Source organism: Stegostoma tigrinum, chromosome X, assembly GCF_030684315.1.
Source record: "Stegostoma tigrinum isolate sSteTig4 chromosome X, sSteTig4.hap1, whole genome shotgun sequence".
NCBI classification, from domain to species: Eukaryota; Metazoa; Chordata; class Chondrichthyes; order Orectolobiformes; family Stegostomatidae; genus Stegostoma; species Stegostoma tigrinum.
In genome coordinates, this window is record NC_081404.1 from 11,358,667 (window position 1) to 11,567,509 (window position 208,843).

Sequence of the window (208,843 nt, forward strand, 5' to 3'; positions counted from 1 at the left end):
ATAAGGAGTGGTAGTTCCTTCCTCTTTTTAAATTGAGGATATTAACTAGTGTCTGTTGGTTTATCACTCATGTTGGCTAATGACACAACTCTCCTTCTAGAAGGGTCACTGAAGGAGAAAATAGTATTTGGAGTTAAACCATGCCATGTCAATCAGGTAGTCCCATTTGAATATTGTAAAGTGGCTCATTAGGTCTTAATAAAACAAGTTGAAATACCAAAACACTTTTATTGGCCAAGATTGCATGTCTGGCAAAAATGCATGTCAGTTAGTGGGGGAAACCCAACCATCTGCACCTTTTTAATTCTGATACCAGCCTTCATATAATATGTTAACAGGATGGATTGTGTAGGATCCTTAGCTAAAACTAGAAGCAGACATCAGTGTATTTTAACAATTATGAATGTGATTTCCTGAGGCAGTACTTTTTGGGGGGAAATTATGCTAAAAGTGGTTGTGAAAAAGGTTTTCACTTGTAATGAGATGATTGTATTTGCTTGTGCAGTCAGATCAGGGTTCACATTTTATGTCCAACAATTTGTCTTCAGTTTAATACCTGCATTATCTAGGAGTATTGGAAAAATGACATTAAACTTTGAAGGCCATGATTAAAACTTATCATCAGGAATGTCTAAATAATTAAAATAAAGGAATTGCTTTTGTTACTGTTTGCCATATATCCTAAATGAGTCTATAGGATTCAGTCCTTTTTTTAAACTGATATGGACGTGAGGTAAAAGCGCCCCTTAAATTGATTCAAGAAAAATGTATACACGAAGCTCAGTCTATGTTTAAAGATTTGGAGAGAAACTAAGCAAACCGTGAGAACTGGCCAAAAAGTATTTGAAAAGTGCTGAGCAAAGTAGATTTTAAAAAGAAGGTAAATTCAAGTTGTCCTTGTTGGAGACAAGGTGTTAGTATGATTGCCTGTCTCTGGGGAACTATTAAAAGCAAGGTTCATTGGACCCTATCAATCAAAAAAAGTGGTGTGAATTATGTAATAAGTACTCCAGACAACACAGAGAATCGGCTAATGACAAGAAAATGTGTTTGAGAGATAATATGACAGGGACCGTAGTTAGAACAGATCTGTATAACTGCTTCCTCTGTTTGGTATGCAAGTACTAAGTTGGCACTTGTTTGGGGGTTAAAAATTGAAATTGCTTCAAAATCTCAGCAGGTCTATCAGCATCTGTGGAGAGAAATCAGAGTTAACGTTTCGGGTCGAGTGACCCTTCTGCAGAACTTTGTTTCGGACATCTGGTGTTAGGATGATTTTCAGTGCTCGATATTCTGGTGTTATTCCACAAATGGTCACTAGATGGAGCATCAACAAAAGCGAACGGTCCCAATGGGGCCAACTGTGTCGGGGATATCGGGGCACCAGCTCACATTCTAACATCAAATAAAATCCTGCAGAGGCTGAAAGCCTGAAGCAAAAACAAAGTACTGTTCAGAGCTGGCAGTATTTGTGGAAAGAAAAACATTGCTAATATTTTGAGTTTGGCTCTGAAGAGGCCATAATTAAACTTGATATATTGACTGTTTCTGCCTCCCTAACAGATGTTGCAAGACTGCTGAGTTTCTCCGCTTCGTGTATTTCTACCGGTCCATGGGAATATCCTTTCTGTTTATTGTCTAATAATTAAGCATAGCTTTTTTGTGAGCACCTTATCAATAGAAGCCACAATAATTTACGAAATAAGATCCCCATTTGTAGTATAATAGCTCATTGCATTTTCATTCTCGCCCTCTGGGTGTCGCTAACAAGGCGAGCATTCATTGCTCACTTTTAATTTCCTTGATTTGGTGCAAACTCTCTTCAAAGCGTCGAAGAATGCTCCAGCTAGACCGTGGTCATTCGACCCATCGTTTCTCCTGGCTCTGAATGGCGGTGTGACGCTGCAGTCTCATACAGCCCAGATTGGAATTCCTTTCCTGAGGTTATTAGTGATGTCGTTGGGTATTTACTGTAACATCCAATCTTTCATGATACGTATTTTTAAGCTTGTTTCCAACATTTCGTTTCAGATTTTAAGTGGAATTCACAATTGCAAACTACTCACGCTCATATTGGATTATTAGTCTATTACCATAAGCTATGACAGTACAGCATTATCTATATGTTGGAAGTGACGTTTCACTCTCCCTAACCAATTCATAAGTGACTTTTTAAAGTAAAACACTGGCAGTGCCTCCCAGTTCTGAAGAAGTCATAATCTATCTATAGTGGCTATACTTCATATGGGCTTCAGTAGCTGCGAAGCACTTTGGGACATGGGTGGCGGGACAGAGATGCAAGTCTGTCTGTCTGTTTTAAACCGTATAAACTAGCAAGTCTAGGGCTTTGCCCTTGGCTGGTGTAATGATGGCGAACTGTCGATCCTCCTCCGTGGTTCTCAACTGGGGAGAAATAAAATCAGCCAAGGTTTACACTCATGAGCCTCCCCCTGTGTGGGTTCGGCCTGCTCTCAATCACAGGACTCAATCCACTTTTAACCCGCGCCTTCAGGAGTTTGGCGGGGATTTGGGAAGAGCTGGAAGGTAGAACAAGAAATGTAGGGAGCTTCAGTGGAGGAGATAGCAAGAACTGCTGATGTTGGAGTCAGTCAATACAGTGTGGAGCCGGAGGAACACAGCAGGCCAGGCAGCACAGGAGCAGGAAAGTTCTTGTTTCGGGTCTGAAGAGGGGTCCCTACCTGAAATGTCAACTTTCCTGCTGCCTGGCCTGCTGTGTTCCTCCAGCCGCAGAAGCGAGACTGTTTGTTTGTTTTTAGATGGTTATGTATTTGTGTTTAATGGACAGTTTTAATTTGGGGCCACCGTACGTAAAGCCTTACATTTTCAGGATTCAAGGAACGTGAAGAGTGACTGCAAATGTAAATCGGTTTGCTCGTGAATCCGGCAAGAGTCCCCGTTTCTTTCATTTCAGCTTTCCTTGAGCTCCCGATCCTTAACTAAGCTGTACACACTAGTGTATTTGCTGTAAAGGGCAACTGATTTATTTTCGGAAACGGTATTTCTCAAAATTAGACCGTTTAAATAATCCAGTGTTTCACCACATTAACAGCTCAATTCTTTAAATCCCGTCGACTTTCGTAAATGACTCCCTCGCTTCATGAAACAACTGTATGTCGCTTTGTGGTGCAGTTTCACACCTCCCTGATGATGCGATTGGCCTCAGAAAGCTGGAGAGCAGCCAATCTCATGTCATATCAGCTCAATGTAATTGATAGTACTAAGCGTGAAACTGACTGGGAGCGGGTTGCACGAGTTACTTAAGAGTTGAAATTAGAAACTTTGAAAACATTTTCCAAAGTTTTCAAAAGCTGGATTCCCGATGCTACCGCCGTCTGTTTGGAAGTGATTTCATAGGGCAGGAAAGTAAAGAAACGAGCGCATTTCCGGACAAGATGACCAAGTTACAGGTGTTGGAAATATACTTACTATGGATAGTAAATGGTGTTGCCTCACAATCAGGTAGGTGGGGTCGACCCAATGCTTTCTCCTTGCTTTAAATCTACAAACGTAATCTTATTTCTGTCTTGTGTCCTAAACAGTGCTCTAAAACTTGATGGAACTAACTTGGTGCGTTACTTTTATACGGTTAATTTACAAAGTAACTTTATAAAAGTGGTGGCGGGGAAGTCTAATGACGAGCCTTTTATTTGGAGACGGAAACTGGGAGTTATAAAACCTGTTTGCTTAAGGTTTTTGCGCAATCACCTAACGATAAACTGAGGCTGGTGTGTGGGAGCGCCTGTCTCAGGTTGGCTGCAGTTTGCTGTATCCTGACTGTCAGTTTCACAGGTTGTAAGGATCAGGTTCATGGGCAGTTCTTTCGAGCTCATGTGAACGTGAAGTGAACACCAACTTTGGGGAACCTTCAGAATTCACATAGACTTTTCGCTAAAGCCTTTCTCCTGTTTAGGGGATAGCTGAGGGTCGGGTTTGAGTGGTCGCGTGTGGTAGGCTATAAGTTTGATCGCATTGGGCCATAAGTAATGTTGAAATGTTTTGGCTTCTATCCCCCTGATGTGTCGAGAGTTAAACCAAGTTCTCATTTAAAGCCATTTCGTGATTGTTGTCGAGTCCATTTCATCCTAGCAGTAGTCGCCAGGCGCTTCTGCAGGTCAGACAATGTCGTCTCGATGTCACTTTCCCCGTCTCATTTGCCCAAAATCTGTATTTTTCTTAATTCTTCCTCTGCCAGAGTCCGTGGTGCACGGGGGACCATGACAATGACACTGCGTTCCGGAACGCAACTTGGATCCTCGTGTCAGTTTTAGACTGTTTCAAACGCTGTGCTTGTGACACTGACAAAGTGAACTCACGAAATGTCCAGTGAACCTGTACATTAGGAATTGAAGCCAGACTTAAAGTTGTATTTTTTTTAAATGGTAAAAGCACCTGCAGTTAGTTCGATACTTGTCTCTATTTCCAAATCAGTGTACTTTACTTCCAAATAGATCACTGCACTGGAGGTGCGAACTAGAAAGGCGCAAATCATCTGGCATTACAAGAACATTTCTTCTGTTTGTTCGTGCCTTGTATGTTTTAACTCTTCTGAGAATATCAGTATTTCTTTTTAAATATTAATTGAGTGCGACCAGTGAGTTGGGAGTGTTTTATTTAAGTGAACACTTGATGATAGGGCAGGCAAATATTTTCATCATGGATCAGGTGGACTTTGATTTTGAATTTTTGTTATTGCCTACAGGAACTTACAAGTTAAATCTTTTCTTTCCAAAGCTGCCCTTTCTGTTAAAGGTGCTTGCCACCCTGTTTAAACTCTCTTTTTGCTTAGATACACTGAAGTGGTTTGGTCCACACAAATACATTCTCACATGTGCCATTTTCTGATAACAATTGTATTCTGTCTGTCTTCCCCCACCCCCCCCCCCCCTCCCCGCCTCACAATTTAACTGTGTCTGGTCATGCTGCTGCAAAGTGTTTTTGGGTATCTCTCTCTACACCAGAGGTGCTATATGAATGTAGATTGTGTTGGTGATGCAATCAACCGCCATTTGTTGGAATGCACAAGAAGCACAATGTAGGGAAATGTGGACCAGTGACCAATCCAGTTTGTTCTTTCTGCAGCCTGTATATATCACACCCTATTTATTTTTCATTCTGTTCAATCCACAATCCAAGAAATGCTCAGTTAGGAAGCAATAGGCAATCTGTTCCTGTAGAGGAGGTGGAAAATCCGAGCAGGGAGTCATGTCTGAAGCATCTTGGATGGCACCTCCTAAGAGAATATGATGCCCACTTAGCCTTCTGACAGTGCCTTGGTCAGCTGAACTTGGCACTGTTTCTGCTATAGCATTGAAATGACCCAATCAAAGTCCTCAATAACATTCTCTTTGACTGTAACCTTGGGATGTTTTCTACTCCCCTGAATGAATAAAACAAAACTTAAAATGCATTTATATAAATGTAAGTTGTTACATCAGTTCATTTTAGGAGTTATTTCTTTATCTGGTATTTTATTTTATTTTCAGCATTTCTTTCAGGACTCTATGAAATGTGATTTGACTCTGAGGAAAATACGCTTTTAGGAAGCACTGTTTCTTCTTCAAGACAGCACTCAGTTTTGTGCAACACTGAGAGGCAATGAAAATCCTCAATTCAGATTAAGCTGTCTGAATGATTATCATTGAGAACCACAGAGAAATTGACTCTGTTTGCTTTCAGACACTGTCCTTTAACACATTGAACTGCCCTTTTAGTCCGAATGCTTGACAAGTGCATATCAGGATTTGATTTGATCAGTGCACCAGATTAGGAGTGCTGCACTGTCAGAGCCGTTACCTTTTAAACAAAATCCATCTACCCTCCACCCATCAGCAGTGATCTAGACCTACTTGAAGGGTAGGGTAATTCTCCCCAGTACCCTGACCAATATTTATCCCTCGATCAACATCACAAAGTCAGACTATGCGACCATTATCAAATTGTACACAGGATTGGAGAATTGTTGCAGGGCAGAAAGAAGCCCAGGATAGTAAGCACTGCTGTCTCACAGCACCAGAGACCTGGGTTCAAGTCACCTGAGGGTGGGATGTCTATGTGGAGTTTGCATGTTCTCCCTGTGTGTCTGTGTGGTTTTCCTCCGGGTGCTCTGGTTTCCTCCCACAGTCCAAAGATGTGCAGGCTAGGTGGAGTGGCCATGCTAAATTTCCCGTAGCATTCAGGGATGTGTAGATTAGGTGGGTTATTGGGGGGTGGAGGGGGGGAGATGGGTGTGGGTGGGATGCTCTGAGGGTCAGTGTGGACTTGGGCCAAACGGCTTATTTCCACACTGTAGGGATTCTATCATTCTAGGCCATTTAGCCCATCATTGGTTTTCCAAATGACTAGGTCACCTAATGACGCTCCTGGCTTCTCCCCATATTCCTTCCTTTTTTAAAGAACAATTGCATTTCCTCTTGAAAGCATCTATATGAATCTGCCTCCACCACACTCTCAGACTATACTTTCCAGATCCCAACCACTTGCTGTGTGGGAAAAGATTTTCCTTATGCCACCATTGCTGCTTTTGCTAAATGACGTGAATTAATAAATAACATGACTCAATTATATCCATCAGAGATATAAATGTTTTCTGTTCCAGACCCTTTGGTTCCACCAAGAGGTTCAAAGATGGGTCATTCCATTATGTAAGTTTTCTTGCAGCAATGTGACCTTGTAAGATGAACGCCAATAATCTTTTAACAACAATTATCCCAAGTTTCGGTCCGCCTCCCCCCCTCTCCCTATTTATTCCAGAACCCTCACCCCATCCCCCTCTCTGAAGGGTCTCGGCCCGAAACGTCAGCTTTTGTGCTCCTGAGATGCTGCTTGGCCTGCTGTGTTCATCCAGCCTCACATTTTATTATCCCAAGTTTGTTTGATTTGCTTTCAATTTAGGGTTGTTTAGTAGGTTCTTAATATCATTTCATCTTCCACTTAACATATTAATATCCAATGTAAAAGTTATTAAAAAGAGCAGAAATTGCTGGGCAAAACTCTGCGGGTCTGGCAGCATCTGTGAAGAGAAAGCAGAGTTAAGGTTTCAGCTCCTGTGACCCTTCCTCAGAACTGAGTAAAAGTTGTTAATTACCTAAAACTAAAAGTTCTCTGTAAATCACATGAATTGTGCAAATAGATATTTGCAGCAGGGTCATCAAGAAAAATCTGTATGCAAATTGCCCTGTTTCTTACAATGCAACAGGGTCTCCACTGCAAAAAGTATTTAATTGGGTATAAAGTGCTTTTGAGATGTCTGGTTATGAAAGTTGCTCTACAGATGCAAACTTTCCTTTATCTTCTACATGAATTCAGATTCCCAAGTCTAGTTGGTTCAGCTGAAACTATTTTGCTTCCTGCTTGCTTACTTTAGTGAAATTGAGTTAACAAGGAAATAAAACAGCCTAAGACAAATAGTTTTTCCCTCGGTCATGGCAAATCCTTTTAGACTCTTGCTAGAGCTGCTTAAATCCCCTCTGTATTAGAGGTTTAAAAAACTTTGTTTAAAGCATTTTTATTGAGGCTCCTTCTTCAGTTCTCTGATTGAAGGTAGATCTGATCCATGGCGCTATGATCTCCATCACAGGTAGGGTTGAAGTCTGTGATCCATTCCAGCCAGAACAGGATCAAACCCCTGTATTGTTCACACCAATCTGATCCACAACTGGCACTGCACACTGCAGCCTGGAGCTCTGGACAGCGATGGCAGAGGCTCCACTTTCTTTGTCACTTGGCTGACTATGACACACTCCTTTCACCCACCTGCATTAGCCTGGGTTGGCACGATTTTCAGGTGGATACACAACCCATTTGGCCATGTTTTAAACAAATATTTTGTGCCTTTCGAGTCCTGGAGTGGAACTTGAGCTTCTGGCTTGGAGCTAAGGTTGACATAGCCCACTGAATCATAGGAGCACCTCTTAAGGCACGTACAGCTTCCAAAAGGCAGTTCAGCATAAGTCAGCAGTTTTTCAAGTGGAAGTTGAATATGGACCTGCAAACTGGGAAGGTCCCACATTTGTTTCCAAATACTGTGCACAGCTGATTTAAGCCTGGACAGCTGTTGTTGAGCTATTATCAGCACGTACAGTCAATGGCTTCTCCCCCTGCCCCCAAAAGGTCCTTCTGATTGCAACTCAGCTCCCTGCAGAATAGGGCGCGTGAGTCTGGAATTGAGGCCTTTTCTGTACCTTGTAAAATCCTTCTCTCGTTCCCTGTAAAGAAAGGGCACTGAAGTTGAGACTGCCAGCCCCTTCTGGAGAGAAGGGAGTCAAGTGGTGGGAGGGTGGGGGGAACCTTTTGTTTCAGAGATATCGAGTGTTAAGTTCCAGCATCTTTGGAATGTTTCCAAAAACAGCTTTAGGAGAGAGTTACTTTTAAATGTGTTTTAAACCATAGTGCATTCATGCATTTGCTTTTTGAAAAGGTGGCCTTGAGCTGAAAGGTAGTTCAGGTGTTTGAGCTGGCTTTGGCTTTCTTTTTTGGCTTGTTTTGGTGATTAATAACCACGACCCTCCTTTTTGTTACGTACTTGTTCCACACAGCAGGGTCTTCCCTTTTTGGATTCTGACTAGCAGTAGGTCAAGCCTGGAGAAACGAGGTTTCTTCATACTTTTTTAAAAAAAAACATGTTGCATGGCTGACTGACAAGTGGCTGTGACAAGAGGTTGTTTAAGTCATGCTGACTAATACAGGGAGGTGTGGCATGTTCTTAATTTTATAACTTATTATGATTGGTATTATTTAAATTAGTGAATTTGATCATAACTTCACTTCTGTATGCTCATTCCCTTGTGAAATAAAACACCTTATCATTTGTATTGGGCCTGTCTCACCAAGCATTGTCTGTCTGCATTTGAACAGGTTGAAGGAGAACCCATTGAAAGACCTAATTCTGCAGTTCAGGCCACAAGGACATAATGTTACCCCATGGGTTATACCATTATGCTTGGACCAGCCATATACATACAGTGGGTACAAGGGTAGGTCAGAGGCTGGAATGATGCAATAACTCCCCAAAGCCTGTCCATCAACCACAAGGCACAAGTCAGGAGTGATGGAATACTCCCCACTTGCATGGCCGGGTGGAGCCCCAACAACACTTAAGAAGCTCGACACCATCCAGGACAAAACAGTCAATTCACAACCTTAAACTTTCACTTTTTTCACTAATGATGCATGGCAGCAGCAGTGTGTGCCATTGACAGAGTGCACTTCAACTCATCAAGACTCCTCTGACAATACTTTCTAAACCCATGACCTCTACCATCTAGAAGGACAAGGCTAGCACATTCTCTATCACCTGCAAGCTCCTCTCCAAGCCATTCACCATCCTGACTTGGAAATATGTTGCGGTGCCTTGGGTGTTACTGATTTGATTTGTTTTGATTTATTAATGTCACATGCACCAAGATACAATGAAAAGTATTGTATTGCATGCTAACCAGACAAACTGAACTTTACATAAGTACATCAACATAATAGAAGAGAATGCAGAATATGGTGTTACAGATTCTGTTTTAATTACGATGGTCAAGTAATAAATATTGGACAGAATGCTAGGAGCGTTCGTTGCCTTGCTCCTCTTTAGAATAATGTCCGGTTTTACATTCACTTGGTAAGGCAGGAGGGACTGCTGTCTGATATCTAACAAAAAAAAAACCCCTCTGAAAACAAAAAATGCAAGAAATCACAGAGGGTCAGGCAGCATATACGAAGAGAAAGCAAGCTAACGTTTTGAGTCTGGATGACTGTTCATCAGATTCCGATTCCAGATGACGTCTCTGGTAGGCCAACTCTCCCTTGGTATGTACAATAAATTGTCTGGTCTAATTTAAAAGCTCAAACCCTGTGGTAGGGCTTGAAACAACAGATTCAAAGGCAGGAAAAATGTTCACTGAAATATAGCTGACACCTTGGGATGTTTCCAGAGTCCACAACAGACAACTGTTAGTCTTAATTACTTGTTTGTTTTCCTTTCATTAGTTACATTCTTTAAGGAAGTAAACATTAATCACAACAGGAAAAAGTTTTTTTTCCAATCATTTTAATACTTAAGTGACAAAGGTTGATGTGTAGCTGCTTGACACTGGTGACTGGTATAGTTGGCAAGTTATGTTACAGCTGTATGAAACTTTGTTTAGACCACATTTGCATGCAGTTCTGGTTGTCACTGTCAGAAGGACCTACATGCTTTGGAGAGAGTGCAGAGAAAGTTTACCAGAATGTTGCCTGGTTTGGAGGGTTTCAATTGTGAGGAGAGGTTGCATAAACGTGGATTGTTTTGACTGGAAAGACAGAAGCTGGGGGGGCAACCTGATAGAGGTCTATAAAATTATGAGGCATAGGTAGGGTAGATGGTCAAAGGCTGTTTCCCAGGATGTAATGGTCAAATACAAGAGGGCACAGGTTCGAGGTGAGAAGGGGAAAGCTTTGCACACAGAGGGTGGTGGGTGCCTAGAGCACACTGCCAGTGGAGGTGCTGAAAGGAGGCACATTATTAATGTTTAAGGTGTATCTTGGTAGACACATGAATCTGAGGCCAACAGAGCGATAGATACCACGCACAGGCAATAAATAGCAGGCCTAAATAAGGACTAGGAATCTGTGCAGGCTTAGTGGGTCGAAGGGCCTGTTCCTGTGCTGTAATGTATTATCTAATTTCACCTTTGGTTTCAAAAGGTAACCACGTTCTCTTTGAACAATTAACACCAATTAAATGGTAAGAATGGGATTCCAGCCAGAAAAGAAACACCATAAATCTGTTCTAACACGTGAGGTGCTCACCTAATATGCAACTGCTGCACAGACTTGGGAAGTCTCAAGTTCAGTGACCAGATTTATGTGATGGCTTAAGGTGGCAATACAGGTGTAACAATTAGCTTTGGGGACAGGGGAGGGGGCAGGAGGAAAAGGAGAAAAGCAAGTTACTGTCAGCAAGATGGGCATGTGTGGGGCTGGTGAGGACGGGATTGGACTCTACTACTGGCAATGTAAAACAGCTGAGTATTTACTATCCTTAGCACAAGCACTTTAAAATTATTGAAAGTTTTGCATTTAAAAAATAACCAAGTCTAGCATGTGATGTGCTGTATTATGAGCCATTTACATTGAGCTTTCTTTACTTGCCTGTTGTACTGATGTCTAAGTAATGCCTTTTGCTGCTGCACTCACTGGTTTCCATTTCAGTTTGGCAACTTGTTTGATTTGTCACAATGGGAAGAGAGATCTTTGTGTTGGGGACTGATAAACTGGAATTACTATGGGGTCATTGCCTGAAAGAGGAGGTTTTCCATTATGTGTTGTAACACTGCCTCAATGATGGTTTAACGTGAGGGCCTGGTGAATCCAGATGTAACTTTCAGTAAAGAGGGCTCTCTGTTTGGGATCTGCACCTGAATGGGTGCATGCTGACTCATTGCATTAATCTGTTTATCTACATCGTTGCTGAGAAAGTAAACAAGACGAAGGAACAGGTGTACAACCAATAAAGACTGAGCCACGTTGAGAATCACGCGGCTGTTTGTCTTTTCAGCTGCAGCTAGCTTGGTTCTCATGCCCTGGTCAAGTTGATATGCCAAGGTGTTCTTTGACTGAAAATCTCACTCATTGGCACATTGCCTGCAAAGTGAATCTGCGAAGTTTGATGCAAATGACCCTCCAATAAAACACTTTACACACATTTGAATATTTACAACTCCAATTTATATATTTGCTGATTGTGGCCTGAGATCACATCTGTCTCTGCACCAGCCATTTACACTGACTGTCTGACCACAGCATCATCCCTTTCATATCCCTTGTATCCCTTTTTATTCCGCTTAATGTTAAATCTACAGAACCAGCGTGGGATTGTTTTATTCACGGGATTTGCATGTGAGATTCTACCTCCCTGCTCTCCCACCCCCTCCAATTTTTTTCTCCCCCGTAGTAGAATTCCAGAGGCTTCCAATATCTGTCCTAGATACCTGGTAGCTGTCAATGTGAACTGGAGACATCACAGTCAACCACACTCCAAACCCTTAATTAACACTTACACACACACACACTTTCCAACAGGGTAACATTCAGAGCGGGAATTGGGGCTGATTTCCCCAAGTCTCCAAGCACAGCTAATTATTGTGGTTCAACCTCCAGCAAAGTCACTGAAGACAAGGGAACAGGCATGGAACCTGCTTGGTATTGAGCGGTTGTGGAGCTCCCTCCACACCATCATCCCCATAATGTTTTTTATCATGTGCATATTCTATTGAATGCTATCTAGTGAGCCCTGTCTGTCCTTGGCTGAGAGCTTTAAGATCAGCTGTAGTGTTGCCACTGTTCCCTCTTCCAATGACCATCTATCTCAGCCCCTACCCACCCTGAAAATCATTTTAATATTGATCAGGCTCTGTGCCATGTCCAGTAGTGCATTTAATCACTGAACCATTAGGAAATGAATTTATTTCCTGAGAAAATCCTGATGGGCTCAGAACCCCCTTCTTAATGAAGTGAGCATTTCTAGGAACAGAATTTATTCAGACTCCCCGAGAAGGTTTGTTTTTTTTATGTAAGTTTCCTTTTGACCAGTTTCTCCAGCATACACGTTATGCTGGGTTCTCGTGCCTGACTACTAGAAAGCTTGCTCTGCCACTGAGATTTTCTGTGGCTGTAGGTAGCATGGATGACATTGCTGCCATTCACTGAATCTGATCTGTGGTAGCTCAAGCTGTGTGCAGTGCATGATCTCACCCTGCTATTTGGGTTGGGCCAGAATCCAGGGCCAAGAGCTAAGATTGTGAGAAACTATTTTGCACTTCACTGACTGGCAGTGCCGAGAAATTGTATAGGTTGTGTTTAAGAGTTTAGTTTGAATCCTATTATGTTTGTAGTCTTTTGTTGTTTTACATGAGTGCTGGAAACAGGAACATCAAAGTTTGTTTCAGTTAGTTGCCCTGGGTTGGTGTGAATTGATTTTGCTTTCACTCCATGAACCACTTTCCCTGTCTGGTGGAAGGAGTGATTTCTGAATTTTCACAATACTATAATCTGTCAGATTTGGCAATCCTGGGATGTGATTGACCAGCGTTTGTTGCTTCTGCAGTTTGCTTGGTTGGACAGGTAGCTCCACAAGTCGAAATAGTTCAAAATTTGTCATGACAATAGATCTAATCAAACTCTGCAGTCACCCTTGGTGAGAACGTTCTATCCCTAACTGGTGCTCAATTTTTATCATGTTGCTTTTGGGATATGAATATTACTGGTTAACTCTTTATTGCCCGTCTGTAATTTCCCTTGAACTGCTGGAGTTTGTTTGGTGTAGGAACACGCAGAGTTGTCTGTTCTTTTCTGTAACAGTTTTCTGCAGCCACAATTGAGTGGCTTGCTAAACCACTGCAGAGGGTAGTTAAAAACCAAGCATGTGCTTGGAGCGACATGTAAAGGATGGCAGATTTTCTTCCTGAAAAGATATTAAAGAGCCAGTAGGTTAATGATCATCCTTGTTGAGAAGAGCTTTTATTGCAGATTCATTGTCATCCTTTATTCATTCATGGGAATGAGGGTGTCACTGACCAGGCAGCATTACCTATCCCTAATTGCCCTGAGGGTAGTTAAGAGGCAACCACATTGCTGTGGGTCTGGAGTCATGTGTCGGTTCCACACCAGGTAAGGAAGGAAACTACCACACTTAAAAAAACATATTAGTGAACCAGATGAATTTTCCAACAATTGACATTGGATTCATGATTATCATTTGACTTTTAATTCCAGATATTTTATTGAATTCAAATTCTACCAGCTGCCATGGTGAGATTCAAACCCAGAATGTTGCCTGGGTCTCTGGATTAACAGTCCAATGATAATATCAGTAGGCCATCACCTCCCCTCAACGGTGGGATGGTGGGATTTCAGCTCCTGTCTCTGGAGCACTTGTCTGAGCCTGTGGGTTCCAAGTAAAGTACCTTTACATAGCTGCAAAGGAGCCACTTATCCTTTCCTGCTCCTGTCGCCACAAGTAGACTTGCTGCTGCATGTGGCTTTGGATTTGCAGTCAAGGCGACAGTGGGGGTGAGACATTGATTGAACCCAAGCTTTTGGTGCTGTTCACTCTTTTCTTTTTTTAAAAAAAATCACAGTATTAGTCATGCAACACGGAAACAGATCCTTCAGTCCCACTCGTCCATGCTGACCATAATCCCAAATTAAACTAGTCCTGTTTGACTCATATCCCTTTAAACCTTTCCTATTCACATACCTGTCCACTTGTCTTTTTAAATGTTGTGATTGTACACTCCTGTACCATTTCCTCTGGCAGTTCATTCTGCGTGCACACCACCCTCTGCATGAAAAAGTTGCCCCTTGTATCCCTTTTAAATCTCCCCTCTTTCCCCTGCCCCCCCCCCAAACCTTATACCTATGCCCCTCTAGTTTAGGACTCACCCCCACCACAACCATCCTGGGGTGGTAGGGGTGAGATCTTGGCTATTCATGTTATCTATGCCCCTCATTATTTTTTAAACCTCTAAGGGGTGACCCTTCAACATGCTATGCTTCAGGGAAAATATCCCAGTCTATCCAGCCTCTACTTATAACTCAAATCTTCCAGTCCCAATAAGATCCATGCAAATCTTTCCTACACCCTTTTCTAATTTAATAACATCCTTCCGGAAGCTGGACAACCAGAACTGTATGCAGTATTCCAAATGTGGCCTCACAAAGGAGTTGGAAACCTCCAGCAAGGGATCATTTGTGACCTATTTACTCAGCCTGAACTCAATCAATGTAAGCAATCGCTGCCCTAGTTGAGATTGGCTCCATCTAGCATAATCCAGGGATGTTCACAGTCTGTAGCATTCAGTTACTCACGAGGGCAACCCGCTGGGTAACCAAGGAAACTGTTATCAAACAGGCTGTACACAGGGCTAACATTAAAATAGATCCAATCGTTTTATTTTTCAATTTTTGTCTGTGGAGAAATGCTTGTGATCCACTTGGCAACTGCCTGTGAAAGCAGCCTTGGAATAAGGAGCTCACTGTATGAAGGCACAGACCCACAAGCTGTCGTTCTGGTTTGTAGCCTCTCTGCAAGTTGTCCTCTGACAAGACAATGGTTGGGACTGTGGCTCAAAACAAAAAAGTTACTGAGTGAAAGTACCTCAGAGACTGGTGCGGTAATGACTCTCAAACCATCGAAACCTCTGAGTGGGAGGGCAGTTCGATTGAAGTGGTGACTTCATAAAGTAAATATTACCGGTTCTCTCTCAGCTTGTCACTCGAGTACTCTGGTCTCCCCAAACATACGTTTTTAGCTTGTTCTGTTTTCCAGCTACAACACACCTGTTTGCAGTTCTTTACTAAGAGTGTCAATGTTCAGTTTGTACTTGCGCATTTCTGAAGAATGTGTCACAATCCAAATAAAGGTTGTATTTGAGGAAGTTTCCTTGTGTTTTTAACTGTGCAGCATCTTAATGTTCACTTAACTATTAGATTACTGCCAGCCAATTTCAGAATGACACCATTTTTGAACATCGTAAAGGCAAATTCAATCTCCTTTCAGTTTGTTTTTGGACCTTGGGTATCACTTTTGTGTTTATTGCCCATCCATAGTTGTCCTGAGAAGATGTTAATGGGTGTTATCCTTGAAAGACTACAGTTCCTGTGTTGCTGGTGCACCAGTTGTGGTCTTTGGTAAGGAATGACCCACAGATGATGTGGAAACAGTGATTGTGTCTGATTCAGATTGTGCTGAGAGATTTGTGGGGGGATCTTGAAGGAAATGGTGTTCCCATGCTATTGCTGCTCTCTGCCTTCACAGTATTAATTCAAATTCACACATTTGGGATGTGCTATTGCAGTGGATCTTACTGGCTGCCCTGCAGACGCAAGGGTGAATGAGAAGCCCTGTGGCTGGGATCAATGTTCAGCAATATTCATGACTCTTCAGATACTGAAGCAGTCCATGTCCAAATGCAACAAGATCTGGGCATATCCAGGCTTGTGACAGTGACCGTGGCAAGTGACATTTACACCATGCAAATGCCTGGCAATGACCATCTCCAATAAGAGACAATATAATCAAGGCTCCTTAACATTCACTGATGTTACATCACTGAATCCCTCACCATGCGTGTGGGTTACCGTTGACTATAAAGTCAACGGGACTTGCCACAGTGGCTATGTGAGCAGGTCAGAGGTTAGGAATCCTGCAGCAAGTAATTCCCCTCCTGACTCCCCAAAGCCTGTCCACCAGCTACAAGGCACAAGTCAGGAGTGTGATGGAATACTCCCCACTTGCCTGGATCAGTACAGATCCAACAACATTCAAGAAGCTCAACACCATCCAGGACAAAGCAGCCCCTTTAATAAGCAACACATCCACAAGCATCCACTCACTCTACCACCAACAGTCAGCAACAGTGTGCACCATCTATAAGTTGCACCTTCCAAACCGACAACCACTTCTATCTAGGAGGACGTGGGCGGCAGATACATGGGAACACCTCCCCCTGCAAGCTCCCCTCCAAGCCACTCACCATCCTGACTTGGAAATATATTGCTGTTCCCTCACTGTTGCTGGGTCAGATTCCTGGAATTTCTTCCCTAAGGGCATTGTGGGTTTGCTAACAGCATGTGACTGCAGCGGTTCAAGAAGGCAGCTCACCACCACCTTCTCGAGGCAACTAGGGATGGGCAATAAATGCTGGTCTGGCCAGCGACGTCCACATCCCACAAGTGATTAAACAAAAACAAAGTGGACTGTTCTCCCTGGAATGCTCGAGCTTAGTCAGTGGTATTGTAGCTGCTCTCAGTACCTTCCTGACCTTGAGCTGTATAAGCATTGGAGAAACTTTGAAGAATCATAAATGCATTACCTGTCACCTGTTCTCGCTGTGGTTTGTTCAATTAGTCGATAGAAGTGCCTTCCAAGATGTTAATGTCAGGTTTAGCCATGGTGCTGTGTAATATGTTACAATCTGTGCTGATGCGCATAAATGCTGAAATATTGCATCCATGTTGGGTCTCCCATAGCCACAAGCTCTTGATCGCATTTTCCAAACAGCCAGTTTTCCTGAGTTCTAGTGTCTGCTGCTGATTTTAACTGTCGAAACAGAAGCATGTTCACCAGTTGGCACCATAATCCTGATAGCATCATGAAGTCATGTCTTGTGTATAGTTTATAATACCTCCACCCTGATTGGCGCTCCTTGTCCTTGATGCTATGGTGAGATTGCACTGGAGGTTGTATGTTGAAGAATTTATCATGACCACTCTGCATTGAAGACCACATTTTTTGAATTGCTGAGTCAGATTTAAACAAAACTGAGTTCAACAAACCACTTGAGAATGTAATCCAACAATCACAGGCACCTATTATACTCTTTCTGTGCCCTGTGTTAGACAAACCAGAATCCCCAGGTATTTATGGACTTTTTTGGAGGGGAAAAAAAAGTCACTACAGAGGAAAAACAAAACTGGATGTAAATTCATGTCCTGTGAGAAGCCCATGGCATGACATAACTGTGAAGTGTTAGGGTAACTTCAAACTGAGAGCTCTAACCCAAAAAGGGCTGATTATATCCCCTGTCAGCAGGCAGCCACCTCTCGCAAAATTTTCTGTTTTACCCAGGGAATATACACAGTAGAAGTTTAAAAACTGACCATGACTCTAGTCTCTTTTTAGTGGCTGAAATCCCACTGTGTGGACTAGAATGCTGTGAGGCCACAGCTTTGAGACAGCCATTTTAAACATCCCTGCACTGGAGGTAAAGACACCATCTCACTTTGAATGTTGGAGTTCATTCACTGTCGTAAGGAATTGGAGCAACAGAATTCCCACTAACCCACAAAACCAAGAACAACATTAATGCTACTGGTAGCATCCAAAAATAGCTGCAGGATTGTCTTATCTGCTTTTCATGACGCATTCAGGGATTGTTCCATATTTTATTTTACTTTTATGTTTTTGGCCTCTCCTCTCCTCTTATCTTGAATCAGCATTGCATTTCTATTTTTTACATATTTAGTTGTGATTTTTTTTTTTGTTAATTCAAGGCAGCCTTGTTAAATTAGCTCCTTTTTATAAAATGTAAGTTTATTTGAGTCTGAAGAATGGTATCTACAAGGGAAGGGATCTTTTTAAAATTCACCTTGATGAGACCAACAGGATTTGAGGGGAGACTAACTAGGAGGAGCAAGCTTATTTCCCCTCATCCAGGATTTGTAGATTTTGGGGTACCCCATCTGGAACTGTGCCAAATTGGGTAACTTTGCACTGGGTCTGTTCAGAACACTGATTTACTCATGGCCTGGTTTTGGCTTTTGACTGTGACTTGCAATGTTGTTCCTGTAGCTGAGTGCAGATTTATTCCTCATTTAGTAGCCACAAACAATTAAACAACTGACAATCTTGGAAAAATACGCCTGACCAGCTTTCCTGAAATATCTATTTCTGTTTCCCCTGTCTTCTATTCCTTCCAGTTTCTCCCCCCTGTTGAATGTGCCAACGACATTGCCACACTGACTCATATCAGTACTGACCATTATTCACATATTAGTCTAGACAGGCTCTATATTAGTTTATTCAACAATCAGGCTATCTCAGACACATTCCCAATCTTATCCTCACACTACAGCCACAACTTACAATCATGAATTGCTGGATCCAAATCCTAACCAGCAGAAGAAACCATGTCTGAAGCATTGGGATTCTGATTGATTATGATCAGCCTGTAAAGAGACTTTTGCAAATGCCTGCCAGCTCTGTGGACTGCAGTGCTCTACGTGGATTCTCTGAACAAGCTTTGTTCTGTCACTCCATAATCCTAACCCTGTTGTTTAATCTTTATCCAAACATGCAGCTACTCAATAAATACTGTCAACATCTTGTCTAGTTTCACCAAAAGGAAATCACCAGTGACAGTGGCCTTGTAATTGCACATCCAATAGACATCGCTTTCACATTGCAGCTGAGCTTTGGCTACATATGCCTATGCAAACCTGCTTTACTCTGAGGCCTGGTTTCTGCTGTAACTCTCTTTCAAATCAATTAAATCAAATTATGCAATATTATAAGGTCCATTAAAGAGGCACTGATAGATCAAACTTAAAAATAAATAAAGTCGAGGAAATCACCAAAATTGCTGCTTTGCTGACAGGAACTGGAGTTTAATATTTTGAAAAGTTTGTGACTTATTGAATGTTGAGAGCATCCCTGTATGGTTACTAACTGCAAGCTACCGAAAATCCTGAAAGGCATAAACAAGATGAAGTCATTTATGCTATGGACTGAGAGTACTGGGTTTGAGAATGTAAATCCAACACTAACCACTTCAGTTAGAGCAGAGTGTCCTAAAATGCTTTCCCCTTCACACAGTCATGTAATGGGCACCTGCTGAAAGCAATTTAACATTGTCTAGCACCTCCTGCATCGAAAGAAAGAGGTTAGACGTGTTATGTGTGAGATAGCAGCTTCCAGAACTTGTCATGATGGGGTTTTCTCCCTCTGTCCTTTCCTATCCTGGATGTCTTGATTTGTTTGGTATTAAAGTACCAGTCACCTTAAATAGCTGGCCCAGGTGAGATTCCTTGTCAATGTACACAAGCTGTTTTGCCTGGAGGGCCGTGTAGCTACCCCTCTCCTATTCCAGAATCCATGTGTAGCTGGTTCCAGCAAGGATTTTGTAGAGCCCTGGCTGATTTTCACCCTCCCAAACCCAGAGGCATTGAGGTTAATTGTGATAGCCCCACAGTTCAGCTCTTAACAGAACAGGGATCCTTAAACTTAACTCAGGCAGCCACTGGAAAATCAGAGCAACATTATGGGAGTCCCTCCCTAGAGAAATACACTGCTGGAAGGCTTTCTGATCCTCTTGCAACTGGATTGGTTCCTTTTTAAGGCCAAGGCAGATGGTAGATTGGCTTGTTATTGGCTGAATGACTACTTTTTCCTCATTCTGGCCTGGTCCTTTTGGTGCACTTGCTGTCGAGTATCGCACGTCTGTTAGCGTTCATCGCGTGAGACCTGCAGCTGAAGTGAGGGAGAGATTGGATAAAGCATCATAGGCTGAGAATGAGGCAAACTGGTTTTTGTTCATGCTCAGGCACTCTTGAGCAGTGCTCACTGGGTTTGGAACAGTAATCCTGGCTAATCTTTTTCTTTTGTTTTATCCTTAATCCAGCATCACGGAGTCATACAGCACAGAAACAGACCCTTCGGTCCAACCAGTCCATGCCAACCATAATCCCAAACTAAACTAGTCCCACCTGCCAACACTTTGTCCATATCCCTCCAAACCTTTCCTATTCATGTATTTACCACATTTAAAAGACATTTGGATAACTGTATCCATATTGACTGCTTCCTTTGGACGTTCATTCCACACACAAACTGTGTTTTAAAGAAAATAAATTGCCCTTGTGTCTTTTTTAAATCTTCCTCCTCTCACCTTCAAAATATGCCACTTAGTCTTGAACACCCCCACCCAAGAGAAAAGACCCTTGCTATTCATCTTATCTAAGACCCTCATGATTTTATAAACCTCTTTAAGGTCACCCCCTCAACCTCCTACACTCCAGTGATAAAAGCCCCAGCCTATCCAGCCTCTCCTTATAACTCAAGCCTTCCATACCCAGCAACGTCCTGGTAAATCTCTTCTAAATGTTCTCTTGCTTAATAATATCCTTCCTGTAACTGGGCGACCAGAATCGGACACAGTGCTCCAGAACAGGCCTCGCCAACGTCCTGTACAACCTCAACGTGACTTCCCAACTCCTACGCTCAAAGGACTGAGCAATGAAGGCAAGCGTGCTAAATGCCTTCTTAATCACCCTGTCTACCTGTGATGCAAACTGCAGAGTTATGTATTTGAACCCCTGGGTCTCTGTTCCACAACACAAGCAAATTGAAATTTCCTCCTGCTGCCCCGTGCTGAGATGAAGCAAATGTGACCAGACCAGGGCTTCAGGGTGACCCTTTCTGCTCTCTAAGGTGCGTCAACATGATCTAGCTTGTTTATTCACCAAGCTCTTTATAAACCCAGAGCAGAGTAGTTGATCCTGTAGCATGCCTTATGATGTCAGCTTTTTCCAGAGAAACTAGCAGAACTCAAGTAGTTAAAGCACCTGCAAAACTGGATTGAAAATATTTGTACCCAGGGTGTGTCTCAGTGAACCAATTAGGTCAATCTGGATGGGTGTTGCTATTTCAGAAGGTGCAGTTTGTAGGTTATTTTTCAAGTGCCTATATGCGTTTAAAGAACTCCAAGCCAGCCATTCTCTTTGGGAACTGAACTTAGCCTCTCTGCTGTGCAGGTGAGATGTAAAAAGGGCTAGCTTCAGAAATTAAATTACACTAAAAGCTTTGTCATTTTAAAAGTAAAGATCTCACACAGCAACTCTGACTGAAACATGATGAAGATGAGGTGGTTATTCTTCTGAGCTGATTGTCATCAACAGTGACTTGAGTAAATGTCACGCAATGTCTAGTCATGTCCCTCATGACATTAGCAAACACCATGGGTTGACTGAGCTGTTTCTTTGACCTGCCCCTCAGTGACACAAGCTTTCATGTCATAATGACTTCTGGCTGTGTGAATGTGTGAGAGAGTTACCTGCTCTGAGCCTACCAGAGATCACACTGTCTGAGCATAAGCAGGGTGTGATGCTAAGTGGGTGTATGCTGGCCATTGCACTGTGTCAACATCCCGTGACCTGGTCTGTAAAAAAAAAATAGAAGCTATAACGTCCACAAGATCCAAAGCTCAGTCTGCGATCTTTCATCTCTGCAGGACCAACAATCATGGTGCTTTGTATGGCCTCGCACCTTCTGGGCTGGAGAGGGATAGAAAAAAAATCGGGGTTTCTGCTTCACACAAAGAAGGGTTTGTGGGCAGTGGGTAGAAATAGGCTCAGCTTGGCTAACACTCCCAGCAGTCTCTCCAGCTCTCCACTCAAGGTTCACTCATACACAATGGTGGTGTCAGCTACAACGGTAGGAAGAAAGTGGTTGTGTGCTCGGAATTCTACTTCCAGCTCAGGAAGCTGGGCTGGGAGGAAAAAAAAAACGCAATGACTTGTGGGGCTTACTCGGAGAACCTTGCTGAATGCCCTCAAACTTTTTATTGGACATATGACCTTCAGCAGCCAATAACTTTTTTATTTTAATTACTCCTTTGTTATGATTTATGGCTGCTGTGCTAACTTAGTCCCAAGGTAAACATGTTTGGATCATCGATTTTTATTCTTCAGGTTCCTGGTTGATGTCTGGGACTTTGATAATGTGCTCAGTCAACAGATATATGCAGATATACTGGCATTCATTCTGTCATGCGTGTGTTTTTATATGTAGATTTGGGGTGGAAATGTGAGAGAGAGATTCAATTTATTGTGAAATGACAGCCAGTCTGTGTGTTGGGGAGAAGGACTTTTCATAACACATACTGACATTTTATTCTCAATCCTGAAAGATAACCTAGACCCTTAAAATGTTCTTCCCCACTATTAGCCTGTCATACATTGATTTTCTCCTCTGCACCTGTCTGGTTCAATATGAGACTCTGCAGTTTTTGCACCAGCTTGGTGGGTGTGAGCAGCTCGCTGATGCTCTGAATTGGTGAGGTTGCACAGTGAGGCTCCAGGAGCTAATCAACCAGGGCGGATTGTGCCCAATCCTCTCCTCAGCCAATGCATAGACATGGGCACTCTCCAGTGGCAATCAGTCTGTGCTCATCAGGAATGAGGAGCTTTGGTTGATATTGTCACCTCCCTGATCCGTGGCTATGGGCATCGATTGAAGAACTACTGTTGTGTGAGATCTGTTAGGAAGCAAAGCGGGTTCCTGGGTGCACAGCCAGTCAGCACGGACATGCCAGGGTCTGGTATCGCCACCCCTCATTCAGGTGTTGAGGGCTGTCCTGATGCTTACTGGCCGCAGCCAGGCTCTAGAATTCTGCTGCAGCCTATGAACTGTAACCCAAATGTCAATGTGGGTGAAAATGGTCCTTCGAGAACAGAGCAAGATGGAAAGCAAGAGATGAGTAACATTTGCTGTAGGGAAATTGCTAGAATCCACTGTTAAGGAGGTTCCAGCAGAATATTTGGAAAATTATAAAGTGTTCAGGCAGAGTCAACATGGCTTTGTGAAAAGGAGATTGTGTCTAACTAATTTATTCACATTTTTGAGGAAGCAATGTGGTGAATAGAAGGGGACCGGTAACCAGTGATGTACCTGAATTTCCAAAATGTGTCCCCCATCAAAGTGTTCTCATTTTAAAATCTAATTTAGCTTACCCTACTCACCCCTTTCTTAAGGATATTGTCACCATTAAGACTTGCAGAACCTTACATCCTTTAGACAGACCTGACCTCATAGGGAATAAGGAATGGGAAAGATGTAAAGAGACATGTTCACCAGCCTCTAATCAGGAGGGAAATCCAGTGTGATCACTGGGAATCAGATAAATCGATCAGTGATCATTCTAACTGATCACAAGCTCCCATGAACTGTAAGTGGTCTAATTATAGCCAGTGATTGGAATAACAGATATTAGGCAAGAGTCAACAGATTTTTATTGCCAAGCGGCCCAGTCATTTATTGCTTTGCTACATGTTCCATCTAAATCACCTCGGGAGAGAATTAGAGACAAACAGAAAAAGACTCCAGCCAAAGAAAATACAGAATAAACATATATTAGCATGGATTAAGGATTGGTTGACTGGACAAAGGAGAGGGTAGGGATAAGTAGGTCTTCTTGGGTTGGTAAGCTGCAACTAGTGGAGTGCTGCAGGGATCAGTGATGAGGCCTCAACTGTTTACAAACTATTTCAGTGACTTGGGTGAAGGGGCTGAATATGTGATACCAATCTTTGTGTCATCAGCAAATTTAGCTCATTAAGCTGCCAAGATAAGGTCAAGGGTCTGAAACAATTATAATCAGGTTAGGTGGGCAAGAAATTGTCAGATGGAATATAATGGGGGGAAAATGTGACCGTGTCTGCAGTGACAGGAAAAATTTAAAAAGCAGCATGAGGCTCTCTTGTAAGAGAGAAACGAGATGAGTTTAAACTGAGGGGCACCATGCCTCTGGTGAGGGGTGGGGGGGAGGGGGGTTGAGAATGAGAGCCTTTCGTGGTAACCCCAGCCAGTATGAGAACTGAACCCACACTGCTGGCTTTGCAAACCAGCTCTTCAGTCAATTAAGTACGCTATCTAACTGGAGAGACATTGCAGAATTCAGTGGTACTGAGAGATCCGGGTTCATAATTACCAAAGTTAGTGTGCAGATAGTACAGCAAGTTATTAAGAATGTAAATTGAACATTGGTGTTTATTGCAACAGGAATGGAATATGATTTTATGATAGTTGTATAGCGCATTGATGAGATCACATTTGGAACGCTCTGAACAGTTTTAGTCTCCTGATTTGATGAAAGATATAATTGCATTAACAAGGATAAAGAAGATTCATTTGATTCATTTCTGGGACAAATGGCTTTCCTTATGAGGTTACATTGAACAGGTTGTACCTATAAACTCTAGCGGGTTTAAGAATCTTATTGAATCTCACAAAATCCTGGTTTAAGGTGGGGGTGCAAATAGGAAAGTGCAATAGAGATCACAACAAGTTCAGCCATGATCTCATTGAATGGGGAAGCTGGCTCAAGGGCCAAAAGGCCCATTCTTGCTCCTACATCTTATGTCCCGATACCATTTGTTTCAGGTGAGATGTTAAAATGATGCTCTGTGTGTGAGCTCAGGGGTGAAGATGATCTTTTGGTGACAATCCAAGTTTTCTCAATGTCTTGGTCAACAGTCATCCTCAACCAACGCCACTAATGACACTTGATCTGATTATTTTGCATGTAGCTTCAGGAATCTTGCAGTGTGATGTATTTATGACATGACAACAATGCTGACTCATCAAAAAGCACTTTATTGGCTGTCACATGCTTTGAAATGGTGTCTAAATGAGATTTTTTAACTAGTTAATCTCGAATTATGTTCAAATATTTCGTCTATCACATTGTTCACTATATATGGAAAAAAGTCTCCCTCTGTGAATAATCATAACGATTTTGGCAGTAATTTTACTATAATTTAGATAATTCTTGTCTTAGTGTATCTGAATGCTGTAGGAGAATATGTTCAAAACTCTGGACCTAAAGGAAGATCAAATTGTGCTGTGTCTACCCCCACTCTCTGACCCGTAATTCTCACACAAGTGTCTCCAGTGGAATGCATGCTTCTTATAACTTGCTGATTGACAGTGATGGCGATAGAAAAATGATGCAGTCATTCTCCATTAATGGAGTGCTGTGTCCATTTTACATCAGCAGCAGGGTGCAGCTATCCGAGTGCTTCTATTTCTGTCCAGAATGGTATGCGTGGCACAGCCTTCTGTTAAAGGAACAAGAGTTATTTAACTGACAGCCAGGAAGCTTGCTTTCAAAACTTTGCATTGTGTCCAGTGCAGAGGCAGAGCACTACTCTTTTTTGTCCTTTTTTTTCCCAGGTTCTCCCTCTCCTGGAGGTGTCGACTCTAGTATTGCACACTGCTGCCGAATAATTTGTCCAATGCAAATCTAGTAGCTCAATGATTATGTGTAAACACTCAGACATATGGAGCATTTGTATATTGTGGAACTCCTGGCGTACACTACAAAGATACCTTTGGGTAAATGACATCATTACCAAGGACCTTTCAGTGAATGGGTCATCTTTAATTGCCACATAATATCAAGTTCCTACCTTCTAAACTAATATCGCCCCATCCACTTGCCTGATGTAAATAATAATTGGTTGTAAAAACAATTGTATTGGATTTTAAACACCTGATTGTTTTGGTCAGTTGGATTGGTGAATCAAAGATGTATGATCATTTTACACCAAGAGTTTACATTACCTGCAGGTGCACCAAAGTTTGATCTTCAGAGAGAGCTCAGATAGCAATGACTCGCTTTGTAATAGCTTTACCAGTGAGAAGAACAACTCATATTGATTTGCAGCTTCTCTTGGTCAGTGATCTCGGCCAGATCAGTGGTAAGGATATTACAACTGGTTTCAGAAGTGGGCTTAATTTTGATGGCTGCTGAAATTATGCACTTGTTGAGCAAGGACAGAATTGAGGACACCTGTGATGTGCCTTCTTGGGCAAATAGCCTGTTGAAACACTTGGTCAAGGCTCACCGTTCAACAACCACAATTCTGGTATTGCACGCTGCTGTCTCATAATTTGTCCAAGAGCAGTTTCCAGCAATACAAGACTTTCTTACAGCTTGCTGTTCAACTATGAGTCGTAAAAGAGTACAGCAACAGACTGTGTACGTCTGAGTATTTACATGTCAGCATTGAGCTACTAGACTTGTATTGAACTCCCTTTAGGGTTTGTGCTGCAGCTAGTATCTCCTCAAAATGCTTCAGTCCTGGTGATATTCTTTGGGTAATGACTAAACTATACTGCACTGCTGTGGTTATGGTACTGTACAAATAACTTAGGGAGTTCAATCCCAACATGGCAGTTTGAGATTTTGAAATCGTTTTAGAAAACACTGGAAACAAGAGACTATTATGAGTAAAAGTGACCAGGAAACTTTTCAAACTTGTCATAAAGACTCAGTTGGTTCATAGATGCCCTTTTAAGGAAGGAACTTGCCTGTTCTTATTTGGCCTGGCCTATATGTGACACTGAAGTCACCCCAGCAAATAGGCCAGACCACCATTATACTACGCAGTCTGGAGCTGTACTCTTTTTACCACTCCTGGTTGAACAACAAACTTTTTAAAAAAAAGTCTTGTATTGCTGGAAACTGCTCTTGAGATAAATATTTGATGGAGTTTTTCAGCACGCCAACAACAGTGTCAATATCCAACTGCCATATGAGCTATATATAACCCTGCAGCCATATGGTATCAATGTGGACTTCACCAGTTTCAAAATCTCCCCTTCCCCTACCGCATCCCTAAACCAGCCCAGTGCATCCCCTCCCCCCACTGCACCACACAACCAGCCCAGCTCTTCCCCCCCCACCCACCGCATCCCAAAACCAGTCCAACCTGTCTCTGCCTCCCTAACCGGTTCTTCCTCTCACCCATCCCTTCCTCCCACCCCAAGCCGCACCCCCAGCTACCTACTAACCTCATCCCACCTCCTTGACCTGTCCGTCTTCCCTGGACTGACCTATCCCCTCCCTACCTCCCCACCTACACCCTCTCCACCTATCTTCTTTACTCTACATCTTTGGTCCGCCTCCCCCTCTCTCCCTATTTATTCCAGTTCCCTCCCCCCATCCCCCTCTCTGATGAAGGGTCTAGGCCCGAAACGTCAGCTTTTGTGCTCCTGAGATGCTGCTTGGCCTGCTATGTTCATCCAGCCTCACATTTTATTATCTTGGAATCTCCAGCATCTGCAGTTCCCATTATCTCTGATGCTATATGAGCAGTGTCAGACAGCAGCCAGGAACGTGGCTTGTTACTGATGCCTGAGGCCATATAATACAGGTAAACTTTGAAATACCTGGTGTATAGTGCCAAAGCCCTCCCCCCTACATGGACAGTACAAAGCAGCAGGCTAGGGGGTTGTATTCTTTCCTTGTCTCATGGCTACACATGGATGTTCCATCTAGGGGCACCAAGTCCAGAACACTGACGTCAATCAGTAACAACCCAACCATAACCCTGGTCTTTTTTTAAAAACTCAGCAGAGGTCAAGGAACAATTCTGTTTTCTCTTCTCTGTTGACTTGTATAATGGAATAACAGGTAGCGTCCTAAATCAGCAGGAGAGCCATTTCCTTTTATTAGAATAAACAAACGTATATCTGCGATAGTAGGAACTGCTGATGTTGGAGAATCTGAGATAACAAGGTGTGGAGCTGGATGAACACAGCAGGCCAAGCAGCATCAGAGGAGCAGGAAGACTGACATTTCGGGCCTAGACCCTTCTTCAGAAATGGGATAATTTCAGAAGAAGGATCCAGACCTGAAACGTCTGCCTTCCTGCTTCTCTGCTGCTTGCCCTGCTGTGTTCATCCAGCGCTACACCTTGTTATAACATATGTCTGGGCTATTGTTTCCATGGCTACTAACCATGATGATGTCAAGTGTACCAACTCCTGACCAGGAAATGATTTCTGGATGTCATTAAATAGGACTGAAGCCAGGTGCATTGTAGATTTTTATGCAAATTGTCTGAAAGGAAGTAATTGTCAGTGCTTTATTTGTACCTTGCAGTGGGTCCAGTGACCGATAAAGGAAATGAACGGAGCTGAGGTAGTTCTTGCACTGGCTGGAGTGAAACCTGTTCTAACAGTTACTTACGTGGTAATGCAGATTTACTGATGAAAACAAATGAGTTGTCAGGGAACACCTCAAAATACCTGTTCTTACGCTAATGACATCATCCTTTTGAGCTGGAAATTGCCATAGCCTATTTTTGAACTGTCTTTATGGTTTTGCTCAACGTGACATTCCAAGTCCTTCTGCAGGTATAAAGGTTGTGTGTTCTTGAGACCTGATGAAGGAAACTTGAACCATCTCGAATGAGCTAGCTGACAGTCCAGTGCAGTAATGACACAATACAATACTGAGGGAGTACTGCATGGCCATTGTTTGGATGAGACATTAAAGCTAAGCCCTCACTGTCTTTTCAGGTGGTTGTAGAAGATCCCATGACACTATATGGAAGAGGGACAGTGGAGTTCTCCCTGATATCGGGTGACCAACAATCATCCCTCTACCAACGTCATTAAAAGACACAGATTATTTGGTCTTTATTGTATTCCCTACTTGCTGTGCACAAATTAGCTGTTGTGCTTCTTGTGTTACAATAGTGACTGTACTTCAAGAAGTGCTAAATTGTTTGTACAGATCTTGGGGATGTGCTGTGTTGGCCAAAGGTGCTACAAAAATGCAATTCTTTTTGGGCACGTCATTTTGTTTGCGATTGTGCTGGAAGCGCCAGCACCATGTGTGCTGTGCTGAGGGGCTGAAATGACGAGGCTCAATGGTTTTATCGAAAAGATGAAAGTGACAGCTCGCAAACCAAAAACAAAGACTGACTCTCAATGGTTTGTTTTGATGTAAAGCTGCTGACCCTGAGTCATGTCGTACACATTCTGTGGAGAAGGCCAAGCTTCAGTCTGGGGTGGGCGGGGGTTGGAGTGAGTTGCTCATTTATTGTTGGCCATGCTTTGAGTCAAAGGCCAATGTTGAAACTGGTAAATATGCTGAGAGAGACTTGTGATATACTGTCGAAGGCATTGTACTCAGTGAAATTTTAGCTTATGGAAGAGAGCAGGAGCAAGCAAGTGAGAGGTGGAGACTATGGGATGTTCGATGGGAAACTGCAAAAATAAAAGATGATACAAACAAGAAGTTTGTACGTCATCCAATTCAATGCGCAACTGTGTTCAAGGCCCTCTCCTACAGAGCTGCTATTCCAAGGATGTGAGCTGACTTCAGCTGACTCAAGGGCAAAGTTCTACAAGTTATTACGATTCCAGATGGGGATACCCCAGATTGATGAGCTCCAGGGTGAGGAGCGATGAACTGACACCCTCCCCCTTTCTTTATTCACCAATTTACAAAGGATTTTCTCGCAGATTAAACAAATTTCTGTTTTAAAAGGAACTAATTTAAACAGGTTTTCTGGAGTTAACAAATGAGTGAGTTTATTAATTATTAAACATAGGAAATAATAATAATGCAAGGCATCAAGCAGGTTAGAGTATATCCAAAAAATACATAAATGTTACAAGGTCAACCTCTGTCATTTCTGAAGAGTAGATAGGAGAATGTTAATAGTGAAGCAGTTGGGATTCTTGGCTTGGCAAGTTAGTTGAAATGATTTTGTCCTTGCTATTTCGATGATGGCTTGCAGGAAGCACTTGGGATATAAGAGTCCTTCTTTTGTCCCTTTTTTTTGTATGACAGCCCAGGGTTATCTTACCAGAATTTGTTTTATTCACTCATGGGACATGGGCATCGCTAGCTGGCCAGCACTTTTTTTGCCCATCCCTAGCTGCCTTTGAACTAAATGGCTTGCCAGGCTATACTAGAGGGAAATTGAGAGTCAACCACATTGCTGTGGGTCTGGAGTCACGTGTAGGCCAGACCAGGTAAGGATGGCAGTTTCCCTCCCTAAAGGGGATTAGTGAACCAGATGGATTTTTCCAACAATTGACAATGATTTGATTCTTAATTCCAGATAATTTTTAAAATGAATTCAAACTCTATCATCTGCCTTGATCCCCAGAACATTAGCTGAGTTTCTGGATTAACAGTCTAGCAATAATACCACTAGCCATCGCCTCCATAGCCTTAATATCCACCGTTATCTTTTGCATGTACATTTTTTTTTCAACAAAAAATCATGGAGTTCAGAGTTCAAAGTTCAACATGTCTCCAGGTACTTTGGGGTTCCACCATTGTCATTGTAGCACCCAGATGCTCAACCAAGAAGAAAACCTAACTATAAAAGGGAGGGAGATGGAGAACTGACACACAGCACTTTGAATATCTCATGTCATGACCACAGATCACAATCCTGCATCACATGTAGACATATTGAACTTTTAATTACAATACATGTGATTAAGGAACAAAGGACATATAGCCAAAAAGTGCCTGGAGATGTACATTCAGTAGCTGTCTGGAGAGAGACCCTTGAATGGCATACCTGATCAGGGGTCAAGGAACATTCAAAATGATGTACTTAAAAGTTACAAAATACACTACAAATGGAACTGTAATCTCCTGGGAGTTATCTCAGACTCTGAACATGGTTAGAGACAAAAAAAAGCAGTGCCTGCATGGAGAGAGATTTTTGTGTCTTCCCCTTTTCAAGAACCCACAAAACAGTGTCAGCTTGGCTCTGGTTTGGGTGTGTTCGTGGAAGAAGGTGTACTAGTGGGGTATTTCTCTAAGCCAGCATGGGTTCAAGCACTCATGAAGGCCACAGTTGAAGAACCACTCACAAGTCAACCCTGCATTGCTTATAAATTTTTCTCTCTCACTTGAGTCCCAAAAGACTGCTAGCCAGCAAGCCAGTTATCATTTCAATCAGACTGCAAAGCCAAGAATCTCAAGTAACTGCTTGACTACCAATGTTCCACCATCTCCTTTTAACAAATGACCCATCAGGACTGGTCTGCATATCTTTTAACTTTTCTTTCTCATGCCCATTTTTTACTCCTAATCTGTGTGTACGGGTGTTGTGTTATTATTTCTTCTTGTGTTTAGTAATTAATAAACTCTTGTTAACTTGAAAGCTTGATTAAATTGGCTCCTTTTAAAACATAAGTTAATTTTGGTCTATAAGAAAGATATCTACAATGGAGGGGATACTTTGTAAATGAAACTCAGTTCAATCAACTGAGGGGGTAGGTAAATAAAGAAGGGGAGTCAGTTTGGGCATTCTCTGGGGCAATGCTCTGACCGCTCGAGGTAGCCTGCCTAGTTTACAATTTAAACAAAGCTTGGCAGTTAACTGTAGATCATCATTAACTGGTATACTCTCCATGCCAATGCCCCAGAAAAAATGTTGGTTTTGCCCTTAAATTGATATTTCTTGTGAATTGTCCTGATGAGTGCAAGAGAAAAATCTTCAACAAACTGAGGCATTGCTGAAAACAAAACAATGTTTTGCTCATTGTTGAGCATCTGTTTCCCCAGAAGAGATGGGATTTTCTCGCTTGGATGCACTAGCAAGCATCCTGCTGAATGATGGCATTAAATTGCTAGCCTTAAGGATTGTAAGCTGCCTAGCCACTGCCCTGACTTAATTTAGCATTTACAGTGCTAACTTTGACTTCTTTATCACAGCAGCAGAATGGGAAAACCAAGTTTTTTTTTCTTTGGGGCTGTGTTTCTCCTGCCAGGAGAAGGGAGTCAGAATTTTTTGGAGAATCTAAACCAAATGAGAGCCAACAGCATCATTTACAAAGTATCCCCTCCATTGTAGATATCTTTCTTATAGACCAAAATTAACTTATGTTTTAAAAGGAGCCAATTTAATCAAGCTTTCAAGTTAACAAGAGTTTATTAATTACTAAGCCTGCTCCTTGTCTAAACCATTGACCGTTGCTGGACTGGTAATCCAATGGCCTCGACTAATCATTCAGAGACATGAATTTATGTCCCACTTGGCTGCTGGGAATTTCAAAATTCTGTTAATAAAACAAAATCCTGGATTAATTTCACTCAACAGAGAGCAGAAAGATTGAGCTGTCTTAAAAACCCAACTGATTCATAATGAGAGGTGGATGAACACAACAGGCCAGGCAGCATCTTAGGAACACAAAAGTTCTAGGGTCTAGGTCCAAAGCGTCAGCCTTCCTGCTCCTCTGATGCTGCTTGGCCTGCTGTGTTCATCCAGCTTCACGCTTTGTTATCTTGGATTCTCCAGCATCTGCAGTTCCCATTATCTCTCATAACGAGACCCAAGTATTAACTCTGTTTCTCTTTCACAGATGCTGCAGTATCCCGTTGAGTATTTCCAGTGTTTTATGCTTGTATTTCAGATTTCCAGGCTACTTTGCGTTTCTCTTTGGTTTGCTAATGTCCTTGGATGAAGGAAATCTTCCATTTTTACTCAGTCTGGTTGACGTGTGACTCCAGACCCACAAAAGTGTGCTTGATGAAATCTAGACTATTCACTTAAGTCTCAGAACTCTGTGTGATGTGCTGCCCTCCACATGCAAGCAATCCCCATTAGCCTCTCCCTCTGCAAAACAAAGCCATTGTGTCCTTGTTGAAGATTGACTAATTCCTGACTGCTTTTCCTGGAAACCTCTGGGACTGGAAGTCAATGAATTGAGTGCTGATAATGCCTTAGAAGCTCAGAAACATCTGAAATTGCACTGTGTGTTATTAATTACTTTTTTGAAATGTGGTCACTGTTTGTCTCGGCAAAGGCACTGTGGGAAAAGACCTGGATGTGTTTCTGGTGGTCTTCTTGGACAGATTATCATGATTTCCTGATCGAGTGAAGTAGTGTGGACAGACGAATGAAGGATGTAATACATTTACTTTATACTTCAGTGTTCCTTCGGCAATGCACATTCTGGCTGTATCAGCCTGCCTAGTCCAGACTCCTTTTCCTGAAAGATCCCGGGAATCTGTGATAGGTATTAGCCAAGACCGTGCATTCAATTGCAAATATCTGCCCAGTAACCTTTACACTGAGCTTATTGTCTGAGAAGCTCCCATGACATTGCAGTGACTAAAAGCAGATCATTCTTGGGGCCTGTGAGATGGCTGTAGATTCACAATGCTGTTTTGTACTGAAACTTAATATGACTGGCTCTCCAATACTGAAATTGACATTTCTACACTCTGCCAACAGTAGAAATGAGGGCTATTAGTTTAATAAACTTGATGTTTAGTATCTGTGTTAATTATAGACTGCACTTAGTAAGTGCGCCAGGTAATATTTTTGATTATCAATATTTCAAAGCATAGCACTGAGTGGTATGCTGTCTGAGAGATGATTTGATTTCTCTTGAGTAGGTACACTGCCTGGTGTAGTACTGAGCCACAACTGATTCGGATACTCCCGTTCTATTCCTGGGGCTGTGCTGTTAGCTATTTTTAGCAAAAGCGGTAATGGTGGGCTGAGGGTGGATACTAAAACCAGCTTCACTATCATGCACTTGAGAGAAAAAAACAATCAGCCAAGGATCAATCTACTTTTCATCACCATCCACTGGTCACCACTGTGAAGTACATGTGAGTGTCGATAAGCTGAAGGGAGGAACAGCACCACTGCAATGGTTTCCAAGGCCCTGTCTATGTCACTATCCAATTTCCACAAATGATCAATGATCATCAGGGTAAGATGCCGGAAGGGTGATAATTTCTGGGCAGCAATATATCAACACAAGAGGTAACAGAGTAAATGAAAGTAATGTTGTTGTTACAACCAGCCCCTGGGTTATTTCAAGAGCTCCGGCTTTTCTCTGTTGTGTGGAACACCTTTTGGAAGGCCATGTACATCGCAATGCCAGTGTCATGATAGATCAGTTCCTCAAAGTATCAAGGATGTGTTTTGTTACAGTTCCAGTTGGGATACCTCCAACGTCCCCTGTATGAAAGGCTGAACTGTCTTCCCTTGGTCAGGCACCCATTCATTTGATTGGTCACAGCAGGGTTAATTTCAAAAGGATCCCTTCCCTTGTGTTTTCCAAGATCCAAATGAGCTTATGTTTTAAAAAGGAGCAAGTATGGCCAGGCTTTCTTGAATTAACAAGGAGACAGAGTTTATCAATGAAACGCAACAAGAAATTTTAGTGCAACATGCATATACACACAGTAAGTGTCCAAAAAGATAAGTTGAAAAGAAAGCTTTTTAAAAAAAAAACAGATTGGTTCTGAAATATTGACAAAGAGTGAATAGTTGAACATTGTGGATGTTACTTTGGGAAGTAAACAGTCGATTTGGAGACTTTTGGCTTTAGAAGTTGGTTGAAACTTTTTGTTTGTCTTGATTCCTTTCAGCAGTGACTGGCTGCATTGAGTGAGAGACTTCTTTGTGAGTTACCTACAGTGCAGAGGTGTGTAAGTCACTGTTCTCAGAGCTGTGACCCTCACCACACACAAGAATGTCAGGCCACTAACACACACCGCTAGTTTTGCAGTCTGTTTTTAACTCCTTTTTTTTGTATATTCCTATAGGATCAAAATACACAAATCTAGTAAGAGGTGACTTTCTGCTGAGAGGGGGATATAGTCAGCCCTCTCAACCTCTCCCTGTTAGTTTTCTGTCTGTCTGAAGTTTCCCTGTTACAGGTTTAACATTGCATGATTCCCACAAAGGACTTTGCTAGATAGCGACAGAATTCACACCTGCAATCACTTTGTTAGCTGTAGCAGGCTTTTTTTTAAAACAAAAAAAGCATATTTTGGAGTTAAAAATGAATCATGTCCTTGATACTTTGAGGAGCTGATCTAACATCATGACACTGACATTGCGATGTATGTGGTCTTCCAAAAGGGCCTGCCACACAACAAACTTGTGAGAAAAGCCAGGGCTCTTGAAGTAAAGGCACAAAATTGGCTGAAGGATAGGAAACCAAGAGAAATGGTTAAAGGGATTTGTTTTGAGCTGGAGGAAGGTTTGTAGTGGTGCTCCCCAGGGGTCCCATTTGCTTTTCCAAATCAATGGATTATACAGAAATTGGAAACATTGTAAACTGTGAGGAGAAAAGTGTAAGACTATGAAAGGACATTGAGAAGTTGGTGGAATGGGCAGAGACATGAAGTTTGATGTGGAGCAGTGTGAGGTGATATGTTCAGTTGTGGAGAATATGGAGATACAGTATAACATAAAATGTCACTACCTAAAAGGTGTGATATATGCACAGAAGTCACTCAAAGTAGCAGGACAAGAAGAACAAGATTTTAATAAAGTATACAGTTTCCTCTGCTTTATTAACAGGGGCAGAGAGTGAGAGAGCAAGGAGCTTCTGCTGAACATGTAGAAGACACTAGGTGTTACATACCTGTTACTTCCCTGGACTGACCTATCCCCTCCCTACCTCCCCACCTACACCCTCTCCACCTATCTTCTTTACTCTCCATCTTCGGTCCGCCTTCCCCTCTCTCCCTATTTATTCCAGTTCCCTCCCCCCATCCCCCTCTCTGATGAAGGGTCTAGGCCCGAAACGTCAGCTTTTGTGCTCCTGAGATGCTGCTTGGCCTGCTGTGTTCATCCAGCCTCACATTTTATTATCTTGGAATCTCCAGCATCTGCAGTTCCCATTATCTCAGGTGTTACATACAGTTTTGCTTCACTTGGAAGGTGTGTTTGGAGTCTTGAACACAGTGAGAAGGGAAGTGGAAATGGAATTGGCAAGTATTACACCTTTTGGTGATTGCTCGGGAGAGTGCTATGGGCGAGTGAGGAAGCTTCAGGAGTGATGGAGGAGCGGACCAAGGCGTCTCGGAGGGAACAGTCCCTGTGGAGCACTCACAGTAGAGGGGAGTTGAAGATGTGTTTGGTGGTGGCATCCTGCTGATCCTGCGAATGAAAAGACTGGTAGGGTGGAAAGTGAGGACAAGTAGTCATTTCAGTCTAGTCTACTGTATTTGCTGCTTAACATACATTCAGTATTTTGCTTTTGTTGGAGAAGATGGGATTCTGTCTTGGAGAGATGAAAGCTAAAAAGGAGATTTAATAGAAGTTTTAACATCGTAAGAGGACTAGATAGAACAAAAGGATCAAGCACAGAGATGAGGTAGTTTGCAAAAGAAACAAATGAGGGGTGAGAAAAGTATTATTTTTTCACATGGTGAGTAGTTTGGATCTGCAATGCACTTCCTGGAAGAGGGGTGGATGCCGATTCAAGAAGGCATTAAATGATGATTTTAAATTGAAATCATATTCGGGGTAATGGGGAAAAGACAGGAGAATGGCACTAAACCATAACACTCATTCAGACTGCTGGTATAGATGTGATGGACCGAATGGCCTCCTTCTGCCCCATAACAATTCTGTGATCCAATGAGAGAATGCTGGACTCGCTACCACAAGGACTATTTGAGACATATATAGCATGAAGGGCAACTGGGTAGGCCCATGACAGAGAAAGGAATAGAAGACCACATTGCTGGGCTTAGATGAAGACAGTTGGAGGATGCATGGGCTGCTTTTGGGCTGAATGGCCTGATTTTTGTCCTGTTTCTACTTGGTTTGAGCCTGGCCCTTCAGAAGAGGATGAAAGGAGTAGAGGGTATGTATTCATTGTGATCGTGTATTACTCCTGGTTGAAATGTTAAACTAAAGGCCCTGTTTCACCACCGTTTTGCAGAAAAGCAGGGGGGGTCTCCTTTTGTTCTGGCCAATATTTATAACTCAATGAACAAGCTACCTGGTTATGAGTACCTTACTGTTTGTGGAGGCTTGCTGTGCTGAAATTGTCTGCTGTATTTCCCACATAAGACAGTGACTTATACTAGCAGTGAAGCTACTTTGGGACTTACTTTAAAAATGTCCTGTATAAATCAAATTTTACTTTCTATCTGAGAGTCATTCTCACCTATGTCGTTCATGGTTGAGTGGAAGATTGAACTAAACAGCAGATTCAAATTGCCTACAAGATAGGGCTCACTGAGTTACACAGCATGTACAATGAGTTGTCTTTTATCCTGATTCTACTGAATGTCCTTTTAGGAGAAGACAAAAAGACAATTGAGAATTTCATGCATAGCCTGGGGAAGATCTCCCAGCTTGATCTGTAGAGGAGAATAAAGGCTAGCACAGGGTCACGACTCCATCTCAATTAACATAACACCGTCAGTCCATTTGTTTCAGCCAAAACACACCCACCCCCCCCAACCCTCCTCAGTGTTTTTCTGTGAAGCAGACCCTCTTTATGGCATCAAAACTATTACTTTTTCTGACTTACTTCCGTTTTACAAACTCATTTAGACTCCAAACTAATAAAATGTGAGGCTGGATGAACACAGCAGGCCCAGCAGCAATTTAGAGGCAGGCAGGTGATCTACTTGTACATATTTCTTTCTCTGTCTCCCACCCTCTTGTCGGAGATCATTTACCAGGTCACTGAACTGAGAATGTCATGTTCATCAAAGGAATACAAATAGAACATCAATCTATTGAGTTTTGTACTTGATGGCAGTATTGCACACTCCCAGATTAATTATATCAATCTAATGAATAGAGTGAAGTGCTGTTAGAGTTTACTGAACACCATCAGTACAAAATGCCAACTCCAACCTTCAAGCACCTGTTCCTGGACTGTTGTAACCTTCTGACATCCTACTATGCTCTCTTTAATGAGATGGGCAATTTTAATGCAAATTGACACAAATTATGGATGGTTTTGTGCTGTGGACATGCGGCCACCAGGAACTGAGCTGCGACTGACCCAAACTCATTACATTTGAGGCTCATTAACATCACAGAGAGAAAAAAACTCTCATCCTGTTACCCTTGGCTGCATTCAAGCCCACGTCCTAAAAATCAATGGCCTTTGTTCTTCGATAATAAAATGTGAGGCTGGATGAACACAGCAGGCCAAGCAGCATCTCAGGAGCACAAAAGCTGACGTTCGGCCTTTGTTCTTCCCCCACTGCAATACAAGATGTGTCTTGACGGTGCCTCTTCAATGTTAGAATGGCAAATTAAATCCTGAAAACATATCAGATTTAGGATTCCATTGAAATTCCAAAGGATGGAGACCATTAAATACTCCAAGGCGCAAAACTATTTCTGGGCTGGTGGGAAATTGATGCGAAATAAAAGGACGTAGAAGTTTAGTTATTGTAGAGATTGCCCTTGGAAATAGGATAGTGACAGGAAGAAGCTTTGCCTAGGATTTTCGCAGATTATCTGAGCGGAGTAGAGTCGATGATTGATTGAATATGTTGTCAAGCCTCCTTCAGCAGCCACTCGAAAACCCATGGCCTCTACCATGTAGAAGGACAAGGACAGCAGACACACAAGAACACCACCATCTGCAAGTTCCCCTCCAAGTCATTCACCATACTGACTTGGAAATATATCACTGTTCCTTCATTGTTGCTGTGTCAAAATCCTGGAACTCTCTCTCTAATGGCACAGTGAGTGCACCTACACCAAATGGACTAAGCAGTTCAAGAAGGTATCAGAGATAATGGGAACTGCAGATGCTGGAGAATCCGAGCTAACAAAGTGTGGAGGTGGATGAGCATGGCAGGCCAAGCAGCATCTCAGAAGCACGAGGCACCTTAAGATTACTTAGGAATGGGCAATAAATGCTGTCCTCACCAGTCGTGCTCACGTTCCAGGAACAAATTTCAAACAAAATATTGAACAGAAGCTATGTAATGAATGGACTGAATTATCATCTTTTCTTTCATATGTTTTCTGATTCACCTTGTTTAAGGAAGGAGATACAAGAGATGGTGAAATGGGTCAACTTGATAAAGCATTAGTTGTCAGCATCTTTTCCTCCGTCAGGAAGCTATGTGTTCAAGCCCCACTCCAGAATTGTGTGTATAATTTAAGCTAACACTTCAGTGCCCTGTTGGGGGAGGACTATATTGTTTGAGAGATTAAATTATGGCCGCATGCATTTCTTAAAGTGAATGTAAAAGACATGATCGAGTTACTCACACAAAGAAAAACAGAACCAGTTCATTTTTGTCCTCCTAGGTCATTCTTCCTTCAACCAACATAAATCAAAATGTGATTAATTAGTGATTTACAGTTGGATCTTAGTGTGCACAAATTGACTGAAGTATTTGCATACATAGCAGTGAATTATTTTTCAAAATTAAATTAATGTCTGTATATTAACAAACTGTCAGCACTTGGGAATATTTATGAGAAATATGTTACAATCCCAACTGATGGTAAAACTGAACAAGTCAGATTCCAGGGTGAGAGATAGTAAGAACTGCTGATGCTGGAGTCAGAGATAAAACAGCGTAGAGCTGGAGGAACATAGCAGGCCGGGCAGCATCAGAGCAGCAGGAAAGTTGACGTTTCAGGTTGGGACCTTTCTTTAGAAAGAAAAGTGTGATGCTGGCTTGAGTTTAACTTTTTGCAATCTTATTTCCATGAGGATCGGTCACTGAATGTGTTTACAATGGTGGTGCTGTCAGAAAAGTTGTAAATGGAGTTGGGACAGAATTTGGCCACACAGTCCTTTACACTCTCAGTTTAAAAGTAAGGGATCTCCTATTTAAAGTAGATATGAAGAGAAATGCTTTCTCTCACAGGGTCATTAGTCTATGTAGCTCTGTTCCCCAGCCAGCAGTGAAAGCAGGCCTATTGAATAACTTAAGGCTGAGCTACATTCTTAACTGACAACAGAATCGAAGGATATCGAGGATGGATGGGAAAGATGAGGATGCAACCAGATCCATCATTATCTTATCAAATAGCAGAGCAGAATGGCCTCCTCCTGATCCTGATTCCCATGCCTGTAAGTAGAAATGAACATCTTCACTTCCTGATTACACATTGGCTTTGGTAGAGATTTGAAGTAGTCAGGAAATAGTAAATGAAGTGCAAGAGGGGAAAAGGAAGATTACAAGCTTGGTTTTATATCTTGCCATGGTGTGCAGTTGTTCCCAGAATGAATAAAAGCCCCAATCAAAAATAATTCCAAAGTTTCTGGTGGAATGGCTTTGTTCTTTTTATTTCCTTTGTGTTTGATAAGTACTTCTGGCTTCACTTGCTTGATGTTAGGAATCAAAGGTTAAAATGTTAGAATCAAAGCCTGTGTTATTGAACATTTTATTAAGCCCAAGAGCAGCAACCTGTTCACATTCATAAGACTCGTCCCTGTTTTCACAAGAGCTTTCTCGATTCTGTTTCAATGACCATTTACAACCTAGTTCACTGAAGTCATCTAAGCAACTGTGTGTATCAAGGTTATTTATCAGGATGGATGGCCTGAATATCAAACTATGAGCAATTGTTATTTTTCTTTTTAATTGGGTAAATAGTCAACTCCTCAAATCAAGTTGTCCTGGAAAATCTCAGCTCCCAATATTTGAGACTAATTTCCCAGCTAGTCTGCTTCAGATGGGCAGTGGAGTAGCGCAGTCACAAAAAATTATTTGCAAGTCTTCTTCGATTCTCTTGAAGAGGTAAGGACTGCATCCAAGTAGTTTTAGTGTTAGAGACTGCACTAGAAATTGAAAAGTCTGACAATTGGTGACAATGCTTTGGCTGATACTTTACCACACTTAAAAATGGAGGATTAATTTTTTAACTAATTAAAGGGACGTGTATATCCTGAGCAAGGTTGGTATTTATTCTCCATCTCTCATTGCCATTATAGCAGCTTTGATACAACTGAATGGCTTACTAGGCCATTTCAGAGGGCATTTGAAAGTCAACCTCATTGCTGTAGATCCCGACCAGGTAAGGATGGCAGATTTCCTTCCCTAAAGGATCTTAATGAACCAGATGGGTTTTTATACAGATCCAACAGCTTCATGGTCACTAAGTACCAATGCTTGTTTTTTATTCCAGTCTTATTTACTGAATTTAAATTTCCCAGCTGTCATGGCAGGATTTGAATTCCTGTTTCTAAATTACCAGACCTGTAGCATGAGAACTATGCTGCCACAGCCTGTAGATATTTTCAAATCAGCCTGTTCAGAAATATTATGACCAATCTCTGGAGCAGGTGGGTTTTGAATCTAGGACCTCCATCCCTAGTCCAGAGGTATGAACACTATGACTGCATCACAAGAGGTCATAAGCGTATCCTGTATGATTTTGTGTATTGATAACCATTGACGTAATGGGTAATAATACCACTCCATAATGACACAATCCAGGAGTGGATATCAGCATACTGTCCATTCTCGGGTAGCAATTTTGCATTCTTTAATTTGAATGGATGATAGTCATGGTTTTGGAATGTGCTACCTGCCAACGTACATAAGAGGCAGAGTTTAGAGTTTTATCTCAACGTTACCCCCCCCCCCCCCTGTTGATCTAGGCTGTCCTAAATACCATTCTTGTAATCTGATCTCAAATCCGTTCTTCAGGCAGATTTTTACTTTTGGATGATCACTTTGTAGCTTTGAATCCAACTTTCCTAGAATGGTTGTTGAGACCAAAACTAAGTTGGGGTCTGATAAATCTTCCAAAATAATCTGTTTCTGATCAGATCAACTCAAAGTAAGCACCAACAACCTGAAGTAGGTGGGCTGTGGTAATTATAGAGAGTGAGGTGGTTACCTGGGAGAGAGCTACAGGCTGTAATTAATTTGGTGGGGGGGGGAACGTTCAGGTCCTTTGTACAGTACAGCGAGTACCTTGGTACAGCTCCAAACCTGTAATCTAATCAAAGGCTTCAGGTAACGCCACAAATTTGTGAAAATTTTAGCTCCAGGAGATTCTACTCATCTTGTATTGATTCTCATTTGTCATTCTTTAATTTGAGTAGTGGGTTGGTTTCTCCCTTTTTTTTCTCATTCTGTTTTTTTTAATTTTACTAATTGAGCTGTTATTTGTCCTGGAGCACACCACTCTGGAAAGTCTATGCAACTCTCACATAATGCAGTCCATTTGAAGGATTAGTGGCTGTGTATATACTTAAACTTGTAGTGAGTGATATCACATTCAGTAGAACACTAGAAAAAAGACACCATATAATGTTTTGGCCACAATAACTTCTCCATTTTCAACAAGCAGACTTCTACATTTGTGATGTTAACATGCATTGAGTACAGGAGTTGGGAGGGTCATGTTGTGGCTGTACAGGACATTGGTTAGGCCACTTTTGGAATATTGCCTTCAAATCTGGTCTCCTTGCTGTGGGAAATATGATCTTAATATTAAGAGTTCAGAAAAGATTTACAAGAATGCTGCCAGGCTTGGAGGGTTTGAGCTATAGGGAGAGGCTGAATAGACTTGGGGCTATTTTCCCTGGAGTGTCAGAGGTTGAGGGGTGACCTTACAGAGGTCTATAAAATCATGAGGGGCATGGATAGGGTTAATGCACATGGTCTTTTTCCCAGGGTAGGAGAGCTCAAAACTAGAGGGCATGGAGTTAAGGTGAGATGCGAAAGATATATAAGGGATCTAAGGGATAGCTTTTTCACGCAGATGGTGCATGTGTGGAATGAGCTGAGAGGGGAAGTGGTGGAGGCTGGTACAATTACAACATTGAAAAGGCAGCTAGATGGGTATATGAATGGGAAGAGTTTACAGGGATATGAGCTAAATGCTGGCAAATGGGATTCGATTAATTTAGGATATCTGGTCAGCAAGGACAAGTTGGACTGAAGGGTCTTTTTCCATGCTGTACGACTCTATGACAATGTATGGTTCTTTAAACACTAATGGGCATGTTTTCTATTGTAAGTAGGAAACAGAAATCATTTTGAGAGGTAGATAGCCTGGTGGGCTGACGTAATATCTTTTCACTTTTAGTTTTGAATTCATTTCAGACCGCTGGGATTAAGATCTGCTACAAACGAGTTGTAAAGTTTTAAATGAAATGGGCAGTTTTGACCCATTGGACTCTAAGAAGAAAACTATCCACACATTGGCGCAAATGTTGGCAATCTAACTTCAGGAAGCCTTCATGCATTGATATCCCTCAACTCTAACTACCATAATCAACTGTTGTCATGATTTGACATCCACGTAGTTTTATTATTTCAGAACATTTATTTACAGATTATCTTAGTTTTATTGTCGTTCTCACTTACATTGACAGCTTGAATTATATTTGTTGTCAACAAGGTTTTTTTTCCCCCTCTCCACAGTACAGCCTTTGGGCACAGGAAGTTGTGGCCTTCCACCCTTTTGTTCTCCGGTCTGCACCATTAATCACTTGTTAATCATCCATAGTCCCAATTTAAACCCCCGAATATTTTAGTAGCCTGTTTTGTAAGAAGTGAGATGCTAATGAGGTCACTTTGCTTCAATAGCCCACATTGTTGGACCTCAAATTCTTTCAATGAGTTATCTGTCAACCATTTAATACACTGTAGAAAAAGAGTGACTACTGTTTCACAGGTTTTCTGCGAGTAAAAGTGAATGTTTAAGACAATCTGATCAAGTTTTGAATACAGTGAGTTTCATAAGAAAATACAATTTTCTGAGAACTTTTGTATAAGATCAAGTGATAACTACAGGAGGAAGTTGATTACGTGGTTTTAACATTAAAACACTGGGTTGTGGTTCTATATTGCCGTTAAAAATGGTGTTAACATTTAGTTTTTCAAATCACTTTCTCATTTTATTGCTTTAATCCTGCGGGATTCATAACAGGAGACAGCAACTCACCAAGGCTTCTTTGGCAGCACCTCCTAAACACTCAAACTCTTCCACCAGAAACACAATCCAGGAGTAACAACCTATCCATCTTCCTAATTTGGACTCTAATTGTTCCTTCACTGTTGCCAGCTTAATATTCTGGATGCCCCCACCTAACAGTATATCCTGTTTACTGACCACTGCCACTCCCCCCCCCCCCCCCCACCCAAACATTCTAAATGTCTTTTAGCCCCGTGTTCCTATCAATTGGCAAGAGTTCTGTCTGTGAATTTCTGATGCAGGGTCTAGGCCCGAAACGTCAGCTTTTGCGCTCCTAAGATGCAGCTTGGCCTGCTGTGTTCATCCAGCCCCACACTTTGTTATGCCTGTGAATTTCATCTGTTTAAAGAAGGTTTCAAAGTGAATTTCCTCAAAGAGTTATTTAGGTGAGTGAGAAAGGTTATAAAACAAAGAGGTGCTTTGAAAAACATAGAGATTTGAGTTTTCTGATATGTATTCTCATGTATAGGTTGCCCTAAAAGTGCGAAAAATGGTTGTTGATGACCTTATTTAGACTAATATCGTTACAACCCGGGAGTTCTAGTATTATAGGGCAGAGGCTTCATGTTCAAATCTCCAAATCAATAGACTTTTCTTGAGCAAATCGCTTGCTTTTGTTTTCCGGTTTTGATCAGGTCATCCCACATTTTATTCCCTTCTTGAGATTATCGACGTGTCTCTGGGAAGGGGGAGTTCTACAGCAGCATCTGACTGGAAATGTAGCTAATGTATGCTTTAGCTGCCACAACCAGGGCTAGACTTTGGAAGACTGTGGCAAAATGGGTGAATGAGGATGAGAGTATTTGAGCAAGTGACAAAAACATTTTAAATATGACTTTCCTTCTTGTACATTTGGTGAACCTTTATACGTGTGTGAAATGTGACTTGACTAAGGGAATATTGTTTCAATGGAAGGTGAAACATTTCCAGCTGAAACAAATAGACAATTCACATTTACTTATTTAAAATTTTAACATCAACCAAAATAGAGCTCAGAAAGGGCACCCAGTTACATTAAAAACTGCTGTGTGACAGTCCAGTTGTATTAAAGTACCTCAAACACTGTGAATTGTTTAATTGTTGACTTCAGAAAATGCCTGCAGCTGACCCTGTCGAACTTTGCCAACAGTTTCAAATGGTCCAAGATTCTGGCTCTTCTCTTCAGAGGGAGAAAAGATAAGTTGAAGTCTGATAAGTATTTGCCCTCGCAGCCTGACAAAGCCTGGTCTGTACGATGTGCCAATTCACAAAGGGCCACTGCTGACTTCTCTGTGTGAAGACTATTGTTTCCGAATAAAGGACCAAATTATTCTGCTGTTAGCTGTGGCAGTTTGAAGGCCTTGCGGAATCTGACCTTTAGAGGGGGAATACTGCTGAAAAGGCAGAGCTGAAAGCTTGAAGCTCTTCACTTAACATGGGCACCATCCATCTGTGATGGACTGCAGAATTTAACCCTTTGAAATCAAATTGTTTCCACAAAAGGAAACTAGAAAAATGTTGAGGGGTGGAGGCATGGTATTTTACAGATCAGGTTTGCTTTTTGAGTACCAATTATCCCTCCACCAGACCATGCCATCCAGCCTATCCCCAGGCCTCATTTGGAATAGTATCCACAATGGTATAGAACGTACACATGAACATATAAATTAGTAGCAAACGCAGGCTACTCAGCCCCTCAAGCCTGCGGTGCCATTCAACAAGATCACGGCTAATCTGACTGCAGCCTTAACTCCACTTTCCCATTCACCCACCGTATCCTTTGATTCTCTTATCAATCAAGAATCCATCTAACTCAAATTTTAAAAAAATATTTCACCATGTTGTCTCTATAGCTTATTGACCAATGACCCTCCAAGAGAAAAACATTTTCCTCATCTCTCTGTCTCTCTCAAATGGGAGCAACTGTAATGTTGAAACAGCCAAACACATGAATTAGGAGCAGGAAGAAACCAACCGGCCCCCTTAAGCTGCTGTGTGACTAAATACAATCTTTGCTGATCTGGTTTCTGTCTAGCCCTAGACAACCTTTAGCTACCTTCCTTAACAAGAATCTACCCACTTCAGCCTTAAAAATATTTGCCGTTTGCTTCCTCCATCTTTTGAGGAAGAGAGTTCTAAAGGCACTCAACCTTCTGAGGGGAAAAAAGCTCTCCTCATCTCTTTCTTAAATGGGTGACCCTTTTTATCAAATAGTGAGCCCTAGTTCTGGGTTTCCCCACAAGAGGAAGTGTCCTCTCCACATGCACTCTGTCAAGACCCCTCAAGATCTTGAATGTTTCAATCAAGCAACCTCTCATACTCCTAGGCTCCATTGGATACTGATCCCAGCCCATCATTTTCCTCCTAATAGAACACGCTAATACCGGGAATCTGGCAACCAACCTTTCTCTGCCCTGCTTTTAATGCTATTCTACTCTTTCCAAGTAACGTGACCACAACTGAACATAGTACTCTCAATATAGTCCCACTAACACCTTAAACAATTGGAGCAAAATTTCCCTACTATTATAATTTTATATTTCATTCTCCTTGCATTAAATTACAACATCACATTTGCCTTTCAACTCACTTGCTGTACTGACTTTTTGTGATTTATGTACCAGGACATCTGGATCCCTCTGTACCGCACATTCCTCCAGTCTTCCTCAATTTAAATAATATATTGCCTTTCTAATTCTGCCAAAGTGTACAAGCTCATATTAGATTCCATCTGCCAATGTTTTATGCACTCACTTAGATTCAAAGAATCCCTACTGTGTGGAAACAGGCCATTCAGCCCATACCAACCCTCCAAAGAACATCCCACCCAGACCCACCCCATCCCTGCCATCCTGCATTTCCCATGGCTAATCCACCTAGCCTACTCATCCCTGGACACTACAGGGTAATTTAACACGGCCAATCCACCCTAACCTGCACAGGTTTGGGCTGTAGGGAGAAACCAGAGCACCCAGAGGGAACCCACGCAGACACAGGGAGAATGTGCAAACTCCACACAGGCAGAAGCTGGAATTGAATCCGGGTCCCTGGTGCTGTGAGGCTGCAGTGCTAACCACTGAGCCACTGTACCACCCCTAGCCTATCAAAATCGCTTTGTTGCCTCTTTATGTTGTCCTCTCAATTTAATTTCCTGCCTATCTTTGTGTCATCAATATATTTATCAATTACATATCTGGTTTCTTCATCCATGTCATTGCACAATTCTGCTCCAAATCCTGCCATAGCCCAAGTTATTTAGGCCCTTAAAAGATTTTAGCCTTGCTTTCTGTTTCCTCCTTTCCTCAAATAAAGGAGTTAAATTATTCTTTTTCAGTCTGAATGGATCTTTTCAGAATCAAGAATGAATGGGAAAAGTGAACCCAATACATCTAATTTGGACTTTTCAGACTCTAGGATAAGTCAATTACATTCAGTGTTAATGGGATAATACCGTGTCTCCTGTAAGTAAGGACAGATAAAAATCTCCAAACAGCGCTTCCACCATTTCCTTATTTCCCATTATTAATTCTCCAGATTCATGTTCCTGAGGACCCACACTCACTTTAGCTACTTTTTTGTTTTAAAAAAAAATTTGTAGAAACTCTTGTATCAGGGATAATAGGAACTGCAGATGCTGGAGAATCAGAGATAACAAAGTGTGGGGCTGTATGAAGGGTCTAGGCCCGAAACATCAGCTTTTCTGCTCCCATGATGCTGCTTGGCCTGCTGTGTTCATCCAATTCTACACCTTGTTATCTTTGTAGAAACTCATCTGTTTTTATATTTCTAGCTAGCTTTCTCTAATATGCTTCCCTCTTTTACTTTATAGTAATTCTTTGCTGAGTTTTAAAATTTTACCCAATCTTCTGACACACCAATAATCCTCACAGAATTGTCTTTTTTTCCAAATAACTTTAACTTCTTTAGTTAGCCACCAATGGCACATTGATCTCTGAGCACGGGCTGGAGTGCACATTTCAAATGTTCTCTTCCTGAGTGGGACGTTAGTGAGCAAATTTCTGAAAAATAAAGGCTGCCACAACAGTAGACATGAACTTCATTTACAAAAGAATCTTCAAAAGTAATAAATCGATCTTTTAAATGAGTAATTAACAGAATTGACATTTAAAAAGTTCCAAACAGCAGAGCTTCATAACAAAGCCAGTTCTTGCCTTTTTGATTAAGCAGCATTGCTAGAGAGAGAAGAAGAATCAGCCCCAATTCATGATCACCAGGGAAGGGGTTGGTGACTGGGGACAGAGCTAAGGAGTTTGGTTTAACTAACGCTGATCTGTTCTGGGAGGGCACGTTCTGGGCTAGCTTCACATGAAAGTCAGGGTCAGAGCTGAGTTGACTTTCAGCCTGAGGTTCCCTTCTCTACAGCCTGCTTTCCCTCTCTGCTACTCTAAGCCCTTTGCTTCTTGTTTTTCCTTACCCCCCTCTCTATCCCCACCCCCCTGTCTCAGTCAGTCTGACTTACTCTGCCCCCTTTAACTTGCAAAATAGTGCATGGGCCTGTACAGTACAAACATTTCCAACAGCACCATTTCCCCACCTGCCATCATTTCACACTGAAATGAGAGTGGTCAAAGTTTTCTTTTCTGGAGACACTTCAGTGTAATTTGGTAAAATGTGAATTGCTTTTTAAGAATGGAATTGAAGAATAATTAGTTGGTGTAAACTGGCAAGCTGACTATCAATAACGCCCCCTCCCCCACCTACTTCACGGTCACACCCCGACTTGCACTCCCACTCTGCCATCCGACCCTCATTGCCCTCACCCTTTTGTGCAACTCTCCCCGACCTCCCCAAGCCAATGTCTTCCTGAAAGTCCCAGACGTGGCTGGTTCTCTTCTGCATTTGTTCCTAATAGTGTCCCTAGTATTTCTGCAGCAGCACATTAGAAAGAAAAAAGGCCTTTCACTGGAGGGGGCGCTCCTTGTAAAATCTTCCACTTATGCCTCCCTGAATCTGATAGACTCTGGCTGTATGAATGATCTGTAAATTCATCACCCAGTAAACCAGAAGCTGGCCTGTCTGTGGCCCGTGAGCCATAGGTTGACCCCTATCCCTGAGTTCAGCTTTCTGCCTGGAATTTGCTGAACATTGTGAAATATCTCCTCCAGTGTCTGCTATTGTGTTTCTACAAACCTACACAACCCATTTTTCTCATTCACTTGAGGCAGCTATGTCTTGCTACTCTTTTTCATTGCCTTTTATTTAAGTTTTAAACATGTCTTACCATGAAACTCTTCTCTTCTCTAAACTGAATGAAAATTCAATCATTTGATGAGCATGGCTACCAAGAGTTGATTGATTAATCCAGCCCCATTGCACGTTTCCAGGTTGAGAATGGCTAGCTCTCTGGTTGGCTCAAGAACATGCTTCTCTAAGAAATTATCCTGAAAACACTCCTTGAACTCATCTTCCAGGTTACCTTTTCAATCCATATGTAGGTCAAACTTGCATTGCTTTTCTTGGAGGTCCCCAATATTTTTTCCTGTACCCATTCTACAACATTCAACCCATTGCTGCTCTTAGGAGACCTATAAACTACTCCCACTTTGTCCTTTGCTACCTCATATCTCTATCCAAACTGATTCCATATCTTGATCTTTAGAACTAAAGTCATCTCTCACTATTGTGCTAATGTCATCTTTAATCAACTGAGCAACTTAACAATTCTTCCCCCAGCTCCTTGCCCTTCTGAAATGTCTTTTGAATATTCAGGACTCTGCTTTGGTCACTTTGCAGCCACAAGAGGTTTGTTCTAATGCCATGTAACCCACCAACACTCTCAAGATCTAAGCCTATCCTTGAGGAATGACGACTTGGAGTGTGGATGAAAGGGATTCCAATGATTCTTGTGCCATATCCCTGTAAAAAAACATGATGGGAGGAGGAAGAATTGCTTGCTTATTCTTGTTGGTGAGAGTGAGTCTGAAATGGAATGTAATTTTTTTTTTCATTTTTTGGGATTCGCTTGGTGCGTGAAGATGGTTTGCATCTTACTCAGCCTATGCCACTGGGCTGTTCTCCTTCAATGTGGTTTATTTGCTTGTGGAATTGTGGAATGTGTACTTTGGTTGAGGTGTTTAAGTGGGCCCCACTCTGCCATGTTGTGTAGAATGGGCCTACTGTATTGCTCCTTTCATTTTGCTTCAAAGAAAGGCTGTTTTCTCACCAAAGCAGTGTATCTGAATTCAACTGGTCTGTATGTTGGCACTTGTTTGAGTACATTCAGTACCCAATGAGTTGCTAAACAGATTTGGAAATATTTAACACTTGGGTGAAGATTCTGGATTCACGGTGTTAATCTAGCATTAGAAGTTTAGACTAGGCAGGGATTGGAAACAGTATGATATTGGTTTGATCTGTGCTGGGTTATTTGTTTTTAATTCTGAATTTACAATAGGCTTCAGTGCCGAAAGGGCATGGGAAGGAAAATTGGGGCTCCTGCTCTTGACTGCATTCCATCTTCATTTGGTGACAATGAAGCGAGGGACCATATTGAGTTTGGCTGTGGTGCCTTTCCTCTTTTGGTGAAATTGCCTCCTAGCACCCACTGTATTGGCCCTCACAACAAAACGGTCACTTGATCACTAAATGGTGACCATAAAACCATGGTTTAGCAATAATTGTTTCCTTTGATGTAGGGCAGGGATAGGGAGAAGGCTTTTAGCATTTCTATTTCGAACATACTTTTAATATACCTATTTCTATATTAAAATTCACACCTTCCTGTGCTTTGTCAACTTTTGTTACTATAAATTGTTATATTCATAATGAAATGGAAACTGCTTAATACAAAACTTACCAGGTTTGATTCACACTCCTATCAGAATTGCTGCCTCACCACCGGGGGCAATTTACGGTGTGACATGTTTACCTAGAGAGTTTATTCCATTTATAAAAATGATGTTTTTAAAAAAAATTGCTCACTGGATGTAGGTTCCTTTAGCTAGGTCAGCGTTTATTGCCCCTCGCCTAACTGCCCCAGAGGGCAGTCAAGGGTGAATCACATTGCTGTGGGTCTGGAGTCACATGCAGGCCAGACCAGGTGAGGATGGTAGTTTCCCCCTCTAAAGGGCATTAATGATCCAGATGTTTGCTTATGACCATTGACAATGGTTACACAGTTGCCATTCAGCCAGATATTTATTGAATTCAAATTCCACCATCTGCCATGGTGGGATATGAACACATGTCCCCAGAACATTAGCCTGAAGTTTACCTTAGAAATTAATGTCCTGCCTCATAATGTAAAAACCAAACAAGGAACAAATTAGGATTTTAAAATAGTGACTGAAATAGATAAAATGGTCTGATCCAATTATCCTCAATTCTGCTTCAATTGAAAATTACGGTGGGTCTTGACTTCCCGTGTGCAATCTTGTGCAATATTTAATGGTGTTTGATGTCATGACCAATCTTCCTTTTTGTTTGAACAATGAACTCTCGGACATCGGAAATCTGCCCTTGACTTGTTTTGAAAACGTTGAGAATTCTTGCTAGTCCCTAGCCAAAGAGGAGGATGGTTTTATTAGGGCAGTTGTTTTCTGTGAATGTTTTACTGTGTATGCACTGAGTTTGCCATGTTAATAATTAACAGAGGATATAAATAGTGTTTCCAAAGGGCCACTGTCTCCATGTTGCGGAGATTCTGAGACAATCTAATTCTGCAGCAGTTTGCCTCTGTACATACACTCAAACACTGTAAAGTAGGTCCCCACTTGGAGACTTTTACTGCAACACAGGCTATATTTCTGGCTGCTTACATTTTTTTGCACATGTACTCGGATGGATTTGATTCTCTCTCCACATGATTCCCCAATCCCCAACCCTTGGCAATGGTCAAAAATTGCACTCCCTGGGTACAGGAAGGAGTGGTGCATGACTTGCGTGTGAAGACAGGAGCAAAGGTTCACAGTAAAAGACAGCAAGATTGGAATGTAATGAACTGTCTCCTGATGCCTCAGTGAGTGCAAACTACGTGGAACAGAAAGCTTTCCTGGTTTGGCCTCAATTAGTAGGCCTCTCTGCTTCTTGGGTTAGGAAGGAGGGAGAAATTGATATCTTATTCACATTTTTGGACTTTATCCAGTGTTCCCACTGACGAGGAGATTCAAGGTTGAGGCTTGGATGAATGCTTCCTGGTTTGTTTGGTTTACTGTTGCTCAATGTTGGCCCTTGTGAAGAATGGTCAGCTGGGTGAAGTGTTGGAGAGCTTTCTGCCTCCAGTGGTATTAGTCAGTAACTTGCGTCAGATGGAGAAGTTGAATGAAAACCAAACAAATTTCTGATACTTGGCATTGATTCTAAGACTCTGTTCAGAGAAGATGCATTCTACACTTTCTGATCTGGAAAAAAATTACCACACTTTTGATCTTTAATTTGGTGGCAGAATGACTAGAGTCATTAATATTTTATGACAGTTTCAATAAAGCAATTAGCTGGTGACTAGGTAAATTTACTTTATGACTGGAAGGATTGGCTCCATTTCTCTGTGAAACACATTTGACAGCTCCTTGTGAGCTAACCCAAGCAAAACTAATGCACCAAATTAGGCTGGAAGAGGTTGTTTTGAGTCTTTACCAGCCCTGCTCTTAAACTGGCTGTTGGATGGTCAGAAAGGAGGAGAACATAGCCCCATCTACATCAGTGGAACTGAGGTTGAGAGGGTGGAGAGTGTCAAGTTCCTAGGAGTAGCGATAGCTGACAACCTGTCCTGGGCTTCCCACATAGCTGCAACAGTTAAGAAGGCACAACAACGCCTCTTCTTCCTCAGGTGGCTCAGGAAATTTGGCATGTCCATAAGGACCCTCACTAACCTTTACAGATGCACCACCGAAAGCATACTGTCTGGGTGCATAACGGCCTGGTATGGCAGCCACTCTGCCCGGGATCGTAAGAAACGACAGAAGGTGGTGTGCATAGCCCAGACCATCATGGAAGCCAAACTTCCATTCATGGACTCCATTTACATGGCTCGTTGCAGTATACATGTGCCCATATTTTATTGTTAGCCCTATGATCTGTGCGTCCTTGCTTACTATGATCTGCCTGTACTGCTCATAAACAAAGCTTTTCACTGTACTTGGGTACACATGACAATAGATAAATCAAATCAAACAAGAAGCAGTCTCTTTAAGTCCCTCTTAATTTATTAATGACAGTAATTGAGAGCAGCACCCTTTTTCCTGGTCAGGTTACAATAGGACTTTACCATGCCTGTGTAGGATGTCACATGAGCTAGGTCCAAAATGAGATGGTGGGGTGACGGTTGGCAACTTTAAATATAAAAAGTTGCTGCAGTGGGAAATTCACTGAAAAGTTTAATACTAAGATGCAGATTTAAGTGGATTAAGTACACTGCTAATATATAAATTAGGCTCTCAGTGCCCAATTTGTATTATTATGATTCCCAAACCAACTTCTCAAAATTGGATCAGAGGTAATGGGAACTGCAGATGCTGGAGAATCCGAGATAACAAAGTGTGGAGCTGGACGAACACAGCAGGCCAAGCAGCATCTTAGGAGCAGGAAAGCTGATGAATGCCTGCTCACAAAATTGCATTCCTGTATGCCTTGTGTCTGCCAAAAGGACATGTAGCACAAGAGGTTAAATGTTTTAATACAGGGAGGGCAGGAAGAAAGACTGAACTGACTTGGCAGTAGCTCTTATGCTGCATGAAGTCTATGGCTTTTTGTTACGGTCAAGGGATTATGCATCCATATTGCAGTTGCAGTTGCTTTGAGGGGATTGTGAACAAACCCTGTTGAATGTACTTTATTACCGGAGTAATGGATCATTATCATTTTTCTGGAGTGGGAAAGGAATTGTACACCTAATTATTCTGGAATTGGATGAACACTCTAAAAGGATGGAGGGCTTCTTCAACATCAGGACAAGGTGACGGGAAGTACTAAGTGAATTAAAGCTAGGAAAAGACAGGAAACTGAAGTTGAGGATTATTGGATTAGCCATGATCACATTGAATGGTAGAATGGACTCAATGGCTTGAATGGCCTACTTCTTATGGTCTGTATGGTCACTTAGGAGTGAAATCAAAAAGCATTTCTTCATACAAGAAATCTGTGGATGCCAGGACAATTGAAAATTTCAAAACTGAGCGTGATAGGTCTTTTTTGGTTCAAGAGGGAATCAAGCACTGTGGAGCGAAGGCTGTGTCAAAATCAATAGTTTAATTCAGAAACAGCACAAGGATGACTGTTCTGTGAAATGGAAAAATAACTGCTGCAGAGGATTGGACTTGAGGCACAGGCAGGAAGATGAAAAGAAACTTCATCATGGTTTCTCAGTCTTTGAGTTGGCCTAAAGATTGCACACTCCACAAGACACCAACTTGTCTAAAACTCTGCTGTCTGCCTCCTGTGCTGTCCTACATCATCTATGTTATTGGTAACCACCATTAGCAAACTGGCTTGCTAATAGGTTGAATTCAAGGTCTATGTCCATTTCTTCGAAATCCTCCGTGGCCTCACCACATCCTGCCCTGAAGCCTCTCCCAGTGCTATATGCTAGCCCTTGGTCTTATATTCTTTCAACCCTTCCCTGTCATGTGCAACCCAACCCCTGCCCCCCACCTCCCCCCGCCCCCGACCCCCCACCCCACCAAACCAATCTGGATGCTAGCAACTTCAGTCATGATCCCATGAAACAGCAAACTCCCTAAGTTCCTCTAAAATTGTTTACACACACACACACACACCTCAGTCCACATTTGTCCCTGCGGAGCACTTGAGATAATTGGCTATGTTGAATGCGCAGCGCAGATGCAAGTTGGTGATGGTGCCATCGTTCTTCCTAAATCTGATTTGGGGGTCTTTGGATTCAACTTTTAAGTAGAAATCCATTCCATCCATTAACATGGCCTTCACAAAACATAGAGCTATTAATCATTGGCACTGGGTAGGGTGTGTGGTCTTACATGTTTATATGTGAATGTTTTAACACTTTGTGTTATTTTGGATGTGCCCTTTCGGTCATTTGATTTTTTAAAAAATTATATCCCATTTTTTTTCTTTACATTGTTCTCTGGCTGTGTGTGGCGGTATTCAGATATTGCTTGCTTGCTTTCTTTCCACACCAGAGACACAACAATTGGGTAAGAAATATGTTAATCAGGAAACAACAGTCACATTGGATCAGAGATAATGGGAACTGCAGATGCTGGAGAATTCCAAGATAATAAAATGTGAGGCTGGATGAACACAGCAGGCCAAGCAGTCACATTCTAACCTCATGTAGGGACAATTAGCTGGAGATCAGTTTGCGAGGTACACAAAGAATCCAAGGTAACTGTGCATTGACATTAATCTGTTGTGTAACTTTACGTACTGTTTAATTTGAACTAGAAAAGAGTGAATAGCAGTACAGAATAACAATACCAGCCAAGGAGGGTACCCCAGAGAAGGATTAGAAAAAGGAACCACGAAAGTGTAGACAGCACAGATATCTCTCCATTTGAGTCTTTTCATCATTCAGTGTACATTGTGCTTTTCCAATTTTCTTCACTTTCTTCTCCTGCACGTGCTGACTGCAAAAATTGCTGGTTTTCAGACACCTCCAAATGACCACTTATTACGTACATGAGGCTAGACAATGAGCAAGAGCAGCTATTCAGATAATGGTGTTATCACAACTGGACTCCTTCCATTCTTACCTGATTTTCAGCAGGAATTACAGATAAACAATCAAAAATCACTGTGGCACTAGACACATTTAGAGCACCTAACGGCAGGGTAAATCGTTCCATTCGGAGCCCCACTCTGCTTGCTAGTTCTCTTTCTCTTTCTTTCTCTATCCTTTTTTCCCCCCTCCATTCTTCTGTCTCCCTCTAGTAATACTATCCACCTCCCGCACCCCTTTTAACTACCTACGGAAGGAGTCGGGAAGGAGGTGGGTCATGACAGGGAACCACGTAGTGGGAGCTGAATTCGCGGGTTGTGTCCTGCAGTCATGGCAGCTTGAGTGTGGGCTGGAGTGATGGTGGCGGATCGAGTGGGTTGGTGACAGTGGGCCGGTGAGATTGGGCCAGTGAGGCAGCGGCAGCGAAAGGAAGCCGGTGAGGCAGGTCAGAGTCGGGTGTTGGCTTCGGCGTGGCGAGGGCTGGGAAGCCCAGAGCGGGACTCTGGCATCATGGAAAGGAAAGTTGGACTCTCAAGTTATCTTTTTTTACTTATCTTATTTTAAGGTAATGTGAATGGCGCCATGTGTACGGTGAAGGTGCACACTTTTTTAATTGTATTTTTACACTGAATACACGTGACAATAAATGCTTCAATTTCAATTAATGATAACCATCTTAGCTGAGATAAATACACCACAAACTAAGGTTTGAACTTGGTCTGTGTGACTCCACTTTATCACTTGTACCAGTCAAAATGATTTTCCAGAAGATTTGGTAAATTGGAAGAGTGGATAACATGGGTCCTGTTTGGGTGCTGGTGCTGACAATGTCAGAGAGCTCAGTGGCAATGCCTTCTTTGTTGAGTGGCCTGCTCTCTCACTGGCTAAATTCAGTGCTCAGCCATAGCTGAGCACTCTTGCCTGTGAGACACAAGTTCTAAATTCACATCCCATTCCAGAACCTCTGTAAAGAAGAGCAGGGGAGTTCTTCCTGGTGAGCTGCCGAATTTATCTTTCAATCAACGTCACATAACACTGGTTACCAGGTCATTATCACATTGCTATTTGTGGGATCTTGCTGTGCATAAAATGCTACCCTGCTTCCTACACTATTACAACAGTGACTGTAATTACACTTCTTTGGCTATAAGAGGACTGAGATGAAGGGAAGTGTCTTCACCCGGAGAGTGGTGAGCTTGTAGAATTCTCTGCCATAGAAAGTGGTTAAGGCCAAAACTTTGAACACTTTCAAGTTAGATATTGTTCTTAGGGCTAAAGATCAAAGGGTTTGGGGAAAAAAGTGGAAACAGAGGACTGAGTTGGATGATGATCCATGATTTAATAGTGTGTAAGCGGGCCGTTCAGCCCATCAAGTCTCCCCCAACCCCAAAAAGGGCTGCCCAACCAGACCCACCCCATCCCTGTAAGCTTGCATTTCCTATGGCTAATTCACCTAGCCTGCACACCTTTGGATGTGGGAGGAAACTGGAGTATCTGGAAGAAGCCTATGCAGACACGGGGAGAATATGCAAACCACACACAGGCAGTCACTTGAGGGTGTGATCGATTCTGGGTCCCTTGTGAGGCAACAGTGCTAACCACTGAGCTACCATGCCACCCTAAAACCAAAGTGGAGAATGTGGACAATGATCCTACAACTTCTCACAGTATCGAATGGTGGAGCAGGCTCAAAGGGCTGAATGGTCTCCTCTTCCTATTTCCTATTTTCTATGTTTTTAAGTGCTCTGAGACATCGTATGGTTGTGAAAAACACTACATGTGTCTTTTTATTTTAATACATGAAGAATAGCCAATTGAGCGAGGTATGAAAGGGTTATGCATCAAAGCTATAGGAGATCATAAGAAATTGGAGCCGGCCATTTGGCCCATTGAGCCTGCTGCACATATCAGTACGATCATGGATGCTCTGATTGTGGCCTTAACCCCACTTTCCTGTCAGCACCCCATAATGTTAAACTGCTGTGTACATCAAATATCTGTCTAACTCTGACAGAAGAAATTCCTCTTCATTACTGCCTTAAATGGGAGGCCTGTTAATTTGAAACAGTGCCCCTCGATTCTAAATTTCTTCATGAGAGAGAGAGTGTCATCCTCCCAGTATCTATTCTGTCAAGCCCCCTTAATATTTCAATAAGACCACCTCTTATTCTTTCAGTCAGACGAATGTGCTCAACCTTTCTTCATAAGTCAACCCCTTCATTTCAGAAGTCCATATCGAAAATCCTCTCTGAACTTCTTCCAGTGCCTTTAAGTAAGGTGACCAACACTGTACGCTAAGTTCCCTATGCGCACAATTTGCAGTCTCACTAATATTCTGTACAGAGGTAGCAAGACTTCCTTACTTTCACACTTCATTCCTCCCTTTGCAATAAAGGCCAATGAAAAGAGTGAAAATTGGGGGAGAACAGGAAATAGAAGTTTAATATCAGTTGACTGAAGGAAGAAAGTTAAACTTGCTCTGCGCCACGTGGTATGCTGGCTCCAACAGTTGATGTATATTTTTTTTCCCCCTGGCAGTTTATTTGTACCATAAACCACTGATGAACTATTTATTGATTCACTAACCAGTGGTTCAAAACTTGATAAACAACTCGTGACAGTGGCTTGGTAAAACAATTCACCTTGTTGTTAGGGCTACACCAACACACATTCCAGTGCTACTTACAGTTAAACCTTTATAAAAAACCTTTTCAAAGGGTGATTGCTAATGGGAAAAAAAACAAAAAAAACTTTTTGCTTTTCTGTAAATAAATCAACAATGGAACTTTTGCATCTGAACGGTGACTGAAAATTCAGTTTTGTAACTGCGTGGCCGGGCAGGGACACTAAGGAATGTTGATGATTTGAAACTCTTTTTCTATCCAATGTCAGCATCAAGATAGTGTAAGCATTATTAGTAAACAGCTTTCTTTTGCTGCTGCAACAATAGGCTTCAGCTCCCACCCCAGCAGAGTACCTGGGGGTGAATCTATTTGTACGTTGTTAGCAATCTTTGAGGGAGTTTACCAATTGCTGTACTGCTGACTTACAAGATAACAAAGTGTGAAGCTGGATGAACACAGCAGGCCAAGCAGCATCTCAGGAGCACAAAAGCTGACGTTTCGGGCCTAGACCCATCATCAGAGAGGGGGATGGGGTGAGGGTTCTGGAATAAATAGGGAGAGAGGGGGAGGCGGACTGAAGATGGAGAGAAAAGAAAATAGGTGGAGAGGAGAGTATAGGTGGGGAGGTAGGGACGGGATAGGTCAGTCCAGGGAAGACGGACAGGTCAAGGAGGTGGGATGAGGTTAGTAGGTAGGAGATGGAGGTGTGGCTTGGGGTGGGAGGAAGGGATGGGTGAGAGGAAGAACAGGTTAGGGAGGCAGAGACCGGCTGGGCTGGTTTTGGGATGCGGTGGGGGAAGGGGAGATCTTGAAGCTGGTGAAGTCCACATTGATACCATTGGGCTGCAGGGTTCCCAAGCGGAATATGAGTTGCTGTTCCTGCAACCTTCAGGTGGCATCATTGTGGCACTGCAGGAGGCCCATGATGGACATGTCATCTGAAGAATGGGAAGGGGAGTTAAAATGGTTCGCGACTGGGAGGTGCAGTTGTTTATTGCGAACCGAGCGGAGGTGTTGTGCAAAGTGGTTCCCAAGCCTCCGTTTGGTTTCCCCAATGTAGAGGAAGCCACACCGGGTGCAATGGATACAGTATACCACATTGGCAGATGTGCAGGTGAACCTCTGTTTAATGTGGAAAGTCATCTTGGGGCCTGGGATAGGGGTGAGGGAGGAGGTGTGGGGGCAAGTGTAGCACTTCCTGTGGTTGCAGGGGAAGGTGCCGGGTGTGGTGGGGTTGGAGGGCCCTGTGGGGCGAACAAGGGAGTCACGGAGAGAGTGGTCTCTCCAGAAGGCAGACAAGGGTGGGGATGGAAAAATGTCTTGGGTGGTGGGATCTCAAAAGCAGCCCAGTTCGTCCCCTCCCCCCACTGCATCACACAACCAGCCCAGCTCATCCCCTCCCCCCAGAGCATCCCAAAACCAGCCCAGCCTGTCTCTGCCTCCCTAACCTGTTCTTCCTGTCACCCATCCTTCCTCCCACCTCAAGCCGTACCTCCATTTCCTACCTACTCACCTCATCCCACCTCCTTGACCTGTCCGTCTTCCCTGGCCTGACCTATCCCCTCCCTACCTCCCCACCTATACTCTCCTCTCCACCTATCTACTTTTCTCTCCATCTTCGGTCCGCCCCCCCCCCCCCCCTTATTTATTTCAGAACCCTCTCCCCATCCCCCTCTCTGATGAAGGGTCTAGGCCCAAAATGTCAGCTTTTGTGCTCCTGCGATGCTGCTTGGCCTGCTGTGGTCATCCAGCTCCACACTTTGTTATCTTGGATTCTCCAGCATCTGCAGTTCCCATTATCTCTGCTGACTTACACATGGCTTGTCCCCTAACTATTATTGCATTGGTTGAGCATATCCTGAACCTATTTCATGGGGGACACAACAGCCGAGAGATTACTAGTTTATCAGTTGTTGAGATCCAGCCATCCAAATGGCAGAAACAAGAAAGGCAGAATTAAAATTCTGATCAGCACTGATCATTTAAGAATGCCCAGCATACTATACCAAGTTTTTGCCTGGACTAGATTGCCCATGTTAAAATAATACAGGGTAGACAAACAGGAGGCTGGAAGAACACAGCAAGGCAGGCAGCATCTGGAATTTGGCAAATGCTGTACTATTAAGTCCTATGGACCAGGAAGGAGAGAGGTTTCTGGTCTGTGATAAGCTTATTCATATCAGTAGTGGAAATGCAGTGGCCTTGCTGCCCTTCACCTCGGGAGGAGAGACAGGAATTCTAGCCCCAACCCTTTTTAACAGATATACGAATAATCTTGAAACAATTACATCTTCAAGGGTTCATCAATGCCAATTGCATCTTCTGTGCCAACTAAGTGCCATCCTGCATATTAGGCTAGGTCCTGAGCAAAGATATTACAATGTTGACAAATGTTACAATATGGACATGGTGTCTCGCAAAGAATTTGACTGACACCATATCCAGAATGTAGATTGCACTTCTACATGGATGGCCAGAGACTGAAGTATGCTCGCAACTTGTGATACTTGGGAGTATCTTTAGATCAGATTTTTTTTCCTTAAGATGTTCACCAAAAGTCAAAACTAGAAAACAACCTACAAACCAAATTTACCGGATCTATACAGGGCATTGCTACCACAATATTCCAGACCTCAGCAGCTGCCCGATTCGACTCCACAGCAGAGCACTGTGCACTCATCGGGCATTGGTCATCATTCACTCATTTTCTTGACACTCAGTGCAATAATATGCAGCTTGACAACTCTGTACCTCTGCTGCCCTGGCTATTTGTCACACCCCACACACATCTGCCAACCGTCAAAATCTTAAGAGCTCATGGAAACCATTCATGCTGCACTCTATTAGCCATAATAACCTATTGAACATACTGGCTGCCTGCCTTCTGTCTTGCCAATATGGAGCAGCATTCCTGAACAATATTCACCAGCAGATATCCTTTGCGTCAAGGATTAGGGGGCCTCAGTGCAAATCCCTTTTGTATTTGTGGAGTGACACAGAGAAAGATGTTCTATAGGAAGGATGTTGTCAAACTTAACAGTGTGCAGAAAAAATTTACAAGGATGTTGTCAGCACAGATGAGTTGAACTGAAGGTCTGTTTCTGTGCTGTATGACTATATATATGCTCCCTCTACAGATTAAGTGTTGGACTAATCACTTTAATTTCAACCAATTAAGGGATTTTGCATTTGCCAAATAAAACAAATAAATTTATTCACTGGAGAAACTCACTGCAACAGGAACTTTTTTTGCAAAGTGCTATTCACAGAGCAACATGTTTGAGTGGTCAGAATAACGCTGGATGCAAAAAATGTATGTTTTCTCAGCATCCCTCACTGCTCTGTTGAATCTTATAGACTAGCTGAAGCACTATCATTTTCTACATTTGTACAGTGATGTACATTGTGTTGAAGAGATCAGCTCATGTTCTCTAGTACTGTACAATGTATGTGTCAGATCTGGATTTATAAAAATGGCTGCTCTTTTTGCTCTGCAATGGAACGCTCAACTCTTGATAACTCAAAATGCAACTGCTGAAAAAGTATCATTTGGACTTTAGTTGTAAATACTCCCTCCCTGTTTCCATTTTAAAAAAAGGTAAAAAGACAAGTTCTTTAGCATAACTTCTACTCACCTTGATGTACACACAGCCTATTACTAAGGGTGGGAGGAAACCAAGTCACAATAATTAAATATGCACTTCCTTAATTTAGGAAAATCATTTTTAAACTGGAATTTACAGCACAGAAACAGTAGACCCATCTAGTCTAATCCTCACAAGATGATTACTCCTTTTCATCTAGTGCCATCTACACATCCTTCCATTCCATTCTCTTTCGTATGTTGAAGAGATCAGCTCATATTCTCTTGTACTGTACAATTTATGTGTTTATTAAAATGGCTGCTCTCTTCTCTCTGCAATAGAATGCTCAATGATAGAGGCCTCCAAAACTAGAGGGCATAGGCTTAAGGTGAGAGGAGAAACATTTGAAAAGGACCTAAGGGACACCATTTTCATTTAGAGAGTTATGTGAATGGAAGTGAGCTGCCAGAAAAGGTAGTGGAGGCTAGTGCAATTACAACATTTAAAAGGCATCTGAATGGGTATATGAATAGGAAGGGTTGAGAGGAATACGGGTCAAATGCTGGCAAATGGGACTAAATTAATGTAGAATATCTGGTCGGCATGGACAAGTTGGACCGAAAAGTCTGTTTCCATGCTGTACAGCTCTATGACTCTATGTGCTATCGAGCCTCCTCTTAAATTTATCCAAGTTATTCACGTGAACTACTCCATCTGGTAACTAGTGTCACAGTTTCATCGCTCTGTTGGTAAATAAGTTTTTGTTCTGAATACCCCTGTTGCAATTATTAGCAACAATCTTTTATCTATGGATCCTAGGTTTGGTATCTCCCAATGAATAACAATGCCTTCCCTATATCTACTATATCGACACTTCCATGACTTAAAAGGCATCGATCAGATCACCCTCTGTCTTGTCTTTTCAGTCTTGTTCTGTTTAATCGAACAAAAACATAATGTAAAGATGACAAAAGGAAGCTTTCTGCAGAAGGAATGTAATACATTTGCACGAGCACAACTTAGCAACAGGCGCAAAGAAAATTCATATGGAGTTAGAGTTAATGATGCGTGTAATCCTGGAGCAGGAAATTATAAGTCAGTATTACAGAGAATTCCAGAAGTTAGTTTGGTCTGTGAATATCTCGTCCATTCACTGCTAAATGTAGGACTACAGCGGAGACAGAATTCGAGTGGGAAGGGATGACACAGCACATGGCTACGTTTAGTGGCAGCCGATGCATAACCTTATGGGAAGCATGTTGTCACCCAATTTCTTTCTTCAGTGGAGCCGAATGCAGCTATTTGCCCAATGTATTGGCAATGACATTGTGGAGACATGGACCCAAGGTCAGCCTGTAATTTCAAATTCAAAGCAATGGGGCACAGCTGTGTCGCAATGTGATTCTGGTTGCTTTCTGACCTTCTGATCATAGTTCAAGAAACCTGGAAAGATAGTGATGGGTGTATACAATGCTGCCTCAGTGCTTGGTTTCAGTGGAGCTTAAAGGCACTTTTACACATGAGTGCTATTGGCACTAAGTGTTTTATACACTGATTTTGATATGTTGAATTAGGCTGCAAAAGGCATTCAGAGACTTACGAGATTTATTGCAAATCCCAAGCTCAGCACAAACATAAGTATATTTATTTTCTTTTCTCCTCTGAACCCTTTCCCTGTCCACAAACCAACACCCTAGAAGGGTGGGTGGTGGGGGGGAGCAGAATTCAGCTCTTTCATTAAAGAAACTTGCTACCAAGTTAAAAGCTCAGCTTTTTCTTTCATTCACAGGATTCAGTCATAGCTGGTTTGGTCAGCGTTTATTGCCTATTCCTAATTACCAGAGGGCAAGAACTCCCTTTTTTTTAGAAAAAGGTTCACCCTGTTAATTGAAAAACATCAAGGTACAAGCACCTCCCACCAGTCACGTCCCATCTTTGGAGCAGGTGGGACTTGAACCTGGGTCTGGAGACAATAAAGACTGCAGATGCTGGAAGCCAGAGACTATAGGTGTGAGGCTGGAAAAGCACAGCAGGTCAGACAGGATCCGACGAGCAGAAAAGTCAATATTTCAGGCCGAAACTGGATGCTGTGCTTTTCCAGCCTCGCACCTATAGACTTGAACCTGGGCCTCCCGGGACATTACTGCTGTGTCACAAGAGCCCCTCAATGAACTCGGCTTATTTTCATTAAATTTCCACCACACACCCATAAAAAGCGAACTCAGCTCTTCTTTTGCACATCTTTTTTTAAAGTGACCTGTTGAGAGATGAAATTATACACCACTGGAGCAAATGGGACATGAAATTAGGCCTTCTGGCTCAGAGATATAGGCACTAACATTGCGCCACAAAAGCCCACCTGGTCTCCCTTTATAAACTAGCCTCTAGTAGGTCTCCAGCTGGAATAGTGGGAGCTTCTTGTTTTCTCCTGCTGTCCAGGAATGCTTGAGTGACTTCAGGCATTGATGTATCACTGACTTTGGGAAATGTAAATCACAGAGCACAAGAAAGCAAGATACGTGCTAGAAAGAAAAGTTATACCTGAAAATATGCTCCATTAAAATTGGGCACTGATAGGCGATTCAGTAAATTGATAGAGTATGTGTTGTTTAGTGCATTAAGTCACAGGTTTGTCCCCTGGTCTCTCCTGGGTTCACCAATCCCAATTATTATTGCATTGGAATTGATTTCAATGTCCCTGGTTTTGGGAGAAGAAAGATCAACCAGGATCTCTGAATGTGATCATCAGATCGTTAAAAAGGGAGATCAAAAGTCATCATAGTTTTACCAGATCAGACGGCTGCTCTCTCATTAGAAAGAGAGAACAACTTGTGGTTTAACCCAAAGGTAACCCTGCTTCAGACGAGAGGAGAGGTTGGGAAGGAGATTCTTTCATGGTAACCTCAGCCAGTGCAGGAATTGAACTCTCACACTGCTGGCATCACTGTGCATCGCAAATCAGCCATCCAGCCAACTGACCCCCTTAAGAGGGACATTGACAGATTAAGTGAGTATGCTTAAAAAATAAACTTGGCAGATAGAATACAATGTGGGAAAATGTGAGGTTAGGCACTTTGGCAGAAAGAATAGAGAAGCTAAATACTATTAAATGGAGAAAGACTGAAGAAGGCTATAGAACAGGGGGATTTGGGAGTTCTTCTCCATGAGTCTCAAAAAAATAAGTATCCAAGTTCATTGGGTAATAGGGAAGGCAAAATAGAATGCTGGCCTTTATTTCAATGGGAATGGAATGTAAAAGAGGAGGAGTTTTACTAAAACTATACAAGGCACTCGTCAGACCACAGCTGGAATACTGAGAACAGTGTTCAACCCCTTATCTAAATAAAGATATACTGTCATTGGAGGCAGTTCAGAGAAGGTTCACCAGGCTGATACCAGGTATAGAAGGACCGTCTTATGAGGAGAGGTTGAATAGATTGGGCCTGTACTCAATGGGATTTAGAAGAATGAAAAGTGATCTTATTGAGACATACAAGAGGACTTGACAGAGTGGCCCATCTCTGCTGCTAGGTCTTATGAACTCCTTCAAGAAAATGCATACGTGAGCATCAGGTGAGGACTGTATGGGTCTGTTTGTCTTTGTTACGTTATCCCCTAAGACCTGGTTTCCATGATCACTTGAGGGGCTGCAAGCATGTTGTGATCCATGCATCAACTTGAATCAACATGGGGATCAGCATCAGAAATGGGGAAATCTCAGGGGCTGAGTGAGGAAAGAAGGAAAAACCTCAACACTGCAATCAGTGTACTTGCTCAAGCAAGACATAAACAAGCTGTTTACACATGCAGCAACCTGGTCTGAGCGCTGATCCTTGCTAGACTCCAACCCACAGAGTTGCTGTCATTTGCAATGATGTGGTCTGGCTGTTTTCAACAGAAAAGAGTTTGTGTTGATGCAGGCAGGTTCTGCAGTCGCAGGAGTTGTTCATCCAGTCCAGAGGTGATGCCAATGATATCAGATATTACTGTAAATAAAGAGGAAAAGCAGCCAGGAGGACCTGCAAACAAAGAAAATATTCAAGGCTTGTCAAACCAGACCTTGTAAACACTAATCTCTTCCTCACCCCTCCCCTCCAAAGTGAGCACTTTAAGCTGTCAACCATGAATCTCATCAACTATGGAAACTTACAGATGCCTTGTAAGATCGAGATGGACAAAATAAGCTCAATAAAGGAGTCAACTGGAAGTGGAAAGCCGTAGTAATCTGTATGTTACAAAAGCTATGATTGTTCTATTATGCCTGGTGCGTAATATGGAGTGTCACTCCTGCAGATTATACATTTATTGGTACCATGTGAGATTGTGTTTGCCAAGAATATCAAATTGTAGAACTCCACCTGCTCTGGGCAGCTATGATTTTCAGGCAGGTGCTTGAAAGTATTTAAGCAGTCCCTGCTGGTTTCATCAGTCTCAGGAACCTGTAAAAGTAATTGCTTGCTTCTTGCCCCCGAAGTTACAATGTAGGTTCTGAAGTAGGAAAATATCATCTTCAGTCGTTTTGTGCCAAAGGCAGAAGATGACTTATTTTTTGAGACTATGGCATTGCAGGTTAAGAACATAAGGGAATATGATTTTCTTTCTTTATTCCTTCATGGGATATAGGAATTGTTGGCAAGGCTAACATTTGTTGCACATTCCTAATTGCGTTTGAACTGAGTGGTTTGCTAGCCTGTTTCAGAAGACAGTTAAGAGCCAACTACATTACTGTGGACCTAGAATCACACTTAGGCGGATTTCCTTACTTAAAAGAACATTAGTGAAACAGATGGGCTTTTCCAAAATTTAATGCTCCTCATGGCTGAGACAAGCTTTCAGTTCCACATTTTAGTTAATTGAATTTAAATTCCCCCATCTGCCCCAGTGGGATTTAAACCTAAGTTCCCAGAACATTAGCCTTGGTCTCTTGATTACTAGTCCACTACCATTGCCACTATACTATCATCTCCTGTGATGGATCAAATTTGGCCTTGCAAGTTTTCATTGTTGATTTCTTGTCTACAATGGGTTAGCTGGTCTCAGCTGGTGTGGGGCTGCTACGATGGCCTCTCAACATCTGGATTGGGAAAGTAAAAGAAAACTCTGCTGGATTCTTTTGCTGATTTGTGTAGTGGACCCCATTAGAAAATGGAGTATGCCTGAGGACCAGTGAGTGAGAATAGGATCATGTTCAGTTGTGATGTTCCCCCAACTAATGAGGTTCACAAGAGACTCCAGAGAGAGAAGAACCAACTTGGCAATGAGCTGGAGCTTTCAGAAATGTATTCCGATGCAGGTCATTTCTTCCAGGAGGGAGACAATATGAAACAAGTCTGGACTAAGAACACTAGCTTAGATGTATATGAAGCCTTTAATGGACAGCCAAAGAAGAAGGTACTAGATGGAGTGAGCAGATGCTTGGTTAGGGCTGACTTTCAGTGAGAGTTTTTAAGGAAGAGAAAGGTGAAGAAGTTTCAGGAGGGAATTTCTGAGGGTAGGGACAAAACAGTTGAACGATTACCATAGTAATCAACGATAAAGGGCTGGTAAGGCAGAATGCATGAGACCAGAGTGGAAGAAATGTCAAGCTTGAGGTGGCTGGAGCAGCTACAGAGATATGGGGAGATTTGAGGCCATTATAGGCTGAATGGCCTCCTCCTGTTCCTATGGAGGCATGTTTAAAGGGGTTTTAGCAGAGATTAATAATGAAGAAAAAAAGCTGGGCATTATCTCTGTTCTCCCAAGTGACCCTGGGGTAGACATCAGAGAGTGTGGGCTGGTAGCACGAGATGTGGTCCAGCCAGATCTGATAAATATAAATGGCTAGAGTTACACACCAGATAGGCTCAGATCATTGACCTAAAGGAGTGATACATAGCATGGATAAAGATTTTGCTAAGGACAGGGACATCAAAAGTTGGAGATGATACACTTGTCAAGTGGCACATGTACAATTTGCACAGACAAAGACTCTCCCTTTCTTTACTGTTTGAAGGGAGGTACAATAGCTACAGTTAAATTCTTGTAAGCCATTTGCACACTACTGATTGTTTAGCTTGGATTCTGGAAGACCACTGCGCTGCAAACTGGCTGCTGACATTCACATTGCCAAGAAGATTAGAGATAAACTTAGCAATGTTGTGAATAATTCTGCTGCCAGATAAGAGAACTATGTCACAATCTCTAGAAGTCCAGATAGACTAGGGCAATATAAAGCTGTTATAACATTGTGGGGGCCCTGTGAGGAGAAATTTCTTCAGCCTGAGTGATGGTCTGTGGAATTCTCTGCCAGAGAAAGTGGTTGAGGCCAAAGTATTTAATATGTTCGAGAAGAAGTTTGAAACAGTTCTTAGGGCCAAAGGGATCAAAGGATATGGGGGGAAAAAGTGGGCACAGGGTATTGAGTTGGATGATCAGCCATGATCATATTAAATGGCAGAGCAGTCACAAAGGGCTGAATGGCCTACTCCTGCTCCTGTTTTCTATATTTCTATGCTGAGAATGCTGGCTTCTTGCAGTCATGGTGTCATGCAACCAACTGCATGCCAAATGTGAAACTGCTGGGTATTAAATCAGCTCAAAAGTCCAGAACTGAACAACTGCCTGACTAAAAGTCTGTTCAAGAAAACTTACTGACCCTTTCGCTGACCCTCCCAATGGTTCAGGAGGAAAAGTAACATTGTTCATCCTAACCAATTGTGTCCCACAGAGGGCCCTCAGTCAGATTGGAGTCACACCACTTCATGGTGGGTTTTATCTCTGGCTATGACTATCCTTCAACCCCTTCAAACACTTCAATAACCATATTATCTCTGTAAAGGGAGCTAATCGATATAATATTAAGTACTTCTGATGGGAGTGTATTCTAGATATTTTCCCCCATGTGGAGTTGGGAAGGAAGTTTGTTATTATCTGTTTATATCCAAATCTATCTACACATTTTTAGACCCAAATATTGACTCTCCCCACTCCTTCCTCTCTTTTTCTCTTCTCCACTGAGAACATGCAAAAATCTTGGTCCAGAAATACCAGAGATTGTAAGAATTGCAGATACTGGAGTCAGAAATAACACAGTTTGGAGTTGGAGCAACACAGCAGACCAGGCAGCATCAAAGCAGCAGGAAAGTTGACATTTTGGGTCAGGACTCTTCTTCAGAAATGGTGGAGGGAGGGAGCTCAGAAATAAATAGAGAGAGGAGGGGTGGGGCTGGGGAAGGTAGGTGGGATGGTGATAGGTGAGTGCAGGTAGGCAGTGGTGGGGATTGATCAGTGAGGTGGCAGGAGCGGATAGGTGGGAGAAGCGTGGACAGGTTGTGTCAGCTCAAGTAGAAAGGGATGAGAGGGACCTACCTTCCCCAGCCTCACCCCACCTCTATTTATTTCTGAGCTTCCCTTTCCTGCTCACCCTTTTCTGAAGAAAGGTCCTGACCCAAAACGTCAACTTTCCTGCTCCTCTGCTGCCTGGCCTGCTGTGTTCTTCCAGCTCCACACTGTGTTGTCACAGTTCAGAAATATTCCAAGTATCTCTATAGATGTTCTTCAATACTGCTAGTTTATTTAAGATGGAAGCAGACTAGTGTCTGTTGTAATTTTAAATCCAGCCCCTTTATCCGCTGTGTTGTGGGTCTGTGATTCTACTCATGGTATAACAGAACTAGATTTACTAGGTCTCAACAATGGCACCAACAATGGAGGAAGTGCAAGTAGATAGTTAAAAGGATGTATTGATAACTGTGCTGGCTGAACAGTGTCAGACATTGTCGACAAATCTCGCAGTCCCATGCTTCTGAGGGGTTCTTTACAGTGCTGCAGCATTGTGGCTCAATTTCCTTTACTCCTTCTCTGCATTATGTCCTCTCAGTGGTCAGCAGTTTTCAAGAATCAATGACTGTTGTATTGCAAAGCAGCTGATTGCTGAGTATTTCTTGTAAAAAGTAAGGTACTTAGTTTCTGTTTAGGTTTCTAGTCTTTTTTTTTCCCCCTTTACCTTAAAAATAACTTTGAGTATAAGGTTGATACTAGTGTGGGGGGAAAAAAAGGAAATAAAAATGCAATGAAGTGTTCAGAGTGGGGATTCTAGAGTGACTGAATAACTGAAATCAAATGTGACAGATGATAGGTCAGATGCTGCATTGCCCATGTAGCATGTGGGACCTGCTGGACACTTAAGGCAATCCGCTGCAAGTACATCTGTAGCAAATATTTGCAGCTTGAACAGCTTCAGATCCAAGTTAAGGAGCTGGAGTCGGATCTGCAGACATTGCACTACATCAGGGATGGGGCAAGTTACCTGGACACGTGTCTCCAAGAGGCAGTGACACCACTAAGATTTGATCATTCAAACATTCGGTCTGTGATCAAGGGCAGGGAGGGTGAAGCTGGTATGTGGACACAAGGGGCAGCTCTCAAGGAACCTCTATGCCTGCACTTGTCCAACAGTTGCAAGGTCTCGCAAACTATGTGGACAAGAGTAGGGATTGCAGGGACAATAAGCAACCTGCCATGGTACACGAGTCATTTAAGTCGGGGGTTGGGGGGGAAGGGAATGGAATGTAGTGGTGGTAGGGGACAGTATAATTAAGGGGACAGATACTGTTTTCTGCAGCCCTGAACAGGATTCCCAAAGTTTGTGTTATCAGCCTGGTGCCATGGTTAAGGACATCAGCTCAGGCAGTAGAGAGGAGCCCAGAGTCTAAAGGTAAGGATCCAGTTGTTATTGTTCATGTACTAAAAACTTTGATAGGACTGGAATGGAAGTTCTGCTGAAAGAATTTGAGCAGTTAGGAGTTAAACTAAAAAGCAATACCTCTGAAGTAAAAATCTCTGGACTACAACCTGAGGCAGAAGGGAACTGGCACAGAGTAAATAAAGTGAAGTTAAATATATCCCTTAAAGAGTGGTGGGGCAGGAATGGGTTTCAGTTTGTGGTATACAGGCTCCAGTACTCGGGTAGAGAGGAGCTCTTTTGGCCAGATGGGCTTCACATGAACCATGCTGGAACCAATGTCCTGGTGAATCAAATAGCTAGAGCTATAGGAGGGCTTTAAACTAATTAGAGGGAAGAGGTTATGAGATGGGAGAATATGTAGACTTACAAAGTAAGAGGATATGACCACATTGGAGGGCAACTAGTTTGATAATAATACAGTAGGACAGGAAGGATCAGAGTGCACAAACACTAAAAAGCAGGAGCAAATAAGATCAAAGGGGGAGAAAAACGTAAACAGGTAAAATTAATGGCTCTTTAATTGAGTATGCATAGTATTCATAACAAATTAAAAGAAATAATGGCACAAATAGAGATTAAAGGATATGATCTTACAGCCATCACGGAGACATGTTTACAAAGAGATCAAAGCTGTAAAATAAATATTCAGGGGGATGTGACATTCCAAAATGACATGCAGAAAGGAAAGTGTGGTGGGTTAGTTTTGTTCGCATGAGATGGAATAAGTACAACAGCAAGAAATAATCTATGATGGGATGATGTAGAATCCATACGGTGGAGGTAAGAAATAACAAGGGGAAGGAGACATTGGTGGGAGTAATCTATAGGCCCCAAACTGTAGCTGTTCTGTAGGACAGAGAATATATCAAGAGATAATGAGGACATGTAACAAAGGCAGTACAATCTTTGTGTTGATTGGGAACATCAAATTAGCAAAGGTAAAACATAGAACATAGAGTCATACAGCATAGAAACAGACCCTTCTGTCCAACTAGTCCATGCCAACCATGTTCCCAAACTAAACTAGTCCCACGTGCCTGCATTTGGCCCATATCCCTCCAAACCTCTTATTCATGTACTTGTCCAAATGTCTTTTTAAATCTTGTAACTGTACCTGAATCCATCACTTTTATCCATCACTGTTTATTCCACACACAAGCCACTCTCTATGTTTAAAAAAAAGTTGCCTCTCATGTCCTTATTAAAATTTTCTCCTCTCACCTAAAACTATGTCTCCTTGTTTTGAACTCCCCCACCCTAGGGAACACACCCTTGCTATTCTTAACTATGACCCCCATGAATTTATAAGCGTTTATAAGGCCACCTCTCAACCTCCTATGCTTCAGTGAAAAATGTCCCAGCCTATCCAGCCTATTTTTATAACCCAAACCCTCTATTCCTGGCAACGTTCTGGTAAATCTTTTCTGAACCTTCTTCAATTTAATAATATCCTTCCTATAGGAGGGTGACCAGAACTGCACACAGTACTCTAGAAGAGACCTCACCAACATCCTGTATAATCTCAACATGAGCAAAACATAATGTTACCTTTCTCTTTTCTCGTGCTGATGGATCATAACCACAGATCATCTAGCAACATATTGAACTATTAAAAGATACATGTTTTAAGTTTTTTCAAAGAGGACTTGCAGTCAAATTTAAAAAAAGTTGTAAATTCTGAGCAATGTAATTTGTGATTGTAAGGCTCTGGAAGACTGAAAAGGCCTGTGTGGATTATCCCTAGCCTAGAGGGAGATTATAGAAGATCACACTTGATAGGTGTTAAATAAACTTTAAAGCAAAGAACTTCAAAGGGAGAGATGCACTGCAAACTCAACTGTAATTGCCTGTATAATAAAATGTGAGGCTGGATGAACACAGCAGGCCAAGCAGCATCTCAGGAGCACAAAAGCTGACGTTTCGGGCCTAGACCCTTGTGATTTTTTTCAGGCTGTGAACATAAAGGAAGATGAGAAAACAGTTTGAGGAAATGTTTGTGATTAAAAGCTAGTAAACAACCTGGTCTACTTATGTTACTGTGTGCCGTGAGCAATGTAGAGGTAGCCAAAAGGAAGAATTCATTAGTGTCTTTGGGGCAGTTTCCTCAAACTATTTGTTGTGGATCCAATGAGGTATCAGGCTATTTTGAATCTAGTAATAAGTAATGAGGTGAGTGTAATAAATTATCTGAGTAAAAGATCCTAGAGGGAACAGTGGCCAAAACATGGTAGAATTTAGCATTCGGTTTGAGAGGGAGAAACTTGGGATGGAATCAACTGTGCTAAACTCAAATAAGGATATTTACATAGGGATCAGGAAAGAATTAAGATGGCTGAGGAATAATAGCAGATACTTAAGAAAATACTGCATGACTCACAGCCAAGATATAACTCAGTGAGGAATTCTGAGAAAGGGATAAACTGATCACTCTAAACTGGGAAATCAAATTGAAAGAGAAGAAAACATATAATGAGGCAAAGATTAGTGGTATACCAGACAACTAAGAAAGTTTTAAAGCCGACAAAAGATGACCAAAAATAATAAAGAGGGAGAAAATAAACTTTGAGGGTAAACTAGCAACTAATATATAGAGAAAGCTCCTTTAAATATATAAAAGGGAAGAGAGACACCAAAGTGAACATAGGTCACTAAAAGAACAAAGCTGGAGGAAAGAAATAACAAGGAATGAGATTAAAAAAAGAGGAGCTAAGCATGTACTTTGCATCAGTCCTCATGGTACAGAAGACTGATAGCATTCTAAAAATATGAAATAATCAAGAGGCTAAAGGTTTTTAATCAGTAAGGGGATCAAGGGTTATGGGAATAAGGCAGGAAAGTGGAGTTGAGGATTATCATCCATTGCTGTGAATCTGGAGTGATATGACGGTAGCCCAGGTAAGGATGGCAGATTTCTTTGAAAGAACGCTTGTGAACCAGATGGTTACTTACAAGAATTGACATGGTCGCTGCTAGGACCTTTAGCTCTTTACTCACTGTATGCCATGGTGGGATTCGAACCTGTGTCCAGAGAATATCAACCTGGGGTTCTGTTTTACAAATACAATGTATTATCACTTTGCACTGCCTCCCCTTCAGTACGTAGAACAGAAATATGTTTCATTGATTCTATTTAATGCTCTGGCCAATAGAGTATGAAAGTCTCTTAGAGTCTGAATCCTGGCCTGGCCCAGGGATTTCAAACTTAGGATCTCAGTTGGGAAATCCAGCCTCCGGTTGCAGACCATGCTCACAAGCTACACCTTTCTCCCCACTTAACCCCCTTCCACATATTTCCAAGACTTGGTGCTGACCATCTTCACAGGACAATTATTAATACCTCCCCAACAGCTCACTACTCAACAGTTGGGAAATTTGTTATGAACAATCGTCAACTGCTGGCAGGAGGAGCAATAGCATTCTACTGAAACGCTTTTAAAAGCAAGTGCCAAACCTAAATCAGGAGCACACGGTCATTATTTGTGCTTTTTCTTCCCTTCAACACCTGTTTGTCATTTGAACTTTGAGCTGTACCAGTCACTGATCCAAGTCCAAATGATAATGAAAATTGATTTTGATTTATACGTGCAGTTCTGAACTCTCAGTCCAAATCAAATAACCCCCCGTACATCTGTTAGTGACACTCAGCACTTTTTGGAAGGTTTGGATCATGTCCTCCCTACAGTTAATTGTATATCATTTGTCTTTAATTATATGCAGGTGATGGACACTAATTAGAGTTTCACCCAAGCACATTCACAGAAACGTTAGGGCTCTGTGAGCCACAGCGTTCAGGTTCAAGTTCCACCTGCCTCAAGTATGTCATAACATGTCCAAACAAGTTGATTGAAAATAATTACAAAGAAACATGGTTTTGTGGCAGTGGCAGTGTCCCTACCTATGGGCTAGAAGGTGCTTCGAGTCCGACCTCAATATGCAATGGTCATGGAGATATGCAATAACCTGTCCAAAAAAGTTGACTTAAATATATAATTTTTTTTAAAAAATTCCTTTAAAGGAGTGTCACGCTTTTTGATTTGGTTAATTTCAATTGATGGGGTTATTTTGATTTTTATTTCAAATGAGTATAAAGAAACATTTACTGAAAATTCTAGTGTGGCTGAGTCAGGAGGAGCACACGGTAACATTCCACTCTGTAAATAAATAAAAGCCTGAGTAAAAACTGGTTTCTGTGTTCTACTACAGAAAGCCAGTGAAAGTACTGGAGCCAATCTTTACTCCCCCCAAATATTATCCTTCTCCCCAACAAAAACATGTTAGTAGACACAATCCTTTCCTTGTATTACAGCTGCCTAACCCATCAATGTTGTTTTAAATGGCTTTGAAGATCAGGATAATTTCTTCTAGTTTCCAGTCACCTGAAGCAGCACCAGGCTTTATAAAAGTCTGAAAAATCTTAACCAAAGCCTCTCCTATTTCACGGGTGAATTCCTGGAGGATTCTAGGGTGTGTCCCTTCCAATCCAGGTGTCACAGAGTCGTCATATTGCTGCCAATGTTTCCCAAGAAAATTATCCCCAAATCTCAAGATACGTGAGGCAGACAGACAATTACAATGTTTGGATTAAATGCTCAAAAACACTCAAATGCTGTAGTGGTTGACTGTCTTTCTCGTAATTTTGCGAACACACTAGTGCCTGACATAATCAGACAACATACAAGAAAAACTGTAGGGCGCACCCTTAGGAGGAACAAGCACACTTCGGATGAACATCAAGTTTTATGGGTTTTCTTTTAGGCAGCAATGATTGCTGCCAAGAGGCAGGTCTGTGCTAGTCCATGACTTTTTTTCTAAGCGTAGGTTTGCATTGTGGTTCAGTGGGTATCTATTCAACAGCTTTTTAATTGTGCTATTTCCTGCTCCTCCACCCAACCACCCCAATAATGCTTTTGTGGCCCAACTACATTTTTAAGTAACTGGCTTGCTGCCTCCTTAGCTCAATGGGTGAAGGCAGCAAATACATCAAAACTCTATCCCTTCCCCTCAACCCCATCCTCTAGCTGAGCTCAGGTAGGACAGCAGCAGTGTGAGGGGAATAGTCAGAAAGCTCTGCTACCGAATGGGTTTTCTCTGGACACCACAGTTAGAAAGTGAATGCAGGAGGACAGCCCTGGCTTTGGCAGTGATCCCGTCTGTGATTGAATATCCTGGGCTCAGCTACGGCTTGTTAGCACTGTTCTCTGAGTTAGAAGATTGTGGGTTCAAGTCTCAGACCAGAGACCTGAGGATGTAAATATAAGTTGACTCATCCGTACGGTACTAAGGATGTTCTATACGGCTGGAAATGCTGGTTTTCAGAACAGATGTTAAATTGAGATCTTACCTGCTCTCTCAGGTCAACGTAAAAGAGCCATAGCTTCTATCCCATAGAAAGGCAAGGATAATCTCAGTCTCCTGGTCAATTTTTCCTTCAACTAATGTCTTATCTGGCCATGGTCAAATTGCTGTTGTGGGATCACACTGTGTACAATTGGCTGTTGTGGTACCTATTGTACAACAGTGGCTACATTTCAAAGATACTTCATTAGTTGTCATATGTTTGGGGGTGCCCTGAGATCATGAAAGATGTGATGTAAATGCATTGTTTGTGCTCACTCTGAAGAGTGGCCATTTTGGAAACATGGTTGAGGATGTTCAGTCAATATTCCAATGAACTTTACACACAACATGGGAGGGAAAAATGAACAATAAGGGCTGTGGAGGGAAATGCATTTGGTTCAGACCTCAGTGTTGACTATAAGACTCTGGGCTGGATTTGACATTTGAAGGGCCTCTGTTGAATTTTGGGCATGTGTAGCTTTTGGACAAGGACAGAATTAGGACTGGTACAGATGCCTCTCACTGCAGACTGACAGTCATGCTGAAGCTCAAGTAATGAACTGCCACTTCAATCTTGTGTGGCATTGAACCTTTGAGGAAAGGAGGGAGAGTTTGTAAAATTCTCTAAGGAGGAAAGTAAAGTTTCTCCCAGAGATTTCCGTCTATTTTATTTGATGCAAGTGTGGTGGAGCTGCGAGGTGGCCAAACCTGGGAATTGGCCCTATTTATCCTTCATGTTTTGATTACACTTACAGATAACACAGAACAATGTTATCACTGCATGCAAATCTACCTTATCAGTTCTACCCGTAAGTCAAGCCAACAATGTTTACCATATATAGTTTCACATTCGAGTTGAGCAGGTGAATGATGAGCCAAATTTTGAAATCACAATACCATACTTGATTGGAAGGGTTTCATGCTATGTCTTGTTTCAAATATTGTGGTATTAACCACCAACGTACCTGTTCCTCTGTTATGGTCAGGACCTACTGATTAAGGTTAGTTTATATTGAACTGGATGCCATTCACTCTATCGAGCCTGTTCTGCCATTTTGTTTGCCATCTTTTGATGACAAACTATTTTAATCGCAATTTCCTATTCTTCTTCCATATCTTCTATCCTTCTGTCCAAAGCAAACATTTTAATTTGGAACACCTCCATTGACTTGACGTTTTAAATTTTCCAGGTCAGCGCATTCCAAATTCTTGAGCTCTTCCTGTGAATTAGTTTCTTGTGCACTCACTTTTAGCCAGATCAGTTTAAATTCAAAGGTTGTTATCCTTTATTTTGGGTCCCCTTACTTGAAGGAACAATCATTTCCTCTACCAACAATTGTTAGTTTCCTTTATTAATGTAAATACCTAAATTATTCCTTAGTCTCCTCATCTCCAAGGAATAGAACCCAAACGTACCCAACTTCTCATTGTGATTTTTTTCACAAATGACATGAACGACGCACCTTCGGAAAGTTGCATTAGTTTTGGGAGTAATGGAACAGCCGGTCCAAGGGTTAGATTACCTGGAAAGATAATCCAAACTAAGACTGTTTGAGGAATTTGGAAGATAAACAATTGTTTAATTTAAAATGTTCAAGATATTGAGGGAGATGTGAGGTTAGATAGAAACAATTTCTACTGGTTGGGGTCCAGGACTAGGCGCTGTAGCCTAAAAATTACAGCCAGGCGAATCACAAGTCCAGTTTGCAATTACTGTTACCCGTGCAGCCTTGTAGACTAATGGAATCTCTTCTACAAATGGTTGTCCAAATTGGATAAAGTATTAATTTTAAATCTGTGATGTTGATTGATTTTTGATAAGTAAAGGCAATAAGGGACATGGGGCCACAGCAGGTTGATGGAATTAGCCATGATCATATTGATTGAATGGCGATACAAGCTCCAGAGCTGCTTCCTGTTATGATGTGAAATGCTCAGTCATTGCTGGACTTTGTCCAAGACCTGCACGTCCTGTCTAAGGTGGGACACCCAGAATAGAACACAGTATTCTAAATGAGGTCTGATGAGCACTCTGTTTAATTACACTAGTACTGGCTTGCTTTTTATATTCTGTATGTAACTTTTGTGATGAAACCCAGTGTCTCATTAGCAGTTTGATTGCTTGCTCCAGGTACCGAAGGTCTGCCGCCCATATTCTAATTCACAACAAAATCCTGTTCACCTGTCAACCTTTGCTCACTGTTACATTAGCTCCTTGTTGAGCATTGTCTCAATTTAAAAATCCTCATCATTGTTTTAAAATCCTTCCCTGTCCTTGGTCCTCCTTAACTCTGCTCTTCTACATCATAACCCTCTGAGATCTCTGAAACCTCCAATTCAGGGCTGTTGCACATACCTGATTTACATCTCTACGCTTTCGGTGGCTATGTCGTTAGCTGCCTGGGCACCAAGTTCTGAAATTCCCTCCTAAAACTCTCCACCTCACTTTTCCTTCCTTGGAGATGTACCTTGTTGACCAAAGTCATCTGCCCTAACAAAAGCAGAAATTGCAGGAGAAACTCATCAGGTCTGGCAGCATCTGTGGAGAGAAAATAGAGTTAGTTTTTGTGTCCACCTTCTGTTTTCTCTCCGCAGATGCTGCCAGACCTGATGAGGTTCTCCAAGAATTTCTGTATTTGATTTGGAGTTCCAGCATCCACAGTTCTTTATTTTCATACCTGCCCTAACATCTTATACGGTTTGGTGTCAAATTATTTTCAATGATCACTCCTGTGAAATGCCTCATGACATTTTATAATGTTACAGTGCTAAACAAATATAAATTGTTGTTCCTGCTGCAGTGGGTCAGAGCATAAGAAGTTGCTGTTCTGTGTCTGCAAAAATATTCTAGATACTCAAATTTAGTACATTATAGCTTGTCTTACACCATGCACCGTGAACTGAAATGAGAAACCACCTCAGTAGGGGAGCAAAATCAGGGATGGAGGATGGAGGATGGAGGAACTGGTATTTGTGCTTTCTCAAAACAGAAACTTTACCTAATAGGTGGATGCTGCCTCTAGGATTGAACAAAAAGACAGCAAGAAACTGTGAATTAATTGGCAAATGGAAACTCTTGTTTACTGAAAGTACCTCTGTTTGTGTTTTTTCAGTGTGTGCTGGCACAGAAAATAAGTTGAGTTCACTATCTGGCCTCGAGCAACAGTACCAGCAACTCCAGAAGATGTACACAAACTGCGAGATTGTGATGGGCAACTTGGAGATCACAAACATCGATGCTAACCGCAACCTCACGTTCCTGAGGGTAGGGACAAAAAGCCATCCTCTATAAATGGCAAATTAACTCAGGCATTTTGCATATTTGACTTGTAACATGTCGTGTGTGTACCCATCATATTGGTGCTCACTGAACTGCACTGCTCCCTGTCAGACAACACCTTACATTTAAAATCCTGATTCTTACTTCCAAATATGTCCTTGGATTCACTTCTCCCCTATCTCTAGAACCTCCTACAACCCTCTGACATATCTGCACTTCATGAATTCTGGCTTCTTTAGCATTCCTGACTTTAATTGCTCTAACATTGGTGGCCATGTCTTCGGCTGCCTGGGACCTAAGCTTTGAAAACTCCATCCCTAAGCCTCTTGATGGTTCTCTCTTCCTTTTAAGAAGTCCCTTAAAACCTAACTCTTGAATCAAGCGTTAGATCGTATGTCCAAATGTCTCCTCGAGTGGTTTGATGTCAAAGTTTTATTGATGATGTTCTGAAATGCTTGGGATGTTTTCTCTGTTAAATAAATGTCTATTACATAAATGCAATTTATTCACAATCTAAGTAATCTCTATTCAACCTTTATTGGCCTGAATGAATTTTGGTTCATATTCACAAGTGTTCACTGTTTCTGAGACAACGTTGATCATTGGTGATCTTTTTCTCGATTTCATCGTTCAGTTTCTTTCACCAACACAAACTTGTTGTGTATTTTCAGGGTTAATGGTGTGAATATTTATATCGACAATCTGTTGCATGTTAGTCACATGTGTGACATCTCTTACCTTTATTGATTCCCACTTGCATCGAGGATTCTCCGCTCAGTGGCTTTGATCCTGAAATCTGAAAAGCGGAATGGAAAGATATGCTTAATTCTGTGAATGGAAGATTCTGTTTGAAGTATACCTGTAACTTATATCAACGTGAACTGCCGCTGGAGAAACCCAGGCTTGAGAAGTCTCTTTGGTTAACGAACACCATTCTGAAAGTAAATTGGTTTAGATGTTCTGAATTTGAATTCAGATGATTTTGGCTCCAATCTGTCAGAGGCACAACAATCATAATGTTGGCAAGGTCATAAAAACTGTTGAACTAGGACATGAAACTCTTTGCTGATCACTGAAATTAGTTTTCTGTCCTTGAACAAGATTGAGAAATACACACAGGTTTGCTGAACGATGCCCCCACTTGTTCCAACCTCTAAAACACAACTTCCACCATCCAAGATCAGATGTAAGAAATGATTACTTGGGAAGAGGTTGGGTACCAGAGGTTTACCAGCATAAATGAAGCCTAACCCCAGCATGTCACGGTCTTGAGGGGTGAGAAAAAATAAAGGTTGAATTAAACCCCAAGATATCTGTAACTTTTGCCCTCTTCGCAATACCCCTACCACAGCCAAAAATATCCAGTCAATAAACATTTCTAAGGATATCATAAGCACAGTTCCTTTGACAATTTTCACTAGAGCCATGTGGCTTGGACAATTTACTTCATGCCTCTTCTTCAAAATTGACAACCAACTGAAGTAAGCCGAAATGCAAATGTCGATCAAAACTGCCTTTCGTGTGAGAGCCTAGCAATCTGTTGGTGTTGCACCTCTTTTGGAGTTTAAAGTGTGCACCCGATCATCCAATATGGCAGGTACCACATATGTTTCACCACATTGGCCCACTGGGTCAGGTTACTGTCAGAAAACAACTAGGCCTGAGCCAGAACCGCAACATGATTGCTCAAATACCTGTATGAGGACCCAATGTTTGTTGGAGGACCTGTTTGTGAATGGGTTTGTCCAATGCCTAACACATAATGTGGTAAACCTGCTCAGTAATTCATGGTTTTGATAGACAGCAGGAAGAGCAGATACAGAAGTGGTTTCTAGTTGCAGTTATCAGTATGTCATGGGGAAAAAATTTAAGAAGGATGTGAGGGGCAACTTCTTCACACAGAGAGTGGTGTGTATATGGAATGGGCTGTCAGAGAAAGTGGTTGAGGCAGGTACAATAGCAACATTTAAAAAACATTTGGATAGGTACATGGATGGGAAGGGTTTAGAGAGATACGAACTAAATGCAGGCAATTGGAACTAGCTGCATCGGCAGTTTGGGCCAAAGGGCCTGTTTCCATGCTGTATAACTCTGACTCTAGGATATAGGAGCAGAATTAGGCCATTTGACCCATTGAGTCTGCTCTGCCATTTGATCACGGCTGATGTGCTTCTCAACTCCATTCTCCTACCTTTCTCCATCTCCTGGTGATAGGTAATCCCTACAATCAACCCCTCCAATTCAGGGTAAACAAGATCTAACTCCCTCTGGTCAGGTGTTAGTACAGCATCAGAAGCTTATATGTCCTTTCTGGACCTCCTGCAGTTATTTCTCTCTCACAAGTATTTCACAGTATGGTCATTACTGCGAGGGGTAATAGTTGTCTTTAAGAGATCTTAGCGAGGGGTAATAGTTGTCTTTAAGAGATCTTAGCGAAGCTAATTTCCGGCACCACTTTCAATTCACCCCAATGGATAATGCTGGCTGCCACATGGTTCTATTCAGCATGGTTCCTGCAACTCTGCTTTGCGCAGCTGAATTTATAGGCCAAGGTGTTTACCTCACTTCCCTAAATCTTTTATTTAATCTTGACCGATGAGGCGTCTACATCTCTTGGCGACAGTACATTGATTTCTATCCAGGCCTGACTGGATTTTTTTTCTGTCTACTGACCAACTATAAGTAAGTTCTTTGAGGATTTTGTGGCTCTTGCACTTTATGCAAAAAAAAAACGAAACCACTTTGACAAATAAACATGCAAGACACAGACATTCATTATTAGATTGAATCAAATTAGAGCAGCGTTTCTCTTCTTTCAGTCAGTCATGTGACTGATTTTTGAGCTTAATCGTTGAGTGGGTTATGATATCTTCGTTCCTATGACAGTGATTCCTGCTGCCGTACTGTTCTGTGGGCCAAGTAACATAAGTGGCCCTTACAGTAGAGTAGTTAGAGCGGGCCCTTCAGGTCTGTTGATATCCCAGGATTAATCGATGCCCAGGGCGCTCTGACCTGGTCCTGTCTGTGCTCACCAGTCCATCTCTTAAAATAAATGCTGAGTAGCACAGTATTGGAAAACCCCAGGCAAATCCTTGAGAAAAGAGTGGAAAATTCGGGGGTGGGTTTCGGAGTGGGAAGGGGGATACTGAAGAGGAGCGAGATCCTCTTACATTTGTTTTTAAAAGATGCATTTATTTTGTCAAGGCAAAAGTTCCCTATTTTTAAACTTTACATCACACCAGCTGGACTGAGAGGACTTCACAGTCATCACATGTGAAGTTGATATGCACAGCACAGAGGCTATCCTTCTCTGCAGCTGTCAATCTTCACTCAGAATTTGCAGTGATCATGATCTTGGTTAATCCAGAATCAGCGGCTGCTGCTGACTTGTGAATGCTTCCTGACTCTGCAGATCTTTGTGGCTGTTCCTAATGGGTTATCCCAGACACTGTATGGCAGCAGACTATTTGGCTATGGATAGGATCACACCTGCCCTATCCTTTCTTCACCCAGCATCCACACATGTGCTTTCTCTAGTGGGGATTACGAGAGACAGAGCTGTTGTTCAATAATTATTTCTTTCCACAAGGGCTCCTGTAGTAATTTATAACTCCTAATGCTTGTCCATGCAGACATCAGCTCACTCCACACACTTGATCTGTGTGACTCAGTGCTTTACTGGGAGGTGCATTTACAAAGCCAGCAAAAGGACAGAGAGATGGCATTGCATTTATGCCATAGAGATATACAGAATGGAAGCAGAACATTTTGTCCAACTTGTCCATGTTAACCAGATATTCTGAATAAATCTAGTGCCTTTTGCTAGCATTTGGCCCATATCCCTTCCTATTCCCATGCCCATTCAGATGCCTTTTAAATGCTGTGACTGTACCAGCTTCCATCACTTCCTCTGGCAGCTCACTCCATATATGCACCACCTCTGTGTGAAAAAGTTTCCTCTCAGGTCCCTTTTAAATCTTGCCCCTCTCACCTTAAACCTATGCCCCTCTAGTTTTGGACACCTCCACCCTGGAAAAAGAACTGTCTATTCACCCTGTCCATACCCCTCGTGAGTTTATAAACCTCTGTGAGGTCACTCCTCGGTCTCCAACACTCCAGGGAAAATAGCCCCAGCCTATTCAGCCTCTCCCTATAGTTCAAACCCTCCAAGCCTGGCAACATCCTTGTAAATCTTTTCTGAATCCTTTCAAGTTTTATGTAATGCTTGTCAGAGTCACTGGATGTCTTAAAGCACTTTACATCCAATAAAGTACTTGAGAAGTACACTTAAGCAATGTAGAAAATGCAGAAGCCAAGTTGTGCACAGCAAACTCCCACAAACAGCAAATGATAATGACCAGATCATCTGTTTTAGTGATGTTGGTTCAGGGATTAATCTAAAACTGGACACAAAAGAAAACTCTTGTTGCTCTTTTTAATGATAGTACTCTGGGATTTTTCATGTCTACCAAAGCAAGTAGGTGAGGCCTTTGTTTAAAATCTCGTCCAAAAGCCTTATACTCACTAAAGAAAGACTTACAGTTATATTGTGCATTTCATGACCTCAGTATGTCCCAAAGCATTTTATAGCCAATGAAATAATTTTGAAGTGTAGTCATTATTGCAAGTGAAGTACTGCTCCTAGAAATCTAATCCTAGGTCAGGTTCCCTAATTTGCTACAGTTGCAGACAGAATATCCCAAATTGTTAAACTCTCAGGTGAGGAGGAATGTACTAGCTCTCCTCATTTTATTAATAATGCAATTTCTATCTGCATGATCTTTATTTCATGCACTTTACATCCACTGTTTTGTAAAATAAATGAGAAAATTCCTCCTTTTCTGTGAAGGAATTTCTTGAGACTCTTTTCCCCGGACCGGATATTCCAATAGCTGGATAATCATTGAGCAGTGCAGACTGGAGTTGAGTCAGAGCCCTCCAAAATCCAAACACAAGCAGGTGTCTTGGGAATTGCCTCAAAATTCAAGATTCTACAGGGCAAGTCTCATGTATCTTGGGGGAGAAAATCCTTAAATTTGGAACATTCAGCTTTTATTAATGTTACCTAGGAAAAATTAGTCCAACACCTGTGCAAATATTAAGCTGATCCCCCACCACAATTTAACCCACACACACACTTCCCCCAGTGACACCAAGCCTTAACACTCCCAGTCCCGATACAATATTCCTTCCCCACTTCTGTCATACACTCCTGCCTCCTCCTCTACCGCAACATGATTTAATTCTACTCCTCCTTCAAAACCATCCCAGCCACTACACCCCAACTCCTGGTATGAAAACCCATCAACTCCAACAGCACCAACCACCTCACCATTAGCCTGAATCCCATGGGATCCAACCCCCCTGATCTGCTGGCCTCAACATTTCACCCCACGCACCCCCCACCCCTTCTAACCTTGCTAACTGGCCCAACACACTCGTGCTAACTCCAGCCACATCTCTCCCCTCTGGCCCAACAATCATGCCCCTCCTGTTCCACCCTAAGCATCATATTATTTATTTGGCACCCTTGCACAATACCCACTTGGCACCTTAAACCTTTAGGCAACAACCACCCTAACCCCACTTTTACTTTACATCCTTACCCTTTCACAGCAGCTGTCAAAGGGTCTGGCTATGCTGCTGAACATTCAAATTTCAGAAATTGCTGCTGCAGAAAAAGAGGACATGGTTTGACTTCTTCAGGCTATCCCATTCAGAAAAGCTGCCTGTGTCTCCTTTTGTAACACAGTATGTGCTCTATCAATTACAGTGTGAACTACTGCAATGCAGGCTACCTCTTTACTAATGCAAGAGTAAAAATACTGCCGATGCTGGAAATCTGAAATATAAGCACGGAATGCTGAAAACAATGGGAATGCAGTTCAGGCAGCATCTGTGGGAAGAGAAACAGTAGCATGACATTTCAGGTTGGTGACCTTTGGTTAGAACGCTACCAAGTTTCCATTACAACTGGAACTCAGAGCTTTGGCTGATATTTCGGTGCAGCACAGGAGCACTGCAATGCTGAACGTCCCAGTCTTCAAATAAAATTTTCAGGTGAATGTAAAAGATTCCATTCGCACCTTTTCGAAAAATAACCAGTATTCCCCTAGCCACCATGATCAAAATCATTTAGTGTGCATGGGTTTGTCTGTTGCAAGCACATTTTGCATGGAAAACAGAAAGCAATTATTGGCTGAAAAGCTCTTGAAGCATTCCAACCATACAAGAAGGGGCCATGCAAATGTATTAAGATTTATGAAGTCTGTTTGATCATTTACCACTGGCGAGGGGGGAGAGAACATTCTTTTCTCAATTGAAATGCAGGTATGTTGCCACACACTGAATAACACAATCCTTATCTCAAATCACAAGTAAGGTACTGCCTGTCTAGACTTGCCCTGCGTAACACTGAGCCAGGGGACGTTTAAAAATTACTGGAGACAAGAAATGCAGAAACTCTAAAAGAAGGTCCTCAAAAAGGCAAACTCCTTTAGGCCCTGAAGGCCGATTTTTAGTTTTCAATTTTCCAAAGGATGTTTTCCTTTTAATAACTCCTGGCTAGGGGATCATTGGTAGTCGACAACAGCAAATTTTATTTATTTCCTTTTGATCTTATCACCATTTTTTTCTTCCCCTCTCTTCCCATGAGGGCACTAACTCCTTGCTGGGTGCCAAGCACATATACAATGCCTTGTCCAAATGTGCAGTGTTCACCTGTGAACTATAAGGAGTCAGCAACACGATTTGACTGGGGGAAACCTTACACCTAAATCTTATTTCCATTTACAGTTGACCTTCGCACCCATGGAGACTTTCCAACCAATATCATTGGATTGAAATCAGCAGCAGGAATTTTTGCTGACATTTCCCCTCCCTGGCTATGATTCAGCTGGCAAATGTAGCATTCGAACTGCTACATTGGTTGTGATCACCTAACTAGGGCAAGTGTGTTAAGATATCCCTTAATTCTTGGAATCCTCCTGCGTTGTGTCTGGAGGTGGCCTGAGTTCTTTGAAAGTCAGATGTTACAAACATTTTGATAACGCACCCTATTTGCACCTTCTCTCCTTTACTGAGCACAAACACTGACTGGGTGGAATATGCACACCTCCTCATTTCCAATGGATGATGCCTTATAAGCTTCTTTCTCTCTTTGAGCCTGAGTTTGCATTGTGGACCAACTTCAAGTTAATGAGCTCCTCCCTGATGCTGAAATGAACTTGTGCTTAAATTACTGCATTTCATAGAACATGGAACATAGAACAGTACAGCACAGAACAGGCCCTTCAGCCCACAATGTTGTGCCGACCATTGATCCTCATGTATGCACCCTCTCATTTCTGTGACCATATGCATGTCCAGCAGTCTCTTAAATGACCCCAATGACCTTGCTTCCACAACTGCTGCTGGCAACGCATTCCATGCTCTCACAACTCTCTGTGTAAAGAACCCGCCTCTGACATCCCCTCTATACTTTCCTCCAACCAGCTTAAAACTATGACCCCTCGTGCTAGCCATTTTCTGCCCTGGGAAATAGTCTCTGGCTATCAACTCTATCTATGCCTCTCATTATCTTGTATACCTCAATTAGGTCCCCTCTCCTCCTCCTTTTCTCCAATGAAAAGAGACCGAGCTCGGTCAATCTCTCTTCATAAGATAAACCCTCCAGTCCAGGCAGCATCCTGGTAAACCTCCTCTGAACCCTCTCCAAAGCATCCACATCTTTCCTATAATAGGGCGACCAGAACTGGACGCAGTATTCCAAGTGCGGTCTAACCAAAGTTTTATAGAGCTGCAACAAGATCTCACGACTCTTAAACTCAATCCCCCTGATAATGAAAGCCAAAACACCATATGCTTTCTTAACAACCCTGTCCACTTGGGTGGCCATTTTAAGGGATCCATGTATCTGCACACCAAGATCCCTCTGTTCCTCCACACTGCCAAGAATCCTATCCTTAATCCTGTACTCACCTTTCAAATTCGACCTTCCAAAATGCATCACCTCGCATTTATCCAGGTTGAACTCCATCTGCCACCTCTCAGCCCATCTCTGCATCCTGTCAATGTCCCGCTGTAGCCTACAACAGCCCTCTATACTGTCAACGACACCTCCGACCTTTGTGTCGTCTGCAAACTTGCTGACCCATCCTTCAATCCCCTCATCCAAGTCATTAATAAAAATTACAAACAGTAGAGGCCCAAGGACAGAGCCCTGTGGAACTCCACTCACCACTGACTTCCAGGCAGAATATTTTCCTTCTACTACCACTCGCTGTCTTCTGTTGGCCAGCCAATTCTGTATCCAGGCAGCTAAGTTCCCCTGTATCCCATTCCTCCTGACCTTCTGAATGAGCCTACCATGGGGAACCTTATCAAATGCCTTACTGAAGTCCATATACACCACATCCACAGCTCGACCCTCATCAACTTTTCTAGTCACATCCTCAAAGAACTTGATAAGGTTTGTGAGGCATGACCTGTCCCTCCCAAAGCTGTGTTGACTGCATTTGATCAAGCCATGCTCTTCCAGATGGTCATAAATCCTATCCCTCAGAATCCTTTCAGACGACAGCTTGCAGACGACAGATGTGAGACTTACTGGTCTGTAATTGCAGGGGATTTCCCTATTTCCTTTCTTGAAGAGAGGAGTTACATTTGCCTCTCTCCAGTCCTCAGGTACAACTCCAGTGGAGAGCAAGGATGCAAAGATCTTCGCAAGTGGCGAAGCAATTGCATTTCTTGCTTCCCAAAGCAGCCGAGGACAAATCTGGTCCGGGCCTGGCGACTTGTCAATCTTAATGTTTGACAAATTTTCAGCACATCAGCTTCCTCTATCTCTATCCATTCCAGCATGCACACCTGCTCTTCAAAGGTTTCATTCACTACAAAGTTCGTTTCTTTCGTAAAGACAGAAGCAAAAAACTCATTTAGGGCTTCCCCTACCTCCTCAGACTCCACACACAAGTTCCCTATGCTATCCCTGATCGGCCCTACTCTTTCTTTGACCATTCTCTTATTCTTCACATAAGTGTAAAACGCCTTTGTGTTCACCCTAATCCGTTCTGCCAAGCCTTTCTCGTGCCCCCTCCTGGCTCTCCTCAGACCATTTTTGAGCTCCTTCCTTGTAATTCTTTCAGTGACGGGAGGTCAAAGGGCAGATCATTTGTTACAAATCACCCTGATGTGGGTACCCTGAGTTCAGCTTGTCCTATTTCCTCACTTCACCTGCTGGCACTGTCACTGCTGATGAGTCGTGTGTCAGGAGGTAGTTTAATATTTATACCCCGTTATTTACTAGAATTGAACTGTTAGGTAGTTATGTTGTACTAAAATATGACACTCGTTACTGTTGCAGCACAGGTCAGAGACGTTCAAATTCAGGAGACTGTGTGGCATTACCATGTTCTCCCGTAGCCTTGGGTTCTAATGCAGTCCACACTGAAATGGCAAAAGCCTGTTTTCTCTGCCTAAACGGAATTGTTGCTCCAGTTCTTGCAGATTTACAGTGACAAAAATCTCCCTTCATTATGATCTTGTTGGCAAAGACACGCTCTCACTTTAATTCTGCTGCCATCTCCATGAGAAAAGAAAGGGAGAAATTGGGAAGATGGGGAGCTTTACGGAACTCCAAACGCTAATTGGCTGGTGTAGAGAAAACAAAGTTCACACTGATGCAGTAAGGAGTGAACATATGAGGCTATGGCATGTATTACAACTGCATATAAAGCTTTACTCTTTACTTAACCCTGTGCTGTAGCTGCCTTGGATAGTTTTAATGGGAACATTATAGAGGAAGCTTTACTCTATATCTAAGCCCCGTGTTGTGCCTGTCCTGGGAATGTTTGATGAGGACAGTGTAGAGGGAGCTTTATTCTATATCAAACACTGTCCCCATCAAACACTCCTAGGACAGGGACAGCATGGAGCTAAATCCAGAATAAAGCTTCCTCTACTGTTTTAAAATGGAAGTAATCTGAAAGTAAACTTTGGTTCGACATTTGGAGTACTGCGTACAGTTCTGGTCGCCACATTACCAAAAGGATGTGGATGCTTTGGAGAGGGTGCAGAGGAGGTTCACCAGAATGTTGCCTGGTATGGAGGGTGCCACCTATGAAGAGAAGTTGAGTAGATTAGGAATTATTTACATTAGAAAGACGGAGCTTGAGGGGGCCCTCATTGTCCACAAAATCATGAGCGGTATCAACAGGGTGGATAGCAAGAAGCTTTTTCCCAGAGTGGGGGCCTCAATTACCAGGGGTCACGATTTCAAGGTGAGGGGGAAAAGTTTAAGGGAGATATGCGTGGACAGTTCTTTATGCAGAGGGTGGTGGGTGCCTGGAACACGTTGCCAGCGGAGGTGGTAGAGGCGGGCACAATAGCGTCATTTAAGATGTATCTGGACAGATACATGAATAGGCAGGGAGCAGAGGAATACAGATCCTTGGAAAATAGGTGACCGGTTTAGACAGAGGATTTGGATTGGCGCAGGTTTGGAGGGCCAAAGGGCCTGTTCCTGTGCTGTAATTTTCTTTGTTCTTTGTTCTAAATCTCCCTTAACATTGTGCTGATCCCGTCCTGGGAGTGTTTCATATGGGGACAATGTTAAGGGAGATTTACTTTCACATTATTTTCAGTTTAAAAGAGTAGAAGGACCTTTAATCTAGAATTAACTCTATGCTGTCCCTGTCCTGGGAGTGTTTGATGGGGATGGTGTCAAGGGCACTTTACTTTCAGTTTACTTTTAGATCAACAGAGTAGAATGCGTTTTACTCTGTATTTGATCTTGTACTGTATCTGAACTGGGAGTGTTTGATGGGGACAGTGTTGAGTGAACGTTATTTCCAGTTTTTAAAAAGTAGAGTGAGTTTTACTCTGTAATCTGCGCTGTACCTGTCCTGGGAATCATAGAGTCACGCAGCATAGGAACATGCCCTTCAGCCCACTGTGCATATGCCAACCAACAAACCTCAACTTACATTAAGATAACAGAGAAGCAGGAAAGTTGAGGTTTTGAAGAAGGGTACTGACCCAAAACCTCAACTTTCCTGCTTCTCTGATGCTGCCTGGCCTGCTGTGTTCCTCCAACTCCACACTGTGTTATCTCTAACTCCAGCATTGGCAGTTCTTGCTATCTCTCAAACTACACTAAGCCCATTTATCTGCACTTAGTCCATTGCTTACTATGCCCTGGTATTTTAAGTACTCATCCAGCTGCTGCTCATATGTTGTGAGAGTAACTGCCTCCAGCACCCCCTCAGGCAGCGTGTTCCATATTTCTACCACACTCTGGGTGAAAACGTTTTCCCCAGATTCCCTCTAAGCCTCACCTTAAACTTATGCGCTCTGGTCTTAGACCCGTCTGTCATGGGGAAAAGATTCTCTCAATCTACCCTGTCTATGCCTCTCATCATTTTATTTTCCTCAATCGTAAGACCATAAGACAAAGGAGACCCCGTCGGCCTCCTCTGCTCCAGGGAAAACAAGTCCAGGCTATTCAGTCTCTCCTGATAACTAAGACTTTCCATCCCAGCAACATCCCGATGAATCTCCTTTGCATCCTCTCCACTGCAGTCACACCCTTTGGATTTGGTGATCAGAACTGCACACAGTTCTCTGTCTGTGGCTTAACCAGTTCTTTATAAAGTTGTAACAAGACTTCCTTGTTCCAAATTCTATACCCTAGCTCATGAAGGCAAGCTTCCCGTACACCACCTTCGCCACCCCGTCTACTTGTGCCGACACCTTCGGGGATCTATGGACTTGCGCACCAAGGTCTCTTTGTTCCTCAGTATTCGCTAGGGATATTCATTGTGTGTATCCTTTCTTATTAGACCTCTTAAAATGTATCACCTTGCGCTCATCAGGGCTAAATTCCATCTGCCATTGCTCTGTCCAGTTTACCAGCTGATCAATATCAGACTGTAGCCTGAGACCATTCTCTTCAATAACACTATCAAAAACACCACTAATTTTCATGTCATCTGCAAACCAACTAATCACACTTTCTGCATTCACATCCAAGTTATTAATGTACATAACAAACAGCAAGGGTCCCAACACTAATCTATGTGGTAAACCACTGGTCACAGGCTTCCAATCACAAAAACATTTCTCCTCCATCACTCTTTGCCTCCTATTTATAAACCAATTTTGGATCCATTTTGCCAACTTACCTTGGATCCTATGGGCTCTTACCTTTTGGACCAGTCTTTCATGTGGGACCTTGTCAAAGGACTTACTGAAGTCTATGTAAACCACATCAATTGTATTACCTCCTCAATAATATTTTGTCACCTTTTCAAAAAACTCAATTAAATTAGTCAGACAGGATCTCCCTCTAACAAATTTGTGCTGACTATCCCTGCCTTTCCACGAGTTGATTAATACTGTCCCTCAGAATTTTTTCCAATAATTTCCCTCCCACTGATGTCAGGCTAACTGGCCTGTAATTACTTGGTCGATCCCTGCTGCCCTTCTTGAGCAAAGGAAGCATGTTAGCTGTCCTCCAGTCATCTGGCACTTCATCTGTGGCCGGCGAAGTGTCAGGGTCCCAGCAATCTCCTCCATTGTTTCCCATAGCAGCCTGGGATACATCTTATCAGGTCCTGGGGATTTATGTGCCTGTTTGCCCATTAAAACGTGTAATACCTCCTCTTTATTAATCATAATACAATCTAGAAACTCACCATTCCAACTGAAATCCCCAGCCACAATGTGTTTCTTTTGTGAAGGTAGATGAGAAGAATTAATTTAAGATGTCACCCACAACCTCTGGCTCCACACAGTGTTTGCATCTTTGGTCTCTAACAGGCCCCACTCTTTCCCTGGTAGTCCCTTTATTCTTCATACACATATAAAAAGCCTTAGCGTTTTCCTTGATCCTATCTGCCAAAGATATTTCATGGCCCCTCTTCACCCTCCTGATTTCATTTTTAAGCAACCCCCTACACTCTATACTTTTGAAGGGCCTCCCATGTCCTTAATGCACTGTACCTAACATAAGCCGACTTTGCCTTTCTCAAACTTGTGATATCCTTTGACATCTAGGGCTCCCTGGACTTGCTGCCCTTGCCAATTATTCTTAAAGGAATACGCCAGCCCTGAATTCTCACAATACTATTTTTAAAAATTCCCATTTTCCAAATGTAGACCTACCTGCAAGTAGCTGTTCACAGTCTATTTTTGCCAGATTCTGTCTAATGATATTGAAATTGGCCTTCCCCCAAGTTTAGACTTTCCTGCACCATCCTTTATCCTTTCCTGTAATGACTTAGAGTTTTGGCTATTACCCCCATGGGTTTGCTGCGACAATGTCGAGTTCAGTCATTTATGTGGTGAGGCACCACAGTATAAACCGATTGAGGGAAGCTTTAAACATTGACAATGAAATAAAATGTATTTTTATACTTCGTTTTCTCTCTTATGGAGACACTGATTGCTTCAGGTTATCCTCTATTACCTTGTCTGTTGTGTGAATCTAAGACTGTCAGACCTAAATTTCTGATTCTTATTATTTTAATGCTGATCAGAAATCTTTGTTATACCGAGCAGGATATCTGTGAGGAAGTCATTGCTGAACGCCATAATCATCAACTAACATCCCCACATGGACATTTTTCAGCAGGTGTCATAGAATTATAGGCTGGTTAGAGCACAGAAGGAAAAAATGCCTGGATGATGTGACCATCATATTCAGCAGCTGTTTGACACAAATAATAAGTGTTAATCACAAGTAATAGCACTGAAAATATCTCATTTTGTATTTGTGAAAGAGACCGAATCATGAAATCAAGCAGAAACGTGATCATTATTATTTTTGGGCCAATGAACATTTGCGAACATAAACCAAAATTAATTTAAGACCATATTATTTGCTGAGATTGAATCGAGGTTACAATTTCTTGGATTGTGAACAAATTGGATTTACATTATGCCATTAATTTAGCTTCACAAGAGTATCATCAATAAAACTTTGCAACATCCAACTCTATAAGGAGGTACTAAGATAAGTCACCAAAAGCTTGATTAAGGAGGCAGGTTTTAAAAAGCATCTTTGAAGAAAAGAGAGGTTGGGGAGGGGAAGTCAGGGAGAGCAGCTCTCCTAGTCCCATTGTACTGCCTTTTCCCTGTAGTCCTGTAAATGTTTTCTTTTCAGATAATTATCTGAACTCCTGTTGAAAGCTATGATTGAAGCTGCCTTCACCGTGCATTCAGGCAGTGCATTCAAGGTGGTCCGAAACACTTGCTATGTAAAGACATTCTTCTTCATGTCATTCGCCTTAATTCAATGTCCTTTTTTCCTTTTGATCCTTTCACCAATGGACAGTGGTCAGCCATGGGGACCCTTCCTGATTTCCCACCCCAGTTCTCGCCTCCAAATTCCAGGCCGAACTAATTCTATCATTCCCCTATTGTTCTCTGTGAGATCAGATAACTCAGCATAAGCCAGGCCTGAATTGAAAATTCTTCGCAATTCAGCTTCACACTGTGGAGTGTATATGCAAACTCAGCCATTGGGCCACTGATTTTCTTCCTCATTACGTGTAAGATTTATGTTACTGTCTAATGATTACACCCCGTATGCTGATTTAATTTTGATTTCTATTCCACCCACCCTTCTCACCGACAGTCAATCCGGGAGGTGACAGGATACGTTCTGGTGGCCCTCAATCAGTTTGAGTATCTTCCTTTAGAAAACCTACGAATTATACGTGGCACAACACTGTACGATGACAAGTATGCACTCTCAGTCATTCTCAATTATCGGAAGGATGGAGTTCATGGGTTGAAACAACTTGGATTTAAACAGCTAACAGGTAGGATTGTTGAAATGCTGGGTGGATGGAAGAACGCCTAGGAGGATGAGTGTAATACAAAGAGGGCAAAACATAGATTTCCCCTTGACTAATGTTGATTCAGCACTTGACAAAACCCCCAACCATGGATTTTCAATGACTATGGCGCCCTTGCAGACATTGTGAGTTTTTCTCCAATTCTGAAAGGAGTGCTCAGGTAACGTTCCATAGACAGCTATACCCTACCAATGAGAATATATACATTGAGTTTGACAAGCTGTTGAACCACAGAAAGCATCAGAGTTGAGTCCACTCTCATCCTCTGATGAGACCTAGATTAATGTCTTCCATTCAATCCTGAGATAGTGTATTACAAAGATGCTTTATATTCATTATTGCTTTGAGAATTCAGGTTTTGAGGATTTCATTAAAGTTTTGTGGACATACCTGGAGTGTTTTCTTTTCCAAAACAACTGAAAGTTAATTGCAGACTTTTATAATGAAGTTTCTTAGAAATCACCCGACTGGTGAAATTTGCTATTTTTGTCGTAGGTCCTTGTTTTGGAACAGTGACCAACTTGAAGTGGTGCTTTTTTTGTTGGGTTAGTTGAAGGAAGGCCTACTAAGAACAAGCTGCCCAGTTGATCGCTCTTATTTCTGAAAAGAAAATCTTCTATTGCGTTCTAGTGAAATCTATTTATTCTTTTAAAAGAGTGATTGAAGGAACATCTCAAGTTTGTGTCACCTGGGCAAGCTTTGTCTGTATGAGTTGAAAAACAGCCATACATGATTAGTAACTGACCTCTCATGCCAGAGCATTTGATCAATAGACACCTCAATGTTCTACACTTTATTCTATTGCCTTTAAAAATAACCTATGCACCAAAGTGGTTTTTTTCTTCCAGAAAGCCAATCACTGCAGAAAAACGTTCCATTTTTCCCTTCTCCTCAAGTGTCTGCATGTTTGCACGTGTGTTTTAGGGATATTTAGAGGGATAAGAATTTCTACTTCTATTTTACTGATTTTATGTTAACCAGTTATTGCATCTTTTTGAATCCATTTTGCTTTAATGATAATTTTTGATTTTAAAAAAACATGGTTAACTGATCATGTTATTTTAAAAGCTCAATATAGATAAGGTATTTAATTGATCGTCTTGGTGATTGGAGAAAAATAGATTTATTTATACATTGTGACCCATGAAATAATGGGACTAGAGCAACAATACACTCCTCCGGCCCTGATTGTAAAAAAAGAAATTGATTGATTAAATTAAGAAGGAGGCGTTGTTTCAGATCTGAAGCCTTGCAAATTAAGCAGGCGGGAAAAAAAGACAATCTGTTTTGTATCTAAAATATCTTGGTGTTTCCCTCCAGCTCATTCAAATTCTCTGTTAAATCCATGGGTTTGGATAACACTTGACAGGTGTAATTAAAAGATTTATTTGTTGTGACTTTTGCAATGAGTCAGTGAGAAAAGCACAGTTTCTGTCAAACCAGATTTTCAGCTGGGGAACAGGATTGGAGCCAAATTTCAGAAAGCAAGGCAGCAAAAAGGGTATGCATGGTGAAAATTAGCTAGCAGAGTCACCCTGCAGCTTTTCTGCTCTGCATTACACTCATCCATTCCACTTCTTCTCATGAAGAGATTGTTTCACACTGCACATATCGGTGCCAGGAACCCTTCTGGTATGTCATCCAGCTTTCCTCAGATGGAGCTCAGACAGTCAGTGTGAGTGAGCTGTTTGACTTGGAGATGTCCTGGTCTATATGACTTAGTGCCTCATACTGGGTCATGAGGGAGCTCATGATAAAGCTTGCTGCAAAATGAATGTCTTGAATTACCCTGCCATGATCAAGTTGACTACTGTTGTTCTCTTCTACAAGTATCCTTCCAGTGGAAGTGGTTTATTAATTGAGCTCGTCCCCATAGCCCTTTCATCATCCTGGTTACACTGCAGGGAAAATTTAGCAATCGGGAGACTATGTGCACATTAATGAGACTTTAAAACAACTAAAGACAACAATAATTTTCATTTATATAGCACTTTTAGTGTACCAAAATGTTCTAAGGCACTTCACAGCAGCATCATCAGACAAAATGATGCCTCAGCCATTTAAAGAAATATTAAATCAGATGACCAAATGTTTGGTCAAGGAAATAGTTTTAAGAATCATAGAATCCCAACAGTGTAGAAAGGGGCCATTTGGTCCATCAAGTCTGCACCGACATTCTGAAGTGCAACTTGAAGGTTCTGCTGCCAATGGCGGAATGATTAAAATTGAGCACGTGAAGGAACATAGATACCTTGCAAGGTTGTATGGTGCAAGTAAGCTGTTGGTCTGCATTGATGAGCTCAGTCTTTAGCCCATCTTTGCTTTGAATTGAAATTACAAGCTTGAAGCAGTATAGTTGCAGCTGGTTAACTTTACTGTCACCAGCACTTTTGATCAGAGATATTTAGTGAAACTTTCTCCTTCAGCAAACTTTTGATGCTTTCAATGTCATCAGTGTGTGGTCATTTACACTTCAGGGTGGCCTCCACTGGACCTCTGGTTATTGTATAACAAGATCCATGGCTTCATTGCCATATAGAAAGATGGCAAGGACTGTGGCTTTGTTTGATTTTGGTCTGTACTCTGAGACTGAGATTGCTGCACAGTTGTTTGAGAGTCTGCTGAACGTACTGTTCACTTTTAAATGTCTATTGTCCACATCCTTGTTTATGGTGACATCAAATGTGATGATATTCCTCAAATAGGTAAATTGCTTGAGGACTTTCAGCTTGGTTCCCTTGATAACAATATTTGAAGGCAGATATTCTCCTTGAGGTACACACTGATACAGTTTGCTTTAAACTGATCTTTTGGTCGAAAGAGTTGTGCTGCCTCAGAAAACATGTTGGCATATGTTACAGATCTGACTGACTTTGGGCCAGGAGACTGCAGTCATCAATAAAAAGTTTATGGATGTGTTTTTCTTGAGTCTTTGTGTGAACCCTAAGAGATTGAAAAGACCTTTATCAGTCTGGAGACATGTAAATTTCCTCCTTAAGGTCTTCTATTATCTGCTGCAACATCAAGCTGAGAAAGATGGTGAATAAGATCTGGGCCAGCATGTATCCCTGCATCACCCCATTTGAGATTCAGAAGGGACTTGAGCGGTTGCTGTTGTGCTTGACTTGTCCTTACTGATTTTCATGAAACTGCTTCCAAGTGGTCAGGAAGCTTTCAAAGTTCACCTCTGCTCAATATTGAATATCTTGGCAAGGTCTAAAATGTGATGAACAGGCCTTCATTTTGCTCGTTGCACTTGTATTTGTCTGAATACAAATACCTATATCTCGGGTCCTCCTGTTTGCCCTGAAATGGAACTGGCTCTTTGAGAGACATAATTGGGAACTGCAGATGCTGGAGAATCCAAGATAACAAAGTGTAGAGCTGGATGAACACAGCAGGCTAGGCCCAAAACATCAGCTTTTGTGCTCCTAAGATGCTGCTTGGCCTGCTGTGTTCATCCACCTCTACACTTGGTTGGCTCTTTGAGAGATTTTCTTCATTGGTGGTAGGCACAAGTCTGTTCAGAAGTATTTTAACCTGAGTCTTTTCAGCAATACAAAGTTGGATGATCATATGGTAGTTGGAGTATATGATTAATTGCTTTTTTTAAACAAGATGAGGAAACACTAACCCCATCTGTTCCTAACAGGCCATTAGTATGTAGGGCAGGGTTACTGTGCTGCAAGACTTCAGGTGTAATTCCATCATCCCCAAGGACTTTTTAGCTTTACATCTGGTTGATGGCACTCACAATTTCCTCCCAAGTTAGCGTCTCGACCAGTTCTTCTTTGATAGACAATTGTTTGAGATGTGATTTTTGGCAGTATCATGCACTGTGCTGACGAGTGTCAAAGTGATGTGACCAGCAATTCTGCACTGACTTTGTGTATAGTTTAGATTGTTGGTACCAGGGATTTTAGGCTGAATAAACTGGTCCAATACAACTGTCAGCAGCTAGTATGCCAAGTCTGTCTCCAACAAGACCTTGTGCAAAGCCAACTGTTGTGCCACCCAAAGACAGTGTGACATCATCAGATTGATTGGTGTGCAATGTAACTTCAACATTAACTCTCTTTTAGAACCATTGTCTTATATAAAACTATCTGTCCAACAATAATGGCTTGCATTTATATAGCATATTTAACACAGTAAAATGTCTCAAAGATGTCTGTTAGGAGCCGAGCCATATAAGGAGATATGGGGCTGATTTAAAAGAAAACCTTGATCACAGAGAGATGTTATTATGTGAAATGACTTAAAGAATGAGAGAAGGCTTAGGAATTCCAGAACTCGGGGCCCTGGCAGCCGAAGGCATAGATGCCAATGGTGGACAGTTAAAACTGGGATGCTCAAGAGGTCAGAATTGGAGGAGTGCAGATATCACTTCTGACTACGCAGTGCTGGCAAAAATTAGAAGCTCACGACTCGGGTCAGAAACCATGAGTGTTTTTTTTTCCTGTTTGCTTCCTCTAGCTCAATAATATTGAAATCCATTTTTGAAATCTGGTAATTCACCATTAAGCCAGTAATTGAGCTTGGAGTCTTCCTGGTCTACAGGGCTGAATGAGGGGCCTTGCTGAATGCAAAAATAACACTTGTCCATGTATTTGCCATTACTGCATTTCAACAAATTTTTTTTGAGACATTTCTGGAGATGAGTGATGCAACACTAGGTATATGCATGACTACCTTTTTCATCAGTGTATATGGTGCATTTTCCCACTGAGCCACCTGGGGAAGATTTTAGCTTTCTTTTATCCAAATAAGTAATACTCTCAACCAATTCTTCTTTGACGGGCAATTGTTTGATGTGTTTAAAGGCAGTACCATGCACTCTGCACTTAGTGCTGACAAGTATCAAAGTGATGTGACGAGCAATCCTGGACTGACTTTGTGTTGCTGTGTAGCTTCCTACTATTGGCACTCAGGGGATTTCAGGTTTAATAAACTATACAACTATCAGCAGCTAGTCCTGTGTAAGATTTTACAGTTTTTGAAAATAATTTATTCAAAAGACAGATGACTGAAGTATTATAGTAGGTTGATATTTCACTTTTTTAAAAAGAAAGCACCCACAGATTTTATTAATGTTTATCCACCTGAAATGTTTATCTCCTTGTCTGTCCTTTTTGTGTGGTGTAGAGATTCTGGTAGGAGGTGTGTATTTGGAAAGCAACAATTTCCTGTGTTACACACAGGCCATTAACTGGGCTGACATTCTTCATAATCCAAAGGAGAGACTGGACTTCAATGAGACAAAGGACTTCATAAAAGGCTGTAAGTATAGCATCTAATCATTTGGGGTCCCCCAAATTTGGAATCTATGGTTTTATATATTTTCATAATGAATTTCATAATGAATTTTTTAAAGGTGAAGGCCTTAATGTTCCAAATGTCAAACTTTGTCTCATAAATTTTCTGACTCCTTGTGCACAATTTCTCCTTCTATTAACCTTCCTTTCCTAAGTTACCTTCTGGCTTAGTGAATGGTCTACTTCTGACTGGTGAATGCTTACACATACACCACTGCTGCTATATTCATTACAGCTACCAATACTCTGCAAAATAGCCATTTTTCATTTCTGAATGGTTGATCACTCAACTCTACGGGCATAACAGAAGTGTCTGATCTTGTCAATGCTTGACACTCTCTCAAGCACAGATTTGACATCGTCCACTGTCCAGCCATCAAACTAACAAAAAACACAAGGGCAGTTTGGTCAATTCAACTTTGAAGTGTGGGTAGGTTCAGACACATTGTTAATCTGAAGCTTTCTTCTGGACTGTTTTACTGGCAGGTGGGCTAGAAGGATCACAGAAGATATTTTCTGATTTGGTTTAGTTGTTCCTGGGTGTTTCTCTCCAGCTGTCTGCTGTGCTCTCATCAGACTGTGGGTTTGGATGATTTTTTTTTCCTAGATCCCCCACACTTTGCTTGATAATAATAAGATTGGTATATAAATTGGCATTTATAGAGCACTGTTCACATTCTCAGATGTTTTAAAGTATTCTTGAAACTGATCATCACTATTATCACAGAGACAACTGCAGAAGTGAATTTGCACACAGTGAAGTTCCATTAATTGCAATGCGATCAACTACTAGATCATGGTTTGGTGGGGAGTTGGCTGGGATAAATATTGGCCAAGACATTTGAACTCCTCCACACTCCTTCAAATAGTGGCTTGAATCTTTAATCCTCTCCAAAGCAGGTGGATGAGATCTCAGTTGAAAATCTCAATGAAAGATGGCACCTCTTACAATGCAGCACCCCTTCAGGTTCCCTAGTCTAGATTATGCACTCAAGTCTCTATAGTGGAACTTTGAACAACTGAGCTAAGCTGATATAAATGTATAGTGCAGTTTATACTGTTCACATTCACAACAGGCTTCGTCTCTATGAACCCCATCAAGACAGAATATTTCAAATTTCAAAGCAATGATGTGAAAAACAATGTCCCAAAGAAAAGGAAAAATCCATATATCTAATTAATGCTAAACTAATTAGGATTGGGAGCTTTTAAAAAAAATCTTGCTATTAATTCTCAGTTAAGCGAAAAATTTTGGAATTTTGTTGTGTCAGATAAAAGTTGCCATTGTCTTACCAGACAGTAATAAATGCTAAATGTCCAGGACAATTTCCTGATCTCAGAAAAGCAGTCTTTTATTAGTTTGAACCTGTATCCCCTTGTCCTAGTTTTCTCAAATTAAGATTTTAATTTTCCTGAGAGTCGAGCTTTTGAGCTTAACTGTCTGCCCAGGCCTGATCCACCTAACCTGGTATTAACAGATCTCATGGCTAGTCACGAAGCCTGGATACCACTGTAGTAACAACACAGCAACATAGGTACGGTGGGTCAAATGGTCTCCCCCGAACATTGGGAATAGGAGCAGAAGTAGGCCATTCATTCACCACTCTGAGCCTGTTCCGCCATCTGTTTTGTGTTTTGAATTCCATATTGCCAACTGCCATGGATAACCCTGGGATTGCCTGCCTTAAAATGACGTGCCTTCACGAACTTCTGAGGCAGTGAATGCCAATGGCACACAACCTTCTGAAATTCTCCTGTGCTGAAAAGTACTATGATTTTACCTCCTCCCATATTCTTCACAGAGCATTGTCAGCAGCCCAAAAATTGAAGGCAATTACTTTTGCATGCTATCAGTTTAGTTTGTTCAAGTGTATCTGTGTTGTCCCATATTGAGGACGTATCTCCTTTTTCTTCAGGTGCCAAGTGTCATGCATCTTGTAATGGACATTGCTGGGGCCCTGGTGAGGATGACTGTCAGACCTGTGAGTATGTCCACTTTCCTATTGAATCTGTTGTTACAGTATATTTGAAGTTAGATCACAGATCAGCCCTGATTGCATTGAATGGCAGAACAGGCTCGAGGGGTCAAATGGCCTACTCTTATTCCTACTACTGCTAGGTATGACTGAAATTAAAAGGTAAAGGGTCAGTCTATTGAGTTCTGGTGCAAGAACTGGCTTAAGATTGCTGTATGTGACAGGAATTTACATATGGGTGCACTACTTCAACTTGATCCATATGTACCACACATTTCTGAAACATGTCAATGAATTCTGTCAGTGCCAGACTTACCAGATGATTAGAATACGAATACGAAAAAGGTGAGGAAAACATTTACAATAATTATAAAACACTATCTCACGCATTGGAAGGATGCTAGCTCCCCTTGTTTTCTGGTACTCGTTCATATGTACCTAATTTAATCAAAATATAAGAATTCTGAAAGGTAAACCAAATTAGTTACAGATAAATTATACATTAATGTTACATTGGCTCTGCTCTGAGGTTGTGGTTTTAAGCCTCATCCAAAGATTAATGTTCATACTTTACCTAGGTTTATTCTCGAATGCTGTGCAGTTGAAGCCCTACACCGTCAGACATGAAATTGTTGGATTAGTTGTTAAACTGAAGGTCTATCTGCCTACTTAAGTAGATCTCAATGGCACTAGGACTTTGGGGTGTTATGGGGATTTCATAAATCCAAGTTCTTTATCAGATAGAAGCCATGGGAACTGGCGTGTTCTTTTGTCTACTCCTCCACAGCATGGCTTGAACATTGGAATAATAAGACCATTCAAATATTATGTTGGCCATGAAAGACTGAAATTTCATCAGAGAGCTGTTGGTGTTTGGAATTTTCTATCCCAGAGGGCTCTGGGCCTTCACTTGATGAATTATTTAAGACTGAAACTGATAGATATTTGACGACTAAGAGAATCACAGAATATGTGAAAAGGATGAGAAAGTGGAGATCAGTCATGATTTTGTTGAATGGTGGAGCAGGCTGGATGAGTCATAAGGCCTACTTCCACTTCTTATGTTTGTTTTTCCTTCCAATGATGTTCAGTTTTGTGATGCCCTCAAGGGTTCATGGCCTCTATGGAACCCTGACAAGAAGCAATGTCTTCAGGTAAATGGGTGAAAAAATGATGAGCGAGTAGAAAAAGCTGTAATGATTCTTTACTCAAATTAGACACTTCCAACTGTCAAGATCTCAAAACATAGTCTTTCCTGTTTACCAGTTTCTTTTCTTCCTCACAGTGACTAAATCAGTGTGTGCTCCTCAATGCAATGGTCGATGCTTTGGACAACACAACCCCAGTGAGTGTTGCCACAGTGAATGTGCCGGTGGATGTTCAGGACCAAAAGATACTGACTGTTTCGTAAGTCTTTTCTGTTAGTCAAAAGGTGACAAAGTGTGAATTCTAATATAATTCACTGGTGGCACGGTAGGTCAGTGGTTAGCACTGCTGCCTCACAGCGCCAGGGACCTGGGTTTGATACTAGCCATGGGCGACTGCCAGTGTGGAGTTTGCACATTTTCCCCATATTTGCATGGGCTTCTGCCAGGTGCTCCGGTTTCCTGTCTGTCCAAAGATGTGCAGGTAAGGTGGATTGACAATGCTAAATGTGGGGTTACGGGGCTAGGGTGATGTGGAGGTGCCAGTGTTGGACTGGGTTGAACAAGGTCAGAAGTCACACAACACCAGGTTATAGTCCAACAAGTTTATTTGAAACCACAAGCTTTCAAAGTGCTGCTCCTTCATCAGGGATGCTGTTCGGAGGGTTGGTGCAGACTCAATAGGCCAAATCGCCTCTTTCCACACTATAGGGATTCTATAAGAGCAAAGTATTGGAAATCAGAAATTAAACCAGATATCCTGAAACACAGATCTGGCAGCAGGTGTGGAAGGAGAACAAGAGTTAATGGTTCAGATCGATTACCTCTCTGTTTCTGCCTCTATAGAAGCTCTCTGAGCTGTTGAGGATCTCCTGTGTGTTTTCATCACATGAAGTGCAGATTCTAACTGTACCTGGCTTAGTGAGGACTAATCCTGAACCATTTTATGAGGAGGTGGTGATGTAGCTGAGAACAAGCAAAAAGCCTTGTCTGCTTCCTTTTTGGGAAGTGCTGTCCGACAGACAATTCTGTCCTATGTGTGACTGATTTGAGTGTTTGACAGGAATGATACTAATACCCAACCACAGTCAGAAGATACTCTGAAGAAATTAACACAAACTGAGAAGTGAATGAGAAAAAGTATAATTGTGTAACAGAGACATATAAAAGTGAGCACTCGGAAGGGGATGAGCATAAAGAGAGAAGCTATGTTATGATGAAACTACAGTGGACACCAATTGGAATGAATGTGGGAGAATGCAGTGGGAACTGAGGGTCTGAGGTGACAGAAAATTACTGTGATGGGACTGACAGCCAGACTGAACAAAATGAGGCAGGAACTGATAGGCAGATTGAGTATTCATGATGGAGAGTAAGTGATTGGGATTGAAAGACAGTGTGTTTGAGCATGACAGACTGAGACTGCACAAAAATATGTAAGCAATGAGGAGTAATGGTGTGCACAAGCATCAGAGTGTGAAATGGTTATTCCTCTAGCCAATTTGATTCTTATTTAATGATTATGTTCCCACAGGCATGCAGGCGGTTTAATGATAGTAATGCCTGTGTCCCAGTCTGTCCACAACCATTAATTTACAACAAGCAATCCTATCAGCTGGAGCGCAACCCAGATACCAAGTATATGTATGGAGCTTTCTGTGTGAAGAGTTGCCCTGGTAAGTGCATCTAATGTCTACATTATTGGAGTAAAATTGTTTTTCTCAAACTTCACACTCTCTAAATGATGGATTTGTCAGGAGAGCTCAGACAATGCTTAGCAGAGTCTGAAACACTGGAGTACATGCAGTAATGATCTCCCTTCCCAAGAGAACACACTGTCCCACTCCATGCTCAATTTGGGCCCAGGCCGAGACTGGCTAACTCAACAGGCTGGTGGGGAGAATCAAGAAATTTCCTGTACTGTATGGCTTAGGATGCTGATTTAAATCCCACCTCCACTGCCTGTAAACTAGCTTGTGCATATGCATGCATAGGGTTGCCTTTTTGTCATGCTGACATTCAACACACTGAGAAATTTTAGAGAATTATTCAATGCAGAAGGAGGCCATTTAGCCGGAAATGACTTTGCCACCAGTGCATTCCAGATCATAACAGCAAGTTGCATTATGTTTAACAAAAGGCTCTCTTCACTTTCTCTTTAGTTTTTTGCGATTTATCTTAAATCTTTGTCCTTCTGTTATTGATTCTCACTGGTCAGGGTACAGAATGCAACATTCTATGTATCTGCAGAGTAATTATAATTGTTGTCGATGTTGAATTAGCACATTACATGTAGTATGAGATTTCTCTTTCCATCAAAGGCAGTGGGAGGGAAAATCACGCATTGTGAATTTTGGCTAGCCATTTGGATGCCATCCATCTCCTCTAAAGTTTAAAGTGACACCAATGGACAATCTACTTTGTGATGAACTTTTTTTATAGCCGCTAGAAATCATTGCTGGCACTTTCAGGCAAGTACTCATGCAATGTAACTGGTTTTCTATGCCTTTTATCCTGCAGCAAACTTTATTGTTGACCAAAGTTCTTGCGTCCGGGCTTGTCCAAGTGACAAGATGGAGGTTGAGAAAAACGGCGTGAAAATGTGTGAGCCATGTGATGGTCTTTGTCCGAAAGGTGAGCAGCAAAATGTGAACAGTATTAGCCAGATTTTCTTCTCATCAGGATGACCAGGCAATAGATACACCATTAACAGGGTAAATAGGAATGCTTTGTGCCAGTCAGTAGCAAATTGGAATTTAAATTCTGTAGCTCGAATTATATACAGCCTGTCAAAATGCAGTGCGTGAAAACACATTGGAACTTGGAGCTGAAGTTAACCTGGAAAACCAGCAAGTGAGATAATCTTCGCTGGCTTGTTCTAAGTGTCTGCGGTGTGATTTCATATTGCGAGGCATGGTTTAAAAAGTGAGAGAAGTATTATTTTTGTTTAAACCTCCTATTTGTTTTTTTTTGGTTAAGTTGTTTAATTTACTCACTAGTTTATATTGTTCATATAATTAACATTGGGTATATTCTCTACTCTGTAAATGTGGCTGCTGCCAGCACACAATGGGCAGCTTAACTGAGCAGCAACTTAATAAAATTGACAGTGAATTTGCATGAAATTTCAATTCCTTGAATTTCCCACTTCCAGAATTCTGCCCCCGGTCCCGTTTTAGTCGATCTGTGTCCCATCAAGCCACTAGCGACAGAAATAGAGGCCAAAGTACCCCAGTGCCAATTAGCCCTGAGGCGCCCAGCATTAAAGTACTGTGGCCTTTACCCAGAGACTGGTAGCAAGACAGCGAACTTTTTCTCATTGTGTCAAATTTGTGGTTTTTGATGGAAGCAGTATTGAGTTACATTTTAAACAATGTGCCATTATGATAGAAATGGTCTGTAGTTTTCTCAAAAAAATGGAAAAATCTGTACATGCTGGAAATCTGAAACAAAAGTAGAAAATGCTAGAAATGGCCGAGAATGTAGTTTATACTACCGGTGGGGAGCCATAGAACATAGAACAATGCAGCGCAGAACAGGCCCTTCAGCCCTCGATGTTGCGCCGACCTGTGAACTAATCTAAGCCCCTCCCCCTACACTACCCCATCATTATCCATATGCTTATCCAAGGACCGTTTAAATGCCCCTAATGTGGCTTCAGAATGTTGTCTTCACCTCAAATATACAAACAATGTCACTCTGAGAATTTTATATATTTCTAATCAACCTATTCAGAGATGTCATTAAACATCTCTAGTAGGTGGGACTTGAAATGGGGCATCCTGGCTCAGAGATAGGGACACTACCACAGCATCACAAAAATCTCTCTAAGGAATTTTATACTGATGGTGAGCCATCAATAGCAGAACAGAGACCTTCCACTAACTCTGACACACTCCAGAAAGAAAATCTATTTAAAACAGTGCGTGGCCTCATGAAGTCCCACCCAAATATTACATTTCAAGAGCAGACACTGCTTTAACGTAGGCAAATGTAGCACTTGATGGTGTGCAATAAGGATCACAAACAGCAATTGAATGAATCACCTGATAAGGCTGATTTTGGTGATGTAGGTTGAAAGGCACTCCCTGTGCCTCAAATAATGGCATCAGAACTTGAAAGTCCACTGTAATGCAGTGTTCCCCCAGCCTCTACCCCCACCCACAACCACGCCAGCAGTTTCTCAGCATTTCTAAATTCTCTTGATTAGTGTATATGATGCACTGAGGAAATTTAGTCCTGTTTATCTGATTTGCACAGGCAAATTCAGAAGATTTTTTTCAACACGGGAACTTCCACCATTGCCATCTTGTATATATCTGCTTGTGGTGACGTGGAGCTTACAGTTCCTACTCTCCAACAGCACCACCATCAGGCACATGGAAGCTCTGCTGCATGGATTTTGCAGAATCCGTTTTATGCACTGTATTTCACACAAGATAATTGCAGAAATTGCAAATTCAATGATATTTCTGTTACCAGCGAGACTTATTATGTTTTCACTTGTTTTCCTCCCCGCAATTTTGTTTTGGTAATCTCTCCCTTGATGAATATTGGATGCTGTAGATGTTTGCAGCCCTTCTATACATTGTGTGAGTCTTGGTGTATTTAACGACAGGAAATCACCAGGTTTCTGTTTGGCTGAGATGAAATAATTCAGAACAGACCAGAAGTTTTACCTGGGTCCTTCTGACCTGAATGTTTTGAAAGAGAAAGAACTTGCTTTTATTCAGACATGTCCTCTGCTTTCTTATATAACCAGCTTGTGCCGGGACTGGAGCTGGGAGTCGATATCAGACAGTGGATTCAAACAACATTGATCAGTTTATCAACTGCACAAAGATCACAGGAAATCTTGACTTTCTCATCACTGGTATCAATGGGTAAGGAAGAAAACTGGGTCACACTGATGGCTGAAAAGGCACTGTCAACATGCAAATACTGTACAATCTTAATGGCTATGAGAAGAGATTGTGAGATGTTGATGTTCATTATTCATCCACTTCACATTCCGACCAGGTCCTGTTCTGAATGGGTTGCTCCCAGCATAGTGAACCCATTTTCAACAATTCACGTTCCTATTAGCACCCATTCAGCCGATTTCACTCCCAATTTACCATCAGCAATCCCTTTGTCTGCTCCTCCTTTTTCTCTCTCAATCTCTCAAAGCACCTATTCAAAGAAATTTTTTCAGCCCAACCCAACCCTGTCATCAGCATGAATACCACCATTTCCTGACCACCATGCTCCTGTGATGCTGCTTGGCCTGCTGTGTTCATCCAGCTTCACACTTTGTTGTTTTGGATTCTCCAGCATCTGCAGTTCCCATTGTTTCTGACCACCACTTCCCAGCTGCTTTCAGTTCTGAAGACACAAAATGTTAACTCTGATTATCTCTACACAGATGCTGCTAGACCTGCTGAGTTTCTCCAGCACCTTCTGTCTCTGTTTCAAATCTTCAGCATTTGTAATTCTTTGTTTTATTTTTGTGGGATGTTGACTCGTCCTTGTTCATTCATTTCACCAACTAGGAAAGTACTGAGTGGACACCAGTGTCCAGTTTGTGCCACTTGGTTGAAGATTTTTGCAGGTCCCTGGGAGTAATATAATTTAGATAGGGGAAGGGAAGTGCTGAATGGCACAGATAATAGATTTTCTTTTGTTGCCATATCACATCTTCTTCCAGTAACACCTCCATCTTGCATTTCTCCCTCTTCAGAAATTGGACTTTTCAGCAGCAGTTATATTCCTCCTCCCCACCCCACCACAGTGCAGAAACTAGTTGTAACATTGTAACTTTCTCTCTGGCTCGGATCACATCAAAACCCTGTAGTCTGAATAGTTTGGTCAGTTTCAGCTGAGTCATGTGGAGAATTCTGTTATCTTTTAAGTCACCTTTCATCTTGGAAAATTATTTCTAACATCACTGAGATAATTACTTATTCAATTTCTGGGCTTCACGACTGCTCACATACACCATGGATAAAGTTTGATTGCAAAACTGATTTCCTTCGATTGTCTTGTTTGCATGCTGATGTTCAGAATTTGTTTTAATTTTGTGATTCGACAGAAAAGTGCTGGTTGAGTTGCAAGTTCTCTAAACGTACAAAGTGTTTGAGATGTTTGCAAATAGCTTAGCTGATGGATTACTTAGTTCAAAGATCACTTGGCTTACAGATGTTGGAACATGTCTTAGTTTTGGAATTAATTTCATTCCTTTTTTTTCTGGTTTTAGCGACTTGTATCACAAAATTGCACCTCTTGATCCAGAAAAACTGAAGGTATTTCGAACTGTTCAAGAGATAACAGGTGGGTGCTTCAAAGCAATGGCAAAAATCATGAAGTGGAGCCTGGTAGTTTGTTCATTATGAATCGTTCTGTTCACTGACTTAACTCCAGCGCTCTAAACAATGCTTGATGACTTTATTCAGTTATCTGATGGCTATAAAGTTCATACCAGAACATTGCGTGTCTCCGAGATACAGCATGATCTCTGACAATGTTAAACCATTACAGCAGAACACCAGGTACAATCTGAAAGGCTGAGCCAGGGTAGTTAATGTCATGTTGATCATAGCAAACTTTATTCTGGGCATATACCCAAAGGACTGCCAAACACCGTGCTGCTTCTAAAACTAGACACAAAGGGAACTATGGAAGGAAGGGTAGCTAATAGGCCCTGGGCCTCTCTTACACACTTCGGTTCTCAGTTATTGGGTGATTTGCAGAAGACGAAATACAGGCTGGCTGAATTCTCAGCCAGGGATGCAAACACCAAGAGGCGTTTTACAAAAATAAAGCTATTTTGGAGCATCTGGGTGGGCTGAATTGTCTAGTCCTGCTCCTGTGGTCCTATTTTTAATGATACAGGACAGAAATGTATTCAAATAATCGAAAATAACAATGATGCATGGCTGATATTTTGAGTGTAAGGTCTGTTAATCTGAAGTAGTCTGACGTCATACCTGAATTCTCTCCCTTTCTAGGTTACCTGAATATTCAGTCCTGGCCACAAAACATGACGGATTTCAGTGTCTTTTCCAATCTAACTACTATTGGAGGCAGGACACTTTACAAGTAAGAATTTCCAAAAAAAAAGAGGCTTAGTAATGTGAAGGTATCAAATCTCAGTCAGACAATTGAAGGGTTGCCCAGATAGCCTCAGCACCCTAAGCCTATACGGGAGAGAGGCTGGTGAAATGTTCGATCAAAATTTCTATTCAGAATCAAGTGATTCAAGGGAAATCAGGAGGAGAGTAAGGGGATAACAAGGTGTGGAGCTGGATGAACACAGCAGGCCAAGCAGCATCTTAGGATCAGGAAAGCTGACGTTTCAGGCTTTTTCTGATGAAGGGTCTAGGCCCGAAACATCAGCTTTTGTGCCCCTAAGATGCTGGTTGGCCTGCTGTGTTCATCCAGCTTCACACTTTGTTATCCTATGAGAGAAGAGGCATTGTTGTGATCTTTTAGAATTCATTTGTGGGATGCAGATGTCACTGTTAAGGGGCAGGCATTCATTATCCATCCCTGATTGCCCAAAGATGATGGTGAGTTGTTATCTTCTTGAATACAACTGAGTGGTTTGCCAGGCTATTTCAGAGGCCAGTTAGGAGCAAATCACATTATTATGGGTCGGGTTTAATTACATATAATCACCTGTCAGCCAGACAGGATATGAACAGATTTCCTTTCCAAAAGGGTATTGGTGAACCAGATTTTTTTTTTTGAGACAATCCAGTGGTTTCATGGTCACTATTACTCATAGTAGCTTTTTATTCCAGACCTATTGAAACAATTGCCCAGGTGTTTGCTATTGGGATTTGTACCCAAGTCTCTAGATCATTAGGCCAGACCTCTGGATTATCAGTTCAATAACATAACCACTGTTACCCTACCCATAATTGAGAGATCTCTGGTCACTTCCTTGCGTCATGCTACACATGTGGGAATATGCCTGAAAATATACAAATCAACTGGTTATGTATTGATCTACCGGAACATAGGGTTATTGCTTACACAATGAGTTTCTGATTGAAGGTGTCACCTTCTGTTGCGTGGGAGGATGGTGGTGGGGAATAGAAATGGATGAGCAAAATCAGGTACCGTTCCATTGTAATTGGTCCCAAGACACCTCATTGTGCTCCTCACTGTTCTTTTTGCAGCCGTGGCTTGTCTCTGATGATCATGAAGTTGAAGCAAGTGACGTCTCTTGGGTTTCAGTCGTTAAAAGAGATTGGTGCTGGACAGGTGTATGTGGCTTACAATAAACTACTCTGCTACTATCACACATTGAACTGGACAACACTGTACAGTCGGAGGACATTGATCCCTGAACCCATCATCAAGAAAAACAAACTAGAAGCAACCTGCAGTAAGTGAGAGGAATATTTTTCTTTTCTCTCAGAAACACAATAGCAATCTGTAATTCTCAATTTAACACAAGGTGCTTCACCAAAACAAGAGCAAAAATATTGACACTGAGCAATGTAACTGGATATTGGAATAGGTAACCAAAGAGAGGGGTTTTAAGGAGGATCTTAAAGGAATAGAGGTTTAAAGAGGAATTCCAAAGATTATGGTCTAAAGGCATGGCTGACAGTGGTGGGTGAAAGAAGCGAGAGGTGCAGAAGAGGCCAGAATTAAGAGGAATGCAGAATTCCTGGAGGGGTGTGGGCCTGAAGGAGGTTAAAAATTATAGAGCAAGGTGAGGCAATAGAAGGATTTGAACACATGGATGAGAAATTAAAAGATCAAGGCATTGGTGGTATAGGTACCAATGTACTGTTGGAATAGTTTGGCCTGGAGGAAAGGAAAGCAGAAATGAGAGTTTCAGCAGCAGATGCGCTGATGCAGGAGCACTAACAGAAGATGTTATGGAATTAGGAGTATGTGCTTTGTGATGGAGATGTTTATGGATGAGAGGCTTAGCTCAGGGTCAAATCAGACATACAGCATATGGTTAGTCTGGTTCAGCATGAGACAAGTCGAGGTGTAGAATCAATGGAGAAATGAATTTTGTGCCTAGGTCTGCAGACAATGGCTTCAGCCTTCCCAATGTTTAACTGGAGGAGATTGTTGCTCTCACAGGATTGAATGCAGGCAAGCAGTTCAGGAATGGAGAGACCGTGTAGTTGAATAGTCACTACTTCAATTTTATTATCGTTATTGAAGGGTATTTTTGAGGCAAAGGTACATTTAATGTATAGTGTAATGCTACGCTAGTCATTTCTTAAATGTACCCTTCAATAAGATAATAATCAGGTCAAACTCCTATACACACAATATATGAAAATGTGTTATCTGAAATGTTAATTTATAATGTCATTGGCTGAACAAATATTTGTCTTGAACATGAGCACTGCTGAAAAAAGATACATTTTGTCAAAGCTTTTAATCTTGATGGGAGGTGAAGGAGGGAAAGAGACCTTGAGCCTGTATAAAGTTACCTTCTCGTGCAGAAAGTTAGCAGATGTAAGAACTGATACTATTCTTGTGATGCTGTTTTTGGCTTGTCGAAGCGTGATATTGAAAGACACTCCAGACTGAGGACTGATTCAGCAGTTATGTTCACCACTGATATGATGTAAGAGCCCCAGGTTCGGACTCTGGTCTTTCACTGAGTCAGCCAAGTGCAGCCAGATTGTTAGGCAGTGACCCTAATTTATAGAAGGGTAAATGTGAACTCTTACACCTCATCATGATCCAGCAGCCTTTGCTGGGTGTTAGTTTGTGGTCAACTTTGCTGTGATTCCTCAAGCTGATGAATAGCTGAACCATGTTTGCCATGGTCCCCTTGTGCAAGGCACCAGGGAATTGTTGGTACTATGGCACTGTGCCCCTGAATGGGTCATGAGAGAAATGGCTCAAATAGGAGAAGCACGTTTGACAGATAAAGCTGTACTGCAATTGATAGTGATAATGGGAACTGCAGATGCTGGAGAATCCAAGATAATAAAATGTGAGGCTGGATGAACACAGCAGGCCCAGCAGTGTCTCAGGAGCACAAAAGCTGACGTTTCGGGCCTAGACCCTTCATCAGAATTGATAACTTGCCTTAAAACATGCAGCTCGATTCCAGTTCCATGGGTTGTTTTGCATTTTGGATGAACAATCACAGGCTGCAGTTTAATGGCAACCCTGACTGCAGGGTGCATTTCTTTCTGTTGATTTTAGTTGGTACTAAAACAATGCTAATACCTGAAACACACAATTCTTCTCTGGTAATGATCACCTAGCTACACTAGTGACAAGAAAACTTAGCAGATGTCTGTCCCTTAGCTCTAAAGCATGCTACATTTAAAGGCGAGGAAGTGCCTAGACTGCAGGAGACTGCTGTCATTGCTTCCATGGTGAAGAATGGAAAATTTGTTTGCCAGTTGCTGGTGAAAAATGTCCTTCTGATTACAACACAAAAGTGGGCTTCAGCATGTTTTGCCAGTGCTGCTCCTTCTATCACCTACTGTTCCTGCTTTCATCACATAGTCTGCATTTGACCTTTGGAGGCCAGTAAAGAATGTCTGAAGCATCATCTACATAACACCCTGCCTACAGTAAGATTGCTTTTGTATAGCTGTCCAATATCTATGCTGAGTCATTGATGACTCTTTGACCTTGTGGGCCATTTGTCCCTATCTTAAAAGTACGTATGCATGTATATCTAGGAGGTGGGGAAATTGGACTTTAACAATCAGTGCTGGGAATCCTGGCTGATTTTATTCCCCCTCCTCATGTTCCTAAGACACAAATCAATTGTAATATTTCTATTGCTTCGTCTGACACTAAAATCTTAACACAGACCTGAACTTTAATAGGCTACGTTAGCACACAGAACATTCACTGTAGCGTCAGGAAGCTAGGTGTGAACATTAAGGAGCAGGGGGCATTCGGCTCTGAATCATTTGCAAACAGCAAATTGTTGGTGGATATTTGAGGTCAGAAAAGAATTGCTACCCCCCCTGACTGAAATTGGTGGGTGGAGGTGGGTTATATCTAGATATTGGGTCAAACTTGTTGTACGCCCATACTGATTTGTGCTTGTGTGTTTTTCTTCTTTTCTTTCCAGAGGCTGAGAAGAAGGTGTGTGATCCATTATGTTCCAGTGATGGATGTTGGGGGCCAGGTCCCAGCCAGTGTCTATCCTGTGCCTTCCATAGCCGTGGTGTCACCTGTGTGAAAAGCTGTAATTTCCAGGAAGGGTAAGTGGCTGTGACACTTTCTGCATTATCTTTATTCACTTCCTTGAATGCCTGATTTAGATTGATGTCTTCTCCCACATGCTGCTATTGCCAATTCCATCTTCCTGTATGGACTAGGGATTAAAAAGATTTCCAGTAGCCTTTCCCCCCCTCCATTCATGCCCTTTGTGATGTGGAGTAACTGAAGCCCACAGTAATTTAGCTTGAAGTGGAGAAAACCACTTTTTAGTCCATTTGTGAGATCTTCCAGCTATAAGCTGCTTGTGCTGTGAAATTACCCTATTATTAATTTGTCCCAGGAGTGATTCCTTTATCGCAGCTTTCTGACCCTCTGAGGTAACAGCATTAGGGAGGCACAGTGACTCAGTGGTTAGCACTGCAGCCTCACAGCACCAGGGACCCAGGTTCAATCCCAGCCTCGGGTGACTGTCTGTGTGGAGTTTGCACATTCTCCCCATGTCTGCGTGGGTTTCCTCCGGGTGCTCCGGTTTCCTCCCACAGTCCAAAGATGTGCAGGCTAGGTGGATTGGCCATGCTAAATTGCCCGTAGTGTTCAGGGGTGTGTGGGTTATGGGGGATGGGTCTGGGTGGGATGCTTCAAGGGGCTGTGTGGACTTGTTGGGCCAAAAGGGCCTGTTTCCACACTGAAGGGAATCTAATCTAATCTAATATAAACTTCAGTTCAAATCATGTGTTTCAATTGCAGATCCACTCTGACTCTATCACGCCCAGAGCAGATTAAAACTACACAATATACGGGATGTAACCAGTAGGAGGGCTGTTCATCCTGTTGATCAACTTCTAAAGCTTTGTTCTCTAAACCTAGCTTTGTAACACACTCTTAGATGTTATATATTATGCATTTTCACTATCCTGAAAGAGTCAATTTCTGATTGCCAGCTCAGAGAGCAATTATCGTTCTGAATCAAAGAATACATAAATGTTAAAAACTGTCTTGTAAATTCCAAAATTCTAAAAACACAAATCCTTTTTAGAAATACTGGAATTCTGGTGTGGACTATGCCTCTTGTCCTGTGACAGAGCACTCCCACTGGATACTGCTGTGAGTGTCATCCACAGCTAGGGTGTGGGGATGACTTGTTCATCAAACAGAAGTATGTAGAAATGGAGAAATGCTTGCAGATGAGAAAAAAAGATGATCAACTGATTAAAGCACCATATTTTATTACTTGCTAATCTTTGGAACCTGCACAGAATTTCAGTGCTGTTTCACCTGCCATATCTTTGGTGCCATGCATTTGCTTATGTCACTTTTTAACATGTAAAACAGCTGAATAATATACTTATGATATCACCAGATCTCCCCTTTTGATTCTGTTTGTGTTTTGTGAAAGGGAACATGTCTTGTATTCAAAAAGCACCAGATCATTTTTCTCAAACATCCTACAGTATTTCAATTCAAGGAACTACTTGGAAATGCAAAGGCCATCCTTGATTGGTATTATGTTATATGGAAGGACTAATTGACAAATCTAGTTGTGCATGGGCCCTTGGGGAAAAGTGACCATAATGGGATTGAATTCATCATTAAGATGAGAGTGACATAATTGTTTCTGAGATGAGCATCTTGAATTTACATCAAGGAAATTACGATGGTATGACATGCGAACTAGCTATGATGATTTGGGGTTCGTGATTTAGGAGAATGGTGGTAGAGAGGCAATGGCAACATTTAAAAAGTGCATGGATGAACTGCAGAAGTTGTTTAATCAAGTCCGACATAAAAACAAAACTGAAAACGTGGCTATCAAGAGAAATTAAGGATAGTATTAAATCCAACGAAGAGAGAGACAAATTGGCTAATAAAAAGCAACATACCTGAGGATTAGGAACAGTTTAAATTTCAGCAAAGGGAGACAATGAGATTGATTAAAAGGGGAAAAATAAGAGTATGAGAGTAAGCTTTCAGAGAACATACAAATTGATAGTAAAAGCTTCTACACATAAGTAAAGAGAAAGATGTCAGTAAAGGTGAAGTCTGTAAGCACAGTCAGGAATGGGAATCTCTAATGGGGAACGAAGAGATGGCAGACCAATTAAATACAAACTTTAGTCATAGAGCTGTACAGCATGGAAACAGACCCATTGGTCCAACTCGTCCATGCCGACCAGATATCCTAAATAAATCTAGTCTCGTTTGCCAGCATTTAGCTCATATCCTTCTGAACCTACCCTAATCATATACCTAATCAGATACATTTTAAATGTTGTAACTGTACCAACCTCCTCTACTACCTCTGGCAGCTCATTCCATACTTGCACCACCCTCTGCGTGAAAAAGTTGCCCTTAGGTCCCTTTTAAATCTTTCCCCTCTCACCTTGAACCTGTGCCGTCTAGTTTTGGACTTCCCGGCCCTAGGGGAAAGGTGTTGGCTATTCACCCTATCCCTGCCCCTCATGGTTTTATGAATCTCCATAATGTCACTCCTCAGCCTCTGACATTCCAGGGAAAATTGCCCCAGCATATTCAACCTCTCCCTATAGCTGAAATCCTTCAACTCTGGCAGCATCTTCATAAATCTTTTCTGAATCCTTTAAAGTTTCACAACATGCTTCCTATGGCAGGGAGACCAGAATTGCATCGGAGATAGTAGGAACTGCAGATGCTGGAGAATCTGAGATTACAAGGTGTAGAGCTGGATGAACACAGCAGGCCAAGCAGCATCAGAGGAGCAGGAAAGCTGACTTTCCGGGCCTAGACCCTTCTTCAGAAAATCAGAAGACCTTTTCTGAAAAAGGGTCTAGGCCCAAAACGTCAGCTTTCCTGCTCCTCTGATGCTGCTTGGCCTGTTGTGTTCGTCCAGCTCTACACTTTGTTAATCTTAGACTAGAGTTGCATGCAGCATTCCAAAAGTGGCCTAACCAATGTCCTGTACAGCTCCAACTCCCATACTCCATGCACCAACCAATAAAGGTAAGCATACCAAACACCTTCTTCACTATCTTGTCTCCCTGGGATTCCACTTTCAAGGAACTATGAACCTGCACTCCAAGGTCTCTTTGTTCAGCAACACTCCCCAGGACCTTACCATTAAGTGTATAATATTGGCTTTTCCAAAATATAGCACCACACATGAATCTAAATTAAACTCCATCTGCCACTCCTTGACCCAATTGCCCATCTGATCGTTCTGTCATCACAAATGAAGACACAAATTACATCCTAAAAATAATAGGGAACATACGGCCAAATGGAAAGAAAGAACTGAAAAAAATAGTATTAGTAAGGAAATTGTATTGGGGAAACTAACAAGATTAAAGGCAGATAAATCACCAGGGCCTGATAATCTTTACCCAGAGTGCTTAAGGACGTGGCCTCAGAAATCACAGATACACAAGTGGCTATCTTTCAAAATTCTATAGGCTCTGAAAAGCTCCTATGGATTTGAGGATAGCTAAAATAGCCTCACTATTTAAGAAGGGAGGCAGAGAAAAGACACCAAATTATAGTCTGCCAGGCCTGTATATATATTAATGATTTAGATGAGAGACCTAAAATGTAATATCTCCAAGTTTGCAGACAACACAAAGCTTGATGGAAAGATACAGAGAAACTTCAGTGCAATTTAGGCAAATAAGTGGGCAAATGCAATGCAGATGCAGTATAATGCAGACAAATGTGAGATCATTTACTTTGGTAGCAAAAACAGAAGCAGATTATTATCTGAATGGTAATAGCTTGGGAAAGGGGCAGGTGCAATGAGACTTGGGTGTCTGCATACACCGGTCACTGAAAGTTAACAACAATAACAGAAATTGCTGGAGAAAATCAGCAGGTCTGGCAAATCTGTGGTGAGAAAACAGAGTGAATGTTTGAAGTCCAGTGAGCCGCCTTCTTCTCTGCGGATGCCTCTGTTTTCTCACCACAGATTTGCCAGACCTGCTGAGTTTCTCCAGCAATTTCCATTTCTGCTTGCTTCAGATCCCCAATATCCACAGTTTTTTTTGTTTCTTTTCTGAAAGTAAGCATGCAAATGCAGCAAGAGGTGAAGAAGGCAAATGGGATGTTGGCCTTCATAATGGAAGATCTGAGTACAGGATCAAAGATATCTTACTGCAATTTTACCTGGAGTATCATGTGCAGTTTTGATCTCCTTATCTGAGGAAGGATGATTGGCTACCGAGGGAATGCAAAGATGTTTTACCAGACTGATTCCTGGCGTGGTGTCATGGATGTACAAGGAGAGATTGGATTGGCTAGGACTACATTCACCACAGTTTAGAAGAATGGGGCAGGGGGGAAGAAACCTCATGGAAATCTATAAAATTCTAACAGGATTAGATTGAGTAGATGCAAGAAAGGTGCTCTTGTTGACCAGGGTGTCCAGAACCAGGGATCATAGTCTAAGGACAAGTGGTTGGCCTTTTAGGATAGAGATGAAGAGAAATTTCTTTGCCCTCAAAGTGGTGATCCTATGGAATTCTTTGCCATAGAAAGCGATTGAGACCAAAACATTGAATGTTTTCAAGGAGTTAGGTATAGTTCTTAGGGCAAAAGGGATCAAAGGACATAAGGAGAAAGCAGGAAGAGGATACAGAGTTGGATGATCATGCCTGATTATACTGAATGACAGAGCAGGTTCAAAGGGCTGAATGGGCTGCTCCTCCTATATTCTATGTTTGTTTTTATGCTGGGAAATGTGGCATTGTTTTTCACTGGAAAGGAGTCTATAAATAACTTGAGGTAACTGAGCAGTAAATCTGCTGTTTGAAACTGGTGTTAGATAATGGAAGAATATTGTCTATGACACTACCACCTCCTTGTTCTTTTTCCTAATAGTGCCAAAGCATCATAACATCCATTCGAACCACTGAAACAGGTCATGGGGCCTCAGTTTAATAGCACTCAATTTAATGGGCATCAACTGCAGCATTCCCTCAGTGCCCCATTGGAATGTCCGCCTAGGTTATTTTCTCAAGTCCTGAAATGGGTCTAGGGAGGGTGTCAAATCTATACCTCCTGACTCAGAAGTAAGTATGTTATTGGCTGAGCTAACTGATCTTCTACATGCCCCATTTATTCAACATGGATCTTAGCAGCTTGAGAGAATTGTCAGGAAGAGTTGTTGAGGCCAGAAGATCTAAGAAATATGTCAGTGTTGCTTCTAAAGGTTTTGGAGCAAGTCAAATAGGCATCATCTGCCAATCTAATATGGTGACCAAGTAAATCATGAACAGAAGCAATTTCAGTTCGATGTGAGCTAAGTATGTCATATGTGGAGATCTTAAACTTGTGCAGGAAAGGATGCAGAATCACTATCCGTTCTACTGTTGTTTCGACAGAGATCAGCGAGAGTATGCTGATGGCTCCATGTGTGTGCAATGTCACCCAGAATGTAAGAAGATCGAGAGAGGCCCAACCTGCAATGGGACGGTATGAGGATAAGTGACACTGCCCGAGGGTCAGAACTGGTCACGTGCTTTAACTTTCTTTGGTCTTCATAATTAAAAAATTCATTTTGAATAATGTTTCTATATTTTAGGTGGAGCCAGTTAGAGGGGAGGGGGATATAGTGTGAATCAATATCTTTTGGGTTTCCACATGACTAATGAGAAGACACCAGCAGTTCCCAGTTTAACATCATCTGGCTGTGATGTTTGAAATGAGTTCTCATCATTCAGCACCCACTTCCGCAGGTATCAGAGCCTGGGATGGTATCAATCTAGTGTCTCTTTATGAAATTTCAAAGAATAATCTTAGCAAGGTACAGGGACAAAATTAAAAGTGGTGATATTTTGAACTGATGTTATGTCAGAAAGCAAATCCTTTTTCTTTTATTCACAGCCATAATTTATTTTCTTCCTTGCTTTGTGTCATGGCCAAACAAAATGATGGATGATTTCATCCCAGGCTTCTGCTGTTCATTTTTGATTGCTATTCATCATGAAGTGCACAAGAAGGATCTTGCCTGTAATAATGTGTCAACTTCTGTGTTAGCTTCCCACAGTGACACTGTCTAGGCGTGGGCAGGCATGAAATCCTGTCCTGCTAACCCGTGGCACAATGTGTTGTAACTCACAAGTAACCAGCTGTCATCGAGTGACTGGGCTATTCTGGTCACAACTCAAGGTCATGCACCTACTTGTTTCTAGAAAGCAAGGCATTTTCAGTGCAGTTGCAAAAGTATGCATTTCTGGTTCAAGCACAAAAATAGAGAGAACCAGGTCAGTGGTTCAATGTCCACAATAGAGGTCATGCCTGGACTGAAAAGGATTTGGAGGGAAAATTAGGTGAATCAGTGAGTATCAAGACCAGTTGAGATCAAGATCATAGAACATTAGAGCGCAGTACAGGCCCTTCGGCCCTCCATGTTGCGCCGACCTGTGAAACCAATCTGAAGACCGTCTAACCTACACTATTCCATTATCATCCATATGTTTATCCAATGACCATTTAAATGCCCTTAAAGTTGGCGAGTCTACTACTGTTGCAGGCAGGGCATTCCATGCCCTTACTACTCTCTGAGTAAAGAATCTAACTCTGACATCTGTCCTATATCTATCACCCCTCAATTTAAAGCTATGCCCCCTCGTGCTAGCCATCACCATCCAAGGAAAAAGGCTCTCGCCGTCCACCCTATCTAATCCTCTGATCATCTTGTATGTCTCTATTAAGTCGCCTCTTAACCTTCTTCTCTCTAACGAAAACAGCCTCAAGTCCCTCAGCCTTTCCTCATAAGACCTTCCCTCCAGACCAGGCAACATCCTGGTAAATTTCCTCTGCACCCTTTCCAATGCTTCCATATCCTTCCTATAATGCAGCGACCAGAACTGTACGCAATACTCCAACTGCGGTCGCACCAGAGTTTTGTACAGCTGCAACATGACCTCAAGGCTCTGAAACTCAATCCCTCTACCAATAAAACCTAACACATTGTATGCTTTCTTAACAACCCTATCAACCTGGGTGGCAACTTTCAGGGATCTATGGATATCGAGATCCCTCTGCTTGTCCACACTACCAAGAATCTTACCATTAGCCCAGTACTCTGTATTCCTGTTACTCCTTCCAAAGTGAATCACCTCACACTTTTCCGCATTAAACTCCATTTGCCATCTCTCAGCCCAGCTCTGCAGCTTATCTATGTCCCTCTGTAACCTGCAACATCCTTCCGCACAATCCACAACTCCACCAACTTTAGTGTCATCCGCAAATTTACTAACCCATCCTGCTACACCATCATCCAGGTCATTTATAAAAATGACAAACAGCGGTGGCCCCAAAACAGATCCTTGCGGTACACCACTAGTAATTGAACTCCAGGATGCACATTTCCCACCAACCACCACCCTCTGTCTTCTTACAGCTAGCCAATTTCTGATTGAAACCGCTAAATTGCCCTCAATCCCATGCCTCCATATTTTCTAGCCTACCGTGGAGAACCTAATCAAATGCTTTACTGAAATCCATATACACCACATCAACTGCTTTACCCTCATCCACCTGTTTGGTCACCTTATCAAAGTACTCAATATGGTTTGTGAGGCACGGCCTACCCTTCTCAAAACCATGTTGACTATACCTAATCAAATTATTCCTTTCCTGATGATTATAAATCCTATCTCTTATAATCCTTTCCAACACTTTACCCACAACTGAGGTAAGGCTCACTGGTCTATAATTACCAGGGTTGTCTCTACTCCCCTTCTTGAACAAGGGGACATTTGCTATCCTCCAGTCTTCTGGCACTATTCCTGTAGACAATGACGACATAAAGATTAAAGCCAAAGGCTCTGCAATCTCCTCCCTAGCTTCCCAGAGAATCCGAGGATAAACCCCATCCAGTCCAGGGGACTTATCTATTTTCATATTTTCCAGAAATGCTAACACCTCCTCCTTGACGAACCTCAATCCCGTCTAGTCTAATAGCCTGTATCTCAGTATTCTCCTCAACAACATTGTTCTTTTCCTGTGTGAATACTGACAAAAAATATTCATTTGTCGCCTCTCCTATCTCTTCGGACTCCACGCACAACTTCCCACTACTGTCCTTGACTGGCCCTAATCTTACTCTAGTCATTCTTTTATTCCTGACATACCTATAGAAAGCTTTAGGGTTTCCCTTGATCCCACCTGCCAAAGACTTCTCCTGGCCCCTCCTGGCTCTTCTTAGCTCTCTCTTTTGGTCTTTCCTGACTGACTTGTAACTCTCAAGCACCCTAACTGAGCCTTCACGCCTCATCTTTACATAAGCAGCCTCCTTCTTCTTGACAAGAGATTCAACTTCTTTATCAGATTGTTCCTAGTGGATTGGGGGTGGTTGGGGTGAAGAGACTGAGGGAATGAGGAGATTCATAGTTTTCAGGGAAGGGGTCACAACAGGAATTGGAGTGGTGACTCTTGATTTCTACATACTGAGAGTACAAAGAACAGGAAGGGTGCCATTTATCCAAAAAGACACTCATTTTGTCTGATGTAATCTCATCATTGTTTTTGTTCTCTTCAGGGACCTGCTCACTGCTTTCAGTGCGCTCATTACAAAGATGGACCCAACTGCGTGGCAAAGTGTCCAGAAGGAATCCAGGGAGAGAGGGGTCTCATCTTCAAATATCCAGACAAGAACAAAGAATGCAAACCTTGCCATGAGAACTGTACCCAAGGGTGGGTATGGAGTAACTACTTCTGAATTCTGTGGGCTCCCACAATCGAGTGGGAGAGGGGCTCACACACTGACTGGTGTGAGGATTATCTCTATGCTGAATAAATTGACTGCCCCCTCAACTGGAACAATAATTACTCTCTGGACGGTTGGCTTAGGGAGGGGGGAAAAAAATCATCCATGGTCCTTGAGTCTTATTACTGTGTAACAACCCCCAACAGGGACATCAGGATCAAGACAAGATCAGTCATCATCTTCATGCCTCATGTAGTGAACAGCAGGCAATATTCACAGTTAAGGCTCGTGCATTAATAATAGGTACTTGAGCCTGTATCCCAGTGAGGACTCAGGAAGAAAATTAGAGTTTTTTAAAAATAAAATCCTGAAGTCACACGCTCAATTAAATTATAAAAAACTGGCTCCTTCCAATGTGTTCATTTAGTGACCTTGCGTCTGTGTACTATCACTGTTGCGCCACAGTAGTTGGAATTCACAAAGGCACATTCCCAATTTTGACTAGCCTTTGGGAGAAGCGCTGTTCACTACGAGGCATCAAGATCACAATCGATCTTGTCTTGATCCTTATGTCCCAGCTGGGATGTGTTACGTAGTAATAAGCCTTGAGGACCCCGATTGAGATTTCCCTCTTCCTAGCTGTTGATGGCTGACTTGCTCACCTGACAATCTCTCAGTCTGACGTTTCAGATTTTGTTTTTACATGAGCGACAGAGCAAAATACCAATATGTATGTTGATTTATTGCAAAGCGTATGTTTTGAATCCCTGAGATTTTTTCCACATTATTTTACATTTAAATTGAGTTGAGTTCTTTCCTGAATGTTGGCCTGAGAAATGCTTTGTGGTTTTCACTTGTTTTCTTTTGCCACAATACCAGGTGCCGAGGTTCAAGGGCTGCGGACTGTGGCGAGGTTGTCCATAGGTACAGTTGACTGTGTATATGTGTGCGTGCATGCTGCCTTGTGATTTTCATCTTTTATTCTGATTAAATCCAGGTGTAAGGGTCCTACTGTGCTGGACTGTTCTCGCTATCCTTGGATGGCTCCCATCAAAGCATTACACAATAGGTAACATCCTCCCCACTTGCCCCACTCTGGATCTGAGCTGTGACATGAGAGTGTAACATTACATTTGAATGGCAAAGAGGAAAGATTTGAGAGGAAAATATCATCACTTTCTGTTCTACTGAATAATACTTAGGAATTTCTCTTGGTGGCTCACATTTAAAAGTCTTTATATATCATTACTTCACAAGTAAGTTGTTTGAGTACCTGATCTATATGTTCAATGAGCTGCTCATAATGGACTTGGAAACTGGGATGAAATATTTGATGTTTGGACTCAGCATGTGGAATGAGTCGGGGGAAATCAACCAGGATTCCCACTCCTCCTTGAGTGACTTGTCTGGACACTCAGCCATAAACGTGATCCATGGTTACCTGGCCTAGTGGCACTCACTGTCTAGAACATTACACAGAAGTAACAGCCATTCAAGTGATGTGGCATAGCACATGTCTATAAAAGTAAACTCCAGCAAGGAGACAGAGCACTGTGGAGAACTGACAGAATGGAAAGATGGAAAACTAAAATCACCCTCATGCCCTTGGAAGCTTGCTGGTGACAAGTATCATTTTGAATTTGAAACAGAAAAGGGCAACATTTATTAGAAGGCAGGGTGCATTGGATACAAAGATTTTGCTATATTTCACGCAAGAAAACAAAGGCAACTTTTGTGATGCAGTGCACCAACATTAAATCTGCAGGGTAACATCACCCTGAATCAACAGGTGAGCTCCACATTATCAGAGAGAAGAGGTTCTGCGTTAAGAGAGGCCCTGTTTTAGAGGCTGGGAATTTTACATCAAGTCAGGGAGTCCTGTGTTGGAGGTTGCCTGTCTAATATCTGATGTTGTTACTGGATAGAAAATGAAAAGCCACCGAAGTCAAGAAAGGATCTTGTCATAAGTTCTATTTTGGGACATGAAGAGATAAATAATTTGTCAATCAACCCTGGATGTTTCACTCCCTGTCACAGTACTCACTAAGTTATCTCTGTTGATCAGAGTACAACAGAAAATAACCATTTATTTGTAACAATAATCTGTGTAGTATGTAACAGTCATTCAATTGCATAATCCGTTCCCATCACCCTCATGCCCTAGAAATAGGATGCTTCCTTTTGTGTCTTTGGCAGTGCTTTGTTAACCAGATTTTTGATCACTGCACAGCAACATGCCTTCATATTGCATTTCTCTGTCCTGCTTTGGTTGTTGGTCTTTCCTGTTTCAGTCAAACCTCATCTGTAAGGATTTCTTAACAAGAATTGGCTGGAAATCATTCAGTTGCTAGCTCCCTAGTTTTGATTAACATAATATTGAGCTGCCTGGTGGTTCTGTTGCAGAGTGCACTGCCAAACCTGGTGTTGGGCCACATGGGCTCACAGTTGACCCAGCTCTGATAATAAAATGTGAGGCTGGATGAACACAGCAGGCCCAGCAGCATCTCGGGAGCACAAAAGCTGACGTTTTGGGCCTAGACCCTTCATCAGAGAAGGGGATGGGGTGAGGGTTCTGGAATTAATAGGGAGAGAGGGGGAGGCGGACCGAAGATGGAGAGAAAAGAAGATAGGTGGAGAGGAGAGTATAGGTGGGGAGGGAATAGGTCAGTCCAGGGAAGACGGACAGGTCAAGGAGGTGGGATGAGGTTAGTAGGTAGGAGATGGAGGTGCGGCTTGGGGTGGGAGGAAGGGATGAGTGAGAGGAAGAACAGGTTAGGGAGGCAGAGACAGGCTGGACTGGTTTTGGGATGCAGTGGGTGGAGGGGAAGAGCTGGGCTGGGTGTGTGGTGCAGTTGGGGAAGGTGACAAACTGGGCTGGTTTTGGGATGCGGTGGGGGAAGGGGAGATTTTGAAGCTGGTGAAGTCCACATTGATACCATTGGGCTGCAGGGTTCCCAAGCAGAATATGAGTTGCTGTTCCTGCAACCTTCGGGTGGCATCATTGTGGCACTGCAGGAGGCCCATGATGGACATGTCATCTGAAGAATGGGAGGGGGAGTGGAAATGGTTTGCGACTGGGAGGTGCAGTTGTATTGCGAACCGAGCGGAGGTGTTCTGCAAAGCGGTCCCCAAGCCTCCGCTTGGTTTCCCCAATGTAGAGGAAGCCACACTGGGTACAATGGATGCAGTATACCGCATTGGCAGATATGCAGGTGAACCTCTACTTAATATGGAAAGTCATCTTGGGGCCTGGGATAGGGGTGAGGGAGGAGGTGTGGGGGCAAGTGTAGCATTTCCTGCAGTTGCAGGGGAAGGTGCCGGGTGTGGTGGGGTTGGAGGGCAGTGTGGAGCGAACAAGGGAGTCACGGAGAGAGTGGTCTCTCCGGAAAGCAGACAAGGGTGGGGATGGAAAAATGTCTTGGGTGGTGGGATCGGATTGTAGATGGCGGAAGTATTGGAGGATGATGCGCTCCACACTGCCCTCCAACCCCACCACACCTGGCACCTTCCCCTGCAACCGCAGGAAATGCTACACTTGCCCCCACGCCTCCTCCCTCACCCCTATCCCAGGCCCCAAGATGAATTTCCATATTAAGCAGAGGTTCACCTGCACATCTGCCAATGCGGTATACTGCATCCATTGTACCCGGTGTGGGTTCCTTTACACTGGGGAAACCAAGCGGAGGCTTGGGGACCGCTTTGCAGAACACCTCCGCTCGGTTCGCAATAAACAACTGCACCCCCCAGTCGCAAACCATTTCCACTCCCCCTCCCATTCTTCAGATGACATGGCCATCATGGGCCTCCTGCAGTGCCACAATGATGCCACCTGAAGGTTGCAGGAACAGCAACTCATATTCCGCTTGGGAACCCTGCTGCCCAATCGCATCAATGTGGACTTCACCAGCTTCAAAATCTCCCCTTTCCCCAACGCATCCCAAAACCAGCCCAGTTTGTCCCTTCCCCCCCACTCCCCCACACAACCAGCCCAGCTCTTCCCCTCCACCCACTGCATCCCAAAACCAGTCCAGCCTGTCTCTGCCTCCCTAACCTGTTCTTCCTCTCACCCATACCTTCCTCCCACCCCAAGCCACACCTCCATCTCCTACCTACTAACCTCATCCCACCTCCTTGACCTGTCCGTCTTCCCTGGACTGACCTGACCTATTCCCTCCCCACCTATACTCTCTTCTCCACCTATCTTCTTTTCTCTCCATCTTCGGTCTGCCTCCCCCTCTCTCCCTATTTATTCCAGAACCCTCTCCCCATCCCCCTCTCTGATGAAGTGTCTAGGTCCGAAACGTCAGCTTTTGTGCTCCTGAGATGCTGCTTGGCCTGCTGTGTTCATCCAGCTCCACACTTTATTATCTTGCATTCTCCAGCATCGGCAGTTCCCAGTATCACTGACCCAGCTCTGAGTTGTGTTTACTAAGCTCAAGCTGAAGGGAGAAATCTGGACAAAAAATGAGGATAGATTCTACTGTATTTGCTAAACTAAATGTTTTCAACTGAGCTTGGTTCTACAGAGTTCTTACAGATGAGGTATTTCTGGCTGTATACTCAAGCAAACATTGTCAATTTGACTCTCATCATTTAAGAAGTGCTGCGTCTGGTAGGAATTCAGGGCAGCAACATTATCCTGTGTTGCTGGATTGCACTATGTGTTTTGTGTGGAAAGATCTGTATTTCAGTTTGGAAGTTTGCAAATGTGAAGTGGGCAGTTGATGATACCATGCAGCAATCTACCACCTCCTTGATTCGCAGGGCGAGAGATGTTGGTATGTGCCCACAATTTCCTGCATAATGGGATCTCAAGCTGTCAAGGAATAGGTGATCAGTCTAGGTGAGCCACTTTCCCAGTCAAGGAGGAGGAAATGAGTACAAGTCAACCCATTCTCCCCTCTCACACCACTTTAACACAGAACTGTCCTGCCTGTCTACTCAGTTGGAAAAATAAATAAAGGTCTGGCTGAGAAATTGTTTCCTTTCTCTACTGTGCAAACGTAAAGACAAAGATAATGCAGTGTCCAAGGTGGAGAAAGTGGAGTGACAAAATGTTTGTGTCCTCTTAATCTTACATTTACTGAGTAAGACAAGATCACTTTACAGACAAATACGAATGATGTTTGCTGCGTTACAAAGTCACTGTTGAAACATTTTCATTAACTGTGGAGAAATCTCCTACTCACCCACCCTTCAGCTATGGTCAAGTTTCATTTGTTTAGAGAAACGTGCAGTATTGGAAACAACATTTCATTCTCCAAACCCCCTGTGGTCCTTGCCATACTTCCCTCCCCCACTGCTGTGCTCTACCACTGAAAATGCAGTGCAACTGAATGGTTTCTTGGAAGCTTAGTTGGTAAAGCTAATCAGAAAAGAAAACTGAACAAAGAGTGGAACTGGATGAACACAGCAGGCCAAGCAGCATCTCAGGAGCACAAAAGCTGACGTTTCGGGCCTAGACCCTTCATCAGAGAGGGAGAATAAGTCTAGTTCAAAGTAGTAAAAGTATCCTGTCTTTATTGCTACTCAGGGAGTCTTGTTCCTATTCTAAAATATGTTTGTGAAAGCTAACTCACAAAATGAGACTTAGCTTCTTGTTCGGGCAACTTAGAGAAACTTGTGCAACATTGTTCAGAGAGGGGAAAAATAGGAAGACTGAATTTATGACCATTAATCTTTAGTTATGTAAAGAAAGGACACTTTAAGATCATAATGACTGCATTACAGTTGTAGTGTGCGACATCCACAAGACGCAAAGCAAGGTTTCTTCAACAGCTTCCAAGCCTCTGCCACCTAGAAGGACAGGGAAAGCAGATGCATGAGAATAAGTCACACACCATTCTTTCTTGGAAATATATCATCATTCCTTCATTGTCACTGGTTCAAAATCCTGGAAGTCCCTTCCTAGCAGCACTGCGAGTATCCTTAAGGATTCAGCAGTTAAGGAAGGCAGCTCACCACCACCACCTTTAGGGCATTTAGCGATGGGCAATAAATGCTGGTTTTGCCACTGACAAATGAATAAAGAGAAAACAAATATAAAAATCTAAAATCTTCCATAATAGACAATTTGCTCATTTGATGATGTTAGCTATTACATATTTTTTAAAAGTGATGTCAATTTAATTGCACGTTTCACTGGAATCATTTGACATTTGCATTGGGATTTTGCTGAGTATTTGGTTTTATCTAATGGCCTGGACATTTCTGAGACTGAGAAAAGTAGGATGCATGGCAATGGATGTTCTTATCATTTTACAATTATTTTTAGCCTGTTTTTCTAGATTCTAAAGATAAAAACAAACCCAAATGCCTAGCATATTAAGCAAATAAAGTTGCCTGATTCTAAATAAACTTCTGATTATTATCCTGACAGGTCAAGTCTCATTAGAAATATTTTATTATAGTTTTGTGCCATTTCCAAAAGGATTCCTGTAAGTGTGTAAAAATAGTGCAACATACAAGTCACCCTATAATGTAGGTGTAACATAATGCTAACCACTAAGGAAAGAAGCAGAATGATTATATTTTTGAGCTAAGATTCAAAAGTCAAAGAAAGGGTTTCAGACGATGTAAATTATGATGATGAATGCAATCTGCAGAAAGTCTAGATATGATAACTTTAGAAATAAAAACAGAAATTGCGAGAAAATCTCAGCAGAACATTCTGAAGGAGGGTCACTGGACCCGAAACGTTAACTTTGATTTCTCTCCACAGATGCTGCCAGACCTACTGAGCTTTTCTAGCAATCTGTGGTTTTGTTTCTGATTTCCAGCAGTTTCTGCAGTTGTGGCATTTTTTGTTTAATGATAAACTCATAATTTAAATTGAAGATTATAGGAATAGTACTAACAGTCAGAAGAAAATTGGATATAAATATAAAAGATAAACATTCACATGGGGAAAGCGCAGATGAGTGGAACGAAGTGTAGCTCCTATGGAGAGCTGCTACAGGCGTGAAGGGATGACCAACATTTCTCAGTGCTGTAAGCCTCTGTGAGTTAAAGAAAGATTAAAATCCATACCATTCAAAATTGAACTCCCAATTTGTGAAATGGAAAGTGTCACACTGTGCCATAGCAAACGTCCACCTGTGTCTCTGGTTGAAGCAGAGCAGAGACAGCTTTATGCTAACTGCAGCAGTGCTGCACCTAGCATGGGAGGGCAATGCTGACACTGGGTGCTTGTTCTCCGAGAAGTGACAAACCCTGACCATTTTTCCCACATAATTCAACATATCTTCAAAGTTTTCTGTCCTGTCAACAGGGGAATTCCAGCTTATTGGAATAATAAATGTCTTGTTTGGTACACATCTGAAAATCCCCTGTGATTTTTGTTTCACACCTCATTCTCCTCCTTCCCCAGAGTTTTAAAGAACCCATTTAATCAACTTAATTACTGTGATGCACCTTGCTGTTTGCTACTAATGGCTTGGAATACTGAATTTTGAGAGTATCAGCACAGAGCTGGTTCATACCATGGCCAATATCTGTACTGCAGGGTGTTGTTAGTTAGTTATCAGTGTGTTACGTCATTGGTATGGAGGTGCTGATGTTGGACTGCAGTGGATAAGGTCCTTTGTCAGGTGAAGTGACCACCTGACAAAGCAGCAGCACTCCAAAAGCTTGTGATTTCAAATAAACCTGTTGGACTATAACCTGGTGTCCTCCGCTCAGTTCGCAACAAACAACTGCACCTCCCAGTCGCAAAACAATTCCACTCCCCCTCCCATTCTCTAGATGACATGTCCATCATGGGCCTCCTGTACTGCCACAATGATGCCACCCGAAGGTTGCAGGAACAGCAACTCATATTCCGCCTGGGAACCCTGCAGCCATATGGTATCAATGTGGACTTCACCAGTTTCAAAATCTCCCCTTCCCCTACTGCATCCCTAAACCAGCCCAGTTTGTCCCCTCCCCCCACTGCACCACACAACCAGCCCAGCTCTTCCCCCCCACCCACTGCATCCCAAAACCAGTCCAACCTGTCTCTGCCTCCCTAACCTGTTCTTCCTCTCACCCATCCCTTCCTCCCACCCCAAGCCGCACCCCCATCTACGTACTAACCTCATGCCACCTCCTTGACCTGTCCGTCTTCCCTGGACTGACCTATTCCCTCCCTACCTCCCCACCTATACTCTCTCCACCTATCTTCTTTACTCTCCATCTTCGGTCCGCCTCCCCCTCTCTCCCTATTTATTCCAGTTCCCTCTCCCCATCCCCCTCTCTGATGAAGGGTCTAGGCCCGAAACATCAGCTTTGGTGCTCCTGAGATGCTGCTTGGCCTGCTGTGTTCATCCAGCCTCACATTTTATTATCTTGGACTATAACCTGGTGTTGTGTGACTTCTTACTTCAGTGGGTGGGTGCTACAGTTGGCTTCATAACCTCTGGGTTAAGGAGGGGTAAAACATAGTTAATGGCTGGGAGCGGAAACTTGTAGCATTTGCTGGAAAGTTCAGGTGTGTTACTGGAAGACCGTTTCATTTGATATTTTGTTATTCATTCATGGGATGTGTGCATTGCTGGCTGCCCGTCCCTATTATGCTACACCTTCCTATTCCTATAAGTAAATAGCTGACATCTGCTGTGTAGTCACATGAAAAATAATTTTGTGGAGATAATGGAGGGAAGCTGGTACCTGCAAGACACTATCCTAGCAAGAATCAGTTGCATCAGAAAATGAGCAAAGAAAACTGGGGAAAAAAAAAACATGAGGAGCTGTTCCTTATTCCTTGGTGAGCTTGACCCTGCAATATGTTGGTGTGACACATGCAACGTAAACCAACACACTACCAGGATATATTTTACCTTAACAGTTTCACAAATGTCTCTGTGAGTTCCAGCATTTTCCAGATGCCCTTGTTCATTTCTGCAAATTTTAACAAACAAAGACATTTACCTGCCTTTTTTCCACAGCGAATTTGGTATGTTTTAAAGCTCTGTGTGGCTTCCCTTGTTCTAACCTCTTGCTTTCATGTCATTTCTCAATATTCTTGGAAACTTTAACAATAGGAATTTCATGCTCCATTGTGCGTGACATACCCTGCTTTGACATGCATTGTTTTGAACCTAGACAAATCCCTCAGATTGTGGCAGCAGTGGTTGGAGGGCTGATGGCCGTGATGCTTGTGGTGCTGCTGGGCCTCATTTACTGGAGAAGGCAGATCATTCGGAAGAAGAGAGCAATGCGCCGATACCTAGAGAAGGAGGTAAGAGGTCAACCTGAAGTTGGAACAGATTGACTGTTTTAGGGGGAACTTTTCAGAATGTGAGTGAAGCCACTATGTTCAGGTTGAAATTGCTTTCTAAAGGTTGCATGGAGCTTCACTAAATCTTGTTAGTTGGCTGGGCTGAGTCAATACAAAAAAAAGGAAGGTTAAACTTCATGAGAATGTTGGGAAAAGTTTTTTCTTTAACAGTTTTTGTCTCACTTCATGGATTTATCTGGAGATATCTCCATTATTGATAAAAGGATGACATTTTGACTTGATTTCTGTTTCTTTTCATTAGATGCTTGAGCCCCTTGATCCCAATGCTGACTCGCCCAATCAAGTAAACACCCGAATTCTGAAGGAGACAGAATTGCGGAAAGTAAAGGTGCTGGGATCTGGAGTATTTGGAACAGTGTACAAGGTAAGGTGGGGAAGGATAGTATGTGTGAAATTACAAAGTCAATAGTCCCTTTCTTCAAACGTTACTTTTCTGAAAAAGCATTGTCGAGGTCTTCCCTTGATGCTCAAGACAGCTGAATTGTAACTACATGGCCAAGAAGGTGACATTCCTTTCTCTTGCAGTTGAAGTTGATGGTCACTTCAATTTTCAATTATATGTGGTTTTACATTCAGAATAAAACCAAAAAAATGAATAGCTGTTAGTACACAATAGGAAAATCATTATTGGTTCCAAAGAAGATGGAAGAGAGCATCACCAAGCCTCCAGGATAAAATCCCTGTGATTTACAGGGGTGGTTACATGATCCAGTACTCCTAGTAGAAACTGCTGACTAATTTTATGACGTTAGTCTTGTCCAGCCCTCAAAAAATCCTGTGTAACTACTTGGTACTTTCCCCACATGATACTCACACTCCCTTTTCTACGAACATTAGCAAGCAAATGAATACACCCCGGTTTCTGCTCAGACCACTTACATTTTTTTAAAAATGACCATTCTGCAGGAATTATGCATTTCTGCCCAGTTTTTCTAGGCAGCTTACTATTGAACAAACCGACACACATGATCAGTTCCTCTCAATTTGACATTAATATTGCTTGATTTGCATGCTTCTAAAATTAGGAAATGTTTTATAAATATGTACAGCTTGTCAGCAATGCTGGGCTGTTTTCACTTCTTACACAGGAACAGATTCGATTCTAAGTGACTTTTAGATTCTTAATACAGTACAGGGATTTAAGGTGAGAAAAAACACTTATGTTAATACAGAACTGACACAAGAATGGAATTGAGATAATAAAATGTGAGGCTGGAGGAACAAGGCATTTTTCCATCCCCACCCTTGTCTGCTTTCCGGAGAGACCACTCTCTCCGTGACTCCCTTGTTCGCTCCACACTGCCCTCCAACCCCACCACACCCGGCACCTTCCCCTGCAACCGCAGGAAATGCTACACTTGCCCCCACACCTCCTCCCTCACCCCTATCCCAGGCCCCAAGATGACTTTCCATATTAAGCAGAGGTTCACCTGCATATCTGCCAATGCGGTATACTGCATCCATTGTACCCGGTGTGGCTTCCTCTACATTGGGCAAACCAAGCAGAGGCTTGGGGACCGCTTTGCAGAACACCTCTGCTCGGTTCGCAATAAACAACTGCACCTCCCAGTCGCAAAACATTTCCACTCCCCCTCCCATTCTTCAGATGACATGTCCATCATGGGCCTCCTGCAGTGCCACAATGATGCCACCCGAAGGTTGCAGGAACAGCAACTCATATTCTGCTTGGGAACCCTGCAGCCCAATGGCATCAATGTGGACTTCACCAGCTTCAAAATCTCCCCTTCCCCCACCGCATCCCAAAACCAGCCCAGTTCGTCCCCTCCCCCCACTGCACCACACAACCAGCCCAGCTCTTCCACTCCACCCACTGCATCCCAAAACCAGTCCGGCCTGACTCTGCCTCCCTAACCTGTTCTTCCTCTCACCCATCCCTTCCTCCCACCCCAAGCCGCACCTCCATCTCCTACCTACTAACCTCATCCCACCTCCTTGACCTGTCCGTCTTCCCTGGACTGACCTATTCCCTCCCCACCTATACTCTCCTCTCCACCTATCTTCTTTTCTCTCCATCTTCGGTCCGCCGGTCCGCCTCCCCCTCTCCCTATTTATTCCAGAACCCTCACCCCATTCCCACTCTCTGATGAAGGGTCTAGGCCCGAAACGTCAGCTTTTGTGCTCTTGAGATGTTGCTGGGCCTGCTGTGTTCATCCAGCCTCATTTTATTATCTTGGATTCTCCAGCATCTGCAGTTCCCATTATCACAAGAATGGAATTGGGTTGCTCATTTACCAATCTAAACTTGTTACCATTTCTTGGTTAGAAACTGTGATACCTTGGAAAGAGTTTCAGTAATAGGATGTGAAAGATTTTTGTGTAAACAATTCAGAGATGAAGTGATGTTTGGCTTAACTTACAACAGTGTCAGACTGGTCATATGGTGTTGAGCCAGATCCAAGGCTAATGGAAATCCACCTTTAACTTTATTCTTGATGATCTGGTAACATTCCTGCTCCCAGGGGCTCTGGATTCCTGAGGGAGAGACTGTGAAGATTCCAGTGGCCATCAAGGTCCTGCAGGAAGGGCGTCACTGTGAGACTTCAAGAGGCGTGAGTGAAGTAAGTCTGCTTTCCTTCGGGTCTATGTGAAAATTCATGCATGACTATGTATGTAATCCTAAGTGCGGCTCCTAACTATCAACCCTTTGGTTTATTGTCTGAGTTATTATTTGGCATGTGTAAACTCGAATTACTGTTAGCAGGTTTTTGAAGCATGGGGTATTACATCTCAGTCTAAGCAAGTGTTGTTGGATAAATGAGCATGGATAGATATCCCTTCTCTAACCCATGCTACAGAGACTCCTTGCGCAGACTAGGCTTATATAAGTTAATTTACCACTGACCAACTGAACATGATTGATGGTTTAGTGTCACATTGAGCGACCAGAACTGCATGTCCTTTCAAAATATTAGAGAAGCTGGATTTGTTTTCCTGCAAACAGAGTCACACAGCATGGAAGCAGATCCTTTAGTCCAACCAGTCCATGTTGACCATGTTCCCAAACTAAACCAGCTCCACCTGCCTGCATTTGGCCCATATCCTTCTAAACCTTACCTATTCATGTACTTATCCAAAAGTCTTTTAAATATTACAACTGTACCCACATTCATTATTTCCTCTGGAAGCTCAATTTATACAAGAACCACAGTCTATGTAAAATATAGTTGCCACTCGGGTCTTTTTTATATTTTTCTCCTCTCAACTTTAAAAAAAAAATCCTGCCTCCAATCAGTACTTCCTGTCTTGGGAGTGTTTGATGGGGGACAGTGTAGAGAAAGCTTTACTCTGTATCTAACCCATACCGTCCCTGTTCTGGGAGTGTTTGATAGGGACAGCATGGAGGGAGCTGTACTTTCAGTCTGAAACAACAGAGGAAGTATTAACTCACCGGAGAGCAGCACTGTTGCCTATCCCTTGGGAGAGGCCAGGGCTAACTGTTCAAAGGTCATGATCTGACCTCCAGCCTTTGGGATCCAATGTCAAGTTCCATTGGGGGTGCGGATAGCGCAGACCTCATGTACATGTTCAATACTTGTGGAACTGTTTCTGAGGAAAGGAGAGGATGGAAGAGTATTGGTGGGGGAAAAAAGAAGCAAAATCAACTTAAAAATAAAACTGTGAGCCCAGTTGGAACGTACAGCCGGAGTACTGACCAACAATTCTCCTTTATACAGCATGTTTAATTGTGAAACGTCGTGATAGCGTGTTATCAGAGAACACTTACCTCATATGAAGCCATGTAAGGATGTATTAGGGCAGGAAGTCAAAAGCTTGGTTGAAGAAGTAAGTTATAAAGAGCACTGTAAAAGAAAGAAAGAAAGTGGAGTAGTTTAGGGAGTGACCTCAGATCCATAATTGCATAATGGATCTGATGTCATAATTGTTAAAGGTGGAATGATCAAAGTTGGAGAGGTGCAAGAAACCATCACTGGAGGTGTGCAGAGATCTTGGAGGGTTGTTGGACCACAGGAGGTTACAGAAGCCTGGAGGGATGTAGTTAACAAGTGATTTGAAGCTGAAGATTTTAAAATTGAGGTATCACCAGTCTAGGTGCCAAAGTAGATCAGTAAATACAGGGATGAAGGGTGAACTGGACTTGGTGTAAGTTAAGATGCAAGCAGCTTAAATGAGTTCATGTTTGTGGAATCGCAGATGGAAAGCCAGGGAGAGGAATATTGGTGTTGTCAAATCCAGACTTAACAAGGGCATTGAGATAACAAGGTGTAGAGAAATCTGAAGAAAGGTCTAGGCCTGAAACGTCAGGCTTCCTACTCCTCTGATGCTGCTTGGCCTGCTGTGTTCACCAGCTCTACACCTTGTTATCTCAGACTCTCCAGGCTCTGTTGTTCCTACTATCTCTGAACAAGGGCATTGTAACTTTTCTGGCTCCTCCATGGTTTTGTTCTGTATCTTGTATTGGACAGTAGGTAACCATCTTAAAATAGGACCAGAATTTTCTAACTAATGACTAGGAAGCTCTTTCAATAACCAGTCTGCTGTTTTTTGAATTATTTCAAGGAAATAACGTCTAGTCATCTGAATTTTTTTTTAAAAACTGGGCTATTAATATTACAGTTTTGACACTGCTGCAATCTGCTCTGTCGACCTTTCAAGGCCAAATAATAGTGCAGAAAATTTGTAAAATTACCACAATAGTTGTACTGTCATGACCACAGGTCCAGAATCCCAAAGTACTCTAAGCATCTTGAGTCTGTAAATCTAAAGTGTGATTTTTAAGAGTGCTAATACAGGCAAAACTGGCTGCAGATTTACATTGAGTGGCTGTGTGGAGAGAGACCCACAGAATGTCAAAACTAGAGATACAAAAGTAACTTCAAACAACAACCCTCTAAAGGTGAAAGAGACAAGTCAAAACAGACTGGACTATGATCACTTGTGACTGCAAAGGTAACAAGGGACTGACAACCCTCTCTGGTAAATGAACCCTCTTACTCCAAGTGCTAGCAGCCAGCTAGTTAGTAAGCCAGATAAAAAGAAACGAGACAACCAGGGGATTATTCTTGCTCTGAAAGCTGGGGTTAGGTTATGGTTGTAAGTAATCAAAATAACAGAATCTCAACCAATCTGAAAAGCTAAGAATCTTGAAACTGACTGTTCAGGTCAGGGTCAACGCTACCCAATGACTTCTGCTGCAATGGCCACAATATTCAACTTGCTGTTTACAGAGAATTTGTATATTGTTTTCTAAACTTGTATCTTCTTGGACTTGCCTCTTATTTTTAATCTATTTGCATGTTTGTTGTGTTACTAATTATTCTTCTGTTTTGTAATTAATAAACTTGTTAACTCAAGAAAGTCCAGTTAAATTGGCTGATTTTAAAATGTAAGCTAATTTGGGTCTGGGAGAAAAGTATGTACAAGGGATGGAATCTGTAAATTTAAATTAACCTTACTGCAACCAAGTGATGGAACAGATGAATAAAGAAGGTGAGCCAGTTCATCCCTCCTTTCCCAGGAGCTTAACAATTTGGGGTACTCCATCTAGAATCGTAACAAATTGGAGAGCCCTGCTCAGGGTTTGGGCATAACAATGGGAGTGAATCACAAGAGCAGAAGTTAAGACCTGGCTGGGAAGAGGTGGCAAAGGCAGTGCCTCTTATGTGAGATGTCTCCCCTTGAAGTAAAAGGGAGGCTGGACCAGAAGACAATAAGGAGTTCCCTTTCCCTATGGTGGGTAAGTTCTGTAAACTTAAGGGTCAAATTATCTGTACTGAAGTTGGCAGTTATGAGGATCTGTCTTTTATTCTCTGCCCTACAAGTTGAGAAAGGGAGTGTAGAATTGACAACTGGTGGAGAAAATAAATCTTTGTATTTCTAACCTCATTAGTTACATCTGTGAATCTAGAGGTAAGGGATCTGCTGTTAATGTATGCTCTGTTGGCGTTTCATATTATGTATTGCTGTCTTATTTACAGGACATGCTGATGGTGGGCAGTCTGGATCATCATCATGTCTTACGGCTCCTTGGAATCTGCCCTGGGGAACCACTCCAGGTAGTCACGCAACTCCTGCCACTTGGCTCTCTGCTTGAATACCTCCACAAAAACAAGAGTAACATCCAATCTCATCTGCTTCTCAACTGGTGTGTTCAGATTGCCAAGGTCAGTGAGACGCCAAATTATTTGTTTACACAAAAATCCCATGATTAGCAAAGGAGGAGCATAATAGAATCTGTACATACTTGGTGTACATCAACTGCCTAGTGGTGAACTTTGCTAATGATGGATGCATGGGCTAATGATTAAACACCAGCTGCTTATGTCCTTATTAAACCAACTGAACTTGTTACCACAGGGTATGAGATACCTGGAGGAGAAGAAGATGGTCCATCGAAATTTGGCTGCCAGAAACGTATTGGTAAAATCCCCCAGCCATGTTCAAATCACAGACTTTGGCATCACCAACCTCTTGGCATTAGATGAGAAAAAGTATTTCTTCGATGAAGTGAAGGTTAGTCATGTTGGTTAAGTGATTAATTTCTCGTAGAAAATAGTAACTTATTCCTTAATCACTTCTTTTTGTTTAAATGTTATTTTTGCTATGCCAGTGTTATGATGCAGGGAAAATATTTTCATTGATTTGTTATTGATATCTAAAAATAAAAATTCTTCCTATGCTCTTCTTGTAATTGTGAAAACTCTCCAATAGCTTGCTGAGGGTACTGAATGAGTAACTTAGGCATACAGTCTGGGAAAGTCCCAGGTTTTGTCCCTAGTTTCTGCAAAGTTGGTTGTAGGTAGGACTGGGCTACATATAATATCACCGACAATCAAATGAAGTAAATTTCACAACATAATTATCGTTCAGGAAGGCCAATCAGTCCATCTTAATATATCCATCCAAAAAAGTTCAAATCTACCCAGTTCATGTCATTAATGGGAAGTTGGTGACCAAGCAATTTTACACCAAATGAGACAGTGCTTCAGGAGATGGGAGAAAACTGGAAAAATAAAATGAGATATTAAGTAGGTGTGGAGTTTGCTCTGTGGGAAGAGTTACCTAAATAAAGAACAGTAGCAGGAGGGCCTTTGAGCCTGTTTTCCTATTCAATAAGATCACAGCTGACCACCTAGGACAGGTGCAGCTATCTCTATTTCCAGTAATTCCTTCAGAGTACAAAATTCTATCAATCTCAGTCTTGACTGAAGTCCGTCTCCTGTCAACTACAAACAGGAAGCCTGAACGGATTATCCTCTCACCTTTAAAGACTGGTCTCAGTACGCTAACTTCAGCAAAGATATAGAAAAATGGAATTTTTTTAAAAAAGGGCCAGCACAAGATACGGCACCTTGTTCTGGATGGTGTGTGCCATTTTGTACCACAGATATTGCGCAAATAGTATTGAGTGAAGAGCACATTGTTCATTATCTTTCAATTGAACTTTAAATCAAGGTCCTGTCAGCCTGTTCCATTGCATTACATCGATGTTGAAGATCCCATGCCATTATTCAGTGAAGACCAGTGAACTCCCCAGATGTCCTGGTCAACATGCTTCTTTCACTGATTACCACCAAAAATTGATTTAACAGGTCATTTATGCCATTGCTCTTGTAGGACCTTGCTGTGCGCAAATTAACTGCTCCATTGATCTACAGAGCAACAGTGATTGCACTTCAAATTACTTCTCGGTAGATATGCACTTTGGGGCAGATCTGAGAGACATGCTAATGCGCTATTTAAATGCAAGGCTTTCTTTTTGTCTGAATGTGCTGCAGTTCTCCAGTACCCATTTCCTAATGGGTTCTGTGGTTTGATCAACATTACATGTCTAAATGTTGAGTGTAAAGAGTGCTACTTCCACATAAGCTCATTTCATTGATTTAGAAGAGAATTTCACTGGAAACAACTTGTACATTGTGCAAAAAAAATTGTTTCTCAATCTAGAGCTGCCAAGTCTGCTTTTGCGCAAAATGAGCTTTGCTGAGATACATTCCGAGTAAACCTAATAATGGTGGCTAACATTAAATTTGCATTCTATTAACTTGATATTGCAAATCAATTTTTCACTAAAAGATACTTTTTATCATTAAAACTGGCTCCTAAACCTTATAGACAGAATCATAGATACATATTTTGTTATCAGGCTAGGGGTACTAGTACACAGAGCTGGCTGATGTGAACTACAGAAGTGCAAATGCATATTCAACAGACCACTGAATCAGGCATATACATGTTTTTAATCACCAAAATTGAGTTGCTACTTTGTTTTAGATCGAAAGGATACCAGGAGTCAAAAGGTAGCGTGATCTGGTTCACATAACAATCACAGCAATCAGAGGCAACGGTGTCAACTTATGACCATCAAGCTGATATGAGATCTGAAAGCTTCCAATATTTTCATTGCGAGCATCAAATTTTGGGTATCTTTGATTAGGATTTTCTTTTAAGCAAACCAACTTATGCAACTTTATCCTGTTACAAGACAAAATACCAGGTGACTTGCTTGCACTTAAACTTAGATTTGTTTCATTCATAGACTTTTTTTAAAAAAAGCTCCTTCATGGAGGAGCTTCAAGTGCTGGGAGTGCACAGCAGGAATTTGGGATTTCACTCAATTCAAGTGTCCATGATTTTCTGCCCATTTTGTTTGATTAAAATCTCAGGGAAACATGAATGAGGCATGCATCCAAATTCCTGACATGCGCTCCAGGCATGTGAATCTCTGCACATGGAGCCACAAAGGCAAGAATTTGCCCTATCTTTTGAAAATTGCCCAAGCTGTTGTGCTTTGTTGTTGAGTATGTCTGTCTGTTGCCTGCTGTAGATGCCCATTAAATGGATGGCACTAGAGAGCATTCACTTTAGAAGATACACCCACCAAAGTGATGTGTGGAGTTACGGTGAGTCATATACTTACGGAAGCATTATTTTGTACTTGAAAGCTAAAGTGCTGTAGTTTTAAACCAAACATTTTCAATAGCTTATCATTCTGATCCAAAATACAACTTAACTCTGTAGTAATACACGAATCCATTAATGGTGTCTGGGTCAGGGGAGATCTTTGTTCTGCTGTTGGAGATGCTGAATTTAGATTCAGGGGAATAGCAATAAAGTCCCAATTAATTCATCAGAATTTGTTCATTTTGTACCTCATGACAGGAGCTACAATGGAAATGTGGTTTACCTGGACTTTAGTAAAGTTGATAATAAAGTGTTCCATGGAAAACAATTTGAGATCAAACCATGGCTGGCCTATAGGAGACAAATGGACTTGTATAAATAACAAGTGTTGTGTATGGTGTGAGAGCTGAGGTCCTGTGAGGACCAGTTTTGGGACTGGTAGTTTCAACATTTCCATACATATCAGAAAGTGTATTGGTAGCTTCACCTCAGTTTGTGGATAAACAGCAGAATAGTGGTTAATATCTGAAAAGGGGAAACAATTCACAGGAGGACTTAAGACTGTTTGCAGTGGTGGGCCAATAATTGGCAGATCAGGAAGTGTGAAGTTGTACACGAATGGATAAAAAATTGGTGTAGGGAAGCTAGGAATAATGAGCAAATGCTGACAAGAATGAATCAAGAAAGGGATCTGGGAATCATCCATGGTAAATCCTCCAAGCTACCAAGTCAGTGTCTGACTGCTGTTAAGGAAGTGAGTGGGCACATTGGGTTGGATAATACGAGGAATGGCGTTTATGTTGCCATTGTGCTCTCTCAGTAAGGGGGAGCATTCCCAATTTAATTGCTTAGTACAGTACCAAATGATGTAACTGGCTAGCAACTACAGCTTCTAAAATGGTGCCAGGTGCTAGGCTTACACCGTTGACATATCTGGTTGATTTCTCTTTTGTACTTGATGTTGAGAATCTCAAATGGTTATTCTTAGTATCAGTATTCAGGATAGAAACTAGGTGTTTCCCATGGGTAAGTATTGCGAAAAACTGGAAGTCCTGTTATATGGAGCATACTTGTTCACTTTCTGGAATCTAACAGGCAAGAGGCCAGAAACAGGTCAATAACTCGTATTGTACAAGATATGTGGGTGAAGAGGAATAAGGCTGGGAATTACAATTGCCATTAAATAAAACACCTGGGTTCATAGAGTATTAGTGATCAGTACGTTGGTGAGTATTGTTTATAACTTGCCATCAGCTTCCTCAAATACATGACAGGAGGTCAAGGATAAATTATACAGTAGGGCCCAACAACTTTATTCCATTCACCACTGGCCTGAAAGCAGCAAATGATGGGCTATTCTTCTTCTACCAAGTCTGCTGGCTTTCCCAGAGAATGCAGCGTCATCTAATGCTACCAGTCTTATCATTCAGGTCCCTATGCCATAATGGTGTGCTGTTTAAGAAAAGAAAATCCTACCGCTTCATTATATGCAACATTGTCATGCAGATCTATGCTTCCTTCCTGAGACATAGTCTTGTCTCTTCATTCAATTACAATCATCCACACAACCTTACTTGAAGAAAAAACAGCAAAGGAAGAATGGTTCTTGGAGCACAGCATTGTACCACTTTGATACAAAAGCAACAATTGGTACAAAAATTCCTTTGATACAAACAGAATCATCTTTGGAAAAATCACAGGGATCTTTAAAGCAGGACTTTACAGGCTTTGACTGATATGCGACTTTACAGCACTGCCCTCTCCTACCTGGGGTTTTAATGAACAAGTGTTGGTTGATGCCCTCAAACCCCACCACACCCGGCACCTTCCCCTGCAACCGCAGGAAGTGCTACACTTGCCCCCACACCTCCTCCCTCACCCCCATCCCAGGCCCCAAGATGACTTTCCATATTAAGCAGAGGTTCACCTGCACATCCGCCAATGTGGTATACGGTATCCATTGCACCCGGTGTGGCTTCCTCGACATTGGGGAAACCAAGTGGAGGCTTGGGGACCACTTTGCAGAACACCTCCGCTCGGTTCGCAATAAACAACTGCACCTCCCAGTCGCAAACCATTTTAACTCCCCCTCCCATTCTTCAGATAACATTCCATCATGGGCCTCCTGCAGTGCCACAATGATGCCACCCGAAGGTTGCAGGAACAGCAACTCATATTCCGCTTGGGAACCCTGCAGCCCAATGGTATCAATGTGGACTTCACCAGCTTCAAAATCTCCCCTTGCCCCACCGCATCCCAAAACCAGCCCAGTTTGTCCCCTTCCCCCACTGCACCACACACCCAGCCCAGCTCATCCCAAAACCAGCCCAGCCTGTCTCTGCCTCATGACCTGTTCTTCCTCTCACCCATCCGTTCCTCCCATCTCAAGCCGCACCTCCATTTCCTACCTAGTAACCTCATCCCAACTCCTTGACCTGTCCATCTTCCCTGGACTGACCTATCCCCTCCCTACCTCCCCACCTATACTCTCCTCTCCACCTATCTTCGTTTCTCTCCATCTTCGGTCCGCCTCCCCCTCTCTCCCTATTTATCCCAGAACCCTCTCTCCAACCCCCCTCTCTGATGAAGGGTCTAGGCCCGAAACGTCAGCTTTTGTGCTCGTGAGATGCTGCTTGGCCTGCTGTGTTCGTCCAGCTCCAGACTTTGTTATCTTGGATTCTCCAGCATCTGCAGTTCCCATTATCTTTAGTTGATGATCTGTTCCTTTACTTATGCCTGCAAAAAGAACTTGCTATGCAGATTGAAGAATAATACGGTAAAGCCATAGAACAGCACAAGTGGAAGCATGGAAATGACAATAAATTTGATATCAACCCATCGATGCAGCGAGCAAAATTTGTACTTTTGATGCAAACTTAGGATGGATTCAAGCGTGCGTAATTTCTTAAAGTTGAGGTCTGTGCTTGAAAAACAACCGTGCCGAAACCACCACCTTTAATATTTTCCTGCACAATTCCTCATATATTCCCATCTATTGCTGAGCTTCTGTCATCATTCTGAAGAAATTGCAAATAAATGTATAAGCACAATGTTCCAATCCATTGTTGTGCATTTATTTCACTGTTGTGTGATGTGTGAATGTGATTGACCGCTGTACTTGCACTTGTTTCTGAAGTAGTTGAATCTACTACTCCTAAGTGATTCCATACAGAAGAAGTAAATGTGCTGACTAACTTTACATGTCTTGTGACCTTTTTGCGCTATATATCAAGAGGGCCCTATATCTGATTCTACCAAGCCTGGTGCTGTCGTGACTGACTTGTCCAGCCTACTTTCTGATACCTGTACTGTCCACTATGATTAACTAGATGGATATGCCCCCAGATTGAGACCTTGCTGCAATTCTCTAGAATCGAGAGGTCAGCTTCAGCTTGCCAAAAATAGTGGTCATATTGTGAGGTGTTGGCTTGCTTGGGTATACCGGCTGTGGCTGCCATCTCGTTGCCTCAAGAATATACACATGTAAACAAAAATACGACAATACAGCCTGCGATAATCTTCTTTAAACACATCTTTCAGTGAGATATGCAGTTGTGTGTGACAGTTGCTCAGTAGAACATTCCAGGGCTAAAACGTTATGGTGGTGGTGATGAATTGATGGATTAAATCTGCCTTTACCATCCCTCACTTCTTCGAAATGACCCTTTACCCCATGCAATTAGAGATGACATCTCATGCTCAGGCCTTGTCCTGGTCATGTAATGACTTGCTGTAGTACATTTCTTGTGTTCTGACATCTTTTTGCTGATCTCTTTCCAGTTCTTGTGGGCTTCGATTGCTGCATTGACACTTTCTTCCACCTTCCACCATGTCTGTGATACTGAGGACAAATGGGGGGAATGACCATCAGTCCTATTCAATGCTTCCTCTCCTTGCCTCTTTCCATTTGGGTTTCCTAATTGGAAAAGCTGGCTTTTCTCACACTGTGGCCCTCAATGCATCAGCATCATTGCTCTCCTGACAACTGTCCTAACCCCTCTAGAGCAATCCCACTGTTTGAACAGCTTCTAATTGAAGTTTACAGTCAGTTAACAAGGATTATTGCTTTTTCTGTGACATTGGGTGACCCATTGTGCAGGCATCAAGGCACATGTTTTAGTGCATCTACCAAAATTAGGAAACTCCCACATAAAGCAACTTTGTTTGAAACCCTCAACAGCCTAAAGTAATTCTCAAATTAACCCTTCAATTGCATCAAAAGCAAAATGTTTCAATAACAAGTCAAAGATATCCTCTAATCAACCTGTTCAAAGATGTTATGACACGTCTCTGAAGCAGGTGGGACTTGAACCTAGGCCTCCTGGCTCAGAGGTAGAGGCACTACCACTGCACCACAAAAGCCCTCTATCAAAGCGATTTCTAAGCTTGTATGTCCAGCTTTGTGCACATTGCTCTGAAAGCAACCTTGAGCTCCATTGTCTACACTTTTGCAACAAATAGGAGGTCATTAATTTTTTTTAAACAATCTTTTAGCTGATTTTTAGCACTGAGTTCCCAACTTTAAAATATAATGTGCTGTTCACAGGCGTCACTGTTTGGGAGTTGATGACATTTGGTAATAAACCATATGAAGGAATTGCTGTCCGTGAAATCCCTGGTCTCTTGGAGAAGGGTGAACGCCTGCCACAGCCTCAGATCTGTACCGTTGATGTGTATATGGTCATGGTGAAATGTAAGTATGTTATTAATGACAGCTTCAAATGCAACTTGGGAAGACAGATTATGGAACATTACTGTATATTTAGTTGCCGGAGAGCAAAGGCAAGAGAATTGGATATGAATAAGAGTCAACCCTTGTTGAGTGCAGTGGCATTTAGGTAGTTCGATTCCCACTGATCTCCCTGTTGCTAATAAAATCAAGTGAAGTATTCAGACACTTCTGGAATATGATACAAATTGTTTGAAAATAAAAATAATACTGTAATTCAAGTAATAATTTTAATCCAGATTACTCATCTGCTTCCAGCTTTATTTCTCAAAGAAGGCAAATCATCCAATTACTCTATTTGAATTTTCACACTCCTCTTGTATTGCCTTAGGTGTCAGACTAGATGTCAGGAACCCAACATTATTCCTGATGTCCAGCTTCACCAAGGTGTTACTGATGGGAACTATGTTAAAATGACATACCTCTACACAGCAATCATTTGTACAAGCCCATCCAAATATGGGTGGGTATTTTCAATGTCACCCGTTAATTCCCACAAAATCCAAGAAATGGCAGAAAATTCTAATTCTCCCTGTCAGGTTTCCTGTAATCTTCCATCCAGAATCTCTCCAAAATTGGGAGTGAAAAGTAGAGGATATGGAATGAAGTATTTCTCACATCCTGAAAGCAAGTTAAAAAGATCCAGTCTCACAGCCAACAAACACCATGTTGGGAGAAACAAAATTGAAATCAGTTCATTTTTATTCAGAAATGACATTGTAATGGAGTGGAGAGGATAAAATTAATGGATCTCTTTCTGAAAAGGGAAGATGCCATGGAATACAATGTCACGTTGTCATGTTTACTAAATGAGACTATATCAGAGTATTTTGAGCTAAAGCTTTTAGATTGTGAAAGGTGTTGAGGTTGCAAAGAGTACATCATAGTTGAATCTTAAACAAATAATATATTCATTTGGCTAAGCCTGTTCAGTTCAAAAGACATTCACATTCAAACAGGAACAATAAAATTAAACTTTCCTGAACAAATTATGAAATTGGCTTCAGTAGAATCTGCTCTATTCCATCTGGGTTGTAACTGGACAGACATGTGACAATAAATAAATCAAAAATGGCAGACTAGCTCGATATAAAGTCATGACCCATCCATTCTCACATCAACAGCCATGATGGAAAACTTGGCACAGATTTAGACAAATAGGCCTTTAAGCCCAAATAAAACTTCATCCTGTCTCATTAAGACACTGCTTCTGAGTGTTGTTTGTCTCGCTTTCTCCTTGGATCCGAGTGTTTCAGACATCTACATTTCAGGTTGTTCCTTAATTAGTCAGAAGGGAGAATTCATTTTCTGGGGTCTGCTTTTCTTTTTGTTTCAATTTCAGTAAAGAAACAGACTAAACATTATTTTAATATTTTTTTTTCCCTCAATCAGGCTGGATGATCGATGAGGACAGTCGCCCAACATTCAAAGAGCTTGGTGCCGAATTTTCCCGGATGGCTCGCGATCCAGCTAGATACTTAGTTATTGAGGTTTGTTCCTGTTAAGTCTCTTGAGAATGTTGGAACAAAGTCCACATCATTCTGAAATTAAATTAGTGCTGTATTTGAGAAGGTCTGAAAACAGCGTTATTTCATAGAGTCACATAGAATGTACAGCACATTCCTGTGTTTATGTTCCAGTTGAGCCTCCTACCTGGATCTTCATTTATCAACATAGCTATATATTCCCTCCTCCTTCAGTGTATCTAACCTCCACTTACGTGTGTCTACATTATTTGCTTTTTCCACTCCCTAGAACATAGAAAAGTACAGCACAGTACAGGCCCTTCAGCCCACGATGTTGTGCCGTGGATTAATCCTAATCCAAAAATAAAATAACCTAACCTACATTCCCCTCAATTCACTGCTGTCCATGTGCATGTCCAGCAGTCGCTGAAATGTCACGAATGACTCTGCTTCCACGACTACCACTGGCAAAGTATTCCATGCGCTCACAACTCTCTGGGTTAAGAACCTCCCTGTGACGTCTCCTCTACACCTTCCTCGTAACACCTTAAAACTATGACCCCTCGTGGCAGTCAATCCTGCCCTGGGGAAAAGTCTCTGGCTATCGACTCTATCCATGCCTCTCATGACCTTGTACACCTCGATCAGGTCACCTCTCTTCCTCCTTCTCTCCAGTGAGAAAAGTCCGAGCTCAGTCAACCTCTCCTCGTAAGACAAGCCCTCCAGTCCAGGCAGCATCCTGGTAAACCTCCTTTGCACCCTCTCCAAAGCCTCCACATCTTTCCTATAATAGGGTGACTAGAACTGGACACAATATTCCAAGTGTGGTCTCACCAGGGTTTTGTAGAGCTGCAGCAAAACCTCGCGGCTCTTAAACTCAATCCCCCTGTTGATGAAAGCCAAAACACCAAATGCTTTCTTAACAACCTTATTCACCTGGGTGGCAACTTGGAGGGAGCTATGCACTTGAACACCAAGATCTCACTGTTCCTCCATGCTGCCGAGAATCCTGCTTTTAATCCGATATTCAGCATTTAAGTTCGACCTTCCAAAATGCATCACTTCGCATTTATCCAGCTTGAACTCCATCTGCCATTTCTCAGCCCAGCTCTGCATACTGTCAATGTCTCGCTGAAGCCTGCAATAGCCCTCGATACTATCAACGACACCTCCAACCTTTGTGTCATCAGCAAACATACTAATCCACCCCTCAACCTCCTCATCCAAGTCATTTATAAAAACTACAAACAGCAGAGGCCCAAGAACAGAGCCCTGCGGGACACCACTCAGCACTGACCTCCAGGCAGAATATTTACCATCTACAACCACTCTCTGCCTCCTGTCAGCCAACCAATTCTGAATCCAGACAGCCAAATCACCCTGTATCCCATACCTCATGACTTTATGAATGAGCCTGCCGTGGCAAACCTTATCAAATGCCTTGCTGAAGTCTATGTACACCACATCCACTGCTCGACCCTCGTCAACCTGTCTTGTGACCTCCTCAAAGAGCTCAATAAGATTTGTGAGGCATGACCTGCCCCCCTCAAAGCAATGCTGACTCCCTTTAATCACGCTATGCTTTTCCAAATAGTCATAAATCCTATCCCTCAGAATTCTTTCCAAAACCTTGCTGACCACAGACATAACATTGACTGGTCTGTAATTTCCAGGGATTTCCCTATTCCCTTTCTTGAAAAGAGGAACAACATTTGCCTCCCTCCAATCTTCAGGTACGACTCCCATGGAGAGTGAGGAAGCAAAGATCTTCGCTAGCGGCTGAGCAACCTCCTTTCTCGCTTCCCGGAGCAACCTAGGATAAATCTGGTCTGGCCCTGGGGACTTATCAATCTTGATGCTTGCCAAAATTTCCAGTACATCAACTTCCTCAATCTCGATCTGTTCAAGCCTGTTTACCTGCTCCTCAAAGTTCTCATTCACAACAAGGTCCCTTTCCTTAGTGAACACCGAAGCAAAAAATTCATTTCGGGGCTTCCCCTATCTGCTCAGACTCCACGCACAAGTTCCCTACGCTATCCCTGATCGGCCCTACCTTCTCCCTGATCATTCTCTTATTCCTCACGTATGAGTAAAATGGCTTCGGGTTCTCCCTAATCCTTCCTGCCAAGCCTTTTTCGTGCCCCCTCCTGGCCCTCCTCCGTCCACTTTTGAGCTCCTTCTGAGCAAGCCTGTAATCCTCTAAAGCTGTGCTAGACCCTTGCTTCCTCCACCTTACGTACGCTGCCTTTTTCTTTTTGACGGGAAGCACCTGTTCCCATCATCCAAGGCTCCTCAATCTTACCCCTTCTTACCTGTCTCAGAGGAACAAATTTGTGCATCACTCGCAACAACTGCTCCTTAAACAGTCTCCTTGTGGTAGTAAAATCCAATTTCTAATGACTCTTCTAATAGAGACAGTGAATTTATAATTTCTGACGGCCTCTGGGTTTGGCCTTCCCCGTGGAAACAGTCTCCCTGTGGTTACTCAGTCAAAAACTTTCATAATTTTAAAGATGTTCCATTAAAGCACTCCTCAGCCTTTTTCTATTCAAGAGAAAATAAACCTATCCTTTTTGTGACTTCATTTGATTCTGATCAATCAATGTTTAAATCCTACAATTATATTTGGGTTAAAGGTACCAGATCCTGGCTCTCGCTATAGCTAAGATAATAAAATGTGAGGCTGGATGAACACAGCAGGCCAAGCAGCATCTCAGGAGCACAAAAGCTGACGTTTCGGGCCTAGACCCTTCATCAGAGAGGGGGATGGGGGTGAGGGTTCTGGAATAAATAGGGAGAGAGGGGGAGGCGGACCGAAGATGGAGAGAAAAGAAGATAGGTGGAGAAAGTATGGGTGGGGAGGTAGGGAGGGGATAGGTCAGTCCAGGGAAGACGGACAGGTCAAGGAGGTGGCATGAGGTTAGTAGGTAGATGGGGGTGCGGCTTGGGGTGGGAGGAAGGGATGGGTGAGAGGAAGAACAGGTTAGGGAGGCAGAGACAGGTTGGACTGGTTTTGGGATGCAGTGGGTGGAGGGGAAGAGCTGGGCTGGTTGTGTGGTGCAGTGGGGGGAGGGGACGAACTGGGCTGGTTTAGGGATGCGGTGGGGGAAGGGGAGATTTTGAAACTGGTGAAGTCCACGTTGATATCATTAGGCTGCAGGGTTCCCAAGCGGAATATGAGTTGCTGTTCCTGCAACCTTCGGGTGGCATCATTGTGGCACTGCAGGAGGCCCATGATGGACATGTCATCTAAAGAATGGGAGGGGGAGTGGAAATGGTTTGCGACTGGGAGGTGCAGTTGTTTGTTGCGAACTGAGCGGAGGTGTTCTACAAAGCGGTCCCCAAGCCTCCGCTTGGTTTCCCCAATGTAGAGGAAGCCACACCGGGTGCAGTGGATGCAGTATACCACATTGGCAGATGTGCAGGTGAACCTCTGCTTAATGTGGAATGTCATCTTGGGGCCTGGGATAGGGGTGAGGGAGGAGGTGTGGGGGCAAGTGTAGCATTTCCTGCGGTTGCAGGGGAAGGTGCCGGGTGTGGTGGGGTTGGAGGGCAGTGTGGAGTGAACAAGGGAGTCACGGAGAGAGTGGTCTCTCCGGAAAGCAGACGGGGTGGGGATGGAAAAATGTCTTGGGTGGTGGGGTCGGATTGTAGATGGCGGAAGTGTCGGAGGATGATACGCTGTATCCGGAGGTTGATGGGGTGGTGTGTGAGAACGAGGGGGATCCTCTTTTGGCGGTTGTGGCGGGGGCGGGGTGTGAGGGATGTGTTGCGGGAAATGCGGGAGACGCGGTCAAGGGCATTCTCGATCACTGTGGGGGGGGAAAGTTGCGGTCCTTGAAGAACTCCGCTTCTTCCTGTCCGGCAGGCCCGACCAGTCCCCCTCCACCGACGCCCTCATCCGCCTCGTCCTCACCCTCAACAACTTCTCTTTTGACTCCTCCCACTTCCTACAGACTAAGGGGGTGGCCATGGGCCCCAGCTATGCCTGCCTCTTTGTAGGTTACGTGGAACAGTCCCTCTTCCGCACCTACACAGGCCCCAAACCCCACCTCTTCCTCCGGTACATTGATGACTGTATTGGCGCCGCCTCTTGCTCCCCAGAGGAGCTCGAACAGTTCATCCACTTCACCAACACATTCCACCCCAACCTTCAGTTCACCTGGGCCATCTCCAGCACATTTCTCACCTTCCTGGACCTCTCAGTCTCCATCTCAGGCAACCAGCTTGTAACTGATGTCCATTTCAAGCCCACCGACTCCCACAGCTACCTAGAATACACCTCCCACCCACCCTCCTGCAAAAATTCCATCCCCTATTCCCAATTCCTCCGCCTCCGCCGCATCTGCTCCCACGACAAGACATTCCACTCCCGCACATCCCAGATGTCCAAGTTCATCAAGGACCGCAACTTTCCCCCCACAGTGATCGAGAACGCCCTTGACCGCGTCTCCCGTATTTCCCACAACACATCCCTCACACCCCGCCCCCGCCACAACCGCCAAAAGAGGATCCCCCTCGTTCTCACACACCACCCCATCAACCTCCAGATACAACGCATCATCCTCCGACACTTCCGCCATCTACAATCCGACCCCACCACCCAAGACATCTTTCCATCCCCACCCCGTCTGCTTTCCGGAGAGACCACTCTCTCCGTGACTCCCTTGTTCACTCCACACTGCCCTCCAACCCCACCACACCCGGCACCTTCCCCTGCCACCGCAGGAAATGCTACACTTGCCCCCACACCTCCTCCCTCACCCCTATCCCAGGCCCCAAGATGACTTTCCACATTAAGCAGAGGTTCACCTGCACATCTGCCAATGTGGTATACTGCATCCACTGCACCCGGTGTGGCTTCCTCTACATTGGGGAAACCAAGCGGAGGCTTGGGGACCGCTTTGCAGAACACCTCCGCTCAGTTCGCAACAAACAACTGCACCTCCCAGTCGCAAACCATTTCCACTCCCCCTCCCATTCTTTAGATGACATGTCCATCATGGGCCTCCTGCAGTGCCACAATGATGCCACCCGAAGGTTGCAGGAACAGCAACTCATATTCCGCTTGGGAACCCTGCAGCCTAATGGTATCAACGTGGACTTCACCAGTTTCAAAATCTCCCCTTCCCCCACCGCACGCCTAAACCAGCCCCGTTCGTCCCCTCCCCCCACTGCACCACACAACCAGCCCAGCTCTTCCCCTCCACCCACTGCATCCCAAAACCAGTCCAACCTGTCTCTGCCTCCCTAACCTGTTCTTCCTCTCACCCATCCCTTCCTCCCACCCCAAGCCGCACCCCCATCTACCTACTAACCTCATGCCACCTCCTTGACCTGTCCGTCTTCCCTGGACTGACCTATCCCCTCCCTACCTCCCCACCTATACTCTCTCCACCTATCTTCTTTTCTCTCCATCTTCGTTCCGCCTCCCCCTCTCTCCCTATTTTTTCCAGAACCCTCACCCCCATCCCCCTCTCTGATGAAGGGTCTAGGCCCGAAACGTCAGCTTTTGTGCTCCTGAGATGCTGCTTGGCCTGCTGTGCTCATCCAGCCTCACATTTTATTATCTTGGATTCTCCAGCATCTGCAGTTCCCGTTATCTCTCGCTATAGCTAAGCAGGTTTACACAGTGAACTCATCAACCCACACCTTTTAAAAGCTTGATCTTGGCTGTACAACCTGATCTTGACTAATGAGATATTAGGGGACGTCAGCGTTCCTGAATCAAACAGAGTTTTATCAACTGGGGTTACTATTTGGCATCCCGCTTTGGGAAATCATCTCAAAGAGCAGTTATGGACAAATTCTTAGAATCCATACCACAAAAACAACATTCACAGATGCACAAGATGAATGAGTAGTCAGCATTGATTTGTCAAACACACATGCCATTTATCAAAATTAGTCAAATTCTTTTTGAGGAAGTGACTGGTGTAAGTAAGTGTGGTGTAGCTTAAGCAATGCAAATGGATTTCCAGAAGACAATTCAATAAGATGATTATGGCAGCAACTTGCATCGAGTTCCTTCAATGTATTGAAATATCCCAAGGTGCTTCATAGGAGTGCAATCATCTATTTGACAAAGTCGTGTGGAGAGATAGTAGATGACTAAATGCTCAGTTAAAGAAGCAGGTTTTAAGGAGTATAGTATCTTAAAGGAGGAAAGAGAAAGGGGATTCCAGAAATTATGGTATGTGCAAGAGGGCAGAACTGGGGGAGCATAAAGACCTTGCTGGGTCGTTGGGCTAGAAGAGGTTACAGAGAAAGGAGGTTTGAGGCCAGGGAGGGATTTTATATCAAAAATGAGAATTTTAAAATCTAAGTGCTGCCAGACCTGGAATACAGCCACAGTAGATCAGTGAGCACAAGAGTAATAAGCGAGTAGAACTTGGTGTGACTTAGGATAATAGTTTGGATTAGTTCAAGATTATGGAGGGTAGAAGATTGGAGGACTGATCAGTGAGTGCTGAAATGATCATGTCTAGAGGTAACAAAGGCATGCATGAGAGCTTCAGCAGATGAGCCGAGACAATGGTGGAGTTGGGTAGTGTTACAGAGGGCGGAAAAAATGAACTTGGTGATGGGGTGGATATATATCAGAAGCTCAAACTGGGGTCAAATACAACACTTAGTTTTTGAACAGTCTAGTTCAGCCCTAGAGAGCTGCTGTGAAGAGGGATGGAGTCCTGACTAGAGAATGAAATCTGTGACAGGGAGAATGACAATGGCTTTGGTCTTCTGAACGTTTATATAACACCTTTCAATCCAGAAAACTGTCCCATTGAACAATCAAAAGTATCAACAAAAATAAAATCCTGAGCCAAGGAAGGAAATCTTAGGAAGGGCAATCAAAAGCTTGGTCAAAGTGCTGGGTTTTAAAGAATGGTTTAAGGGAGGTTAAAAAGTTTGAGAAGAGGATTTGAAAGCAAAGGATCTAAACAACTAAAAGTGTAACCACTAATGCTGGGATGGACAAGAATGGTCTCAAGACAAGAGGCTAGAGTTAGAAGAATGGCAAGTTTAGGAGTGCTGAAAGAGCCAGAGAAGACTGCACCTTCCTAGGAGGAATACTCGTTACATAGATTTGCTTTGTGTAAAACACAAAGCAACAATTTAATGTTGGAGATAGTAAGAACTACAGATGCTGAAGTCAGAGATAATACAGTGTGGAGCTGGAGGAACACAGCAGGCCAGGCAGCATCAGAGCAGCAGGAAAGTTGATGTTTCAGGTCAGGACCCTTCTTCAAAAGAAGGGTTCCCACCCGAAACATCATCAATTTAATGTTGCTATCTGTGGTTGCCTAACTTCTAACATAGTCAAAAATTTTAAAAAGTGTGTCTGTAATAGATTAAATTAAATTTATTAATCACTGCATTGTAAGACACTAAAATACACTGCTATGGTTCTAAATACTTTAAATCTTATACAGACACAGTGCACAGCCTAACTAAAGTAGCTTACTAAATGAGTGTAGAGTATCATTTCAAGTCAAAAATGCTACAGATTTTTTTGGCTCCTTCAGTATTTTGATTTTTGAGAACTAAAATGGAATGTTTTTGCAGGTTTTCCTATTTCCAAATCTACCTTTACGCAAGCTGAAGACAGCTAGTTTGTGCTGGATTGTCTCCTATTGGTATACTATTGCTTGTATTCTGATGATTTGTATTCTGATGATTTAACAGTGTTTTTGGTTGTTTGATGCTATGACCTTTCTATTACTAACTCGCCGGCTGTTTCCTGAACCTTCCTGTATCCTTCCTCAGGGTGATGACCGGGCCAGCAATACATATGTTGGTGATCAAAGAATTCTGCGTGAATACGAGGAAGACCTCATGGATTATGATGACCTTGATGAAGATTTGATGGCAACCATGATGGATAACCCAACATCTGCAGGATTCAGACTGAGAATTGAATCTAGCAGGGTATGAAACTAGCTAACAAAGGCCAAGAATTTGTGATGAGAGCAATTATTTTGGGCAATCGTTCCTCTTCTATCACCTGTAGTAAACACTGATGTCACAACACAGCTTAAGCTGAGCATTTGATGTGGCTTGAATCTCTGTCACTCAGACTGTCTCATTTGGGGTGGCGTTTCTTGGTTCAAAGTCAAGCCAGTTGGTGGAAAACCAAAATGTATTTCCTGCTGCAACACAAAGGAAATATGGTACTGGAAAGAAAGCGTGCAGAATATTCCCACACTTTGTTTTATCATTTTGATTTCAGGAAACCAGCTTTTGTCAGCCAATTCTTAACATTTACGTCAATTAAACCAGCAGCAGAATCAAAGGCCCATGGAAACTTGAGTGTGTTGCTGATACTGGGATACAGGAGTCAGATATAGCAGCATAAATACAGGGAGCTGGTTTGGAAACACTTGTGTGCCAGTATCAGAACTAAATTAGCAGCAATATAATGCCAGCTAAAGTAATTTCGAGAACAAATCACCCTTTGTTGGTCTTTTCCATCAACCAGCTACAAACTACAGACCTGGAATCCCGATCCGTCCTGTCACATTTCAGTGATGAGAAAGATATGGGAGATTCCTGAATGGTCCAATGGGTAACTGAACTACCTGAAACAGACCGCAAGATCCTAGATTTGAAACTCCAATTGGATGATCTCAACTGGGGTAGCAGTAGGGCTTAGTACCCACAGAATTGGGAGAGAAAGAACATCAGCCAGGGGTTCAGCTCCTGGTCAGTATCTAATGACTCCTTGCTGTAAGTGTATGGTATGAATATTGTATGACATTGGGTTTAGACATGCTGGGTTTTCCTTCCTTTCCTTTCCTGGGCCAAACAGACTATTAGCAATCTGGGCTAACATATGAAGAACCAGCCACTTGAGAGGATTGACCAATGGCAGTGGATCTGTACCAAAGCAAGAGGTGGTGCCTTCAGTATTGATGGCTATTTGGCTATTTCAAACTGAACTCATTGTGAGCCTATCCCTAGAATTATACTTTGCACGAATTGTGTTCAAATCCTTGACATATTGATCAGAAACATCTTTCCTTGTAATTTTTTCTTTGATAATCAATAGAAATTTAAAGTTTATATTCTAATATCTCAAGGCCTGAATGTTGGCTCATGACTGACTGCACACAGCTCCTGTTAAGTGCCTTTTCAAATTTGCTTTCTATCTCTCTTTGCAGAGTAACAGTTTGCCAGCAGGGTACATGCCAATGAATGGGATTGGTCCAAACGGCTCTCGACAGGTAGGCACAGAAAGATGTTTATTCAGAACTTCCAATGAACAGTACCAAAAATATCATTTCTTTTTTATACAAAAAAAAACCAGTAAAAATGACAGCTCTTAAAAACAGTTAAGATCTTGCAGAATATTCTTAATTTTAGTATTTTAATGGGCAGGTCTGGATGATCATTTGATCTCAATTTATTTGAATCTTTAGTACAATTATTATAATTATTAATGGATTTTTATTCCGCAAGCACTGAGCAATCATCTAATTGCAATTGTCTAAATTTTTTCAAGTAAATTCTATTTTTCTGTACTTCCTGGTGATCCTAGCAAAACATGAAAACTACGTAGTATTGAAAGAATTATCGACTTGAATCACAGCACAAAATCAGATCATTATAAGACCATTAGAAGTGGGAGTATCAGTAGGCCCATGAGTCTGCTCTGCCATTTAATGAAATCTTTGTTGATCTGATAATCCTCAAATCCAATTTCCTGCCTCATCCCCATAACCCCTGATTCCCTTACTGATTAAAAGTCTATCTTAGTCTTGAATACACTTAACATACCAGCCACAACAGCTTACTGCAGTAAAGATTTCCACAGATTCATATGAATCCCTACAGTGCAGATAGAGGCCATTCAGCCCACTGAGTCTGAACAGACCCTCTGAACAGCATTCCCCTCAAGCCCTATAACCCTGCATTTACCATGGCTAATCAACCTAGCCTGCACATCCCTAGATACTATAGGACAACTTAGCATGACTAATCTACCTGACCTGCATGTCTTTGGACTGAGAGAGGAAACGCATGCATAAACAAGGAGAACATGCAAACTCCACACTGTCACGCAAGGCTGGAATTAAACCCAGGTCTCTGTCACTATGAAGCAACAGTGCTAACCACTGTGCCACCGTGTCACACAATCTGGGAGAAGAAATTCCTCTACTGTCTTAAATGTCCTTTGAGATTATACCATCTGGTTTTGGGCTCTCCCACAAGGACAAAGAACTTCTTCACATCTACCTTGTCAAGCCCCACAAAAACCTTAGTGTTTCAATAAGGTCTCCTCTCATTCTTCTAAACTCTAATGAATAAGAATCCAACCTGCTCAACTCTCCTCATAAGAAAATCTCTCCATGCCCAGAATCAACCAAGTGAACGTTCTCTGAAATGCCTCAAAATCAAGTATATTTTAATTGCATAACAGGATCAAAACTGTTCAAAGTATTCCAACTGTGGTCTAACTAGTGCTTTGCATAATTTTAACAAATATAGTCTAACAGTCCATTATTACCTGATGAACTTGGACGGTAATTCTGTGACTCATGCAAGAGGACCTTCTAAATTCCTCTGTGCTGCAGCTTTCTGCAGTCTTTCCCAACTTAAATAACATTTAGCTCTTCTGTTCTTCCTGTCAAAGTACATAGCATAACCTCTCATTTTCCCACATTATATTCTACCTGCCAAATTTTTGCTCACTCACTTAACCTGACTACATCCCTCTCTAGACACTGTTGTCGTCACTACTTGCCTTCCCATCTATTTTTGTGTCAGCTGCAAACTTTGCAATAGTACATTCACTTCTGACATCCAAGTCATTAATCTATATTTTAATTAATTGTGGCCCCAGTACTAATCCCTGTGACACACACAGGTTGCCATCCTGAAAATGTCCTCTTTATCTGTCTATTAATAGTTAGCCAATCCTATATACGTACTAATATTCTACTCCCAACAGCATGGGTGCTTATCTTATTAAATAGCCTTATGCGCAGCACCTTATCAAATGTCTTTTGAAAATTCAAATATATTACATCCACTGGTTCCCATTTACATATCCTGCTTGTTACCACCTCAAAGAACTCCAATAAATTTGTCAGTGATGATTTCCCTTCATGAAGCCATGTTAATGCTGCTTGATTTTTGCAATGTTTTTCTAAATGCTGTACTGTTACATCCTTTATAATAAACTCTTAACATTTTCCCTATGACAGGGCCCACTGTCCCTTGAGAATTCCTTTGCTTATTTGACTAAATCTGTTTCCCTTTCCCGGGAGCAGAATCATAAGGCTCATATTTTATTGGGTGTAGATGCCATTCTAGAGCATAGGTGATGAAGGGAGTTGGGTGCACTTCTACAGCTTTAGAAGCAGACTAGGTTGTATGCGTGATGTTCCAAGAAATTGTCGAGTGTGTTAAAACTCCCTTGTGTCTCAGTGAGTTCCATTTAGTGGAATTGTGTGAGCAGATTATTAATGGTTCAAAGGGAGCCACATATATGAGAGAGAAAATAAAAGTATGAGAGAATATTACCTTGAAAAGAAAAGGAGGGACTTGTATCACACTTTTTTTTTCCAAAAAAAAAACCTATGATAGTCTGTGACTAGGTCGTCTTGGTCAGTATCCAATTCATTGTTTAGTAGCTGAAATTGAAGCTGAGAGAGAGCAACAATGAAATCCAGTAAGTGGAGAAAATCACCTGGGGCTCAAAGAGTAAGTAGTTAGCCCAACAGTAAAATTCTGCTTTAACCCATACAATATACAAGAGGAGGAGTGTATATTTTCTGAGATTCAGTGACGTGTAATAAAATGACCATTTTCAATTTTTAGGCTGGGATGAGGAATGGAGATCTGGGGTCAAAGCGCTCCCTAAGGATACGGAATGAGTCTACAACTCGAACTATCTCAGAGTCATCAGAAGGACGAGGTACGGCATCTTCACTTGATCTATATGAAGACATATCTTTGAACGGAACACTTCAGCTCCGAGGCCACCGCTCAAGGGACAGTAGTGCACGTTTCTCCAATGGCACAAACATAATAATTTCCCCTTCTGATGAAGCAGAGGTGGACATTAATGGTTATGTGATGCCAGAACAAAGAAACTCTACAGCTGGTAAGTATCAAACGTACAATCATTGAGAATAATGGTTGCATTCAACCCACAGAAGTAATCAGAGTGCTGTTTTCAAGAATACTGAAAGCAGTAAGACTTGTCCTATTAAAAGAATAACTAAATAGCCCCATTGAATTTGGTGTAATTTGCGTATCAGCTGGAATTGGTGGTAGATTTTCTCACCTAAATCAGTCGTTTGTGTGTTTTAAAGTCACACCAGGACCACAGCGCACAACCTAAGCGGACAATCTAATGCAGTATGAAGGGAGTATTGCATCGTCAGTTGTGTAGATTTAAGATGAACTATTAAATTAACGCCTCAACTACTTAATCCAGTGGAAATTAATAATCCTACAACACTATTTTGAAGAGCAGCAAGTTTTAGTGTCTTGACCAATATTCCTCCTGCGAGCAACACCACTAGTAGCAGGTTAACTCGTCATTTGTCTAATTCTCTGATTTTTGAAATTATGCTGTGCACAACCGGCTGCTGTAGTTGCCTAAATAACTAGTGTTACTGTAATTTGTAAGTAATTCCTGGGTTGTAAAGTGCTTTGAAGAAGGGATAAGATGCAAGCTCATTCTTTCATTTAATTGTAAATAAAATTAAATCTAAAATTAAAAGATTAAATAAAAATCTTTTTCTCTCAGTGGTTAGGATCTGGAATGCACTTCCTGGAGGTAAGGTGGAAATTGGTTCAGTTGAGGTAATCAAAAGGTCATTGGAATAGGAATGATGTGCGGGGTTATGGAAAAAGGCAAGAGATTGGCACTAAGCTAAAACACTGAGAGAGCCAATGCAAACATGATAGGTATTGACTGGGTGTGATGCCTCTCCAGTAGGATAGCCATAATCCAAGGAACTGAATGCCAGTATAAGCTAAAGCCTTACAGTAGTGAAGCATTGTAAAACATGTCTTAGTATCTGTTTATTTTTCTTGTATTTCATGCACTTTCCTGTTGTGTTTCTAGAGAGTCTGATGAAACCTGCCAATGAAGTCGATCCCTTGAATAATAAAGTCAGCGATGTGAATAATACCCAGTCACTTGAGAGCCAAAAAGAATCTGACTCGAAACCAAGTGATCATCAGGAATATGAGTACATGAACAAACGGGCCTACCTCAACGGCTGTCTGAGTGTCGTGCAGAACCCTGAATATCTGGATGACAGTACTGTCTTTGTTACTGAGGGTGACATTCATGCCTTTGATAATCCAGACTACTGGCACAGCAGTCTCCCAGCAAAGTCAGAAATAAAGAGGACATAAAGAACCAGCTTCAGGATCCTATTTAGGGAGCTACATTACAGCAAGGAAAATGAGTTCATTTCTGAACTTTGAAATGTAGGTTGTGGTGGGGGCGCATGGGAAGAGAAAAGAGAATACAAAATCCTAGATCACTGAATCAGAAATGTTTACATTGTAACTAAAGAGAGAGACTGTTTTACTTATTTTCCTTGTGTGTAATGCTATCCAGTTTGGATCCTTACATGATGTACAGTGATGCTGAACCATACACCTACCATTATGTCAGTTTTTTTTCTCTTTTTCTCTCACATGCACTAGTGAATGTCCAGGAATAATATTGCTGTGTTTTAGTCGTGGGATGAGAGAGCTGTGTTTAAACCAGATACTTGCCAAACATGTAAATGTTCAATGCATCTTGTTGCATGTCTTCATGGAACATGGAGTAAACTCACCAAACAGCCCCTTTAGATAGAGGAACTTCCTATCTCTTGCTATTGATATGCAGTGGAGGGAAGGGATGCTTTTGTGCCTTGTCCGTTTACTCAAAATTCTTTTGTACTGTTGATCCATAACAAAATGCAGAAGGCCACCACAGATTTCTCCAGTTCTCGCTGCTTTTCTAGTCATGGTGCTGTAGCCTGCAGGTCAGAGTTTTTGCAACTAAACAATATGGGACTTTGGCAAGGAGGCTGACCAAGCAAAGTAGAATGGCATTGAACCACAGATTCTAATGGTATATTGTTCATCATTCAGCTGAAGGACCACCACTGATCACTATGTTAATATATGACAGCATTATTGGAGCAGAAAAGATATTAATCGATTCCAACAGCATATTCAAGTGAATGGAAAGAAGCATAATTTCCTCCCCATCACAAGATTTGCCCTCTCATGGGGAAAAATGAAGATTGTGAGGCTCAAACTGGAAAAAAAAACTCTGCAAGACCCATTAAGTGAAGCCATTGACTGGCCTGTGCTGAGCTACAACAATTTGGCTTTCTTTTTCAAGGAAGCTACAGGGTTGTGATTAGATGTTAATGCCTGGGAATCTGCCACCAATTTTATTTTTCTGGAATTATTTTTTCAAATGTTTATTACATTTTAAAGTGCTCAGATCTGAAATGGACTTTTTTCTCCATATTTTTTGATTACCACTCTAAGGCAGAAGCCTTATATGCAGTTTGAGAAGATGAGCGACATTAGGAATAATTTTGTAATTTGGAGGGAGAATGTAAAATATGTTGAAAATTATGCTGAAGGGCAAGGTGGAAACAGACCTTTCCTTCTCAATTCCACCCTCAACCTAACAGCTGTAATCAAATTATCAGTCAGGAAGGGAAGGGTTGATTATATTCTTAGTGGAGCAGCATGGTCTTTCAGTTAGCCATGTATGTTATGACAAAAAAATGGGAGCATAACACGTTTTCAAGGAAGTTTCAGAATGACTTCATAATTAAAATAATCACATTTTTAACATTTCAAATTTAAAGGCAGTAAAAGTGAATGGAGATGTGGGCTCAGACTGACTTTCAATACTGTGGAACAAACTGGTCCCTTTGCCAAACTTGGTAAGATTTTTGGTGGTTTCACGATTGAGTCAAGAATTAGCCTTAGACTGGCTACAAAACAAAATTCTAGAATAAAGGTCATTTAGATAGCACTGAATGCCATATCATTCTGTCATGAGAAATCCAAATCTGGATCTTTAATAGCTCATTTTATTCTCAATATTTTAAGAGGTGTTTTTAATGAATGTGATTCTACCGTTCTTGTTGAATTCCATAATTGTTTAATAAGTAGTAAGAAATCTTATTTGTTCCTCAAATGTACAGTGTCCTCTATTTGAGCAGTGTGTTTCTGAGCACCTATTAATGAAGTTATTAACTACTCCCCAACCAAACATCCTCTATGATTGTATCTGATTATCATACACAGTAGCAAGAGAAATTCTACATTTTTGTTTATATATAAATGTAAAGCTGGGATACTTGAAGATAACGACGTGTGATCAGTGTTTTAAAGAGTAACCCTGATAGGGACTAGGGATCACAAGCCATTGATCTCGGAACCTGTTATGAATATTTGTAGATTTTCATGAATTAAGTTCTATACTGTATGTTCTTTACTTGCCTTTAACAAGTAAAGCAGCAGTGACACGTTTACGAACCAATTCGTCTCAGACTCCTTTGGGTGTTATTTGAAAGGGAAAGACTATGACCAATCCATTGGTCTGGTCTGATCAGTTGCAATTTTTAAATTTAGCACCTATCAAGATGTCTTACATAATCAAATTTTATATATATTCTCCCTTTCATTCAAGATGTGGTGTACAACAACACAAAAATGACTATTCTTCATGTGTGAGAAAAGGTCTGATTATTGAAGGATAATTCTACACATCACACTAATCCCATTGTCACCTAGAGTGTCTTCCTTGTGCGTGTACCAGCAAGGCATTGTTGGGGAGGGATCACTGGATTGCAATAAGTGGTGAGAAACCTGCATGTTTTTTATCCACTATCTAGCCCAGGGCTGCTGCTGCCATTCAGAGATCAGCTAATTTGGTACTTTCTCTCTTGTGGACTGCATTGACAATGTATCAACAGAAGGTGCCTTTTTCCATCAAACTGTTGAGGGAGCTAAATGATTTTGTGTTCTTTTCTCCCTATTCTGTCCTGACAGTGCTGACTGTTGATTAGAAGACAGCTTCACCAAGAGCTTGCAACTTTCAGCACTTTACTCAAATGTCCCTTCTTGTGTGATTGTTGATCATTAGTGGGTACAAGAAGAAATCAACCAGACTTTCCATTCCTAATCACTAACTATCTAGTGCCTCCTGCGGGAAAATGTGTGCGCGTGTTAATTCCAGATACGAACAAAACTAAGGTCAGCTTTAATTACTTGTACTATCTGGACTGTCAAAAGGAAAAATAACTGCTTGAGTCTAATACTGAAGGGTAGATCTGAGGACTAAGGACTGCCTTCAGGTAAGGAGGGGACAAAATGGTGATGGGCAAAAGATTTCTTCAAAAAAAAATGCCTTTGCTGCTCACAGTTTGTAACATGTTTGAAAGGGGCGTTTCACGTTAAATTAACCCTGTGATTACTTAAAATCCACTATGCCTTGAAGTACATAAACCTGTTCCAATACAGTACCTCCAGGACTGATTTATTTTCATTTTCTGAGACAACAATGCTTAATATATTAAGCAAATTGTAATGAAGAACAGCAGTCAAATAAACTTTTTAATTAATAGTCTATTTTTAAAAGATCTATTAGCATTGAAGTGATTGTTTTTCAGAGTATGAGTTTGTGACGGATGAGTAGCTGAGTATTAAATGCAAAACTGACTGTAGTATGAAATGGGGGAGACAGTTAGATTATCTCTTCCTTGTTAATATTCATAAGAAAAATTTCTTAATTTCTGTGTGCTTACTGCTGTTTTTATACAATTTTAAGGGACTGGTTGATAACTTTGGAGTGTTCCACCCTTTTGTGAAAGTAAAATAAATATTTGTTTTAAAAAAAAACTCTGTACTAGTTTTCAGGGGTGACAACTCAAAATCTATTTTGGTCAAGCATGTATGTTCTTTCCATGTATTATGTATATTCTTGCTAATCATCTTGTTTGACTCTGCAGGACAGAAGTGAATTGAACAGATTTAAAGTGTCATTAGAAACACAAGTCCAGCACAGGTTTGGCAGGACAGTTTGCCATTGAAATTTTCCTTTTCTCCTCTATGCCAGAGGGCCTTCTCTCTTTCACAATTATAAAGTTTAAAAGTATTAAAATTTTAAGGAGAGGTTGCTTAAACTTGGAACACAAAGTGCTGGAAAGATTCAGCAAGCCAGGCAGCATCCGAGTTAAGAGCAACAACTTCAGTGCAATGTCCTTTTGTCAGATCTGAAATCTGATGGAGTTACGACAAGTTTTGAGCAAGTATGGAGGGAACAAAGAATAAATAGATCGGTCTCTGAATAGGTTAAAATTATGTACAGCAAAATGCTCAAAAAAAAGGGAGCAGTGGTTATGATCTGAAATGATTCAACATGATGTTGAGGCTGGAAGGTTATAAAGCATTAAATCAAACACCACAAATTGGGCTGCTTTTTTTCCTTTACTCATTCAGGAGATGAGGGCATCACTAGCTAGACAGCATTTATTGTTCATTCCTAATTGCTCAGAGGGTAATTAAGAGTGAACCACATTGCTGTGGGTCTGGAGTCACTCGTAGGCCAGACAAGGTAAGGATGGCAGTTTCCTTCCCTAAAGGAAGGAAAGGACATCAGTGGACCAAATGGGTTTTTTCTAACAATCGACAATGGATTCATGGTCACCATTAGACTCTTAATTCCAGATATTTATTGAATTCAAGTTTCACCATCTGCCATGGCGGGATTCCAACATGGATCCCCAGAACATTAGCTGGGTCTCTGGACTAACGGTTCAGCAATAATACCACTAGGCCATTTCCTCCCCTTCTATTCTTGAGTTTAGACAGTTGAAGAATGTTTATAATAGTAAAAGGATTCAGCAGAGCAGATGCAGGGAGAATATTTCTTTTGATGGAACAAAGGGGTACAATCTTAAAATTAGAGCCTAACAACTCAGTAGAATAATTGGGAAGCAATTCTTTGCAAATAGGGTAGTTGAAACCTTGAAAACACTGCTTTCCTCCCAAAGACCGTGGGTCTTGGGGAAAAATTGAAATTTTCAAGAGCAAGATCACAAATTTATTTTTGTTGAGGAAGGGTGTCTGAGAATGTGGATTAAAGGTGAGTAACTGGAAATGAGGAATAGATAAACCCTGATCAGAGATTGGACAAGGGGCAAGACAGCCTACAGCTGTTCATTTCACTGTCCAGCAGCCATCCGATTTCCTGGTCACTGTTGGGCTGGCTGTAGCAATACTATTGATCAGAAGAATTTATCTGTCTATGTCAATGATGCAGTATTTACACTCGAACTTCTAATAGTGATGGCAACAGCACAGTTTTACTGGAAACTTCAATCTACAATGCATACTGTGAAATTCTAAGGACAGATTATGCTCGGTATTTTTACAATTCTGGAAAAGTCTTCTTGAATTCTGGCATTTCTGATTCAGAAAGTGAAATTCAAAGTAAAACTGTGCAATTTATTTAGTCTGTTTCAATAACCTTGAGGTTAAACTGTGATTTCACAGTATTATAGCAGTCTACTTCCTGGGGCTAAGGAAATTGTTCCAGAAACTGTGCCTTCCAGACGAAGGTCTTTGGCAGACAAATCCCAGAAAAATATTAACCCTAACACCTGGAACTCTTGTTGTGATCCCAGATGACGGTACTGGACAAGTTAGATCCTAAGTGAAACCTGGCCTGATATCCCTCACGCTTTTCTGTTTCTTTTTGCTTACTGTGGTGGTTAATTAGTGAAAATAATCACAAGAGGCTGCCAGTGTACTTTTAACAAAAGAGAACACAAGTTTATTACATAAAAGAAAAACATAAACTAGTTAAATTAGCCAAGAACTACTGGAACAATTTCATTACAAACAGTGGGAAAAAAACGTTCACACCTTTTATCCCAGCAATACCCATACAGACAGTTACCCCTATCTTACATGCTAAAGCTTCTTGCTCAGCTAGCATAGCTGTAATGGATTTCCTTTCACAAAATTGCTGTGCACTCAATGTTATTTTGCTCCGTTGATGTGTTCCCCTAAGACTCCTCAAACTGCTGCTAAGCACACTTTTATACCTAGGGAAAATTAGATAAACGTTTTGAGGGAGAAAGGAACAACAGTTACAGTGATTTGATTTTAGATAGAGAAAAATAGGAGGCGGCTCAAGTAGAGCATGTACGCCTGCATGGACTATTGAAAGGCCTGTTTCTGTGCTGTAGATCCTACACACGTGTACCAAGAAAATTCCAGGTTCTGGTTCTCCATTGATCTCACTCAGAATAAATGATGCTTAGAATAGGCCAAATCTGGGCAGTCATCTCTCTCAAAAGACTACCATTGATGGGATCAAACACCAGATTGGCTGTGAGGAGATAATGGGAACTGCAGATGCTGGAGATTCCAAGATAATAAAATGTGAGGCTGGATGAACACAGCAGGCCAAGCAGCATCTCAGGAGCACAAAAGCTGACGTTTCGGGCCTAGACCCTTCATCAGAGACAGTTTGAGGAGTCTTAGGGGAACACATCAACGGAGCAAAATAACATTGAGTGCACAGCAATTTTGTGAAAGGAAATCCATTACAGCTATGCTAGCTGAGCAAGAAGGCTCTCTGATGAAGGGTCTAGGCCCGAAACGTCAGCTTTTGTGCTCCTGAGATGCTGCTTGGCCTGCTGTGTTCATCCAGCCTCACATTTTATTAACCAGATTGGCTGTGTCAGCTCAACCTTCTACAAACTGCAGCAGCCAATTTCTGGCAAGGGAGATCTCCTCAAGTCCACAAAAGTCCTATGGTACATTAATAGTTGTTGTTGCCGCCGCAGTCCTGTAGTGCAGTAAGGCAATACGTACAAACGCTAGAGAAATTCCACCAGCCTCTACTGCACGTTCAATGAGAGGGCCATTTAAGAAATGCTAGCATCCCTGTTGAAGACAGCTCCACAAGTATTCAGCAAAGAATCCTGAAAAATCAACAATGATTGTGCACACTCAATGTCTAGATGGCCAAAATGCATCTTTCTTGCTAAGTCCTGTTTTCTCCACTCTCAAATGGATAGTACTCTAGGAGAGGAGGGAAAAAAACCAATCAAATAATATTCTGAAGCTTCCCTTGAAGCATGACAGCAGTGACATTGGTGACTGACAGGAGCTTGCTACTGACCATTCAAAATGGCGAAAACATGCATCATCTCACTGCATCATTATTTGAAACATGTCTTAATGTGAGGCATCTGAGCCAGAATGGTAGCAGAAAAGGAAGCAAATCTTGTACCCTAGATCCCATAACCTCATGGAGCATCCTGTCCCATATTCCCTAATATACATGGGCCCAAAATAGGTCTGTTCAGTCATACACAGATCCATGGCAGAAATTCACAACTCTGAGTAGATGTCATCCTCAAATCAAGTGACAGCTGTTAATAACAATGATCATTAGAATGCTTACTCAAAACAGGTGGAATTCATTCCTCTGCTATTTTACTAGAAGTGTTATCATGCAAAATAAATTGATTGCTACTTTGACTATAATAACAGCGAGAAATTTCAGGTGAAAGTGTTTAGTGTTTGTGCATTATTTTCCCTCCATGTAATTTCAGGATTGCGATAACAAGGTGTGGAGCTGGATGAACGCAGCAAGCCAAGCAGCATCTTAGGGGCAGGAAAGCTGATATTTCAGGCCTAGATCCTTCATCAGAAATGTGGGAGGGGAAGAGGGTTCTGAAATAAATAGGGAGAGAGGAGGAAGAGGAGTGAAGATGGATAGAGGAGAAGATAGATGGAGAGGAGACACTGCCCCCCCCCCCCCCCCGCCAAATCTCTTACCTACTAACCTCATCCCACCCCCTTGACCTGTCCATCCTCCCTGGACTGACCTACCTCCTCCCTACCTCCCCATCTACACTCACTTTTACTGGCTCCATCCCCGCCTCTTTAACCGGTCTGTCTCCTCTTTCCTGCTCCTAGGCCTGCTGTGTTCGTCCAGCTCCACACTTTGTTATCTCTGATACAATTTCAGGACTGAAGTTTTTTTTTCACTTTTCACTCTTCTGTGCCTACTCCTTTCTGAATGATCAATTGGTTGACAGATCCTTACTGCCAGGAGACCTCTGCCACTGCCACTTCCTAGTTACCTGGTAGCATTGGCCATAAAAATTCTGCCCCCTCTGTCTGAATGACTGAATTTCTGCTAATTTACAACCTGTATGAAATTAGAAATTTGTCACAAGAGTGAAGAAAGAGACTGCATTTTCTACTCAAGATGTTCTGTCTTGGACATTAAATGGGATATGCCATGGTCTTGTCAGATAATTGCTGGACCTAGGATACAAAATTGTCTAATCCATTTCAGATTTTGTGTACAGCAGTTTTCTCTCTTTGCTCTTCAGACAGATTTTTAACGAGCTCTCCAACAGATTATATTGCTTGTGTATTGATGCTGCATTGGTTAGATCTGGAGCATGACTGATATATGCGTAATCAGAAGTTAAAAAGCGCAGCAACTAATTAAAGCCATCTGTTCACTTTACATCTCTTTTATTAAGAGTGTAATTGTGATATTTATATCTGCTAGCTGAATCAACTTCATTAAGGTTTGGAAGATTAATATGCAAACTATATGTTTAACATAGTGGGAAAAAAACAAGTCTTATTTCCAAAACCTAAGTGTTCATGCACTAATGCTAGGAGAAATAGGGTGTTTGGCCCACAGAAGAAAAGTATGTGACAAAGACTATATTACAGAGGCATTGTCCTGCACCACAAGGAATTCACAGAAACAATTAGAATGGAAACGTTTGATAGGATAGTAAAACGTGGGATCATGTCACTAATTCTCTACAGAGCATTGGGGAAGTGGTGTGAAAAGAGTCTTAATGCAATGTACACATGGCAAATCCACTGAAGTCACTAATTCTTAGCCTTTGGGGGAAGAAGACATGGAGTTGGCCCTGACATTAGCTGGGGTATAGTCCTTGGGTTCCGGTAAGGTAATTCATTGTATGCAAGTTGAGACAGTGAGCATAAGCACGTGTTCCAACATAGTCCACCATGATTCAGATCATGTTTGCATGCAAATCAATAGTCATTTAACTTTGTTTAACCACAGTTTTTTCTCTCACATTTGTTCAAGACCTCGAAAAGAGAGCAAAATAGTAGCAAAGATTTCTAGGTTGCAAGTAGATCAGTGGAATGATGGGTGTTGAACTGCAGGAAAGCTGAGATAGTTGTTTTGGGAAGTGGGGGTAGAGTTCTTTATTTAGGTTGAGAGTTGTGGGACAATCCAGGATGGGTTTACAGCAGTGATTAGGACCGTCAAGAAAGCAGGCACAATGGCCAGAGAGCAGTAAAAGAGGCTGTGGCGTGGAAGCAGTCAGAGAGGTGCTGAGATGAAGCAGTGATGGGTTGATGGATTTCTGAAGTGGCAGTCCAAGGATCACATCAATTGGGCTGTTTGAGCGACGGCAAAGGGGTTTGCAAAGTGTGCAAGTAAAGAGAAAGGAGGTATATTTATACACTGCTTTATCATCTACTCAATAAATCCCACAATACATTACAATCAGCTGACAGTGATAGTAGGAACTGCCGCTGCTACAGATTCTGAGATAATATGGTGAGAGGCTGGATGAACACAGCAGGCCAAGAAGGAGCATCACAGGAGCCTGAAAGCTTGATGTTTCAGGTCCGGACTCTTCTTCAGAAATGGGGGAGGGGAAGAGGATTCTGAAATAAATAGGGGGACAAGAGAGGCGGATAGAAGATGGATAAAGGAGAAGATAGGGTGAGAGGAGACAGACCGGTCAAAGAGGTGGGGTCAGAGCCAGTGAAGGTGAACGTAGATGGGGAGTTAGGGGGGATAGGTCAGTCCAGGGAGGACAGATAGGTCGGGGGGTGCAGGATGAGGTTGCGGCTTGAGGTAGGAGGAATGGATAGGGAGGCGGGGACTAGCTGGGCTTATTTTGGCATGTGGTAGGGGGAGGGGAGATTTTAAAGTTTGTGAAGTCCACATTGATACCCTTGGGCTGCAGGGTTCCCAAGTGAAATATAAGATGCTGTTCCTGCGTCTTTTGGGAGGCGTCATTGTGGCAATGCAGGAGGCCCAGGATGAACATGTTGTCCGAGGAGTTGGGGTGGGGAGAAGAATTGAAATGGTTCATGACTGGGAGGTGTAGTTGTTTGTTGCGAACAGAGCGTAGGTGTTCCGCAAAGCGGTCCCCAAGCCTCCGTTTGGTTTCCCCGATGTAGAGGAGGCCACATCGGGAACAGCGGATACAGTACATAACATTGACAGATGTGCAGGTGAACATCTGTTTGATGTGAAAAGTCTTCCTAGGGCCTGGGATCGGGGTGAGGAGGGAGGTATAGGGGCAGGTGTAGCACTTGCTTCAGTTGCAGGGAAAAGTGCCGGGGGTGGTGGTGGGGGTGGTGGGGAGTGTGGAACGGAGAAGGGAGTCACAGAGAGAGTGATCCCTCCGGAAAGCACAAGGGTGGGGAGGGAAACTGTCTTTGGTGGTGGGGTCAGATTGCAGGTGGCAGAAGTGTTGGAGGATGATGCATTGGATTTGGAGGTTGGTGGGGTGGTACGTGAGGGCGAGGGGGATTCTGTTTTGGTTATTATTGCAGATTGGGGGTGTGAGGGATGAGTTGCAGGAAATGCGGGAGACATGGTCAAGGGCATTTTTGGTCACTGGGGAGGGGGAAGTTGCAGTTTTTGAAAAAAACAGGACACCTGAGATGTTAGGGGGTGGAATGCCTTTGTCCCCCTCCACTCTCACATTGATGAATATAACTCTCGTCTGAATATTGAGCAGATTTCCGCCGTCTCCACCTTGACGCTTATTTCTTTAATCGTGAAACTAACCCTCCCTCTCCTGACCCCTTCTCCCGCCTACAACGCACCCCTTCCTCCTGGACACCACCCCAAGGCCTCCTACCCTCCCTCGACCTCATCATCTCCAACTGGCGTCAAGACGGCAATTGACTTAACTTCTCCACCCCTCTCAGCCACTCAACCTCTCCCCCGCAGAATATGCAGCCCTCCACTCCAATCCCGGCCTCATCAATAAACCCGTGGTCCGGGGTCAAAGGAGGTGTACATGACATCACTGATGCTAGACGCCAACTCTCCGACACCTCCTCCTACCGCCCCCTGGATCATTACCCTACCCCTGAGCACCAAACCATTATCTCCCAAACCATTCACAACCTCATCACCTCAGGTGGCCTCCCATCCACAGCCTCTAACCTCATCGTTCCCCAACCCCACACTGCCCGCTTCTATCTCCTTCCCAAAATTCACAAACCTGACTGCCCTGGTCAACCCATTGTCTTCACCTGCTCCTGCCCCACCGAGCCCATCTCCACCTATCTGGATTCCATTTTCTCCCTCTGGGTCCAGGAACTCCCTACCCACATACATGACACGACCCACGCTCTCCACAACGTCCAATTCCCCGGATCCCAACATCTCATTTTCACTCTGGACATCCAGTCCCTATACACCTGCATTCCCCATGCAGATGGCCTAAAAACCCTCCGCTTCTTCCTGTCCCGGAGACTCCTTCCACTGACACAATTATCCGCTTAGCCGAGCTCGTCCTCACCCTCAATAATTTCTCCTTTAATTCCTCCCACTTCCTACAAACAAAGGGGGTGGCCATGGGTACCCACATGGGCTCAAGCTATGCCTGCTTCTTTATAGGGTATGTGGAACAATCCCTCTTCCGAAGCTACACTAGCCCTATCCCCCATCTCTTCCTCCGTTACATTGATGACTGTTTCGGCGCTGCCTCGTGTTCTCCGGAGGAGCTCGAACAGTTCATCCACTTCTAACACCTTCCATCCCAACCTTAAGTTTACCTGGACCATCTCTGACACCTCTCTCTCCTTCCTGGACCTCTCTGTCTCCATCTCTGGCATCCACCTGCAAATTGATATCCATTTTAAGCCTATCGACTCCCACAACTAGCTAGAATATTCCTCCTCTCACCTACCTTCCTGTAAAAATTCCATCCTGTATTCCCAATTCCTTCGTCTCCACCACATCTGCCGAGATCAGGCATTCCACTCCCGAACATCCCAGCTGTCCTCTTCTCGTTTTTCAAAAATCGCAACTTCCGCTCCACAGTGATCAAAAATGCCCTCGACCGTGTCTCCCACATCTCCCGCAACACCCCCTATCTGCAATAACCAAAACAGAATCCCCCTCGTCCTCATGTACCACACCACCAACCTCCAAATCCAATGCATCATCCTCCGACGTTTCCGCCATCTGCAATCCGACCCAATCACCAAAGGCATTTTTCCCTCCCACCCTTTATGTACCTTCCGGAGGGACCACTCTCTCCGTGCCTCCCTTGTCTGCTCCACACTCCTCTCCAGCCCCACCAACCCCGGCACTTGCAACCGAAGCAAGTGTTACACTGCCTCTACACCGCGTTCCCCCCCACCCCAATCCCAGGCCCTAGGAAGACTTTTCACATCAAACAGATGTTCACCTGCATATCTGTCAATGTGATATACTGTATCCGCTGTTCCCGTTGTGGCCTCCTCTGCATTGCGCAAACTAAACGGAGGCTTGGGGACTGCTTTGCGGAACACCTACGCTCTGTTCGCAACAAACAACTACACCTCCCATTCGCGAACCATTTCAATCCCCCCCCCCCCACCCAACTCCTCGGACGACATGTCCATTCTGGGCCTCCTGCATTGCCACAATGACGCCACCTGAAAGATGCAGGAACAGCATCTCATATTTCGCTTGGGAACCCTGCAGCCTAAGGGTATCAACGTGGACTTCACAAGCTTCAAAATCTCCCCTCCCCCCTACCACATGCCAAAACCAGCCCAGCTAGTCCCCGCCTCCCTATCCATTCCTCCCACCTCAAGCCCCACCCCCATCCCAGAACCACTAACCTCATCCTGCAAACCACCCCCCCCCCCAATCTGTCTGTCCTCCCTGGACTGACCGATCCCCCCCTAACTCCCCAACTACATTCACCTTCACTGGCTCTGACCCCGCCTCTTTGACCTGTCTCCTCTCACCCTATCTTCTCCTTTATCCATCTTCTATCCACCTCCCCCGTCTCCCTATTTATTTCACAATCCCCTTCCCCCTCCCCCATTTCTGAAGAAGGGTCCTGACCCGAAAGGTCAAGTGCTCCTGCTCCTCGGCCTGCTGTGTTCATCCAGCCTCACACTGCATTATTACAATCAGCTGACTATCTTTTTCAGTCACTTATTCTGTTAGGAAAAGGCAGCCAATTTGTGCACAAAAATGTTCTACAACCAATAACTAAAGAAATTCATTTATTTCCGTTTATGTTAGTTGAGGAACAACTATTGGGCACAATGCCAGGAAAATTCCTTTCTTCAAACAGAGAGGCAGATCTTTTATAAGATAATAAAATGTGAGGCTGGATGAACACAGCAGGCCAAGCAGCATCTCAGGAGCACAAAAGCTGACGTTTCGGGCCTAGACCCTTCATCAGAGAGCAGATCTTTTATGTCTACCTCAGAACAGACGAGGCCTCCAATTGATGTCACATCTGACAGCATCTCCAACAGCACTCTCTTGGTGCTGTACTGAAGTGTCAGCCTACATCATATGCTCAAGTTCTGCAGTTGAGCTTGAATGCAGAACCTTTTGGCTCGGGTGAGAATGTTATCAGCTAAGTCAATGAAATATTGAATTAGAGGGAGGTGTGGTTTGTCACTGACAAAAGCATGGTGACAGAAGGGCAGTAGTTCTCACGTCAGCTCAATTTATACAGAAACCTGAATACACGCATAAGCAGGTTCAGGAAAACTGCTTCTTTCCGGCCATTATCAGACTGTTGAATGGACTGTAGCCTCAAATAATGTAACCTGCATGGGATCCTGTATGTCTCTTTTTGATCTGTACATCCTTTGCTTGCTGTGATCTGCCTGTACCACTCATAATCAAAGCTTTTCACTGTATTTCGGTAGGTGACTGTAAAATCAATCAAACCTGTCCATTATCCCTACCTCTCTCTCTCTCTATTTTTTGCCACCTCACCAACACCAACTGGTTTTGGGATACCCTCTTGTCCCAAGTTGCCAGATCTTGTGCACAATACTCCAAAAGTGGCATAACCAATGTCCTGTACAGTCCCAACTCCTATACTCAATGCACTGACCAATGAAGGGAAGCATACCAAATGCCTTCTTCACTACCCTATCCTATCTACCTGCAACCCCACTTTCAAGGAACTATGAACCTGCACTCCAAGGAGCAACCCTCCCCAGGACCTTATCATTAAGTGTATAAGTCCTGCCCTGATCTGCCTTTTCAAAATGAAGCACCTCACATTTATTTAAATTAAACTCCATCCACCACTCCTCAGCCAATTGCCCCATCTGATCAAGGTCCTATTGTACTCTAAAGGAACCTTCTTCGCTGTCCACTACAACTCCCATTTTGCTGTCATCTGCAAACTTATGAACGATTCCTCCTACGTTTGTGTCCAAATCATTTATGTAAATGACAAAAAGCAGTGGACCCAATACTGATCCTTGTTGCACACCACTAGTCACAGACCTCCAGTCTGAAAAGCAATTCTCCAACACCATCTGTCGTCTATCTTCAAGCCAGTTCTGTATTCAAATAGCTAGTTCTCCCTGTATTTCATGTGGTCCAACCTTGCTAAACAGTCTACCATGAGGAGCCTGGTTGAACGCTTTAATGAAGTCCATATCGATCACATCCACTGCTCTGACCTCAACAATCTTCATCGTTACTTCTTCAAAAGACTCAACCAAGTTCATTCTCTATTTTCTGCCTCTGATCATGCCTAGATGTCCCTGAAGAGTGAGCATGCGGTGTCTGCCAGCATGATTGATACCATCTACACAACCTATAGGTTTCAGTGCATCATTGACGCCTCAGTAGCACATTTTCATTTAATTTGATAAGTTTACTTTAAATACATTGGGCTGAATCTTATAGGGCTCTGAACAGCAAGGTCTTTGGTATGAAACCTGGGGAAATTGAGAGAGATCTGGCAAGGCTTTTCTTGAATTGGGAGCAACTAACTACATTTTTCAACAAAAGTCCAGATGTTGAGACAGGATTCTTGCAAGGCAATGGTGAGATTCCTATTAAGGGTTTATTGCTTTATTTATTCACTCACAGGATGTGTGTGCTGCTGACTGGCCAGCATTTAGCCTGTCCCTTGTTGCCATTGAGAAATTGGTGGTAACAGGCTGCCTTCTTCAAACATAGCAGTCCATGTGCTGTAGGTATACCTGCAAAGGCGTGAAGGAGGCAATTCCAGAACTTTGAGCCAGTGACAGTGAAGGAATGGCAATCTACTTCCAAGTCAGAAAGGTAAGGAGCTTGGAGGGGAACTTGCAGTGTTCCCATGTATGTGCTACCCTTGTCCCTCTAGTTGGAAGTAGTCGTGGGTTTCAAAGGTGCTGTTGAAGGATCTTTGATAAATTTCTGCAGTGATCTTGTAGATAGTACACAGTGCAGCTACTGAACATCAATGTGGAAGGAGTGGATTTTTGTGATGCCAAGTGTGCTGCTTTTTTCTGGATGGTGTCAAGCTTCTTGAGTGTAGTTGGAGTTGCACCAATCCAGGGAAGTGGAGACTATACCATCACACTCCTGAAGTTTGGCAAGTGCAGTTGAATTTCTGGTCAATGGTAAGGCCCAGAACGTTGATTGTGGGGATTTAGTGTTGGTAACACCATTGAATGTCAAAGGACAGTGGTAAGATTGTTTCTTATTGGAGATAGTCATTACTTGGTATTTGTGTGGCATGAACATTACTTTCCAGTTGTTAGCCCAAACCTGGATATTGTCCAGCTCTTGTTGCACTTGAACATGGACTGCTTCAGTATCTAAGGAATCGCGAATGGTGCTGAACATTGTGTAATCATCATCAAACTTCCCCACTTCTGACCTTATGATGGAAGGTCGGTCATTAATGAAGCAGCTGAAGATGGTTGGGGCAAGGATACTACCCTGAGGAACTCTTGCAGATATGTCCTGGGTCCGAGATGACTGACCCCCAGCAACCACATTTTCCTATGTGCCAGGTACAACCCCTAGCAGTGAAGAATTTGTCCCAACGCCCACTGATTCCAGTTATGCATGGGTTCCACTCTCAGTCAAATGCAGCCTTGATGTCAAGGGCTGTCAGTCTCATCTCACTTCTGGAATTCAGCTCTTTTGTCCATGTTTGAACCAATGTTGTAATTAGTTCAGGAGCTGAGTGGCCCAGTCAGAGCCCAAACTAGGTGTCAGTGAGCAGGTTGTTGCTCAGTAGGGTGCTGCTTGATAGCACTGTTGATGAGGGAGGCATTTTCAGGATGAGTGGTGTGCCACAGGACCAGCACTGGGACCACAATTATTTACAAGCTATATTAATGACTCGAATGAAGAAAGTGAATGTACAGTAGCCAGGTTTGCAGATGACACAAAACTAGGTGGGAAGGCAAGTGGTGAGGATGACACAAAGTCTGCAGAGTGATATGGACAATTTAAGCAAGTGGGCAAAAAAATTTCGGGTGCAACATAATGTGGGAGAAATGTAAGGTCATGCACTTTGACAGGATGATATAGAAAGACTGCAGAAAGCCACAGAACACAAGGATTTGGGAGTCCTCGTCCATGAATCACAAACAGCGAGCTTCCAAATTAAGTGGGTAATAGGGAAAGCAAATGGAATGTTGGCTTTTATTTCAAAGGGAATGGAGTGTTAAAATAATGCAGCTTTGTTGAACTGTACAAGGCACTAGTCAGACCACATTCTATGAATGCTGGAATTCTATGAATCTTTGGGCCCCTTAGCTAGGGAAAGATGTACTGGCAGTCCAGAGAAGGCTCACTATGCTGATAATCAGGCAAGGAGGGACTGTCTTATGAGACGAGGTTGAGTAGTTTGGGCCTGTACTCATTCAAATAGAAGAATGAGAGGCAATCTTATCGAAGCATGCATGATTCTTAGGGGATTTGGCAGGGTAGATGTGGAAAGAGTCTGACACAAGATGGCACAATCTCAATCTAAGGCTTTGTACATTTAAGACATTTAAATCAGGAGGAATTTCTTATTTCAGAGAGCTTTGAATCTGTTTAATTATTTACCACAGATGGCCGTTGAGGCTAGGTCATGATAGACAAATTTTTGATCAATAGCAAAATCAAGGGTTATTGGGAAAAGGTAGAAAAGTGGAGTTGAAGATTATCAGATCAGCCTTGATTTCACTGTAATGTGGAGCAAATTCAATGGGCTGAACGCCCTAATTCTGCTCCTATATCTTATGTCTTACTCCTAACCATTCCAATTTTTTATTAAGCAAAGCTGTGCGTACAGCTTTAGACATCCTTTGGTTAGCAAACATCAAAGACACTGCACTTTTAAATTGTAAGAGGGTTGGGCAGACTCTCCAATCCCCTCAGAAGAAAAGCTGGAAATGCCAGGAAAAGAAGGTGCGAAAGATGGTGGTCACCAGAGGACATTTCAGACAATGGATTGTTCTCTCATAATACACATTCAGAGAAGGAAGTCAACACACAAGTCACTCATTTATTCAAATCTGAAATTTCAGACCTTCCTATACTTTGCACTCTTTAGACATCTTCCAAACCCATGGCATCTCCTATCCAGAAAGACAAGCGCAGCAGATACCTGTGAATATCATCATCTGCAAGTACCCCGCCAAACTACTCACCCTCCTGACTTGGAAATATATCACCACTTCTTCAGTCTCCCTGGGTCAAAATCCTGGAACTCCCTCCCTAACAGCACTGCGGATCTACCTACAGCAATGAATGAGATACAATGCAGTGGTTCAAGATGGCAACTCACCATCACCTTCTCAAGGGAAACTACAGATGGGCAATAAATGCCCAGCCAGCGATGCCCACATCCTATGAATGGCTACAAAAAGCAGCTCGGTCATACTGACATCAGATTGCATGTTTCCTCTTACCATGTTTGTTTTATAGTTAAGTTCAAGAAAGCCTGCAGTTGGCAATTTTCAAGAGTATAGATCTGATTACGAGAGTACTCTAAGCAGTTCTATGTACCACAGCTTAGGAAAGCTATATTGGCGTTGAAGAAGTGTAGTATAGGTTTATCAACCTGAACTCAATGTTAAATTACAATAAGAGATCACACAAACTCTAGGATTCTGTTCCTTGGAAATTAGACCTTACTTGGGCACCACCCCAGAACACTTTCTCCAGTATATCAACAACATCATTGATGCTGCTTTCTCCTCTCATTCTGAACTGGATACATTTATCAATTTTGCTTCCAATCTCTGTTTCAATTTCTGGGGACAGGCTGGCCGTTGACATCCATTACAAACCCAACAACTCTCAGAGTCAGCTTGCCTATATTTCCTCATAGGCTACTTCCAGTAAGGACTCCATACCAGATCCTTCACCTCCTTTGCATCTGTTTTGACATAGCCACCTTCTGTGGTGGGCGGGGTGGTGCGGGGATCTCAGAAATGTCTACTTTTTTCCTCAACCAAAGATTCACAGCTACTGTGGTTGACAGAGCCATATTTGACCCACTTCCTGCATGTCTACCTTTTCCGCTTGTCTTCCCAGCTACAACAATGAGGGGGTCCACCTGGTCCTCATTTACTACTCCACCAGCTACTGGATCCAAAGGATTAAGCTGCCATTTCTGACACCTCTAATGGGATGCCATGACCAGATACATATTACCGTCCCCTGCCTCATCAGTATCCTGTGGGGGCCATTCCCTCCGGGATACTCTGGTTCACTCTTTCTCCATTCCCAGCATCTCCTCACATCCCCACAGCATCTTTCCATGCAATTGCAGAAGGTGTAATACCTGCCCATTTACCTTGTCCCTCCTCGCTATCCAAGGTCCCAGACATATCGTCCAGGTGAAGCAGCCAATTACCTGTACCTCATTAAACTCATCTATTGTATTTGTTGATCACAGTGTGGTCTCCTCTACACTGGGGAGCCAAAACATACACTAGGTGACCACTTTGCAAAACACCTATGTTCTGTCTGCAAAAATGACCCTGAGCTTCCAGTTACCTGCCGTTTTAACACACCATTATGTTCCCAGGCCAACATTTTTGTCGCAGGCCTGCTGCAGTGTTCCAATAAGCTTCAGCGCAAGCCCAAAGAACACCTAATTTTCCACTTGGGCACCCTGCAGCCTCTAGTATTCAACATCAAGTTCGATAACTTTACAGCCTGATTCCATCCTTCCTTTTTATTTTACCCACCCCCACCTGGTACTATTACGACATGGGTTGCCTTTAGCGCATTCATCCATTCTCCCCTTCTCCTAGGCCTACTATCACATTATAGGGGTTGCTTTCAGTATAATTCACCCTTTCTCACCTACATTTAGCTCTTATCACACCAGACCGTTAATGTGGGAGGTTAGGATGCACTTCTATACATAAAAGGTGGTAGATATTCAGAACTGGCTTCCACAAATGGCAGTGTATGCAGGACCATTTGTTAATTTTAAATCTGCGATAAATTTTTGTTAAGCGAATATATTAATGAATATGAGCCAAAGGCAGGTATAGAGAGTTAGGCCACAGATCAGCCATGATCTCACTGAATGGTGGAACAGGCTCGAGGGGTAGAATGGCCTACTCCTGCTCCAAATAGACCATCATCTTACTTTCGGTGGTGGGGAAAATTGTAGAAACAATTATTCAGGTTGGTATTAATTGTCACATGGTAAAATATGGGTTAATTTGGAGGAGTCAGCATACAGTTGTCAAGGAAATTTTGTGTTTAACTAACTTGCTGGAGTTTTTTTGAAGCGGTAATGGAGAAGATTGGTGAGGGTCATGCTGTTGATATTGCAAACATGGATTTCCAAAAGGCATTTGATACAGTGTCACACGACAGACTGGGAAGAAAAGTAATGACCCAATGGAATAAAAGGGACAGTAGCAAATGAGTACAAAATTAGAACACAGAACATAGAACATAGAACAGTACAGCACAGAACAGGCCCTTCAGCCCACGATGTTGTGCCGACCATTGATCCTCACGTAAGCACCCTCAAATTTCTGTGACCATATGCATGTCCAGCAGTCTCTTAAATGTCCCCAGCTAAGAGATAGGAAACAGAGTAATGGTTAATGGATAACTTTCAGTTTAGAAGGTGGATTGTGGTGGAGTTCCGAAGGGGTTAGTATTAAATGCCTTGTGATTTGTATAAATTATCTAGGTCTTCATGTGCAGAGGACAATTTCAAAGTTAGTGGACAATACAAAACTTGGGAGAATTGTGAACTGTGAGGAAGATGACGTCGAACTTCAAAAGGACATTAAGAAGTTGGTGCAGGGGATGGATAAGTGGCAGATGCAGTTCAATGCAGAGAAGTGTGATGCAATACATTTTTCTACAAAGAAGTGGAAGAGGTACAAAAAAAAGGAGTAATACTCCAAAGGGTGTGCAGGAGCAGACAGACCTGGTGTATTTTTGCTTAGGCCTTTAGAGGGATGGAGAGCAGTTAATAAAGCATACTGTGTTTTAGGCTTCATTAATAGCAGCACAAGGCACAAGAGAGGTTATGCTGAATTTATACAAGGCACCAGTTCAATCTTAGCAGGAGTACTGTTCATAGTTTTGGGTTCACACTTTAAAAAGGGTGTCGATGCACTGGAGAGTATACAGAGAGATGTACGTGAATTATTCCAGAGATGAGAGACTTCAGTTATGGAGAAGTTGGGACTGTTTTCTCGGAGAGAGGCAGAGATTTGAAAGAAGTTTTTAAAATCATGAGGGGTTTTGACAGAAAATAGGGAGAAACTATTCCCCCTCATAAGAGAATGGAGAGCCAAATGGCAGAGATTTAAAGTGGTTTGCAAAAGAAGTAAATGCTAGGTGAAAAATATTTTTTCACACAGTGAGCAATTAGAATCTGGAATACACTGCCTGGAAGTGTGGTGGAGGGAGTTCAATTCAGCCATTCAAGAAGGTATTTATGATTATTTAAATAGAAACAACATGTAGGCTATGGGGATAACATAGGAACTTGGCAGTGAGTCAAAATGCAGAGAGTCAATGCAGACACAATGGGCCAAGTGGCCTCCTCTGCACCAGAACAAATTTATGATTTTGTGATGTGAAGGCACAAGAGAGATGCAGAAAATATTTATTTGCAATAACTGTTCCCAGGAGGATAAACTTCATTTAAGAGGATTGATTGGAGAAGCTGGGACTCTTCTCCTTAGAGGAGGTTGAAAGAAGATTTTATAGAAATATTCAAAATCATTGCTGCACAAGAGAAGATGGGGGAAATTGTTCTCATTGAAGAAAGCGTAAGAACTAGAAGACACTTATTTGAGATGGTTGGCAAAACAAACAATGGCAATGTGAGGAATTGGGATTGTTAAATCAAAGAATAAGCATCGAGTCCAGCCATGATCTCTCAGAATGGCATAAGTCAGTGGTCTGAATGACCTATTTTGCTTCTATTTCTTGTATTCTCAGTGTTTACAAAAAGCATTGAAAGGTTTTACTACAGCTGATCTGGTACCTTCCCCAGTACAAATTTGCAATAACTGAGTTTATTTGTTCCAGGATCTGAATCTATGTCCACTCTATAAACAATGTGATGGTGGCACTCTTTTAATGGAACGTCTTCTTGGACATCCCAAAGAAGCAAAATTGTGTTAGTAGTTGGACAAGTGAAATATTTTGATGCAACATAAGTTACTCTATTGAATATTACAACAGATGTTCAAGATGACAGTTCCTACCCTCAGTCGTCAGAATTTTTGTGGTTGTATTATATTACTTGTGTTGCTCCAAAAATAACCTTTGAGTTCCTGACATTGACGTTTTGGGCTTTAGGACACGAGTTTTGTAGGGGTCTGCCACCGGAAAGAAAACGATTGAAAATCACTTACAGAAAGCAAAGGGACACATAACTTTTCGATACATACTAAATGTCACTCTTACAAAGTGGCGACTGGCAAATTAACTGTCACTTGTTTTATTCAGGACATAATACATCTTATTAATGACAACAAACAGGTTCTCTTCTAAACGTTTAAGACGGAACTGCCTGCCACTCTCCTTTAAATGTTCCACGTTATTGCCAGTCAGGCTTAAATTTAAAAAGAACTATCAGTATGAAACAGTGACAATGTTTAAATTGGTCTTACTGTTCGATGGTTGTTCCACTCTTGTACAGGCCATGTACAGTTTCATTGGGGGGGCGGGGGGAGATATCGGGAGGGAAGGGGTGGAGAACAGCTCGATCTTCAAATCTGACAAAACGTGAGGTATATGTAAAAAAAATCACTCGACGGGCAAATGCCTCCTCATTTCGCATGTACTATTGTCGTGGTGCCCTCCGGGAGTTGTAGTTTTACATTGCCCCAATTGTTATCATAAAAACTGGAGACGGCAAGTATATGAGACTACATTTCCCAGGGAGCAGGATGGTGCGGATCAGTGTTGGGAAAGGCGGTGGGCGGGAGGATGAACGCGCAGGCCTGTGGGTAACAGGAGGGTAAAGATGTCGGACGATGAGAGCCAGGAACAGACCATCGCCGAGGACTTGGTGGTCACCAAGTACAAAATGGGTGGAGACATCGCTAACCGTGAGTATGGGGGTCTCTAAGATAGACTGGGAGGCAAGCGACGCTGGGATGGTGGACCCTACAACAGGATCGGGCCTTGTGAGCGCGGTGTTGCCATGTGGGCGCATGGAGAACGGGGAGGCCGCGGCAACAGTAGCTCTGGTTCGAGTTGGCTCGGCTCGTCCAGATGGTACCCCAATCTGTCCACTGCGGCAGAGTGAAACGCGGCGTCTCTTCCCCCACCTGCATCTCCCCAAAACCATCAATCACACTCTGCCCGACCATGAGGAGAAGGGGCTTAAAAAGCCTGAATCTGGCGCCTTATGGCAGCGGCCAGCGTGGTCCTCTGTTCCCTTCCTTAAGAGTGAAACATGCCTTTTTTTTGAAGGGGAATTTTGGAAACGTTAGTTTCTCGAGTTGGTTGATTTTACATCTCAATCTCAATCACAATACAAAATCAGAATACCACAAATGCTGGAAATCTAAGCACTTAAAAACAAAAAAAAATGTTGCAAGTGGTCGGAATTCAAACTTTTAAAGTGGATTTTGTAAAGGGAAAAAAGGAGTTAGCGTTTTAGGTTTGAACGCAGTTCTGATGAATTGATTTGAAACATTAACTGTCTATCTTCCCAGAAGTTACTTCCTCCGTTTTTCCCAGGAATCTTCCGTTTTATTTCTTTCGTGATTTGATCACATTTTTGAAATATTTTTGTTTCTAAGATTTTTATTTTAAGTTCAGAGCTAGGGTGTGCAATTTTAAAGTACCTTGACCCTTTTCCCCTCCGTGTCTCTTGTTTCCTGAAGGCACTGATAACCCCATGCTTGTCTGTGAGCGGTCTTGGGATATTTGACCACATGGTCATCACGTGTGCCCTTTGCGCAAGTGTCTCCATACAAGACCTACAATTAACCTGTATGGTGAATGCTGCTGCGATCAGTTAACATGAATATTTAATTCATCTGTGACCTTCCAAAAAATACTTTTTGTTTATAAATATGCATTATGTGCTAAGGATAAATTTTAAGCTTCCGTATGACTGGTTCTGTAAATTGCATTTCTTCAAAATTTAAAAGGAAACTGGTTTAAGCTGTGTATGGAGCACTTTCAGCAAACTGCTCCAAAAATAATTTATCCAGCAGTCTAATGTTAAGTTGCACCTGTATATCCCACATTGGGAGATAGGAAGTGGCTGTATGGAATCACAGAATTGTAACCTCAATGATTGAACCTGCAGAATAAGTTTTAACAGTTGATCCTGGTTCAAATTTGGTGTAACTGCTAACTTTATAACCCAGATTTGAATTCTAAAGTAATGAATCCTGTATGGTACTGTGAATTCTTAGAGTCATGTTTTGTATGATGTGCCAAAGTTTGTTTTTTTTAAAAATTATTTATGTTATGCTCTAAACAGCATCACAGGCTTGAAATTTGTATCCAAGCTGTAATTCTGTTTAGCATTCCATTGTCTTTAAAATGGTATTTTCATCCTGGCTAGGTATAAAGTTGGAGGTTCTAGGTCATGGAACTGTACAACAGTAACATCCAGCATTTTTCTGAATGCAACAGATTATTGTCTATTAAAAAAAGTGAGATTTCAACGCATTTTGTTCAGATTATTGCAAATTGCCTTCTGGGGATGTACTTCCTTCAATTGCTCTCCTCTGTTTATAATGTTTGCACCCTAATCCATGTGGTAAAATTACAGGTTCAAGAGTTATGGGGATAAGGCAGAAACAGGATACTGATTGTGGATGATCAGCCATGATCATAATGAATGGTGGTGCTGGCTCAAAGGGCCGAATGGCCTACTCTTGCACCTGTTGTCTATTGTTATTTTATCGGTCTGTGGTCCTCCACTTGTGAAAAGATAGCCAAATTTAGCTATGTGTAAGCAGTAAGTTCATTGATGTTGCAGCATCTGATCTAAGGAGTGCCAATATACAAGTGACTTTGTAGACTCCACGGGTCTCTGGCTTGATACTTGGTTTGTGTGGTGCAGAATGTGCACAGAGGTTTTGAAGGGGTCCACAAATGTCTTTGTTCTTTGAAAGAAAGTTGCTCAGTACTCTTTTATCCATTGACTCTCTTGTTGGAAGCATCTATGCATGGATTTTTATAACCAGGACCAGATTGGCTTCATTTGTACAGAGCTCTGCTCACTCATCACTCTTCACTATCATGCAAAGATGGGTCAAATTGGCTTATCATTATCAGAGGTGTGTGAATAATGGCTATTTGACCAAAGTGTCATAAAATATTCTTGGAATTCTAGTCCAGCAGCTTTCATGCGAAGATGGTGTGGGAAGTAAAAAAAGTTAACTTAAATTAACACAGGACAGCTCCCTTGATTACTGAATTAGTAATTGTTTACTGTGATATACAGATCAGAAGGTTCTTAACTTCATTCTTGATCGTGTACTTGTTAACTGATCTTGTTGTGACACCGGTCAGTGAAGTGCCTGAGTTCTTGTGTAGAAAAGCAGCCTATTTCTATTTTTCATTTAATTGTTTTCTGTTTGGTGCTGGTGTCTGTGCCTGAATGCCAGGTAAAGTTAGATTTGACCATAGCTGGCAGTTGGTCAGTGCCCACTGTTTAGGGTTATGTGAAGCGATCACTTGAAGGTAGTGGAAAGCTGCCAGTACTTGAACAAAATGCAACCTGGCAGGAGGGGGGCCTAATTGGCGAAATGTGCCTGGTAATTGAGCAGCTGTTTACAGTGTGGAAACTGAACATTATATTCTGCTGATTTAATGTGCGTGCCAAGCTTGTTCCAAAACTTTTATAGTTGAAGCTAAAATTACTCAACGTGCTCCCTCTGCTTATCTTTTCTGCATAGCAATTATTTATCTAGTTGGCTGAAGTTGCTTTGGGGTGAAATTTATTTTGGGATAAATGTTCTAACAATTGGAGATTAACGTGTTAGAATCTATTGTTACATACAGGTGTTCAGTTGAGCTTGTGGTTTCCAAATATCTCAAAACTAGTTTTCTTTTCAGATATAAGGCTAAATGGATTAGCCCTGGGAAATGCAGGGTTGGGAGGGGTAGTGTGGACTGGATGGGCTTAATGGCTTGTTTCTACACTGGGGATGCTATGATTCAAAATATACATGTTCTTTCGAATAGAACTGAGGTTGTGTCGCAGGATCTATGTGGTTTGAGAGTGAAAGTTTGGTGCAGGTGTTAGATTGGTGTCCCTTTTGATTCAGGTAACATCCCATCAAGGCATTTTAAAATAAGACAAACGTTCTTTGTGCTAATTATCAGTAGTTTTGTCAAGATTTACTTTTGACTCAACTTGTGACACTTTGATGTTCAAGCCTCATCTATCTGACCTTTTTTAATCCCCTTGTGACTACAAGCAAGAGTCCTTTTCAGTTCGTAACTGAGTTGATATAGCTTTGGCAAACGTAAAAAATGTTCTTGCTCTCTGCGGCCATAGCAAAATGATGCCTTTTCTACACAATTCATAGTGTCTGTGCTATTGTGAAGTTATTTAAGAATTGACTAAAGCCAGAAGAGTATCTATTTGTGCCAGTGATCCATGCTTCCCATTTCTGGCATCTGTAGTTAGGAAAAACCAGTTTTGTCTTCTGTAGACTGTGCTTGTGAAGTCCTGACTTCCATTAAGTGATCGTGTGACCAGGTTACCTAAGAATTGAGCAATAGCATGGGGGCGTGGGGGAGAAGGAGGTGGAATCAATGCAAGTGAGATGTGATTCTGTATTCACACAGTTTGGGTTTGAGAACAGGCTGGCTGCAAAAGGGAAAATATCATGTGGTTTATTGCAATCGTGTATTGGCTGCAACAGTCTAAAATCTTGACTGAAGGGTTTGTAGTGTGAGATGTACTTTTGGTAAAGCCAAGTGAAGTGAGAGTTTGATGCCAGTGTTGAGAGAAATAGCAGAATGAGGAGAGTTCTGACTTGAGGTGACTGTGTGTACTTAAGTTGCTAAATACACCTGTATTGAGCGTTGTAGGTTCTGTGGTTTGAGAATGAAGTTTTGGTGCAGGTGGGGAATTTTCATGTGTGTGACAGTTGGAGAAATTTTGAAGAGAAACTTTGCTGGAAGAAAGCAAAGTTAAAAAACAAACTTGATCCTTTGTATGAACCTTGGAAGCAGTACTGAAATCAAGTGGTTGTTCTTGCAATTTTCTTAACTCTGATTCTGAATTTATTGTTCTTGGATATTTTAATGGATGGACCAAGCAATGTGATTTCGAGTTTAGCTTAGATTGTAAGTAACTGAATTTTGTTACACTTCTGTTATCTTTTAACATGGGTGAATTTATTAGTATCGATGATGTTTGCCTTTTTTTTCTAGTTAAATTCTTGTGATTTAACCCGTTGATCTTTTTGTGGTATCCTACTTAATTACCTGCAGTTTCAGATGTTTACAAAAATACTGGTCTGTACTGAGTTCATAACAAGTGAGGTATCATCTACAATTGTAACACGAATGTGATGTGTGTTATTTTTTGCAGGTGTTCTGAAGATGGTAGTTGATGCAGCAATGGCAGGAGTGTCTGTTGTAGCCCTGTGTGAGAAAGGTGATGAAATGATCATGGAAGAAACAGGAAAAATTTTTAAGAAGGAGAAAGAAATGAAAAAAGGTAAACAGCTCAACAGTTGGTCCATCTTTTTAATGTTGACGTGGTATGTTGTGTGAAACAACGTAAGTTTGAGTTTGTGATTGTACAATTAAGATATTCAGGGCGTTTTGCTCTGATGCAAACATTTGTAAAGGATTGTACCGTAGGAATTAGAGATTTATAAATTTTGCCTTGAGCTGAAGTGATGCTATCTTTGAGTAAATTATTTATGGTAACGAAGTATTTTCTAAGCTCTTGCTATGGCTGCCTCTGGGTAATCTGAATTTTAAAAAATCCAGTGTGTGTGTGATCCATTGCATTATGTGCTTAAGCCTGTGGTTTTACAATGCATGTAATGAATGTATCCTATACCATACATGACATTTGTAATAGACTGGACCATCAGACTGATGTATAATGTCAACAGAAATCCTACCCATTTTCTCTCAATACCAAGCCATATGTTTAAATTTGCTCCAATGATTAATTGTCACTAAGTACTCATTGGACATAAAAGTGCTCATGGTTCCAGTCATAGAGTATTTACAAATAAAGGTGATTGAAAGTTATCCATGAAATGCTGGTAAATGACTTTTTAAAAAATATATATATAATTCAAAGTAAGTTTATTTTCCTGGCTATGATCTACCAAATTTGCTTGATATCTTGTCACTGTCCTTGGAGCATATGTTCTAGCCAATGAGGCGGATAAACCTTGTGCTTTGATCAATGAATAACCATGTTGTAGAATTAACTCAACCTGGTGTTTTTGGATTGTGTCTGTTCAGTTAATCCTTCTGTTACAAAGGTGTTAAAATCAACACTAACAGCAATCTGTATCTGAGACAGTGTGAAATTTAATTCTGGACGTGGCTCATTTGCCCCTTTTATTTAAAGGAATTGCCTTTCCCACCTGTATATCAGTGAACAACTGTGTTTGCCACTATTCTCCTCTCAAGAGTGACCCTGACTACATCTTGAAGGAGGAAGATCTTGTTAAAGTGTAAGTACGTTTTCAAGCTCGTGCTCTTTGATTTAGCATGTCTCTTTCATTTACAAAAAGTGAAACTGGACAACTGAGAGTGTCATCAATTAGAAGTCCCTTGGTTTTAGGGACATCTTACTTCCATGCTGATTTGGCCTATACTGAGGTGGCTGAGAAGTCTAATGTGCAATTTACACAGTTTGCTACGGTTAGATGTTGCTTGCTCGGTTGCTTGCAAAATCTATTTCAGAAGTATGCCTTTCTCTGTCCAGGAATCATCAACCCAGGTTTCAACTACTTCTTGCAAAAGGAAAACCTGATCGTTCGGATGTTCTTTGTTAAACTTTGAACTTTGCATCAGTTTTTTAAACAAATGCAGTCCCTTAATTGCAGGCAAACGCTAGCAGTCAAGCTCACTTCAGAATGGCGCTAATTTGATTGCAGGACTCTGTCGAAAATGCTACAAAAGATGCAAACTGTTGCCGCAAAAGGCGCGTGTGTCGTCACAGTGCAAACTGTTGCCACAAAAAGTGCAAACTGCTGCTGCAAAAGATGCAACACAACAGCAAATTGAAATTGAAGGCGCAAATCGGGAATGCTGGCGCTAAAAGCTGCAATTTTTAAAGTAGAATGACTTGAAGCAAAACTGCTTGAAACAGGAACTTTTGATGTACTTTGATATGCAAACCATATCTATCCTCTGAGCAAATGAGCGAAAGATGATAAAAGTTTGAAAATATTTTTAATGTCAGCCTGGGTTCTAATTGTACCTGAGCACGTAATTTTAGTACGACATTTCTGGTGCAGAACCAAGAGTGTGGCATGATGAGAGATGCTGTCTTTGGTGAGACATTAAGTCAAGTCTGAATGGTTAGCAGGGTGTGGAAGATTTCACAATGCTGTAGGAAGATCAAGAAGTTCCGATTCAGTTCCCATTTGACATATACTTTCCAGAAATGGTCACTGCTTACTGACAAGGGGTAGCAACACAAACTGACTCTTTTCACTCTGTTTTCTCTATAAATTCTCAATGCAGGCATAATCAAGCCATTTGTAGTGCCCTACTCTACATCAACTGACTGGAACAACTCGGGCATTCTTGGCTTATATGCTTTCACCAGCTGAGACCTTGGAGGAAGTTCTTCATCCTTAAACCTATGTGTTTGTATTGATGGGGGAACTTCCAGAGCTGTGAAAGACAAGCATATTTGCAAGTTCAATATTGTGTTTACGAGCTACAGATGAGATTTATGCCAATTTTGTTTTGCAGTGACTTGGGCGTTCATGTAGACGGATTCATTGCTAACGTGGCACACAGTTTTATTATTGGTGTTGATAAGGTATGTTCACTTTCTGAGCACGAGCAGTGAGTTACACTCTTTCTGGAGAAATGATGTTCTACCTGATATGGAGGGGGTGCTCCAATCATGGTGGTTAATGAAATCCACTTAGATTAGTGAACTGTGAATCTACAGTGATGTCACCAGAGTTTATTTTTGACAGCACATCTGTAATTTGTTCCATTCAAATTTTAACAGCTCTTGCTGAAGTGATCGTTTACTGCCTTAAATATGAAAGCATTGTATTTGGTTGAAATAAGAAACTTTTTTTTAGGGGGTGTGGGTGGGTGGGGAGTGGAGAAAGACACGCACACCAATGCCTTCACCAAGCAGGGAGGGCAGGTAATCTGCAGATTTCCTCCAATAGTGCTCTGAAACTCATCAGATGACTATCAGTGTCTGATTCCCCGCAAAGAGGGAAAATCGGAAGAAACTTATCTTCCTTGGATCTTCTCCACAACCAAGATGAGTTAATCAAGACTGATCATGGGTAAAAGTCTGCTTCTAACTATTGCTTAGCACAAGAAACTGGCACTACTGTGTGCTTCTGCAGTGAATCAATGTCTTTGTGTTCTTGAGCTCATTTTATTCCTTTTTTAAAAATGGACTGGATCAGTATTTGCATATCTCTACAGCAGAAAGTTATCTGGTTTTAATCCTGACTGAGCTGTATAACACCTTTTTGTAGGAAAAGGGTTGGATACTGTTACATTTGGATTAAATGTCTTTCATTTTCCTCCTTTTTTCTTTCTTTATTCAAAACACTTCGTTTTCCAGGATGCTCCAGTATCTGGTCGCAAAGCTGATGTCATTAAAGCTGCACACTATTGCGCAGAAGCAGCTCTGCGACTAGTGAAGCCAGGCAATCAGGTAAGGGACTGGAAGCTAACTTTAATATTGCATTGTTTATCCCATTGAAAGTAATTGACAGTATTAGCTTCTGAAGAGTCTCCTTGGCCACCTCCAGAAAAGCAGAGCGGAAATTTTTAAGATGAAATTGTTTAATAGAACCATCTAATATGATGGAGGCTTGTTGGTTTTAGTTGTAGTTTTTGGGAAATACAGTATTAAAGTTTACATCTTGATCTGGTATAGACTTGGCCACTCTCTGGGTGCACGCGTGATTTTTACTTCCACAAGGTTAGACTGAAAAGCATGCTAGTGATGGTAACGTGGCTTTGAAACAGAAGGGCAAACTGGAAAACTAAATCCAGCCTCCAGGCATCTGTGATAGCCCATCGTACAGCAGAAATGGCTGGCCTGCTCTCTACTAATCATAGCATTACTCAATTAATGACAGGGACCTAAAGGGCACGGGAAATGAAAGAGATCCATCCAAGGGTAATGAGAAACTGTTGTTGAAATCAATTTTTTTAAAATTGACTTTATAAACTCTTTCTTTAACGAGAATTTTTGTTTTTAACTTCAGAATACTCAAGTGACAGAAGCGTGGAACAAGATTGCTCAGTCCTTTAATTGCACTCCAATAGAAGGTGAGATGACCGGTTCTGATTTGTTAGAATTCGTGTGTTTCTTCCAGCCTTAAAACCATCCCACTTTCTTCAGCTGTTTAAAGTGTCATATAAATTGGAACCACCCTTCACTGAAGGGAATGCCACATCAAAAGTGTCTGAAATATGTCCACTAAAAACTGGGTTAACACCATGTGGAGCTGGAGGAACACAGCAGGCCAGGCAGCATCTGGAGCAGGAAAGCTGATGTTTCAGGTCAGGACCCTTCTTCCTGACCCGAAACGTCGGCTTTCCCACTCCTCTGATGCCTGGACTGCTGTGTTCCTCCAGCTCCACAGTGTTATCTCTGATTCCAGTATTGGCAGTTCTCACTGTCACTAAAAACTGGGCCACTTTCAGAATGTGACCAGAATAGTCTTGGCAAGTCTCCAACCTTCCTAGTTGATGGGGAACATGGTATTCACGTTGAATCTGTTTTCTAATATCCTGCTTTTACTAAGCTTGAAGGAGAAGGTTGCTGATCGATAGAGGTACAAATACTCCTAACAATTACTGGCATGGATACCATGCAGGAAGGTTTTTTTTTTCTTGTTCATTCTACTTCAGCACAACTGTGTCTGTTACTTGTTTTGCCTGTATATATGACTCATGAATGACTGATCATTGAAGAGGTTTGAGCAAGGAATCATTGATTTACCTGCAAGTTGAATGCTTTTCAATTAAGGAGCAGTAATCTGTTCTCCATTAGGAGAAAATGATTTGTGCATTTGTCACCTTGTTCCAAATGCTGCAAGTATTTAAACAATTGCATTTGTCTCAAACAATACCCAATTAATGTGTAATTAACGCTAACTATGTCCAGTAATGTTTGCCATTCAGTAATAGTTAATGATAGATAAGAGGTTGGGGTAAGCATAAATGCGTAAATCCTATTTCGTTTGTCCCCAAAGTAGGAATATTGAAATTTTTGATTTTTTTTTGAAAGGGTTCGGAACAATTTTCTGAAATCAACAGTTTTTTGTTTTGGTTGTGGGGGGGGGGGGAGAGGAAATGCAGTTCCCTGCCATGGCATTACTTCCCCCAGCCTCTCAGACATCAAATCATTGGGTGTAGCTCTGTGGCTGTTGAAGTTTTCTCTGATACCTCCCCAAATGGTCAGATCTGAACTGTGATAGTATGTATCAACAGACATCACTGATGAGCCCAAAATTGCAGATTTCCACCATCACTCACTGGCTAAGCAGGAACTTGAGCTGTTACACCTTGCATTAAACATGCGGTGTACCTGGCCTGTTTGTAGCACAACGCCCTTGTTCCAGCCATGATCAGCCAAGAGTGGATGGAACCTGGAACGTTCCTGGTCTATCATTCAGCAACTCTAAAGCACATTAACTTCTGAATTTGCTCAGTTTGTATTAGCTTAAAGATTGTTTCCAGAAATCCCATTCTCCTTTGACATTGCAATACAGGGGTCTGCCTATGTTATATCTCAAATCTGGCAACAAGGCTCAAACTCGTGCACTTTTCAACTTGGTTGGGAATGCTACGGACTGATTAATCTGACTGACTGGGTGGTAGTTTGGTTGGGAGTGGGGGTCCCAAGAGTGCTGAATTGAGTGTTTCAGATGAGATGTTAAGATGCAACACCACTTGTTCTGCCCGGATGGGCTGTTAAAACTCCATGACCTCTGCGGAGATTAAAATTCTGGCCAAGATTCCATCATAAACCTATTTTTAATGAGTTAGTTAAACTGGACATTCATTTGACTTCCTGATTATAGAACCTTGTACTTGTAGCTTGCAGCACTACATTGTTGAATGCAAAAAACAATTCCTGTAGTTGAAGCTCTGGAGGCATTGTGATGTATTGTACAAATACAAGTTTGTTTTTGACATCACCAGAATTTGAGGGGTTTTTTTCTTTCAGGTATGCTATCACATCAACTGAAACAACATGTTATTGATGGGGAGAAAACAATCATTCAGAACCCTACAGATCAGCAAAAGTGAGTGTGATCAAGGGGACAGGTTTTCTTGTGCTCCTGTTGCTTGTTTTACAAATCTGTATAATTTGTATTTTAATTGAAATGTTCAAAAATATTAACCTGAAAAAGTGACATTTCTTATGTTGACAACTTTTTGGTGTTGAAACTAATTGGTTTAATTGCTGTTGTGTATTTTGCTGGGTAATGTTACGATGGTGATTGCGGTTCAGACATTGGCACTTTAGATCAACCAGTATGCAGAAAAACTTGGAATGGTTCATCACTTTAAACTAAACTTGTTCATCAGGCAGTTGTCACGCAGGATTATGGCCCACCATGTGGTCCTTACAGCCTTTCATCCATGTTCTTACTGGTTTTAGAACGTGGGAGATACTGGTAAGGAAACTCTCCTCCAATCGGAGTCTATTTCTCTTCCACCTTTTGATAGACTCACCAGTAGGTGGCAGCAGCAAGCAAAGAGAAATAACCTCTGATTTGGAGACTTTAATGCAACTTGAGGTCTAAACATCACCTAGAGGGTCATGGGGTAAACTTCAAGGAACAGGATGCCTGCTGGGCACGTGACTGGACAAGACTGGGAGTCAGCGAGCAGCTTGGGAGGTAATAAGCTGAGTCTGGAAATGAGTCGGAAATAGCAGAGTCCCTGTGCAAGAAGCAGGCATTGGATTCTGGGAAAACTAGAGTCCAGATGGTGTTGCACCAACTTGCATCCTGCAATGGGAGGGCATGTGTCTGAACGCAATGGAGAGTGAGCCATTTTGTTGAGTTGGGAGAATGGGGAAGAGAATGAAACATCAGGTTGGGATTTATGGGGATGGAAGAGCTGCCTGTTATAGCTCAAGGCAGATGTGTAGAAGGGGGAAAGAGAGTGAGCATGCATGCATGCAGGGAGGGAGATGTGCCCACATCCAGTAGGGTAGGGTAGGGGAGGTATGTGTGTGTTTATGCACACGGGAGTGCAGGAGAGATTATTAGTCACTGTGATGGATGAGTACAGTACAAGATGTCCACTGAATGGAAGGATCACGTTTGCCCAACCTGAAGGGTGCAAAATGAGGTCGGAGGGAGAGAGCTCCGCTCTGATCCCCCTTTCCCTTCCCTGATGATCAGGACTTGGGACCTGGTCAGTTCTCGCTCTCTAGCTCTGCTCCTTAACTGAAAAGGCAACACAAAATGGTTTTAATAGTTAGCTCTGCTGCTTGGTACTTCTGAATGATCACTTTTCTTAATTACTTCCAAAAGCAGTAAGCTGATTTAGGTAATAAAATGTGAGGTTGGATGAACACAGCAGGCCCAGCAGCATCTCAGGAGCACAAAAGCTGACGTTTCGGGCCAAGACCCTTCATCAGAGCTCTGAAGGGTCTAGGCCCGAAACGTCAGCTTTTGTGCTCCTGAGATGCTGCTGGGCCTACTGTATTCATCCAGCCTCACATTTTATTATCTTGGATTCTCCAACATCTGCAGTTCCCATTATCAGCCGATTTAGGTAATTGTTTTTAAAATTCCTGCTTACTTTTGTGCCAGCCCTTAGCATTCTAAAAGTTATTCAGTGCCCCATTGAGTGAGAAAATTGAAATGTGATCTTTTGCATGAAAGATTGGATAATGCTGATTTTTAAAAGTTTTATATGATCAGTTAAACCTTGCTGCTTTAGTTCCAAAGGTTCTACTAGGTTGATCCCCAGAATGAGAGGCTTGTTCCATGAGAGACTCTGTAAATTGGGTCTATATTTTGTGGGGCTTAGAAGAATAGCAGTGACTTCATTGAAACAAGCAGGGATTTGACAGGGTTGACACGGAGAACTTGGCCCCTGGCTGAGGAATCTAGAATGGGGGAGACACGGCAAAGTATCAGGTTCAGGGCTGATAATTTTACAATGAGGAGGAATTTCCTCACCCTGAGACATCTTTGGAGTTTTCTACCCCAAAGGGTTGAGGATGCCCCAACATTCAATCCATTTGAAATGGGCACCTTGATATTTGGTGAGCTAACAGATAAGAAAATGAAGTTGATAGAAGATCAGCCATGATTGTATTGTATAATGTTTTGGGATTAAGAGTTGGTATGGCCTTTTTTTTAGTTATTGTCTTTGTAAGGTGCTTGAGCAGAGCTGTCTTGTTTGCCCTTCATTTAAGTGCAATGCGGTGTTGGAATTACAGCACAGAAATGGACTTAGTTCTGAGGAAGGGTCACCGAACCCAAAACGTTAACTGACTTTTTTTTTCCCTTCACAGCTGCTGCCAGACCTGCTGAGCTTTTCCAGCAACTTTGTTTTTGTTTCTGATTTACACCATCTGCAATGCTTGCAGATTTCAGAAACTGACCTATAGTCTCGAACTAAACTAGTTCCACCTGCCTGCTGCTGGCCCATATCCCTCCAAGTCTTTTTTATTCATGAACTTATCCAAATATCTTTTAAACATTGTAATTGTGCCCATATCCCCTGTTTCCTCCAGAAGCTCATTCTTCACAAGCCACCCTTTTTTATGAAAAAACAAAAGTACCCCTCGGTCTTTTTCAAATCTCTCTCCTCTCACCTTTTAAAAATGTGCTCCCTAGTTTTGAAATCCACCCCCCCCCCCCCCCCCCCCCACCCAATCCCAGGGAAGAGACACCTACCATTAACTCTAACTTTACCCCTTATTTTATAAAGTTGTCTGTCAACCTCCTACGCTGAAGTGTAAAAAGTCCCAGCTTTTCCTTTATAACTCAAACCTTCCATACCTGGCAACATCCTGGTAAATCTCTGAATCCTCTCCAGCCTATTCCTCATCCTGCAGCATTCATTCAGCCACCCAAGCCTATGCTGCTGCTGCTTTCCCATCCTAAGTAATTGCCTAGTCTCATTGCATTCCTGATGTCTTTCCATAACGCTCTGTTAATTTTCACTGCTTTAAAAAACTTTCCCAGGAGAACATATATGGACTCTACTGGATGTGAGTTTGCTCGCTGAGCTGGAAGGTTAGTTTTCAGACGTTTCGTCACCATTCTAGGTAACATCATCAGTGAGCCTCCGACAAAGCGCTGGTGTTATGTCCAGCTTTCTGTTTATCTGTTTAGGTTTCCTTGGGTTGGCGATGTCATTTCCTGTTCTTTTTCTCCAAGGGATGGTAGATGGGCTCCAAATCAATGTGTTTGTTGATGGAGTTCCGGTTGGAATGCCATGCTTCTGGGAATTCTCGTGCGTGTCTCTGTTTGGCTTGTCCCAGGATGGATGTGTTGTCCCAATCAAAGTGGTGTCCTTCCTCATCTGTATGTAAGGATACTAGTGATAGTGGGTCATGTCGTTTTGTGGCTAGTTGATGTTCGTGTAGCTTGGTGGCTAGCTTTCTGCCTGTTTGTCCAATGTAGTGTTTAAAAGCTAGCCACCAGGATACATGAACATCAACTAGTCACAAAACGACATGACCCACTATCACTAGTATCCTTACATACAGATGAGGAAGGACACCACTTTGATTGGGACAACACATCCATCCTTGGACAGGCCAAACAGACAGGCACGAGAATTCCCAGAAGCATGGCATTCCAACCGGAACTCCATCAACAAACACATTGATTTGGAGCCCATCTACCATCCCCTGAGAAAAAGAACAGGAAATGACATCACCAATGCAGGAAATGACATCACCAACCCAAGGAAACCTAACCAGATAAATAGAAAGCGGGACGTAACACCAGCGCTTTGTCGGAGACTCACTGATGTTACCTAGAATGGTGACGAAACGTCTGAAAACTAACCTTCCAGCTCAGCGAGCAAACTCACATCCAGAACCTCAACCTGAGCTACAAATCTTCTCAAAACTCGCTAGCACCTATGGACTCTACTTGCAACTATAGTTTATGGGAGATAATTGCATGTTCTAATCAGAGTATTTTTTTAAAAAAAATAAACTGGATGTGCTTTGTGTGTGCCTTTTCTTCCCAATCAGCCATAACACATCACTCTTTTTGACTTGCGTGCTTCCTCTTGGCAGCATCCTCCAAAAGCATGATAAATTTTAAATGCCCACTCACCAGCACACAGTTCTAACTCAGCACCACCCTTTTGACTTTTCCGTCACTTTCTAAATTCACATTGCTTGTCCAACATGGAATAACTGCTTGTTCTTTCCTTGTGTAGGAAAGACCATGAAAAGACAGCATTTGAAGTTCATGAAGTTTATGCTGTTGATGTGTTAATAAGTACTGGTGAAGGCAAGGTGAGGAATTGGTTTATGACAATCTTTGAATCTGTTTTTCAGACACTGAAAGGTTAGCTAATGGTTGAAATTATGAAGTGAAAATGCTATGAATCAGATCTTGCTCACAAGTAAATAGTACAATGCTGAACTGGATTTCATTTATTCTTTCTTGCAATGTACACAAGGTTTTTTTTTGCTATCTCTAATTGCCCTTGACCTGGGCTATTTCAGAAGGCAGTTAGGAGTTGTTAACTTTCCTGTGGGTCTGGAGTCATATTTCGGTCAGACCAGGTAAGCATGGTAGATTTCCTTCCCGAAAGGGCACTGTTGAACCAGATGGATTTTTACTACAATCTGATATTTTTCATGTTCACCACTATAGAGACTAACTTTATATTCCAAGTTTATTAATAAAATTCCATTCTCTGCAATGGTGGGATTTAAACATTTAGCCTTAGTCTCTAGACTAGTAATCCATTGACATTGCCCTGAACCAGTCTGTTTCTTTTTGCCACTAAATAAATGTGAGCAGCAATGATGTGTGTATAAACCCACTGTGGAGTGCTGCCTGAGTTAATGACTGGTGCAATGAGTGAATTGTGGTCCTGATATTTACTTAACCAGTGTATTTGTGCTTCAGAAGCAACCATGGAGGACTTCCATATGCTTGCATTTGACGATTATGTTGTGTTATTTAAATAAAGCTTGTTTATTCAAAACTGACATTAGCCTCATGAGATTTGAAACTTGTATACGGAAAAAGTATACTATGTAATAACTAGACTTCTAACTGCTTTGCTAATGTAATACCCCTATTCAAAAAGGGAGGGAAGCAAAAGGTGGGTAACTAGGCTGATTAGCTGAACATCTATTGTTGGAAAAGTATTGGAATCAATTATTAAGAAAGTAATGGAACATTTGGAAAATCATCTTATCAAGCAGAGTGAGAATGGCTTCATGAGAGCAAAGTTGTTTGACTAACTTGAGTTTTTTTCAGGAAGTGTGAACTAGAGTGGATAGAGGAGGACCAGTAGATGTTTTGTATTTGGACTTCAAGAAGCTGTTTGACAAGGTGCCTCACAAAAAGTTAAGTCATAGGAGCCCATGGTGTTAGAGGTAGTATATTGATATGGATTGAAGATTGGCTCATGGGCAAGAAACAGTGAGTGGGTATAAGGGTTTTTTTAGGTTGGCAACCTGAAACCAGTGGGGTTCCACGGCATCAGTAGTGGGATCACAACTGATTACAATACTTAGTGACTTGGAGGAAGGAAGCAAATGTGCCATAGCCAAATTTGCAGATGACACAAAAATAGTGAAAAGGCAGGTTGTGAAAGTGATACAGACAGTTTAGAGATTTGATTGTTTAAGTGGGCAAAAAGTTGGTAAATGGAGTATAATGTGGGAAAATATGAAGTTCATTTTGTTCTCCCTTCCAAAAGAACAATATTATTTAAATTTTTAAAAATCCCTGCAAAAAGCTGCAACACTAGGACTTGGGGGCACTAGTTCACATTTTCCATTTTGCCATTAACATTTGGTTACTGCCCCTTTTTCTGCTTTTTGATTAAACAGTTGACCTAATTATAGCAAACATGGTTGCAAAAACCTAATCTCATACTATTGATTTTTATTTATTTTTTTCGCGTCCATCAGTGTCTAAAGACTGTTCCTTAGCTTCACTTTTTTTTGGTTTTCTACTGCAGGGGCTGTTTAATTGAACAACTTAACCAGTTTTTTTAAATGCACTGGCCTAGAGCAAAACTAAACTCCCACCCAAGTGGGTTTTGTTTAAAGGGGGGGAAACTTGCATAATGTGAAAACTGGATTTAATTAAATAGTTTGGGATAGTGCAAAGGGAAAAGTGGGTCTTAATTACTCCCAAAAGAATGAAATCAAGTTGATTTTTGTCTTGAATCTTGTGAATGCTTTAATTTGTATAAATCAACCTTGTAACTATGGTTGTCTTCAGGCAAAGGATGCAGGTCAGAGAACAACTGTGTACAAGAGAGACCCAACACAGCAATATGGTTTAAAAATGAAAACATCTCGTGCCTTTTTTTCTGAGGTTGAAAGGCGGTTTGATGCAATGCCCTTCACTCTGAGGTAGGTCTGATGCCTAGCGTCTTCGTCTAACCAGGGATTAAATTAATATAACTTTATTTGATCCAATTTAATGTATAGATATATTTGGGAAGGAAAAATCTGAACTTTTGAGCTTTTACCATTAAGACCTCAATTTTAATGCTTGTAAAAGTTAAGACTTCTCTTTATCAAAGGGCATTTGAAGATGAGAAAAAAGCCAAGATGGGGGTCATGGAATGTGCCAAGCATGAACTCCTTCAGCCATTCAGTGTGCTATATGAGAAGGAAGGTGAGATGCTCTGAATTCTCGATGTTCATTGAACAAGTTAAAGGTGAAACTTCCCATCCCCTGAACAGTTCGTATAAATGCTGTCCCTTGTTGAATGAAGCCATTTTGTTCACGTTTTTAGCATTGTTGAAGCTAATTGAGTGACGTTTTGTAGCTTCAGGAGTGGAAAAGAAATGATCTCTTTAACAAAAAAACCATCTAACTCCTAGGCATGCTGGAGTGTTTTTTTTATTTTAAAACATTAATTTCAGGAACAAGGCCATCATTCAATGGGATCATGACTGATCTGTGGCCCAACTCCATTTTGGCCCATATCCCTCTTAATTAATGCCTTTTGCTTAACAAAAATTTATCTATCTCATTTAAAATTTACAACTGATGCAGGTGTGTGTGTGTGTGCGCGCGCGCTATAGTCCTTCCCGAATGGCCCTAATGCTCAGACTATGCCCTCTAGTTTAGAATCCCAAACCAGTGAAATAGTTAGTCTACCCTGTCTTTTCCTGTTAATATTTTGAAGATTTAAATCAGATCACCCCTTAGCATTCTAAATTCTAGCGAAAAACAAACAGGTCTGATTTGTATAATCTCCTCTAACTTAACCCTTGAAATCTGGGCATCACTCTCATTAACCTATGTTGTACTCCCTCCAAAGCCAGTATATCCTTCCAAAGGTACAGTGCCCAGTCTGCTCCCAGAACTATCGGTGGGGTGGAACCAGGGTTTTGTATAACTACAGCATGACATTTGCATCCATGTACTCCAGTTCTCTAGAAAGGCTAGCATTCCATTTAACTTGATTCTTTTTCTGCACTTGTTTGAGGTCTTCAAAACATCTGCATACCTGAACTCCAACCCTCTGTATATCCACTGTATTTACTTTCAGACCATCTAGAAATACCTTGATCTACCCCTTTTTTGGTTCAAAATGGATAACCTCTCTTTTTTGCTTACATTTGAATTCCATCAGCCACAGTTTTGCTCATTCACTTAGCATAAAATTACAGAGATATTGATAGACTATCATCTGTTTGGGTGGCACGGCGGCTCAGTGCTTAGCACTGCAGCCTCACAGCACCAGGGACCCAGGTTCGATTCCAGCCTTGGGTAACTGTCTGTGTGGAGTTTGCACATTCTCCCCGTGTCTGCGTGGGCTTCCTCCGAGTGCTCAGGTTTCCTCCCACAGTCCAAAGATGTGCAGGCTAGGTGAATTGGCCATGCTAAATTGCCTGTAGTGTTCAGGGGTGTGTGGGATATAGGAGGATGTGTCTGGGTGGGATGCTTCAGGAGGCGGTGTGGACTTGTTGGGCCAAAGGGCCTGTTTCCACACTGTAGGGAATCTAATCTAATCACATAATGTCCAATAGCACCTAACCTTGTCATGAACAAACTTGGATATAGACTTTCATTGTCATAAGAAATTAATACATGTGAATAATTGAGGTCTTGGCACAGATTCTTGTGGGACAGAACTGATCGCATGCTGCCCAATTTGAGTGCTTACCTGTTTTCTGTTGGCTGCCACTCAACCAATTTCCCAGCCATTTCAGTTATTTTCCTTCAGTTGAGTGGACTTCTTAGTTTTTAGTTAACGAGCCTTCTGTAAGTCCATATTAACAACATCCATGGATATTTCCCTGTCTGCTACCTCTTTGCCTCTTCAAAAAAAAATTCAAATGAGGTTTGTCAGGCACGACCTATCTGTCTTGATTATAGACTCCGAACATTTTCTGTACCACTGATGTTAGGCTAACTGATCTGTAACTCCCTGGTTTTAGTCCATTTTTTTTGGGTCCTCCTTTTGAAAAGTGGAGTGATCACGTGCAATTTTTTTAATCCAGAGGGACAACTCCTGTATCTAAGGCACCTACGATGTGCTCCCCTACTTCCTTCTAACACCCTCTGATGGAAACAATTGGGTACCGAGGACTTGTCACTTTTTAAAAATTCCATTAATTTCCTCATTGGCTTACTTGGTTTAATTTTACTACATCTCTGTTCCCAATCCACTCTTAATTTCCTTGGGACTTAAGGCAAACTATTCTCTTTTTCCTATTGTAAACACTGCTGGCGTTTTGTGAACTGTGTCAGCAATCAAAATTTTGGGTTTTTGTCTACAAATAGAGTGAGCACTAGTGTGTATTGAGGTGGCTGCTTTCCCCTCCAGCAATTCTCTGTTCCCTTGCAATGTACAAACATGAGACTTGGGAACCTGAGTAGGTCATGCAGCCCCTCTTGTGCAATCTACTATCTGATTAAAATCATTGATCTGATTGGGCATCAACTGTACATTCCTGTTTATTCCCAATGACCATTGACTCCTTTGCTGGTCTTGAATCCGTCTGCTACCATTTAAAAGTATCTTATGCCCCTGCTTCCACTGTTTTCTGGAGAATGGAATTCCAAAGAGATGCAACCCCTTTCTCCTTATTGCCATTTTGGATGGAAGATCACTTATTTTTAACCAGTGGCCTGTAGTTCTAGCCTTTTCCCACAAGGGCAAACATCCTTTCACACCTAACCTGTTGAGCACTTTTCAAGATATTTTGTGTTTGAATGAGGTCAGCTTTCTCTTTCTTCTAAACTCCAGTGGACACAGACCCAGCCTGCTCAACCTTTCTTCGTAAGATAATTCCTCAGTCCAGTGAATCTTCTCTGAACTGCTTCTGACGTGTGTCTTTCCTTAAATAAGGAGACTAAAACTACACTGCTCACCAATGCTGTATACAACCGTAGTAAAACCACCTTACTTACACTCCAGTGCCTTTGCAATGAATGACAACATTCAATTTTCTGTACCTGCATACTGACCACCTATGATTCATATATCAGGCCATCCAGATCCCTTGGCGTTCAAAGTTCGATAGTTTCCAATTAAATAATATGCTGCCTTTCTATTCTTGTAACATTTATCTGCATGATGCTCAGTATCTGAATTTTTTTTTTGTCCAACCAACCCACTTTTTTGCAGATTCCTTTGTCCCCTTTACAATGTACTGCCTTACTTATCTTTGTATCATCAACAAATTGAGCTACCATACATTCAGTGTCTTCATCCAAGTTATTTTATAATCAATAAATAATGGCGACCTCAGCCCTGTTCTCTCTGACTCATACTTGTTTCCTGCAAACCTGGAATTGGCATACTATATACCCATCCTTTGCTTCCTTTTGGCTGACGAACTCTGCCTGTGCTAATGTGTCAGCCTGTACATAGTGAACTCTTGATCTGTAGCAACCTCTTTTTGTGGTGCCTTTCAAATACTTTCTGGAAAATAAGTATGGTACATCCACAGGTTGTTCTTCATCTGCACTTCCTCAAACTCCAATAAATTAGTCAAACATGATTTCTCTCTTTCCGAAAAGCATGTTGACTCTGTCTTGTTGCATTAAGTTTTTTTAGTAGCCTGCTATAACCTGCTTAAAAATAATAGGTCCCAGTATTTTTCCATGGGTGGATGTTAGGCTAGCCAGCCTTGAGTTTCTGCTTTCAGTCTCCTTCCTTGTACAGAGGAGTCACATTCATTATTTTCTGATCTAATGGGATTTGTTCATTTTTTAGCATCTTTGAAAATTTAAAACAAAAGCGTTGACTAAATCTGCAGTCACTTTTAGGGCCTTATGAAGAAGCCCATAATGACCTGGGAACGGTCAGTTTTTGTTTCTAATAATTTTCTCAGTATTCTTTCCCTGGTTTTAAGTTTTTCTCTCTCCCTTTCATATTCTGATGCACAGTTATTTCTGGGATGTTACTGAATCCTCTACAATGAAGACTGATTTCAGAATATCTGTTCGATTCATCTGTTATTTTCCATTTGTAATTTCCCAGCTGTCCTCTCCAGATATTTTCTGAAGAAGGGTCTAGGCCCGACACATCAGCTTTCCTGCTCCTCTGATGCTGCTTGGCCTGCTGTGTTCATCCAGCTTGACACCTTGTTAACTCAGATTCTCCAGCATCTGCAGTACCTCTCTGAAACCCTTTATAGTTGGCTCTGTTGTCAGGCCCCCTTTTTTTAATAATTGCCATTAATTAAGTTTTTAAAACAGTTGTATTATTTGATTTAATCTTCTCCTCTTCCTCAAGCTCAATTCTGAATTCCATCTCATTATGATCACTAATTAGGGGCAGACGTCTATCAATCCTATTTCCATTGCACATACCAGTTCAGCTGCTCTCCTGGTTGACTGTAGAACATAGTATCATATAGCGTACCATCAGAAAAGAATTTATGATCTCATCTTCCAGGTTACTCTTACCAATCCGTTCAGAATAAATTCATCCCTGACAATCACTTTTTACCCTTTTCTCAGAAGGCCTGTTGTTGCTTCCTGCATACTCCATCCCTTAGGCTTTCTGACAGAAACCATTCTATAAATCACTCCCACAACTGACCTACTTGCCTTTGCCCGTTCTCGTCAATACCCAAACTGAACATCTTGAGCTCGAGGGCTAAGGTTGTTGCCCTCTCTATTGCATTAATCCCACCCTTAATTAACAGATCTGCTCCTCCACCTATTCCTAGCTTTGTCTTTCCTAAATGTCACATTGCATTGAATGTTTAGGCCTGCTGTGCTCATGCTGTCAGCACAAGAGATTGTGTCAATTCTTTTCCCTCTCTCTTCATCCTTTACTCGAAGGGGTGGACGCTAGGAAGTTGTTTCCATTAGGCGGGGAGACTAGGACCAGTCAGCACAGCCTTAAAATTAGAGGGGGTAAATTTAAAACTGACATGAGACGACATTTCTTCAGCCAGAGAGTGGTGGGCTTGTGGAATTCATTGCCGCAGAGTGCAGTGGAGGCTGGGACATCGGATGCCTTCAAGGCAGAGATCAACAAATTCTTGATCTCAGAAGGAATCGAGGGCTACAGGGAGAGTGCAGGGAAGTGGTATTGAAATGCCCATCAGCCATGATTTAAATGGCGGGGAGTGGACTTGATGGGCCGAATGGCCTTACTTCCACTCCTATGTCTTATGGTCTTTCTACTTCTGATGCTTGTTTGCACCACCACCCCTCCCTGGACTGGGGTGGGGTAACAAAAGACTTTTCAATTTGATTTTTCAACTGGTAGATTGTGAAAATAACCTTCTCAGCACTAGCAAAAATATTTCAGTCATTTTAACACTTAACAGCTATCGCTGAATCAGATTTCAACATATCATTCTACCTTTTAATTGAAGTTTGAATTTAAAATGATGTGTTTCTTTTACCTGTTGTTTCTGCTTTTCCAGGAGAATATGTGGCTCAGTTCAAGTTCACTGTGCTGCTCATGCCAAATGGCCCAATGAGAATCACCAGTGGGACATTTGAAAATGAGTTATACAAGTCTGAATTGGATGTGAAGGACCCTGACTTAAAGGTAAGTCCTGTAAAAAAGCCTCATTTAAAACTGATCTTCATTTTCAGTCCCTTTGCAATCAGGCAGATTCAAAATCAAACAAAAAAAAATCATCAAATGCCCAATAGGTTTTGAGGTATTTTTCACAATGTTTCTGTTCCTCAGTTTTAACCAAAAAAAAATACTGTTCTTGTAAACTTTTTAATGCAGTCTTTCTGCATCCTAATTTCCAAGCTTGGTACTTTTTAATGAAACAACTGAAGATGTTTGGACCTAGGACACAACCATATGGAACTCCTACAATGATATCCTGGAACTGAGTTGATTTGACTTCCCACAACCATTCTCCTTTGAGCTGGAATGAATGACTCTAGTCAATGGAGGGTTCTTCTGATTCCCATTGATTTCAGTTTTGCTGGGACGCCTTGGTGTCAAGGGAAGTTGCTTTATCTTGTCTCTGCAATTTCACAGTGCTCTTTTTTTTTCCCCCATGTTTGGGCCAGGGTCAGGAGCTGATTGACCTTTTATAGAGGTTTATAAAATCATGAGGGGCATAGATGGGAAAAAGACTTTGCTGCTCATCTTAGGGGTGGGAGAGCTCAAAACTAGGGGACATATTTTAAGGTGAAAGAAGAAGATTTAAAAGGGACCTCAGAGGCAGCGTTTTTGCGTACAGGGTGGTTTGTATCTTGAATGAATTGCCAGAGGAAGTGATAGATGGAGATACAATTGCAACATTTAAAAGACATTTGGATAGGTACCTGTAGAGGAAAGGTTTGCAGGGATATAAGCCAAACGCAGGCAAATGGGACCAGTTTAGTTTGGGAATGACTGAGTTGGACTGAAAGGTCTGTCCTGGTGCTGTATGACCCTAAATGAAGGGGAGGAAATTTTAACCTTGGATACAGATCATATATATTAAGTTTGATCAGTTGCTCCTGATGAGTAATGGGTGACTCTGTACGGATTAAACTGTGAATCTCTCTTGGTGTATTAATAAACATTTATTCGCTGTTTTCCTATAAAATTTCTAAGATTCAGCCTGTATGTCTAATGGTCTCTCATTTTGATTTTGCTGTCTGCTGAAAGGAGTCTTGACATACAAAAATGTTTTTTCATGTTTTGGCTTTCTACCAATGTGACGTGCATTGAAGTTGTTTTCTTTAACATTTCTAGGCCCTGCTTCAAAGTTCTGTTAGCCGAAGGAACCAAAAGAGGAGGAAGAAGAAGAAGGTGGTGAGTAGCATGTTTTCACAATGAAGAGAATCCTCTAGGAGGCTTGTTGATATTCCAACCATTTTTGCAATCTTTCTGTTGGCTTTCCATCAGTTCTTATTAGTGGATGTTGTTCCTGTGTCTTCACTTTTAAGCCTTGTAAAGTTTTATAATCTTGCTGATTCCTGTTTACTTCAAAGGGGCATGATAACTATAATCTGCTTACTGAAGTCAATGTAGTCTTAGCATATGATGTCCATTCTTAAGGTAGCTTTCATACAGATCAGAGTTTAGGAAGGCTAATACAATTAATACATTTGTTTGAAACATGAAGTAAACTGCTAATACAGTGCAACACATTCCAATAATTCCAGTATGACATCCTGCCGTGGTTTCTACAGATTGAAAATAAAGTGTGATCTTTTAAGACCAGTTATGGAGTTTCCAACCTGGTGAAAATTTCTGAACTAACTGAAGAGCTGCACCTACTTTGTATTATGCAAAGAATCTAGCAATTAATTTTTAAATGCATTTTGACAGCTCAACTTGCACACCTCTCAGAATAGGTGACTTCGTGTGTCTGTGAAATCTGAACCTGTTCACTCTCTGTGATGGAGAAACAGCCATGATGTTTGACCTATCTGCTCACCCTGGTCGCTGCTGCAATGTTTTCAGATCAGTTAGCTCAGTAACAACCATTCAGAGGAACCATAGCCGTGGGACTTGTGTTTTTTTTTTAATAATTGAAATGCCACTATGTGCAAGTTATTTGCCAGTTATTTACTGACTCCTCCAAAGCCTGTCCATCATCTACAAGACACAAGCCAGGAGTGTGATGAAATACTCCCCACTTCCCTGGATGAGTGTAGTCCCAATAACCCTCATGAAGCTTGACAACATCCAGGACAAAGCAGCCCACTTAACTGGCACTACATACATAAGCATTCACTCCCTCCACCACCGACACTCAGTAGCAGCAGTGTGTACTACCTACAAGATGCACTGTAGAAATTCGCCACGGATCCTCAGACAGCACCTTCCAAACCCATGACCACTTCCATCTAGAAGGACAGGGGCAGCAGATATATGGGAACACCACTACCTGCAAGTTCCCCTCCAAGTCACTCACATCTTGACTTGGAAATATATTGCTGTTCCTTCACTGTCGCTGGGTCAAAATCCTGGAATTCACTCCTTTTGTGGCATTGTGGGTCAACCCACGGCAGGAGGACTGCAGTGGTTGAAGAAGCAAGCTCACCATCACCTTCTCAAGGGACAAAAAGGGGTGGGCAAGAAATACTGGCCCAGCCAGTGATGCCCACATCCCACAAATTTAAAAAAAAATTATCACACTTAGGTTTCCTTGCTGACCAAAAGAAAGAAAAACTTAACTGTTGGTACCTCTCCTCATTTCCTGATCTACAATGTGAACTTTGAGTCTGCCTTCTCAAAAGGCTTGACTTGTGATGAATGGAATGTGTTGGTCAAAGCTGTATTTTAACACCCCTGTATGTTTTTCATCACCAGGCTTCCCAATCTGCACTCAGTGCCACTACTGGCAGCACCAATGAGGAGAATGAAGCTGGAGATTGACTTCTTGTAATCTGTAACCCCAGAACTGACCTGACCTTTGACATAGTTGTCTGTACCTGACAGCGAGCCCCATCCCCCAGTGCTGTTTAGTGTGCAGCTCGTGGGACCTTTTCACCAGCTCCTATATTCTTACACTGAGGGAGGACCACAGGACTCGCATTTATGACTGCAGACTACTTCCAAAAAATAAAAACAAAAAAAAACACTTTGTGCTATTTGTATGGTTTTATATTTTCTATCCAAGTGAGCAAACTGAGGTGAGAGTAATTGGTACTGAAGCTTGAAAGATATCTGTAAAATTTATATTCTTTCCCCTTGACTCAAACCCCAACCAAGCTTCATTTTGTTTGCATTGTCATAGGTTCCTTTGGGTGTTGGTACAGTCACCCAACTGTCAGCTGTTAATGTTCATTGAAACAGCATTATAGCTATTTGGTGCTGATTGAACAGAGCTGGAAATTGTTGGGGGGGGTGTCGAGTCCCGAGTTAAACCATTTTAAACTGTATAGATTATTAGAAGTCAGTTTATGCCTTTTTTGTATCCTTGTTTTATGAAATGTTGCTTTTTTTCCCCAAATATCTATAGTAGTTGTAAAGGAAAAAAAATGCTGCAAATTTGGGTGGTCTTTTCTCCAGTAGAGTTTTCAGTAGACTCGAAACAGCTCAGGATAAACTGAAACGTACATTGCAAAATGATTACTGATTTATATCCCAGACTATTCAGAACAGTTGAGATTGCCAAGAGGTTAGGCAGTTTTTTTAAAAAGGAAGAAAAAATTAAATTTAATTCTAACCCTGTGTAAATAATGGGCCAAGTAACTTGATACCAGGCTAGTTCAGAGCCCATGTCCATGATCTCAGTTCAGAGTGCCGAGACCTTTTTCCCTTTTTTTTTGGAGGAAGGTGAACTTTCACTGTTGCTGATCTGATTTGCAGGATTGTAAGTGCACTTGTGGGTGCAGGCTGAATTGATAAGATTGATGTTTTCAATACAATGAATTGTGTAGTTCTGCCTGATTTTTTTTTTTGTTGGTGTCTTACAAAAGAATGGCAATCGTTCTGTTGACATTTGAAAATGCTACCCCCTACTTTTTTTTAAAATTTAACACCAAAAAAAAGTATGCAGCATGCATACAAAGCTGGTATAAGGACTCTTGTTGTGCTAGCCTTGCTGTCAATGACTTTGTGTTTGTGTGAGATAGGAGCTCAGTGTAATACCATGATTTGTTTTGGGTCACTGTGGGGATTAAATAAATAACTGAATATTAATCCTGTACTTGGTTTGTCTTGCTTTGTCTTGTTGTCACTTCTCCATTACCGCAATGACTTCTGATCCCTAAAGCTTTCCATGGTTTTAGGTATATAGTTCTTGGCATTGGCAGATTTATCCATTGCAAGTGTCATTGTGATGCTTTTAATTTGTTTGTATCCAAACTATACAGTAACTATCTCCTTTGTCTTTAAAATGCTGTGCAGACCACATTTCCTTGTACATCCATTTGGTCTGATATGAACCCTGGATATGCTGTTGGTGGCAAACTGGCATTATTGATGTGATGCAGCTGGGTATCTTTGGCATTCATTTGAATACATTTTAAATCATTGAATAAAAAATTCTGAGCAGTGAGGATTTTTTTCATTATTTTAAGGAGAACCAAACTTTGTGGATAGTTAGGAAGGAATGCTTTTCAGATGCCTTTATCCT

At 42.1% G+C, this 208,843-nt stretch overlaps 2 protein-coding genes and 1 long non-coding RNA gene across 6 annotated transcripts; 2 read left to right on the forward strand and 1 right to left on the reverse strand.

Moving 5' to 3' along the window:
- The first annotated feature begins 1,831 nt into the window (after nt 1-1,831).
- Nucleotides 1,832-163,294, forward strand: LOC125448204 (receptor tyrosine-protein kinase erbB-4). 3 transcript variants are annotated; one of them, XM_059643387.1, is made up of 28 exons: nt 1,832-1,943; nt 78,792-78,943; nt 93,597-93,783; nt 98,965-99,099; nt 101,051-101,116; nt 102,396-102,517; nt 103,790-103,931; nt 104,776-104,889; nt 107,018-107,138; nt 108,491-108,564; nt 109,242-109,332; nt 110,418-110,626; nt 113,318-113,450; nt 118,755-118,845; nt 121,919-122,073; nt 123,084-123,155; nt 131,168-131,303; nt 131,605-131,727; nt 133,844-133,942; nt 137,321-137,506; nt 137,700-137,855; nt 140,170-140,245; nt 144,793-144,939; nt 146,368-146,465; nt 154,209-154,370; nt 155,603-155,665; nt 158,265-158,550; nt 159,523-163,294. In XM_059643387.1, the coding sequence occupies exons 2-28, from the start codon at nt 78,863-78,865 to the stop codon at nt 159,816-159,818; spliced, it is 3,621 nt and encodes a 1,206-aa protein (XP_059499370.1). In that variant the 5' UTR covers nt 1,832-1,943; nt 78,792-78,862; the 3' UTR covers nt 159,819-163,294. The 3 variants fall into 3 exon arrangements, with proteins under 3 accessions (XP_059499370.1, XP_059499369.1, XP_059499368.1); XM_059643386.1 differs by lacking the exons at nt 1,832-1,943; nt 123,084-123,155 and adding exons at nt 3,237-3,480; nt 122,966-123,010; XM_059643385.1 differs by lacking the exon at nt 1,832-1,943 and adding an exon at nt 3,237-3,480.
- Nucleotides 134,779-181,772, reverse strand: LOC125448386 (uncharacterized). 2 transcript variants are annotated; one of them, XR_009443508.1, is made up of 4 exons: nt 181,620-181,772; nt 181,212-181,325; nt 135,109-135,184; nt 134,779-134,930 (listed from the first exon to the last, which is right to left on the reverse strand). It is a non-coding gene; the product is annotated as an uncharacterized LOC125448386 (long non-coding RNA). The 2 variants fall into 2 exon arrangements; XR_007246697.2 differs by lacking the exons at nt 134,779-134,930; nt 135,109-135,184 and adding an exon at nt 166,136-166,523.
- Nucleotides 181,773-181,929: 157 nt separating this feature from the next.
- On the forward strand, nt 181,930-208,407 carry pa2g4a (proliferation-associated 2G4, a). The gene is made up of 13 exons (XM_048523666.2): nt 181,930-182,060; nt 186,527-186,655; nt 187,532-187,637; nt 188,890-188,959; nt 189,737-189,829; nt 190,389-190,452; nt 192,359-192,437; nt 196,561-196,639; nt 198,594-198,727; nt 198,901-198,995; nt 204,224-204,351; nt 205,507-205,566; nt 207,073-208,407. Exons 1-13 carry the CDS (start codon nt 181,976-181,978, stop codon nt 207,136-207,138), a joined length of 1,188 nt encoding a protein of 395 aa, XP_048379623.1. The 5' UTR covers nt 181,930-181,975; the 3' UTR covers nt 207,139-208,407.
- The last annotated feature ends 436 nt before the right edge of the window (nt 208,408-208,843 follow it).

Bases quoted from the DNA above. Each gene is read 5' to 3' on its own strand.
- pa2g4a (XM_048523666.2), top strand. From the start codon at position 181,976: ATGTCGGACGATGAGAGCCAGGAACAGACCATCGCCGAGGACTTGGTG. The intron at 196,640-198,593 runs GTGAGGAATTGG...GGTTGTCTTCAG, and splicing joins TAAGTACTGGTGAAGGCAAG to GCAAAGGATGCAGGTCAGAG. The intron at 205,567-207,072 runs GTGAGTAGCATG...TTTCATCACCAG, and splicing joins GGAGGAAGAAGAAGAAGGTG to GCTTCCCAATCTGCACTCAG.
- LOC125448204 (XM_059643385.1), top strand. From the start codon at position 3,414: ATGACCAAGTTACAGGTGTTGGAAATATACTTACTATGGATAGTAAAT. The intron at 131,728-133,843 runs GTAAGGTGGGGA...TCCTGCTCCCAG, and splicing joins TATTTGGAACAGTGTACAAG to GGGCTCTGGATTCCTGAGGG. The intron at 144,940-146,367 runs GTAAGTATGTTA...TCCCTCAATCAG, and splicing joins GTATATGGTCATGGTGAAAT to GCTGGATGATCGATGAGGAC.